Below are 262,477 nucleotides of genomic sequence, written 5' to 3'. Positions count from 1 at the left end.
CCCTGGAAGGAGATCTCTTGTCCCCAGCTCCTTCCTCTCTCTATCACTGCCTTCCAGTTGCTCCCAGGTGACTAGCTTTGCTCTGCTATATCCTTCCACCACGATGCTCTGCCTCACCACAGACACATACTAGGTCCAAAAGCAATGAATCAATTGACCATGGATGGAACCTGTGAAACAGTGTGAGTCAGAACAAATCTTTCCTTCATAAATGGATTTTTTCCAGGTGTTTTATCACAGCGATGAAAAGCTAACATACTGCTTTTCCAACAGTGTCCCTCAGAATTAAATGGATGGCTGACAGGGTGCTAAAAGAAGAGGATGAACACTAAATCCAAGGGGCAGCACAGAGATTTTGATTATTACAGCATCCCTATTTTGTTGTCTACTTGGTGAAAATTCCTACGGTAGACATGTTAATCTAGTGAAATTTATAAATCCAGAATAATAGAAAGAAGAGAATAAAGCAGAAGATAAAAACGACCTATAATGCAACTTTTGTAATTGCCATTGGCTGAAATATACCCCCAATCTTTTTCTAAGCATATAACAACATAATTAGTATCATGTATTCTGTTTTTTTCCTCCTCCTCCTCCTCCTTACCCCCTCCTGTTTCTCCTCCTCCTCCTCTTCTTTCTTCATTTTTACAAAACATGATAATGTAAGTAAGCATTTCCCCTGGCATTAAAATTTCTTTGAAAATCCTTTTAATGGTTGCATTTAAAATTCAGTACATTATAATTTATTCAGCCTTTCTCTTTTTAAAAGACCTTTAAGCTGATTTTTGTTTTTGCTATTAAAAACAAAACTAGAATAATTAGTCTATATTTAAATGTTATTCACATTTTTGATTATTCCTCTAGTGTATATTCTATAATCACCGTCAAAACATACGAACCTTGTGAAGACTCTTGATTCATATTTACAAATTGATTTCCAGAATTGCAAGGCACAGTCTTATACTTTCATCAGGGTGGGTTAAATCATTGTTTGGAGTTTTTCCAAATGTTTCCAATGACATTTTGTAGGCAGCTGTTTGTATGCAGTTAGCATCCTATTTATCTGTTTGCTTATTTATACTCCTGACAAATAATATTTAAAGCCTCTTTTTAAAATAGAAAAAAAAAACAGGGAAAGAATAAAATAAGAAATAAAGAAAAGGGGACAAAGAGAAGTTGATATTAGGAAAGATAACACAAAACTGGGAGTGAGGAGAACCAACATGGAGGCAGAAGAAACAGAAACAAGACTCCAGGCTTTGTGGCAGCTGCTAAGACAAAGAAGGGACTTGACCATTTTTATGGTTCATGAGATCAAAATTCTCCTGTCACATGAGAAAAGTTCAACTATCACACAGAGAACTGAAACTTGGAGCAATGCACAGCCTCTCAATGATCTCTTTATGGCAAACACATCAGTTAATTTCACAGAACTGTTTTGGGAACATTTCTTTACTTAGGCCAACATCAAAGGAATTCAGGAAACTCAAGATAGTGTAGGTATAGCACTGCTGGTCTGGCTTCCAGAAGAATGGATGCATAGATTCTTAGGTGTTTCCTGCTATGGTCTGAATATTTATGTTCCTTCAAAATTTGAAATGTAATCCCAGTGCAATCATTTGAAAGGTGGGATCTTTTAGGAGGTAATTAGGTCAGAGGGTAGAGTCCTCATGAATGAGATCAGTGCCCTTAGGAAAGAGCCCCAAAGGAGCTTGATTGCCCTTTCCACCATATGAGAACATAGTGAGATGATGCCACTTATGAACCAGAGAATGAGTCTTTACCAGAAGCAGAATCTGTTGATGTCTTGATTGCAGATGTCCCAGCCTCCAAAATGATAAGAAATAAATTTCTGTTGTTTATAACTCACCTGGTTTATATAATAAAGATATATACTTTGTTATATCTGCCCAAATGGATTGACAGAGTTCCCATTAAAACATCAAGTGGATGAGTTTGAGGTTCATTCTTCAGCTGGTAACAGAATACCATTGGTTTAGGTGCAGAATTAATGCATGTAATTTATACAAACCATAGAACTGGGAATGGGATTGATCCTCTCTTATAAAATTTGAGTAGCCTGATATTAGCTAAAGCGGGAGACCCCCATACCTAGCCAAGAAGTAGAGCCAAGGACAAACCCAAGGCAGATGTTAATAAGCCCTGGTGAAGATGAAATGCTTGACTAAAGGACATCAAGTGATCATTTGATCAGAACTTTGCATCTGAGCTGGGTTCTGTCATAGGTTGGGTGGGTCCAGTAGCAATCCATCCTACGATGGAACTTGGACTTGTGGGATCTAGTCTGAGCAGGATCAGAGGGCACAAGCATGCACAAATCACCTCTACTGTTCTGTACAAGGAATCCCTGAGGGCCACATAATGAAGAAGGAAAATCTCAAGCATGGCTCATGGTCCACCTGTCAAAATGAGGATACTCATATGGGTGAAAGCTGAAAATGCATGGTGGCCACACTATAATTCTACTCAGGGACAGCTTGACAAAGAGAACTTCAGGTAAACAACATGATGATCAACTTTGTAGGGAAAAGGAAATGGCCCAAGGTTAGACTATATGTGACTGAGAATATATGAGAATGGCTTGACTTGTGGTCACATCCCAGGAAAGAGAGAAGCTGGAGACTAGGGAGAAGAACTTCAGCATAGAGTCCTGTGGATGGACTTATAGGAGTGGGTTTTAAAGCATAAAAAACTTTGTACTGCACATTAATACTCAACGAAGACCACTTACTATAAGGGAGGCATTAAACCACCAGACAAAATGACTTACCTAGTTGATATCAACCAGCCTCTGTGATTGGCTTCCCCAATCCTGGGCACGTGAGTGATCCAGTCATGGTAGCAGGGATGAAGGTCATGGACTGATCCAACAGCATGGATTTCACTGTTCAAGTCTGATCTAGCTACTGAGGCCACTAAATATTTAAACTGCCAAAGTCAGGAACCTATACTGAGTCTTCCGTCACTTGGTCACTTGGTAGCAAGCTGATTACATTAGACACTTTCCTAGAGAGTAGAATCCAGCAAGTTATTTTGACAGGAGTAGATACATATTCCATGTATTGTCATTCCCTCCTGTGGGAACTCAGCCAGCACCACTATCCAGGGCCTTAGGGAATATTTGTTCTACTAGCACAGAATCCAGACATTATGTCAGAACAAGAGACCCACTTTCCAGCACAGTGGGCTCATGGCCAGAGCATCTACAGGTCCTATCTCATTACCGAAAGCTGACAACCACTAAAGAGTTGGAGTGACCTGTGGAAGGCATAGCTATAACATCAACTTGGAGAGAGATTTTATAAGCATGGGGAATCATCTTTCAGGATCCAATATATAGTTTAAATCAAAGATGTTTCTAGGGCATTATGTCAACATAGGAAGAATACATAGTTCTTCAGACTAGTGAGGAAGCAAGGGTAATTCTACTTACTATTACTCTCAGTGATCCATTTGTGTTTCCTATCCCTGTAACTAAAGGCTCTGTCAGTTCAGAATTCCTGGTTCCCAAAGGAAGAACACACCCCCTAGGGGATATAGCAATAGTGCTATTGAACTATAACCAATGGTTGCTGCCTGGCCACTTTGGGAATATGTGTTCATGAAAAAAGTCACTATGGTTTGAATATGGTTTGTCTTCCCAAAACTCATGCTGTGATCTCCATTGGGAGGTATTAGGAGAATGGAAAGTTAATTCAACTATGTCTAGAAGTGTGGTCTCTGAAAGGTGATTAGCATTAGATGAGGTCATAGGGTGGTGGGTACCATGATTGAATCCTGGTGGTTTTAGAAGAAGAAACCAAGAGACCAGAAGAGACAAATATACACACATACTCCTGCCATTGCATCCACCATGAAGTAACACAACCAAGGAGGGGTGAGACTCTTGAAAGGGCATGTGCCATGTTGTTTGAACTTTCAGTATCTAAGTCTGTGAGATAGATAGATAGATAGATAGATAGATAGATAGATAGATAAGTGGACTAATACAGAAGGCGAATCTGCATCTGACCTTGATCACTTGGAGGAGGTACGTTGCTGTTGCACACTGGAGTCAGTATGTATATGTGTGGAACTCTATTTGGATCCTCTATTAGGACTCCTTTTAGTAATCTCTTAACTATGATTGATGGTAATTGGACAAAGGAAGAAGCTCCATCCTGAGAAGCACATGGTAACCAGGGATGGGAATTTGAGTCCTTCTACCAATTAAGCCTTCAGGATGGGCAGAACTATAAACTGGTAAGAAGGATTTGGAACAGATAGTGGAGGAGCAAGATGATGAGCATCTGTTGAGTCCTGAGACCAGTGGCAGCAGCAAGTACTTCTTAGGGCCCCCAGGAAGAGGGGCCCCTTAGAATCCTGGAGGAGCTGCTCCTAGCACTTGTACGAAGTAGTCCTAAATGTGTAAGGGGATGAATTTGGCTGTATTGTCTTTTGAAGGAGCTATCACTCAACCACATACATACTGTTGGCAGGTAATTGTCAGCTATTAGCCTCTTCTAGGATTACACAGACTCCTAAGAGTCATCTCACCCAAGGTCATGCTATCTTCTGAAGGCCCATATCTAACGACTGATTGACATGGAAGTATAAAGACCCAGCCTTCTTGCCCCTCCATACTCAATCTATTCTGAAGGGCTGTTCTAATCCCAGATATCTACTGGGCTTTCATCTTCTGCAACGTCTTCCAATGCCCAATCCTGCCTCCTCATCCTCTCTACAATATGAAGTGCAAAAATAAGCTTGAATAAATGAACTGCCTGCTAAACTATACATCAGAGTCTTTTGCCAGGGAACCTATCCTACAGCAACTTATTTCCAGTAACTAAACAAATATCTCAAGTATAGGCCTGGCTATGTACTAGATCCACATGTTTTGAGTTTTCTTTCATAGAAATGACTATTAGAACCCTGTGTGCATATGTGATTACATGACCTGTGTAACTCTATATCATGCCCAACCAGACAAATGAGAAGTTATGCTCCATTTGTATATGTGTGTCAAAATGCATCCTACTATCATGCTAACTAATTAGAACATATAAAAAATATTTAAAAAAGAAAAAGAAATGACTGTTAGAATTTGAATGCTTAAATAAATAATTTTTATACTTCAGAGCCTACCTCAAGACTCTAATGAGATATTCAAAATAATTTTTGGACATTTTAACTTCCTTAATAACAGAAATATATGCCCTTTGAGAGGGCCAAGGTGTCACAGAACCAGGAAAGCTAATTGTTCTGTACTGTGAACCATAAGACTTGGGCACAGTGCTGTCACTGGGCTCCTGCGCTTTTGAAAGCGAGCATAACTCAGAAGCTATAGAGAACACCAAATCTTCGGAGTGTGGTGTTAATTTTATGTGTCAATTTGGCTGGGTCACGGTAGACAGTTATTTGGCCAAATATTATTCTACATGTTTCTGTAAAGGTCTATCTTAGATGAGATTAACATTTAATTAAGTAGACTTTGAATAAAGCTGTTTATCCTCCATAATGTGGATGGGCCTCATTCAATCACATGAAGGCCTTAATAGAAAAAAAAAAAAAATTGACATCTCCAGAAGAAAAGGGTCTTCTGCTGGCAGACAGCCTTTCAACTTGAACTGAGACTCTGACTTCCCTGGGTCTCCAGCCCGCTGCTTACCCTGCAGATTTTGGAATTGCCTCCTTCCACAATTGTGTGAGCCAATTCCTTAAAATAAGCCTCTCTCTATACACAAATTATTGTTTATGCTTCTCTGGAGCACTCAAATAAGCCCACACCATGAAACTTCTCAGAGTCAGCTGTTTATGTTCAACTCAAGGAAGAGAAGAGCAGAGCTATTCTAAGTCACAAATGCCTGGCCTTCCCAACCCTGGATGAGATGCGCCTCTAAAACCATGTTTGCCCTGAGCTGGAGCTGGCTGTGTTTCAGAGAGAACCGAGGAAAACTAGAACAACAGCAGCTGCAGCAGCAAAAACAATAACCAACCTCCCCTCCCTGCCCCCCGCCTCTGTCACCACAAAAACCAGAAGCCAAGCCAACGCACTGAAAAAACAAACATGAGTTTTGAAGCATATTGGTGCATCATTACTCTTAATTGAACATCAATTGTACTAGGACCTCCCAGTTTATCTTATTTGACACAGAAATGAGAAGAGAGAATAAAGCAAAAAGAATTATGAAATATTACAAAGCATATTTTAAAAGCATGATGTATAGATGGCTAACATCTATCCAAATTAATCTGTCTTGAGTTCGGATTCCCAGAATTTGCCATGGTTTCTGGCACACGAAATTGCTGAGTTGTTAAGAGCATATATTTGGAACTTACTTCCTGATCTTTGGAAAGCTTTTAGATTGGGCTATGTGAAGGTAATAAATTTTCAGGTCAAAATCATATAAAATTGCAATTTGTCCAGGTTGGAATTGGGCAAATATCAGTAATTTTGTGATTTTTCACTAATATACAATCTCTTTAAATTTTGGTTTCCTTCTGCACAAAATGGAGTTACTCTTACAATATTCTGCATTGGATTGTTATGATTAATTTAATGCATATAAAGTACATAGCACTGTACCTGACATGGTGCTTTTTATTATTACTATCATTATTGTGCCAAAAATGTTATTCAATGAATCAGTGCATCCATAAATGGGCAATAATGTTAAATTAACGCCATGTTTACTCTGCTGAAAATAATTATTAAAATTAAGAGTTTGATATTAAAGAATGGCACAGTATTGATATCTTGCATCTACTTCGTAAGGTCTTTTAATTGGTAATCTTGGTGTATTTACAATACTGCTGTTTATCCAGCTATTTTTTCCTCTGATAACCAAATCTATTTCTCAAGAGATTTCATCCTTTGACAATCTATTCTTCTGTATCATACCTTTGGAAAAGAATGCCCTTTGGTTAAACATTTTCTATGGCTCCTTGATTAACTGGCAACAGCTACATAAAGCCTCTGCTTGCTTGTTGAAGTGGTCACCCTTCTGTTAGGTGGGCATCAGAATGTTGCATCAGACAGGATACCCAGATCCAGGAAATGCTGGTTCTGGCTTGATTTCAAATGAAAAACCCCACTGCTCTTTCTCCTTTTCCCCATAGAAGAAGAAGTGGGTCTCTTTCACTCTTTGCCTTTTGATATGTCTAGTGATTTTGCTTTTATTATTATTTTACTAGTTTTGATTTAACAAAATGTTAGATTTTTTCTTCACTTTAGTGATGGGATGGTGGTGCTCCCTTTTGGAGATCAAGGGCCTTCGGCACTGCTCAAACAAATGCATTGCAATTTAAAACACACAGCAATGAGCTGTGAGCTATACATGGCAGGATTCCTGGTGTAGAAATGCCAGCTCCAGGAGTCTTCAGTCCCTGGGCCAGACGTCTAGATTTTGCCTGAAGTGTTTGATTTTCATTTGGATGTTTAGCATTATTGTGCAACTCTCTCAGCTTCCTTGGCTTCCAACATTTGTTTAAAGAGAGTCTGGGTTAATAGTTGAAAAGTACCCTATCACTAACTTGGCCCTTGAGAATAAAAGCATCTATTATGAATGGGCCCAGTAGAGGCGCTTCCCTAGGCAAAGCTTCCTTCAGCAGAATGCTGAAGTACCCACAAGTACCCACAAAAGAGCATTATCATTTAATGTACTGGAAGCACTGACTGCTGTGCAGTTGAAATCTCAGCCCTCAGATTTTCCCAAGTTGGGGCAACATTTGTGGCACACAGAAACCCACAGACGCTGTTCTACAGCCTTTGCAAAGTTGACACTTGTTTCATCGAATCTTTAACCGAACAAAAGCCATTTAAAGACAAGTCAAAAATGCTGAGTTCAGTCCTTAGGGAAAAGGAAACAGAAGACTCTCGTGTTATAGAAATTCTCTCACAGTTTTCCATGGAAGCAAGGGTGGAATTTAAATTTAATTTTATTTGTGACCAAAACAGGTTCCCTGCACCTATGGTTGAAGTGCAGAATATATTTTGGGCTTTATCTGGCAATTGAATCATGATGTATTGAAATGTATCTTTAAAAATAGTATAAATCTCAAGCCTGGCAGGATCCTCATTTTTTTTTTTTTTTCAGTGAGGATTCTTTATGGCCTTTTCACAGCTTAGAGGTAAGAGGGCAGGTTAGGGTTATAGGAACCTCATTGGATCTGAACATCAAACTGTGAGACACATGGGTCAGAAACTGTGTGCCTCATTGTCTTTGCAACCCTAAAGCCAAGCCCAGCAGCTAGCACAGAGTAGGTACTCAGGGAGTATTTCTGAATGAATGAACAACAGAATGAACGAATGCCTGCAGATTTGGAGGGGGATCCACAAGCCTCTCAGATTTGGAATCAAAGCTGGTGTTCTCTACTCCAGTGAGATCTGGAGTCTCGATTTGTGTGGTTCTTCTTTTCTTCCAGATTCTAAGGCAGGTAGCCAGATTCTAGCTTGCAAGTGAGGCCACTGGGCAGACAACAATGGGGAACATTATTCTATTTTCACATGAGGCCCACTGCCTGAGAGAACAGTTACGACAGCTTGAAGGAGGGCAGAGCCTTCTTCCCTGTTCCCTGCAAAAGACTCCCTATCACTAGTCTCCACTGCCCCAGCTGGAAGGTGCCTGAGGGTCCTGAAGTTTATTGCTAAGGGGCCACAACTCCACCTTTGTGGGTGTATATGTGTGCCTTAAATTAACGGATATTGGGCAGGGGGGAGTCTGGGAATTTTCAAGTTGAACTGCAGAAATTTTGCTCCTATGGAACGCTCTCTCCCTACTCACTTCTTCCCGAAGGGTACACGCCAAATTAACCTCAGACCACAGCCCTTCATGGGGCATGACTGGCTTTCATGTCTTCTACGTGGGCGTAGGATTCTCAGGTCCCCCAGAAAGTGGGCTGAGGCTGAAGAATGAATCATAACCAAATAGTGGGAGGGTGTAGAGGAGAGATCTAGTCAATTTCACTGCGGGGAGCAATGTCAGCAGAAGCTAGCTCACAGAGAAACCAGGATCCGACGTAGCTCCAGACAAAAGAGTTCTTGTAACATCTGCCTTCAGTCTGGGGCCAGCATTATGTTATGACCACAGTGTGCCAGTCAGGATGGGACTAACGCCTTGAGAGGTCCATGGGCATGTCCTGCCTGTAAATGAGCTCAGCAGGTGGACTAGAGGACAGACCACTGGGGTTCAATCCTGGGACTAGTCAGGCTCTCTGAGAGGGCAGAGATCTGTGGAGCTCTGAGCAGAGATGTGGAAACCTGCAGGTTGGTGCAGCGCCCCACAGTGGCATGGCAAGAAGTTAGGGGCTAGTCAAGGCAGACTTGCTGACCAGGGAGAGCTTCCAAAGGGCTCCTTGAAGGCTCTCCGACATCCCAGGGTCCTGGCAAGGTAAAAACAGGGCATCAGACAGCAGTATTCACCAGCATCTGGAAGCAGAAATGCAGTCATCACCAAAGACTGACAAGAGCAAAGAAAACTTGCAGGTTCCGAGACACTGAGATCTTGGGTAGGCTCCTGGATGGAAATTCAGTTACAATGGTTCAAGGCCTGTGTCAAGAACTACACCGAAGTAGAATAACAGCTAGTTTAGTTGGATGTAAACTAAGTGTTGGCAATGTAGTTGGTTCTTCATCATTATCATTTCATTCAATAGTCTAGATCCCCAGAACTTGTTCATCTCATAATTAAAAGTTTATACCTTTTGACCAACATCTCTCCATATCCCATACCCACCCTTCCCAATCCCCTAGCAACCAGCAGTCTACTCTTTGTTTGTATATATTTGACTTTTTTGTTTTGTTTTGTTGGTACTGGGGATTGAACCCAGGGGTGCTTAACCACTGAGCCACATCCCCAGCCCCCTTTTAAAAATATATATATTTATTTTTTAGTTTTTTTAGGTGGACACAATATCTTTATTTTATTTTTATGTGGTGCTGAGGATCGAACCCAGTGCCTCGAGCATGCCAGGCGAGCGTGCTACCACGTGAGCCACAAACCCAGCCCATCCCAGCCCTTTTTATTTTTTATTTTGAGACAAGTAACTTGCTTAATTGCTCAGGGTCTTGCTAAGTTGTGATCCTCCTGCCTCAGCCTCCAGAGCTGCTGGAATTACAGGCATGTGCCACATGCCCAGCTGTATTTGACTTTTAAAAGATTCTACTTCTAAGTGAAATCACCCAGTATTTGTCGTTCTGTGTCTGGCTTATTTCACTTGGCACAATCTTTTCCAGGTTCATCCAATGTTGTTGCAAATGGATGGCTGAATAATATTCCATTCTGTGTATAGTATTTATTTATAAATATATATATATATATATATATATATATATATATATATATATATATATATATATATTTATATGTATATGTGATATATAAATATACTTACCTATCTATATATCTCACATATTCTTTATTTGTTCATCCATTAGTGGGTATTTAGATTCAAGAAACGGAAACTTGAAGAGCTTCAACAACTTACCCAAGTCACAGGGTCACATAGCCAGATGGGCAAACTGGGACTTGAACTCACACTTGTAATTCTACAGACTGTGGGCTTAACTGCTATACTGCATGGTAGAAGCTTGGTCAAGCAAGCAGGAGCAGGGTGGAGGGAAAATGACAGTGACTGCCAATTGGTGGTAGGCCCAGTCCCCCAGCAGGTACTTTCACATACCTTACGTCATTTAACCTGCACGCTACCCTTGTCCTCATTTTTGCTTCAGATGAGAGAACTGAAGCATATGGAGACAAAGTGGCCTGCTGAAAATTCACGCAGGAATGAGGCAATAACCAGATGAATGGGGCTGGTGCACATGTCAGAGCAAAACCAGCAGCAAGACTGCCTGAGGCTGATGTGCCAAGGGGAGGAAGAAACCTAAGAATTAAGGAGGTGATACTTGCTGTCCATTCAGGCCTCCTTAGTTCAAAAGCCGAGTTAATAAAGGTCCTCTAAGATAGGATGTAGGGATTGTTTTCACCTGAAAAAACCCAACAATGCATTTATTCTTCATAATGAATGAATCATAGATTTAGTCTCTATATTGAGTTCATATTTTATTAAAACAACTACCGTGTCTCTGTGCGGAGGCAGCTAAATCAGCTAAATGGAGCAAGTGAAACCAAGTTTAACTTTAGCATATGTGTCATTTCTTTTGAGTTGTTTAAACTTGGGTACAATTACTCATCATGAGCCAAGAGAATTAGGCAGGTTATTTCATGTCCTTTAAAAAATATTACAAAACTCCACAATTTAAAAATATTTTATGTATATAGAGATGTGTAAATGGCCAAAATTTGACTTAGGTACTACTATTCATCAAGGAATAATCAATAACCAATAAATATTTGTAGAGTGCCAATTCTTTTTTTTTTTTTTTTTTTTTTCGGGGGGAGGGTACTGGGGATTGAACTCAGGGGCACTCTGCCATTAAGCCAAATCTCCACATCTATTTTGTATTTTATTTAGAGACAGGGTCTCACTGAGTTGCTTGGCACCTTGTTTTTGCTAAGGCTGGCTTTGAACTTGAAATCCTCATGTCTCAGCCTCCCAAGCTGCTGGGATTACAGATGTGTGCCACTATACCTGGCTTGGAGTGCCAGTCCTCGGTCTCTTGTTACATTATCCCTGAGAATTTAAGATCATCTAGTGAGACTGTTTAGATGAGTGTTTCTTTAAGTATCTGGGAAGAAAGACCAATACAATAAATTCCGATCCATCATGGCCCTGTATTTGGTAATATACAATATAACTAGGTTATGAGAAAAACGATCACATAGTTGGATGTCATGCCAATATGGAATTGCTAAAAAACATCTATAAACACTGAATTTTCATTCTTTTCTTATTGCAGCTATGGTTGTGGACTGGCACAGTTGAGCAGACCATAGTTCCAGCAGCCCTTATTTAAACAAGGCAGGGTCACTAGAACCCATCTTAACAACTGAAAAACTACCTTTTGTTACTTTTTGTTTCTACTTAAACTTTTGGCTTATCTTATCAGTAGACCTTTCCAGTCCCTGATAAATGATTTAAAGAACTGAATTCGCGGTAAACCATACTTGTTGCAATTTAGAAGTCAGGGAGACAGTCTTCCTTCAAAGACTGACCTAAAAAAGGCCCTGGAAGAGTGAAAAGAGAAGATATAAAATGTAAGCCATAGCTGGGGGGAGGGGATGTGGCCAAGGTTGTACTTGAAAGAAAGGATCACAAAGGGTCAAAATCCACTTTTAGAGAAAAACCGTGATTCTTATAAGATAGCCACAAATATAATATTTGGCTTGTAGAATTCACTTAGGTACAGACAGGATATCCATTTTTGAAGAATTGTCCTTCTTGGCACTGTTCTTGATGACTTGGCAGAAAGCTAATTCACAAGAACATATTTTTTTTAAAACTTGGAATGAAGTTAATGGAACATTTTGGCAAGAGCAAAAAACAGGGCATGAGACTCAAAAGATCAGATTTTACTTTTCCCTAGATACTTACCCCAGAGCAAAAGCCAGAAAAGAAAAAGAAAAAATAATAATAATGAGAGATTAACTTAATTATCTTTTTAAAGGCACCATCTAGAAAAAAGTTCTAAATACAAAAGACAATAGTCTCAATATTCTTGAAATGTCTAGAAGCAAAATCTTTTCCCCCCAAATCAGGAAAAGTATCCCATCTTCCACTTCTAATGCTTTATAACTCAAGATACTTAAACATAGGACTTACAAATATTAGGGGACATTTATTAATTCACAATGATGGTTAGGAAGCTGAATCAAGATTTTGAGGGTTTTGGTTGTCTACTGTTACACCAAAACCAGTGACTTAAAAAACATCATTTGTTTTATCTGAATTCAGCAATCTGAGCTGAGATCAGCTGGGCAGTTCTTCTGCTGGTCTTTTCTGAGGTCTCTCTTAGGTACTGCCCTCTAAGGCATTCAATGGAACTGTGACATTCGGGACGTCTTTACTTCACATATTTTATGCATCTCACATGGTTGGACTTTCTTATACCTTAGAATCTGCATTCAAAAGAGAAACAGCTTACTAAGCTCTGCTTGCTGAGCAGATGATCATACTTGCTGATGTCCCACTTGCTGAAGCAAGTCACATGACCCAGCCCAGACTCAGTGTAAGAAGCAATAACACAAGGGCATGAATTCTGAGAGGTGCAATTCATTGGGGTGCAACAATGTAACAGTGTATCATGCTAATGGAAAAAAATATAAAGGTTATAAAATGTAAATTCTATTTTTTATGAATAAGGCAGAATTAGGCTAACTAGAAAATCAGCTGATGTTCTAGAGTTTTACAGAATAGTATTTGGAGATGCTTTTAGTGGTTTGTGGACATATATAAACTCACCAGATTAGATGGGCCAAGCATAATAATAAATTTACAAGTATTTATTGAGTGCCTAGTAAGTCATTATCACTAGGCAAAGTGGTGTGCAAGATACATTTTACTTGGATTCAGAGTGCTTGCAATGGGGTTGGAGAATATCAATAGTAAAAATGATGTTGAAAATAATTTAAGATAAAACTAACTGCTACATTTTATCAATACAGGATGTAAATTAGTAAAGAATTTCAAACTTTTAATCATGGCTTATTCAGATTCAGCCTTCAACACATGGAGAGGTGGTCTCAGAACCCATTGAGAATCTAAATCTGAGCATGTGGAATTAACCACAGCTACCATCTGGCTCTACTGGCCCTTCTCTTGGAGATGAAAGACAGTGGCCCCATGAATGCAGAGATCAAGAGAAATCAACAGCTTCAAGAAAGTAATTAGACTTTCTCAAACCCGAGACCTTGTCCTTTGAGAAGGCAGGGCTCTTGAAAGTCAATTTTTCAGCTGGTTTCTTTGTCTGTCATAACTGATGGTCTGGCCACAGGGCATCGTTCAACTACATGGGGAGAGGCTGAGAGCTGCACATTTGTGAGGAATGGTTGGAAATGTAATGGCACGTGGAGCCACAGATCCTCCTGGATACAGGGTACTGCAGTCCAGGGAAGGAAGAAGACTGTTTCCACTCCAGGCTCTGCTTCTGCTTTTATTCCATGAATATTTATTAGGTACCTACTTGTGTGCCAGACATTGTGCTAGATTACAGGGATACAAAATGAGTTAAACCTGGTGTCTGCTCATAGGTTAGTGAGTGGCAGATATCAGCACTGCAATAGAGTCATGAATATAGGCTGTGCCAGCTCAGTGATAGGAATGGCCACTTAGGGTGAGTGGAGTATCCACAATGGGGCCAGAGAAAAGCCTGGAGAAGAGGGTACAAGGCGGGAAAGTGTAAGGTCAGAAAAGAAAGCCAAGGTCAACTGAGCCTACCAAGGATTTCAAACTTTATCTCCTATGTGATAAGAAACACATAATGGTATCAAGCCAAGTAGAGACATGAGCATGTTGTTTGTTCTTTCTACTGGACAGCATGGATAGCACTTTCAATAAGGACGAAAATGTTCTATCATTTTTTTTTCTATTGAGTATGAGAAGCCATAACCACAGGAGTACTTGAAATGTGATCAGAGAAACTCAACTTTAAACCTAAGTGTAGATATCCAAATTGCCTATTGGCTGACATATTGGGTAAGCTGGCTCTAGAAAAATCTCTCAATGGTAGCAGTGGGGAGTGTGAATTGGATGAAGGCAAGAAGGAGAGAGAAGACCTTATAATAGTTCAGGTGTGAAATAATGTGGTCTTGAACTAATTTGCCATGAGGATGAAGTTGTGCCTGACTTGAGAATTATTTAAGAAATAAAATGGGGGCAGGCATTGTAGCTCAGCAGTGGAGTGCTCACCTCATACCTGCGAGATCCTGGGTTTGCTCCAATGCCGCAGTCTGGCTGGGCACAAAATCACAAGCCACTCACAGCCTTGTAGATTCAAACAGCAATTCTTTATTCCCGAACTCACACCGACACTCTACAATCACATTCTGGGGAAAATCACGTTCTGGGGAAAATCCCAAATACTCTCTGAATCCTGGGAGAACTCAACGGGAACTACTGGAGAGGGCACGCCTGAGGCAGCAGGATACACCCTATTCCCAGCAGGGTACACCTTAAACCTGGAACCGCCCTAAACCCAAGGAGAGCCCTAAACCCTGATCCGCCCTAAACCCGGATCCGCCCTGGTCCTTGAGCAAGGTCACCTTACATGCAATGTCACTGCAAAATGTCCAAGGCAGGTCCATTTTACCACGAGTCCTTCCTGTAAGCAACATGGGGTACGCTGGCAAGGAAATTGTCATACCTACTTGGCTAATGGCTCTCAGCATCTCCCCCCTTCTGATTAATTAAACAACAAGCAATGTGGCTTAAGGCCTGTGCCTGGTAGGTTGTCCAGTTCAACATATGGTTCTTACCCGTCATTGGAAAACTGACCTTTAGGCGTCAGCCTCCTGTCTTAGGTTGATACCACTGCAACTGGATTATACCCGTCACTGACTACCGCTCCAGCATATATCCATACTTGTCTATGCACCAGTGAGGGGGTGAGATTCTTTGCCTCACCTCTGTTGGCCCCCAAATTTAGACCATCACTGGCAGAAGGGAGGAGGATACGGAAATGCCACGACACCAAGCCAATTGACGGCTCCTTTGGAAAAATTGCATCACTGGTGACACCATCAACAAAGATATGCCAGCACTACCACAATTCGCTGCACCAAAAGATAGTTACATAGTCCAGGCAAGTTCTCCAAGCAGTTCAAAGCGGAGGAATCTATCAACATGTCCATTTCCTCCCAAAGTCCATTTCCTCCCAAAGTAAGTTGACTCCTTGATTGAGCATTACTTGTTGAGTTATATTCATTGATGCATCAGTTTATACAGTTTACTGTGATAGCTATCATAGAAGCTGTAGTTTGGTTTTATCTTTGTCTTCACCAGCATTGGGATGAAGATAGGAATTCTGGCAATGATGCTAAAGAGACATTATCCTGAAAAGAATTATTAAATATAATGAAAAGAAAAGGTAAAAGTAAACAAACAGATCTGTTAACCTCCTTTATAAACAATCCTTAACAGCTGTTTACCTAATTTAAATTAGTAAACAAACAGATCTGTTAACCACCTTTAAAAACAATCCTTAACAGCTGTTTACCTAATTTAAATTAAGCCATATAAATCACGTGAATAAAAAAAATATAATTCGGATCCATTTTTTCATGAGCACTCTTCATATATGATATATGGACATACGCACACACAGACATACAACACAAAACACAAATGTGTACACAAATGTACAACACATAAGACAATAGTAAAGGCCTTGTAGCTTTACCTAGGTGAAATCTCCATTGCAATGTTTAAAAACTCCATAGTCAAAAAATAAAACTCATCAGAAAAACATTAACCTAGGTCTGTATGAGCTCAAAAAATAAAATAGAACTTTATGATGTGAGAAAAGGCAACAATAAAATAGATATTGAAAAAAGCATCCTGGTTAAGCACTGTCGCAGATGTAAGAATAGCCAAGCTGGAGCTCTGGATATCAGCTGTTATGGATTTGAGTCAAATCATCTTCTTTTTGATCTGTAGAAATTGTTTTAGTTAATCTCTCTGGAATCCAAATCGGTTGCTGTTCTCCCTGTGGAAAAACACAAACAGAACCCCGACTCCAGACAATCACTGGGTCAGGACCTTTCCATTGTCCTGTTAGAATATCTTTCCAAAGTACTTTAGGCTTATGTACATTTTTTGGATACATATGCCTTTCCACAGCACTAAGTCCTGATGAATCCAAATTTTAAAAGTTTAGAGTAAAAAGGGTTATTTTAAGTTTATCTTTGGGGGATATATACCCCTTTCCAATTCCCTCTTTTTGCTTTAATAAGTACGTTTTAATCTTCTATTTTATCCAATATTTGACTTTAAACTTCTCTCTTCTACCTTTTTCTGTCTTGAATGTCTGTATCTAATAGTTGTCTTAGCTTTTTGCATTTTCTATCTGAAATACCTTTACTTGACATTTAACCATTTTTTATCTTATTTCTATCTTCTAGTTTTTTTTCCAAGGTTTGTACATTGACCCTTAGTTGCTTTTTTTCTCTTAGTTTTCTTTTGTTTCCTATTTTCTGGGTTTAAAATCTTTGTCTTCCTACATCTTTTTTATCTTCCTACATCTTTTCTATCTTTTTTTCATCTTCTTTATCTTTTTTCTTTTTAACTTTCTATACTTCTGTCTTTAAAGTTTTTCACTTCAAATTTTTAATCTTCTTTATCTAAATATCTTTTATCCTATTATCTTCCCATTTTCATAAGTAATTCTTTTAAGATTAACTAGGCTTCGAACAACACAATCTTTCCTCCGTCATGAAGGCATCTGGACCACCTTCAATTTAACCTTTTATAGCCTTTTAATTATCATCTATACTGTACTTTTAAATGTACTTTTTCACCACCTACAGCTTCACTCTTTTAAACGAGGCTAGATTCTGTTTAAATCGCTTTAATGTTAGTTTACATGGCTGCCCTTCAACCAAAGGCCTTTTTTACTCCATTAAGAAGCTTTGTCTCAATCTGCCATGTACAAATACCTTTTTCTTCTTTCTTCCTTTCTCAAGCTTTTAAAGTAAGTCTAGTTTCCTCAAAATCTTTTAAAATGGCATTTTACAACTTTTTACTTTACCACACAGAGATTATCTCATCTAGAAACATTTCTTTTTCTTTTAACCTTCCACATTAAAATATATTTCCACATCTTGAATCTTTTAATATCTCTTTTCTAGCCATTAACCCTTTTTATAAATTTACATTCTGAAACAACTCTTATAAAATTTCTGATTTTAACAAATTACTCCACTTTAATAAGATGAAATACTTTCATGTTTTTTATGGTCCTATAATACTGTAATTGAAACCCAACTGTAACTTCTTATACTCTTTGTATATAAATTACACCTGATAGAATCTTAACACTTAGTAACCTTGTTTCAGCAAAGACACAGACCAAAGCAATATTAAACTTTTTTCCATTTACCAATTTATGAAAACACACTCCTCAGCATCACATAAAAATAAATAAATAAAGGTATTGCGTTCAACTACAACTAAAAAATAAATATTTAAAAAAAGAAATAAAATGGACAGAATTTGGTGTCTTTTTTTGACATGAGAAAGAAGGTCTGATCATAAGAAGAAGATGGGTAATCAAGAGTAGGGCCAAATAAGTATACTTAGGAGGAAGAGTTCCAATCTGGAGGCTTGAAAGCTAATCAGTACCGCTTGGATCAACATGCTGGGCAGTAAGCAGTTATGGAAACCACTTTTTAAAAAAATTTCTTATTTTTTTTTAGTTATACATGACAGTAGAATGTATTTTAACATATTACATGTAAATGGAATATAACTTCCTATTCTTGTGGTTGTACATAATGTGCAGTTACACTGGTTGTATGTTCCTATATGAACAAAGGAAAGTAATGTCTGATTCATTCTATTGTCTTTCCTATTCCCATCCCCCTTCCTTCCCTTCATTCCCCTTTGTTGGATCCAGTGAACTTCTATTCTTTACTCCCCACTCCTTATTGTGTGTTAGCATCCAAATATCAGAGAGAACATTTGGCCTTTGATTTTTTGGGAATGGCTTATTTCTCTTAGCATGATATTCTCCAGCTCCATCCATTTACATGCAAATGGCATACTTTCATTCTTCTTTAAGGCTGAGTAGTAGTCCATTGTGTATTTGTACCATATTTTCTTTATCCATTCATCTGCTGAAGGGCACCAAGTTTGACTCCGTAGCTTAGCTACTGTGAATTGAGTTGCTATAAACACTGATGTGGCTATATAACTATAGTATGCTGATTTTAAGTCCTTTGGGTAAATGCCAAGGAGTGGGATGACTGGGTTAAGTGATGGTTCCATTCCAAATGTTCTGAGGAATCTCCATACTGCTTTCTAGAGTGGTTGCACCAATTTGCAGTCCCACCAGCAATGTATGAGTGTACCTTTTCCCCCACATCCTCATCAACATTTATTGTTACTTGCATTCTTTATAATTGCCATTCTGACTGGAGTGAGATAAAAATCTCAGTTTAGCTTTAATTTGCATTTCTCCAATTTCTAGAGATGTTGAACATTTTTCATATATTTGTTGTCTTCTTCTGTGAAGTGTCTGCTCAGTTCCTTTGCCCATTTATTGATTGGATTCTTTGTTGTTGTTGTTATTGTTTTGTAGTGTGTGTGTTAAGTTTTTTAATTTTTTAGAGATTAGTGCTCTGAGGTGTAGGTGGCAAAGATTTTCCCCAATCCTGCAGACTCTCTCTTCACGTTCTTGATTGTTTCCTTTGCAGTGAAGAAGCTTTTCAGTTTGATACCATCCAATTTATTAATTCTTGATTTTACTTCTTGTGCTTTAGGAGTCTTGTTGAGGAATCTGGTTCCTAAGCCAACATGGTGGAGAGTTGGGCCTACATTTTCTCTAGTAGGTACAGGGTCTCTGGTCTAATGTCAAGGCAACATCTTGATTTGGCATCTTCTGCTGCTCTTCTATTAATATGCAAGATGGATTGTAAGGGAGACAGAAGGGTCATAAATAGAGCAGCGAAGAAGCTATGGCAATAATTGTGACCTGGATGAAAGTTAATTCAGACTAATGATAATCAATGTCATTGAAACATAAGGCATTATGGAAAGAGTCAGAGAAACCCATGTTTCTATTCTGATAAGTAAAAGGGAAAAGTTAATTGATGACTATTAAGCACTTATGAGTTAGGTGCTATGTTAAATACTTTCACAAAAACTTACCTCTGGGATACCTGAAAAATTGGTGGTATTGCTGATAGAAATGGATTGGCCCAGAACAGGACATAGTCAAGAGAATTCCATTGCATATAATTTTAACATGAGTTATATTCTAAGTGAAGATCTATTTTTCTGTGCATTTTTGTTGAGGAGGTGAGAAAGAGAATTAGAGATGTGTAGACTATGGGTTTTAAATAACAATACTACATCTAATTAGTTTATCTGACTGAAACTATTTTAGGAGATTTCTTTTATAAAGGATAGTTTCAAGGCAATAGACAAATGTTAATTTATTTGTTCCAGATGAATAGCAGTAGCTAAAAGGAATTTATCCTTCAAGGTCAATAGGAAAATACTTCAAAGAATGTTAAGCTTAAAAGAGTACAAATAGCAAGCAAAATCTCAACCAAACAAGTATTTAATGTTATCAGTTTAGCTAAACTCAGGGAAACACAGTGCAATATTCCAACATAATTTAAAAATAAAAATGTTAAGGCTACTTAGGTTTTGAGATGAAGGAACTGAAGGTTTTCAAAAAATTATGACCCCTGCAACAATGTGATTTTAGGGCTTTGATTCGCTTTTTTATTGATTACTGAAATACTTCATTATGAGGGTCTTCTTTCTATTTCCATATGTGCAAAAATAGTATAACAAAAGTCATTCAATTAGATGTATTAGCTAGGTACACTAACTACTTTAACAGATGATTTCCCAAATATGGGTAGATTAATTCAATGTAAGTCTATTTCTCATTACCTAACAGTCCAATACAGGCACAGGTCGGGTGAGGGGCAGACATCCATGTGGTGACTCAGAGATTCAGACTCTTTCATCTTGTGGGTCTGCCATCTCCTAGGGCCTCAAAATTCTTTGCTTCCGGGTAGGAAGAGATGAAGTATGAAGTAACACAAGAGGTTTTTAATGAATTGCTTCTGATCACTTTCCATTGGCTCAAAAAAAAAAAAAAAAAAAATAGGGCCCCAGTTAGATGCAAGTAGAGCTGAGGAATTCAGTCTCAGGGGAGGCAGCCACTTCTCAGGAATAACTCCACACTATGGAACTGCACACTGCTCCAGTCCTTGGCAGACATACCACTGACTCTGACCCACTCCCATCTCCCCTCATCTCTTAGGGCCATGTGTCATGGTGTACTATTTTCCAGTTATTTTGCATACCTACTGCAATCATGTCCTGGCTAGCTAACCATCCACTCCCAGAATTCCCTTTGGAATTGACTTTTAGAGAAAACACACTGGGTGAGATAAAGGAAAAAGTGGTAAGTTCCACAAAGATAGGTTTTTTACAAATCTAGACTAAAAAAGCACAGAGATGAGCAAGCTACACTGCTTTCTTAAGAAGTGTTGATACAAGCACCCTCATTTGTTCTGTGAACTTCTCAACATTAAGAGATTTTTTAGAGCATTAGGTGATGGGAGACATCCTTGATGATTATATGTGGCTTACAAAGTTATCTCTTAGCCCTATGCTCTAGGACCCAAATGAAATTAATTCAACCTAAATTTTGACAAATATTGACCAACGTGCTACTCTGTGTAAGGTACTTTTTGGTGACTTTACATGATACGGAGAATAAACCCCTTTGTCAGCCCCTGTCCTCAGAATCTATAGCATTTGTTCTTATATGGCTTGTGTCAGTTTTTTGTTACTGTGACAAAGTACCTGAGATAATCAACTTTAAAAAAAGGAAAGGTTTCAGAAGTTTTATTCCATGGTCTCTTGGTCCTGTTGCTTTGGGTGTATGACAGTGAAATAAATCATGGTGGGGAAACATGGCAGGGGAAGGCCTGTTCACCTCATGGCAGACTGGAAACAAAGAGAGACACCAAGGGGTTGGGACCTTTACATCCCCTTCAAGGGCCCACCTCCAAGGACCGAACTTCCTTCTGCTACACCTCACCTCCTAGAAGTTCCATGTCCTCCCAGTAACACCCTGGACAGGGAACTAAGCTTTTCACACATGGGCGTTTGGAGGATGCTCCAGTCCAATCTAGAAAGACCCTTTGTTGGGCCTGATTGGCAGATTCTTTCTAAAATGCATGCCTCTGACGTGATGTGTTTCAGAACTAGAAACAAAGTATAGTGTGATGAACACTGGACGGTGATATATTCTTACTCTGCTCATCCTGCTACCTAATGGAATTCAAATCCTTAAACTTAAGGCCACCAAGAAAACAGAAAAAGTGAAAATGATACAATACCACCTCTCACAGGCTGCTTTCTAAGTTTTACTTAAAATCTCCACCAGAGTAATTCCTGACTTTATATCAAGAAAATAAAGACTCCATTCCCTAAATCCCCACTAAGCCAGAGCAAGACAGTTTTATTACTTACCAACTTATTTTTACTCATCCATAAAATGAGAATAATGGCTTCCACCCACTTACCTAGCTCTGGGCTGGTAGGAAAGAAAAGGTGCTATTACATAGGTGTAGGCTTTCTTTTATCCTAGAATACTGCGTGTAGTAACACACACCTAGGGCAGGAAGAAAGAATACCCCTTAATAACAATTGTATAAAATTACCTACTCTGCCCAACTGCAGGTTTCACACAAAGGCCAAACCCGAGTGTGTGAAGCAAGAGCTCGAAAGAAGTTCATGCAATTGGAATGTGAATTGTTCATAGGGTCTTTGGCAGAACCACCTACCAGGGAGTGTTCTAACAGGAGGTCCCATTGACAAGGTTCCAACCAGAGCTGAAATCTGCGTGCAGTGAGCCAAAACACTGGCTACAATCAGGCCGAGAATTCCACTCTGGTTTGGTTAACATTGAGGATTCTGAGCTCAGAAGGTGAATCAGACCAAGGCCACGTGTCGATTGAGTCTCTCACTCCTTCACAAGAAGCCCTTAGACCTGAGGCTAGGAGAGGGGAGGAAGAGGGAGGAGGCATATATAATCATAGGCAGGTACATGGTGGATTCTGGAGACCATTTCATGGTAATAAGGACTTAAGTAAGTCCCTTAACCTGGTCTTCCTTATCTGACAACAAAACTGAATGATTTTAGATTCGTGTTTCCTGATGCCCAGGATTCTAGAGGAAATTCTGTTTCCAAGATGATTAATAGAAAAGCTGCCTTAGAGTATGGCAAATGGCCTAATATTGGGGTACACTTTCTTCAGTCTGAGCTGGAATAATTTTAGCTCAGCATGGTTGTGCTAATTATTTCATGCCAATCAAAAGCCTACATTTGGGCCAGGTGCGGTGGCACACACCTGTAATCCCATTGGCTCTGGAGGCTGAGGCAGGAGGATCGTGAGTTCAAAGCCAGCCTCAGCAAAAGTGAGGTGCTAAGCAACTCACTGAGACCTTGTTTCTAAATAAAATACAAAACAGGGTCGGGGATGTGGCTCAGTGGTCGAGTTCCCCTGAGTTCAATCCCTGGTAACCCTCCCATCTCTGCCCCAAACCCTACATTTTCAATTATGTAGATCTTTAATAACATGGAAAAATATTTGTTAAAAAATACTGTTGAGGCTGGGGATGTAGCTCAATGGAAGAGCATGTGCCTTGCATGTATGAGGCCCTGAGTTCAATTCCTAGTGCAAAAAAAAAAAAAAAAAAAAAAAAAAAGAAAAAAAGAAAAGAAAAGAAAAAAGAAAAAGAAATACAATTTGTGAAATTCTTTCAAAGCAGAAGGTCATATACAATGGAGGGGTTCTAAAAGATGCTTTCCTTACCTATTGGGGTTGCCATGAATCCAACCAATGAGACAGCAGAATTTACTCATTGTCTAGTTCCCTCTGGAGGCCACAGGTGTGTGGTATTATAAGTAGAAATGCCTTTCGTTTTCCTGTCTTGTGTGTGTTCTTTTCATTGCTATTTGTGATCCACACTTGCTCTTGGCCTAGAATGAGGTCATGGCTTTCTCTGTGAAGTGATGATGAATGAGGAAAACTTGAAACCTGCTTATTAAGTGAAACCAAGGGCAATGGCAAGTAGCTGCAGTTTAACAATAGAATTTACAGAAGATTAGTAATAATAAACAGGACCCAGGGTTTCTGATCCCAGTTCATATTCCTAGAGGACGTGGGAAGTATTGGGGAAGGGGTGCAAGAAAGAGAAACCTATGCTTTGACTTTGAGGAGCATCAGCTATGAGCATACTGTTAGGCAAATCTACTGTATTAAAGGGACATTATTGAGTCCAATTATGCCCTTGCAAGACACTGAGTTTGTCACCCTTGCATGTCTAGGTTCTTGACTCTAGGGAAATTCTTTTCAACAATAGCATGGCCAGTTGCATTTCTATCTTGAGATCTGAAGGACATAGCTAAGCATGAATCACTTCTCAAGTACTGGGAGGCCAGCCAACCCCAAACTCACTGGTGCTGGTGTGGGTTTGTTTACACCCAACTATGCATGTCTGTCCCATCCACCCCTCCTAGACCAAGTAAACTAATAGCTCCTCTGTGCTCAGAATCATCTGTGGTCTTCACATCACAGATGGGCCTCACTCAGCCATCACTTTCCTTCTGTTCTCTCAGAATCCTTCTTGGAACACAAATTAGGAATCAGGAATCCTGGGTCCATCAGGGAGTGGGTGGGGGTGTGCACCTGTGGTCCCAGCTACTTGGAAGACTCGGTTAGGAGGATCCTTTGAGCCCAGGAGTTTGAGGACCACTTGGGTCACATAGGAAGACTCCATTTCTAAGGGGGGAAAAGAAAGAATGAAAGTCCTGGGTCCACCATTTTTCTTAACACACGGGTAAGTTACTTAATTCCTGTAAGCATTGTCTTTCTATGTTAGTACCTAACAGCCCCATCTTAAGAACACAAGTGTGCCTTACATTTATTGCTTTGATGTTTAACAGTACCTGCTCATACATACCTTCATTTAAATTTCAAAATAACCTTTCTGTGCCCAACCCTGAACCCCCAATCCAAATCTCATTTTCATTATTCATATTTATATTTCTGGTTCCCAGGACTGTGGAAGATAGGCGCTGCCTGGATGTTTGTTTTACATACATAATCTTCTGAGAGATAATTTCACTAACAAATATTCACTTTAGATATGTAGCTTTTATTTGATTATCTTTGAAGCTAGTCTCAGTGGGCAAACACACATCTACTTGGACAACACAAAGTTATTTTTAAACAGTAAGGACAAAATGAGGTTAATGACATTACATATCCTCTGACTAGAGGATGTTTAAAAAAAAACATAAAAAGAAAGAGTGTCATGGTACAATACGATCAATTTCTATGCCATGCTGTTAGATATTGCCTTGTAGAGTAAAAGGTGATGCTGTGAGGACAAAGTCTTGATTTAAATCCATAGATGGTCAGCTCTGCTGCTGTGGTTTCTGATACTATCAGAACATCTCTGCACAACGACCTTGCTGTGGGAAAGAGTCACTGGCCCAAATAAAGAACAGCGTCTTTAATTTAGCCTTTGCTTTCACATTTGCCTGTTAATAAAATAATTTTGGAATCTTAGCCATTTGTTGAATGTTTTTCTTCAAATAATCCTGTCTAAAAGGATTTTTCTTGCTTAAAAAATTTTTTGTAGTTATAGATGGACAGAATGCCTTTATTTTATTTGTTTATCTTTATGTGGTTCTAAGGATAGAACCCAGCACCTCACACATGCTAGGCAAGCGCTCTGCCACTGAACCACAACCCCAGCCCTCATTCTTACTTTTTGTTAATCATCTTTCATCTACAACAGGGTAGGACCTTTAAAGGCAGTGCTGGGCATTCATTCAGTTGATTTACTAGAATTTTAAAAGTTCTTGTTGGGACAAAAATAATATAGTTTAATTATTAGAAAAGTTTTCAAATATAGGCAAGTAAAAAAAAAAAAAAAAAAGGAGCAAAAATCCACCCAATCCCCTTTCCCCATGCAGCTATCCTCTCTTGAACAACCTATTGAGTAGCTTTCAAATACCTTTGGTTCTGCTTTTAGACACACACACACACACATATGCAACACACATTCATATACACCAATATATATTTTGGTTCTGCAAAAATTTTTGTAATAGCTTTATTAACCTATAACTTAAAGCCGGGCATAAAGATGCACTCCTGTAATCCCAGCCTCTTAGGAGCTAAGGCAGGAGGATTGTGAGTTCAAAGCCAGCCTCAGCAACTTGGTGAGAGTCTATCTCTAAATAAAATATTAAATTGGGTCTGGGGATGCAGCTCAGTGGTTAAGCGCCCTGGGTTCAATCCCTGGTACCAACAAACAAACAAACATATAATTTATATACCATAAATTAATAAAGTACATGATTTGTGGTTTTTAGTAAATTCACAGAGTTATACAACCATCACCACTAATTTCAGAACATTTCCATCACTCCAACAAGAAACCCAAGATTCATTAGCAGTCATTCCCTGTATAATATGTGGCCATTTGTGTCTAGCTTTTCCCAACTAATAAAATTTCAAGACTCATCTATATTGTAGCATGTATCAGATCTCTATTCCTTTTTTATGGGTGACATATATCCCATTGTATGGATATACCACATTTTGTTTATTCATTCATCACTTGGTGAACATTGGTTATTTTTACTATTTGGCTGTTATGAGTAATTTGCTATGAACATCTATGAGCAAGTTTTCGTGTAGATATATGTTCTTAGTTCTCTGGAATATGCACTTAGGATTGGAATATCTGGGTTACATGGTAATGTTATATCTGATTTTCTTAGGAACTGCCAATATGTTTTCCCAAGTGTATGCACCATTTTATATTCCTGCCAACAATGTATGAGAGTTCCAATTTTTCCGTGTTCTCACCAAATACTTGCTTTTATTTTTTTAAATAGCCATACTAGTTGGTAGAAATGGTATTTCCTTGTGGTTTTGATTTGCATTTCCCTGAAGACTAACAATGGAAAGAAATACTTATTGACCTTTTTAAATATCTTTTTTGAAGAAATGCCTGTTTAGATATTTTACCCATCATTTTTTAATGGGTGAGTTACAAGAGTTTTTTATTCTAGATATGAGTCTTAATACGTGATTTGTGCATACTTTGTCCTGTTCTTTAGGTTATCTTTCACTTTTGTGAGGTTGTCCTTCGAAACACAGACTTTTAAAAATTGACGGAGGTTTATTTTTTTTTCTTTTCTTTCTTGTATTTTTGATATATCTAAGCAATCACTGCCAACCCAGAGTCATATTTTCCTCAAAGAGTTTTACAGGTTTAGCCCTTACATTTAGGGATTTGATTCATTTGAGTTATCTGAATTAACTTTTGCATATGGTGTGAGGTAAAGGCAACTTCTTTTGCATGTGAATATCCAGTTGTGCCAGCACCACTTATTAAAAAGATTCTGTTCTCATTGAATGATCTTTGTACCCTGTTGAAAACCAAGTGATCATAAAGATAAGGGTTTATTTCTAGAATCTCAATTCTACTTCTTTGATCTATATGTTTATCCTTGAGCCAGTACCACACTGTCTTGATTATTGTCACTTTGTATTAAGTTTTGAAATCAGGAAGTATAAGTCCTTTGACATTTTTTTCAAGATTGTTTTGACCATTCCAAGTCCCTTGCATTTCCACATGAATTTCAGGATCTGCTTATTGATTCCTGGAAAAAGGAAAGCAAAGTTGAGATTTTGATAGAGATTATGCTGAATTTGTAGATTGCTTTGGGGGATATTGCCATTTTAACAATATTGCTTTCCAATCCATGAGCACTTATGGATGGTTCCCCAATTTACATTAGTTATAATTTTTCAACTTATCAATAGTATATAGCAAAATTCAGCAGAAATTGTACTTCAAATCTTGAATTAAATTTTTTTCCTGGGCCTGAAATATGCAGTACCATATTCTCTTTGAATTCTGGTCAGGGCAGGAGTTGTAAATCACGACTTCCAATCAACCACATGATCACAAGGGTAAATTACCTATATCTATAGTTTGCTATGTTGCTAAAATATGGAAGTAGGAATGTTAGGTGTATTAAATGAATGCATTTTTGACTTAAGATATTTTCAACTTACGATGAGTTTATTGGGATGTATGTAACTCCATTGTAAGTGAAGGGACATCTGTATTTTGGTCTTTTAAAGTATCTTTCAAAGATGTTTGTAGTTTTTATTTTACAAATATTGCCATTTTTGGTTAAATTTATTTTTAACAATTTTATTCTATTTTTGTATATGTAATTGTTTTCTTTATTTTTTGGAGTGTTCATTGTTAGTGTCTAGAAATACATTTGATTTTTGTACATATATTATTGTATATCTATTCTGTTAAAATATTTTGAACACTTTTCTATGTCAAAAAATATACTTCTATGGGGGTTAGGTGTATATCTCAGTGGTAAGAGCATTTGCCTAGCATATGTGAGGCTCTGGTTTTGATCCCCAATACTGTGCAAAAAAAGATTTTATATATATATATGATTATATATGTACACATGTGCAAAAAAGATTATATATGTATGTGTGTTTATATTGATATATATACTTTTATAATATTATTTTATGGTTTTGTAATATTTCACCATGCAGATGTACCATCATTTACCAATTCCTTATTATTAAACATTTACCTAAATTCCTTATTATTAAGCATTTACCTAAATTCCTTATTATTAAACATTTACCTTTAAACTTAAAAAAAGTATAAACAACTCTGACAAATACTTGCCAATGAATCTTTGAAAATAGCCCCAATTATTTCCTGAATATAAATCTCTACAAGTGGAAATGTTAGGGCAAAATATATGCCTATTGGAGTCATTTGCTAAGCACAGCAAAAAATTATACTTCTGAAAGCTGATAGATTTTATTTTTACAGTGTGTGACATTTGAGTCCATGGATTCTCTTCAACCATCAGTTTTTAAAAATCTTTACCAGTTTGATAAATAAAATATGAGTTTAATTGGTGCTTTGCTTGCATTTCAATTTCCAGAAAGGTCAAACTTTTTAAAACAAATATGTTTATTAGTTTTTTTAAAGTTTCTTTTTCTGTGAATTGCATTTAGGTCTCTTTAGACCTAAATGGTCAGCTTCTCTGTACTTGTTTTGTGTATGTACTAAAGCCTTTAATCCTATGTCATTTATGGTATGCATTTTCTCCCTCTTTTGTTTTTTCATTTTTATTTAGTTAGCTTTTTGATGTACAAACATTTATTTCAGTTTTTATGGAGGTAACTTATTGGTCTTTATGGCTTTTCCTTTCCTTGTTACGCTCACAATTCTCCCCATATTTTTTGGAGAACACATGGAAGATTAAATGGACATATTTTGTCCTATAACATATCACAGGATTTAATAAATATACCAGTCATGTCTTTGTCCTTTATCTTGGTTCCTGTGAGCAGCAGTAACAAAATTTCCTACACACCATAGTCCATAAACAACAGAAATTTACTTCCCATAGTTCTGGAGGCTGATCAGTTTAAGATCAAGGTGCCAGCAGATATCCTGTCTGGTGACAGTTCCACTTTCTAGTTCATAGCAGTATCTTCCCTGTGTCCTCAGATGCTGGAAGCTGCCAACCAGCATCAACTCCAATCTCTTTTGTAAGGTTCACCCTTTCACCAGAATCACCTTCATGGCCTAATCACCTCCCAAAGTCCTCACCTCCTAAAACTATCATTTTAGGGATGAGGATTTGGGGGATACAGGAACACTCAGACCATAAAAGCTTGCAAGGGTACTTAAAAAAAAATAGATGGACACATGTCTTTATTTTACTTTATGTGGTGCTGAGGATGAACCCAGTGCCTCACACAAGGTAGGTGAGGGCTCCACCTCTGAGCTACAACCCCAACCGCTCCCCCCACTACAAGTGTACTGTTTTATCCCTGGTTCTGTAGCCCTGAAGAGCAGCCCTTTCAGAGCTTCCCTCTTTTTTCCTTCTCTGTTTTCAAAGCTCCAGACTTATTTCCTCTGGACAAGTCCCCTGATCGTCCGTCCTGGCCCACAGCAATGACACCCCCTCTAATTGCTTAGACGGCCTATGTGGACTGAGTTTCAGCAAGGTGGGCTGCATACCGGACCAATCCTCAGCTCTGGGCCAGTACCCTGTGTCCTAAGGCCAGCGTGACAGCTCCAGTAACTCACACTCAACATCTCAAAAATCGAGCTGATGGGGCATCTAAAGGATTTCCTTTAAGGTACCTTTCTGGCTCACTAACCACAACTCGCATTATTGGCTATCTTTTAAATGTGTACATTGCACCACTCCTAATTCGGTGAGTTTCTTTAATCCCCGCTAGTATGCGGCTGTAGTGCCAGGGATTGGACGTGCACACTGTTGAAGAATGGACAGATCAATACTTGTCTGGGGACAACGTCTTTGATGAAAGTTCTGCAGGTGGTGGCGACTTCCTGCAAATCTCTTAGTTCAGGAGCCAGATTCACTGGCTTTGGCCCGAGATCCGGAGTATCTGGAGAGCGATCTGATTTCTGCCCCGCGGTGGGAAGGTCGAGTGGTTCAGGGGCCCCGGCTCGGGCTGCCAGGGTACTAGCCCGGGAACGCCTCTCCTGTTCCCCGCCCGAGAAGTTTGCCGCGCGCCGGGCGTCCTCAAAGACTACGCCTGCTGGCCCCAGGCTGGGCGCTGTCAGTTCCTGATCAGGCGGGTGCCGGCCCGGGCTGGTGCAGTTTCCAGAGCCGAAAAGCCACCCCCACGCCCGAGCTCCGCGCGTGGAACTAGGGGCGCGGCTCCGGCGCCGCCCACACCCGGGGCTGCTCTGGCTCCTCGCGCTGCAGGCTCCACGAGATACGCGCGGAGAGTGGCGGCCGCCCGCACGGCTGTGCCACCGAGTCCCTCGGCGGGTGGCCCAGGCAGGAAGACCCCGCGCCCCGGGATGGCGGCGGCTGCGCGGGCTCCAGACTGGACATCGCTGCCAGTCCTGCGGCCGCCACGGTCGCTGCTTGTGCTGGTGCTGGTGCTGCGGGTGCCGTCAGCCTGGAGTGCGACCGCTGGGGACCCCGCCGAGGAGCTCAGCCTGCACCCGCCCTACTTCAACCTGGCCGAGGCGGCAAAGATTTGGGCCACTGCTACCTGCGGGGAACGGGGACCCGGCGGAGGGCAGCCTCGGCCAGAGCTCTACTGCAAGTTGGTTGGGGGCCCCAACGCCCCGGGCAGAGGCCACACCATCCAGGTAGGGTCCCGCAGGGAGCGGGGGTGGGGTGTGGGGCGCCCACTCCCTCCCCGTGGGGCAAGGCACCAGACCAAGGGATGGGTACTTTCCCCACGCGTGTTAGGTGACCCCATGCGACAGGGAAGTGTGCCCCAGCCCCGCACGTGCCAGGGACCCCGGAAGGTGGCTTGGTGCCGCAGGAGCGAGCCTGTGGGAGCATGGCCCTGGCAGCATGCCGCCCGAGGCGGGGATGGGCGAAGCGCGCGGATGAGTGAAGGCTGTGGTCAGGTTCCAGCTTGTAGAGGAGAAAGTCCGAAGCTGCGCTGTCGGGATGCAGCGACTGTCCATCACCCAGGTGGCACCCGGCCAGACGGTGAGAGCTCCAGGCTTCAAGGGCGCGCCTCTTGCCAGGCTCTTCATCTTCCTGAATTTATTACCAGGCGTTGGTGGAAGTTACCTTCTGTTATGTAGTTCAAGAGAGAACTTTCAGGTTAAATCCATAGTATCACTCTGATGTCACTGAAAAGATTCATTCCTGCTCCACCACCACCCCCCAAGTGCCACCATTCAGTCATTGGGACAAAGGAGATCTTCAGAGATCACACTTCCGCCGGGAACACCTGGTTGAAAAGATAGTGCAGCTGGTGCTTAGTGAGCATCTTGTGGTGTGCCCGGCTCTGACGCAGGAGCCTCCCAACCTGCTGGGAGGCCGCTCAGGAGAGGAGGCTAAGAAAGGTGCTCGCTTCCTGGGCAGGGCAGCAGCATTTGAATTCAGTCCTGTCTCCAAATCCTCTGTGCTACGCAGAAATCGCCTACCTGTCCTTGGTAGGACTGCTGAGGACTGGGAGTTGCCATAAGAGGGAGTCATTTTGGAACTTGGGCTGGGAAGTAGCAGGATTATCATTGCGTGTCTAGTGTGTTAGAGATTCTTTTGATGGTGCATATTCATAAATGACAAGTAGTCGAACATGCAGTGTTCTATATATATTGATTTATTTATAAATTAGATGCATGTATTTGCTATTAATATGCTGTGCACATTATAAAATACGTAGTAAGAGAAATTAAAAATGATTGATGAAAATCCCTTTTACCATTTTAATATAGTGTCTATATTATAAAATATGCAAAAGAGAAACTGAAGGTAAAATAATAATAATGAAAATACCTTAGATTTTTCTCTAACAGTCCTTCAATAATTTTGCCTTCTCTAATTATTTTGGGATTTTTTGATAACTATAGATATACAAATGAAATTAAGTATATAATTATTTTTGACAAGTTTAGCACTTATGATTCAACAATTCAGTTGATTTTATATTAATACTTGATTTTAGTGGTTGCATAACTGAAAAAAATACACTTAAAATATATAGATTTAAATGAAGAAATGCATTGAACTACTGTATTCCAGAGCCAGCTACCTATTTTATGGAGTCCTGTGTAAAACAGATACGTGGAGCCCTTGTTTAAAAACTATTTAAAAATTCAAGATGGTGACAGCAGAACATTAAACCAACAAGAGACCCTATAAGTGCAGACCCTTTGTGACTGCATGGATCTCCCGCTGTTCCAGATCCCTAAATCATTGTACTTTTCCCTATCCTTCAATTATTCTAAAGTTTTTTTAAAAGTTGAAACTTGGCTAGTAATTTTTTTCTTTCCAGGTTGTATTTGGTACTTTCTACTAGTGAAAGTGCTGCGTTTTAATGTTTTAAACAATAAATTCAAAACTCACTGCAAGTTTTTTTTGGAAAATATTAAAATATATTAAGGAAGTTTGTTTTCTTGTTTTCAAAAATATGAGTATTTTTAGAGTTATGCAGTTCTATCATTTCAGTAACAAAAATGAAAACATTTCTAAACATCTGTTTTTCAAAATGCCTTTTCCAAGGCATACATTTCCTTAAGTGGTGTCTACTTTTGTGCATTTTGTTAAAACAACATTTTTACTTCGAAGAAACAGAGTGAGGGCCTTCAGTATTCTTTAAATATCTATCAGGCAGTAAACTTCTGGCAGCCACTTGTTATTCCAGCAAAAGTCAGCAAATTCTGAAGTTTTGTGGGAAAAAAAAACAAAAAAACCACACACACACATAACTCTGCCTTAAGGTTAAAAGATCTTTTAAGTATTCTGCCATGAGATAACTGGTAAGCCCACAGTTACTCCCCATTTCAAGATAGGTTTGTAACTTTTCTGCTGTCTGGGGGAACAGAATTCATATGTCCACTTAACCATGCACATGTAAGCTGTGATATGTCATGGTCAGATGATAGCCTGGTGGCCTGCCTTTTCCTTCAGATATTCAGGACCGTTGATAACTTAAGACCAGCTGACTTGGGAATCAGGTGGTGGCCTCTAAATCATTCTGTATGTTTCATATTAGAAAAAACTAGTTAAAAAAGTTGTCTTTTTCCATTTCCAAGTAAAATAAGGATGAGAACCAGCTTTAGTATTTACTTCTTACAACTGTGTGCTAGATTGCCGGGAACAGGCAACTTTGGAAAAAATTGTGGGCTGGGGTTGTGGCTCAGTGGTAGAGTGCTCACCTAGCATGTGTGAAGCACTGGTTTCCATGCTAGGCACCACATAAAAATAAATAAAAGGTCTACAATATATATATTGATGCCTTCCTTCTCTTCACCTCTCTCTCTCTCTCTCTCTCTCTCTTTATATATATATATATATATATATATATATATATATATATATATATTTATATAAATTGTCCTAATTATGGGTAGAGTAGAGGTGAAGAGAAGAAAGGCATCATAGAGATCTTCATCTATCTCCACTTCCCCAGATTTGTCCAGGGAGGGCCACCCTCATTCTTCCCATTGATTGTTCATAGGTTAGCATTACTGTTCTGGAGGCTAATGAAAATCACATTTGCTGTTCTAATTGGGTTTCTAGAGTAGGTCATTAAATATGGGCTCACGCTCCTAGATATAGTAGGAGGTAGCTTTCTGATGTCACCCAGCAGACAATGTCTCTAGGGCAGGATGTAGCCTGAAGAAAGAAAATGCTGTTTGGCATTATACCTTATTCTCCTCTGCAAATAAGGGTTGAACAAAGGCCCTGCTGAATTGTACTTTCTGCTTTCACAAGTTGAGGCCTTGGTTAAGCTGACACAAGAGAAGCATGTTGGGGACAAGATAGGAAAGTTGAGTTCCAGAGGTGGGATTACTAGACACTCACTCTAGCCCAGAGTAGGCAAAAGCTAGTACAGATTTGCCTTTTGGAAAATTGAGAGGAGGAGGGAGACAGGTGGAGAAAAGGGATTATGATTAATGGTTGTTTCTAAGTGATGCTTGACCTCAATCTCCTTATGTGCAGCTCAAGATGGGAAACAGAAGAGTTAGCCAAAATAGTTCTATTTCTATGAACTTTCTAAAAATAAATTTTGGGGGATAGCCAGGTCAAAAGGATTTTGCACAAAATGTAAAAAAAAAAAAAAAAGAAAGAAAAAGAAAAAAGAAGGTCATGTCTTAGAACAAAATCTGGTTTTGTGGTAGTGATCTCTTTCTCTCTCATTCTCTCTGGTAAGACATATAACACCAATGCTGATACTTGAATGGTAGCTTGTATCAATAGGTAGGATGTTTTAAAAGTCTGCATTTTGTTTGTTGTGTGCAAAACATTCACTGTAGTTTCTCTGGAGGCAAGATTTATTTAAAAAGGTTTTATGTATTTGTTTCTGCTCAGACATTAAGGTTTTTGCGTCAGAGAGCTCTGTGATTTAGGGATTCTGTGTTCTTCATAACTGCACGCCCAGTGTTTATAATGGGCCTGAAACAGTGCAGGTGTTCAGAAAATGTTGAATGAAGGGATGATGGAAATGAATGCAAGTCAAAGAAGTTCATGGAAAAAGTAAACGTGAAAAATATACAAATGAATGCTATTCTGTTGAAAAGCAATTACAAATGAAGCATGGTACATTTTGTGCTTTAGTTTTGAATGGTAACTTATCTATGGCATCTAATACGTGAGACATCTGACAGAGGTGATGATAAAATGGAAGGCCTCGTCAACAATGTCACTTAGAGTTAGGTAGTTGTGCATAAACACTGTATTTGTAAGGGATGAAACTCACACATTTACCAAGCACATGATCTTTATTTTGTACATTGACACTTTGACCCATCCTTTATACATTTGCTTATGACACTGTGATTTGCATATGGGGCTGTGTATTTGGCCTGGATGATATTGACAGAGATATGCACACACCTGAGTTATGGCAGTGAGCGAGTGTGCTTGCTGTCAGCCACAGAGCAATTTTGGTTGTGTTTGTGTAACTTGGACTAATGGCCATAAACAGGAAAGCCAACTTCACTAAGGCTCTGTTTATAGGGCTATTGTGAAAGAAAATCATTTGTTAACTCCAACAAGGGCTTTTTCCTTTCACTGTGTGAAAATGTTGAGCAAGGGCTGGGAAATCTAAGGCTTGTACTATGTCCACTGACATATTTGTAACAATTATTAATCTTAATTACTTAAAGATTTCAAATGAATCACTACAGTCAGAAATTTAAGGGCAAAGGATTCTTTTTAAAAATGATTTTCCTAATATATGTTCCACATTTGTGGAAATTAGCCCAAGTTTAGCATTGAAAGCTTATATACAAAACATATGAAGAAGACAAGCTTTTTTATCCATATTTTTAAATGTGCTGTAATTGTACATAATGGTGGGATTTGTTGTTACATATTAGTACGTGACACTATAATATAATGGGGCCAATTGCACTCCCCTGCACTTCCCTTCTCTCTTCCCTCCTCCCACTACTTGGTCCCTTTCCTCTATTCTATTGATCTCCCTTTGCTTTTCAAGTGTTTACCCCCCCCCACCCCCCACCCCCACACCTGTCTTTTCCTTTTTCCTCTCTAGTGTCCACATGTAAGAGAAAACAAACAACCCTTGACATTCTGAGTTTGGCTTATTTCACTTAACATAATGGTCTCATGTTCCATCTATTTTTTTTGCACCCACAATTAAGGTGCCTTGCCCATAATTTCTTCATAGCTGAATAAAATTCCATTGTGTCTGTATACCACATTTTCCTTATCTATTCATCCCTTGATGAATACCTAGGTTGGTGCCATAATTTGGCTATTGTGAATTGTGCTGCTTCAAATACACATCTATCACTATAGTATTTTGACTGTAATTCCTTAGGGTAAATACCAGGAGGGGTATAGTGGGTCATATGGTGGTTCTACTCCTAGTCTTTTGAGGAAGCTTCATACTGATTTCTATAATGGTTATACTAATTTATAATCCCACAAACAGTATAAAATTATTCATTTTCTCCCATATCCTCTTCAGCATTTATTATCATTTTTATTCTTGATGGCTGCCATTCTGACTGGAGTGAGATAAAATTTCAGTGTAGTTTTGATTTGTATTTACCTAATTGTTAGGGATGTTGAACATCTTTTTCATATATTTGCTGACCCTTTATATTTCTTGGAGGAAACAAACTCAAGTATTTTTTCTTGGAGAGCACAGTTCACTCACCAGCTAAGAGATAGGATTCCACACAGCAGACTGGCTGCAGTTTAAATTTGTAACGCCACAAATCACAGATTACTGGAGTATATAGATTTTTAGAGTTGCTAATGAACAATTGGAAACTACAAATGTTCAATGCTTGAATTGAAAGAAATTTTTATATGACTACAATATGCCAAGTAAAAATAAATACACAAATAACCAAGAGTAGAGGAAAGGGATGGGGGAGGGAGGACAAGGGGAAAGGGAAAGTACTGGGGATTGCAATGGAGCAAACTGTTATATGCATTTGTGAATACGCTACAATGAACCCCACTATCATGTGTAGCTGCAATGCACTAAAAATAAAAATTTTTTAAAAATTAGAAAAAAGGCAAATGCATTAAAGCAGTGAGTTTTTTTTAAAAGATTTTGCTCTGAATTATTGTTGTCTTTGAGAATATCTTTTTCTCTTCTTTCAACCTTTTTGTGTCTTAGTATCTAAAACAAGTCTCATAGACTCGTTAATATTTGGATCATTTAAAAAAATCTTCTGCCAATTTCTGCTCTTAAATTGGTGATTTAAAAAGTCATCATTAATAAAGGATTTCTATCATTTTGCTATTTTTTCTGTAAGTTTTATTTATTATATTTGTTTACTCAATTTTTCTATTATTGTCTTCTTTTGTGTTTTGACTTTTCTATGGTACTGTTTTAATTCTACCTTCATTTTCTTTTTTGAATATTTTTTAGGTATTTCTTAGTGATTATTCTGAAGATTAAAACTGGCACCCTAAATTAATAATAATTCAGTTTGAATTGATACCAACTTAACTTCAATAGCATCCAAAATTTTGTTCCTATACAGTCCTGTGCCTATTCTTTATGGTGTTATTGCACATTATGCCTTTCTATGTTCTTTTTTGTTGACAGAAGTTTATCATTATCATCTTGTATATTTATCTTTTAAGTTATATAGGGGAAAAAAAGTTATATAGGGGAAAAAGAGAAAACAGATAACACAATAATACTGGCTTTTATATTTACTTATGCACTTACCTGTACTCCCGCTCTTTATTTCTAGTATGGCTTTGAGATACTGTCTAGTGTCTTCATTTTGGCTAAAAAGCCTCCATTTAGCATTTTTTGTAAGCCAAGTCTACTGCTACTAGCAATGAATTTCTCAAGTTTTTGTTTACTTGGGAATGTCTTGGTTTCTACTTCATATCTGAAGAATAGTTTTTACTGGGAAAAGAGGTGTTTTTTTTTTTTTTTTTTTTTTTGTACCAGGGATTGAGCCCATGGGCATTTAACCACTGAGCCACATTCCTAGACCTTTTAATATTTTATTTAGAGACAGTACCTTGCTAAGTTACTTCAGGGGGTGGGGGTAAGTTCTTGATTTATAGTTTTATTTTTTCCATCAGTGCTTTAAATATGTCGTGTTACTGCTTTCTGATCTCCATGGTCTCTGATGAGAAAAAGGTCATTAATCTAATTGAGGATTCCCATTATGTGATGAATTGTTTCTCTTTTGCCAATTTCAGTATTTACTCCTTTTGGCAATTTGATTATAATGTATACTGGTATAGATCTCTTTGAGTTTATCCTATTTGGTTTTTGTAGAGTTTCCTGGATAGATTTATATCATCATTTTGAGAGGTTTTCAGATGTTTTTTAAAATATTTTTTCCTTCTCTTTTTCTTTGTCCTTTCCTCTTTGGTCTGCTTGATGACATTCCACAAATTTCTTAGGCTCTCTTTACATTTTTTCATTCCTTTTGGTTGTATAATCTTAATTCCCCATGTATAAAACAGAATTAATATTAGTATCTATCTCATACATTTATTTAATGCTTATAAATGTTAATTCTTCTTGGGTAAGATTTCTAAAATTGTAAACTACAAAGATGAGTTGTTACAATAGTCAAATAAAATTTTTGAGTAAAATTCTCTGAATACATTACAGTACATACTGAATATATTTGGCAGGCCAAATAAGTTACAAAGACTTCAGGAGCCTTCCAAATTATAGCATTGTAAATTACTTTGGTTCATATTAGTAACTGGTTTAGATATTATTTGCTTATGTAGGGATATATTTTTATTAACTAAAGTAACATTTTAGGGAGAGGTTTTAATTTTTAATGTTAATTTAGGTGGCAGTAGTGTATTCTCCCAAGTCATAAATTTGTTTCTAGTTGTGACTGAGGCATTTATGAAACCTCAGTTCACTTGTGCTCAACATTCTGCATCCATTTGTCCGGAGAGGAAAGGATTTATTAAATGGTACCTGTGTGGTTAAAATCAATGGAGCTTGGGCTGGGGATGCTCACCTGGCATGCATGGGTGCTGGGTTAGATCCTCAGCACCACATAAAAATAAAATAAAGATGTAGTGCCCACCGAAAGCTAAAAAATAAATATTAAAAAATTCTCTCTCTCTCTCTTAAAAAAAAAAAATCAATGGAGCTGGCTATAGTTGTGTTGTGTACACGGCCTCCTGACTTAGGAGGAGGGTGGGGGTTGAAATCCAGCCAGGGGGAATGGGGGAGGCCTGCATCTGCTCAGAGGCAGAGAGCCTTTTTTTGCTTTGCAAGAAAGAGCCACCAGGACACTGATTAGATCCCTCATGCTAATAGTGTGGAAACCGCCCTGGGGAAAGTCAGTTCACTGAATTTCATGTGTCCCATTTTCTCAATGTCACAAACGTTGTATTCCCTCAGTGGTTTCCTCATCCTACAAGGTCATAAACAACGTGTTGAATTAATAGATAAATACTGACTAGAGAGAAATATGGATTTTAAGAGATTATTGGTGCACCATAACTGTGAGAGGTAGGGAGGAAATCCATTTCTCCATTACTTTCAAGCTGTGGCTCATACCACACCTACTGTAAAGGAAGGTACCAAAGGAGGGATGTGTAGAATGGTGAGTAGGGGAAGCAGCCTGATAATCAGGGTCTTGCTCCCCAGCTTAAGACAAGAACTTCACATAACACATGCTTGGCATTGTCCTAAGCCACTTTATGCACATTGAATTCTTAATCGTCAAAGCAATTTATGAATTTACGAACGAGCTACTTTAGTGTGCTCATTTTATGGATGAAGAAATTGAAGCACAGAAAAGTTGATTGATGTGCTTAAGACCACACAGCTAGTGTGTGGTGAAACTGGGATTCAAACCAGCTTCTCTGACTGCAGAGATTTTGTCTTACCCACTAGACCACGTGCCAGAGCTGAGTGAACTACTCTATCTTCAAGTTCAAGCTAAACTTTCAGTCACCTTGCTAATTCCAGTCATCACCTTAAAACTGTTCATTTTCACATCTGTTTACATCTTAGATCATCAGCTCCCTGAGTGTGGGGCCAACTTCTTCCTGCTCTTGTCCGTTTCCCTGTGGCAGCCTGTCTTCATGGAGACTTCAGGAAGAAATGTTCAGAGGGCAACACCAGGATAGAATTTTTCTCCCATAGCAACAAACAACCTGATGGAAGTGTTTGACAACCCCACCCCCACCCCCCCTCAAAAAAGTACCTGACTTTCAACAGGCTGTCCTTTGGAAAACAGGAGTGGCCCTCATGTGTTGAATTTCAAAGCAGAGTTGTCTAATGCAGTAGCTAAGTCCAGTGCCTAGGAGAACACCAGAAGCTAACATAAACAACAAAGAGCCTTCCCCAAACAGGTTTCAGAAGGAGAATGGCTCTCCCTGGCATCTTGATTCCAGACTTCTAGTCTCTAGAACTGTGAGACAATAACTTTCTGTGTTTCTAGTTTGTGCTACTTTGTATGGCAGTGCTGGAAAATTAATATAGTAACTTTTTAGCTTCAAATCACTTAGCCAGCAGTATTATTGACTGGAGTGTGAGTGTTATCCATGTATGGGAGAACAGAGGATGGAGGACAACAGGTGAGGCTCAGTGGGTGGTTCTGGGGTCTCTGTTTTTTGTTTTTTTTTTTGAGATTTTGCAATCTGTTAACTCAAAATGTGGTGTATAAACAGAAGGAGGAGAATGCTTGGCTGAACAAATACTTAGGGATCACCCACATTAGGAGTCAGCACATCAGACTGACACAGAGTAAGGACTCTGTTTAGGTGTGATCCGAGGAGTGTGGCCTGAATACCTTCTGGTTCCACTGGATGTGTGATGTTCTACAAGGTTGATTTAGGTGATGTTAGGCTAGGGTCATCCTTTAAAAGCTCCTGGAGGCCAACAGCATTGGATGTACTGCATTCCCTCTGCCCTCATGTAGCATCTTAATGTTAGCAAAATTAACCAAAAAACCGTCACAGTCAGCTCTTCTGTTCATTGCAGCACTATTAACAATGGCCAAGATATGGAAATAATATAAGTATCCATTGACAAATGAAGGTAAAGAAACTGACACACACACACACACACACACACACACACACACACACTGCAATATTATTCTGTCTTTAAAAAAAAAGAAGGAAATCCTAACATTTGTCACAACATGACTGAGCCTGGAGGATGTCATGCTAAATAAAATAAGCCAGACGCAGAAAGACAAATATTGCATGATTTCAATATTTGTAGAATATATACGTAGAATCTAAAAATGTCAAAACCACAGAAAAAGAATAAGCTGGGAGTGGTGACATGTGCCTGTGGTCCCAGCTACTTGGGAGACTGAGGTAGGATAATCAAGAGCTTGAGGCCAGCTAGACCTGTCTCAAAAAGAAAAGAGTGGATATCAGTTCAGTGTCAGGGGATGAAAAGGTGGGGCAAATGGGGATGTCCATCAAGGGTACAAAGTTGTAGTTCTATCAGATGAATAAGTTCAGAGATCTAATGTACAACATGAGGCTTACAGTTAATAACATTGTATACTGTGTCCTAGAAAATGTGCAAAGAGAGATTTCAGTTGTCTTTGCCACACCTGAGCACATGCATTACACGTGTAATGCTGTGAAGAGCTGTTAATTTGCTTGACTAGTAATCATTTTACTATGAGGTCAAAACCATGTTTTATACCTCAAATATATACAATAAAAGGAAAAAAAATAGAAAAAGAGGAGAAAGAAAGGAAGTGCCAAGCCAATATTGTATGTGGAAGGGGATAGGCTGTCCGGCCTTGTGCCTGGCTAACTGCAGGCAGGGTGGCTGGAGTGGGGGATACTGTATATCTGGGAGCAGTGAACCCACATTTTGCATATAGACGGTTGGATGAGTCCATTATTTCTAGTGAGGGCCCTGGGGGCTGCATCAGGGGAAGGGAAGGATAGGATTGTGAATTGAAAGGTCCAATTCCTTACATCCTGGAATAGGCTTTGCAGACACTAAATGTGACTGAGCATTTATGTGTGCATCAAAATGGTGGTGAATATTCTAAAAGTAGTTTAGATCCCACAAAGTAGTTTGCATCGTGATTTGTTGAGAAGGCAGAAATTTCATTAAATTTCTATTCTTTCTCCTTCTCCTCTGGGTCCATAAAAAGGGCCAGAAAAAGCCTCTTTGAGGGTTTACATCTTAGATCATCAGCTCCCTGAGTGTGGGGCCAACTTCTTCCTGCTCTTGTCTGTTTCCCTGTGGCAGGGAAACAGACAAGAGCATTATCTTCTCTAACTCCATCCATTTACCTGCAAATGCCATGATTTTATTCTCTTTTATTGCTGAGTAATATTCCAGTGCCTTGTCAGTAATGCAACTCCCTCTGTCATCTGACCTTTGCCTGGTGATGATACTCCATGGTGGGGTGAGGGGTACGGAAATGGAACATGGGGGAGCTACACTCCTCTCCTCTTTCCCTTCTTTTCTGCAATATCACAGTGAGTGAATAGTCTTGATTGGTACTTCTAATTTAGCTCAAATGCTCTAATTGACCGCATTAGTAACCTGGAAGCTGGGTGAGGCTGGTAAAAAGTCTTTTAAGGTGATCCTTAGATTCTTACTGATGATAAAGAACTGTGCTATTTGGAGATTTGAGTGTATTTTCAGTTATTTGTGTATAATGGTCATTGCTTCTGTGTTTAAGTATTGATTGACATCTATCGTGTACCAGACATAGGGCTGGGGACAGTGGACTGAAAAAACAATTCAAAACAAGGCAGAAAAAAAAAACCCCTGCCCTCTTTGAGCTAGCATTGCATGGGAGAGTGCAACCAATGAGTGACAAATAAAATGATTTTAAGGTTGTTACTGTGCTTGGGAGAGATTAAATAGGATTCTGTGATGAAAGTTAATAGGAGGTGTTGCAGGTGCAGAAGCCTGGGGGTGAGAGGAAGTCAGCCTGTGAAGAGGTTGAGAAAGTGAGTTCTAGGCTGAGGCACCAGCATGACTGAGGACCTAGGATGGGAAGGTACTTGGTGTGTTCTAGGAACTCAAAAAACCATGCAGTCCTGATTGTTAACTATGTTGAATGTTGTCCCTTAGTGAGACTTTGGTGGCCTTTCCAGGTTTTGTAAAGATTGCATCTTTTTTTTGTGCGTGTGTGTGCATTGTATTCTTTTTATTATTATTATTTTTATTTATATATGACAGCAGAATGCATTACAATTCTTATTACACAAATAGAGCACAATTTTTCATATCTCTGATTGTATACAAAGTATGTTCACACCAATTCATGTCTTTATACATGTACTTTGGATAATAATGATCATCACATTCCACCATCGTTTCTAACCCCATACCCCTCTCTTGCCCTCCCACCCCTGCCCTATCTGAGTTTATCTATTCCTCCTATGCTCCCCCCCACTATGAATCAGCCTCCTTATATCAGAGAAAACATTCAGCATTTGTGTTTTTGGGATTGGCTAACTTTACTTTGCATTATCTTTTCTAACTCCATCCATTTACCTGCAAATGCCATGATTTTATTCTCTTTTATTGCTGAGTAATATTCCAGTGCCTTGAAAGAATTGAGGTGACTGATAAAACTGAAAAAGGATGAATGGAAGAGTTGAGGGAAGTGGAGCAACGGGAAAAGAAAGGAGGAAATAGTGTAAGGATTTCATAGGGAGATTAAAATCATAACTCAGGGAACTCGGGAAAAATCTGATTTGAGGAATGAATTGAGTTGGGGACAGATTCTCTTTGGGAACAGTATCTGGCTTTTAGTAAGTCAGTAGTTGATGGCGGAATGAATAAACTATCAGTGTAGGCATATTTTTATTAATCAGCTAGGCTTTGGGATAAACTAACTTTCTTTCTTTTTCTTTCTTTCTGACACAACACAATGCTTTTATTTTTATGTGGTCTCTGAGGATTGAACCTGGGTCCCGCCCGTGCTAGGTGAGCGCTCTACCGCTGAGCCACAATCCCAGCCCCTGAGATAAACTTTTAAAAGAGAAAGTACTAGGGTTTGGGGCATTAAGTGGGAAAGCCTAGAAACCTTTTTTTTTTTTTTTTTTTTTTTTGGAGATTTTAAAAAATCAGAGCATTATAGTTCTATATAGCAGCTGGGTTCGGTGTGACAAAATCATATATGATGGAATCTGATTTCAATCCTGCTCCCTCTCCTGCCCCCTGACCCTTGCTTTCTTTCCCCCCATTCTTTTTCCCTATTCTATTAATCTTCCTTTTGCTCATTTACTTATTTTTGATTGGTGTTTTCTAAATATACATAAAGGTGAAATTCCCTGTGGTATATTTACATATGCATATAACGTGATTTTGTTAAATTCATTCTGTTTCCTCCCCTTTCCTGTCCTTTCTCCCTCCCTCTAGAACTCCTTCTTCTCCACAGATCTTCCCTATATATTCATGATATCCAACTTCCCCACACAGCCTTCTTTCCCTTATTTGACTCTAGTTTCCACATATTAGAGAAAACATTCGACCCTCGATTTTCTGAGTTTGACTTATTTTACTTAGCATAATGTTCTCCATATCTATAAATATTCTGGCAAAATAACATCATTTAATTTTTCTTTATGGTGGAGTAAAACTTCATTGTGTATATATACCATTTTCCCAATCCATTCAACTATTGCTGGGCATCTGAGCTGATTCCATAATTTGGCTACTGTGAATTGTGCTACTATAAACAATGAAGTGGCTGACTTTAGTTATTTTGGATAAATATCAGAAAGTGATATAGGTGGATCATCTGATGGGTCTATTCCTGGTTTTTGGAGGAATCTCCATTCTGCTTTCCAGAGTGGTTATACTAATTTGGAGTCCCACCAGCAGTGTATGAGTGTGCCTTAGGAACCTCTTTTTGAATGGAAGGGAACCTTAATGAAGAAACAGTGTGATCAGGAGAGTGACAGTCATTTTTTTCTTTCCTCTCTGATTTGGCCTTGTTAAGCAAAGGGGGTACCTGAGAGGTCTTGGAAGCTAGTGAGATTCTCCAGGGAACAGTTGGAGTTGACCATGGGAGAGCAGTGTTGCGCATGAGTGGTACTTCCTGGCCAGATCTGGCCTGTGGTCAGAAGTGAGGTGCTGAGGCTGGAGTCTGGGGAGACCCCAAGGAATAAACAAGCAGATTTTCAATAGGGTAGAGAAAGTGAGTCTACATTAGATTAGACGGTGCTTTCTAATTGCTGATTAAGTGACATAGGTATCAGCCTGCGTAGTCTATCCCAAGGCTAGAAATTATCACCAAATCACTAACTTGTAACTAAATAGTTTATGCTACTTTTATTTATTAATTAAAGAAAGAAGTATTAAGTTTTTTCTGATACGATTCTGTGATTATCTCAGTGAACAGGCTGGCAAGCTCCTTGATCTTAGGGCAGTTATAATCCAATAAAGATGGGTTATGGTTTAGATATGAGATGTACCCCAAAAGTTCAGGTGTGAGACAATGCAAGAAAGTTTAAGGTGAAATGATTGAGTTATGAGAACAACCTAATGAGTACATTAATCCACTTAAATGGATTATCTAGGTGGTAAAGGTAGGCACATAGGGTGTGGCTGGAGGAGGCTTGTCGCTGGATATGTGCCTTTGGGGGATATACTCTGTCCCTGGTAAGCATAGCTCTCTCTGCTTCCTGCTGACCATGTCCTGAGATGCTTTTCTTTTCTGCCATGATGTTCTGCTCACCTGGGACTCAGAGCAATGGAACTGACTGTCTATAGACCGAGACCTCTGAAACAGTGAGCACCAAATAAACTTTTCCTCCTCTAACATTGTTCTTGTCAGGTCTTTTAGTCACAGCAACAACAACAACAAAAGCTGTCTAAAACAAGACCATAATTGTAAAAACATAAATTCTTCAGCTAATAGAGGGCAGCACTTCATCTGAAAGTTTTAGGGAAGATCTCTCTGAAAAGAGAGGAATGTTTGGGTTCAGTGTTTTCCTGGGATAGGGAACAGAAGGTGCAAAGGCTCTGGGGCAGGCAGGAGTGACCTTGGAGAGATAGAGAAACAGCATGAGAGTCAGTGGGCGGGGGAGTGGAGTGTGAGGTGTAGGGATAGAAAGTGGGATATAGTTTCAAGTACCTTTGTTTCAATCCTGATGAAGCAACCTGGTAGAAGGGAAGGACTGAGATGCATCGGGAGAGAGATGGGGGGTGAGGAGGGGAGAGGAGAGGAGAGGAGAAAAAAGGCTTATGATTGCAGATGCCTAGTCCTTTAGCAGGTAGGAGGGATGGGATTGAGTGTGTGTGTGTGTGTGTGTGTGTGTGTGTGTAAGTATGGGGACTTAATAGTGCAGATGACTTCTCCATTGCAATAGCAGGGAGGGCAGGTATATGGTATAGACGCAGAAAAGATTGTGGATTAGGAATAACAGACAGTTAAGCAAATTCATAAGGTGAGAGGAAGGGACAATGAGCTTTGATAATGTATGAAATAATTTCTAGAAGAGTGAGAATGAATATAGTGGAATAGTGTATCAATATAAAGAAAACGGGCTGGGGTTGTGGCTCAGCAGTAGAGCACATACCTAGCACGTGCAAGGCTCTGAGCTCGATCCTCAGCACCACATAAAAATAAATTTAAAAAAAGGTCTAAAAAATATATAGAAAACACAGCTCTCCACTGTCTATGGATGGAGAAGCTTAAATGCATCTTCCTTTAGTAAATTCATGTCCAACTCATGTGTAGCTAGTGCCCAGTGTTCTCTGGTCACCTCCAATCTTCAGGGTGCCTGCAGATTCAGATACTGCACTTGTACCACTAGACAGCTGTCTTAGTCAGCTTTTTCATCACAGTGACCAAAAGACCTGACAAGAACAACATGGGGAGGGGGAGTTTATTTGAGGCTCACAATTTCCAAGGTTCAAGTCCATAGGTGGCCAACTCCATAGCTCTGGGCCCAAGATGAAGCAGATCATCATGGCAGCAGCCTAACACATGACAACCAGGGAGCAGAGAGAGAGAGAGAGAGAGAGAGAGAGAGAGAGAGAGAGAGAGCCTGCTCATCAGGCACAATATATGCCCAAAGGCTACCCCCAATGACCTACTTTCTCCAGCCACACCCTACTTGCCTACAGTTACCACCTAGTTAATCCATAACAGTGAATGAATCCACTGATCATGTTACTCCTCTTATAATCAAATCATTTCACCTCTGAAAATTCTTGCATTGTTTCATACATGAGCTTTTGGGGGATACCTCATGTCTAAACGATAACAACAGCTATTCCCCCTTCTTCTCCTTCTCTCTTCTGCCTATTCCCAGCACTTCCTCTTGAAGTCATCCCTCTCTGCATTCCTCTCTTGGTTCCACCATTTGGTCAAATTGCTCCACCTCTTTGGGCCTGTCTCCTTAACTCTAAGAGTCTCATGATTGTCCCTACATGGTGGACTTTCCAGGGCGATGAAGAGTGAGTACCTGTGAAGTTCAAGGTGCCGTGTGTGATGTGTGGGTGTTTCCCTTTTGTCATCACTGTCACCCAGGAAGCCACTCTGTGACTGCTGCCCTGTTCTCCACTAGGTGCACCCTGTGGATGCCAGTCATCATCGCCCCTGTGGTTCTCAGACTGTAGTGCACAGAGGAATCACTTGGGGTGGTTTTAAAAATTCTGATTCCTGGATCCCACCGGAGACTGATTCGGTAAGGTCAGGGCAGGGCCCAGGAGTCGGCCTTTTCAACCACACTGAATTGGTTTTAGGGCAGTGTTGTCTTGTCCCTGGTGTGGAGCTTCATGGATGGCATCTCATTTAATCCTCACATGGACAGCACAAGATCAGCAGGATTAGCCCATTTTAATAAAGAGAAACCAGAGCCTCAAAGGAGGCTAAATACTTCCACTAACAAGCCACAGCTATAATTGGTAAAGCCAGGATTTGAACCCCTGTCTATTCTCCTCCAACATATCTTTGAAACAGGTTAGAAAGACCTCCCACCTCTGCTTAGAATTTTCCCTGGATGAACATAAGTTTTGAACTACACACATCACAAATTTTTCAAACTTTTCCTTATCCTCTTTAAAAAATATTTTTCATACCTGGAACCAACTCTGAATTCTTTGTTTTCTCTCTCTCAAATCCCTAACTCCAGGAACTTGGCACTGGTAGATATGGATGCTCCACCCCGCTGGTGTCATAAAGCCTGTGTGGAAGGTACAGCGCTGGATGCTTTCTGTGTTGTGTGAAGTTAGCACTCACCTCACTGTACTCAGGCATTCTGGAAATTTACAAGATGTTTGTCTTAATCACTGTAACCAAGCCTGTGTGCTTTGGTACTTCTCAGAAGGGAGGATGCTCTGAATAGGGTCTTTGCAAAGGATCAATCTCCGTTTGACACTGGCGCACCACAGAATGTTCTCCAGTTCAGGGCTCCAGCTGGCTTAGGTTTGGGCATGTGAGACTCTGTAGCTTCCAGAACATTAGTGCGTGATGGCTAGCAGTGAGGACCATGGCAGCATGAATGTGGTGGTTCATGATGGGACTGTGGGTGGATGAGTGTGGTTCATTACTCATCTTGCCAGGATTTCTGTGGCTGCTATGGGGACATCTAAACGATTGTCATCAAGGCTCTATTTTTGGTTTTGATGGTAAGTTCTTTCCTCAACTGGGTCTCTTTTTACACATCTGGGAGTGGGTCAGGTATTTGGAATATCACATGACGGTTATTTCAGGGCAGCCTCACACTCCATCCATATCTAAGGCAGGTCTCCTTGATGGAGCTTACAGACTAATGTGTCCAGGATGGAGTGTCTTGAGCTATAGGTAATGTCACCAGATTCAAAGGCTGGTCCTGGTTCTAGCATGTCCTAGCTGTGTGGCTTGAAACACTTCACCTGTTTGAGACTTGTTTTGTTCATCGTTAAGTTTTGTGTGCTTTGATATAAACCAGACAGGGTTGTGAAAATTAAGTTAAATATGGTGCACCTCTCCTGCATGCCCATAACCTCATGTTTATGTAAATCCAAACACCTTTTTTGGAATGTGGGGGCTCAAATCATCTCTCAGCTAATCCAACTATTAGTGTTTGTTTTTACTCCAGTATCCAATACAATGCACTCCAGATTGTGGGTAATTTGGATAAGTTGGATAAATGAATCAATGTTAAAGCAATAAAACAGAAGTTACGTTAAAGGACTGTCATAATCTCTGCCTTACTTTCTTAGACCAATACAGTGTTTGCACTGTGGATTCAGTTGCAAAGTATTGCATGAGAGAGAGGGCTTTTAGTTAAGGAGAATAATTAAAAATGTTATGAACTAGAAGAGACTATATTTTTCCATCCTTCTAAAAAAGTGGAGGTCACTCCCTGAGGGACAAACATGACTTAACCCTGGGACTACCACTTTTGGAGCTCAACTCTGTTTAGTTGTTTATTTGAACAGTCTTATCCCCTTTCTACCCTCTCCTATTACATTTTATTTTTTATTTATTTTTATTTATTACATAGATGACAATAGTGGAGTGCATTATATTCATAATTATTCATTTACAGCACAATTTTTCGTAACTCTGTATCCCATTACATTTTCTACTTCCTATATAACTGGACTAACAATATCCTCAGCATGATTCAGTGTCCTTGTCCTGTTTATCTTTTGGTGTTGAATAGTTTCTGGAGCAGATTTGTTGCATGGTTGGATGAATAATTGTTCTTTCTCTGTTCCCTTCTCTTCTTCAACTTCTGTCAGTTTTGTCCTGCTTTTATTTATTTATGGCTATTTAAAAAACCATTGCGTCTCAGGTGCAGAATTGGATTAAGAATGTCATAGCTCTCAGGTTATGACATGCTCCTACTGTTGGTTTTTGCATGGCCTGCTCATATATATGGATGTGTCTTTTAAATAGTACAATAAGCATCCATGAACCACTACCAAAACCAAAACCAAAACCAGAGCCTTGATGTTAACCTATGCCTAAGAATATAAAATTCCCCCCATTCTCTCCTTCTTATAATCGTGAATCTTTAATCATTCCTTTGCTTTCTTTTAATAGTTAAAAAAATCATATTTGTAATTATTTCTTTTAATGTAAGTACTTTTCATTTTGGTTGTTTTTATCTTCATAAAAAGTATATCATGTTCTTTTTCACTTAAGTTATTGTTAAGATTCATATATATTATTTCATATTGTTGCATATTTTTATTTATTTATTATTGTTCATATATTCACTCATTGTGGGAATATGCCACTGTCTATTCAGATACTCTCCTGTAGCTGAACAGTTAGTTAGTCCTAGAATTTTGCTTCTGTGAACAGTGCTGTTATGAATATTCTTGAAGATGATGCTGATAAACATGTGCAAGAATTTGTTTGGGGGTTATGAAATTGTGGGTTGAATTTCTGCATTCAGGAAGTTGTGAATTTTTGATGTTAAGAGTAATACCAAAAAATTTCCCCAAGTTTTTATACCAGTTACTTTCCTACTAGGAACTTTCTAATATGCATATCACCAAACTTTAAATGTGGGCCTGATGAATGGGTATAAAATAGTATTGCACTGAAGTCCTAATGATGGTCATGGTAAACATATCTCCAAATATTTATTGCCTCTTCTGTGAAATATCTATTCTTCTTTTGGATCATTTTCTGATTGAACTGTTTATGGTTCTCTTATTAATTTTAAAAAGTTTGGTGTATACTTCTGATGAGAATTCTTTGTTGATTTCATGTTCCCTGTTCAAATTTTGGTTCTTTGGAGTATTAAAAACCACCCCAAAACTTAGAGGCTAAAACAATAAAGGTTTTCCTCTCCACAAGTCTGTGAGTTGACTGGGCTCAGCTGGATGGTTCTTCTGCTGCATGTAGTATCAGGTGGGGTAACTCATTCGTTATGTTCAGCCAGTGGCTGGGGTGGACTGAAAGGTCCAAGATGTGTCAGGTGTCTCTTTGCTCTTCCACTCGTCCTCTCTAGTGGGGTATGATTGGTTTTTGTTGCAGCTTAGTGACTCAGGGGTAGTTGGTTGTCTCACCCAGAGGCTAGCTCCTGAGAGGAAAGAAGCAGAACCTGCCAGCCCTCATGAGTCCTATGCATGGATGTCCCAGAATAACACTTCTGCTAAAAGAAAGTAAATAACAAAAGTCAATCTGGACTCAAGAGGAGAGAGTACCCTCCAGGGAAAATAGCCTTTTATCTTTTTGTAGTTGAAGTAGCCACCATATACAGAAAGAAAAGGAATTGCTAAGACATTGATTGGAACCACCATGAGGGATTATTGACCATGTGCCTAGTGTGAATCTCTTCTGCTTGTAACTTTTCACTTCTCTAAAGTACCTTCAATGAACCAAAATTCTTATTTTTAATATAGTCAATTTTATCTATGTATTCTTTTGTATCTGAATAAAACATCCCTTGCTCCAAGTTCTCAAGGATATTCGGAATTTCCACTAAGAGAATTTAATGTTTTATTTTTGACATTTGAGTTTTTAGTGCATCTGAAATTGCTTTATGTTTGTGATTTGGGTAGAAATCCAATTTTATTAGATCTGGAGAGAATATCTATGGGATAGAGAATAGCCTTCCTTCTCCCAACAATTCTTATTTTTGCTCATTTTTTAATATGCTAAGATTTCTTAAGTGCAATGGACTGTTTTCTGGTGCTCTGTTCTATCCAAAAGGTCTATTTTCTTATTTTTCTTTCCTTAATTACAATAGCTTCATAATAAGCCCTGATACCTTGAAGGGAAAATATCTTACTCTCTCTCTGGACTCTCTTTTTAGCAATATCTGAACTTTTCTGGGTCCTTCACATTTATATATACATTTTATAATTATCTTACTGTGTTTCAAGAAAAATCTTATTGAGGGTTTCATCAGAATAATATTGACTCTATAGATCAACTTGGGAAACATTTTTATTATGTTTCTCTCAAAGAAAATCTTTCCATTTATGTAGATTTTGAAAATTCCCTTAATAGAATTTATTTTGTGTTTGATAAATTTCTTCTGAGGTAATTGATATTCTCTGAGACTATTGGAAATGGTGTTTTTTCCTTTAATTTTCTGGTTCTTTGCTACTACTATGCAGGACATTCTAGAGCAGGCTGTGAGTTTAAGTTTGCTTCTCTGTCTTTATCCTACGTGGGAGCAGAGTAGTTCAGTATGGCTAAGCATGGTCCTTTGACACAGTTAAAGTATATTCAACCTAGAAGAGAGGCCTTAGTTCAGCTTGTTTTTTTCCTTATTGGTGCATTGTGATTAATACATAACAGTATGATTTGTTGTTAGGTTCAGTTTTTTTTAGATGGTAATTGGTAATAAAATTCTTGCAAAAACAAACAAACAACAACAAAAGAAAAAAAGCCAGAATCAATATAATCTGTCTTCAAAAAACAAGAAAGAAAGAAAGAAAGAGTAATTTTGTTAGGAGTTAGAGTTTATAATACCAAACAGACATTGCCCAAAGAAAAATAGGTTCCAATTTACCTACTGAATGAATTGCTGACCTCTCAACTCTGTTCTTCACAGCCATCCGCCTCTCCCCATTGAACTGTCAAGCCTGGGACCAGCTGACCTCTGTGCCTTTGCTCAGGCTGTTTCCTCCACATGGAACACTTTCCCTCTTTGATGCTCACTGTCACTTTCCAAAATCATTCCTATCCTCCCAGACAGCTTAAGCACTATCTCTTCCACCTGGGATATCTGTAGCCCTTGACCCCAACACTCTGTACTCTGCAGAGACACTTGCCACCCCCACTTCCCTAATGGTTATTTATATACTTAATACCTCCACTGGGACCATGCACAGTGATCCTCTTTGTAACTCAGTGCCTCATACAGAATTGCAAAGAGTAGGATTTAAAGAGTGAAATGAATTTGTTGAAGTGGAAACATCTTTGCATTCCAGATACAGCAGGCTCTTCTTAAATTATTGTGGGGGGCAAGAAAAACTTAACTGTAAAGGATGCAAGATAAATATAATTTATATCCTAGATGATGGCCAGGTGACATGGTTTAAGATTAAATAAAAGAGGAAGATTTCACCAAGAACATATTATGATAAATTCTAACAGCTGAATCAATAAGCTGTATGGAATAATCTTTTTTTAGTTATTTTTTTGCTAAATTGGTAAGAAAAATTGCTTAAAAGTTTAAAAAAGGGTGTTTTGTTTTTCAGGGTCAGTTTTGTGACTATTGTAATTCTGAAGATTCCAGAAGAGCACATCCAGCCACCAATGCAATTGATGGATCCGAACGTTGGTGGCAAAGCCCTCCTCTGTCCTCAGGCACACAGTACAACAAAGTCAACCTCACCCTGGATCTGGGTCAGGTGAGTTTCGCTTTCGATTGGAACAGAAATATTAGTTTGATCACTGTTTCTGTGGTGATTTCTGACATAACAATAATTATCATAAAAAATGAATTCAGTTTTAATTCACTAATCATTATTAAACCTTTGACTTTAACATTTGCTTAAAAATAAAGCCAATATTTGTCCTTTTTGTGACTGGCTTATTCCACTTTTCCTAATCTTTCAAGTTTCATCAATGTAGAAGCCTGTGTCAGAATTTCCCCTGTTTCTAAGGCCAAATAACATTCTATTCTATGTATAGATCACATTTTGTTTATCCATTCATCCATTGATGGACACTTGGATTGCTTCCAATTTTTGACTATTGTGAGTAATGCTGCTATGAACATGGGTGTGGCAGAGATATTTTTATAACGTTTTCTTTCCTGGAAATCCTGGCGACGTGAACACTGACTACCATATTTTAGGACTTTGGCCAGCTGGTCCATAAGGGAACCAGGCTTCAGGCCTGTCTTCCTCTAATAAGCTAAGAAGGTCTTCAGGATGGCTGCCCCTGGTGCATTCAACCAGGATAATCAATCCCTTCTGCTTTGATTGTGGATTCTACTCTTGTGATTAGAGGCATTTTTGTGGCCAAGATGAAGGGATTTTGTGGATTCATTTAAAACCCAAGTCAGTTGATCAAAAAGGGGATTTTCTAGGGTGGATCTTTCTGATTAGGGGAATTCTAAGAAGGGACTGGGCCCTTCCTGCAGGAAGAGACTTGACCCATGGTCTAAAAGTCTTCTGCTAGCCTTGAAGAGCCAAGATGTCATGTTGTGAACTTACCACGGAGACACTATGTGGTAAGGACCTTATGGTGGCCCCTAGCCAACCACCAGTAAGGAAGCAGGGACCTCAGGCCTCTAACCACAAGGAACTGAATTCTGCCAATATCATGGGGAAACTTAGAAGCAAGTCATTCCAGGCACCTTATTGCAGCCTTGACCTTGAGCAAAACCTTGAGTGGAGAATCCAGTCATGCATGAATCTTAACCTGACAAACAGTGAGATAATACATATGTGTTGTTTAAGCCATTAAGTTTGTGGTAATTCCATTGTGTAGCAGTGCACTAAGAAGTTTTCTTGCACCTTCTTATTTCCTCTTTCAGACCAGGGAGCACCTCCCATTCGTTTCATCCTATCCTTTCAACAATTATTAAAGTTCTTTGATGTCCCAGGCAATGTTATAGGCATTTGATTTTATCAGGAAACAAGAGATGGAAATTCCTTCCCTCATGGCACTTATATTCCAGTGGGGGGAGCAGTCAATAAAAATACACATAATAAGTCCATATAGTATATTTGACACTGTTAAGAGGTGTGGAAAAATTAAAAAGTAGAATAGGAGAAGGGGTCACGAGTCCTAGGAACAACTGTTAGTTTGTGGCTTATTGTGAAGGTGAGGTTTAAGCATAGACTTGAAGCAGGTGAAGAAGTTAATTATGTAAATGTCTGCCACCCAGAGAAGGGAACTTTGGGAACTTGTCTGGAAAATACAAGGAACAGCTTGGAGGAAAGAGTGGCTTCGGCGGAGTAAGGGAGTAAGGTGGTGGGAGAAGAGGGCTGGATAGTGTAGGACCCCATGGGAGATGGTGAGGACTTTGGCTTGGAAGTGAAGAGAGAGCCATAACAGGGTTTCAAGCCCAAGAATGACATGATCTGATTTGTTTCTAAAAGGATTTCTCCGTATGTTCTGTTGAGGATTGTGGCGGGGCAAGTGTGGGAGCCAGTTAGGAGAGGATGCAGGAAGCCATGGAAAGATGGCGTGAGTGGCAGCGGAACTGGGTGATTAGATCTCAGATACAGTTCAAAGATAAAACTGCTATGATTACATATTGTCTTTTATTTATTTTCTGAAATTTTATACATTTTTTTCATTTGCTTCAAGACTGTTGATAATTACTCACAGGATTGAAAGCCTGCTTGTAGGAGGATTAAGAGAGAATGTAAGAAGAATTAAAGCTTCTAACACCCAAATCTGTTTTGAGAGTCTTGCTGCAATGGGGGGGGGGGGAAGAAATGGGAGAAGACTCATTTTAAAGTTAGGTCAAGAAAAGATTTACTGAGCAAGATTTATTTAGTTTTCTGAGGAAAAAGAATGATATTGTATGTATTATGTGAACTTGTCAGGTGCTTTCAACACTCAGTAAAATTATCCTGATGGTTAGCCTATTCTTTTTGCTAGCTACTGTCATGCATATACTTCATATAACAAATATTGTTTGAAAGAAATAAAAAAGGAAAGGCACCCCACAGTCTGGAAGTTGAATGATACTAAACTTTCTTAGAACAAGTGCGCTATTTTCATTTTGATTGTGATGAAGGATCTAGCTGTTTTAGTCTATAGGTTGTGCTAAATTAGGCCTCTTCTGAGAATATTTTCATCATCAACTTATATCTGATGTAATTCAGAGAAATGATTCCTGGGTCAAAAGACTATAACCTGAATTTCAACTACAGCTGATAGCTAACTTCTAGCATTAATTCAGTAGATTTTGCCTATAATGATCTCGATTTACCCACTATCTCACTTTCTAACTGAGGATGTCTGTAGTTAACAGGGAATTTTAATTCACCAAAGTGATTCATGCTGAACATACCCATGCCTGCAGGACTTACATTTTTTTTCTTCCTTAAAGCTCTTTTTAAAAAACCTACTTTACCCAGCTATCAGGGAAGCTGAAGCAGGAGGGTCACAAGTTTGAGGCCAGCCTGGGTAACTTAACAAGACCCTGTATCAAAAAAGAAAGATAAAGATGGAGGGTAAAGACTGGGGGTGCAGCTCACTGAGCCCCTGGGTTCAATGCCCAGTATCACACACACTCAAAAAATATCCTATGTTAGAAAGCACCCTTTGATGTACTGAAAAACAGCTAATTAAGACAATTAGATTAAGAAAACATCAACATAGGAATAATTTACTAATTTTCTGGTTGCTGACAGACCTTAGCCATGGCATGAATATTCATGCTCTGTATCCACCCCCCAACCCATGTCCTGAGGCTGCTCTGAAGGTGGTGGTGTCCTGGAGTCACCCTGCCTCAGTCTGCGCCCGATGCACTCCTTACTCACTATGTGGTCTTCCACAATTGCTCTCGGCCTCAGTTTCCACATTTATGAAATGAGATGATTGTGTGTACCTCATAGAATTATTATGAGTTTAAAGTAAGTTAACTGCTTCATTTTGAAACAAATTTGAGGCAGTGGTACATTTTTTTTTTTTTTTTTTTTGGTACTGGCAATTGAAGTCAGGGGCACTCAACCACTGAGCCACATCTCCAGGCCTTTTTTAAAATATTTTATTTAGAGACAGGGTCTCCCTGAGTTGTTTAGGGACTCGCCATTGCTGAGGCTGGCTTAAACTAGTGGTCCTCCTGCCTCAGCCTCCTGAGCTGTTACAATTACAGGCATGTGCCACCATGCCCAGCTGGTAATTTTTATTTAATAAAATAAAGTGAACTTCAACGAACACTTATTTTCAAAAAGAACAGACTAAACTTTTGTGCCTCCAGAAAATACTATATATAATACAATGGAAAATTCTCTAAAAAAGTTTAGGAACAGGAAAAGCAATGCCAATTAAGTCAGACTGAAGGACATCTTTTCCTTCTTTATGTTGAAGCAACATGTTTTTCAATAAACATGTTTTGTCTTGTAAGATTCATATTTTATGCCCCAATTGGTAAGGTCTGTTTTCTTCCTTGTGCTGGAATTTACCATGAGAATGTTATTGTGAGGCTACATTTCATGATTTCAGAAGAACATTAAGACCTAGACCTAGAGAAGTGTGTATTTTGATGCATGATTGGGAAGTAAAATATAGATCATTAACTTCTGATGACTAAGTCACTTTTCTTCACCTATTGAGAATTAAATTGGACTTTGACATGCGTAGTCCATTTGTCAGCTTATGTTGTTGCTAAGGGTCAGTTTTATTTGTTTTCTTTTGAACTTGGTAGTTTTCATTGTTAGATTTCTAAAACATCACCTTCAGGACTCAATCCTAAAGGGCAGTTTTGCCTTCACAAGGTGGCATGTGTAGAATAGTTCTGTGACTCAGTAAAGCCATTGTGTTTTCTGAGATTGTTCACCTTCATTTGATGGCACATTGTTCATTAGTTTCAGGATGTACAATAAGAACACAATGTCTTGCCGGGCACGGTGATGCTCACCTGTCATCCCAGTGGCTCAGGAGGCTGAGTCAGGAGGATTGTGAGTTCAAAGCCAGCCTCAGCAACTTAGCAAGACTCTGTCTCTAGATAAAATATAGAAAAGGGCTGAGGATGTGACTCAGTGGTAAAGCGACCCTGGGATCAATCCCTGGTACAAAAAGGAAAAAGAGAGAGAGAGAGAGAGAGAGAGAGAGAGAGAGAGAGAGAGAGAACAAAGTCTTAAAGGAAGCTTTCATATTATTTGGCCAAATAGAATGAGCTCATTCTTTACATGTAGAGTGAAATGTGGATGTCTAGTTGTTAAAAGCAGAGTCTGGAATACAGGGACATTTGTTTCTTCCTGGATTCCTGGTGGCACATGCCCCAGTGAGATAGAAGGTGGAGTGACAGAATTAGATTCACATCCTGGACTTCCTTCAGAATCCAAGTGATACTCTGTGGACCCCCTATATGCACTTTCCTGCTCCCTCTCCCAGGTGAGGTCTGAGGTCTACCTCCTGGTAGAGGTAGGTGTGGGGGGCTCCTCATGGTGCTCTGAAGTCAAGAGGGCTGGGAGGTTGAGAAGAGCTATCTCTCGGGTAGGAATGAAGAGGGGAACCAGCACAGGAGCAAGACAAGAGCCATGGCAGAGCAGGCCCGTCTTGTTGTCCAGTGAACGAGAAGATCACCTGGGGGATTCCAAGGCTTTCATGCAACTTGCAATGTCCTTAAGAATAGGACTTGTAAGCTGTTAGTAGTAAAAACATACAAAGACAAAAACAACACCCTGTCCAAAAACCTAGAAAGGACTGGTGTTTGCTTCAGAGGTTGGTGGTGTGAAGGGAGAGGACCTGTCCTGCACGGCTGCTGGGGAAGGAGGCCTGTCTGCTGGGGCAGGTGGTGACTGCAGGAAGTAGCAGCTGAGACCTTTTTGTTGTAGAGCAGAGGCCACAGCCCCTGATCTTCCTGGTGGCCGATTGGTTCTCCTCAGTACTCACCCATCTTGAACACCTGTGCTTCTCCCTTTCCACTTCCTCCTCATGGCTCTTTCTGGGGCCTAGGAGCTTTTTAAAGGTATTTATAGAACACCCCGGAAAAGATCTTCATTTTTATGCCCCAGAAGCAAATTTCATCCCACCAGGAATGGGAATTGGTGGAAAATACCCCCATTTTCCTTTCTGAAGGGCATTCTACATAATTTGTAATTCAGAGTGTCACTAGTGAAATGAAGCTTTGGTAGTCCTGGTAGTGATTGTCTGATTAAGACATCACTCATTGGCCTTTCCATGTCTTTTATGTCTCTCACTCCCAGTTTGTGCCTCTTGATGTCAACTCCTAAATAAACTCCCTGCACACAAGTCTTTGTCCTGTGGCTTTAGAGAGGACCCAAAGTAAGACCGAAGAAAGGGGCTTGTGTGGACAAGCCAACGTTATGACAAAGTTATTTAGAATGCAATGGATAGAAAATTCAAAAAGTATTTATAAATCTCTAAGATTAACAGTGATAAAAGAGGGCTGGCATTGTGGCTCAGTGGTGGAGCACTTACCTCGTATGCATAAAGCCCTGAGTTTGATCCTCAGCACCACATTAAAAAAGAAAAATAAACAAATAAAGACAATGTGTTCATCTACAACTAAAAAAATTTAAAAAAGAGTGATGAAAGAAATAGCATTATAACTTTAAAAAAAATCGGCCACAGGAAAAAATTCTATTATTCTACCTTTCATTTTTTTTTTTTTCATGAATTTACCTTGAGCCACCCAGGGGCCAGATGTAAACCACAGGATCCAACCATCTGAGAGTGAATTTAATATATGTAGATACCATCTAAGATTTTCTTTTCTTTTTGGTCTTTTTTCAACATTTATGAGACTCTGGTGGATGAATCAAAAACATTCTTTGTCGACCTCATCAGTTGTTCTGGCTCAGAAATGGAGGGAGGTCTGGGCTAGTTTCTGATTCTTCTTGGACTTGAGGACTTTGAAGATTAAATTGGTCCCAGAGATGTTTGGTAGATGAGGTCACTAAGGAATCTGACTCAGATGAGACCCTGGGTAGATAGGGTCCAATCCAGAAGGTGGATGACTTTTGAATTGTCATGACCCAATCTTTCTGGATTCCTCTGGAATTGCCTAGACTACAAGCTTCAGGAGGCCAGGGACCATGTCTTCTGTTCTCACTACTTCTTTGGCTCCCAACATCTTGCACAGTGCTTAGCATATGGTAGATGCTCAATAACTATTTACTGAGCTAATGTACAATGAACCAAGGGTAACTGAATTATCTGCAGTTCTCCCAGGGTACAGTGGCAATGAAAGCCTATTGCCATGAGACCAAATCTCTTGATGGAACTGGGCTAAGGATACTTGTGTCTTTTGCAGTACCTTCTAAGTATTTTGTAGCTATAACAAGATTAGAGGATATTGAGGACAAATTTTTTACTAATAAGTATGCTATTAATGAGCATAATCATGAGACTCAACCCATGGAAGCAAAAAAAATGTTAATTGGTAGAAAATCGGGTGCCAGTAAAATCTCTGGGGCCACTGTGTGACAGATGGGGTGGTGTCGTTTTATCGTTTATGATCCTGTAGTAATCCAAACATGTTAACTTGAAGCATCCTTGAGTAATTTATGCATTAGGAAGAATCTGCTAATATGGCATTTTCTCTTTATACTTAAAGCTGAGTAGATCCAGAGGAACAAACTGGAACTTCTGAGATGTTGAATTTATCTCTCTCAATTGCTACCCCAAACAGCATTGATAATAGATATGAGTAAGTAGATTCCAAGACCATTAAACACTATTATAGAAAATAATGTCTGACCTAAAAAGTGAACAATATGTTCTCTGTTCCTACTGGCTCCTTTTCAGTATTTTCTTTTTTGAACTGATGTGTTTTACCACCACCTACTTATTTCCCCAAGCCATGAAACAGAGTCACCGTTTATACCATGTATTATCTAAGATTGAAACAGATAAACTGGGAGTCTTGGTGTCTGTGATGGTTAATTTTCGGTCATCTTGGCTGAGGGCCATGGTGCCCAGATATTTAATAAAACATTCCTGATGTTTGTGTGAGCTTCCCCTCCCAAAGAATAACATTTAAATTGGTAGATTTTTTTTTTTGGAATAAAACAGATTGCCTTGACTAATATGGGTGGACCTCATCTAAAGAGTTAAAGGTCTGAATAAAAAAACACTGACCTTTCCCTAAGAAGGAAAGAATTCTGCAAGAGATGATCTTCAGACTTGAAGTATAACATTGCCTCAACCGGGTTCTCCAACCTGCTGACCCCTGCAAGCTTTGGTCTTGGCAGCTTCCATAATTGCATGGGCCAACCCCTTAAACAATCTTTCTGTCATATATATACACACACATTCTATTAGTCATGTTTTTGTTTCTCTGGAGAACTTTGACTATCACAGTGGCTAAGCACAACATGATTTTATTTCATATTCTTTTTTTTCCCCTACTGGAAACAAAATATTTATTATTCATATCCCTTAGGATAGGTCTTTTTAAATTAATTTTTAATTTATATATTACAGTGGAATGCATTACAATTCTTATTACACATATAGAGCACAATTTTTCATATCTCTGGTTGTATATAAAGTATTTCACACTAATTCATGTCTTTATACATGTACTTTGGATAATAATGTCCATCACATTCGACCATCATTTCTAACCCCATGCCCCTCCCTTCCCCTCCCACCCCTCTGCCCCATCTAGAGTTTGTCTATTCCTCCTACGCTCCCCCTCCCTACCCTACTATGAATCAGCCTCCTTATATAAGAGAAAATATTTGGCATTTTTTTTGGATTGGCTAACTTCACTTAGCATTATCTTCTCTAACTCCATCCATTTACCTGCAAATGCCAAGATTTTATTCTCTTTTATTGCTGAGTAATATTCCATTGTTATATATGCCACATTTCCCTTATCCATTCACCTATTGAAGGGCATCTAGGTTGGTTCCACTATTTAACTATTGTGAATTGTGCTGCTCTAAACATTGATGTTGGCTGTGTCCCTGTAGTATGCTGTTTTTAAGTCCTTTAAGGTATAGACCGAGGAGAGGAATAGCTGGGTCAAATGGTGGTTCCATTTCCAATTTTCCAAGAAATCTCCTTACTGCTTTCCATATTGGCTGCACCAATTTGCAGTCCCACCAGCCCTAATCTCCATCATGTGGGATCAGGCCCCAACTTCCTTAATAAGACTCCTTTGGGGCAAGAATTAAAATCAAGAATCAATAAATGGGATGGACTCAAACTAAAAAATTTTCTTCTCAGCAAAAGAAACAGTCTGTGAGGTGAATAGAGAACCTACATCTTGGGAGCAAATCTTTACTCCCCATACATCAGATAGAGCACTGATCTCTAGAGTATATAAAGAACTCAAAAAGCTAAGCACCAAAACAACAACAACAACAAAACCCACAAACAAACAAACAAACAAAAAACCCCAAATAACCCAATCAACAAATGGGTCAAGGACCTGAACAGACACTTCTCAGAAGATGATATACAATCAGTCAACAAATATATGAAAAAATATTCATCTCTAGCAATTAGAGAAATGTAAATCAAAACTACCCTAAGATTTTATCTCACTCCAGTCAGAATGGCAGCTATTATTTCGTATTCTCGAGACAGTCCAAACATAGCTGATCCTGCCCTGGAAACTTCCTTTTAAATAATGGCTCAAAGACATCTGCTCTTTCCATATTGTGGCTCTACTGTCTTCAACATATGGTTTCCAAGGTTGTCCTGGGGTCATCTCCCAGCAGGTATGAGCAAAGAACATGGAGGATTATGGGCAAGTCTGGAATTGGCATATTCGTATTCTAGGAGTTTGTATTCTGTTGGCTAAAGGGTCCAGAGGCGGCTGGGAAAGGTAGTGTAGCTGTTGCCCAGAAGAGGAGTCTCTTCTGTGTGTGCTGCCGTGCTCCTGCCAGTTCTGAGAGCTGACTCTGCATCTCTGCTAGGCCCTGTGTTCAGTGACATCAGTTTGGTTACATGAAGGGCCATACTGGGAGCACTCATATCACAGAAATCGGCCAATATTACAAACCCAGGCTGCGTCTTTCTGAGAGTCAATTACCAGCACATCTCTCACTTTTTTCCATATCCTTCTATTTCCTTCTCCCCACTTATCATTTTTATTGTCATTATTTTTGTGGTGCTTGGAAGGGAGGCTACGGCCCTTCACATGCTAGGCAAGCATACTACCACTGAGCTGCCCCCTCAACCCTTACTTATTGAGTTGATCATTCTATATTACTCCCTAATTCTCAGAATCTGGCTCCTTTCCATTGATGCTTCGCTGCTCTAATTTGGAATAAAGCCCAAGTTTCTTAGCATGGCATGAGCTTCTCCAGAATCTAGCTGCTTTGAACCTCTTCTTGAGGTAGAGACCTGACTGCAAGAATCTGGTGCTGCTGGGTTGTTTTTTTTTTTTTTGGCCTCTGGGTGTTATTCTGTTCACAGCCCACCCCCCGCCCACCAGCTGCCTGCTGCCCTCCAAGCTGTTTCCCTTTCCTCCGAGGCACCTGCTATGCTGGTTCCTTAAGGCCAGGGGCTGTGTGTACAATCTTCTTTTTAAATCCAGGGGGATGAAAAGTTCCAGAACTGTAGTATTTCCTCAAACACATTGAACTGAATAGAAAGATGAATCCCAACTGTTCTTTCCATATTATCCATTTGATGTTATGTCTTGCTGGGATCACAAACAACTCTGCTTTATTTTAAAGATCCCTAACATTTACATTTGTTGGTGTTCATAGAACTAACACCACAAATATAACAGCCATAACAGAAGACGAGTTAAATATGTTTCCTTCCAAAACACTCAGCCGGCTGCCGGCGGACAGCATGCATCCAAGCAACGGGAGGAAGGATAAAAGCTGGATTAGGAAGGAGCAACACTAGGAAGTGAAACATTTTCCTTCTGGAATTTTCTCCCACTCTCTAGACAGAGAAGTCCGTATGATGAAGGGATCAGTGGAGGTCACCATGACCCACTTGGTGACTCTTGCCAGGTAACTCTGGGTTACACTCAATTAGGGCTCTAGGCCATTGTAAAGTTGACAGAGGGATGTTTTTCGTTATGAAAAGTGACAGTCAGGGTTTGGCATCCCATGGAAAAGTGCAGCCTGTGGTCCAGAGGGAGGCATCAGCAGCTGCAGCTCAGGGTCTGCTGAATCAGTCTACATCTGATAGGTCTCTCACATAGCAAGACGGCCAACATGCAAACGGGATTATGGCCCATGCTGATGAGAGAAAAATAAACAAAAACAAAGTTCTTGGTGCCATTTAGAAAAGGCTAATCCTATTTCCATGAGTTGAGAAGACTGGAGGGAGATGGCATGCTGGGGAGGGTCAGGAATTACACTGGGTGGGGAGTTGAAAAGGAAAGGTTACCATCTTCTCAGGAAGGGCCTGGGCTGCTGCACCAACCTTTAGGCTTATAGGGATGGTCAGAGTGGGAAGGGGTCTGAGGCACAGAGCAGAAGTGGTCATGGTCAGGGTACCCAGGGGTCCAGTGGTGGGCTTGGTAGTTGGGGAAGACCCATGGCCTACAGCTAGAGGCTCCTGTGGGCATATGTGAATGTTCTTTGAGCACCATAAAGAGTAGACAAAAAAGGAATATTATAAGCATTCCTCCAAAGAATGGTCACTGACCCCCCTCCTCCGCCTTCCTAGGCTTCTGCTGAGTTTAAGCTCCTTTATATCTTTAAAGTGAGTGAAGTATGTATAAATACATTCACACCACAGTTCTGGGGACTCGGTACTGATGTTACATCTTCCCAAATACTTGCATTCTAAAAGACTGCTATCTATCTTTGACATGGAACTACTATTTCGGGAAATGTCTCCTAAAGAACTATGAAGTACTCAAGTGTTTTGATGATGAAAACTCTTCATAATGGCTCAAAATGGGAAACAATTTCATATCCAATGAAAGGGGATTGGTTCAGACCATGGATTAATAGGTGGCCTTTCAAATGATGCTATTGATGCTATAGAGTGTCTTCATTGACACAACATATGTCAGTGCAAGATTGTGAAGAAAAACACTGGAACTACATGTAAGGATAAGCATATATAGTATGTTATGTTGTAGTGAAAAAAAAAATACAGTGCATGTAAAAATAGTACTTCTCTCTGGATGGCAGAATTATCAGTAATTTTTACTTTCTTCTATAAATTTCATTTAGATGGTTGGCTTTGGATTATTACCTAGTGTAAAACCAGCTCCACGACTCTTTAGCTGGGTGACATTGGACCCTCTAGCTAATCTCTCAGGGTTAGTTTCTTCATCTGAAATATGGGGATGAATCTAGTTACAGCCTTGTAGGGTCATTTAGAGAAATTAACAAAATAACACAGAAAAGCTCTTAGAATAGCACCTCACACACTGTGAGAACTCCCTCTGCATTACCTATTGCATCTGTATTTTCTGCAATGAGCAGGCATTATTGTTCAGTTAGGAAAACCATAGAACTATGTCCCTTCTGAGAAAAGGGGAGAGTTCAAGTGGACACAGGAACAATGATTCCTGGATTGAGATACAAGCCTCCTTGGAGCTTTCCTGCTATTCTCCATCTGCCCCAATATGCGCTTCTGACTATCAGGTCTCAGGATGGAGTTGGTGTGCATGAGATCTTAAGTGCCAACAGAATCAAAAATATAACCAGTAAATGGAAATTGAGTTTTTTAAAAGTGCATATTTTATTCCTTAGCAAATCTTGAAAGCTATTTTATATTTCTTCCCTTGTGAAACTTTCGTGATTTCAAGCATATTTTGGCTTTAAATCATGGCAGTTTTCCTATTACTATTAATGGCAAGCATATATAAAGAAAAACTGAATTCTGTGAATTCTTCGCGATGGTTCTAACGAAAGCTTGAGTTAAATATGATGTCTCTGGGGAGTTGCTGGGCCCTGGTTGTCTCCTCTGCCTGCTGTCTTCCAGGGCACCAGCCCCATCCCGCACAGAGCTGTTGTTCCCTCATATAATATCCCTGGTGATCCAGAGCCTCCCTAGCCACTAACTATCTACCTTCACTCTTTTATTTCTGATGCCTCTTCTTCTGTGATACTCTCCTCTTTTGTGTTTTCACTTTCTATTTTTCCCATTACACCACCTTTTCTAAGTATAACCCACCATTTCTCTCTTGGGGTCACTGCCAGCTTTGGCGAGGGGTGCTATGCTGTGTCCAGGTAGAGCAGTGGTGCTGAGCTATAAGGGTGCAAGACAGAGCTCCTGTGGGCACAGGCTCCCTGCCTGGACACTACAGCTGCACCCACCATTCATGCACAGAGACCTAGCAGCACAGGCAGTGTGGCATCGCACCTCCCCACAGCAGAGGGGCCAGGTTTCCGTCCCCTCCCCAGGCAACCTCAGCCACTCTAACTCACAGGGTTCTGTTGGGCAGTGCAGCCTGCAGATAAGGTGCTTTCTGTTTCTGTGTCTAACTCAAGAGCAAGCTCCTGAGCTGTTTGCATTCCTCTCTACTCTCAAACCGGTAATGCAAACGTTCCATGGTTGAGGAATTCCAGATTCAGCACGCCAGGCGTGACATACACTGTTCCGTGTGTTTTAAGCACTCTGAGCGATGAGATTGTGTGTTTACTTCATTGTTCCTTAACATTGCAGAACAACTGGAATGGAACACTCAGTTCTTTCCCCTGCCTCTCACAATCCCCCTAGCTCTGCAGGCTCCCACCATCCCTGTTGCCACCTGCTATGGCCACATGTGTTGGGATCCCTCAGAGTTATGGATAGAGAGGGCAATTGGGGCCAAGAAACCCAAACCCGGAAATGCTCTGTTCTGGCTTTTCCTTTAGGGTCAGTCTAAATCACCAGACCCAGGGGCAAAGGCAGCTGGGATTCTGACTGGTGTCTCTAGCAAAGGGTCTGAGGTGGGCTGAGCTGCTGGGACAGTCAGGATGAGAGCAAGAAGGCAGTGCCCAAGCCAGCCAAGCTGAGATGCACTGGGAACAGAGCTCAGTCTTCTTGAGGTAGAGGAAGCCATCCAAGGAGATTGCTGAGGGCAGCTATTTTGTAAATTCCTGTGTTTCAGGGGAGGGTGTGTGCCCAAACTGCTGGAACTGGCTGTTTCTCAGCTGAGGCTCTGGGCAGGGCTGGGCCTGGAGGTGCCTGGTACAGTTGTCCCTCAGGATCAGCAGGAGATTGGTGTGGATACCTGAATCCATGGAGGCTTAAGTCCCTCATATGAAATGGCATGATATTTGCATGTAACCTAAGCACATCTTTCCCTATACTTTAAATCCTCCCTAGATGATTTTTGGTACCTAATACAATGGAAGTGCTATGTAAATAGTTGCTATACTGCATTGTTTAGGGAATAATAACAAGAACATCTGTACATGTTCAGTACACTTATTTTTTCAAGTATTTCTGATCCATGGTTGATTGAAACTGCAGATGCAAAACTCATGAGTATGGAGGGCCAAATTTAGAACAGGTAAGTTCTTCCTGGGCCTCCTGGCTTGCACTTGTTAGTAAGTTGCTATGGTGATGACACAAACCCTATAATTAAACTTGTTTTATTACTCTTCAAGCAAGCAACCCAGTCAGCCCTGAACCTTGTATTTTTCCCCCTTACTTGACCCATTTCTTCTAGTCTGTGTGTTGCTGCTTCTCAATCCCCCAAGGTTATACAAACCATCACCCAACCCAAGGTGACCTTCATATCTCCATCTCTGAACCCATACTCATCTTTAGCCTGGGTGGCTCTGACCTTCTGTGTTCAAAGTGGACTTTCAGTCAGCTGCATTGTCATCCACTGGGAGCTTGTTAGAAATATAGAATTTTGGGTCCCAACCTGGACCTACTGGATCAGAATCTGCAATCTTAAGTCCCCAGATAGTCCATATACACATTGAAATTTAAAAAGTTCTGTTGTAGGCCAATGCTTTTCAAACCATCTGTCACAAAAGAACACTTTAAAATTGTAATTAATACAGACTGATACCTTTGTAAAATACAATAAAAATGAATCTTAGAAAAATGAAAAAAATAAAGCTTTAAGTATAGGCCTTATAAAAATTAGATTTGACAGGCATAAACTCACACTTTTAAATTATCATAAAGTTTTCTAAATGTTTATTCTCACTTTCTGAACTTTTGTCATTGTGGATGAATAACCAACGGTTCCTGGATTGGCACTGGTCTGTGGACCACACTTTGAGTAGCTGCTCCAGATGCTACATTGTAACTTTTCTTCAAAGCCATTGATGCCCATGTGTCCCATCCTGAAAAGTCAATCTGTCCTTTCTGACACTTCAAGTCTGTCCTCTGGCTCAGATTTGGTTGAGCAGTTCAAGATATGTTTGTTAATTATTTAAAACTTTTAAATAACCCCAAGACCCCTTGTGACCTAGATAGTCTCCCCTCTTTCAGTCACTCTTCGCCCATATCCACTCAGTGCCCAAGGCAGCTGACCTTCTTTGAAGCACCAGTAGTCCCCTACTGTCTCTGGCAGGGTTAGGCCCCAGGGAGATTAGTGCTGAGGATGGAGAGCTAGATTGGGGCATCTGTTCCCCTAGCTCCCTCTGGTGGACGTGGATGCAGCCACCTTCTACTGAAGGTCCTGGCTCCAGCTCTATCCTGGTTCTAGCATCTACATCTTCCTGCCTTTCCTGCCTGGGGTAGAAAGGTCCTCAGTTCTGATTCTGAGGTACTCTGCCATCACGAGAAGGCTTCTCCTTCCCCTGCCCACTCCTTTGCAAACAATTGCTTTATTAACATTCCTCAGCCCTTCATTCTAGTAGGTTCTCTGTCTCTCACCGGGACGCTGTGTGACATCCAGAACTCCCATGTGCAAAAGATATTTTTCTACTGGTTGAAATTTGCCAAACACTCCCCACTGGTCATCTCAAAAAAATGAAAGGAAATTATTGAGGCAATGAATATACAGTTTTTAAAAAGTGCATCCAACGTGGGAGAGTGTAAACGTGTGCATGGTGTGCATATTTCATCTCTACCTGAAATTTTTCTTTTACTGCTTTTTGTTTTGGATTTTTGATAATTTTGTATTGCTGTTTTCTTTATATCCTCATACATTTCCCTAAATCCCTCCCCACCCTTTTTTTTCCCTTAGATAAAATGGGATGTAGAAAAATACAAGCAGCGTATGGATAAAATCATAAATACAATTGCTGGTTTCATTTTAGTCATATATTGTGTTTTGGCTTAGAATAAGCTGTCAAGACATACTTATGATTATCCTAAGCCTGAAAAATTTGTGTATTCAAATAGAAATATTTACTTAATAGTATTAAATATTTGTAAGTCATTTCAAGAAGAATGGTACAATTCTATGGAAAATACTATCAAGCCCTATCTGCTGGCTGTGACTACTAGTTTTTCATTGTGCTTCTTTAGGTGATTGTCACAGAGCCATTCAACATTGAAAAGAATGACTGAGCAGAAAAGGCTGTTCCAAGAGTATACCCGGGTTTAATTTTTCTTTTACAATCTATAATGGACAAAGATTCTTTTACAATCTATAATGGACCTGCTTTAGCTCAGACATTTCCTTCTTAAACTGATTTAATTTTTTCCCCCAGAGCAAATACATCCTTTAATTATAAGACCTCATTAGCTGTTGTACTATTTCATTTTACTAGACATTTGCTTTAGCTCCTTAACATTTCCAGTGACACTGGATAATTATTTGTGGTCATAGCTGAGTGGGTTTGTGTCTAAATATATAAAAATTCATCCCAAGCATTTGTACTATGACTTATATTATCTTGAGGCATTCTTTTAAAAGACCCCTTCCCACCCACATTGTGCCTCTTTCTAGGTATTAATCTTCCTTTTGTTAAGAATTGTTTGCCTACTATGTATGAGGCCCTGGGTTTGATTCCCCAGCAAAACAATTTAAAAAAAGTTGGAGGACAAATGGACTTAGTAAAGCATGTCCTACACTAACATTTCTTTTTAAAAATATATTTTTATTTTTATTTGACACATAGTAACTATATATTTAATGGGGTACAGTGGGACATTTCAATACATGTAAACGTTCTTGCTCAAGGTATTATCTTCTACCAGATAGATTTGGGAGAAATAGATTGTGTGTTGGCTTCCTAAAGATACTTTCTTTCTCCACCAACTGGTTTGTAGTTGTGGAATGGGGAACACATATACTCCACTCACTGGAGAAATAGGACTAGCTTTTAATACTGTGGATTGAACCTAAGGGTGTTTCACCACTGAGATACATCCCAGCTCTTTTTATTTTAAAAATTTTTATTAGTTTTTATTTTGAGACAGGATCTCTCTAATTTGCTTAGAGCCTTGTTAAGTTGCTGAAACTGGCTTGAACTTGCAATTCACTTGCCTTAGCTTACTGAGTTGCTGGGATTATAGGCATGTGCCACCATGCCCAGCAGGGTTTGGCAGCTGTTAGCATGGCATAATTTCAAGATGTAGAGTAGGCTTCCTAGAAATACCTTTAGCTAAGGATAAAGTAATTAAAAGGTTAATTCTTCAGAAGAGCAAATATACTTTCTTATAATTAAATGGAGACCAAGATTCCATAGGAGAAAGAACAGTACTGGAAATGTGGCCTCTAATGGAAAAAAAGGATGTGTATTATGGGCTGGACAAGTGGTTTTTTTAGTATGCATCTCAATCATCTGTTAGAACAATAGGAGGTTGCAGTGTGCCCACATATTCTGCATTTCTAAGATGTTCCCCTGAAATGCTGAGGTTGCTGGTCCATGGACCACGCTGAGTGGCCAGGAGCTAGAAGAAAGGCTCATCAGGAGATGTAGGCTGAGGCTGGGCAGTGGAGAAGAAGCAAGAACCTCGTGCAAGATGTGGTCCAGAAAGAGAAGTGAACAGAGCCTCCCAACTGGCCTTGAGAGTGGTGATGAACATCGTATCTGAGAGACACACTGTTCCTAAAGACTGGCAAAATCTCAATTCAAATAACATTGTATTCCTCCTATTGGATCAATAAGTTAATTGGCTGGAAAATCAGTCTGGGTAGCAACTCTCAGCACTGGCAGAACCACCCAGGAGCAAAGTCTCCTTGAATTAAGGACCTGCTGGGTGAGCAGGTTTTCAGCACTGAACTCCTCCGCATTGGCCTAGCCTGACCTTGTAGTGTCTGAGATAGCAGGAGAGCTAACTGCAAACAAGCACAGACTTCGGAGTCAGATGTGAGTTTGAGTCCTTGCTTTGTTACCTACACACTGTGGGACTATAGACCTGTTATGCATGCATCTTCTCCAAACTTGAGTGTCTACATGGATAGATAGAGAGTATAATAGCACTGATACAACTAGAATTGCTGGGAAGGCTAGAAAACATGCAAGCATTAGTACCTGAATCTTAACAGTTCTCAACAAATGCTAGTTTTCCTCTTCCTCTTTCATCTCCTTCTCACTTTCATTTAAATAATTCAGACTTTTTTTTTCAGGTGCCACCATGTCTCCTTCCACTTGCCACTGCAGCCACTTGTGCAGGTATCCTAGCTCTTGACCTCGTATTTCCTTAAACTCAGAAATCCAAGCAAATAGAACTCCAGGTTTTGAGATTAGCCTGCAGCCCAGGGAGCAAAGCAGAGGACCCCTGGCTTTCTAGCTTAGTGAGCAGCATTTGACTTCTGGAATTTCACAATCTTTTTGAGGAGTTGTAAGCATGAATAAAAATTTGGGTACACCCTGGTGAATGTAACCCCCGTGGAGGTGTTAACTGTGTTTGGGATATCTTGGGAAGATTCACAAGAGACTTTTCATTTGTCTTTCAAGTTAAATAGGATTTCGTTGGATGAATACTAGGCTCTGTTCATAGATTAGTCATCTCAGGTTTATCTGAGATTATGAGGTTTATCTGGGATGCAGGATTTTTTTTGGTGTAACCCTTGGACAGACCCAGGCAAACCAGAGTGGTGGGTCATTCCTGTTATTCTGGCATGATCTAGATTCCTTGGTCATGAGTACCAATCATTGGTGCCTCCTGAAGACCTGAGTTCTGGAAGTTGATTTCCAGAACGAGAGCTTGGCAATCTGTATTTTAACATCTTAGTACTCTACGGGTGCTCTACTCTACATTTATGTTTGAGAGCAGAGCAGCATCATTTTCTCCAAGCTTCAATGCCTGTCAGGGATTGACCACATCTCTCAGCCACGGTCATCTTTAAAGCCAGCATGGGGAGTGTGGAAGGAAAAAGGAAAACCTCAACACCTCTGAAACCCGAGCTTCTGCCAATGATTTCCAATTTGGCAGGGACTGTGGGGCTAAACTGCTCTGCAGTGGGTCCTCTAAGCACAGTGTGTCTGTGCCTCCAGCTCAGCAGGATGTTCAGTTATGCTTCCAGGCTCAGGGTGTTCTGATCATCACCAAATCTTTGATACGATGGGGCCTGCTTTGGTACTCAGTACATCACAGTCCCTTCCTTCGGCCTCAGTGATGCTCCAGGCAGTAATGGCTCCACCCATTTGTGTCCTTAAGTGAGGAGACATAGAGAAATTACCAGTCTTGACATACATGTGAGATACGTACACATTGGTGAGATACACAATCACTGTTTTAAGCCATTGAGATCTTGGCATTGGTAGCCTGCCATGGTAGACACAGCTGGTTCTAACCAAGTGTGACTCTCTAACTCCCCTCAAGGGCTTAGTTGCAGGACTGAAGGCAGACACACAGAACTCCTCTTATTGATTCTCTGTAATAAAGGATACAAAAGTAAATATTTCCTTTTGGAATTTACTGAACAGAAAATGAGATAGTAGATCCAGCCAAACTACAGAGATGAGGTAGCCCCATGTGGCCATCCTTAGACTTTGTACCCCTGCACCAGAAGTTTCAAGAAGTGACCAGTTCTTCGCTTGGCTTATGAAAAGATCTTACCATTCCAAGCCAGGGAGGGAGTACAAGGTCAGGGAGAGGAGGCAGGACCCTGGAATCCGGGCCACCAGCAAGGGCAGAATCAAATTGAACAAATGGGTATTTTAAACCTCAGGAAGTTTTTCCAACTTTGAGGTTGATTTAGTCCCTGGGTAACAGCACCTGGTTTGCAATTTGAGTGGTTTGAAGCCATGCTCTCTCTTTACAAGTCAAGTAGCAAATATACCTACTTTACTTAGCCAGTAGGAATGAGTTAAAAAAAAAACAAAACTCAATTACTGGAGGTTAAAATCACAAGAAGGAACTGATTCCTCCCAGGGTGGAGTTTCTTGTGTGCATTTGCATTCATAAGACTTGCTCTAATCATGCCATCTTCTCTCTTCCCTGCACAAGAGGGAGTTCCTGTGGCTGCCTGGAACCCTGAAGATGCTAATGGAGATTCTGAATGGTTCCCTGGGATTTTTGCCAAGTTACTTGTCCAGAACATGTGACAATTTATATTTTGTAATAACTAAAGACTTTCCACTTGGTTTTGTATAATTTTATCTCCTTAGGAAGTGGTTGTTAGAGAATATTTGAGATTTGGGTGCCTATTCAAAGAGATGAGCAGCTAACCTTACTTCTTAGCACCTAGCATTCCCCACTGAGCTCCTTCTTGCTTTATGTTTGCATTTCTCCTTCATCTGAGACTCCTGCTCTGGTTCCCTTCCCCATTATGAACACTTGCTCTAATGTCCTTGCTGTTTCTCCTTAAACACACTTGTTCCTGGGAGAACTCACCTCCATGGAGGAGCACGCCCTGGGTGTCTGGCTCTGTGCCAAGTGTTCTACAGGAATCCACTCTTGCTCCTCACATGGACCCTATGTGGTGCACGTTCACTGATATTTCCTTCCATGTGGAGGGGTGATACCTTGGTGGCGTCTCCTATTCTTTTGGATGGTGAGCATGGAATCCAGAACTGAGTGTCACAGCTCTGTCCTGAAGAGCAAACCCAGGCAAAGTTCTCTTCTGTGCTTCACCCTGTTACAGATACACTGGATATCTAAGGGGTGTCCACCATCTGTAGCCATAACCTGTGTCTTCTGATATTAACCTCACTAGAAATAAAGGGGACATCTTGCTCTTATCTACCCTGTTCCTTTGTCTCATTTCTTAATTGGTTAATAACCAGATAGAGAAGAGGGATGCATTTCGTTGGACCCTTTCAAGAACTGCAATATTAAGTACTATTATCACTTCTTTATATAGACAGGGGTACTAAGGCCCAAAAGAGATAAAGCAGCTCTCACAGCTAATCTCTTAACAGATCACACACTTTGAAACTGAAGCCAGACATTCTGGCTCCAGATTCTACACTCAGCCATTACAATCATAGCTGATAAAATATGAAGTGTTGTTTTATGCATTTTTTTTCATTTATATAAATCTGCTGTCAGGGGATTTAGTTAGATATGTGTGTATTCTGCACTTTATGTTATAGAAGCTCCATCCATATTTCTGTATACTCCACTATTTCCTTGATTCTGACCCCTTCAGTGTCGGTATTTATGTGGTCCTTAGTGAAATGCTCTTTTACATTGGAAGTATTAGAAATAATTTCACATTTCAGTATTATCCTAGTTAATACAATATTGCCTTGGAGGAAATCATATACGGGTATAAATGGTGTGTACCAAAAGTTACATCAGATATTTACAACTTACATTGCATTTTTCCAAGAAAAAGATGTTAGGAATAAAAATTCTTTCCTTATCTTATCCTATCTTATTATCTCCTAAGAGATACATCAAAAGCATGTGTAGTTCCTAGTGTAGCTATAATAGCTCCAATATTCCACATTTGCAGGATAGGATGGTATAAACCAATGCTGACTTTTAAGGGGGAATCCTCTTCTGTCTGGGACTGGGGAAAGATGGGTCCAAGGGCAGGCCCTTGTGTGGGGGTGGGGGGCGATAGAAATTTGTGATTCAACCCCCACTAATACCAGACTGTCCTCTTCAGAATCCCTAACCATTCAGCAACAACAACTTCCTGAAGACCAAACCTCATCCCCAGAGAGGAATGGGGCTGGATTGCTTTTAGTGGGATGGTTCTTGCTGTATGGAGAATGTTTCTCCCCTCAGTCCCCTTCTCCATCAGGGGGCAGGGTGGGACTCTGCTGCTCCCATGCCCACTGTGTGCCTGGAGGTGATCCTCCCTGGGCTGCTGGCTCCAGTTTCCCTGTTTAACCTGTACTTTCTATGGCAGGTCTGTCTGGCCACCCTTCCCGCTTCTCTGGCTCCTGTTCTTCATGTTTCTTTTAGGGCAGGCCTCATTCCCTCGTGCCTAACTGAAATCCCAGAGCTGGATTTCAGGCAACTGAGGCTCAGGGGAGTTCAACTGAACTCAGCTAAGGTCACCTGCCTCCTAATGATGCTGAGCTGGGCCCAGACACAGAGCTCCTGATGTCTATCAGGTGTGGAGTCTATGCAGGCTTCACTCCTCTGCCTGGACACCTTCCTGCAGCCCGATCCAGCTATGAACCTTCACACCCTGAGCCTCCTCTTTTCTGGCAGGATCACCCTGTCCCACATGTTTGTTCAATCATGAAGCATGTCTGTGGGGGGTCTTTGCAGGATCCAGAACAATTGGGTGGGAACATTTGGAGCGGGGAGAGTTCTAATGTTCAGAGTTCAGTTGTGAAGTGCCATCCTTAGGGGTTTGGCCACTTACCAGCATTGCCCTCATCCAAAGTGTGGGCCCTGGCCTGGCCTACAGCTACGTGTAGCCAAGGCACCCCTACTGAGTTTATGAGTGGGCAGGATGAGCCAGCACACATCCTGGAGTCACAGGACCATGTGCACTCAAGACATGAGTACTTATTTCTCTTGCAAGGAGAGTTTGATAGGAGAAGCACGGTGCTTCATGAAGCATGGGACTCAGAGAGCTAACAAGAGGAATAGAGAGGCCGAGACTTGAAGGTGAAACGGGAGTTAGCAGGCTCCAGGGGGCTGGGATCAGGCTTCACTTAGGGTCATTTTGACTTGAGGGGGAATTGAGACACCACCAAGAGAGCTGTCCAGTAGATGGCCAGAAATATGGCCCTGAAGGTTATGTGAGAAGTTTGGGCTAGAGAGGAACTGGTAAGATTCAAATAGTGTGGAGGATGAGGGAACTGAACTCTGAATGAATTGGAGGAGACGAGGGGTGAGTCGGGGAAGAGAAGGGGATTATGCCAGCACACAGCAATCCAAGGGTGTGTGACTGCAATGGGAGGGGAGGGTGGAGCTAGAAGAGGGCGCAGATGGAAGGCCAGGATGCCTCTTTGGGAAGGCAGAGACATTTAAAAACTGGTGAGATGGATCCAACAGAAGGCAGGAGTGTGCGGAGGGTGACTGAAGGTCCCTCCCTCCACTGGTCCAGAGGGAAGAAGAGGATGTGCAGATACCAATGTAGTCATGGATTTGGGAAAGTAGTTTTGATTTTACCAGTGAAAAAGGAAAAGTAGCCTTTGAAAGTGGAAGGAGTGAGACGGTGGGTGGGGATTTGGGGAGCACAGAGAACCAGCCTCAGAAGCAAAGGAGGCTGCAGAGTCACATTAGAAGGCCCAGAGCCCATCCACAAGGACACTTAGTGTTGCTTGCTGAAACTTGTCCTGACCACATAGATAGCCCTTGGCCTGGACACTGGGTTCAGCATGCTCCTGTGGGATCAACCACTGTTCCCAGAAGCTGACAGCATTGCCATCTCTGCTGATTCTAGTAAGAACCCTCCAGTGTCTCTGCCTTTTTGTGCAACTTGCTGTAGATGCAAAGTCTTGGAGGAAAACATCCAAGTCATTGAGCCTGGGTCATGTGCCCAGGTTGCCTTTCCTGCCAAGGAAGCAGGAGAAGCTGGTACCTGCAGCTTCTAAAGTAGGAATTGCATTCTGTTCCCAGCAAGAATCATATGGTGGTAAGGACTTTAAAAGTCACACAAAGGACAGGCAAACACCTGCATCAGGACCCCCTCTCCAGGCATCCTCTGGACACTGCTAAAAGTCCCTTTCGTTGGACTCATGCACCCAGAGAGTAGCTCCCTACTTCTGGAACTGGAATGAAATCTTTCTCAGGGTGCAGGCAGATGCTGCTGCAGATGTATGATCTCTTACCCTCATTCGGGCTTGTCATAGTGACAATCAACGAAGTGTTTTCTTCACTTTTTGAAACACCTCCTGAGAACTCACACATGAGGAGATTTAGTGTTCAGAAAGCAAAGGCAGCTTTTGGTTAGAGGGCACAGTCTAAGAAAAAGATTTAATCTGTAGCTCTGCTGATTTGAAATGATACTTCATTTAACAACTCACCCTCCAAGTGAATATGCTGACTAATAGAATTGAATGTGCTGAACTAATAAAACCAAAGATGCTGAGCCAACTTAAATGCCCGTCATTGTGCCCTTTGGATATCACATCTGTATTCAAAAAGAGCTGAAGCCTTGATCTTTCACTTCAGATTCTTTAGTATTTCCTTCATATGTTTAGTTGCTCTGGTGTCAGGTACATAGATATTTGCAGTTGTTTTGTCCTTTTTGATTAATTGACCACTTCATCATTATATAATGGTTACCAGAGTCTGGGAAATGGGGAGATATTGATCAGAGTGTAGTGTTTCAGTCAAGAGGAATAAGTATTTGAGGTGATGGCTGTTAATTAACTTAGTAATTCCATGTGTATACATATATAATGGCTTGACTTTGTATCTCATAAATTTATATAATTATAATTTATCAATATCCAATAAAGTAAATAATTTACAAGTCCTGGAGCAACTTGTCATTTGTAAGGACATGGGAAATACGGCTGAAAGGATCATTTTAGCTAGAGATGCTTAATCTTAAGAAAGATGTAACAGAGGGATACAGGAACAAATATGGCAAGTCAAATAGGGAAGAACCCTTAACAAATACAAACCAGAAATGCTAATATTCTTTAGATAGAAGCATAATGGCAAAGAGGAGGGGTCTGGAACATTATAGGGAGTGTGCACTTTTTAAGAATAACAATCAATATCATTTGGGATCTGATTTGGAACATATCGTCATCACTGAGAAATATTTCATTGAAGCCACTTATAAAAAAATCAATATATTTTTAGAAGTTGTTAGGCTCCAAAATATAAATATAAATTCAAGGAGAATTTAAATATAGATTCAAGGAGAATTTAGACAATTTTGTCTAGCTATTAAAGTGGAGCTAAATATTTTTGCTTTGAAAGAAAATGACCAAAAAAAAAAAAAAAGAAAAGAAAAAAAAAGAAAGAAAATGACCATATAATTTCCCTTCTTTCATATATTTGTAAGAACATTCTTAAACTATTCATCAGTTCAAAGAGGAAATCAAATGTCATACCTAATTATTTTTTTAAATCAGCAAAAAAGCATAAATGAGAAAAAGTAAGGTTTTCTTAACAGGTTACAGATGCAAAAGTTCCCTGACAGTTTCGAGTAGCAATAGAAATTAGGATAAAATACAAAAGTTAATTCTAAAATAAAGTTATGAGTTTTGGGGCTCTAGGGGAATTCAACTGCTTTCTAATCATCACCAAGTCTACTTGTAAATTATTGGTTGTGGATAAAATGTTCTTGAGTAACAGTTTGGTTTCAAGTTCAACACCTTCAGTCTATTTAGGGAATATGATTATGCTTTATGTCATTAACCAACTCCCCAATTAAAAATTTATCAGTATAAAATGTAGATGTCTAGATGTAGATATTTCACCCTTTTCCTGTCTTCCCTCACTTTTTTCCCCTTAAAATCTTTCATTAATATTATTTTCCAAGTTACTGTGATGGCCCAAATCTTTAGACTAAGCTATGGTTTAGAACTTACCTCTCAGGCTTTTGCAATTTTTTTATTTAAAAAATAAATTATTACAATTGACACATAAAATTGTACACTTTTATGGGGTATTATGGGACTTTTTTGGGGGGGGGAAGACTGGATATTAAACCCAGGGGTACCTAACCACTGAGCCACATCCCCAGCCCTGTTTATATTTTATTTAGAGACAGGTCTTGCTGAGTTGCTTAGGGCCTTGCTAAGATGCTGAGGCTGGCTTTGAACTTCCAATCCTCCTGCCTCAGCCTTCGACCTGCTGGAATTAAAGGCATGAGAGTTGCAGGTGTGTGCCACTGTGACCAACTCCATGTGACGTTTTGATACATTAATACATTGTGTAATGTTCAAATTAGGATAAATATATGTATCTTGTCCTTTTTTCATTTTTTTTTTGGTGGTGAAAACATTCAAAATCCTTTCCTCTAGCTCTTTGAAATATGCAGTACGTAATTGTTATCGATAGTGTGCAAGAGCATTTCTCTCATCTAACTATAACTTAGTTCATCTTGGGTTATTTTAATCAGGACGTAAGAGACTTTTCTCTCACTTGGTCCCAGTTTCCACCCTAATCTGCTGACTTGAATCTTGATTGCTTAGAAAGAGCCTGAGTCAGTTATTTAAATTCTGGGTGGTGGGATGAAGGGTAGAAATCCCCCCACAGTGGGAAGAGGACTGCGAAGAGAAGGTTGTTGACACAAGTCCCAGGAAGCCTGGGATGGTCAGAACTCGTCAGCCATACAGTGGCCTTCTGCTCAGAAGGAGATGTTAGGGTGAGAGGAGACCTCAGGACCTCTAGAGCCTGAAAGAGCTTCTAGAATGATCCAGGTTTCCTTTTCCCAGGGAGCAAGTGCTTCTGCAAGCCAGTAAGGGTTGCTGAGGGTCCTTCTTAGACCTAAACCATGAATATCTCTTTGATGGTGCCAGGGACTAGGCTTTTCAGCCCAGCACGATGACAGACTCAGATGGAGGTGCTTCTGCGGAGCCATTGGCAGAGGTTCCTTTGGACCAGGATTAAAGCATCCTGTTAAGGCCAGCTGAGTTGTATTTTCACCACTGGCTTTGGTTGTATTATGAGGATTGAACCTTGGTTTGTAAAAATCATTCAAACCAGGTTACTAAAATGGAATTTAGTTTAACTCTATCTGCGTCTTTCCTTCTTTAAAAAGGAAGAAAAAATTCTGTTTTTTTTTTTACAAGTTTTTCAAATGGTCACCATCTATGAAATAAATTTAATTGATTTCTTAATTTTTTTGTAATGTGTTATTTGTATTTTGTGCTTGGAAAGTGGGAATGTTTATAATTTAGTTAATAAAAGTAAATGTTTCAAAATGTCTCCCCACCGTCACAGTGTATTTATTTCTCAGCCTGTGACACAGCAAGCAGGATGTGACACAGTGAAAGGGAAGCATGGCCCAGGTTGTGATCTGGCCAGGGATGCTTCTTCACCCAATTCACATCAGGAGAAAGTGATCAAATTGAGACTGTGGAACATTCTGTGATTCTTGAATAAGGATACAGTAGGGGTTAGGAGAATCAGGAAAACTTGAATAGCGACAGTGTGTTAAATAAGATTTTTGTACCATAGGGTTACCAGCAGCCAAGCCAGGGAAACTGCCTGGGTCCCGGGGGACTGGACTCAGCTGCCCACCTGCATAAGAAACAAGCAAACTATGTAAAAAGGAAAAATGAATTTGATGCAGTTTCGTCCAGTTGGAGAGAAGCAGCTAGATTGTTTCTTTGCCCGTTCTATAGAAGTGGTTATAATTTACAGAAACAAAAGGCAGGAGATACACATGTGTGGTTTTAGCTAGCTGTGCTACCCAGAAAATGTGTCAGTTCCAGGTTCCTTCTTACCTGGAAGGGCCAGCGGGTAGTTTCTCAGTTTCCACTTATACCATAAGGAAGTTTGGGATGCAGAAGAGCAGTTAACAGGAAGTTGCCTTTAATTTTAAAGGGGCTCTGTTTCAATAGTAGTATTTCTTAGGCGTGAAATTGTTTGTGTGGGAGAAATGTCCATATATTTGGGAGATACTTAAGGGTGAAGTGTTGTGATGTTTGTAACTTACGTTCAAAAAAAAATGTGTGTGTGTGTGCATGTGTTTGCTCACATGTGTAGGGAACAAACATGGCAAAATGCTCTTTGCCCTTTCCTACAGATTTATAAACTACTTAAAATAAAAAAAGGTGGCCTAAGTAGAAAATGCTACTTTATTGATCAATATGCTTATTACATTAGGAAGCTATTGACAGATTGATTTCACTTTCATTATAAACTAAGATTTTTTTTTTCGGGGGCGGGCATGTATGTAATGTGTACTGAGATAAGAAGCTTATTTTGGATATAACTTTAAATTCATTCACGTAGGCTTTTGTGGTTTCACTTAACCCATTGTTGATTTCATTTCAATTCAACATGCATTCAGCACCTACCCTGAGAATACAGAAATGATTAAGGCCAAAAGATGTCGCAGTTTAGTAGATGAAAACAAATTCGTGTCACAGGGATGACAGGTGCTCTGGAAGAAGGAGAATATAAAATTTACATGAAATAGATTTTCCTTTTTTGTTTTTCAGATGGGGTCTCACTGTGTTGCCCCAATTGATCTTGAACACTTGGGCTCAGGTGATCCTCCTGCTTCAGCCTCCTGAGTAGCTGGAACTACAGGCATGTACCACTATGCCTGGCCTAGTATTGTTTCTTATTCATTTAAGTATATTTTTTTTGTGATTATCTTATGTTATTATTTATGAGCAACTAAATCAAATCTGCAAGTGGTTAAGTGATGTGCTTGCCCTTACACAGCCAGTAGGTGGCAGGGCAGCGATTACCTCCTCCCAGGAGTTGATTCTACAACAACCTAGCTCAGGCACCAGGGCAGAAAGTTTTGGGGGTTCATCTCCATCTCTGTGTTTGGCAACTGGTATCTGCCTCTTGAAGTCAGTTGCAGCTACACAGCCTTAATTTTTTTCATCCATTCATTTATACCATTTATGCAATCCCAGAAGACCCTGGAAAGAATAAATGATGAGCGGTCACAAGCTGTAATTTCAGAGGATTTAGAACATAGACCAGGTAGAGAAATAAAGATCAGATGGTACTGTCTTTTCTTACCTACTCCTCCTGAAAGTTTTTTGAAGTCAAAGTCACAGACTATCTTTATGATTATGAATCTGCTTATTAAAACATCATTTAAAAATGACTTTGAATTTCTACCTAAATAACCATCCACAAAATTCAAGCTGTCTTTAGGTTGTTAGAAAAGCACACGGAAAGAGGTGTGCATCTCAGATATATGCCCCCTTATCTTTGACCCCCAAACATTATTGCTTTGAAAACGTACAACTTTGCCTTTCTCTCTACAGCAACTCCACAGCCTGGTGCTTTCTAGTTTCATGAAGAGCCCTCCTTTATATTGGTGAATCTCAAGCATCATTCATGTGCGCTTTGAAGTAGTCTCAGTGGCTAAAGAGTAAAAACTATAAGTACCTGATAGTAAGAAAGGCTCTTAACAGAAGGAGCTGTTTAGAAGTCATATAAGCAGGAAGAATAGATGGTTTCCTGTCTGTTGGTTTAACATGCCTGAATCAGGGAGCGAGCACTCTTCAGAGATCATTCACTGTGCCTCAAGGGCAACATTTTTTTAAAAAATGTTTTTATTAGTGCATTATAGTTACACGTAATAGTGGGGTTCATTTTGACACAATCAAACTGCATTGTATATAATTTTCTCCATTTTGGTCCCCAGTACTTCCTTTTCTCCTTCCTCCCTCCCTCCCTCTGCTGCCCCTCCTCTCTCTACTGTCTGCCTTTTATTTATTTATTTTTAAGTGGGTGCTTTATAGGTACACATAAAGGTAAAGTTCACTGTGATATGTTCACATATGTACATGGGATAGTTTGGTCAATTTCATTCCACAGTTCCTCCCTTTTCCTGTCCCTCCTCCCTCCCCACCAATCTCCTTCTCTGCTCCATTGATTTTTCTTTTATTTTCATGGTGTCCCCCTTTTTTCCTTATTTTGCTCTAGCTTCCACTTACGAGATAAAACATTTGACCCTTGATTTTGCGTCTGTTTATTTCACTTAGCATGATGTTCTTCATTTCCATCCATTTACCAGAAATATGCCATAATTTAATTCTTTTTTTTTTTGTACCAGGGATTGAACTCAGAGGCACTCTACCTCTGAGCCACATCCCCAACCCTAATTTTTGTATTTTTTTAGAGACAGGGTCTCACTGAGTTACTTAGTGCCTCACTTTTGCTAAGGCTGGCTTTGAACTTGCGATCCTCCTGTCTCAGCCTTCTGAGCCACTGGGATTACAGGTGTGTGCCACTGCGCCCAGATAATTTAATTCTTTATAGTTGAGTAAAACTCCATTATATGTATATAAAACATTTTCTTTATCCATTCATCTGTTGATGGACACCTGACTGGTTCAGTAACTTGGCTCTGAAGAATTGTGCTGCTATAAACATTGATGTGGCTGCATCCCTATAGTATGTTCTTTTGGATACCAAGGAGTGAGATAACTGGGTCCTATGGTGGTTTCATTCCTAGTCTTTAGGGGAATCACCATACTGCTTTCCATACTGGTTGTACAAATTTGCAGGCCCACATACAATGTATGAGTGTACTTTTCCTTCCACATCCTGCCCAGCATTTATTATTCGTACTTTTGATGACTGCCATTCTAACTGGAGTGAGATGAAATCTCAATGTAGTTTTGATTTGTATTTTACTGATTGTTAGGGATGTTGAATATTTTTTCATATATTTCTTCTTTTGAGAAATGTCTGTTTAATTCTTTGGCCCATTGATTGATTGGGATTTTTGATTTTGGGGTGTTAATATTTTTGAGTTCTTTATGTATGCTGGTTATTTATCCCCTGTAGGAGGAGTAGCTGGTAATGATTTTCTCACATTCTGTATGCTCACATTCTGTAGGCTCTCTCCACATGCTCTATTGTTCAGAAGCTTTTAAATTTGATGATACCTTACTTATTAATTATTGCTTTTATTTCTTGAGCTTCAGGGGTCCTATTAAAGAAGTTGGTGCCTGTGCCAATATGTTGGAGTACTGACTCGACGTTTCTTCTAGCAGTTGCTAAGTTAGTCTAATTCCTAATCTTTGATCCACTTTAAGTAGAGTTTTGTGCAGGGTGAGATGTAAGGATCTAGTTTCATTCTTCTACTTATGGATATCCAATTTTCCCAGCACCATTTTTTAAAAAGGCTACCTTTTCTCTAAGGTATGTTTTGGGCATTTTGTTGAAAGGTGACTGTATCTATGTGGATTTGTCTCTCACATCAACATTTTGATTATGAAGTCTCAGAGGGGATTTGCTGTTCAGCCAGAGCACTGGGCAAGAACCCACTGCAAGTTACACTGCAATGGTGGTGGTAAATAAAAACGTACTGAGTGATGATAGTTTTTACAAGGAGAAATTAATAAGGTGAAAAGCAATCAGGAAAAGAGGATACCAGTGGAGATGGGGCAGGGGAGAAGGGGCTACCACCCCACTCAACACCTGTGGCCTCAGATCTCTCCAACACCTGGACCCAGGGGTTATAACACTCCTAGGAGATGCTCTAGATTATACTATTGGCTCTTGGCCCTAGACTTCTTGCCATTGCTTGTCAGCAGACTTCTCTGATATGTAGACTTGAGGTATAGCCTTGGTAGACTTGAAGATGCTGTATTGGTTGGCTGAAGTTCAAGGACATAATGGTTAAAGTACATCAAAGATGGTGCTTCATGTGTATATTTGATGGATAAAGATTATGATTTTGGTTTTGAACATGATAAACTTGAGAAGTTGTACCCAGGTAGAAATGTCCAATAGGCAGTTAGAAAAAAAAAGATCTGCATCTTGGGACTGGGGTTGTGGCTGGATGTGTTGCCTTAGGAATCAGCATCCTATAGAAATGGTTGAAGCTGTGGACAGATGAGAAGACTTTAATAATAATGATATCTCTTTTGCTTTGTCAGCTCTTCCACGTGGCCTATATTTTAATCAAATTTGCAAATTCTCCTCGTCCTGATCTTTGGGTCTTGGAAAGGTCTGTAGACTTTGGAAACACCTACTCACCATGGCAGTATTTTGCTCGTAAGTAATGAGAGGCTTTAATTATTTGCAACCAATCAGGACTATAGATTTATTTAGAAAATTAGTCTTGCAGTGTAGTTGGGTAGAGAATGGTCAATTTTAACCACTTAACTTATCCTCAGAATATCCCCATTTCTCAAGCATGTGTGTATGAATTCCAAGGATCCCACACACAGAGCTGAGTTTGTAACTCCTTTTATGATAACAGTTCTTGTCAATACTTCGGGGGGTACTTATTACTGAGCCAAAGCAGCTCTTTCCTCTTTATACAGAACTAGCAACTAAGTTCCATCTTTATGGATCTTGTATAGGGTATTATTTACCCTCTCTTCAAGAATGTCAGTGTCTCTGGACCCTATGACAAATTGAGGTGGGCAGGAATTTTCCCTTCAAGAGCATTGGGTTTTCCATGCAGCCTCCTTAGAGGATAAACTTGCCTTATGAAGCATGAAGATGAGGAGTTAACACCACATCTCCAAACATTGCTCCTAAGAGTTTGGTGGCCTGAAATGGATTTGTAGTTTTCTTCATGAATTAAAAACTTCATTCTAAGCTTTCACCTAAAAGTCTAAGACTTCTCTAATTCTTTCTCTTTTCATGTATGTTCTTAAGGAAAAAAAAAAAACTTCTTAAGCAATTTACCAAAAAATGATAATATTTAATTTTATGATATTAAAATATTTCCTTCTTAGATTCTAAAAGAGACTGTTTGGAACAATTTGGGCAGGAGGCAAATAAAGCTATCACCCGGGATGATGACGTTCTCTGTATTACTGAATTTTCCCGCATTGTACCTTTGGAAAATGGTGAGGTAAGTAGATGTAGGAAGCTCTGAGAGGTGGGACTTAGAAATGAACATGAGGATGTCAAATATTTCATAATCATGAAAATTTGTACTTTCAAGTAGATCTAATATAGACTAAGATGGAAACCAGTACTTCAGACTTGGTGATAAAGGAATCACATGAAGGACTCCCAGAATGAGTTGGGTTGGAAATTCTGTTTGGGGTCTTGAATTCTCCTGAAGGGTTTGAGAATCAAGGCCTGCAGGTCTTGAGCTTTTCTTTCTGGTAATATAGTTAGAAAATGGGTCACTGGAAACTGGAGTAATGACCCCTTCCACCTCTTCACACATTATCCCCAATATGAGTGAGGAGATGAAGGGTAGGGGGCAGTGCTAAGCCCTGACCCCTTTTGGCAGGGTGGACATCATCGATTGGGGAGGAAAAAAAATGCTTTAGAGTTTCATTTGGTCCTTTTGTGAAATCAGCCTGGCTGTTGTTAGGGGAGGTAGGCAAACTGGTGGGGAAAATCAGAGACGTCCATGATTATGATGAGGCCACAATGAAAATGAACTGAGTTTCAAACTAACTTCCACTAAGAGTGTCATTCTTCCCCTCTGTAAGCAGAGAGCTCTTACTTGAGCAGCTGTATCCAGTGTCTTCCACTTGGTGAAAAGTTTGTTTTGAATGGTTGAGACACAGACTACACCAGCTCAAGATTTAAAACAAAAACTAGGCTTTATACAGATTTTTTTTTTTTTGGTCAGTTTTTCTAACCTCATTTAGACATCTAGATTACTTCAACCTTTATCTCTTTGCTACATATTGACAAAGTTATTACCTTATAATTGTAGACTTAACATTATATCTTTAATATTTCATAGTGTTACAGTCCCACAGCTATGCTGATAGAACAAAGGGTTTGAAAATGCAGTGATAACATCTCTGGAGAGCCCAAGTGTCAAGGACATAGTGCCAGAAGTTGGAAGGAGGAAGGGGGAGGGAAGATGCAATTAGCAAAGATGCTCTTAGACATAAACAAGATCCAAGACCACCTACACAACGTCTCATGGGGCCAAACAACCAAATGCTTTGGAGTGTGTTGTTTTCAGTCACGTGCTGTTAAACATTGATGAAAGGACTTTTCTCTCCTTCATCTGTGTGGTTATTTTAGGTGGTGGTGTCCTTGATAAATGGTCGTCCAGGTGCAAAAAATTTTACTTTCTCCCACACCCTCCGGGAGTTCACTAAGGCAACAAACATCCGCTTGCGCTTTCTTCGAACCAACACCCTGCTTGGACATCTCATCTCCAAAGCACAGCGGGATCCAACTGTCACTCGAAGGGTAGGTAGTGTCTCGTAGGTGGCTACTTGGCTGCTTTTGTTTTGTTACTTTTAGTTTGTTTATGAAATAATTGCCTTAAACACTTTTAAGTAACCTTTACAGCCAGTAATCATGTGGGCATGGGAGACGTTCTTGCCTGAAATCCTAGATATCATTAGGAGTTTGGCTGTTTGAAGAAAAATAGTTATATTCAAAGAAGATGAAAGGTCAAAGATTATAGTCAGTCTGGTGTTTGTCTGGGTGGGCTAACTACTATTATAATCAATACTCCCAAATCCCGGAGGTGTGCCAAAGCACTGGTTTGTTTTTTGCTCATATCATAGTCCAATATGGTGCATTGGCCCTACACAGTTGTTCAGAGCACCAGCTCTTCCTATCTAGAGGTAGCGCTATCCTGTAGGACCTCAGGGTCCTCCCCTGGATCCCTTGCCTCAGGGCAGCCAATAAGGGAAGAAAGGGCATAGAGAAGAGTCACCTAGCTCAGCTCCTAACCAGAGTCCTTTCCACTGGCAAGATCTGGTCATATAGCTCCATCTAGGTGTGAGGAGGCTGAGTAATATAATCCAAGTGGAGTAGAGAAGAACATAGATATCTGTGAGTATTGGTACTCTGCCATGTTGGATGTTCACCCTGAACATCTCTTGTCCTCAGGTGTCAGAATGGTACAGGAGCCAGCAGAATCACTCTTCTCCCACTCTCTGGTCTCCCACAGGTGCCTCCTAGAGGCCAAACCCAACAGGAAGCCAGAGAGCAAGAGATCCAATGATTGCAGCCCATAATATTCAGCTCCAGGGCAAAAGTCACCTGGAAAGGTGAATGTGAGATGCCCCACACATCTTCTAAAGTTTGACTTTTTATGTTGGTAGAATCAATGACTGGAAAAGGAAGAGAAGAAAAAAAAAGTTTTGCTCCCATTTTGAGAATTTTCCAGAAAGGCCAGACATATTGGGTATAGGTGGCCTGGCCTACCTTTTGCATTTTCTGCTCTCTTTGCTCTCTGAACCCACTGTGCAGATGGGGACTATGCAGATGAGGACTGTATTCATCCAAGGATGAATATTTACAAAGGAGAGCTGGGATTTCTGATAAACTGCAGCTGGCTCCAGCTCACCAGTTTTTCCCCTCCATAAATTGTCTTTTACAAGGTTGCAAGATTGGCACTCTTATCTGTGTATATATTACTTTTCAATTCGGCAAACACAGGGTTTTCCCATTAAGTAATTTTTTATGGAGCATGCCAAGTATAGAATCTTGATACACCTCTCACCCAATGTAAGATGCTTCTGTAATGGAGAAACACCATGCCAACTGTCCTATCACATGGTCCTGTGTGGTGCAGACTGAGTGCTTCCTCTCTTGCTCTTGCTGCCCTTAACACATGTGGAGAGAGAAACTTCTGTGGTGGTCAGCATAGCCTCTGAGGTTAGCTTGTCATGGAAAGCCCTGGTAACCCTGACTTTATCCAATGTTAACCAGGGGGCTGTTAATGCCTTCACATGTAAGTCAGAGGTTACGAGTAAACTTTGACACCTGAACAGTTTTTAATTAGGGAACCAGAAGAGAACCCCTATATCAAATTACTAGGTATCCTTAAGACTACTACACTTAACAACAATAAAGATACAAAGATCCTCTTGTCCTTGTGAATTCAAAGACTTCCTCACTGACAGGCAATTTTCTCACTGGATGCAAGGTTCAATGAGAAAGATTGTTCCAAGTGCCACACATTCCTCCCCAGTCCTGTGCTGTCTCCTGCCAAGTCTGGGAGGAAGGGAGCTGGCAGTAGGGACCAACTATTGTTGCTGGTGGTGAGGCCTCCAACATCCTGGAGAGGTACCTTGGCAATGAGGTGGCATATTTGCTTGGCCTAGTTTAGGGACCGATGCTCAGCTGAAGCTGGCTCTGCCTGGTCTTTGTGGAGCTTAAATCCCTCACTTTGACCAATTTGACCCTGAACTACCAAGACTCCAGCAACTGCCAACAACTGCTGGCCCTGCAGCCTCAGGGCTGTGTCTGATCCATTTTTGTAAATACTCTCTTCCCTCCTGAAGCCTGGAATGGTAGTTTGCACATAATAGGTGCAACAGTTTTGGATATAAAATTTGTTTTGGGGAGAGAAATATGTTCATTATACAAAATCCAGATTTATCAACAAACAAATAAACTTGGAACCACTTAATCTTTTAGTCTATAGGGTATGATTCTTTTCAGACAATTTTCTCCCATGCATTTAAAGCACTTGATTTGTTTTTAAATGGACACATTCAGAAGTTTTAAAGTTAAGAATGAGAAATGCACTCATTTGGTAAGACAAGTTATATACCAATGTGGCTTCTTTTTTGTGTGCCGAGGTAGGCTGGGAGAAGTGTGCAAGAGTAGTGGTAGAGCACTTACCTGGCATGTGTGAGGCACTGGGTTTGATTCTCAGCACCGCATATAAATAAATAAAATAAAGCTCCATCAGCAACTAAAAAATGTTTAAGAAAAAGAGAAGTTGAGCCAACACAGATATGGGATAAGTTTGGTAAGAAAACTTCATGTTTCTGTATAGTGAAACTGACCCATTCTATTTTCTGTACAGTATTATTACAGCATAAAAGATATCAGCATCGGTGGGCGGTGTGTTTGCCATGGCCACGCTGAAGTGTGCAATGCAAATAATCCTGAAAAACGGTAAGTACACGGAGCAGACTGTTTTTGCCATGAATGAGTCTAATTGTTCCAGTGGATGTTTGCATCCTATTAAATATTTCTAGACTCCTGCCTGCAACAAGAATGTTTCAGGTTCAATAGCCCTCTACTTCCTTCCACAGACCACCACTGGGCCCATAGCAGATGTCACTAATCCATCTCAGTGCTCTCTGGATAATATGGGATGCAGCCACTAAATCCCCAAACCCAAGAAGATGCCCCAAGCAGCCATTAGTTTTCTGCCCCCTACCCCACTACAATTTGATTTTTTTTACATTCATTTGGTTTTTGGTTTCTGCCATGTTGGACATTTTCTACCTCAAGACAGAATAGGCACAGAAAGCAAGAGCACACACTGGGCCCAGCTTACTATGAACATACTCTCCATTCAGAAAATCTTGTACGACTGCCATTAAGCAGGTGATGATTTAGTCCAATGGATTTCAGACCCACTCAAATTCTGCCTATGCCAAGGAGCTTAATGATGAAAATTTGGTTCTAAATCATCTCCTTTCTAAATATGTTTAAATAATCCTCCTTTCTAGTTCAAATTATATTAGAAAACATTTAGTTGAAATAAATATCTTCTTTTGAGGGGAGTGAGGGAAGGTACCAAAAGAACTCATACCAAAAGTAATTCATGAGGGCTGATACCAAGAGTAACCTGGAGCAATAATGAATTTTGAGTATTTATTTGAAAGACATTGTTCAAATATCTTAAATACTTAAATTTTATGGCCACTGTTTGACCATAGTGGTCACAGAAATCCAGTCATAATTGGAGTTCTCTATATTGAAGGTTCTAGATACAGCCTGAGGAGCTCTATTGTTATTTTCATGGAATTTATCTTAGAACTTACTCGTCTTCCTCTTCAGAAACAATTACCACTTTCATTTCCTATCTCTTCCAAACTACTTTTTTTTCTCTGAAGACAATTTTTGTTGTTGTTGCTCTTTTATGCTACTTATTTAATTTGAGTGTGTAGTTGGATTCTAGTCAGCAATCTGTTTTTAATATGCAATCGTTTCTCCAGCTTTACAAGGGAAAGTTCACTGTGAACCATCCTGAACCGAGGTGATCCTGAATGCAAACCACAGGATTTAAGCTTCCTTTCATGATCTACCTGGTGCACTTGGGCAAGCCATTAATAAATGATAAAGTTGAAAAGAGAAGTAAGACTTCATTGTCACCTTGGGGTTACACATTTCAAATTCTTTCTTTTTAAAATTATGCATTGCAAAATATACCATTCTAAATCATCTTTAGGTGTGCCATTCAGTAGTGTTGAGTACATTCACAGTGTTGTACAACCAATCTCTACAACTCTTTTCGTCTTGCAAAACTGAAACTTGGTGTCCATTTTCAAAACTACCCATCTACCCTTTGGCCAGCTCTACTTTTGGTCTTATGGATTTGACTATGCCAGGTACCTCAAAGAAGTGGTATCATCTAGCATTTGTCTTTTTGTAACTGGTTTAGTTCACTTCACATGTTTTCAAGTTCATCCATCTTGAGCATGTGTCAAAATTTCCTTCCCTTTTAAGGCCGAAATAATATCTATTTATATGTATAGACCACATTTTGTTTATCCATTCACCCATAAATGGACACCTAGATTGCATCTATCTTTTGGCTATTGGGACTAAGTCTGTGCCAATATACATGTGCCCTATTTTTGCTTTTAAAAAACTGAGGGGGCTGGGGATGTGGCTCAAGCGGTAGCGCGCTCGCCTGGCATGCGTGCGGCCCGGGTTCGATCCTCAACACCACATACAAAGATGTTGTGTCTGCCGAAAACTAAAAAATAAAATATTAAAATTTCTCTCTCTCCTCTCCTCTCTCTCTCTCTCTCTTTAAAAAAAAACTGAGGTATATTTTGCATACAATAGGATGCATTATTTTTTTGTCAGCTTTTTTGCTGCTGTGACCAAATGACTTGACATGAACAATTTTAGAGGAGGTAAAGTTTATTGGGCATTCAGATTTTCAGAGGTCTTGGTCCATAGATGACTGACTCCATTATTCTGGGCCTGAGATGAGGCAAGACATCATTGTGGAAAGGTGTGGAAGAGGGAAGAAGCTCAGGCCGTGACAATCAGGAAGCAGAGAGAGACTCTGCTCACCAGGGACAATATATATACTTCCAAAGGCATACCCCAGGGACCTAGCCACACTCTACTCGTCTACAGTCACCACCCAGTTAATCCTCATCAATGGATTAACTCACTGGTTAGTTTAAGACCGTCATAACCCAACCATTTCCCCTCTGACTGTCCTTGTAGCACAAAAGCTCATGGATGAGCTTTGGGGGTTACTTCTTATCTAAACCATAACATGCATAGATCTGAAATGTTAAATGGTCAGCAATTGTACCTATTTGTGTTTCCACCTGTAAAGGCTGGCCATTAAGCTGATTGCTGGGTATAGTAATAATTTTCTGTGTGTACAATTCCCTGTGAGAGATGGATTTTACTTTTAGCCAGATCCAGGCTTATGTATCTTTAGGCCTCGCTTGGTGTTCGGGCAGAGTTGCCCACTACCAGCTTGTGTGGTGTGCTGGGTGGAGCCCTTCTTCCTGACCGGCTGCAGACCCTAATGTTGCCTTCAGGGATCAAGGGGTGCCGTCTGAAAGGGCCCATCCACTCAACAACCAATAATTAATTAGCAAGGACCTGTTTGTTAATGACTAATCTATCTGCACCATGTAACCTCCTGGATAGGAGGGCTCCAGGACACTAGGAGCCAGAGCAGATAAGTTTTGAGTTGGGGAGAGAAAGGTTCATTTAGTATCTCTAGGACAAAATGGTGCCCTGGGACAAAATGGTGCCATGTGAGAAAGAACCAGAGCCACCAGGGAGGGGCTGAGCTTCCTGCTTAGAAGAGCTGCCAAACCACGTTGACCCTGCCAGACCTGGAGACTTCTGACCCAGTGGTTAATGGCTCAAGTACCTCCTGTGCCTTGGGGAAAGCTCAGTTCACCATCTGTCCACTCTGCCTTTTCTTTCTTTGCCTCCTGATTCACTTCTGCCCAAAGGTTGATCTTGAACCAATGCTGATGGAAACTACACCCATGAATAGGAATACATCTTATGGTGTGTATAAGTAGACTCAATGACTTAGTGGAGGGAGCCAAGGCTGCATAATGGGTAAAGTTAGTTGCTAACCAGGCAGAAGGTGGCTTTAGCCAAGGATGTAGACTATGCTGACGTTATGCATGGACAGGAAGAAGGATTACACATTCAATTCTGAGCATCCTAGCAGTCAACTAAACAAGGGAAATCTGCTCACGTTCCTATTTCACTGTGATCACAATATAAAAAGCAATCCTTCACTTAAGAGAAGCATGATTGTAGATATTAGAACTAGATAATTTTCCTCTGGGGGTTGAGTAGAGAGATCATCATGAAACAGACTCTCTAGTCAATATCTTTTTTTAAAAGAATTTTTTATTTGTTTTGATTAGTTATACATGATAGTAGAATGTACTTTGATACATCATATATATAAAATGGAGTATAATTTCTCATGATGTAGAATACCCTGGTTATATAGTTATGTATGTACATAGGGTAATAATGTCTAATTCATTTTACTATTCTTCCTATCCCCATACCGTCTCCTCTTTCTTTGCTTTTTATATTTGCTGTGCTCAATTTCAATTTCCCTATGAGTTTAGCTGGACCATATGTTCTTCAAGCAACTTTACTAAATATTTTTCAACCCAGCATATGCCAAGTGTTTCATTGGCAATGAGGTGAAATTTCCTCTCTGACAAGATCCCATTTGGACTCCAGCTGTTATATGCCACCAGTTAAACCTACATCTGTGGCTTTCAGGATGTTGGGCAGAAAGAGGGATGACACTTCTGCTCTTAAGAGTATGGCTGAAGACACACCATCCCACCTGCCCAAGTCCTGTTGGGGAGTCCCCACAGGCCTAATCAAGAGCCTTCTTAGAAAACTGTTTTGAATCTTCTTTCAAGTACAGATGAACGGGAGCTCAAAGCTTGGAGTTCTGATGCAAACCCAGGCTATGACCTTGGTTTGGTTTGAAATTTAAGACAGATGTTAGATCTTTCAGATTTTTCTAGCTTCATCTCTTCTGAGTGATCTCAGCTCGTGGTCTTGAGGTGAATAGGGGACAGTCTGTGAGAGCAAAGGCCTTCGAGGCCTTTTTCGTAGGTGCTTCCTGGTCAGTAAATCTCTGTGCATGATCACAGGTTGAGAGTAAGAGACTCGAGTGGACTTCTCACAGGACTCCTTGGGATATTGGTGAAGATGTGATAATGCATCCCAGGAATCTGAACACTTGCTTGCTCATTTGTCCATTTATTGTGCCATGATGTGATAGAGAAGAAAGAGTTGAGGCTTGCAGAGTCAATTTTGGTTTGGAATCTGATTCTCCACGTATCGCCGCTTGACCTTTGGCAAGCATCTTAATACCTCTGAATCTTAGTTTTATTATCTATAAAATGTAGATAACAAGCAGGTTATGGGGGGACTTGAAATAATGTATACAGAATGCTTTGTTCTCCTAATTACTCAGAGAATGGCCCATGGATGACCCTACGGCTCTGTTCATGTTTTGCACACAGGAACAACTGACCTTAATCAAAACTTTGCAATAACTGAGATATGCTTTGCCCCCATGCCCAGGTTCCGGTGTGAATGCCAGCACCACACCTGTGGGGAGACCTGCAGTCACTGCTGTGTGGGCTACAATCAGAGGCGCTGGCAGCCGGCACTGTGGGAGCAGAACAATGAGTGTGAAGGTGGGTGTTGGGGTGGGACTGGGGAGCGATGGTCTTCCTGTCCTACCAGAAAACTGATGCTGTGTTCTTTTTTCCCCCTGAGTTCCTGAAGAGGCTGGGATCGTGTCCATTTTAGGGACTCAGGTCTGTTACTGCTTAATAGTCATCTCTTATCCTTGGGATAAATTCCAAGATCCCCTGAAACCAGGGATAGCATTGAACCCTATATGTACCATGTTTTTTTTTCATATATATATGCCTCTGATAAAGTTTAATTTATAAATTAGGTCCAGTAAGATACCAATAATAATAACTAGTAATAAAATAAAAGTTATAACTTACTGAATTAAAATCACTAGCATCACTACTATTGTGCTTTGGGGCTATTATTAAGTAAAATAAGTTACTGGAACACAAGCACTGTGATGCCAAGACAGTTGATCTGATAACCAAGACAGCTTCTATGTGACTAGTGGGCTGGTAGCATATACAGTGTGGATACTCTGTACAAGGGAATAATTCATGTCCCAGGCAGGATGGAGCCAGACAGCATGGTATTACTATTACTTAAGTATTCTATTACTTAGAATGGCATGCCATTTAAAACTTATGAATTGTTTATTTCTGGAATTTTCCATTTAATGCTTTCAAACCAAGTTTGACTGCAAGTAATCCAGACTGTGGAAAATGCAACTATAGATAATAGGTCACTCTATAATGAAAAACTCACCGACTTAAGGGAAAACTATCCTACTCTGAATTAAGGTAGAAATACAAGGAGACAAATTACAATAATAATAATCATTAATATGAATTATTATACTTTCATAAATGCCAAGACTGATCTGGCACCACTGAGAAAATGAAAATAAGAAAGTGTTCAGCCTATATAAACAGGGGAACTTGTTTAATTTCTAATTCCATCTTCTTCCCTAATATGTGTGTCTGGGAACTTGATAAAAACATTCAAATAATTAGAAAATTTGATCTGAGTGGAATGTAATGAAGATATATTCTAAATCTTGGCAATGATGAAAATCCTAAATGGAACTCTAACTACATTTTCTAATTATAGAAGTTTTATATATACTTCTTGTAGATTTTTTGAAATTATTTAAAAGAAGAAGGAGGAGGAGGAGAAAAATCACCAGAGCCAGGGGCAGTGGTGCACATCTGTAATCCCAGTGGCTCAGAGACTGAGGTGGGAGGATCACAAGTTCAAAGCCAGCCTTAGCAATTTAGTGATCTAATTACTTCCCAGGAATCCCAACTTTGACATATAAGACTTTGGGAGACATTCCAGACCCAAACCATAGCAAGATCCAAGTTAGCAAGACCCTGTCTCAAAATAAAAAAAAAATAAAAAAGGTCTGAGATATGGCTCAGTGGTTAAGTGCCCTGTGTTAAATCCCTGGTTAAAAAAAAAAAAAAATCAGTAAGAGTACTAATCTCTTTGTATGAAGCTTAATCGGCATTTTGGTGCATCTTAATTTGTTTCAAGTACATATCTTAATTTTTAAAGGAGAAACCTCTCATTTAATACCAAAAGGAAGCAGCTATAAATTTCATAATAGTCTATTACTGGTCTGTGTGTAAAAATCCCCCAAATTCTCCACTATTTCCCTAGTGTTCCAGAATAGACTTTATTATACTTCAATGAGCACTGATACTATGTGGGAATTTCTTAGACGTTGTATAGTAATGATGGAATACTGACCTAGCGTGCTGTTTTTCAGCCTGCAATTGTCACGGCCATGCCATCGACTGTTACTATGACCCAGATGTTGAGCAGCAGCAAGCAAGCTTGAATACCCAAGGCATCTATGCAGGTGGCGGGGTCTGCATCGACTGCCAGGTAAGGCACTCTCTAAATCAAAGTGGGTGTGTCATAGTTGCGAACCAGCATTTGGTAAGTTCTGATCCCCAAAAGATGTCAAGAAAGTGATATGGAGTCAGAAGTATTTCCTAAGATTTTTTTCTCCACTTTTGGCCACAAAAGACCTTACTAGATGGATATAACTTAGAGGTTGCACAGAAAATGCATGTTTACCCAAAGGTGTGTTTACCCAATATTGATTGGGTTTTGTATTTCAATTTAGTATGGACCATGGATCTAAAGAAAAGCAAAATCTAAAAAACTTCCAAGAAAAATAGAAGGAAAAAAACAGAAGAGAATATCTTTGTGATTCAGAGGATGAACAGAGTTTTCTTAGGTCACAGAAAGCAGTAACCATGAAAAATGAACAACTTGGATTTCATTAAAATTAAAACTTTTGCTCACAAAAGACGCTATTAAGAAAATGAATAGGCAAGCCGCAGAGAGGGAGAAAATATTCACAAAACATAATCTGACAAATGGTTTATATATAAAGAACTCCTACACCTTAGTTATTAAAAAACAAATAAACTCCAAAATATGTGAAAGATTTAAACAACCTTTTCACTCAAGTAGGCATATGCATAGCCAATTAGAGTGCTGAAAATCATTAGTCATCAGAGAGATGCAAATCAAAATTACAATAGCATACTACTGCATATGCACCTTGATGGCAATTTTTTGGGGGGAGGGGCTTACCGGGGATTAAACTCAGGGGCACTCAACCACTGAGCCACATCCCCAGCCTGTTTTGTATTTTATTAGAGACAAGGTCTTACTGGAGTTGCTGAGCGCCTCGCTGTTATTGAGGCTGGCTTTGAACTCTTGATCCTCCTGCCTTGGCCTCCAGAGCTGCTGGGATTACAGGTGTGCACTACTATGCCAGGCTAGGATGGCAGTTCTTAACAAGGCTAATAACACTAATTTTTGGTGCAATGTGCCTATCATGCAGTGTTGATATGAATGAAAAAATGGTACAACTCTTTTGGGGAAGATTCTACCGATTGTTTTACAAGACTGAACACACATCTCTCCCCTGACAAATTCTGCTCCTAAGCATTTATCTATAAGAAATAAAAATGTTTGTTTACACATAGTTGATAACTGCTTCATGCAACTACCCCCCTCCTGCCCCCACTGGAAATAGCCTACCTGTTCATCAACAGTAGAATGGATGTTCATTCTAGCATATTCGTGTAATGGGACACTAAGGATTCATAGAGAAGAACAAACTTCTGATGCATGCAGCCACATGTAAGAATCTTAGAAACACTGAGTGAAGGTCAACTTACTAAAAAAAGTACATATAGTGTGAGTATCCTTCAAATGAAAATTTTAAACAAAAATTAACCAAGAGTGGAAAAGTGAGATTTGTATTTGAGGAGAGGGTGATGGAGTTTGACCGAGAAGGGACATGGGGAACTTTATGGGATGATTGTTCTATGCCTAAATAAGGAACAGAGTTTCACATTTGTGTGCCTTCTAATTTGATGAATGAACATGAAGATCTTTGTGCTTATTGTGTATGTTTCACACCAAAAGCCAGAAAGTATAAGCAAGGTACTTAGGGGAAAGTGACTGGTATTTGTAACTTACTCTGAAATGCATAAAATACGATGGATTAGTGGATGAAGAGAGGAGTAGATAGATGGAGAATTAAGTGATAAGGCAAGTACAGTACAATAGTAATGGCATACTTCCCGTGGAAAGTATTTAAGTGTTCCCTGTAAAACTGGACATTTTTCCATAATAAAATGTTGAGGGAAAAGAGCAATGAAAGAAGATGGGAAGCACATTTTAAAATTGATTTCTTTCTCTTTAGTGAAACCTTGATGTATTTAACAGAGATTGAAGAATACTAATGTTGTTTGAAATGATGCTGGAAGATATTTTATCTTCATTAACTGAAACAAAGCTTAACCTCTTTGGTAGTCACCACTTTTTATCTAAGTCTTAAACTTACTCCCCAGTTGTTCCTTGATGTATTTGTTCTCACTATTTTTTTCTTTTTTGTTTTATACCTTTATTTCATTTATTTATTCTTATGTGGTGCTGAGGATCGAACCCAGGGCCTTGCATGTGCTAGGTGAGCATGCTACGACTGAGCTACAATCCTCGCCTTTGGTCTCACTATTTACAAACTGTTTGTCTCCTTCACAAACAAACTCTACATGAAACCGAGAGATGGGCTCCAGAGAGCACACGGAGCACAGCTGGCTATGTTCCCTCCTGCAAGGAGCCCTACGACATGTCAGAAAAGATTCTAAAAAAAATACACCCTCCTTCTAGAATCCATAATAGCATGAACATCAGAAAAGAGTGTCATCAACAGATCAGGAATTTCATGAGATTCCAAAAAGTTAGAAAGCAAAAACACATACTTGCAGGGATACATAGCTGGGAATGCTAGAATGACTTAGAGAGATCTGAGAGATGATAGAAAAAAATTGATTGTGGAGCAATAGTCAAACCTATCAAACATTACTGAAGTTCATAAAAGATGACCTTGATGGAGAGGCATGATGTGTTTCCAGACACTGAATACTATATATATATATATACCATTTCTGTGAAACCAATCTATACACTCAGCGTAATCACAGTAAGAATTCCAACAGAACTTTTATGAAGGTTGATAGACTGATTCTAAAGTTTATTGATCAAAGAATATATTAGAATAGTTTAGAAAAGATAAACAATTATGGGGAAATTAGTCTTCTGAGATGTTCAAAATATCATGAATCTGTATTAAGTATGACTCATTGCAGGAATAACTATTCCAATAAAACCTAATAGAAAATCTGGAAACAAATTCATGTAGATATTTATCTAAGATGAAATGGCAATTTTAATGGAAAGGAAAGATAAACGTTATAAAAATGATCGTGGGACAGTTGGTTCTCATTTGGGGGCAAATTTAACTTTGTATTATGCACATACAGAGAGACTTGGGAGCCTTGACTGGGTATGGAGAAGGAGAGGGGTGCAGCTGGGCCAGCTGACTTGGTGAACTTCAAGGTGACCAAGTTTGGTCATGTTTACAGTGGCACAATTCACAGGAGCCAAGTTACGGAACTAGCCAAGGGGTCTGTAAACAGATGAATGAATAAAAAAAATTGTGTGTGTGTGTGTGTGTGTGTGTGTGTGTGTGTGAGAGAGAGACACACACAAACACACAGACACACACAATGGAGTTTTATTCATTCATGAAGCATAATGAAACTATGTGAAACAACTTCATCACTTGTGAAGTGGATGAACTGGAGAGTGTGATGTTAGGTGAAATAAGTTAGACTCAGAAAGTCAAGAGTGAGATGAGATGGGTGGGCCAAAGGAGGAGGTAGCTGAGGATGGGCTTCCTGCCTCCAGAGATTCCATCTTCATCTATTCCACTCTTCATCTTGGAGAGTTGAGGTTTTTCTCACCTTACGTTGTCATGCAAATTACATTTCAAGCATCCACTCTTTCCAGCAAGGCCCCCCCAGAACCTCCAATTTGGAAATTATGAAGTTACCCCTGTCCTTGGTTCTTGAGCTTACCTTGGTCTAACTAGGACCGTGATGTTCATGTATACAATGGTGTATCTGATCCTTGGGCCTTGAAGGTCCTAGACAACCACCCAAGATTTTAAGCAAACTCTAGGCATTATTCCATCTGCAAACTCTAGGCATTATTTCTTTCTCTCTTAATCTTTTATTATTATTCTTTGTGTCTTAAAAATGTAACTTCTCCATGGCAGATGCTCCGTAGTAGAGGGGAAATCTTGGACAGCCTACCTCAGACAACACTTTCTCATTTTCTACTCCAATTGGAAAAAATTTGGCAGCCAAGCTTAACCGATGTTCTCTACGATAAGTCACAACAGGAAGCAACAGAGTGGAGGGTTAATTGGCATTTGATGGGAAGAGAGGGTAGGCTGCAGCTGCTTCTTATTTGCCCACGATGTTTGTGCTTTTAAATGTTAAGCCAGAGAAGTGGCCAGCATGGGTTTTTGACCTCAGCATTAAAGTGAATTCAGATTTTAGCCCACAGGATAAGGAGTAGTAATAAATAAAAGTCTGTAGTTAATAAAATCCTCTGAAACAGGGAAGAGAATAGAGAATGAGTCTTCGTTCTTCCCACTGTGTTTCTATGCAGACTTTTGTGTGCGTCAAAGTTTGTTATATTTGTTCCTGTTAATTTTCTATTGCCATTCCTTTCATTAATGAAAGAACACTGTATTCTTAATCATTTCCAAATTAGAAGCAAAATTGAGCTAGATCCATGGTGTATAGTTCTTGGAAACTGATGATGCCTGTTGGGTAATTTGATTTTGTGGCAATTATAAGGATGAACCACAAGCTAGAAAAAGCCGCCTGGTATTATACTTCAAAATAAGATCTGTGCATGAGATCCATGTCTACATTTTCCATTCACCTCATAAAAAGGCCTGGAAAATGGTTTCATGACTAAAGCACAGATAAAATTAGAATCACTAGAAACAGAGGTCTGTATGTATATGCTATTTTTTCCAAAAATGGGAAAAGGTATAAATGAAGCATGACCTTTTATTCCTTCAGTTAAACCTAAAGGTGGTTTATTATCCATTCATCAGTTCATCTGAATGAAGCCATGGGGCTAGTCCTTGAGGTTTTTTCTCACTCAAATGTTGAGTGCTTCATTAAAGCAAATGATTTTTTTAGAGGGGAAAGGTTTGGTTGTCTGGTTCACAGAACTTTCCTCATTTCCTTTTCCACTGGGTAAAAAAAAAAAAAAAAAACTATTATTATTATTACTTTTAGAGCCAAGATTAAATCAAAGTGCTTTGGCAAATCTCAGAGACCCAAGATCAAGATCAATGCTTATGTTTTTAGTGACTTTGAAATTTCAATTGAATATGACAGAATTATTTCTCTTGGTAAATAGCACAAAATCAAGAGTACTGGGCTTTTCTAGTATCTTTCCTTCTAAGTTTCTTTGTTTTCTTTCTAGCACAACACAGCTGGGGTGAACTGTGAAAAGTGTGCCAAGGGTTATTACCGCCCTTATGGGGTTCCAGTTGATGCCCCCCATGGCTGCATCCGTAAGTTTTATTTCAACTCTGTGGATCTTGGCCTGTGTCGACTGCTGCAAGGAAGTGGTCAGACTTGGTTCTGATGGGTTGACAATCTTCCTTCCCTCTCTCTTCATTTTATTGCTTCTACTCCTTTCCGGCAGTTACATAATCACTTCAAGCCCTGGAACTGATAATATATTTTGAAGGATTAAGTAAAATGGTATTAAAAGTACTTAGAAAAATATTTAACATCTAGCCTGTCACCCTAGGCCTGCAATAAATTTTCTTTTCTTTTTTTGTACCAAGGATTGAACCCAGAATTGCTTAACCACTGAGCAAAATCCCCAGCCCCTTATGTCTTTTATTTTGAGACAGGATCTTGCTAAGTTGCTTAGGGCCTAGCTAAGTTGCTGAGACTGGTCTTGAACTTGCGATTCTCCTGACTCAGCCTCCCAAGCTGCTGGGATTACAGGGATGCACCACTGCACCCAGCAGTCCCTCCATTTTTGACATATTTCTATGATCTCCAGGAATTTCAACTTTCATCAGAAATTAGCATCAAAACAACATAGCAGTGATGTCATAAGAATTTAATAAATAGTCATAGTATTTAAAATTTCTGTGACTCATGGGGCACTTGCCCTAAACAAGGCACTGCTTAAATACTGTGCTGAGGTCTTATTTAATTATTATAACAAACTTAGTACATTGTGTTATTATTCTCATTTTTAGATATGAGGAAACCAAGCGATCTGGGTAGTTGAATATTTTGGCCTGGGTGACATAGCCACCAACTGATAGATCCAGCATGTGATTCATTTCTGTCTGGCACAACTATGCCACGACACTTTTATTATACAGAAGAACAATGCTAGTTTTTTCCTTGTGGAATTATTGGTTTTAGGTCAGATTTAGGCCTATTTGACACTGTTCTTTTACATTGTCTAGTTGTCACAGTGGAGAACAATTCCAGTCCTGAAGTTGGTCTCTGTGCCTGCCCACATTCCCATATAAATTCAGTATATCATGAACATTTGAGGACATTAAAGTCCAAAGAAAAGTCTTTGTTTCTTTCTAGGGCCTTCTTATGTGGGGACAAGTGCATGGAGTACTGCGTACATGGCATACGTTAGGGGCGTCTGAGTGGCAGGCCACTCCTCTCATACTAGACTCAAGAGCAGAAGACCACTTACCCCATAGGCACAGCCCTGGGCATGAGGCCATGTGTTGCAGTCTCTGTGCTTGCTCCATGGCCCACTCCTCATTTGGTTGCTGCAAGGACAGTTAGCAGAAATTGCATTGGTGGCTGCCTGTAATCTGCTTAGCTACTGCCTGAGTATATATACATGGTAACCGTGCAATAAAATCAGACCTGCTTCCTGCTTGGACTCCGGAGGTCTTAATTAGCAACTCTGCAGCCACACTCTCCTCTACGCTGTTCCATGGACCTCCTCGCTGGATGAGAGCCCACACATTCTTAGTTGTTAAACAAAAGTATTTATGCTTCCCTTCCTTTTTCCCTGTGTCCTGCAAAGCATGTCCATCTCTTGTCTTATGACCACAAAGAACAGGCATCACAAAGGAAAACAGGACATTATGAATGTAATTGCATTAGGAACCTCACTCAAAACCCCTATCCTAGATTTTTTCAAAGTCATCATTGAAGTGGTATTAGAAGCTTACTATAAAGGACTTATAGGACACATCTGTGTCCTATAAACAAATCAGGAAAAGGACATCAGGACATGGACTCAGATGAGCTATGACAGTATTTTTTTCCGGGTCCAGTGTAACAACCTGCTGGATAAAGGGAAGCCCCAAGCAGTGGATTGTATCAAACTTCTTATTCTCCCTTTGAAATGCAAGCCTACTGATCATCTCTGTTAGAAAACTCTGCCTTCAGCATGCCATATCACTCCATCTAACACTAGAGATTATTATGGGCATCATCTTGTGGCCACACACTATCTATCCATGTCTAGGCACGTACACTTGTGTGCACATCACAACTGGGTACTGAAGGCCACTTTGTGGATATTCATGGTTGGCTTACTGTGCCCAACAGACCTGACAGAACCCACAGAACAGCCAACCCAGCCAGTCCCCCTGATTGTGGTCTGTGCAGGCTTTGCCCCTTGCTCAGTGATCTGGGCAATGTTCGGTGGAATAACTGACTTCTCGAGAGCTTCTCAGTGTGGGTGCTCATGACAGCTGTTCTCAGATGGCCCATGAGGTTCAGTCAATGAGAACCACCAATGAGGTCTGAAGTGGGAAATAGACTGTGCCCTTTCAAGGGTAACTCTAGACCACATGTGAAACATTGCTGGGAGCTATTGAAACATACTTGCTATCTGCAGTGCAGTGAAGGACTGATCCTCTGGAATTTGTTATTTCTCTTAGCTTGCAGCTGTAACCCTGAGCATGCAGATGACTGTGAGCAGGGCTCAGGCCACTGTCATTGCAAACCAAATTTCCATGGAGACTACTGTGAGAAGTGTGCAGCTGGTTACTATAACTTCCCATTTTGCTTGAGTGAGTACCTGGAGAGGCCAGCCTTTCTGGCCCATTGCTGGCCTTTGTGCAGTAACACCTGTGGGTAGGTGGGATGGGGCGGGGAGAGGGACAGAATTGGAGCCAGATAGATTGTATTTACGTGAAAGTGTTCCCCAAGGTTTGGAACTTAAGCTTTATAATTCTAGTCCTATTTAACTCTAAGATATTACAATATACCAACAGACACAGCCATTTCAGTAGGTCAAATATTGGGAACTTCAACTTAGTAATAATCCTTGTGTATGACTTTTCTTGTTAAATCTAGAGATATGTCTTGAGCTTCCAGATGTTTGTTTGCATATAGTATGTGTCATATTTTGGGAGCCAGGGAGTTGTAGTTCCTCTTTACTGCTATAGAACAGGCCATTTATCAGGGCACCTACCTCCACGGTGCAGCATCTTTATGAGAAAAGACATCAGAAATTCTGTAGACCATGAAGAAGGGGAGTATGAAATGGGCTATGCAAACTGTGACAGAGTATCCGTTCTGTTTGTTTGCAACAGTATAAAATCTGCACTTTTCAGTTTGAACAAAGAAACACTATCTCAAGAAGAGCCCCCACCCCCACACCATTGGTTGTAACTCCATCCCCCACTCATGACTCCTGTGGATCTGACACAGGAAAAGTTTACTGAAGCATGGGCAGGACATACATGAAGGAAGTGACTCTAGGTTTCAGTTAACACCTGCTGTCCCAGGACAGTTATTAAAATAGCGCCTACTTTTATTGTGGAGGTTATCCTAGTTTGGATGATAAAATATATTTAAAGGAAGCAAAGTCTTAAGTCTAAATACAATGGTCCCACATCAGGAGCTTATCAATTTACAATCTGATTATTGAATAGAAGCAGGGCAGAAATTTTCCTGGTCTTTAATGGAAAGAAAAAAGGGAGAAGGAGAAATCTGATTCACTTTTATAGTCTAAACAAAATTCCAGGGGAGAAATTTGAAAGAAAACATTAAATAAAAAGCTAGTCTCAATCTTACATTAAAATAACCACTAAAGAAAAGAAAAGAAAAGCCACACTTGTCCCTGTTTAGTCTGAGACTGAGCTATTATGAGCACAAAACATCTATCTCTGTTCTTTAATCTACAAATGAGAATGTCTGATCAGGGAAGTTTCAGTCACCAGGCACATATAAACTAGAGCAGTATCGCCTTTCTTCAAATTCATTTCTATGTGTTACTTTCACTAAGTGAGACAAGGCTTCTTCCTACTTAGCACAACTTAATGTTTTACTTTACTATCCCCTTAATCATTCTTTATGTATTTTTATAGGAATCCCTGCTTCTCCTGTTTCTACTCCAAGTCTAGAAGATCCAGAAGCTGGAAATATAGAAGGCAAGTAACCTCTCCTTTGATTTAACACCAATAAAAATGGTGTTCTCCATTATCTTTTCCATCTTCCTCTGCACTCCACCAAGCCCAAGTTCAGGACAGGGACCTTGTCCTAATCGACCTGCTCCCTACCTACCACTCTTTACTGCATCCTGTCTTTGGCTGTGGTACTGCCTGATTAAGGAAACTGAACAGGGCTTGGATTAGATATTACTAGCTTGCTCAAAACGCTGCTATGGCAGCCAGTTGTCTATACTTGTTTGGGTTCTCCAAAAGCAGACCCTGACAAAGGAATTGAGTGAAAGTCATTTATTTTGGGAGATGATCCCAGGAAATACTAGGAAGGGAGTAGGTCGGGGAGTAGAGGGAGCCATTGTAAAGGTGCATTAGGCAGCAAGGGTAATGGTGGCTGCTGGAGTGGCATCCCTCTAAACAACTCCAGGAGACAAAATGCTGACTGCTCAGGTCAATCCCTGTGAAGCAGTCTGCAGCCAGTAGGGGCCTGCCTTGGGCACTTAGAGAAGGCCTGCAGAAAGGCTGGGGAGCCTCTATAGCTAGGAAAAAGCCCCTAGTCTGAGAGTAGCAGGAATGTACAGTATAGAGATGAGGACCCAGAAATTGTGGCTCTATATCTACCTGATTACTTGTTCTGCAAGTATTTTGAGATGCCCAACATTGTGCAAAGCATCAGTTCGGCTGCTGGGGATTTAACAGTAAAAAGGAAAAAAATTTCCAGTTTTCCTGGAGTGAACACACACACACACACACACACACACACACACACAGGATTGGACTCAAGGGTGCTGTTTTATCTTGTTTTTAGTACTGGAAATTGAACCCAGTGGCACTTCACCACTGAGCCACATCCCCAGCCCTTTTTTGTATTTTATTAGAAACAGGATCTTGCTGAGTTGCTTAGGACCATGCTAAGTTGCTGAGGCTGACTTTGAACTCATGATCTTCCTGCCTCAGCCTCCCAAGCCACTGGGATTACAGGCATGTGCCATTGTGTCTGGCAAGGATGCTGTGTTTTTTTTTTTTTATTTTTATTTTTTATTTTGAAACAGGGTCTCACTGAGTTGCTGATGGCCTCACTAAGTTGCTGAGGCTGGCCTTAAACTTGCGATCCTCCTACCTCAACTTTCTGAGTCACTGGGATTACAGGCATGCACCACATGCACCATGCCTAGTATGTGTGTGTGTGTGTGTGTGTGTGTGTGTATAAAACAAAACAAATATATATGTGTGTATGTGTGTATATATATATGTATATACTAGTGTGTGTGTAGTGTGTGTGTGTGTATGTAAATATATACACACACTACAAAACAAAATATCTAATATATCTGACTGTCATATTCAGAGTTGTGTCCTACACAAGGTGCTGCTTTTAACGGGGAGCCATTTGCACCATAGATATAAACTAATTCATAATGAGCAGATCGCAGGCCTCTAGGCTTGGTTCTGCAGCTGTAGCTATTTCCTGCACTAATCCTTCATGGCACCCAGGGGCCCACCTTATTCAGGACATGCTTGCACCAATGTAGGGGCACACTACACACAACCCACCTCTGTGCCCCATCTGAGTCATACTCAGCTCACCCCCTGAGTTTGCCTCTCCACCCAGGGCACCTGTAGAGGCCTGCTGTTGCTCATCTCATCAGGGACAAGGTGGTGTGAGGTGTGTGGGTGCATGAGGACTCTTCCTCCTGCCATGTCCAGGGTGTAGTGGCAGAGAAGGGGCCTCTGGAGAGGTCTCCTTGGCAGAGGAGTTTGAGCTCTGAAACCACATAGTAACTCAGGGTCTGGGTGCAGGTGATGAGCACTGTGGGCAAAATAAGGCAGAGGGAGAGGTTAGGGAGTGTGAGGTTTGCAAGTTGAAATGGACAGGTATAGAAAGGAGCAACCACAAAGTCCCTGGGGTAGGAGTATCCAGTGAATAACCACAAATTAGATGTGTGACAGTGGAGTGAGGGAGGTAAACCCTGTGGACCAGGTTCCAGGCCCTTGTCAGCACTGTAGAGACTTCACTGTTTCCTCAGAAGGAGTTGGGAGCCATGGAGAGTTTTACACAAAGTGAATTTAACATATGGGTCTTGATGACTACTGTGTTGAAAACAAATCCTAGGTGGAGAAGAGAAGCAGGGAGACCCAATGGAGGCCACTGCTATTATCCATGAAGAGGAGATGATGGTGGCTCAGCCCAGGTGGTGTCAGTGGAGCAGAGGAGAAATGGAGAGATGGAGGATGTGAGCCCCAGGGAGAACCCAGAGGTTTTGTTGGAGATTGTTGACCTGGGATTGGAGCATGAAGGAAAGAGAGGACTCTGATTGTTAAGGAATCAATAAATGGGCAAGAGAACTAAATAGACATTTCTCAAAAGAAGAAATGCAAAATGGCCAACAGATAATGAAAAAAAAAAAAGTTTGACATCCCTAGCAATCAGGGAAATGGAAATCAAAATCGCACTGAGATTTAACCTCCCCCCAGTGAGATTGGCCATCATCAAGAATATAAATAATAAAAATAATATAAATAATGGTGAGGATGTAGGGAAAAGGAATATTTATACATCATTGATGGGACTGCAAATTAGTACAACCACTATGGAAAGCAGTGTGGAGATTCCTCGAAAGACTAAGAATGGAATCACCATTTGGACCCAGCGATCCCACTGCTTGGTATTTACCCCAAAGAACTAAAATCAGCATACTATAGTGATACATGCATTTCAGTGTTTACAGCAGCGCAATTCACATTAGCCAAGTTAGGGAACCAGACTAGGCACCCGTTAACAGATGAATCAATGAAGAAAATGTGGTATATATACACAGTGAAGTTCTACTTAGACATAGGAACAAAATTATGTCATTTCTCAGTAAATGGATGAAACTGGAGAATATCATGTTAAGTGAAATAAGCCAGACTCAGGATGTTAAAGTTCAATTGTTTTCTCTCATATTAAAAAGGAAGCACACGCTTCCTTCCCATTAAAAGATGGGTAAGGATGTCATGAAAATAGAAGGAGGAACAGCAGAGAAGAGGAAGGGGATTGATGGAGAGGGAGGAGAGGAAAGTAAGGGGAGATACTTGGAAATGAAATGAAGCATGTATGGATATATCACAACAAATCCCACTTTTGTGTATAATTATAACGCACCAATTAAAAACACAAATCGAAGGGAAATCAGTAAAATTAGGAAAGGGACCAGGTAGAAGGAGGCAAAGAGAAAAGGGGGAAACACTGGGAAATGGAATAGAACAAATTATGTAATGTGCATGTTTGAACATGTCACAATGAACCCCACTATTACATATAATTATAGTGTCCTAATAAAAACATAATTAAAAAGTAAAAGGAAGAAGTTTCCCTTTATTGAGATGCAAAAAAACTGAAAAAAAGAGAAGGCGGATTGCATGGACTAAGGGAGGGATGGACAGGTGTGATTGGGTGTCTGTAGAAACTCTCCTAAGTTGTTCCTCTCTCAGAAATAAGGTCAAGGGCAAGGAGTAAGGATGAGACTGAGGACTTGGGGTGGAGGAGGGAGAAGGTGTGAGAGTCATCCTGGAGTGAGGGGACCTAAATGGGCTTGGGAAAGTCATAGGGTTGTTGGGTGGCACTCAAGTGAGGATTCACAGGAGCTCTGTTATAATGTGAGTCTGGGCCAAACGTAGTGGTAGATGTTCATAATTTCAGTAACCCGGGAGGCTGAGGAAGGAGGATTACAAGTTTGAGGTCAGCCTCAGCCACTTAAAGAAACTCTCAGCAACTTAGATCCTTAACAATTTGGCAAGACCTCATCTCTAAATTTTAAAATAAAATAAGATAAAAAGGGGCTGGGAATGTAGCTCAGTGGTAGAGCACCTGTGGGTTCAATTCCCAGTAGGAAAAAAAATTGAGTCCCCTTTACTTTCCTCCTCTTATTCCTTAGTTCTTACCCTGCCCATAACCGACTCCTCTGACCATACTGTTGGGCTATGTGTTATTGACAGGGTGCTGTCTTACGCTGTCCATATGCCATCATGAGACACCTGCTGAGCACTTCCAGACAGCAGCTATGCTTGACTTGGTTTGTAATTCCTGACAGTACAGACAGACTGGGGTATCCTGCCCACGGTGGGAATCAGCACACGCTTCCTTCAGTGTTTGTAAATTGACTAGAATGGAACTTAATGTTTGAGCCTTGATTACAACACACACCCCTGGTTTTCTTCCACAAGAATATTGTAGGTGTCCTTTTTATAGTCTATTTACAGTACTCCCACTGTTAGTCAGTTTCTTTCTTTTCCCAAGTAGATTGGCGGTGACTTCAGGAAAAGAAATTTCAGTGAACTTGAAGTGAAATTCGGATGTTTATTTAAAAATAATAGGGGAGCCTTGGAATACAGCCTGGAGGAAGAGAAGCTTCATTTAGTGCAATCAGGTCCGTATGGGAATTTAAACACTCAGATACCCACTTCAATGTCATCTTCTATTAATACATTAAGAAAACACACATTTGTGGACCTAACTCTGGCAATGAATATCAGAGGCTCAAATTTGTAAACTGCCAGGAGATGCATAGCACTGGGTAATACTGGGCACCCCTCCACTCCTGAGAATTTTAATTCTTTAAGGCCCATTGAAGATTTTATGTCCTGGAACATCCTGCTTTTAAGCAGGATCTGTTTTAGAATGCTTTGCTTTTCAAAATATAAATTCCTGTCTGTCACCTGAGATCTTAATCTAAATTTCCAGGAGTGAAGCCCAGGCTTGTATTTTGAGCACAGTTTCCAGATGATTCGGATGCCTGCTTCTTTTTAATAACTGCTGCTCTAGTTAGCAGAAATTCCCATTTTAGTGGTCAGCAAGCTTTAGCATGAAAGGTCAGATAGTAAAGATTTTTGGCTTTGTGGGCCTTATAGATTCTGTCTCTAGGTCCCCAGCTGCTCAACCACAGGCAACATACAAATGAATGAGCTTGGCTATGTTCCAATAAAACTTTATTTACTAAAACAAGTACAGATTTGGCCCTTGAGCCAAAATATACAGATCCCAGGATTACATCAGAATCTGGGGGTGTGGAATTCCACACCCAGGCAGTGGTATTTTATCAGGAAATTCTAATGGGCAATCAAGATTGAAACTACTGTTCTAGTAAGTTGGTCCTCCACATCTATGGATTCTGTATCTGCAGATCAACCAACTGCAGATTAAAAATATTTTTTAAAGTGTCTGTACCGAACAATGTACAGATTGTTTTCTTATCATTATTCCCTAAGTAGTACAGTACAGCAAATACTTATTCAGCATTTACATTGCATTAGATATTTAAAATAATCTAGAGAGGATTTGAAATACATGGAAGGATGTGCATAGGTTATTTTAAATACTACAAATACTTGTCATTGTGTATAAGGGACTAGCACATCTTCAGATTCTGTTTTCCTCAGGTGGTGTGTTATGGTTTGGATGTAAGGCATTCTCCAAAAGCTCACGTGGGAGACAATGCAAGGTTTGGAGGAGAAATGATTGGGTTATAGCCTTAGTCTAATCAGTGAATTAATCCCTGATGGGATTAAGTGAGTGTAACTGGAGGCAGGTGGGGTGTGGCTGGAGGAAGTGGTTCATGGTGGGAACATGACTATCGGGTATATATTTTGTATCTGGAGAGTGGAGTTTTTCTCTCTCTGCTTCCTGATCACTATATGTTAACAGTTTTTCCCTCTGCCACACTCTTCCGCCATGATGTTCAGCCTCACCTAGGGGAACAGAGCCCCTGGGGAACAGAGCTGGCTGTATATGGAATGAGACCTCTTAAACCGTGAATTCCTAAATAAACCTCTCCTCCTTTATAGTTAGTCTGGTCAGATCCTTTAGTCACAGCAGCTTCCTAAAACATGGTAGAAGAAGGGGCACCCTGGATCTAATCCCAGCCATGAGTAGCTGAAACAAATGAGGAGGTCAGTTTTGCAGATGGGAATGTGTTCAGATTTCTCACTACATTTCATGACTTTGTGTATTATTAGAATTTTCCAGAACAAATGATCAGTTATTTCCATCTCAGAGTTATTCTTAGGAAGTCAACCTATAGTAAACACATCTTCAAGGGTTCCTTTTGGAATTAACAAAAAGAACGGGTGCCCAAAGCATACTCTCTAGAGGGACCCTAACCTATGGGTTTGTGTACACTCTTCTCTTCCAAGTCCAAAGAGCGGTGGTAGGCACAGCCAGTGGTGGTGATAGAATGACCGGGTGCTCCTTTGTCAAGGAAACTGAGGCAAATGGGGGTGGTCATATGAACAGTGTGTTTGGCCTAAAGACACGGCTGCCCAGTTTGATTATTGAATGAGGTTTCTTTGTAAAGATCTTAAAAAGGTTTGGATTCCCCCAATCACTTTGTAAGGATGGGCTGTTGCCATCTCCAAAGTTCTGAGGTCAGAACTTTGGGGTTAAGGGATGTGCTAAACAAGGGAAACCCCAAAGAGCTTGGGGCGATGGTCTCTGGGGCCTGTTCTCCTGACTATGCCTTCCCCAGGCTGGGCATCTCTCTGCCCAACAGAGAGGGATGTCACTCTTGGCTTGGAGACCTGCCAGATAAGGCTTAAGAGATGGATAAACTAATCCTGAGAGCTCAGTTTGGAAGCTTTTCTACTAAAATGGAATTTTACTGAGGAGAATTGCAGAATTAACTATTTAGTGTAGTCTTCATTTATTACACTTTGATAAAGGCCTGCTCTGGACTAGGCCTGACCAGGCGGCTCCCTGCTATGCAGTCCCTGCTCCTCGGTAGCTCCCAGTCTGGGGGAGACATGGACAGGTAGACAGAAGAGCAGAAGCTAAGAGCAGTACTGGGAAGAACAGGAAGCTGTGGGCATGCAGGGGAGGTAGCTGGGCAGCCAGACAGTGGAAGGAAGGGGGGGAGAGAGAGGGGCAGGCTTCCCCAGAGCAGGAGAAGAATTCTGAGTTGTGTCTTGGAGCACAAAGAGCCATTAGCCAGGCAGAGAGGCAGAGGGGCAGTGAAGAGAAGGCGTAGGGATAGGAGAGGGGATGGCAGGCTGAATTGTGGAAAGCAGGGACAAGTTCAAGGGGAGGACATCTATGGGATTAGGAAATGACCTGGGTGAGCTGCCAGGCTCAGATATGCAGGCTTGTGAGGCACAGCTGTGCTGTGTCTAAGGGATGCCATCACTTCTGGAGACGTTGCAGATTTGCCTATTTATAATGATGGTTTCATTGTGGTGACAGGAAGACATCTTTTCTAATGTGCATGAAGAGGCTACATGGGCTGCCTGGAAGATTTGGAAGGAGCTACTGTGTCACACATGTGAAGAACTTTGGATTGGGTCTCAGAGGGTCTTAAAACTGGGAAGTGATTTGGAAAGTTTCATGGGTTTGAAAGGTCACTCTTGACACACCATGAAGAATGAATTAAAAAGCTGAGATAGGATGCCGTCGTCCTCCTTAGGAGGATCTCAAAATAACCCAGGCAAACAAGGTTGAGGTCCTGAACTCTGGCAGGAGAGGAAAATTCAAGGGACTCTCCTGAGATGGGGGTCCCTGAGACTTAGGGATGAGATATGTGAAGTTCTTTGTGATTCGATTATAAATCAAGATTCTTGGAACCTCAGCGCCAAGGTCAAGTCCAGATTTCTCACAGAATCCCTAAGCTTGGTTTAACACCGGACTGATTCATGGTCAAATGTCCCCTTTCCTTGTGGCATTCTCACCTGACAGGGGTAGGTGTTGTGACCTTGTATGGTTGCTGTGAGGGACAGACAGGGACAGCTCATGCCAGCCTGGGTCCAAGGCTTCTCTTGTTATGAATGTGTCCTGGTCATTTCTGTAAGACAGTGACCCTCTCTTCCTCTTTGTTTTGTTATTAACCTTTTATCTGAAAGGTTAAAAGTTTAGGGCAAAGGAAAAGAGGAGGGATTTAGCTAACTTTTTACCTTATCTATTATTTTAACCTTTATAGAAAAATCATTCAAAAACACATTACACTCCCTCCCTTGATAAATAGGCTGAACACCGTCAAATATTTGAGCCTCTCCTGATCCTACTCAGGAGAGCATGTTACACACTTAAATGCTAATGTCATTGATAGAAATCTGACTGTTGTCAACATGAGATTGGCTTAAATACATATAACAATCTAGGACGTACCCTGAAAGTTGCTTTTAAAATTATCCATTTGTGACAGGCACAGTGGCACACGCCAGGGACTCTGGAGGCTGAGTTGGAAGGATTGCAAATTAGAGGTCAGTTGGGTAATTTAGCAAGACCCTGTCTCAGAATAAAAAATAAAAAGGACTGGGCATGGCGGTACATGCCTGTAATCTCAGCAGCTCAAGAGGCTGGGGAGGAGGATTGCCAAGTTCAAGGCCAGTCTCGGCAATTTAGTGAGGCTCTAAACAACTTGACAAGACTCAATCTCAACAAAGAAAAAGGGCTGGGGATGCTGCTCAGTGGTAGAGCGTTCCTGGGTTAAATTCCAGGTACTGAAAGGAAAAAAAAAAATTGGTTTTGTATTCTTAGTATAATAGAAGGCAGGCTTTGGAATTAGCCAGACTTGGATTCAAGTCCTAATTCTGCCCTCCTGGTTGTGTGACCTTGAGCAAGTTAATTACTCTTCATGAGCCTCTTTTTACTGAACTCTAAATGCATACCTATCTCACAGGACTCTTGGCTTGACTTTATAATGAACATATTTATAGTAAAGTCAAGCAAGAGGTCTTTTTCTTTTCTTTCTTTCTTTGGTACTGGAGATTTAAGTTGCTGAGGCTGGCCTTATAATCCTCCTGTCCCAGCCTCTCCAAGTCTCTGGGGTTACATGTGTCACAGCCATGCCTGGGAACAGGCCTCTGTTTTCGAGAAATATTTATTTATTGAGACGTACTATGCAATGGGACTAGGGTCCGTGGCACCAGGCTGGGTCTCTCCCATGGTAGTGTCAGGATGCCCAGAAGGTGAGAGTAGAAACTTCAAGGTATGTGATGTCCTACGATTAGAAGTCACAGGATAGAACTTTTGCCTCATTCTTTCGGCCAAAGAAAGCCACAAGTCAATCAGTGATTTCCAAAGCCAAAATGTTATAAAAGGTGAACATAAGATAAAGAATAAGGAGAAAAAACGGGGGAGTCTGTTTATATATACAGACAGCTCAGGGAGACCTTCTGAGGAGTTGACATATGAACTGACACTTGAGAGGTGACAAAGAGCCACTGTGTCAAGAAGCAGGGAAGGGGTAAGCCAGGCAGAGGGAATAGCCTGAGCAAAGGTCCTGAGGCAGAAAAGTGCTTGAATGGGACATTGAAGAAGTGTGGCTGCTACAAAGGCTTTGTGTCTGGAGCACTAAGTGAGACAGTGGGAAGCCTCTGAAGCCACATCTGGCATGGAATAGGAATTGGAAGGTGGAAGGTGTATATATATATATATATATATATTTCATCCCAGATTGCCATTATATGAGAATCTATTAAATTGCTATCTCTGACTTTTCCTGAATACTTATTTCCCTTTAAGACGTTGTCATCTGGATTAAGAATGTTTATAAGCCATAGATTATCCATAACCTGTGTTTCCACAACAGAAGTCTGGAGGAAGGAAGAAATTAGCCAAGGAAGGGAGGTAGGTGGCCCCCTCTGAACGTCTCTTGTCCTTTGCAGGGTGTGACTGTAACTTGGAAGGTGTTCTCCCTGAAATATGCGATGACCTGGGAAGGTGTCTGTGCCGTCCCGGGGTCGAGGGCCCCCGGTGTGACACCTGCCGCTCTGGTTCCTACTCGTTCCCTATTTGCCAAGGTAAGTGGGCAGGACCCAGCGTATTCCTCAGTCCTCCAAACGCAATTCCCTCCTGAGAAAAGTCGGAGCTTCTTTCTGGCAGAGTTGCGTGACCTGCACTTTAATAACTGAGCCCCTGGCTGACCTAGGAGTGCTCCCTGGGCCTGTCCTGCTGGGACTTCGTCACCTCCCCTGTCTTGTCTTTCCAACGCTACTCTTGCTCCCCGCTCTGTGGCTAAGTGCTGTGGATTCAGGTTCTGGTTCTGGGGAGGAAGTGGTGTCTGAACAGGGTCTGGGGACCTGTCAGGTAGGTGGGAGAAGGAAATGGGGCATTCCAGGGAGAAGGCCTAGAATATGCAGACCGCAGACATGGCAGACCATAAACCCCTTCCCCACGTGTTTTGTACCCTTGTGGATCCTCCCTAGTAAGAGTCACTGGAGGCAGGGTGGCCTGGTCCTTAGAGCATAACAGGAGTGCAGCAAATGTGCGGATGAACCCAGGAAGGGATGAATTTGCCCCATTTCTCTCCTGCCTCCTCCTCTCCATCCGCCACTTGCTTCCCCTGATGGCCAGTGTTGTAGGGAAGGAAAGAGAAAGAAGAGAAGAGCATCAGTCAGGGCTCAGGGCAGGAGAATGACATTGTGGCATTTGCCAGTAAATGGATGGAACTTGAGGCCATCATGCTACGTGAAATAAGCCAATTCCAAAAAACCAAAGGCCGAATGTCCTCTCTGATATACTCCAGGTATTATGAACCGAAAGGGACTTCCTGTAGGTAAGAGATCACTAAACGGAGTCACTGAGACTGGAGTAGCCGGCTGTAGGCTGGACTCCTCGGGAGATCTCAGGGGAATGGCCAGGACGGCTGAGGTACCATACAAAGGTCAGGAAGTGACCAGAATCCTGGGCAAAGGCCTCCACCCCAGAGGGGAGGTGGATACCAACAGGGCCAGCCCTGCTGCTCACCCTGAATAGAAAATCAAACAGAGAAAGCGGCCGTGAAGCGGGAAGGGGCCTTTATTCTCAGGGTAGCACCGGGAAGGCAGATCTCAGGGCTGACTTTGGGGTGTCAGCAATAGTTTTGTGGGTAATAGGGAAGAGACAGGCAAGAGCGGAGGGGTGTGTGCAGAGCTGGCCGTCTCTCTCTCTCTCAAATATTTTTTGTAATTGTAGATGGATACAAAACCTTTATTTTATTTATTTATTTTTACGTGGTGCTGAGGAACAAACCCAGTGTCTCACAGTGCTAGGCAAGCGCTCTACCACTGAGCACAACCCCAGCTCCCTCCCCTCCCCCGCTCTTTTTATTTGTTCTTTTTAGATATACACGACAGTAGAGGGTATTTTGACACATTCTACATACATGGAATATAACTTTCCATTCTTGTGGTTGTACATGATGTGGAGTTACGCTGTATTCATATATGAACATAGGAAAGTGATGTCCGATTCAGCCTACTGTCTTTCCCAATTCCATCCTCCCTCCCTTCCCTTCATTCCCCTTTGTTTAATCCAATGAATTTCTATTCTTCCTTCCCTGCCCCTTTATTGTGTGTTAGCATCCACGTATCAGAGAGAACATTCGGCCTTTGATTTTGGGGGATTGTCTTATTTTACTTAGCATGAGAATCCCCAGTTCCATACATTTACTGGCAAATGCCATAATGTCATTCATCTTTAAGGTTGAGTAATATTCCATTGTATATATATATATATATATATATATATATATATATATATATACACACACACACACACACACACACACACACACATATATATATATATACCACATTTTCTTGAAGTGCACGTAGATTGGTAATATTCCATTGTGTATATATACCACAGAGTATATACCACATTTTCTTGAAGCACACCTAGGTTGGTTCCATAGTTTAGCTATTATGAGTTGAGCTGTTATGAACATCAATATGTGGCTGCATCACTGTAGTATGCTGATTTTAAGTCCTTTGGGTATAAACCATGGAGTGGGATTACTGGGTCAAATGGTGGTTGCATTCCAAGTTTTCTGAGGAATCTCCATACTGCTTTCCAAAGTGGTTACACCAATTTGCAGTCCTATCAGCAATTTTTTGGTACCCAGGAAATCAGAGGCAGGGTACAGCTACAGAAATGCTCACAAGCAGCAGGAAGGCAGCCTCCTTCTTACTTCCCATTTTTTAATTTATTAATTTTTTTTGTTTTGCAGTGTGGCAAGCATGTACACTAGGCAAACACTCTTCCACTGAGCTACACCCAGTCCTTATGCAAATACTTCTAATTTTCAAACTCAATTAGCATCCAGAGCCCAACTCCAGGAAAAATCTGTGGTGTGCTGCTTTTAGCTTTCCAGCCTCTGAACACAGGAGAAGGGTAGAATGGGTAACAGGCTCTCTCATTGGCTAGATCAGCCACACTGTGGATGAATGGGGGACAGAGCAGGAAAAGCCCTCCCCTAAGCAGCAGGACCAAGTTATGATGAGCAAGGGTCACACTAGCTATCAACTTGGGCAAGCTATCTGACACCTCTGTTCCTCAGTTCCTAATACTAGTGCCCACCTCATAACATTGTTGTGTGGGTCACATATGTACTGACATGCAAAGCTCTCAGAATCTAGGAAGTCCTCATGCATATGTTGTTACTCTTTTACCAGCTGCTGCTCCCATCTCCCCACTACATCCTTTTCACAGTACTGATCCCAGATCCCAGTTCATCTCTCTCTTGCTTCTGTCTGAATGCCATACTCTAGACCCTTCCTTCCTCTCCTGGTCCCCTGGGATGCCCATTCCATGGGCCTCTCTCCTTTGCCCTCATTTCTCTGGAGCCACAGGAGATCTCAGCCGTCCCTACCCAGATGTTGGGTCACCTGGAAGGTGGGGAGACGGTAAGGGAAGGAAGAGGGTATCTTTTCTCTCTCTGTCTTGACACTGCACAGAACTGCAGTGTTGGAAACTAGAATTCCCAGGGCATCTCCTGTGGAAACATCAGCCTGGGTCATGCTCACGTTAGAATTGTTTGAATTATGCTACAGGGGGACGCTGTACCAAACTGGCTCTGTGGTCTGGGTTAGTAATTGTCCTTGTACGTATTATTTCTGTGAAAAGATATCCCAAATAATGAAGTCAGGGACGGCTTGCATTGCAAGCACTGAGAGTCCCATGAACAAAATGAAGACTAGCAAGAAGGAAGTGGGGAAGCCTTCCCTTTCAGATGTCTGCTGCAGGCCAACCTTAAAGGGACTTATGTTTGGGGCAGGCAAGATCATGAGTAGTGAAGACCAGCTTTATTTGATGAAAGCAGAGGGGAGGGGGAGGGATGGAGGAGGCAGCTCATTTCTTTCTCCTCTATCAAATGTTAACAATGAATCTATCACAGGTAAGATGCTTTTTATTTTTTCTTCCCAATTATATCTTAAATGTAAACTCTTTGGGGGAAAGGAGTGGACAAGAGTATCTCATGTTAATTTTGTACATAATCTGCTGCATTCATATTATTCTTATTTAGCAAAAGCAAAATATTCTGTGAATATTTCCTCAGGAGTTTTCATGTTTCCTCCTCTGTACCAGCCTCTGTTCCAGACTCATCCGGTAGAAAGAATTACAAATATTCCAACTAAGTCATTCATACGGCACGGGCAAGGCAGTTAGACTGTTTTGTCATGTGTATGGATACAAAGGGAAAGAATAATACAACATTTTAAGAATGCTTTTTTCCCAAGTTTCTTCACTACCAAAACTAATTAATTATAAGGCAGGTAGAAAATACTAGGGTAGATTCAAGATAAAGCAGAAGCAAGGTGGGATTTCCAGAATGAAACTCAGTGGGTACTTTCTTCAGCAAAACAAAAAGTTAACTGGTAAAGGTGTTTTTAAAAAATCATTTTAAGTCTCCATAAGTTGTCCTAAGAGCATATGGCAAATGAAGAAAAATATTGAAAATCAGAATATTAGAACAGCAAGAACCTGTGCCATTTGAGCCATGGCCCACTCCATTACTCACCTGCCCCACTCCAACTCCATTCTGGAGAAGCTCCAGGGCATATGTGGCCAAGAAGATGGGGACTGTCTTTCTCCAGTACTTCATTTGGGGCTGTGGTTTCATTCTGGGAGGCCCAGGCTGCTGATGTTTCTTATCCCTGTGCAGAAGTTGTATTCCAGGTAGGCTCAGCAGAGAGAGCCAGGTCTCTTTCTTCCCTACCAACCTCCATCCCCTTGGAGGCTCTGGAGGCTGAGGATACTGAGGTGCCAATCGCTCCCATCCCAGCTGGCTCAGAGAGTGAAGGTTCCATGCTGGGAAGTCAAGCTGAGAAACCAGTCACACCACCAGGAGCTGCCACCTCCTCCAGTGCCCACTTGTAGAAGAGAGATGTCATTCCTCCCACCTCCAACTCCGAGGGACAGTGATTCCACCCAGAAACAAAGATAGGTCGGAAGGACAAAGAGCTCTGCAGATTTGACTGAGGGAATTGATTATTTTAAACATGGCTGAGAACTTCATACCCAAGGGTGTTATAGGGAGTAATGAAGAACTTGGTGTATAGCAATTAAGAGGAGGTAGCTCTGATGCAAGAGAAACAGCAGAGAAGCCAGAAGGGTAATAAATATAACCAGAGAGAGCTACAGCCAAGAAGAACCTTCCTGATTTCAGATGATTTTGGAGGCTGGGAAGGCTCTATGCACATGCTAAGCTACCACACAATCAGAGAAAGACAGGGGCAGATTCAAAAACGTTCCCAAACTACACACAAACCCATCAACCCAGGTTAGAGTTCCCTGGCATCAGGGGCTGAAGCCCATCCTCTGACCAAACACTGAGCCAAAGATCTACTTTGTCACAGTGGCAACTCCTAAGGAGTTAGGCTTAAAAATAATTCAGCCATCCCTGGCCACCTATAAGACTATATGCATGCTCCAAACAATGCCATCCCAGCAGTGATCAAGAGGGGAATATGGAGCAGGAAGCAACCTCTCTGAATGCCAAGCCATAACACACAGTCAAATCGTGTGTTAAACTGACCAAGGGAGTTTAAGCACAACCTTCAATCAATAAATGGCTTCAATCAGTAGACAGGCCAGAAAATAAAAACAAGAGCGAAACAATCTGACTAGGAACATTAATGGCTGAACTTTGCAGGAGAAATAGGACATGGCAGAATTAGATCATCCATGTCACTAAACAAACAGTCAAGCAGCAAGTGATAATAGCAATAATCCTGGTGGAGATAGTAAATCAGCAGCTGGAGTTTTTAGATTTTTAATTTTTTTAGAAAATGTATGTTCAAAGAAACGGGGAAGTATGGCCCATAGATAGAGGAAGAAAGCAGGCAATAGAAACTGCTCTTGGATTAGGTCAGATGATGGACTTAATGGACAGACGTCAAAGCAGCTAGTACAAATCTGTGTAAAGAACTAAAGGGAATGATTCTTAATGAATTAAAGGAAGGCATGAGGACAATGTATCAACAAAGAGAAAATATCAATAAAGAGTAAAAGTTATTTAAAAGGACCAAATGGAAATTCTGGAGTTGAAAAGTATAATAACTGAAATGAAAAATTCACTAAAGGGACTCAACAGTATATTTGAGCTGGTGGAAGAAAGAACTGACAACCTTAATGATAGATTGGAAGCTGGGCATGGTGCCACATGCCTATAATCCCAGTGGTGCGGTAGGCTGAGGCAGGAGGATCACAAGTCCAAAGTCAGCCTCAGCAATTTAGCAAGGCTCTAAGTAACCCAGAAAGACCCTGTATCTAAATAAAATTTAAAAAAGCTTGGGCTGTGGCTCAGTGGTTAAAGTGCCCCTGGGTCCAATCGCCAGTACCAAAAATAAAAGAAAGAAAGATAGGTTGATAGAGGTTAGATGATCTGAAAAACAGAAAAAAAAATGTGAAGATAATTAATAGAATTACAGGACACCACTAAGTGCACTAACATACCTACAATGGGAGTACCATGAGGAATGGAAAGAGAGAGAAGATAGAAAAATAGCCAAAGAAATAATGGCTGGAAATTCCTCAGATTTAATGAAAAACAATCTCTATACCTCAGAAGCTCAATGAATTACAAACAGGATAAATACAAAGGGATCCACACCCAGACAAAAATAAGAACCAAGCAGTAAGATACCTAACTCCTATTGCCTCTGTAAAGTGAAAAGGCATCCCCACAAAGATGAGTCACATGGCCTTGAAATTAGTGCTCTGATTGGCCAAGTCTTCTTACATCCATGGAGGTAGGAATGGGGGCAAGTGGGAGAACATATTCCCTAGGCCAAAATCAGGATGCCACAGCTCAGGTAGGCTGGCAAAACTGTGTCCAGTTCTCAGCTCTCTACAAAGACTTAGTCCTTACAGATCCAATGAGAGATTAGGAAACCCTCTGAGATTTAACTGTAGCATTTTGCTTTTTAAGAAGCTGACACTTTACATGGAAAGCTTTTCAGTGATTTGTTAAAAACAGGAATTTATCTTTTGGTAGAGTTCATTTGGACCTCTGCTTTTGTTATGGTTTGGATGTGAGGTACCCCCAAAAGACTCACACGTGAGACAATACAAGAGGGTTCAGAGGGGAAATGATTGGGTTATGAGGGCCTTAAACTAATCATCAAATGAATCCCTGATGGGATTAACTGAGTGGTAACTGGAGGCAGGTGGGATGTGGCTAGAGGAGGTGGGCACTGGGGACATGGCTTTGGGGGAACATATTTGTATCTGGTGAGTGCAGTCTCTCTCTCTGCCTTCTGATCATCATGCGAGCTGCTTTCCTCCTCCATGTTCTTCCACTATGATAATTAGCCTCATCTTGAACCCCAAGGAATGGAGCCAGCTATCTATGGACTGAGACCTCTGAAACTGTGAGCCCCTGAATAAACTTTCCCCTCTCTACAATGGTGCTGGTTGGGTCTTTTAGTCATAGCAGTGAAAAAGCTGACTGAAACAACTTCCAAAGGTCTCCCAGGGCCTTCCGACCTCACCAGAAGGTTCAACGTGGTAAGGCTCGCCCACTTGAGAAGAAGGCTGGGGGACCACCAGGAAGCACGGTCTGTCCCTGTCATGAATGTTTGTGGTCAGCCTCTGCTGGATCCTGTTTGTGGTTCCAGAAATTATGGCTCTAGTGGAGGAAAAGAGGGACAAGTAAGTCATGTGCTCAACTACCTTCTCCACCATTTTGTTTTACAGTTCCTCACTTCCATTTAGAAGGAGTAGATGAGGGAGGAGGAAAGCATTGTTTTGGTTTTGTCATTCAAGATAGAGCAGGGGAAGCAGTTGGCCTGGGGTCCTGCCTTTGTGGAGGATGAACACATACTAATGCATGCCCTGCTTCAGAGAAGACTGCCAATGCTGAAGAGCCATTTTTTGAGCCCAACAGGAAATGATGTACCATTGCCTTAATCCTAGATTGGTGTCCAGGTGTACCCTACAGTTGGTAGCTTCAGATTTGAACCTTTCTGGTAAGAATTTGGGGTACCAAATTCTGTCTGAGCTAGTCTTCCTTCTCTTGTGCTTGTTTTTCTTTCTTTTTTTTTTTTTTTCTGCTAGCTTTTGCGATTTTTTTTTTTCAAAAGAGGGAGTGGATAGCTCAATCAGTGAATTTCAGAATAAAGTCAATGTGGTCCAAAATGCTACATCAGATAGCTCAGTATATTCTAGTCCAAAATTGTTCTTATGGGTTTCAGCTTTATTGCTTTAAATTTTTTCAAAACCTTCTTTAAAGGGAATTTTAAAACGCTTCTAAGCTGTTCTTGCCAACTACAGACCTGGATTTATGGTTTGCCTTAAATTAATTGACTCCAGACTTTTCTAAGTACAATGGCATATTCTTCCCTTAGAAAACTCTTATATGTTGCCAGTGAGAAGTCTAGCCTCCTTCCCCCTGGTTGGCATAGTCTCACAAGTCAGGCAAACCAGCCAAGGGACAAGGACAAAGGTACCTAGCCGATGGCAAAGGGTGCTGGGGGAGGTTTCTAGCCTGAGATGCTCCTGGGACAGCCTCCCACCATCTCCAGAGGGAAAATACCATATGGTTGGTTGGGGGAGTAGTCTGAAGCCAAATTTTGTACAATTTTGCCTTGAACCGGCCCTTCCCTTTGAAATTCTGTTTTTATCTAAGAGAATACTGAGATGGTTGGTTGGAAAGGCTTAGGATTTGCTCTAGATTTAATTTCTCCAGTTCTCAGATCCAAAGAAGAGGGATTGTAATATTTATTGTGGGACTAATTGCTGGTTTTGTGACTTTGACTAATAAGGTGCTAACCTGCTTTCCTACCAGAAGGAAAAACTCCAAAAATCTTAGGCAATACAATCATCCCTTGAACAATAAGGAGCTCTGTGCAACTTTTAATTTACATGTTTTCTAGGTAGTGTTGTCTCACTCTTTGAGTTTATTACTCAAGGTGAACAGGATGACATTACTCATATAATACCCGTTTCACAGCAACATGGCGAGACTCAATGCAATAACACATATCAAGAATAGATTCAGGTCAGGGCCTGTAGAAGGATCTTAGTGGTTGCTCGTGCTCTCCTTGAGCAAACGTCTCCTGGCATGCAGTATGGACCAGGACTGGGCTTGGTGCTGGGAGACATTGGGGAGCATAGCAGACAAGAGTTCTGTCCCTTTGAACTTTTGTTGTTATATATAGGTAGAATATCCCTAATCCAAAAATCCAAAATTCAAAATACTCCAAACTAGAAATTTTCATGAGTGCCAGCATGATGCAACAAGTGGAAAACGCCACACCTGGCCTCATGTGACATGTCAGTCAAAACACAGGTGTACTAAAATTATTGTATAAAGTTACCGTGAGGCTTTGCATGTCAGGTGTATGTGAAACAGAAATGAATTTTATGTTTAGACTTGGGTCCCGTTTCTAATATATCGCATTATGTATGTGCAAATATTTCAACATCTGAAATCCAAAATACTTCTGGACTCAAGTATTTCAGATAAGAGAAGTTCACCCTGTATTATTATTATTATTATTATTATTATTATTATTATTTACACTCCTTGGGAGAGAAAATGTCTGAGGGCACAAACAATGAGGAGTCGATGGGGAAGAAGTAAACTCTCCCAGGAACTCCAAAAGACCTGGACCAAGACAAAGAACAGAATTAAAATATTTTAAAAAGTCTTATAGTATTTCCAAGACTGAGGAAAGCACTGCCAATATTGGGGTTTGGGTTTGAGGTTTGGAAGCCTTCACTGACGGCTGGACTGAAATGGGAAGCCAGATGCCAAGTTGAGTAATCCACCATTTTAAAATAAGGTATGTGCTTTTAAGGTCAAGTCTTTGTTTTCACTTCCAGAGTATAACTGCCTCTCCTGAGGCTCCCTGGAAAATCCCTGTGGCCCTAAGGTCCAGCATCTGTGCTGTCCCATCATGCTACAGAGCTATAGCTACTGCAAACGAGGCAGGTACCCTTCCTGTCTTCCATGTACATTCACTTTCCTTAGGGTAGAGATAGCAGAAGGAAGTATCCAGGGTTCTCCAGAGAAACAAAATCAATAGGGTATGAGTGTGTGTGTGTGTGTGTGTGTGTGTGTGTGTGTGTGTGTAGAGAGAGAGAGAGAGAGAGAGAGAGATTTTACAGAATTGGCTCGTGCCAGGGTAGGGGCTGGCAGGTCTGAAATCTGCAGCTTGCAGGCTGGAGACCTGTAGCCAGAACACAGTCTGGAAACAGAATTCCTCCTCCTCCTTCTTAGAGGGATATCAGCTTCTTTTCTCTTAAGGATTTCAGCTGATTGGATGGGGCCCTCCCACATGATGAAGGGGTAATCTGCTTACTCAGTTTCCTGGTTTAAATGTCCATCTCATTTGAAATGGACCTTCACAACAGCACCTCAACAGCTGCTTGACCAACCAATTGGGCACCATAACCTAGCCAAGAGGACATGTAAAATTAACCTACACAATTCACCACCACCCCCAACCATCTTGGCACCCATACACATCTCCTTAAACCATATTTAATCTCTGAGGAAAGATTATAACAAGGGGCTGAGGTTGTGGCTTAGTGGTAGTGCGCTTGCCTCACATGTGTTTGATCCTCAGCACCACATAAATAAATAAAATAAAGGTACTGTGTCCATCTACAATTAAAAATTAAAATAAAAGAGTGTAACGAGGTCATAATTCTGCCTAACATGATAGAACTATCCAGCAACCCCTTCCCCAGAAGAGGATGTGAAGTTCTTGGGTGAGGTTCACACTTCTTCTTGATATCCTGTAACTTAAATACTATAGCACAAAGTCTACGCATCTCACATTATATGGCAAGAGGATGAGAGAGGGGAAAAAACCAAGATACTCATTTCATGTACATGTGGATACATATAACACAACAAAGAAGAAATACTCGTTACATTTATGTCCCCATGTTTGTGATAAGTCCCCTGGTCATAGCTGGTGTCTTCTTTCAGTATATGTTACCTATTTTCTTTGCCCTCAGCTAGCACCTCTGGTGGCCATTATGGAGTGACCCAAATCTTCACTGCTAAAGGGTCTAGGCCATCAGCAGTCTCGCCTCAATGGGAAGACTTTGGACTTTTTCGCTGATCTCAATCACAGGGCATGGTGATACTACGTACCAGGAAGGATCTCTTCCTTGTGTTACAGACATGTTCTTCCTTACCTCCATTGTGGAAGAGCAGTTCCATTTTCCCTTGGTTATCAGAGGAACATAATTACTCCCATCTTTGTTGATTCAGAGACATGAGGAACCCAGAGTGGCCAGGGGGCAGTTTTAACTTTTACTTCAATGAAATCATTGTCACCACCTCTCTCTAGTGGAAACATTCCTCCCTCTGGAAGCAAGACCTCTAGACCAGCAGGGCATAAAAAATAGCAAGGATGAGAGACAAAACTTTTGCTAGTGGGATACTAGGGGTAATGGTGACTGGTGCCACTCCTGTTTCCACCCTTTGATTCCTGACCCCTAGATTCTGGATGTGGAAAAGATAGCACCATATATTGGGTGCTGATTCAGAACATAAACCGCTTCCAGAGAACCTTACAGGGCTTCCACCTGGTCATTTCCATCATAATAACCCCTACTCCGCAGGTCAGCGAACCAATGGAAAGATTTTGCTAGTGAGTACGTTTATGCTAGTTGTAAATTCCCAAATGGGGGAACAAAAACCACAGGACAGGTGCAGGGATCCTGAACCCACTGTGAGGAAGACCTAAGCTAAAACTCTGTTGACCACTCAACCTCTATAAGTCCCTAAGTAGAAGGCTACAGTTATATTTGGGGGTCTCATAGAATTAGTGACAGTTCATAGCCAGTGTCCAGTAATCCCCGAAAGTTGTGCATATTTCCTTTTCCTCAGTGCACTCTCACCCTGGCCAAAGGTCATAGTCCCATCGAGGAAGACAGGGAGATAGATTAACAAATTAAGTTTTTGATAATGTAGAGAAGTCCTTCCGCAAAGGGCCTCAGCCTCTCCTTTGTTCAAGGTGTCTGAATCTGGAAACTGGGTCAAATCTAGGAATTGATTGAGGGGGCATGACTCTCTGTTTTTATGTTTCAAGTTAGACTTCTACTTGACCTAGAACTCTTCCACTTACACAGTTAAGACTCTAAATGACTTCCTATCAATTTCACGTCTAGGAACACCATGATTAACTAGCCAGCACCCTCCAACACTGTGGGTCAGGAGATACTGATTTGCTGTTTTTGACTGTGTTGTCCATTAGTTATGCCCATCTTGCTTTTGGTGGTTAGGTGCTACCATTTGGCCCTGCTACTCCAGGGTCCCCATTGTATTTAAGTTTTCCAATTCAATAGTAACAGCTCCTACACCCTTAGTACCTATTTCACACATATTCCTCATATGTCTGGTTTTGGGTGGGCAGGGGGTGTACCAGGGATTGAACTCAGGGGCACTCAACCACTGAGCCACACCCCTAGCCCTAGTTTGTATTTTTATATAGAGACAGGATCTCAGTGAGTTGCTTAGCGCCTTGCTGTTGCTAAAGCTGGCTTTGAGCTTGTGATCCTCCTGCCTCAGCCTCCAGAGCCTCTGGGATTATTAGCGTGTGCCACCATGCCCGGCCATATGTCTGTTTAAACTTGAAAAATCACAAATCGTTTTGGAGTGTAGCACTCCTCATTATGGGTCACACTTTGTACCTCCCGTGCAGCACTTGCTGGGATTGAATCTTGTTATCAGTCTAGAAGGAAAGAGAGGTGGCAGGGCAGGTCAAGAGGAAAGCCCTCAGTGTCTTGCAAGTCAACTATCTCAAGAAAACTATACCTTTTTTTTTTTTTTAACAATGCAGCAATGATTTATTATTGGGACTTTTATTAACATCATAAATCAAAACAATAAGCCCAGAGAAATAACAACGATGGATAGTGAAAAGGCACTTGATAAAATTCAACACCAATTTCATAGTTTGCCATATTCCTTAATAATTTTTTTTATTGGTTGCTCAAAACATTACAATGATCTTGACATATCATATATCATACATTTGATTCAAATGGGGTATGAATTCTTATTTTTCCCACGTGTACAGATTACTTTTTATAGGGAAAGCAGATGCACTCAGATGCTAATGGAGTGACTGCTTCTACTGGCAAACAACACTCATAGAATTTGGAGGTTTGGGGTCCTCTCTTCATCATGATCTTCCCATATGTCTCCAAACCAATTTTTCAGAATCCCATTCCTTCTCAATTGTGCCATTTTGAATGGCACATTTCTGCAACATTGGCAATTTGATTGGCCTTGTGATTCAGCCACTCACAAGGTGAAAACTCTGGGTCTGGTTTTCAGCAGTCTCAGCCCTGAGGCTAGAAGAGATAAGTAAGGGCTTCTTCTGGGAAAGAAACAGAAAATTTCAAGTTATTTATACTCTGCCCTATCCAGACACTCCAATTCTAGAACTCCTTCCCTTTTCTTTCTGAACTTTGTGCAGTAAAATTAGGAACAACTAGCCAACTTCATTATACTCATTAGTTTGACAAAAATGTTCCAAGTAAGCAAATACATAGTCACTCAGAAACTTGCCTCCTATAAACTTGCCTTTCTATAAGCTTTGATTACGAGTATGCAATAATGATATTTGTATGTATCTCTATTGCCACATCGAGTCACAGATTTCTAGTCCTCTTGCCACTGCCAAAAATAAAGCCATCAGGGCCTCTGAATCTGATCATATTGGAAAACTGATTTTTAGAAACCCCCAAACCAACTCAGAGAACTCATTCTTAAGATTCTGTTCCTCTAGAAACATTCTTCTTAATGCCAAAAATCTGTTTTCTAAAGAGACAGAACCAATTGGGGTATGTGTGTGGGATGGAGAGTTGATCAATTTCAAGACTTGGCTCACACAACTGTGGGGCTTCGTAAGTTCAAAATCTGCAGGGGAGGCGCGCAGGGAAGAGTTCATTTTGCAACTCAAGTCTGAAGGCTGTATGTAGGCAGAATTCCTTTTTGAGGTTCATCCGTCTTTTTTTTCTTAAGGCCTTCAATTGATTGTATAAGGCCCACCTGCATTATGGAATATAGTTTGCTTTACTCAATTAATTAACATTTAAATGTTAATTAATTCATTTAAAAAATATCTTCGTGGCACCTCAAGACTAGTGTTTGATCAAACATCTAGGTACCAACCACAGCCTACCTAGTCAAAGTGACTCATAGAATTTAACCAGCACAGAGTTCAAGAGCATTTGCTCAGAAACTTGCCACTAGGTAGGGGCTTAATCTCTGCAGACAGGCTTGGTGGGGCCACAGTGTCATAAGAGGACATTTACAGGGATGGCAGCAGGAAATAACAGTCCTTGTCCTGCTGTCTTTCAACATCTGCTAGAGTAGCATTCGGCATGTTTCTCACATTTAGTTTCTCGTGGGGTCGGGCACTTCATACTATGTCAGTAATTCTCCAGCTCTTTGAGATCAGGGAGTATGTATTTTTGTATTTACCTCCACCATAGCACCTAGCCATGATGTCATCAAATGTGGTAGGTTGCCAATCAATACCTGCTGGTTGGATGGATATAAAATAGGGTGGGATGGTGGTAAATTCCCTGAATCTGCCACTAATTATGTCACTCTGAACAAATCATACAGCCTGTTGAGTTCTCAAGTAATTTGTCGAGGATAAAACTAGCTCCGTTCCCCTCCATTAGTGAGATTTTATTTTATGATTCCAATGAAAACAAGGGCAAACTCTGTTTTTCATTATTATTATTATTACTAAAATCACTTTCAGGGTAAATCACCACATAGAGGCTGAACTAAGTCCTGTCAAACAATGAAAACAGCATGGTCTTGTCCCCACAAAGGGCGCAGTGCTCCAAGGCTTAGTCATGTGGCACTTTTCACATCCCAAGAGTACCTATAAATAAAACATCAGAAGTGAGACTTTACTGTATAGTTCTTTTCTTTCCCAAAGTCTCAATTAGTATGGAATTCTTGAGAACTGGCAAAAAGGTGGTTATTGTTTTTAAACTGCATGTTCTGAACATAAATTTGGATGTCAGAAATACTTATTTATTGAATTCCATTAATTCAATGTGGAATAGTGTAAGGAACATCTCCCCACGCACTGGGGGAGTTTGTTATTTAGAGCAACATCAGTAAGAGCAAATACTGGGTACTTCTTCTTTGCCAAACATCATGCTCAGGGCTTCTTGTACCTCATTTCTGATGATTCTTTAATGACTTCATCAGGTAGATTCTAGACCAGTTTACAGGAGAGGAAACTGAGACTTTAAAAGACTAAATAACTTGCTAATGACTGTACAGCTATTAAGTGGTGCTTAAGTCAGCTTTTTTGCTGCTGTGACTAAAAGATCTGACCAGAATAATTTTAAAGGAGGAAAAGTTTATTTGAGGGCTCATGGTTTCAGAGGTCTCAGTCCATACAAGGTTGGCTCCATTCCTTGAGGCTTGAAGTGAGGCAGGACATCATGGCGGAAGAGTGTAGCAGAAGGAAGCAGCTTACATGGTGATCAGAAAGCAGAGAGAGAAAGAGAGACTCCACCCTCCAGATACAAAATATATACCCCATAGCCATGCCTCCAGTGAACCACTTCCTCTAGCCACACCCCACCTGCCTCTAGCCACCATCCAGTTAATCCCATCAGGGATTAATTCATTGATTAGGTTAAAGCTATAACCCAATCATCCTAATCATTTCTCCTCCACATCTTCTTGCATTGTCACACATGTGAGTTTTTTTGGGGACACCACATCTAAACCATAACAAGTGGCACAGCTGGTATTTGGATCCAGATGTCTCTCCCCCCAGAGGTAGAAGCCCTTTGCTACAGACTACTTTGGTGACTCTGAGAGTGCCACTTAACTTCTGATCTTCACCATGTTGTGGTGACATGCAATGTGATGATCTTTCCAGTGCCTTCCATTCTTAAGATGTGGCTGAAGAAGTTAGCTGGGCTGTATCCACTGTGCACACCAATCCAGGAGCAGGGTGCTCACAGTTTTAATGGGAGTGACACTCAACAACTCCAGCCCTGCAGGGTTCAGTGGGAAAGGAGCAAAGAGGGGAGTGGCCAGAATCTGTTCTCTCTACCTATAAGTGTGTATTCACCCCCTTTGCCAAAGATAATGATAACAGGTTGAAGCCGGGCAAAGGATACTGGGATGCCTTTTCCATCCATTCCCACTCCTGATGTGTAACATTTTCCCTCGATTATTTAACTCCACTAGATCTTGAGAAAATAGATATGAAGAGAGGAGGACAAAGGAAAACAGGAGTTCAGTTATAGGCTCATCTGGGTTGAAGTGGTTTGCACTCAATTCCCAGTAGAATGTGGAGTTAGAATGCATCCTTCAATGAGTCACATCTCCCATCAGCTGTCCCTGTCATTCTTCTATTATGAACACCATTGCTGTGTGTGAGAAGCATCCCCCAGACCCTTGCTAGCCACCAGCCAATCTGGCTAAATACAAAGTTATAACTATAGAATCTAGTGTTTCCTGAGTGGTCACTGTGAGAGTAGGTATCCCAGCTCTTTCTGGTATTCATTAATACTTACAACAATCTTATCAAGTAGATGCTAGGGTCTGTCCTATTTATGGGAAGGGAAACTGAGGCTTATATCAGGTGAGCATCTAGTTCCAGGTTCTAGGTCTAATAAGAGATGGAGCTGGAACTTGCATTTGGGTCTTTGTGGCCCCACCCCAGGGGTCTGATCCAGGATGCTGTGAAATCCTCTGAATAAAAAAGTTCAGAGGAGAAGGTCAGAGGAGAGACAGCCCCTTCCACAGCCAGGCCCTGACTCTGACTGATTTCTTTTCCTCCAGCCTGCCAGTGCTCAGCCCTTGGATCCTACCCAACGCCTTGCCACCCGGTGACTGGACAGTGTGAATGCTTGCCAGGGATAACAGGACAGCGGTGTGACAGATGTCTCTCAGGAGCCTATGACTTCCCCTACTGCCAAGGTAGAGAAGCCAGCAGAATGCTGGAGAGTCGGTTCCTCTCTGTGTGTGAAGCCACCCTCCCAGGGAAGCTGCAACCATCCGTGGTCACCCCGACACATTTGACCCAATCTGCCCCAGTTCAAGTCCATTGAAAACACATATCTCACATATTCACATAAGCATCATTATTCGCAAAGGATTGTTTGTTTCTAACTAAAAAAAAATTTAAATTCTCATGTAATATATATCTGGGTTTTTTGATTACATGTCAGTCCTCTCTGTCTAACAGTGTGGAAAAGCAACTTCTTTGAGCTTAACCTAGTGATCTTGGCCCCTGTGCCCAGGCAGAGTAAGGCCTGCTCTCCTTACTGGCTCTCAGCACTGATGGGAGGCACTGGGGTCTTTCCACCAGGCCCCTTGCTGAGGGCTGGGTGAGGCCTGGGCTGTGCTTCTGCCCTTGCTCCTTTCCTGCCTCTGATCCCCTGAGGGACTGTCATCACACTTCAGCACTGGCACGAGGGGAGGGACCTGGGGTGCACTGAAGCCCATGCAGTCAGGAAAGAGTGAGCCAAGGAGCAGATGGAAACCTGAGAATAAAGTGAGTTGGGTGTGATATGTAGCAGAAGGGGCAGAAATGAGTTGCCTGTGATCCTTCCCAAGCTCCCTGGTGCAGGGAGCCTCCAGTGTGGGCCAGGAGCTCCTGGTGATTTCAAAGGTCTCTTGCTCTGTTAAAAGAGGGACTTGTGCTGGGTACACTGGCACATGCCAATAATCCCAATGATTCAGGAGGCTGAGGCAGGAGGATGGCAAGTTCAAGGCCAGCCTCAGCAAAAGTGAAGCCCTCAGCAGCTTTGTGAGACCCTGTTTCAAAATTTAAAACAAAACAAATAAGAATGGGCTAGGAATGTAGCTCAGTGGTAAAGCACCCTTGGGTTAAATGCTTAAATCCTTAGTACTGGAAAAACAGAGAAAGAGAGAGAGAGAGAGAGAGAGAGAGAGAGAGGCACTTGTGAGGCTGACCCAGGATACCCCGATTTTCCAACCAGAGAACGTGGTTTCTTCGGATCCCTTTGTGCTCTTCATAACCACTTGGTGCTCTGAGCCTACTGGTACAGGCTGTATCATAGACTTCGTTGCCTAGAACCTTCCTCACCAGAATCCTCAAGACCGGGTTTTCCTGAGGGTGGAAATTTCAGGTACCAGCCAGAGGGGCTGCTCTCATCTGGGAAGGCCTGAGGGTCCCCGGAAGGTAAGGGAATCCCAGAGTAGGATGTGCCTGCGTGGACATCAGGAGTGGGAGAAATTCCAGCAGAGAAGCCGAGCAGCCCCAGCCATCCCAGCACTAGGCAGCAGCCCTGGTCCTAGCGAGGCACTGGTGAACAGCAAGAGCAGAAAGTCATGCTGTTAGAGAAACAGAGAAGAGCAGAACAGAGAGAGGGGGGAAGAGAGAAGGAGGGAGAGATCAAGGAGAAGTTGAGGCAGAGGCAAAGAGGAAATGAAAACAGAAAGCTGAGGGACAATTTGTAAGAAAACATGCTACCATCATGGATTTGTTGAAATGATTTAAAAACCAGGCTCGGAATAGGCTGAACCCAACCTGTGTACAGCTCTAACTCTAATTAATAGGAGTTCTGAGATATGCCAAGCGCTTGATTGACTGAAGAAAGATTATATCAGGCCCCTAATGCTCTGATGATGGGGGCAGGAACACTAACTGATTTTATGAAGAACTTTAGGGGAGGGGACGTGGGGGTAGGAAGGATCGTAGTATGAATCGGACATTATTACCCTACATGTACATGTGACTACACGACCCGTGTAATTCCTCATCATGTACAACCAGAAGAGTGAGAAGTTTTACTTCATTTATGTATGATGTGCCAAAATACATTCTACTGTCATAAATAACTAATTAGGAACAAATTTTTAAAAGAACTTTAATGCAGGTGAGAATTATCAATTATCAAGGGGGCTTGATAATTGAAGACTTAACACTTGGTTAACTAAAAGGCAAATTTATAAATAAATCCTGTAACAAGTGACCATCTCTTGGTATAATATTGCCCTCTCCTGGACGATTGTAAACGTGCTTAACATTTTATTCCCCCCAATTTGTTTCATCAAGTAGCAATGAAATTTTCTTAGTGGGCAAGGAATAGAGTGGTTCCGTGACAAAGGGGGCACTTTGGGATTAAGGATTGTGAAGGATTATTCATGAAGACTCCCTTTCCCTTGCACTTATCAAAACATACATACATACAGGCGTGCCATTTTAAAAAAGAAGCAGAACTTTTAAAACGTGAAGCATGGAAACCATTAACTGTCAGACATTTAAACATCTCTAAATCATATACAGGTTCCAGTGGTGCTTGTGACCCAGCTGGTACCGTCGACTCCAGCTTGGTAAGTAGAGGATGTGTGTAAAGTTGGCAGCTCTTATTATCCTGATACTTACTCAAGACTGACCGTGTGGGAGCTTCCTGAAATTAAAAGTAAATTGAAATAAGGCACATGTTGCTTAAAGAGGTCAGTGTTCTTTTTCAAAATGCCTATGATTTTGTGTTTTTTTTCCTCCAATAACAAATATGATTTAATTAAATTTTTTATTCTGGAGTCTTCGGGCTTAACCTTTACTGTAAGATACTCCGATGGTGTTGCCACTATGGAGTCCTGCCAAGGCTCCTTCAATAGCCAAGGACAAATTAAATACAATGGGCTGTGCACAAAGTAACCCCCATTTTTTTTTTTAATTATTCTAAGCACATAGTGTGGTGTTCTGAAATTTTCTAGGGACTTTAGAAATGACCTCTCTTCTTGGTCTCATGGCCTAGATGTGACTTCAGGCATTAGAAGGACAGAGGGACAGATGTTTTGCCGTCCTTACTATGAGGCTTGACAGTATTAAAGCCAGGTAGTGAATCTTAATATATATATAGTGTTATATATAGTTATAATAGTTATATATAGTTATACTTGGACACAATATCTTTATTTATTTATGTGGTGCTGAGGATTGAACTCAGTACCTCACACGTGTGAGGCAAGTGCTCTGCCATGGAGTCACAACCCCAGCCCCAGGCAGTGAATCTTACATATTATAAAAACATTTTTAGTAAAATACCATTCTTTACTGATTCCCACCATCATGCATATTTAGATAGGTTTCCATGTAAATTTGTATTCCACACAGTAACAGCATCAGCAGACACTAGGAATATTATAAGAAAGACATTTATTTTTTTTTCTCTCTGTACTTTCCTGATTTCTTTTTAATAGCAAACGTGGATTATATGTGTAACAAATAAATGAACTTTACATAAAGCAATTAGCCTGTTGAAATTAACCCAGTGCTGTTGTTCCCCCTGGATACACTTAATTTACTTTTCATGGCCATATTGTATTTCTGTGACAAGCCTTTACCCAGAACACTGTTTTAAAAACAGGTCTTAATTCCAAGATGTCAAACGTTAGTTTGATTTGCATTTTAAGGGGTATTGCCAATGCAAGCTTCATGTGGAAAGTCCTACTTGTAGTATCTGCAAACCATTATATTGGAATCTGGCCAGAGAAAATCCCAGTGGATGTTCAGGTAAAGTATTTATATACCATCACTTCCTATTTTGTAACTTCCTCTTAATTTTCTCTATTTCAGTAACTAAGCTCACAAAAAGCCATTTATTGAAGCAATTTGATTTGTCCAAAATCCTGTGAAATTTTGTGTGTGTGTTATTAGATGCCTTGTTCTGATTTATAGATTTATTATTCACCTTTGCATCCCTACTGTGCAGTGTTTGATGTCTTTTCCTGACACTTTTGGCAGAACTTCTGTCATTTTCAAAAATCTCAGCGAGGGATTTTCATCCTGTTTCCATATATATTTTATTGTCTGTAACAGCAATTTCTTGATAAATATTTTTTTACCTCTTTGTTTCTATGATTCACTCTTTCTGGCTTAATTTTGTTATAATTTTATACATGTATTGAAACCAGGATAACAAGTTGAATATAGCGGGTTAAAGTTACTAAATTAGGTGAATCTCTCTTTTTATCTTTTATAGTGTTGGGGACCTAACCTAGGGCCTCACATCTGTTAGGCAAGTGCATTACCACGAGCTGCATCCTCAGCCCTGAATCTATCTTTCTTTCTTTCTTTCTTTCTGTGCTGGGGAGTGAACCTGGGGGTACTTCATCGCTGAGCTACATCCCCAGCCCTTTAAAAAATTTTTTATTCTGAGACAGGGTCACAGAGTCTTACTAAGTTGCTTAGGGCTTCACTAAATTGCTGAGGCTGGCTTCGAACTTGCAATCCTGCCTCAGCATCCCAAGCCACTGGGGTTACAGGCATGTGCCACCACACCCGGCTGTATATCTTTTTTTGAGATGGGGGTCTCCCTATGTTACCCTAGCTGGCTTTGAATTTATGATCCTCCTGCTCCAGCCTCCACAGTAACTGGGATTACAGGTATGCATCACTGCACCTGCTGAAGTGAGTGTCTTTAAATTGAGTACATTTTCATGCAAGTACATCAACAATGACCTTGACATTCAAATCCCATGAGGTTGCAGTTTTGTCTTGGAGTAGCCATAAACTAACCATCCTTCTAGATGGATCATATTTGTTGGTCTGTTCTGCTAGCCTCAGAAAGCCATCCAATTTTAGGCCTCAGCAGTGCAAACAGTATCTCTGCTGACGGGTGCAGGAAAGTCTACCTGCAGGTGTTGTATTGCAGAAGTGAAATGTGCCCAGAGCCAGGGACCTGTCTTTTGGGTGACCCTTGGTTTCAGGACACTTTCTTATCTCCACAGAGTGCCAGTGCCACGAGGCAGGAACAGTGAGTGGAGTTGGAGAGTGTGGCCAGGTAATGTGGGCAGGTAATGTGGGCCGGTTTTCATAGACCAATGGGACGTGAGCAATTGATTGAGGAGTTCCTGGGGAGCATGTTAGTACTTCTCCAGGTGTGTGGTTCATGGTCATCTTTTTCAGGCCCTGGCTATCTTGCCATTTTTCAGTCTTGAGATGAATTCTGTAACAGAATCAAATTTTGTCATCTGGCTCATTGTTCTACAGGGAGACGGTGACTGTCACTGCAAGGTCCGTGTGAGCGGCGATGCCTGTGATACTTGTGAAGATGGATATTTCGCTTTGGAAAAGAGAAATTACTTTGGGTGTCAAGGTAGTACCTACATCCAGGGTGTCCTGAGCAGAGCAAAGCGTCGAAGGACACAGATTGTCAGAATAACCTTTCTCCTGTGTTTGCTGTCTTCAAGCTGATTTTTCTGGGATGTGCTTAAATACTCTGTCTGGGGCATTGGGCCAAATATTTGGTTGATACTAGTCATAAATTGCAAATGGGGCTGTTTCCACTTCTCTTCTATCGTACACTGTTAAAAGAAATATACCTGGAATGGGAAGATATCTGTTAATGTTATAAATAACATCAAGACTTAGTGACTTTAAAACTGTACTTTGTATTATGGGAAAAGCCAGACACTTTTGGAGATAGGGTCGTATTAAATAACGAAATCACAGCAACAGTTGGCCCCTTGAAAGTTACCCTTGAATGTCTCACGTGGCCCCTTCTTAGTTTATACCTTATTTACAACAGTACTGTTTCCAAATCTAGTTCAGCTCTTGGTCTATTGCTAGCTTCACATTGGGCATCTGTGTTCCAACTGGCCTGGGGTCATGCATCTCCAACTTAGAATCGGACTTTTGGAGGGACAGGCCATTGCCACTAGGAAGACTCCTGCCTATTTCAAACCCTTGCCAGATACAAGGTGTGATTGGAAGAGAGGCGGTGTGTAACCCTGAGATTTTTAGTGTTCCTTTCTTGTAGAGGGAGGGAAGTGTTCAGTATGGGGATGGTATGGTGGGTAACCACAGCTGTTTCCTGACTTCCAGGGTGTCAGTGTGACATTGGCGGAGCACTCACGTCTGTGTGCAGTGGGCACTCTGGAGCATGCCAATGCCGAGAGCATGTGGTGGGGAAGGCGTGCCAGAGGTGAGTCTTCCAGAGGTTTCCTCCTATGTTCATGTGATGGGAAGCTAAGACCTCCCATCTGTACTGCCACTCTAGCGAAGAGCAAAGGAGTCCTAGGAATCAACAGCAAATGAAGAAGCTGTACAATATAACTCAAAATCTGGACATTTGTCTGAAATAGGAGATAACGATGCCCATAAAACCTGTTCCATTTTATAAGCCAGGGAGCACCTGCATGTCAGAGTTTCCAGATTTGAAGTGGACAGGTGCAGAAGGACGGAGGGGGGGCATGAGGAAGCTAGAAGCATGGGGTATGTTCACCTGGATAAACCCCCATGGACAAGTCATGGCATGGAGGAGCCAAGCAGAGAGCCAGCTCCAGTTCTTGAAAGAGAGAGGGAATAAGGGGCAGATGGCACATGCCCGGGTTCCTGAACCACTGGCATTTAGTTTCTGCTGCTCCCTCAGAGTCATTAGGGAGTGAGCGGCGAGATCAGGTGTGTCACAACCAGAGGGTAAGAAAAATTCCAGAGTGGGGAAGAGGGCTTCATCTCATGCAGAAGTAAATTAAAATGAACTAAGAGCAGCAAAGCAACATGGAGATTGAGACTCAGAGGGGGCCATACAAATAGCAGCTTATTGTCACCCCATCTGCTGTTTATAGATGATACACACACAAACACACACACACACACTATATATATATATATATATATATATATATATATATATATATATATATATATATATAACATGATCCATTTGTAATCATTTCTCAATGGAGGGAAGGAAAATTTAAGTGTAAATATTCTGACCTTTAATCATGTGCTGGAAACTTTGGGACTTGCACAGAAAACCAGACACCTTCTTCACTAATTGCACCACGGGCAGATTAATTTTAAAAATCTTGTATGTAGTTACAGTGATTTGTATCTAGTATTTGTATCTCATTGTTTTCAACACTTGGATTCTAAAGGTCAGGGAGTCACCACGCTTTGCTTTTTCAGTCTTCCTAGTTGGCTCTCTCCCCTGGACCTTGTAGAAGGTCCAGGAGAAGGAATACATCTGTAAATTTGTTTTCCTGAAGCCAGCAGGGCATGAGAAGGACCAGAAGCGATTTGTGATGTTTTATAATGTAAATGTGTTCTGTTTTGCTCCTTTTCACCCTTATGTTTACAAAATGAATTTTTCCCTACTTTAGCAAATGTTTTTTTCTTCTTCCATCTATGTAGGTGATTGGCTAATTTTCAGGATAATATAAAGCAACCAAATAAAAATTGAATTACCCACCCACAGGGAAAAAATATCAACCTTTTGCATTTTAGCATATATTTTTCACATTTTGCATTTGTAAATACACACATATGCACATATGTATATGTACACACCTCGAAATTTAGAATACGTCCTTTGATATAGTGGTAAATGACAATTGAAATGAAGGGTGGTCAACCCCACGTATATGGCATATGAACTTTTCTCCTTCCTGGCAAATCTTGTGACCTTTTGTATTATGTTCTCCCAAATGTTAGTTTGTGATTTTTTTCTGAGCATTTTTAAGCTTGTGTGTAAGTTTGAAAAGTATTTACATTAACTTTGTTTCTAAATAATTTTTATAATAAATTTAATAAATTTTGATTGTAGAATGTTAATGTTTATGATAGTAAAAAGGCAAAGAAAAATTTTCATTCTACCACCCAGAGATAATCCCTTTTAGTACTTTTAGTATATTTTTTCTAGATTTTGTTTATGAATGAAATTTAGTGCTATATTTTTTCATGTTATATATGTATATCAATCTGTTAATTTCACATAATATCACAAATATTACTTCTAGCATTAAATGGTTCTCAAAATTTAATGGTTATATATTTCATAAAATCCTTATTTCATAATTTTTTGTAATTCACATTTCTAAGTTTTCACTGTTTTAAACATTTTAATATTAATCCTTTGACAGTGTGTATATATAAAGTCATTCTTTAGAATAGATATCTTGAAATAAGATTATTGGGTCAATGGATATGAAAACTTTTAAGGATCTCTGTAAATTCACCTCAGAAATATAAGCATTCCTTTTTTTTTTTCCCTTTCTTTTTCTCTTTTTTTTTTTTTTTTTTTTGAACAGGAGATTGAGCCTGGGGTTACTCTTTCACTGAGCTGCATCTGCAGCCTTTGTTATTTTTTATTTTGAGACAGGGTCTTGCTAAAATTGCTTAGGGCTTTGCTAAATTGCTGAGATTGTCCTTGAACTTGTGATCCTCCTGCCTCAGCCTTCCTAGTTGCTGAGATTACAGGCATGCACCACCATGCCCAGCAAGTGCTTCTAATTCTACTTAAAATAGAGGATCAGAGCTTTTTATTTTTTTCCTTTGACTAATTGACTAATTATAATTGTTTTTTATGGCTTTAAAACCACTAGCTGCTATTAGCTTGTGACTGGATTGGCAAAATTTATCATTTGAAAGAACTTCAAGTAGTTTGGCTATGAAGTGCCACACAGCATTGGTATTTTTTTAAAAATATTTTTTAGTTGTTGGTAGACCTTTATTTATTTATATGTGGTACTGAGAATCGAACCCAGTGCCTCACACATGCAAGGCAAGTGTACTACCGCTGAGCCCCAGGCCAGTCTTGGGATATTTTTGATCCTCCTCTGTGTCTGTCACAACAGGACTCTTTAAAGGAAACCCTTAATTAATCAGCACCACCCATATGATGATGTCATGAGATTCTCATTACTTGTAATATAGTTTCAGAAAAAACAATCAGAAAATTCATTCTAATGATCAAAAGTGTACATAGAGAAACTTCTTTGACTTGTAAACTAGCATATGAAACACTTTATATCCTGTTCACCACTGTATCTACGTATGGTGCACAGCAACAAGGCCTGGCACATAGATATTTATGTGAATATTTTCATTAATAAAACAGTATTTTAGATAAAAGAGTGAGGGTCCACTCTCATTTGCCTTTATTTAATGCACTTCGTCAACTTGATGGAGTTCATTTAGCAGTAATTATTGGAGTGAAGGATATTCAGATGGTCAATGAACCTAACTTGCTGTATCTACATTTTATTCTTTTAAAAGGGCTGAAAATAACTACTATTTTCCAAATTTGCATCATATGAAGTATGAGATTGAAGATGGCACTGCACCTAATGGAAGAGACCTCCGGTTTGGATTTGATCCCCTGGCATTTCCTGGGTTTAGCTGGAGAGGATATGCCCAGATGACCTCAGTACAGGTAGCAGCCAAGTAGGGCCACAGCTTCACGGCAGGGTGGCAACACTCTCCAGGGGCCATTGAAAGTGAACTGTCCCCAGAGTGGATTCCAGGATTCTTTTTCTCCAGAGGCTGGGTTGGAGTCTTAATTAAGATTAGGCTTGGGGTTTGGGGTAAGGTGAGGTTTTAGCTCATAAATAAACATGTGGATTCCATAGGTCATTGCTACTTTCATTTGGTCACCAATCAGAAAATGAAGAAATGAAAGAAAAGTGGTGATCATCTCTGGACACTTTTCACTTTTCACTTTTCTTCACAAGAAGAAGGAAGTTTCTAAAATGACATTAGCTATATTATCACACAAGGGACGTTTTCTTTAGAGCCAATTGTGGAAAATAAAATAAGTTAGTTTAAATAATTCTAATACAGTTAGTGTCACTAATTTTTTATTGATTATTTTTAAACTATAAATTACCCTGGGAATAGAAACTAAAAATAAATGATGAGTTTTAGTTAGTGCTATTTAATTATTCTTTCCCTTACTTCTCCTTTGCTTCATTCTTCTCTATTTTATCCATCCTTCTTTACATTAGAGTAAGGGTGATTATATGTTGTTTACCTTTATACTCTTATGCAATATTTACAACAAAAAATCCTGTAGAGTCATTGAGTAGTTTTGACCTCAGAATTTCTCTTGGAGGTTGATCCCTTTGAGCTGTGTCTTGGTGGAGAAATTCACAATAAGAGGAAGTCTGATGACCATGGTAGCTCAACACTTATCCTGAGAAGATTCAGGCCTAGAATACTCCATAGAGAAACTGAGATAGGCTCATAGTTTTCCTGATTCTAATGCTGCTTTTTGCCTGGTCAAATTCCCCCCAGCCAATCTTCCTTTCCCAAATAACACCTAGAACCTTAGAACACCTCACTTTCTTCCCATTCTGCCCAAATACAGAAATTCAGTTTCCTTAATGCTCTGATCTTATTTCATTATCAAAAAAAATGTTGGATTCTATAAAGTCAGAGTAGCTTGTCAATGACTGACCAAGAGCCCAAGCAAGGTATAGAGCCTCTCACAGGTGAAAAAAAGTTTGGTTGACCCAAATAAATGAATTTCTAAGGATAGATTTCTGAGTCTTTTTGGTCAGAGGACATTGGTGGTGTCCTTGAGTGACCTCTTTGCCTATTTATCTCCCAACTTGGAACTAACACTGAAAGATGCACCCAGTCAAATTCTGAAGGTCAGCAGGTATTCCTGACTGTGGGTCACATGTAGCTCCATAGCTCCTGTATCCAGGGCCAGTGATCCTACCCTAAGTCAGTCTGTTGTCACCAATATCTCACTTAACATATTTTCCCTGCATTGCAACCAAAGATGCTGGGAAAGAGACCAAAAGAACCGGATTTGAGATTTTCCACACTTCATGAACTTTCCTTAGACCACAGTGGATCTGAACATGTTTGTGTTTCCAAATTAAAATAGCGTGGTTTCTGCAATGCTTAGAGTATTGTGTGAGCCCCAGGGCTTGGGACCCCACTGGCTCCTCCTTCAGGTGGAAAATCCAACATTTCTCCTTGGATAAGGGCTTGAGATAAAACTTCATAAGACATAATAGGCATAGTTTAGTGACATCCAGATTTTATCACTAATGTGTTTGGGGTCTTTAACCTTTCCCCAGCCACCACTGGCTTCTGTGACCATTTAGATTTTCTCCATGTGAAATGGGTCCTAGAGTAATCTCTTATGGGGGGGTGTGAAATAATACACTTTCCTTTCCTTCTCTTCTGCCCTTTTATTTTTCCCAGCCAGTGGTGGTTGTCTCCGTCACCATGGCTTTCTTAAATTAGTCCATCTGATCCTTCGCTCTGTCTGCCTGATCACAAAAAAGTCAAAAGAGGATCTCAGTGGATGAGGGAGCGTACTGTCACTGTGAGTGATTTTAATTCATTGTTAGGCTCGATTGTTTCCATATAATTCCTTGGTCCTTGTTGAGTGAGCGTGAACGTGTGTGTGTGTGTGTGTGTGTGTGTGTGTGTGTGTGTGTTGTATGTAAGTTCAATAGTGAAACTCAAATAGAATGAAGTCATTGGTTGGCTAGCATTTCTTTTAACCTGTTTTCTGTGCTTCATGGCTTTTTGGACTTTTTCAGAATGAAGTAAGGGTGATGATGGATGTGGGGAAGTCAAATCTGTCCTTGTTTCACATTATTCTGAGATACGTAAACCCTGGAACTGAAGCCGTTTCTGGCCATATAACCATTTATCCATCTTGGGTGAAGTCAGGTGGGTAAAATTCTAAGTCTCTTTTCAATAATAAAGAAAAATGATCAAAAAATTATTTTTTCCAATTTTCCCAAAGGTCATCCTTCTTAGAAAACACTACACCTAGTAAGTGGTTGGATTGGACAGTTCTCTGGATGCTCTTTGTTACCTTCTCATTCTCTAAAGTTCCTGATTATTTAACTTCTTCTGTTAAATTATCATTAACTGTGACTTTAAAAATGATATAGCAACCTTTGTACCTTGGCTGATCCAATGTGTCATCGTCATGATACCTTCACTAAGCAAAGTTGATTTTATAGCTCATTCATGGCACAGCAGGTATCACCTTTTTAGCGTTATTTAGGGGAGCTTGGCCTCTTGCTCTTAATTCTCTCATTGTTTCAAGCAAACCACCTAGTTCAAGGAGAAGTGGGTGAGGACAGGAATTTTTAAGATGAAGGCTGTAAAGCACAGATCCCAACAGAACTCCAGGAAGAATCTGCAAATTCTCCTTCAGAGGGACAGGAGAAGAGAGTACAGCCTTACCCACAGCTAGGGACAAGGCCTGGGAGTGTGTCCTATAAAGAACCAGGGCTTTTATTGTTCTTGGAAACAGATTCCAGGGAGCATTGGAAGTCTCATAAGGACACAAAATGGCACCCAATGAAATCTAATTTAGGATCAAGATGTGAGCATCCGGGTTCAGCATCCATAGCAGAATTGGAATGCGGGGGAAGAAATGATGTCATGCCACAGTCATGTCAGTCAAGTTTGTAGGGCTGGAGGTTGATTAACTAATACCCAGTAGGCAGAACTGGTGTACAGAGTAGTCCAGCATCCCTTCCCTCGGGTGATAAGAATTTTGTGGACTGAGGAGGCAACAAAGCTGAGAGGTTGAGTAAATTGCCTGAGTGCACAGCTGGATTTTGTAGACAAAGTCTTCAGATTCCAAACTCTTGCTAATAGAACCCTTTGGGTGACAACGCCATCAGTAGTCTGCCCTCTGTTAACTCATATAGTCAGAATACTTTTTGGTTTGTTGTCTCATCCTCTGGGGTGATTCTCCCCAAGTCTGAGTCAGGAGCTCAGCGATGTATTCCCAGGATAACATGTTCCTTTCCCAAAACAGCACTGTTCACCCTGTACTGTATTCTCTTGTTTTATCATCTGTATCCCTCAAATTCCCCATCCTCACCATTGGGGAGTAAAGACCATGTGACTGTGTTCACTGCCTTGTCCCCAGAACTCAGTTCCAGGCACATAGATGTCTGTAGAATGAGAGTGAATGCAAGGATTTGGAGCAAACATTTCTTCTCAAGAAAAAGTCTCATTTGGACTCACATGCAAGTCTTGTTTGTTTCTGAGCCATCTGCAGAAGGTCCTCTGTTAGTTTAATGCAGAGGAAAAATGTTGCATCCTGAAAATATAGAAGGCCCAAAATTTTCATAACAAAATGAATGTATGCTCATTAATAAAAATAAAAATCTCATATAAAAAAAAGAAAAATAACTTGTCAGTGTAATATAATAAGCATATATTATAAATAAGAAACATTCATCAACAGCTTACAGAAGCTAATATTCTTATTTTATAAATATACAAAATTACACTTCCAGCATAGGCAACCACTGCTAACTTCTTATCAATATCTTTCTGGTCTGTTTGTGTACATATGCGTATATACAAATAAAAAAAAAGTAAGAGCAGTAAATCTGATCAGTATTCACGATCAGTAAACCATCTTAAACCTTTTCAGATATAAACCGAGTACTTGAAACTGAACTCTCTAAAGTCTTAACACTAGCTGCTAGAAAGATGTCTGCTACAGTTCTTCGTATTTCTGGTAGGTGCTGCTCAAAGCAAAGAGATCACCTTCCTGCCGAGCAAGGAGCCGGCTTTTGTCACCATCCCTGGAAAAGGCATTGCAGACCCGTTCTCATTGACACCGGGGACATGGATTGCTTGTATCAAGGCAGAAGGAGTCCTCCTGGTAAGACAGAGTTCTGAATGAATGAGGGATGTTCCCTCACTTGAGATGGTCTCATCCAACAGTATGACCCAACAGTGACCATAAAACATCAAAATTACAGATTTCCCCCACCCTTTTTTTTTTTTTTTTTGGTAGTACTGGGGATTGAACCCAGGGCCTCCATGCATGTGAGGCAAGCACTCTATCAACTGAGCTATACCCCCTGCCACAGATTTCCCTTTTATCATACAGGAACCTAAGGTACCTTTTCCCTAAAATGACATAATGATGTAAGATCATTTTCTTCTAGCCAGCTTCTCTTGGGCAAACAAAACACAAAAACCAAATAACCTAAACTGTAACTCACAGTGACTCAAAGTTATCAGAACAAATGCAAAGCTTTCATATGCATATGTCCCTGCCTTCCAAATGCTCGTTGGGTATTTCCCATCATAAATCAAAGGGTACCTAAAAAAAAAATAAGCCTTTCTGGGGACTGTGCAGAATGAAGTCAGAAAAACAGAGAACAAGAAAACCCTAATATCAGTGAGATTTTCGGTGTTGGAAAGAGAAGAGGCCACAGGATCCATAACACTGTTCCTGCTCCCTCCTACCTTAAACCTAGGCAAGAATTTCACCAAACTGGTTGCTTTTGACAAAGAACTGTTCATCAAAGGAAAGGCTGTGTCCACCAACACCAATAAAGTAACCAGAGAAGCAGAGAGATAAAACTTGTTCTCTGGGCCACCCTTCTTTGATATCTGTTTTGAAGTCTGCTTCTACTTATAGCAGGGTCTTCTCAAGACAAAATCATTGGCAAAATCTTGGTTTTATGCTCTTTCTGGCACAACCCCATTGATGGCCTCAACTGGAAGCCTGCCTCTCTTGCTGATTCCAGACAATAGGGACAGTATTTAATCCTTATAGAGCCTTTCCAAATCTGGAACCTTATAAAGATAACATGTAGGTTTATCCTGTCCATTTGTTCCTGGTTTTTTGCACTTTCTTGGCAGAAAACTGTGCTGCTTAAAAAAAAAAAAAAAAAAAAAAAAAAAAAAAAAAAAAAAAAGTTTAAGATGGCTGCATAGATGTCAGAAATGAGGATGAGGAAGATTCCAATGATGCCAATAGTGGGCACAAACTTGGACTAATGGAAAGGAGGATTCATTATAAGTTACTAGGAGGCATGGAATATGTTTAAAGGTGTATAGTCGGTGCCACTGTATAGTAGAGCAAATAGTTTTCCCCATGATGATTCCATTTCTCCTAAAAATATTGGGCACCTATTATCAACCTTTATTGTTCTAGGATCTATGGGATATCAAGGAATGAGGTGATACAGTTCCAACCTCAGTAATATTACAAGTAGAATGACAACCATTTTGACAGTAAAACTCAGTTTCAGTCAGTTCTTTGTCACTGTGATCAAAAGACATGACAAGAGCAATATAGAGGAGGAAAAGTTATTTTGGCTCACAGTTACTGGGTTCAGTCTATTATCAGCCAACTCCATAGCTCGGGGCCTGAGGTGATGCAGAACATGAGGGCAGAGGGTGTGGTAGAAGAAAACAGTTCAGAACCTGGCCACCAGGAAGTAGAGAGAGAGCTCTGCTCACTAGGGACAAAATAGGAACTGCAAAGTCATACCCCCAGTGCCACACCCCACATCCTCTAGGCACACCCCACCTGCCCACTTAATCCATATCAGTGGATTAATTCACTGATTAGATCACATCTCTTATCACCTCATCATTTCACCCCTGGAAATTCTTGCACTGTCCCACCCATGAGTTTTTGGGGGACACTTCATATTTAAACCATAACAGGTAGTAAGACCACTGAGTTACCCAAGCCACAATCTCCTACTTTCCCCCTCCTAGCCATTTCTCCCTGAGGAGAGAAATACCAGGCAGACCGTGTATGATTCTCTTTGCTGTTGAGCAGATGTCCCTTTCTCCTTCCCTTGCACATCTAAGGTGAGGCCACATATATGAGATTGAAGCCTGGAGATTTATTCCTGAAGAGCTGGTTAGCAGAATTTATTCTGAGTGGGCTTCATTTGGCACACTTACTAGAACATGCTCTTCTTCCCATTTGGTAGGACAAGCTGTAGGTCAGTCCATTCTCTTGAGTCACTAAGAACTGTGAAACTTTTTTTCTGAACCTTTTTTTCTGCAAGGAGCAGAAAGCCATCTGACATGATCTGCGTTGGGTGTTCTCTGCTGAAGGCAGCCAGCCTCTCAAGGGAGCATCTTATCAATTGACAGCTTATAATCGTTGCTAATTTTTGGATTTATAAATAACTTAGAAGAGACAATAAAATTTCTTCTCTCAGTTTGAAAAATACCAATGTTCACACTGAAACACCCCTGTGTAAAGAAACCTCCAGAGTTATTTATGGGTCTTGGTGAGTCAGGGTAAGGAACAGGAAGTTGGTATAGAGAGGTTAACCAGGAACTTCATCTGGTTGTTAATTTAGCTAGTATGTTTAGTTATTTTATCATCAGGGTCGGGCTCCCAGAAAAATGAGTAACTGTCTTTTTGGGCCTTTGCTAGGATTACCTGGTGCTGCTCCCCAGAGACTACTATGAAGCTTCGGCGTTGCAGCTGCCTGTCACAGAACCATGTGCCCACACAGGATCTCCCCAGGAAAAGTTAGTATGGGGCAGAAGGTGCAACTGTAGCATGACTGGATCTTCTAAATTAGGAGCCGTTAACCCAAGGGTTCATGATAGTCCTCAAGATCACAGGTGCAGCTGAATGTTCTGGATAATGAGTTACTTGTGCTGTTTCTTCTCGGTCTTATTTGTGTCCTTCAAGTAAGAATCACAAAGCACTTTTTGCACACTGAAGCTTTTTTTTTTTTCTTTTTAATGAGTGGCTACCACTCTGTAGCAGGTAGAAGTGTTGCTGCATTCCTAAATTTTAACCTCAAGGTCATGCATTGGGTAAGGGTAAGAGCTTAAAAATAGAATCCAAATGGACTTTTGTTTCTTCCCTTCCTGGTGCAGATGAAAAGTCCTCAGTTCTGGTAGTAGACACTTACTAAGAGTCTGTTAAAGGGATGATACATGAATGAGTGAGGTGGACTGAATGACTAAGAGTCCTCAGGGATGTACACTGATATTTGGTTTCATGTTCTCGGTGGTAACTAACGTGTTTTGCTGTTGTTGAAGTTGCTTGCTTTACCAGCATTTGCCAGTGACCAGGTTCCCCTGCACCCTGGCTTGCGAGGCCAGGCACTTCCTGCTTGATGGCCAGTCGAGACCCTTGGCAGTGAGACAGCCCACCGCAGCACATCCAGTCCTGGTGGACCTCAGCGGGAGAGAGGTGGGGGAAGCCTCTTATTTATTGTCAATGCTAATACTGTATCCCTATCTGTGTCTGTGGAAAATGCTTCACCACAGTTACTTCTTAAGTTCTAGAGAAACTGGAAGAATTTCTCAGGGATGTTAATCAGCATCTGCTGAGTTCTCTGATTTTGGTTGGGTCTGGATAAGACCTTACACTGAGCTTTGTTAAGATTGCTCTTTGAGCACTTTCTAGATAAGGCAGGGGACATAGGTAACTAAAGAAATCCTTTCTTTTTGGTTCCCTAGAGGAGGCATCTTATTCTGCCTGACTCAGGGCCATATCTCTGATGTCAAAGAAAGACGAGACTCAACCTAAAAGCTCTCCATTATCTTCATAGCTTACCCTAAAAGGACACAACACCCACTCACCATCCAACCCCGTAGGCTAAGCAATTTGGAACAGCTGAATTCCTGGATCTCAGAATCCAGAACTGCTGCACCCCAAGACAGCTACTCATAGCTCGGGGGACATGTTACTACAGGTCTTGGCGTTACTTTTCTTCCAAGAGTTCTTTGAGCCTCATAGCCAAATATAAGAATATATTGATTTAATGCGCGAGTTAAAAGTACAGTACATCAGCAATAATATGAAAATACAACACCTCAAATTGAAGACACTCAAAACAGCCTCCTCTGCTACATTTTTATTATTTTCTAGAACATTCTCTGTTTTGTACCTGTGAAGAAAATGTTTGTTTGGTGGATTCAATATATAGAATGAAAATATCTGTGGCCTTAGTTCTCCCTGAGCATTTAATTGGGTATATTTTTTAAATCAACAATAATACTAACATTTTGATAGTAACAGCTAAAGGTATTAAATATATTTCTTAAATATAGTTTTTGTTTTATTTTTTTAGAATTTTTATTTTACAAAATAATATTTATGCATGTTGTATCAAGTAAACAATATAAGTAAGTATAAAGAAAAACTAAATGACCTTTCCTCTTCTCTATTCTAAAATTTATTTTACTGCATCCCTTCTTTCTGTACTGTGTGTCTATACACACACACACACACACACACACACACACACAGCTGTTCATTGACATACACATTCATGAAAATGCATAGACACAGAAATACAGGTTCACATAGGTGTATGTGCTTGCGTGTCTATTTGTGTATATGTTCCCCAGACAACAGGGTGGTGTATATGAGAAGGGCTAGCCTCCAGCAAGGGATGCTGAAGACTCATCAGAAGATGTTCTTATATGTGATAGAACCCAGAGCCACAGCACTGACCTGTTCAGTAGAATCACTTTGGATTGATGCATAAAACGAAGTCCAGGGCTGTCCAGTAGTTTTATTGAAAATTTCTGTTAACGGTTTTATCTGAATGCCTCCAGACCTGCAATACCTTCTAATTCCATGTGACTATATACACTCAAATTAATAAGCTTAAATATAATTAAAAATGGCTTTTTATTTTACATCATAGTTGTCTAGTTATTGAATGATTTCATTAAAGTCTGTGTGAGGGCAGAGACTATGTCTGCCTTGTTCCCCATGGTATGCCCACCATCTGTCCAGTAAACCTGGCCTAGAATATACATTTAATACTTGTTGACTGTATCATTTGAATCCCCATTTTAACATCAGAGTTGTTAGGTGTCTGCACAAACAATAGATTTGATAAACCCACCTTCTATGTCTTTATCCTAAAACATTGTAACTAGGAGAGAGCAGTTTTTGCCATGATACCATTTTGATACTGGTTCCATTCAAATTTCCCTTTTTAAAAATAAGTAACTGATAACAACAGTAAGCATAAAGATTTTGTTTGTCATTGTAATGTCTTTTATCTGAATTCCTCAAAACTTGCTTTTGCCATCAAATGTATTTTAAACTCTTCCAACAGATCTTTCAAAAATCAATCCATAGAACTAGAATGGGAAGTATATTAGAAATTTATAGTAGAGTACTATGATAGAACTTGCAGCCAATGATAACCTCTGGGAGAAAACCTGAAGAGTCATTGACCCATGTGTGTTTAATGGTGGAGAGAAGACAGAAAAGCGTTGAGCTGGAGATGCCCAGAGGAGAGAAGCCAGTAATGACCTCTCCAGCTGTACCTTTGGTTGTGTAATAGAGCCACGAGTGGTGTGGATAATCCACGTAGTTCCCTGAGGGAAACTTTCTGTTATTTAAGTGGTGGAAAAATCACCACAGAAAATAGCATTTATGTGGTTCAGAACTTTTCAGAAAGAGCAGTCAATGTGAATTTCCCGAAGGCAAGGAGAAGGAGGACCATTTCAATTAAGTGCGGTGTAACTCAACTGGGCTTGAGCGAATGAACTAAGGTGGGTTACGCTGCTAAGGAATATAATTCTAATACTGGCTTGGGCATGAAATATGACCACATACTTCACACAAGCAATTCTATTTCTAGCAATCTTATAAAATACCATCATGGAATTTATATGTATATTTATTAATTTTTTATATATTTATATAATACTTATATAAATATATACTTATTAATTTATATATAAATTAATAAATATATATATTCCATATATAAATTAACAAATATATATATAAATTCCATATATACACACACATATACATATATATTTCCCATATGTGTGTGTATATGTGTGTGTATGTGTATATATCCATGTATATGAAAATTAAAGACAACTTAAATGTTCATCCGTAGGAGATCAAATATTTTTATAGTTATACACTTGAGTGGTAGGTAACTGTTAGAAAAATGAAATATATTTCTATATGCTGAAAAAGACATATGAAGTATTGTTGAGTAACAAGTCATAGTGAAACAAGTCATAGCAAAAAGCAATAATCACAGCTATAATCATCAATGTTTATGTGCTGCTTAGGACATGCAACATAGTTCTAAGAGCTCTGCATATATTAATTCATTTAATCCTCAAAACCATCTTAAGAGGTAGGTACTGTTATTATCCTCATTTTGCACAGGAGGGTACTGACACGTAAGATGTCAAGTAAAAAACCCTAGATCACACATCTGGGAGCAATCTGATTTCAGACTTCTTGCTCCTATCCAATAGTTGAGATCAGGGGAGCACAACTTTTCTGTAAAGAGCCAGATAGTATTTATTCCTCGACTTTGCAGGCTACATGGTTTGTGTTATTATAGTTCAAGAACATCCTTGATTGCCTACCATGACCACAGTGGTGGTTGTTGTTGTTGTTGTTTAAAGTGTGTGTGCACATCCAGGCATAGAAAATGGTTTGAAAAATATGAGAACTAAGCTATCAGTTGTCATTGTCATGATGTACCAATCTATCAACAGGGGTGGGAGAGATGTGTCACTTTTATGTTATTTTCATTGAGATAATTTAAATTCCTTGTAAAATAACAGTTAGCTAAAAAGCTTCAAGGCATATATCCATTCCTCATACCCTTCACTGGTGATCTGTTTTACTTCAATTTTGGGAGTGCCTTTGACTGTGAGAAATGGGAGCTAAACCAGTACAGGGTGGAAGAAGTAGACACCCCTATGCAAGATTTGGAGGATAAAAATACGCAATGCTGCTTTAGATTTGAAATTCATGTAAACAACTATTCATTGCTTATCTGGACTTCAAATGTAATGGGGCATCAAGTATATTTTTTCCCATATCCATCCTTAGAACCAGATCTTACTATGCTGACATGTAGAAGTGTTTCCTTGGTGTTTTCTCTATTTTCATCATCAGTATGTAAATATGTTCATGTGTGTGTTCCACATCTGGATGATGCTCTGTTTGGCCTCTCTGGCAGGTGGAACTGCACCTGCAGCTGCGTGTCCCACAGGTCGGCCAGTACGTGGTCATGGTTGAATATGTCACAGAAGCAGACCAGCTGTTTACAGTTGATGTGAACATGAAGAGCCCTGGGGGGCCTGTTTTGGCAGGCCAGGTGGCCATATATAGCTGCAAGTACAGGTAATTAGTCCCCGCCCCCACCCAGGAATTCCCCCTTGTTCCCAGGGAATAAATATGGTGTGTGCCTGAGGAACTTTGATTTGCATTTGCGTTGGAACCTTGTTTTCTTTCTGAAGCAAATCTTGAAAACAAGCCAGGGACTAGTTAGATGATCCAGCTTCATCTGTAGCATGCCCACTGAGAGTCCTCTCTGAAGGCAGTGAATTGAAAATATTTCATTTTCTTAAAAAGCTACATGCTCTCCTTAGCAACTTGGTTCAGAATCACATCAAGCTGCACGACCTCTTTTCGTGATTCCATGTCGCTCTTAGTGTGGTACAATGAACTCAGTGTTCTCACCTCAAAGACAGCCAAGTAGCACGAGGAAAGAGACTCATTCTCTATACTATTAGAAAGTACACACCTGCGTTCACAATACACCTTCAGAACTGGGGGTAATTAATGTTTCATGATTAACAGATGAAAAAAAAATTAACAAAGGACATTTAAAATTTGCCTTGGTGAAGGTCTTCTTGTCCAAAACATTAATTGACACGAGCTTATTAAAAATGGTTTTCGTTGCATAATATTCCAAGAACATGCTTTGATGAAAGAATCAGCACAAGAGGCTTTCCACATGAGATTAATTGTATTATAAATGGTATTGGAAGTCAGCTGGAGTTTCTTGAAACAGCAGGCAGAGAACTGCAGAAAACCCACCCACTTCTTGCTCAAGGCCCTGAACATTTGGTTACCCTTACCTTAACGTTGCTTTTTTGCCAAGCCCAAGATGACCTGAGTAGTTGGACATTTCCCTGATGTGGAAATAGAAGAACTTATGCAAAGAGTAACTTCTGGAAATTTAGAAGGGAAACTTTTACACAATTCAGTGAAATGGCTATTCTCAGCAACATTAAAAATGCAACTGCAAAAATAAACCAAAAAATGTAATTGTATTATTATTATTATTATTATTATTATTATTATTATTATTATTATATTTTTTTGTAGTTGTTGGGGAAGGAAGAGGGCCTCTTTCATGCATGCTAGGTGTTCCACCACTGGGCTGCACCTCTAATTCTATAGTTGGATTTTTAACAGGACCATGAGATGGGCCTTAAAAAGCCCCAGAATGTTTTGTCATTATTTGGAAATATGAGTTGCATTTTTAGGTGACATCAGTACCACCAGAGTATGCACCCCTAGAGGGGAACATCCTCCCAGCATTCCATGAGCCTTGTCTGAATGGGTTATTGAGGAATAACTGTCTAAATCATTAAATAATAATTTAATAAAGGATAAAGCTAAAGCTAAATTTCAATGAATCACTTCATATATTTCCCAGGATTAGTCTTGAATCCAAAAGAAATATTTTAATTTACACATACACACACACACACACACATACACACACACACACAATTATTAAGTTCCTAATATATGCACAAACTCTGCTTGTTTTTTTTTGATATGTTTTATTTCATTTTAATCCTCACCTAAAAAATCATTGCCTAAATTATTTAAAATGTTAATCAGAAGTAGTCATTCTGTCTTAATAGGTTACTAGTTTTATATTTTATTTACGAGAAGTTGCAGCAGAATATGAAATCTGAAACATTACTCAAAAAAAAAAAGACTTCCTGTCTGGGTTTAACCATTGGAATTATGTGGCCTTTTAAATATTTCTAAACTCTGCAGCTCACCTGATGAGATAGAGGGAAGGGGCATCAGGGATAGAAATGAGGAAGAAAGAAAGAGAAGAAACAGATTGAGTCTCAAAGGCAAAGTCTGGTTTCTCCAATGTTGAGTAAGGTCCACCATGCTTACTGACTGCGAGTGGCATGGTCATGAATGGGTAATTTGAACTTCAAATGCTCCCAAGAATATTGGTAAAATTCCAAGAAATCTGTGTGTTAGAGATCTGCTATCACTGCCTGGGAGTTCTTTTTCCCTATGATTAAACCAAACATTCATCAAGCCATGTGGGAAAAGTAAGCAGGGCCCTTAGCCCTGAGAGGTACAGCAATAACTATAGGGGAAAGATTCTTTTTCCATAGAGATTTTGGGCTGTATCTTATTCCATTTGTGCTACTATAACAGAATATCACAGACTGGATAATTTATGAAAAAGTTTATTTCTCACAGTCTGGGAAGTCCAAGATCATGGTGCCTGAATCCAATGAGAACCTTTGTGCTATGTCATCCTATGGTGGAAGGTAGAAGAGCAAGAGTACACATGTGCATGCAAGAGTCCACTTTATAATGAAACCACTCCTCTGATAACACCATTCATATACTCATGAGGGCAGAGCACCCATGTTGGGTCCTCTCTCTTAAAGGTCACAATGGCAATTAAATTTCAACATGAATTTTAGAGGGGACATTCAACTTTCAAATGCAGATTGCATTACTCTGCAACTTGTTATGCAGGAAAATTTTACTACTGTTCATCCAGTTATAAAGGGTGGAAAACTGAAGAGCAATTTCTATGGGGATGTGCGCAGTGAGGGAGACTCCAGGGGCTGCAAATTAGAGAGGGAGGCTAGGCTAAGAAAACTGTTTCCTTTTGCAGTGTCCTCTGCAGGAGCATTGTGATCGATAGCATGAGCCGTATTGCTGTGTATGAGCTATTGGCAAATGCAGACCTTCAGCTCAAGGTGCACATGGCCCGATTCCTTCTGGTATGCTTCTGTTTTGCCCATTGAACTTTTAGAAGCATTTTGTTGCTATTGATATGTTTTTTTTAAAGCTTATTAAAATTTTGGCTACAGTTTCATTACATCTATAAAATTAACCTGTGAAGAATTGCCAGCTTAATATTTATTCTTCCCATCTAGAGCCTGACTTGCTTCTTTATTTATTTGAGCCATTTTTTTATATCGCCCAATAAAGTTTAGTCATCAAATTCGAACACATCTCACAAAATCCCATTTCATTAATTTTTATTCTTTGTTATCAGGAATGAAATATTCTTTGTCATTATATTTCCTACTTTATTTTTATTGCCAGAGTGCAGAAATGCCATTGGTTATTGTATATTTATTTTCCCATTTTACTATCCTATTGCCTCTTATTTATAGTTTTTGGCAAAGTCTATCAGAAAGTTAAAGTTTTTATCAGCTAGTTTTTTTTTTTTTTAAAAAAACAACAACTTCTATTTCAGAAAAAACATTATTTAGTTAATTGAATATATAAGCTTAAGAGTTAAAATATGAAATGAAGCCAAGGAAATAACCTTCCTGTCCAATCTTGTAATGGTACACCTTCAATATTGAGAAACCTTGGGGTCTGTGTAAGAAGGGATGGCCAGATTTACAATAGATGTCTCAGGGAATTTAAGATATTTTAAGCATGAAGCAACTTCCTGTTACTGCTGATATGAAGCATGTATCAAACCCTGTGAAATGCCAGGCTAGACTGTACAAATGCACTTTAAATATCTATGTCAGTATTAAAAACTTTGAACTTAAGAGTAGTTGAAATTTGATTTTTAAAAATTATTATTATAAAATTACAACCCTCTTTTTTTAAAAAAAAAAATCATAACAATCCAAGCAAATCAAACCTCTTTATCTTTAGAACTGACCATGAGGCTGACTCTTCATCTTTTAATCACAGGTTTTGCCCTTTTTGATTTTTCTTTGTTTTCTGTGCTAGGGATGTAAATGTCTCACTAAGCAAGCACTCTACCACTGAGCCATGTCCCCAGTCCTGTGTACCTCTTTTGAAACAGCCTGCTGTCATTCAGGTTCAAGGCTGACTAGAATAGCAGGTGCATGAGGACAGAGGCAGTCTATCTTGGTCTTGTAGGACACCCTGTCTTAATGATGTTCAGTAAAAACTTTTGTTGTTACTGAATAGGTTTGCAATCCAGCTGATAATACAATTTTGTTTTTTAAAATATACTGGTACATTAATGATTGAGTTTCTTGTATCACTCAAAAACTACCTCTGCAGATAGATCCTTTAACAAAATCCAAGTATATCTGAGATTCAGTCCATTTTTTATCAAGAAGGGTTATTTCTACCAGGAACAGCTCTCTGAATAGCAATACAGCTCTCTGGTCATGCACCACATTGCCCACTTCCTGTTAGTGAGTCTCAAGAGCCAGCACAATCTTGTCCAATCTTGTAATGGTGCATCTAGAGAGGAGAGAAAAAAAAAGAAACAAGACAAAACTTCCAAAACAGGCATCAAAGGTCACTGAAAGAGTTTTTCTTTTTTGTAACTTTTATATGATTTTTTTCAGTTTTATTTATTTTTCCAACAGCAATTTAGTCAGTAGGGTATAACACTAAAAAAGGATGTGTTACCAATGGTGTCGCCATTTTGAATTTTCCCTTGTATGACTGCATAGTATTTACTACTTTAATGACTAAAATTTTCCTGAATGAATGTTATGATTCGGCCATACCACTGTTTTTCTGGTAACCGTGGCTACCTTTTCACATTGTATTTGCTCGACAGCATCAGATTTGTCTCATACCCATTGAAGAATTCTCAGCAGAATTCGTGAGGCCTCAAGTCCACTGTATTGCCAGCTACGGGCCATTGGTTAATCAAAGGTAATGTGTTTTCTTCCTTTGTTTCTTACTGATACAATACCTAAAGGATATTGTGATGCTTGTAAGGTTGAAACTCTATACACATTGAATATCCCTTATCCAAAATGCTTGGAACCAGAAGTGTTTCAAATTCCAGCTTTTTTAAAAAAATTGAAATATTTTCATATATATAAGTTACATCAGGGGGATGGGACCCAAGTCTAAACACAAAATTCATTTATATATCATGCATAGAATATACACATAGCCGGAGGGTAATGTCTTATAACATTCTTATTTTACCTGAGTTTGGACTGTGACCTGTCTCATGATGACAGGTGTGGAATTTTCCACTTGTGGCATCAGGTCAGTGTTCAAAAAGTGTTGGATTTGCAACCTTTGAAATTCTGGATTAGGGATGCTCAACCTGTCATTCAGAAGCTATCGTAAGCTCAGGTGTGGAAGTCTGGTGATGGATGTTAAAAAGAGAAAAGCCAGCAAAATTATTTTTCTCAGCTGTCATTTTTTTTCCCCAGAATTCCATAATGCCAGGAGGCTGACACAGCAGTCCCAGGGGAAATAGTTAAGCCTGGCCCTGGAGGGCAGGTCCCTGGGTTCTATTCTGAGCCCTCATTTTGCTTCAATCCTTTAATCTCTGTGTCTGAGGCTCTGTATTCACAAAACCACAAAAATAATGAGCTATCTCACAGCTATGTTATCAGAACTAGCTCATGCTTATTGGGGTTTTCATAGGCTTGCTTTGCTGTAGACTCAAAAATAATTAATTTATAGACACAGTCATTTGCCTTGTGTATGTGGTTAGGACTGCAAAAATGGCCAACCCAGTGCAGATCTGGCTGTGCCTAAAAGAAATATGTATTTGCTTCTCTTTTTGTTAGGTGGACATTTATAAAAAGAGATGAATAATATTGTATTGGTTGCATTTTAATTCTGAAGGAAAAGGATGTTTCAGTAAGTTTCTATTTCACTTATCTTACTTCAAAATAGAGATCTGCTTTCTGTTTACACTAGTTGTATTAAGCAGGCAGCTAGAATATACTTGGCCAATAGACTTCACTGAGTATCACTATATAAAGATTTCCAGTGGGCTGGGCTATAGGTCAGTGGTAGAGCACCTGTCTAGTATGTATGAAGCCCTGGAATCCCCAGCACTGCAAAAATAAAAATAAAAAGTAAAAATAAATAGTAAAAATAAAAAAGTAAAAATAAAAAGTAAATAGAAATAGTCCTGTACTCAAAGTCTTGTCTCTTTGCTCCATGGACAGCTCTGCAGGTTTTTGATAATTGTGAAGTAAGATTTTTATTCTATTTATTTTTTTTTGTGGTGCTGAGGATTGAACCCAGTGCCTCACACATGCTAGGCAAGCGCTCTACCACTGAGCCAAAACCCCCAAACTGTGAAATAATATTTTTGAATATTGTATTTTTCAGTGCCACCTGTGTCTCCCTGACCAATGAGACTCCTCCCACAGCCTTAATTTTGGATGTCCCCAGTGGGAGACCATTTTCTCTCCTGCCCCAGGAGAATTCTCTTTCTGCAAATGTCATACCTGGAATTACCTTACAGGGCCCACAGGTAAGACTGACATCTAGTGTGCTGTGTCTAGACCAGTGTTTCTTAAAGTGTGGATCCTAATCAGCAGATCCATGAAACCTGGGAAATGGTTGGAAAAGCATATTCACCGGCCCCACCCCAGACTTCCTGAATCAGAAGCCCTGGGGGCCGGGCTCAGCAATCTGTATTTTAACATACTCTCCAGGCGCATTTTTTTTTTAACATAAACTTTAAAAGTTCTGGAGTATAGAATACACTTAACATTCTGATATTAGTATGTTCTTATCATCCAAAGGATGGTCGTGTCTGTTCAAATAGCAGCAGGTTTTGGAAATTAACAGGACCTCAGAGATAAAATTGAATAAGATTCCAGATGGGAAAGGTAGCCAAATAATAGCTAAGAGAAATGGGTTAAAATCAAATTGACCTAGTTCTAGTCCTGGTTTGTTCATTAAATTAGTGAATCATTAAATTAGCGACTTCCTACGAGTTAGTTACTCTCTCTTAGCTATAGTTCTTGTCTTGAAAAAATGAGGATAATCTTTTATTGCTATTGTGTTGTTGCTGCAGTTTTTTTGAGAGTTAAAAGATTTATTATGCATCGAGTGCAGCATTCTGGAGAGAGCAGGGCTCACACTCATATGATTAAGCAAAAGGAGGAGTGTGGTTCTGGATTTTGTTGTGGTTGATGGGAGTGGGGAACACAGTCCAGGTCCCAAGAGCTGGAATTTGTGTGGTTTGGACTTTTCACCCATGCCAAGGGAGGGGCCCCTGGGTTTTCTTATCAACTTGTCCAGGTGTGCGGTAAAAGGAGTTGAAAGCTGTCAGTAGTCAAACATCAAAGATGGAGTCAGACTCCTTATTACCCAGGTATTCTGAGTAGGTGCTGTTTTGAACATACTCCTGCAGCCTTTTAGCAAAAGTATTATAGGTACTAGCTGAGAATGCAACTTCTGGGTTATGTTTTTGACATTGGCAAATACTGACAAACAGTTTTTCAATGTAATTTACCAAATTACACCCCCTCCAACAAAATGTATGGTTATATCACAGTTGTTTGTCCGTTCTGTAGGTGAGAGATGCTTGGTTTGTGTCCAGTTTTGATATTTGCAAATAAAGCTGCTACAAACATTCATGTGAAGGTTTCTTTGGGAATATACCTTGTCATTTCACTTGGGTAAATACCTAGGTCATTTTTGGTTTTTAAACTGTTCTAGTCCGTTTTCTGTGGCTACCATGAAGTACCTGAGTTTGGGTAATTTATAAAGAGAAGAGGTTGCTTTAGCTCTTGGTTCTGGAGGCTGGGAAGTTCAAGGTCAGGTGGCCACATCTGGCAAGGGCCTTGTCCTACAGCATCACATGGCAGAAGATACCACATGGTGGGTACATGTGTGACAGTGACAAGTGAGCACCTGTAGAAGAGAGGAGGGGACAAAGGGGGCAGGTACTTTATGTGAACCCATTCTTGTAGTAACTCAGCCCATCCTGGGAGGGCAAGAGCTCACTTCTGGGAGAGGGCATTTATGTGTTTATGGGGACTCTGTCCCTATAATCTAAGTACCTCCTCTTAGGCTCTACCCCCCAACACAGTCACACGGAGGAATTAAATCTCCGCCTGAGTTTTGGTGGGGACAAACCATACTCACATGATAACAACTTCTAAATATTCTAATCGTTTTGTAGCTCTTCAGCTTAAGGGTTTCTCATTGGGAATTTTTATTACCCTCTTTTTTTTTTTTTCTCCCTTTTAGAGCCAAGTGACCCTGAGAGGACTCGTACCACACCTGGGCCGGTATGTTTTTGTCATCCATTTTCATCAAGCAGCGCACCCAACGTTTCCCGTCCAGGTGTTTGTGGATGGAGGGCGGCCGTGGTCAGGTGAGCACGGTGAGCAGGTCTATGAGCAGGTGTGCCTGGCATTGTCCCTGCGGTCACATGACGGGAACTCTTCTCTCCTTGCCCAGGTTCCTTCCGTGCCTCCTTTTGTCCCCATGTGCTTGGCTGCCGGGATCAAGTGATCAGTGGAGGCCAGGTTGAGTTTGACATCTCAGAGCCTGAGGTGGCTGTGACTGTGAAGGTTCCGGAAGGAAAGTCCTTAACATTGGTGCGTTCTGCTTGTCCCTTGACTTTCTCGTCCTGTGGCTTCTCTGGCCGACTGGTTCACGGCAACGGTTGTTCCAAGGAGTTGAAGTCATGTCTATAGAATCATGTTTATATTTTACAGCTTTGACCCAAAAGAGAAAAAGCATGTGACAATTAAAATCAAGGAAAATGGGGATGAGCAAAAGCAAAGTGCTCATATTCACCACCACTGCCCACTCCTCATCTGACCAGTCTCTCGCCCAAGCATTTTACACTTCTTGCTTCTTTTGACCTCTGTTGCTGCTTTCTCCCCATTTTATGTCTCTTTCCCTCATAATCCCCTGATAGTTCTCTGTCCTTCTCATTTCTATATGTTGGCGTTCCCTCGGGTTCAACACTAAGCCTCCTTCTATCTTTACTCTTTGGATGACATCATTAGTGCCTGTTAATTCTAGTCTTAGCTGTAATACCCACATCTCTCAGTGCACCCACAGTCTATCCTGAACTCCACGCCCAATGTGTGATCATCTGCCAGAGATCTCAGGAGCCTGTCGCACTTGGCCTGCTACCTGCACAGCTCCAGCTTCTCCTACCCTGTCCATTACCTCTAATGATGGTCCCCATGGTCCCCCCAATGCTCAGATGTGATGACTCCCCCTTCTGCATCTGCTCTGAGCCATAACTTGGCACTCTGCCATGTCTCTTGGTCCTATCCCTTCTATTCTAGTCCCAGGTTGACAATCTGTTCTCTCACTCAGACTGGCCAGAACTTCCTGCCATGGTCTCCCTGTCTGGGCTCCCCTCCCTCCAGTCCCTCCTCCCCTCTCCTGGCTGAAGTGGATCTGATCATGCTGAGACTCAGCCACCTTTTCAGGAGTTCTCACCTCCGATACCCTACAGTGCACATGCTGCACTCTGGTGACCAGGGCCCTCCTGACCTCCTCCTAACTCATCTTTCCTCCATCTCTCCCGCTATTCCCCTCTTCTATACTTCCCCCTCCATTCCCCCCACCTCATTCTCTGAACAACTTCTCCATTCACAAGCTCCCAGACATGTCCTTTACTCTCACGCCACTAGGCTCTCTCACACTGTCCCCTTTTCTAGAATTTTCTACTTACTTCTGTGCCTGGAAAAATCCCGTTGACCCATTAGCCTGGCTCGGATGTAGTTCGTTTTCTGTGCCACCCATCCAGAGAAGCAGGAAGTGCTTCATTTCCCAGGCTCTGCTCTGTGTGGCGCTCTCTGCTCAGGCCTCCTGACCTCTCTCTGAGGATGCTATTGTCCCAGGGCACAGAGAAGACTAACTAAATTCATTTTGTTCTATTTATTTTTTTAAACTTGTTGATTTAGATGTGTTGGTCCTGTGTAGACTTAGATTGCTTATTTTGAGAATCCATTATTAAAAATCACAGAGAAATTTAAAAATTGACCTTAAAAAAAAAAGGTGAGAGGGAGTAGATTGAGTGTGCATTTAAAAATCTCATTCTTTTGTTCCTGTGGGGAATACCAAGAAAATGTGTGTTTGGCTATTGCTGTATCCATTTCATATCCCTGTGCCTAGAAGATTGCTTGGCACATACTATTTGCAAGTATGTATTGAGTTGGTAAATACAAGAACAGTAGGCAGTCTGAAAGCTATAAGCTGGTGAGTTGTTGATTAAAGATGTTTGCAGTTTCTCACAGCATTTGTTAAAGAATAGTCTGAGTCATACTTTTAAAGACTGGGGCTATGATTTTTCACTCTGTAGTACTAAGTAAACTTCTGGGGCAAGTCCAGAAGGTTCTACATTGATTGATAGGCTCCACTTTGGTTCTGCCACTTCAGTTTGCTTACCTTTAAAATTTGGAAAACAATTATCCCTGGAGATCCAGGGGAATCCCAGGCATGGATCACATGAAGCCCTGGCCATGTTAACTGATCGGACTACCCCCAAGTTCCCCTGATCCAACTGGCACTCGGCTGGTGCTCCCCTGAGTAGAGATACCAAGTCTGCCTGGTGCTCAATGTTTCCTATGTAGCAATGTGAATTGAGCCATTAACCCTGATTTGGATTTGATCTTTTGATTCTTTTTTCATAAATCCTGCATCATTAGGACTTGGGTTTAACAGTCAGGGATATAATCTTAGTGAAGAGCTATAGTTGTGTCACCTTGTTGCAAATCCAAACACGCGTTGATGGGTTTCTTTTAGGTCCGCGTTCTAGTGGTGCCTGCAGAGAATTACGACTATCAAATACTTAACAAAAAATCGGTGGACAAGTCCTTCGAGTTTATCACCAATTGTGGAGGAAACAGTTTTTATATTGAGTAAGTGTCACCATGGCCAGGCTTAGAAATGCATGGGGTATGCCCACAACCCAGAACCAAATGAGATCCAAGAAGAAGCTGGTCCTGGATCTTTCTCCACCACCCAAGTGAGTCTCAGGACCTAGTAGGGTGATGCTTTTCCTCTGCACCCACAGTCCTGGGACAGACCTCTCCATGTATCATCTGGGCAGCGTGGCCAGATGGAACTCAGCAGAGGTCCACCCTCCCAGCTGGGATCTGGGGCTGCTTAGGAGTAGCTCTTCCTCTTTTGCAGCTTCCTGTCTACCACTGCAGAGTCCTAAAAGATAACCTCACATTGCCCTCCACTAAGCAGACATCAGCCATGATCCCCTGCTATCTGCCCAAATGGGGAGCATACAGAGATGCAGCCTCCCTTCCCAGTCCTCTTATATCCCTGAATACTGAGAACAAGGACAGATGAGTATGAGCTCTTCCATAGGCACCAGTGCCCACCTGTAGCTTTCCTGAAGGACCCATGAGCTCCAGAGGCCCTGGAGAGGCATGTCTCCTAGACAGCAATATTAAAAGCGAAGGCTAGGGGCTGGGGCTGGGGCCTAGTGGTAGAGTGCTTGTCTAGAGCATGCAAGGCCCTGGAATCGATCCTTAGCACCACATTAAAATAAATAAAACAAAGGTATTGTGTCCAACTACAACTTAAATAAATAAATAAATATTTAAAAAAAAAAAAAAAAAGCAAAGGCTTTGGCCAAGCACAGTGGTGCATGCCTGTAATCCTAATGGCTCAGGAAGCTGAGGCAGGATGATTGCAAGTTCAAAGCCAGCCTCAGCAAATTAGCAAGGCCCTAAGCAACTCAGTGAGCCCCTTTCTCTAAATAAAATACAAAATAGGACTGGGGATGTGGTTCGGTGGTCAGGTGCCCCTGAGTTCAATTCCTGGTATCCCCTGAAAAAAGCCAAACAGCTGTGGTCTTGAATGACTGCTTGGCTGCTCCACATCTTTCGGCCTTAGGAATGTTCCTTAACTTTTAGGAGATTCAGTCATCTTATCTGTGAAATGGGGTTGAGGCCTAATTGGTTGAGTGGTTGTGAGGTTCAATGAGATATAACTAAAGCTTCTAGAAGCAACATTCAATACATGGTGATTGTCTTCCTCCTTATTATCTATTGGTTTTATTATTGTATTTTTAAAAATACCAGCTTTATTGAGATATAACTCACAGGCCACAGTGTTCATCCTATAGGTGTATTTTCACCCTGTGACTCCAGCTACCCAGAGTTCCCTCTGACCATTCCGGTGGCATCCTCTCTTGGACTGGATGGTTGGGGAAAAGGGTAGTTGTTAGCAGTTGAGATTTCTCAGTCTCAGAGCCCAGAGCACCCCACCCCCACCCCCAAGGATACTGTTGGGAGGAGCAGATGGAAAAGGAAAGTCTGGGATATTTCCCGGCACATGTCCCAGGATGTCAGCAATAAGTTGTTTCTGTTTTCTCAGTCCCCAGACAGCCTCCAGATTCTGTAAGAATTCTGCCAGGTCCTTGGTGGCCTTTTACCATAATGGCGCTCTGCCTTGTGAATGTGACCCTGCTGGGGCCATCAGCCACCACTGCAACCCTGAGGGCGGGCAGTGCCCGTGCAAGCCCAACATCATCGGGCGGCAGTGTACCCGCTGTGCAACAGGCCACTATGGATTCCCACACTGCAAGCGTAAGTGAGCGATTCCAGACCTCCAAGGCCTTCTCTGGTTGCCAGGGGATGCTCATCCAGGGAAAGGCTTCTCAAATCCCACGGTGCCAGAGACTCACCTCGAGGGTTTATGAAATGCAAACCTGGGCCTGAGACTCTGCACTTGCAGTAGGCACCCATCTGATTCCCATTCCCCTGGGCCACAGTGAGGAGCAAGTTCTAGAAGACAAATATTTGTGATCCCCATGCCATGTGACCCATGCACTTGGCAAGCAGCTGACTACAGACTTATATGTCAGAATCTTGGGCAGCTAAATCCCTTCCTTGTAGAAGCCCCTTCAGTTTTTGTGGCCTAACTGAAACTCACTTGAGATAGGAAAACCAGGGTCATACCCATGACTAGGTGCTACTTGCTGCATGAGAAACCCTTGAGCTTTTGTCTAAGAGCCATCTGTGATCTGAGGCATAGGTCACCCATGTCATGTGGTGGCAGTGATGAAAGCGGGTCTGCAGACACACCCTACAGAGACCAGCCTTTCCCTAAATAAGCAAGAATGACATAGCTGCATCCACTGGCCCTGACCTTGGCCTCTGGGCCTGCAGGGCACTGGGAGGCCATGGAGCTGCATCAGGGAGCCTGGGAGCAGCCCCTACTTGCTTACTTCTAGAACTTTCTGATGAAAAAGCAGTTCCATATTAGAACAGCACATGACAGCAGTTTGGTGGGCTCCTTGGAGGATCTAGCTTGGAACCAATTAGTCCAGCTGTGCCTCATTCAGGTTCCACACACTGTATCTGCCAGGAGTATTTGGTATGTTGGTTTTGGCCCCAAGAAATGGGCCTTTCAGATCCACTAAGGTCAACGATTTCTTAATGAATGGAAGGCAAAACAATTCTGAGTCCCTTAGAAGCTTCTGGAAATCCTGGCAGATGGTGCAGTCCAGCTGGAGGTCAGGCAGTGCCTAATCCTAATATCACATCTCTCTATCCCCTGGTCAGAGTGCAACTGTGGCAGGCGGCTTTGTGAAGAGGTGACAGGGCAGTGCCTCTGCCCTCCCCGCACTGTCAGACCCCAGTGTGAGGCCTGCGAGCTGCATTCCTTCAGCTTCCACCCCCTAGCCGGCTGCGAAGGCTGCAACTGCTCTAGGAGGGGCATCATTGGGGCTGCTGCCCCAGATTGCGATAAGGACAGTGGACAATGCAGGTGAGTTATATACTACTGTATCAGTGCTGTCACAGAAGGTAAGCCACCATCTGTCCACATACTGGTCATTATTATTTCCCATTTCCCCACCTGTCCAGGGAGTGCTCTATGTTGACCTTAGGATGGAGCATCCCAGCCAGATAGGGTTGCAGCGGGCAGATTGATAGGTCTCTGCAGGCTTGGGGTAACCAGGCAGAGCTTGGGTACTGGATCACCCAGAAGCAGCCTTGCCCATTTACTCTAGCATGCTGTCACTGCAGGGTTGTGCTCTGTGGGGACCATGGTATAAAAGGTGGGGAAGCACTATGTATATGTGATGGAGTTATAAGTGTCTTGTGTTGTGATTCTATGTGATGAGCACCTCTCTATTTTACGTTCCAACCCTCATTCTAGCATTATCTGGCAGCATTATCATGAACAATGCAAGACACAAAGTCTGAACTCCTTGGACGACTGTCTGCGTTTAGAAGCTGAGGCCTCTTCAGCAGGGCTTGGTTGGAAGTGGGAAGGAGAAAATCTGGGAGGTGGCTACCTTTGGGGACACCCATACAACCCCATACACAATAGCTAAGAAATGATGGCAAACTTCTGTTCATGCAGAAGCTAAGAGGCTTAATGCTCATTGGGCCAGGCTCTGCATTAGAAGGTAGAGATGGGTGTCACTTAATCCCAGGTGACAAACCTTATCTCAACAATGCTGGACAGGGGCTACATGATGAAGAAAAGGATCCAGTCTGCTAGAAGAGGCTGGTAAGATTTAGGTCAGGGGTTGTATGGAAAGAAAATAATGCCAGAGCTTCCAGGGTCCATGCCAGCATGGCTAAGTAGGAGAAGACATAAGATTCACCATCCATCCGGTAACCCCAAACGTGGATTTGGGTGTGAGAACCAGGAGGGTTTGTAACTATTGGTGCTCAATGACAGCTTGTGGGTGGCTGTATTAGTTTCCTGTGGCTGCTGTAACAACAGAACACAGACTGGATGGCTTAAAATGGCAGCAATTTATTGGCAGCAATTAATGGCAGCAATTTACAGACTTCTTTACTCTTCAACAGTGTTGAAGAGTAGAGAAGTCTGTAATCAAGAATGTTAGCAGAGTTGGTTCCTTCTGAGCTTCTGAGGGAGGATCTGTTCCAGGCCTTTTGTCTTAGCTTCTGGTATTTCAAGCAATCAGAGTTCCTTTTCTTGTTGCTATATCACTTCAGTCTCCCCTGTCATCACATGCTATTCTCTCTGTGCCTCTGTCTCAAATAGAGCTCAACTCTCTGTACATGTCTGTCACTTGCTTTCCTATAAGAACTTCAGTTGCATTGGCTTAGGACCCACCTTCCTTCAGAATAAGCACATCTTGATTGCATCTTCAAAGACCTTATTTCCAAATAAAATCACTATCTCAGGTACCAGGAGTAGATCTTGGATGCATCTTTGGAGGGGACACAATTCAGCTTTCTATTGCAGCGATGTTCACTTTTCCTAAAGAAAGAACCTTCATCCCTCCTTTAACTGTTGCCTGCAGGCTGCCAACTTCTTTAGGCTGCTCGGGCCTTGTAAGGAAGCTGCGAGGAAACCTGAGTCATGGATCATTCCATGATCCAGGTGTGAGTCCTCCTTGCGTCAACCCAGTCACTCCATAACCACGGGATGGCCCTGGGGAGGATACCTTTGCTTAATCACAGGAAGCAAAGGAACCAAGAAAGGGATGGAGCAGCAGTTTTCAGGAAGAAGAAAAACAGGAGAATTAGTGGGGAGAGGGTTTCCAAAGGGAACAGTTGCTGCAAACAGAAACCTCACCCAGTTCTCAATGCTGCTGCCCTGGGATTGGGAGTGAGGAGGACGAGGCTTTAAATTTTTTTTAAAAAATCAGTTAAGGCAGCAGGAGATGATGAGTGGATTTGCTGTACTACTATAGAAAAAATATTTGAAGAACTTTTAATAAACCATCCCCAGCCAATGATAGTTTAATGGACTAGAAGATTGCTACCTCATGTTGTTCTGCCCACACTCAGGAACATCAACAGAAATGGGACCTTATTAACCTGTGTCACACTCAAACCAACTGTGAAATTGTTTACTTTGACATTGCCAAAGAGACTGAAGTCACATAATGGGATTATATATCTACCATGATCAAAGTGGATTTATCCTAAAGGGTCCTGGGCAGATGATTAAAAAAACAAACAAACAAATGTAAAAAATTCAGTGTATTGCATAGTGCAGATTACACAAATTTCCCATGATAGTTCCAGTGTTAATGCTGAAAAAGCTTTTGATTGCCTATAAGATTTTTTCTTTATAAAATACTGGAGGAAAACTTACCCACCCTTCTGAAAATTTCCTGATGTAAATGAAGAATATGTTTAGAGAGACCTAAAGCTCATGTAAAAGAATGATCAGAAATATCTGGCATTTGCAACAAAAAGAAAAACACATCATTTCCCAATTATTCCCAATGCTCTTGCAGTAGTATAGATTTTCACAAATTACAAAGCTCAAAAATTGAATTTTTAAATTGTATTTATCAGCTTGAAGATTTTAAAGCTTATCATATTCACTAAAAGAAAATTAAACTGTTAGAGATATTAATCTACTTTAAAATGAATTACAAAAATAATTCTAGCAATCCACATCCCACAGTCTTTATTAAAAGTGATATTGTAATTTTTAGAGATAACTGGGAATAAATTCAGCTGGAACCATAAAACTGAGTTCTCAACCTGCCTTTGTCACAAATGTCCTAGGAGGACTTTAGGCAAGTCACTTTGCCTTCCTGGGCCTCAGTCCTAACATGAAGTTTGATAAAATCATTTAAATTCTGATCCTGTTTCTTCTTCAAAGTCTAATTGAATCAAGGCAATATAGTAATAATTGTATTGTGTAAATACCAAAATGACTTATTTTGGCCCACCTTGTTAGAACAAGATCATAAGGATGCCTTAATCTGGGCTGGGGTTGTGGCTAAGTGGTAGAGCGCTTGCCTAGCATGTGTGAGGCACTGGGTTCGATCCCCAATACCACATAAAAATAAACAAACAAATAAATAAAAGTATTGTGTCCGTGAACAACTAAAAAAATACATTTAAAAAAAGATGTTTAGATTGATCAAAATTCCATTTTTATAGTAACACAAATGCATATACATACATATATATTTAATCAATTATAACAGCAAAGAAAAAGTAATTTTGCACCTCCTTTTAATAGTGGAAGATGTATGCCATCAAATCTTTGGACATACGAAAGGGCTAGGATATCCTCAGAAGATTTTACCAACTCGTGACAGATACAAGAAGCTGGGAATTGATGCTGGAGCAAATCTTCCTGATGATGACCCCTTTCAAGTTACTTTAAGATGGATTAAAGGGCTGGGGATATAGCTCAGCTGGTAGAGAGGTTGCCTCACACACTCAAGGTGCTAGGTTCAATCCCCAGCACCATGGGGAAAAAAGGAAGAAAAGATGGACTCAAGGCGACAGCACTTCTAGGCTTCCGCTTAAGCCACGTGTCCCACGTGCCTTTTCGTACACCCTAGCCAGTCCTCACAGACTTATCAAACATTGGTATGAGATGAGTAGAATCCTAGGAAGGGCCACACACCAGGAATTCTTGAGACAGATGTGCTTCTGGCCAGGCCTGACGGTGTGGAGAGGCGGGTCCTCAGGTGAACCTCGTAGAGTAAAAGGAAGGATCGGCACTGGGCCCTAGTGGGGCTCAACGATGGGGCTCAAAGTTCTCACTACACTCCTGCTGTCGTCCTTCATCTTCTGCAACAGCAGCATCTCCTCTTTTCTCTTGAATCATCCATTGATGACTGTTTTACCGACTCTGGCTCCTCCCTCTGCCCTCAGATCAAGGCGCTGGGTGGGGTGCAGTTGCAGAAGGCTGCGTCCGGCTTCTGGGTGATCTCCGTCAAACCACATCTCTGCTCTCTGCTTTAGTTCTTCTTCTGTGAGATAGGGATACTAGAGTTACCCACCCTAAAGGTATTTAGAGCATTAAGTGTCCTATGCCACCCTTCTATTTGTAGAACAGTGCCCGACCCCTGCTGAATACCCAGTATTAGCTGTGGTTATCATTGGCCAAGGTCACGGTTATCTGCCTTTCTTCCCCTGAGCTTTATTCCCCTGAGATCCCATTCATCCCCCTGTCTTCAGTCACCCCCACTCCTTCATGAGTCCCTAGTCCCCACTCCAGTTTTATCCCATCTTCATGGCAAATCAGTCCAGCCTGGATTCACTTACTGGCTTTATTAGGTAGCCTTGGACCAGTCTCCTAAACTCCTTGGGTTCCTCTCTTTTCACATGTATAATGAAAGTTTAGTTGGAGGAACTTGAACTCTTAGATTCTTTAACTCTGACCCTATATCTGACACCTATGTCATTGTCATGGCTTTAAAGCCATTTTACCTTTCGGATTAAAAAAAAAGGAAATTCTACTTAATGGCAATAGCTTCTTCCTAGTCCCCAAAGCCTGAAATCCGAGTATTGTCTTAGAATAACCCACTTTCCCCACAGCTAGTCAAATGTCAACATCTGGCAAGGAATACATTATCCCCCTTCTTTCCACAGCTGCCCCTGTTCCTGCTACTCTTTTCTGGCTCCTCTTAAATATAAGAGGAATATGCTAAATGCACAATTTTACTAGGATTTTAATCCTAGTTAATTCTGGCCCCTTAATTTCGTCACTAATCCATGGTACCTTTAGTCTATAAAACTTGAGACAATGTCTATATTTATAAATTATCTTCTTTATGTGTGATTTTTTTTTGCTTTCAGTGTCTATTTTTAATTTTTTTAATTGACATATAATAATTGTACATACTTTTGGGCACAATTTGATCTTTCAATTCATGCATATATTGCATAATGATCACATAGGGTAATTAGCCTGAGCATCCTCTGAAAATTTCATTGTTTCTTTATCATTTATCATCCATCTGTATTGTTTCATATGAAGAATTGTATCCTTTTTAATGTCTGAATAGTATTCTATTGTGTATTTGCACCACATTTTCTTTATCCATTCACCCTCTGACGGATCCTTGGGTTGATTCCATATCTAGGCTGTTGTGAATAGTGCTGTCATGAACATTGGGGTGCAGAAAAATTTGACATACTAACTTTCATTTCTTTTGGTTACATACCCAGCACTGGGATTGCTGGATCACATAGTTCCATTTTTAATTTTTTGGCAAACCTCCATACTGTTTTCCATAATAGCTATCGTAATTGTGTATGTTTGGTTTTATTCTTGCATTAAATTCTATTTTGTCTGACATGAACATGTTTTATTACCCAAAGTGTATCTCATACTCCATTTTGGGCCCTGTGCTTCATGTGGAAGGCATACCTGTCTATGGTGTGCTGGGGGAACCTGCACTAATAAAAAATGGCAGTGTGGTATGGTCAGTGCCATATCGTGTGCAAGATGCTGTGGAGTCTCAGGGCTCTGCGTGGCATCCTTCGATGACATCACTGTTGGCTCAACTGGCCATTGTCTAATAGCCTAAAGGTCAACTTTCCATGGTAATCTGGGCCTCACCTAAGCTAACTTTAGCCTCCCTTCTTCCCGTTTCTCACTTCCTCCAAATACTTTCTGCATATATTCAGTTCTCCAGTTATAAAATGCCTCTGTCTTCCTCTTCTGCTACCCTCAAATTATACTTGTCCTTCAAGGATTTTGTGTTAAAATAACAAACTCAAACAAGGTGGGAAGCCTTCTACAGGTCTGTGAAGTATGATAACCTCATCATTATGCCTTCAGTAAGTTTAATGCTTAGTCATCCAGTCTCACAGAGTTACTGAACTCTCCACGGCTCTAGGTTCTCCGTCCCTGGTGAAAATGTGCCAAAGTCAGGGATAACTTATTCAACTCTGTCCCCTCCTTCTCATGTCCCCTGACACAGAGATGTGTATGCAGAAAACTTCTATAATCCTTGAATGAATTAATGAATAAGGTGGACTTTGGGCTGTAGATTTAAACTGGAGTTTGGTGTTAGATAATATAAAGGAACCTGCAGTACTTAATAACTGAAGGATGGAGTTCACCCCAACACATCTGGGCCTGGTTTTCTATGAAATGCTGCAAATACCCACACGTGCGCAGATATTGTTACATAATGTTTGGCCAGGAGCCCATCACCTTGGAGATGACTCTGTTGATCTGCATCCCCAGAGCTGCCGTTCTGCACCTTCAGGCAGCAGCAACTAATGGAATCTTCTGGCTTTTGCAGTTCAGGCAACTCCTTGGGTAGCAAAGAGTCTCCCTGGAGAAATGTGTGAGGTCAGACTGACATTAGGACATTTAAAAAGGTGTTCAGCCAGACTTTGAAGAGGAAGTTTCCTTTTTCTTCCCTGTTGTCATGGCACCACCAGAAATTCCTTGGGTTGCTTATTTTTGTATAGGATTCCTAAGTCAGTGATCTAAACGTTGCATTATTCAGGAACGTAGATATTATAGTCCTCCTGTCCCTGGCCTCTCAGCACCAACTGGGCTATCCAGGACCAGTTCCAAAGCCACTGCTCGAATCACTGCTCCTCATTTTGCATTTCCTCCCCCTGTCTTATAATCTCAGCTGCCACTTAGATACTGAGTGAGGCTCAGAGCTGGGTCCTATATGACTGACTGTCACAAACCCTCACATCCCACTCTCAAGTTTATCACATCAGCTCATCATTTATTTCATGCTGAAATAAATAGGCAGACTGAGAATGATTTTGTGTCACTTCTGCCTCGCCTGCACAGACAGCTTCCACAGCCACTATATCATACTCCTGTTCCTTTCTTTTCCAGAAGAGTAAACACATAAAAAACCGGATTTCCCTCTGTATGTCCTTATCTTCAAGGTCCAGGTCACTCACTTAGGGACACTCAATCACATCTAGTATATGACCAAAGGCAGTTAGTGTTTGAGTTGTTTAATTGGTACCAGGATTTAGTTAGTGTACCCTTGGGCTAGAAGCTCAGCATGTTTGCTAAAGAAATGTACCAAACCTTGAGACAAGATGTCCAGTTCATGACATTTCATGACAATACTATTCCTTGGTGCATGGTGTCTTTTTCTTCACTGCCAGACCAAAAGAAGTAGGGTTCACTTATCCTCTGTCAGGTGACCTCCAAAGTACCTCTTCTATTCTATGGTTCCTTGTTCTGTTGCTGCTTACTTGGGAGGGTCATTTGTCTTCTTTTTCTATCTTTAGGCTGCCAGAGTTCTTGTGTTCAACATGCAGTGTCTCTCTAGAAACAGGACATATCTGTAATTTTTCTGTTGAACCATCTGATTGCATTTAGTCTGAGATTCATAAGAGAATAGGTCTGATCAACCTGGGACCCAGGAACCCTCTGGTAGTGAATGCAAAGTGTGTGTGTGTGTGTGTGTGTGTGTGTGTGTGTGTGTTATGAGGACTTCTCTGACAAGATGGCCAGTAGCTTATCCAGCTTCCCAGAAGGACCCCTAATCCCCTCCCACAATCCACTGACCTGCATGGTCCCTTGGAGAAGAACATTTACACACTTTACTATATGGCCCTCGGTGTGGTTCCCACTTTATACCTAGATTGCTCTGGGTGTAGTTTTGAGGTGACTGTCTTCCTTACAAGACAGTTTCTGCAGTATCAGGTAGGAAAGGGGGTTAGAGGAATGATGGAGCTGGAAGAACTGACCTGACATTTGACCTGTCAACAGGTCTTGCAGGTAAAGCTGATTTAGTCTTTGCAGGTGCACCAGGTGGATAAAGGGTGCATATTTGGTCTTCATTGCCAATGTCATCACAGGAATAATCATAGGGATACTGTGTGTATGCAGGGTACTGTTTTAAGGGCTTTACATATGTTATCTTGTGTAATGCTCACAACAGTCCCATGAAGTAGGCATTAATATCTCCATTTTTATAGATGAGAAAACATGAATTGTGTAAAGATGAATCTATTCGAAGTCCCACATCCAGGAAGCAGTAGAGTTGGAATTCAAACCTAGGTTGCCTGGTTCCAAGTTTATATTCTTAATTGAGTACAAAATGCTTTATCTAGTTATAAGCAGATATTGCCAGAGGCAGTGGAGCTTAGCTGCGGAACACAGGGAGCTTCTGAGCTAAGGGAGACTCATACCACAGCACTGCTTCCTCTCTCTGCCCCACATGGTGGGCTCCTCGGGATCTATTTATGATCTTCTCCCCTGCTTCCCCTTTTCTTTACCCTGTGAATTATTTGCATGTGCTGCCAATGGATGATGGATGACTTGGAGCTCCCTGGAGAACTTTCTGATGAACTCTGGCGCTTACAGTCCCCTGCCTTCTGATCTTCCCCCAATGCCTGTCCTGACCATCCTCCTCCCTGCTCAGCTTATGCCCTTGATCTTTCTCCCTCACCCAACCAGGGCCCCAGGATCCATTCCAATACCAAGCTGGAAACTTGGGAATTCTCTTTGCCTTTTCCTTTTTCTTCTTCTCTCATTCATAACATTACAAGTCCCAACAATCTCACCCCAAAATAGCTTAGGATTCCATCACTCATCTATCCTCAATGCCTCTGCCTGAGGTCAGCCCCCTTGCTTCTCTTCTGACCCAACAGTCTTCTGCTGGAATCCGTCTCTCCAATTCCATCCTTCAGGAAAGTCCAACCACACCCTTTCCTCCTTAGTACCTCTTCATATTTTGCATGAATCTCTTCTTCACAGTAATTGTTCAATAACTTGCAAAGACAATATATATATATATATATATATATATATATATATATATATATATATCAATCTCATATGTCGGATCTGGATTAGAACCAGTCTGCCTTCGGGGCAGAAGCCTCAGTACTGTGCTATACCCCTCCTTGGCATGACTGAGCTCCCACCCACCTCTGCAGACTCACGGTCCAGCATTCCCTGCTCCAGCTTCTGGCCCAGCAGCAACACACTTGTGCTCCCTGCATACACTGTGTGTTCTCCCCCAGGCTCTCTCCCCTGTTCCCACTGGTCTGGAGCACCTGCCTCACCCCGCTACCCTGCAACACTGACCATTAAGGCTCAGCCCAGGAGTCATCTTCCCCAGGGAGACCTGTTATGCTCCTGGGTTGGAGCCTCTGCGGCTCCTCTGAACTTTGGATTCTCTGTGTGTGTATTGTTCTCATGTCCACTCACAGGCTGTCTGTGGGGACCCTCCAGGCTTGGGGCTCGTGTCTGTCCTTGCACCTCCAGCACCAAGCCTGACCCAGGGGGCACCACCCTGTGATCATCTTCACCTGCCTTCTATAAGGGCCTTTTGCCTGCTCCTCTCTGCTCTGCTCTGCTCTGCTCTGCTTTTCTTTTTTTAAACAAGAGGCACGGATCCTTGCTTTATTCACATAGTAATATCCTTCCAACATCAGGGATTGTGTGTGTCTAGGTACAAAGAAGGGAAAACAGGGTCATAAACAATAGTTGGGTTCGTCATGGCAGCTTACCCAGCAGGTGGTCCCCTCAGGACCTACTTGGTTGAGGGAAGGCTCCCTCTACCACTACCCAGCCAAGGTGCTTTGCCAACACTTGGTCTTTGCTTTAAAATTAAGGGTCACAGGGATTAAAAACAACATGGTCAAGACACTCAGGTCACTCAGTATGAACAGTCTGACAACAAGACAGCCAGCACTGTGTATGCCTTTTCCTTAGCAGGTTGGGACAAGGCAGATCACAGCAGAGACCCACGAGACAGCCTTCTCCCTGTGTCACTGGAGAAACCCTTCCAGTTAAGTCCTCAGGAGGCAGAACTGGAGGTACCAGAAACACCATACAAGCAGCAGCTCCTCTTGGTTTCTCCTGGTCACATTCAAATGTTCCTATAGTACAGGAAATAGAAAAGCTTTTGTGGTCAGCCTTTTTCAGACCCAGAACACTAAGCGGGGGATGGAGGGTAGGAGCTTCCTCTGGCATCCCCATTTGGACTCAGAGGAGTTCTCTCTACCGAGCATGCCACACTCCTTCCTTGCCAACACAGATGCCCAGCTAATATTAATGTGCCAGTTACAAGAGACAATGATGGGCCAAGAAGGAAGAAAATTCTAAGGGAGGGTGCCTAGCACTTGGTGTTTCCCTTATATGGTAAAGCTGGAGGAGAACCTGGCAGTGAGATAGCAGCCACAATCCTCATGTAAGGGAAAGAACTGGAATTTTACAGTCATTCCCTGGACATTGGAAATAAGCTGCTACTTGTCCCAGATCTCATGCTCCAACCACCCTCTCATGGGACACCAGCTAAACATTAGCCATGGATCTCGAGAGAAGCTGAGAAGGAAAATGGTTCCCCAGCTGAAGCATCTGCCAGAATCCCGTTTCTCAGGACAAAGATGCAGAGAGAGAGCACTTCAGAGCCCAGCCACCAACTATTTTGTTGTTTTGTTTTTGTTGAATTCAACAAGCACTTTTTTATATATATATAAAGAAAACTTGAAGGACACACCAAATTGAAAGAATCACTGTTATGATAACTTTATCTTGCCTCTTACAGAAGTCTACGAACGATTTTTCAAAAAGCACCTCCTCACCCCATCATGTTTTTCTGACAGTTGTTAAAGTAGAACATGAGTATGTCAACAGCTTGAGCATCGGCATCCTGGAAGGATTTCAGATCAACCAACCACTCACCAAAGAAATTGGCAGCTTTTCAATGTTGTTTTTAGTACAATGGTATATCCACTCTGACGGAAAACCTGTCCAGCCAAATTTCCACAATGCGCTTTGCAAAATCAATGGTGCCTTTTGTCTGCTCCTCTCTGCTCTGCTTTACAGATAAGCACTCCGTAGGCAGTGATTTTGTATTTTACTAACTTCATACAGCAGATGGACACTTTAGGATGGTGCGTAGAAAGATGGTGAGGAATTTCATTTTCGTTCACTTTGGGTACAGGTGCAAGCCCAGGATCACCGGGCGGCAGTGTGACCGGTGTACTTCTGGGTTCTACCATTTTCCTGAGTGTGTTCCCTGCAATTGCAACAGAGATGGGACTGAGCCAGGAGTGTGTGACCCGGGGACTGGGGCTTGCCTCTGCAAGGTAAGACATTCGGCACGATGCCAGGGATATCCAGAGCCAGGAAAAGTTCTTCATGTTGACTCAGCATATAAAAATGGGAGAAAATGATACTGACCCATAATAGAGTTCCTTAATTTGTGTAGCTTTTTGTGGTCTCACTTCATGGAAATAGAAAGGAGACCTCCCTCATCCTTTGGAGAGGCCACAGACACCTTTGAGCATCTGATGATGGGTACACGCTCTCCAGAAAAATCATTGCAAATTTCTGTCTGCAATGTCAAGAGGTTCATAGGTTCCCAAAGCCTGTCCCTGTCTCCTGCCTCCTAAGACATCTTCTCTGCATCCATGAATGTTCCCAATGGGCAATTGTGTCCACGTGGTGGTGAGGGGGATGAATTGGTGTCACCATGCTGTGGGTCCTTGTAGTGCCATTTCTCTACCTTCAGGATATGAAGGGACATCTTATGAATTCTCTCTTCCATTTGCACATATTATAGAAGTTTAACCAAAGTGCTGTGACAGCTTGGTGATGACATATCTCTGAGTATTTTGTTAACATCCATATTCTAACATCTCGTGTTGGTATTTAATTTGTGCAAGCAGCTGATTTCAATCAGGGAACCTTTAGAAGGAATGATGTTCCTCTTGTTTCCTGTCAACAGGCAAATGTGGAAGGTACGGAATGTAACACGTGTCGAGAAGGATCCTTCTATCTGGATCCAGCCAATCCCAAGGGTTGCACCAGCTGCTTCTGTTTTGGAGTGACCAGTAGTTGTCACAGTACACATAAGCAAAGAGCTAAGGTATGCAAAGAATTAGAGTCTTTGGGTTTTTATTTAGTACTTCTGAATGAAAAAAGAAATAAATTGGTGTGAGGTGTTGTGGAACTTTTTGCTTATTGATTGGTGAGAATGCTCACTGTTGTACTTGCTATTTCTTGGCCTGCACTGATCATGCTCCTAGGATGGTTTCCCAAAGTATCAGGTGTCTGATCAAATGTCACATGCTCACCATTCCCAGTTACTCTCTATGTTCTTACCCTTGTTTTCTCCATGGCTTTTATCAATCATTGATATATCATGCATTTCATTTGAATATTTTGTTATCTGTTTTCCTCCACCATTAGAATGTGAATTCCTTGGTACACCCTCAAAGGCCACAGCAGGATCTAGAATGTAATAGATGCTTTGTAAATACTTACAACATGGATGGAGTTTGTTGTATTAATTAGCTTTCTAACACTATAACAAAATACCTGAGACATTCAACTTAAGAAGGGAAAAGTTTTATTTTGTTTCATACCTTCGGAAGTCTCAGTTCATAGTTGGTTCATTCTATTGGTGAAGCAGTTCAACATGATGGGAATGAATAGTGGAGCAAAGCTGCTCACCTCAGGGTAGTGGGCATCAAAAGAATGGAAGAGGAAGGGGCCAGGGTCTCAATATGTCCTTCAAGGACACCCCCAATGACCTAACTTCCTTCCACTGAACCCCACATCTTATAGGTTTTGCCACTCACTGGCACTCTGCTGGGGATCAAACCTTTAATACATACTCAAATTATGTTTTTATGTATATGCCACTATGAAACCCACCATTCTGTATAATCAATATGCACAATAAAAAATGATGCAAACCATAGCCATTATTTTTCCCCTTAAAGAAAATCCTATTTCTATACTCACAACAATTCTAACATCAAATGTGTGGAATTTTTCCCACATCAAGCAATTCTCCAATTTTCTTTCCAAATACCAACTGGATGTCTTACAATCTAAATTTCATTCTAACACTATCTAACTGGGTAGTGTCAGACTCCACAGGTTAAAGGCTTAGTCCCTCAAGTCTATCCCTGCTTCAAATGCCAATTGCAAATTCTAGGCCTCTGGTATTTTTGACTGACATGGTTACAAATCAGGGGTTCCCACAGTTCCCTCCTCAATTTTGATAACTTGCTATATAATGCCTAACAGAACTTAGGGAAGCACTTTACTTATTGTTACTAGTTTATTATAAAGGATATGATAAGGTATACAGATGAACCGCCAGATGAAGAGGTGTATAAGGAGTTGTCTAGAAGAGTCCCAAGCACAGGAGTTTCTGTTACCATGGAATTGAGGTGTGATACCCTCTCAGCACCCAAGAACTCTCTAAAAATGTCATTTAGGGGTTTTATGAAGATTCTATTATGTTGGCTTAATTGATTAAATCATTAGCCATTGTTAATCAACTCAGTCCCTCCCAAGAGGTCAGTTGGGTAGGGCTGACAGTTTCAATCTCTGATCATACTCTGGTGCTTCTGGCCACCAGCCGCCATCTTGAAGCGATTTAGTGGTCCCATCATCAGTTATCTCATTAGCGTGACTCTCTTGTCACTCATGAGAGCTGGTGATCTTAGAAGCTCCAGTGTTAGGAAATGAGGACTAATACCAAATATCAGACAAAAAGATGATACAATCACTCCCTACCACTTGAAAAATTATGACTTTTAGGAGCACCGTGCCAGGAACCAAGAACAAAGACCAAATAGATATATTTCATGACAGTACAACATCAAATCCTTCCTTTATCTTTTCTTCTTATTTTCCTTTCTCTTTTCTTCTTCTTCTTGTTTTACTTTCCTTCTCACCTATTTTATCACATCTTTTCTTTGGCCACTGTCTAAATTAACTTCATAAAACAACTTCTATTGTTTTCCATTTTTCCATGAACCAATAGCCTCATGCTTGCTTGCTTTGTGTGAGTAATGTCTTATATCCAACAAAGATTTAAAGGAAGATTATTTTATATATTTTACTGCTTGCCTCCTACAAAGGAGTGCAGACTTATAATTGGAAAAAAAAATTAGTTTGTAAATCTGCCCTGGTCTTCTCTTCTTACCCCTCAGGGAAGCAGAAGGCATTTTTCCTAATCTATGCCTTGTCAATTCTTTCTATTTGCTTCTCTCAAAATGGAACCAGCTTCTTTTGTGACCAGGAAAATATTTCATTTTGATGACCCGTTGGCAAAGAAATAATGACAGCAACACATTTTTCTCCATAGAACTTGCCTACTAAATGTTCCCATAGTTCTAATTATTATTCATATACTTATTATTTATGATTTAAACATTCATTGACCAAATACTAAGTGTCAAGAACTTAGGATGTGTGCTGGGATACAAGGATAAGTCCTGCATATGCATGGTCACTGCCCTCCGAGAACTCCTAGTCACAGTGGGTCTGATGGGAGCAGTGGAGGGTGAGGGCTCCATCGTCAGAGTCCTGGGAGGGCAAGCTCATGGTCAGACGCTTGGGTGCAGGTATAGCTCAGTGTATGCTTTGCATGCTTGAGGCCTGGGTCTCAAAAAATAAAAAATAAAAAAAGAGGGGACACATAAAGGAAGCCTCTGGAGCTAGGTGGCTATCCTGTGGCTCCTTCTGTGACACATAATGCAGGCATCCCCCAAGAGGTCACAGCCTCACATTTCCATGCCCTGCTTTTGTGTTCCAGTTTGTGGATATGATGGGATGGCACCTGGAGACAGCAGATCGAGTGGATGTCCCTGTTTCATTCAACCCAGGTAGCAACAGTGTCGTGGCAGATCTCCAGGAGCTGCCCTCAACAGTGCACAGTGCATCTTGGATCGCGCCTCCATCTTACCTGGGGGACAAGGTAACAATGGCCCGATGATCTTCTGAGCCCTCTGTGGGCCTCCTCTATCACTGCATGACCATCATCTACTGGGGGTCTGGAAGGAAGCATCAGGAAGAAGTTCAGGTTAGGAAATAACCTGAAAAATATATAAATTTTAGAAATAAGGTTAAACAATCATGAAAAAGACCCTATGTAAGGCAAAGTGCCTCTTGTGACCTGCATGCACAAGCTCCCAAGCAAAGGAGATCATAATGCACATTTTTTTTTCTCTATTTTTTACTTACCGTCAAAGGATTTTTCCTCCAGGGAAAGATATAACTATTTGAATAATATCTGTTGCACATAGGACAGGTACATCTTTAAATACCAGTGCTGAAGATTCTTTGTTTTAGAGCAGAAGAAAGGCTCCTTGTCAGAAAAACAGAAAAACAAAAGCTGAGAAGTGACTCAGAAGCTTATTAAAAGAAATGCAGAATCCGTGGCAGCTCAACTTCATAAGCAGAATCACGTGCATTTAGTTACATGATCCTTGGGGAGCTTATAAATGAGCTGTTATGCCTTTGCTGCATAAATTATTATTCCACAGCCTGGCCAACTCTGCTTATTTTATGAGGACAGAAATGCAGGCCCCATGTGGATACATCACCTGGTGATATTGCTTCAAGCTTTGCAAGGGTAGAAACTTTGAGAAGGGGTGGATTTCACAGGACCCAGCCCAGGTGAGGTGATCATCTCACATTAAGAATAACTTAATATTAGGATCTCGTTGGTCTAGGGTTTCTAATTCTGTCTTCCAGTTAAAGGACTAAGGATTTCATGTCTTGAGTGTGAAATGTTGCTTCTCTTGTGTGACCCACTTCTCCTTCATTCAGTATTGCTCTTCACTTCTCTGTGGTTAGCCTATGTGTTGGTTATCCCTTACTGTGTAACACACTCTACCAACACTTGGCAGCTTAAAAGCAACAATTATACTGCATGGTTTCTGTGGATTAAGGACCTAGGAAGTGATGGCCCAGGGTCTTTTCTGAGGTTGTGGTCCGGGTGTTAGCCAGGGCTGCAGTCATCTGGGACTGAAGGATTCATTTCCAAGTTTATTCACATGGTTGTTAGCACGGCTTCTGTTCCTTGCTGGCTGTTGGCCGGAGGCCTCAGTTCCCCATGACATGAGACCCTCTATAGGTTACTTGAGAGTCTTCATTACATGGCAGCTGGCTTTCCCTAGAGCAGTTGATGAGACAGACAGACAAAGAAAACATATGATAGAACTCAAGACTGAAGCCTCAATTCTTTATAACCTAATCTTAGAAAGGACATAGTCCCACTTCTGCCTTATTCTGATCATTAACTCCTTAGAATTGAGTCACTAAGTCCAGGCCACACTCAAGGGGAAGGGAATTAAGTTTCGCTTCCTAGAGAGAGGAGTCTCAAAGAATTTGTGCACATAATTTTAAAACCACCTTAGCCCATCAGAAAGGCAATACTTAATCTCATTAGGTGATTCAAGATGTCATTGGAATACCTCCCAACTCTCAGAACACAACTTCGTGAGGCTTTGTCAAACCATAGATCTTAGGGAAAACTCCTGTGGATTGAGATCTCCAAAAACCCCTATTTTCTCCCCTGCTTTCTGTTGTTTGCATTTTCCTGAGTATTTTGTTCTGTTAAGCTGAAGTGACATTGCCTCTGATTCCCATCCTTCCTTCTTGATTGGTGTTTACTTCAAGGTCAGAAGCATCAGCACAAAGTGAAGTGACTGTCAGAGAACTACAACCATTCACTGTTACATTGCCACCACAAACATACTGCTTACCCAGCACCAAGAGACAGTTCATGTCCCTAACACAGTTGTTGATCATGTCGTCTGTACCCAGTATACTTCATAATAACTTGGGAAATATTCACCATCTGTTTTCAGGGGACTTTTTTAAAATTTATTTTTAGAGGTTCACATTGTGACTGATAGATATTATCCAAGTCTCTTGGTTAAATAAGAAACCAGTGGCCTAGATTTCCTAGAATTGCTGTAGATTAAATAAATATTTTGATTTTGTAGTCATCTAGGAAAAAAAAAAAGATTTGTGTCGACTATTATTTTTCTTTAAAAAGAGTCTCTTCTCACTTATAAAACTCAATCATGTTCACGCTACACAGTTTAAATTATATCAAAAATGGTGTTCAGTAGAAGGTTAAAATATCATCCCCAGGGCTGGGGTTGTGGCTCAGCGGTACAACACTCGCCTAGCATGTGTGAGGTGCTGATTCTATCCTCAGCACCACGTGAAAATGAATAACTATTGTATCCAACTACAATTGAAATACACACATACACACACACACACATATATATACTTATGTATATATATATATATATATATGTATATGTATAAAATATCATCCCTAATCCCACTCTCTAGATGCCATTCTTGGTTGTATATTTTTCCTGATGTCAAGGGCCTTATATGTGGGTTAATATTGGCATCATCTCTTTTAACACTATGCTGTTACTTCATTCTAGGTTTCTTCATATGGTGGCTTCCTCACTTATCAAGTCAAGTCATTTGGCTTACCTGGTGACATGGTTCTTCTGGAAAAAAAGCCAGATGTGCAGCTCACTGTAGGTATCAGAACACAATTCAAGTAGCAGAAACAGTGGTTGCAGTTTGTGCTGAGGACATCTTGATGTGTGGCCTATGAAAAGTTTGGATACAGTTGTTTCCAATGTGTCCCAAACTGAAAAGGATCCTGTATCCTCTGACCAAATGGTCCCCCATACCCCCAAAGCATTTAACTGTGTTTCAACCTTGTTTCTCACAAGTAACTGTTTCATATTGTATGTTTTTGTGCTTCTGTCTTTTGATTTCGTTTCATTAACAGTTTTTAAGCTCTTGTCACATGCACTGCTGGGCTCTGTAAAGGATAAGTAACCCTGTCCTCTAAAAAGGGGGAAATTGGATAAATAGGCAAATGATTTAATGCACGGAGCAGTAAGTGTTTAAGAATAAACAAGGCTGTATTGGAGCTGGAGGCCGAGTCCAGGTGGAAGTTGTCTAGGCTGAGAGGCCTGCAGAGGGCTTCATGGAACAGATTCCTTTTGAGCCAAGTCCTTAAGAATGGATACAAGAGGAGAAATGCCTCTCTGGGAGAAAGAACTCAGGGAAACCCAGGTGTATGGGGCAGACCAGGGCGGGAGGCGGTGCTCAAGGGAGACCAGTCCAACTTGGCTGTCTTGTCAGTGTGTGTGAATTATTGAAAACAAACCAGGAAGGGTAGGGAGGGTGATTACTGATATACTATGAAGTTAACTTGATACAGATAGTGGGGGGCTACTTTGGCTTTTGTGGAAGTAGCATCCACACTCTATGTGCCTGGTACACAATTGAGACTGGCAATCTGGAAAATTCCTTGAGGCAGGGTGATGTCATATCCTACTTTGCATCCTCTACATTGTAGGATGGTACTTCAAATGCAGATATCGGGGTTCCATAGCCTGAAGGTGGCCTCATTTCTGGTTTATATGCTCCTGATTAAATTCAATGCAACAGCATCTTTCTGAAAGGTTTTCTCATGTCAGTCACTATCAACAGTTTTGCACAGTTCAGCTGAGGGCTTCCCATGCTGAGTAGATATTTACATTCGGGCATGGTCAACCTATGTTTTATTTTTAGTCATAAGCAAATATATTGAAATGTTTCAAAAACCCCAAGGAACCCTTGCAGGTCATCTTGAAAATAAAGTAGGAAAGATTTTCAAGTTATAGCCTAAGGAGAAATAGCTACCCAATAAAAATATTATTGCAGGCATGCTGTATTTCAGTTTCGTGGTTTAGTAGGGCATCTCAGCTCAGGCTAGCAGTGTACTTATTTTTAGTGCCGGAGTTGATTATGCAAACGGTTGGAACTCACTGAGAGGTAATGACCAAAATTTCTCCTTAATTTTACCTTTAAACTTGGAAAATGGTTTAGGCTCATGAAACATTTACTCCCCTGCTTTGTTCTAAACCACTATAATTAAGAGCCTTTCGGGCATGTTTCTTAGATTAAGGTTTTAAATGATTTGTGATTCTAGATAATTCTCTTCTTTCTGAAACCCCAGTCCTCATGAATGGAACGCCTTCAGATTTGGAGGTCCCATAGAATATCTGGCTATTCTGTGTGTGCTTGAGGTAGGGTTGCTGATGGGAGGTGCCCATCATCCCGTTCTGCTCTATTAAAAGCCCCCTACGAGCCAGTGTAATGGCTCAGGGGTGAAAGCTGAGAGTGAGCAAGGCTGGATCCCACAGGACAAAGGCTACAAGCTAATTCCTCCCTCCACACACCAGCTGTGTGGTTCCAGGCCTAGGCAAGCTTCACAGCTGGGCTCTGCCAACCTTTGCTTTCTCCCTCCTACTCCAGTCACCCACCCACCAAAGCACTTTCCTGCTACCACAATCTGGCACTATAAGCAGTGATAAAAATAGCACCACATGCATTTACTGCAAAGCAGGATATTTTTTAAAAAATCGTTTCCATCTTTTTAAGTCATTTTTCAGCTAAGCCAATTTTCTTAATTTTCTATGTGTGAAAATCACTGTATTAGCTGTTATTCTGTTTCCATGTTGTTAATCCTTTTACCTGAACTACATTTTAGAGTTGAGATTTTCAAATAATGTAGATCCATAGATATTTGTAAATCTTGAAACATCCTAACCAAGGACTGGTGCTTTCATGTATTTCTTTCAACAGGGTCAGCACATGTCCATCATCCATGAGGAGTCAAGTGACCCCCGGCCAGATCGACTGTATCATGGGAGAGTGCAGATGGTTGAGGTAAAGGAAAAGCACTTATTCAATGGCTCCCTTTTGGTGAGGCGGAGGGTATCAGGGATTGAACTCAGGGGTACACAACCACTGAGCCACATCCCAGGCCTATTTTGTAGTTTATTTAGAGACAGGGTCTCACTGAGTTGCTTAGCACCTCACTTTTTGCTGGGGCTGGCTTTGAACTCGAAATCCTCCTGCCTCAGGCTTTTGAGCCTCCGGAATTACAGGTGTGCACCACTGAGCTTGGTGCCTATTTAATGGTTCTTAATGATCCTTTTTGGTTTGTGTACTATTTATTTCAGCCAATCACAATTTTTTATTTAAGAATTTTAACATATAAGTTATGTTTGTGTAGATACAATTTATATATATTCAAAATACAAATCACATAAAATATAATTTATAGATTTTTTAATTTATTTATTATATATGTTTATATATATCTATGTTCATAAATTTTTGTTTATGTAGATATAAGTTTATATACTCAAGACACAAAATTATATAAAATATAATTCATATACTTTAAAATATAATTTATTTGATGTTCACATGGCTTTGTGTGTATCACCTTTATGGCCCTTTAACACACTCTCTCTCTCATTTCACAGTTAATTAATCTTGTTTTATAAACCCTGTTAGCTTGTAAAGGCCACAACATAGCTCCCTCATCTGTAAGTCTCATTCTTAAGTCTCCCTTAGTGCTTGGGACTTGGTCAGTGTCCAACAAATTCTTGGTGTGGATGGGTTGAAAATGTCTTACATCAAGAGAAGTAAAAATAATGGTCAAATAAAGCCTCACCAGATCATTAAATATTTTATTACACCTACTTGATCATAACTATTCCTTAAAAAATATTGTTCCATATATATTATGAAGTATATGTTCAATACCTCAAGATGACATTTTTTTGAGTTCCTTGAACTCAGGCATATTTCAACATTTCTGTACAGGTACATTTGTAGAACATTGTCTTTATTTGACATGACTAGAGCTTTTCCCCTAGAAATGTTATTGAAAACATTCAGAGGCAGTTTTATTCTTACTTTATTACTACCTGAAGTGGTTGGGGCAATCAGTAAGGTAATCACAAAGCTTAAAATAAAAATGCCTAGGAATAAAATGTCCATAGGGGCTTTGAAAAGCTCCAGCATAAACTGGGGATGTGGGAGGCTACACTTGCTCAGGGCTGTGTACACATTCAGGTATGTGAACACCCAGAGGAAAAACCTAAGAAGGCCCTACAGTTCTCACTTCTGGCTGACCTTGAGGAACTATGAAAGCAGGAAGTGAAGGCTAAAAAGGACCTTCTAGCTCTGGTCATTTTTTTCTCTCCTGTCTGATTTAAAAGACAACTGCATATAGCAATAATTATCATCAGTCTGGTTGAGAGTCAAAGGGGTTCTCCAATATGTGCGCAGAACCACTTTGCAAAGATTAGGAGACTTTTTGACTCCAGCCATTTAAGGAAATCTCTGCAGATTATTAGCTGATCATCAGGCTAACTGATTATTTAAATTATTATTTAGATAATTAAATGATTATTTAAATTATTATTTAGCTGAACATCAGGCTAAAGCAGAGACTTTAGTGGTCATTTACAAGAAATACAGACTTTACAGGATTAGTTCATAAAACAAACAAATAATAATAATAAATCCTAGGGAGTGGAGCAAATATGATTTCCAGAGCTGCCACGTTATATTATTTTAAATGTCCAGCTTTCAGCAAAAAATTGGGGATATGTGAAGAAACAAGAAAATATAGTCCATAAAAAGGGAAGTTAATGGAAAAGCAATAAATACACTTTTACTGAGGAAGACAAAGACATTCGACTCATGGAGAAAGACTTTAAATCAGCATTTAAACATGCTCAAAGAACTAAAAGATACCATGTCTAAAGAAGTAAAAGAAAATCTGAAAACAATAGCTCCCAAAATAGAGAATATAAAGGAAGAAATAGAAATTATAGGAAAGAATTTCTGGAGTTGAAGAATTCAGTAATCAAAATGAAGAATTCACTAGAAAGGGTTGCTGTGGACTGAATCATGTCCTTGTGCCTTCTGTTGCGGCCCTAACCTCCAGTGTGGCTGTGTCTGGAGTAAGGCAGTAATTAAGGTTAAATGAGAAAAAAAAGGTGGCGCTCTGGTAGGATTAGTGTCCTCATAAGAAGAGACCAGCAAGCTCACTCTTTCCCCCATGTGACCCAGTGAGAAGATAATCACCTGCAAGTCAAGAAGAGAGCCTCACCAGGTGCCAAAGCAACTCAGCCAACACCTTGATCCACAGCTTCCAGCCTCCCGAACTGTGAGGAAATCAATTCCTTGTGTTTAAGTCACCCGTATATGGTACTTCGTATATCAGCCCAGGTTGACGAAGACAAAGGCTCAGAAACAAATGTAATCGTGCAGAAGGAAAAACTCAGCAAAATTAAAGAGGGTCAAGTAAGATTATTCAATCTGAGAAAAAGAATGAGGAAAAATAAACAGACTTTAAACAACGATGGATACCGTCCAGTGTATGAACACGTGCAAAATGGGGATACGAGAAAGAGAGGGGAGAGCAAAAGGGAAAGAAAAAATATTTGAAGGAGTAATTGTTGAAAACTTCCCCCAGTTTGTTCAAATCATTAATACATACATCCAAAAAGCTCAATAAATCTCTGCATAGGACTAATGCCAGAGATCCACACAGAGACATACCACGGTGAAGATGCTGAAAGACAGAGACAGAAAACCTTGAAAGTAGTGATTTATCACATCCAAGTGGTCCTCAATAAGATAAATAGCTAACTCATCTGAAGGCAGTGCGAACATGTTCAAAGTGCTTAAAGAGATACATCATCAATAAAGAATTATGTATCCAGCAAAATGTCCTTCAAAAAAGAAGGAAAAATGAAGACATTCAAGTGTGTGTGTTCATATATATGTGTATATATATATACATTTATATGTGTGTGTGTGTGTGTGTTCATATATATATACATATATTCATTCATATATGTGTGTGTATATATGTACTGCTAACCAACTTTGCTAATAAGAGATGCCAAAGGAATTCCTTTGGACTGAAATGAATGGATACTAAATAGAAACTCAAAAATCCACATGAAAAACTAGATCATTGTTAAAAGTCAACCACAGAGGTAAATATAAAGGACCTTCTAGCTCTTGTTTGTCAGTTTTTTCTCTCCTGTCTGATTTAAAAGACAACTGCAATAGCAATAATTATAATCTGTGTTGATGGGCATATAGTGTATAAATATATACACTATATAAAAATATATAAAAAATATAAACACTATATAAAAATATATACATTATATAAAATATATATACACTATATATAATATATAAAATGTATATAAATGTGTATAAATATATATATATTTATACACATATACTATACTTACTTTATATAGTATATATTTTATATATAAAAAATATACTATATAAAAATAAATGCACTATATAAAAATATATAAAATATTAAAATAAAAATGAGTATGTGCAAGATTTTACTGTCACCATTATCTCATTTAATGACTGCCTTTCCTATATCTTTCTCAGTCACTTTTCATTTGCCCAGACAAATGTGCATTTTAAAAGAAAGTATAGCACAGGGACATTGCATAGTGTATAAATATGTCATTTTTATATTTTTATGACAATAATAACCAAAAGGAACAGGGAGGAAATGAAGGTAATAGAAGGAAAATTTGAGTGGACTATTGACATTAAGTTGGTATTTATATAAATTCTCCAGCATGGGTAGATCTATAGAGACAGGGTAGAAATTAGTGTTTGGGAGAGGGTGAGAATGGGTAGTGACTAAAAATGGATATTAAGATTCTTTGGGGGATGATAAAATAACCTAAAATTACATTATGGTGATGGTTGTACAATTCCGTGAATTTACTAAAAATTATACACCTAAAATAAGAGAATATTATTGTATATAGATTATACCCAAGCTATTAAAACCATCCATTAAAATTATTTAAGTATTATATTTATGTTAATAATAATAGCTACCATTGATTGAATGTCTACTATATGCCAGGCACTGTGCAAAACATTTTATACACATTATATTTAATTTAATGTTCATGACAGCTTTGAGATATTAGGTATTACTATGCCCATTAAAGAGATGTAGAAACTGAGTTCAAAGGAGACAACAGAATATAAAGATCAAAAGTGAAAGCTTTTGCATGAAAAGATGCTCAGCATCATTAATCATTAGAGAAATTCAAATCAAAACCATAGTGAGACGCCACCTCACCCTCATTAGTATGGTTATTATTAAAACAATAACAACAGTAAAAATAAATAAATAGCAAGTGTTGGCAAGGATGTGGAGAAATTGAGACCCTTTTGCACTGTATGAAGGAATGTAAAGTTGTGCATTTGCTGTGGAAAACAACGTGGAGATTCCTAAAAATGTTTATATAGAACTATCACATGGTTCAGCATGTTGCTTCTGGGTGTATATCTAAAAGAATCGCTGACAGGATCTTGCAGAGATATTTAGGGACCTACATTCCTTGAAGCATTATCCACAAGCAATGGAAATGACCAAGATGCCTGTCAATGGATGAAGAGATAAATTAAATGCAGTATACACTTTAAACAGGAGGACACCCCATCGTGTGCTACACGTGGGTGAACCTTGAGGACAGTGCACTAAGTGAGATAAACCAGTCACAAAATGACAACTACTATGAGATTCCACTGATGGAGTTATCAAAAGTATTCCAACTCTTGGAATGGTGGTTGCCAGGGGCTGGAGGAGGGGCAGAGAGGGCTCGTTTAGTGAGTCTAGAGTTTCCATTTTGCGAGAAGAGCAAGTGCTAGTGGTCCATCATGCGGCGTTGTGCTTATAGCTCACATTACTGCACCATGCACTTAGAAATGATAAGCTAATAAATTTCATGTGATGTGTTTTTACAACAATAAAAAATAAAATGAGTATGTGCAAGATTGTACTGTCACCATTATGTCATTTAATGACTGCCTTTCCTATATCTTTCTCAGTCACTTTTTATTTGCCCAGACAAATGTGCATTTTAAAAGAAAGCATAGCATGGGGACATTGCATATCATTTTAGTGCTCTCGGTTCCCCACCCTTCTTTCCCCACATCTTGTGTTTCTCTCCCTTCCTGGGAGTAACCCAAGACATCTGCTTCTGAATGTAAATGTCCCAGGAGGGACTTCCCCATCTTAGTTGATTGGATTTTCCATCTGCCTCCTGGATATCTTCTTTTGCATTTGTTCTGGGGTCTGCCTCTGAACTCCCTGGCAGTGAGCCTGCCTAAGGAAGCCCCTGCCTCTCCATTTTCCCTTACAGGGAAACTTCAGACACGCCAGTAGCAGAGCCCCAGTGTCCAGGGAAGAGCTGATGACGGTCCTGTCTAGACTCCAGGGGCTGCACATCCGGGGCCTCCACTTCACCGAGACACAGAGGCTCACCCTGGGTGAGGTGGGGCTGGAGGAGGCCTCCGACACAGGAAGTGGACGCAGAGCACACGAAGTGGAGATGTGTACCTGTCCCCCTGACTATATGGGTGACTCATGTCAGGTAGGAAAATTTCCCACCCACAGCATTCCCCTGGGGCAGCAGCTGTGGCTGGCTAATTTTTGGCTCCTGTCCTACACCATGGGATGGTTTGAGACACTTTGTCCAATCTCCAAGCTTCTGCTGGGCTAGAGCTTATGTCTTACCTAGACTACCTCCAGGAAATAAATATGAAAAAGATATGCATGGGACACCACAGGCGTCCAGTGGATGAAGAGATCAGAAGCAGGAAGGAGCCCACTGGTCAGCATCCCCATACTTGAATCTCTGCTCCCCATGAGCTGACCCAGGGTGCTTTCGCCTTTTTCTAACCCACTTCCTCCCTCCCACCACCTCCTGGTCTGCAGAAAGAGTAAAATTCCAGAGAAATTTCCCAGATTGTTTGAGAAGAAGTCTTGCTCCAATTTTCTAGTTCTCCCCAGGTCTTCATTCTCTAAGGTCCTGTCAACCCGAATTGCCCCTCCAGTAACTAAAATGTACCCCCCCAAAATGGGATTATTTAAGACCTCACACTATAAATATGCTCTTTCCCCAAAGGGAAAGCTCCAGGTTAGTACAATGAGCAGGAAACATTGAACTTCACCATTCTCTGTAGTCTATATTCCGAATGTGAGTGGCAAAATTCTTCACTTTCTTTCCTGGGCCTTTGAGAGCAGAAAACCCAAAGGTGATCTGCACATAAGAGTTCTGCTTTTTAAACTTGGAAATATCTTCCTGCTGTGGTTTTCTGTCCTGTCTTGTGACTTTTAGCCCATAGGTCGCCTCCATTCATCACCCTGTCCTCCATCTCTTTTCTAGCCCCATTAAAATAGATAGCCCTAGGAAAAGAGGGGAACCTGGATTACCACCCTCCTGCTCAGGGTGTGTTCTTTGCGGTGACTCAGCCTGTGATTTATGGCTGTTCTAATCGTCTAGTGCCGTCTGCGGGGCGAGGTGGGTAGAAGGTGATGCCTGCCCCACCTCACAGGAATTACAGAGCGGTGCGCTTCCCTGCGGGACTGTTATGTGCGCTCTGGCACAGGCTGACTCATGTGTGAAGTTTAAAGGTGGGGCCCCTGCCGCAGACAGCCTTCCTTACCTGAGTCAGGCAGGCCTGGGCACTGAGCAGGAAGTGCAGGTATAAGAGGAAGAGGTAGAGATTTGTGCGCAGTGCCGCCAGCAGGACTCCCGGGACCAGGATGCCCCCCGCAGTGAGGCGGCCAGCCTGGAGCACCGGATGGCTGTGGATCTTTGGGGCAGCCCTCGGGCAGTGTCTGGGATACAATTCACAGCAACAAAGGGTAGCATTTCTTCAGCCTCCAGGTCAAAGTCATCTGCAAACAAGTTATGTGAAGTTTAGACCCAGCCAGGTAATGTCCTTTTTAAGTTTTGATTTGGGATGGGGAGGGGTTCCCAGCTTTATGACATTTTAAGTTAGGGTGATTAAGAAATAAATGGGTGGGTTGGGGGAGGGGCTGGTGGCCTCCCCTGCATTGACAGGCAGTGTTTATTACAGTACCTGACAGATTGCTCTCCTGAGCTATTAACCACAAACTCCATAAACATCAGCCCACCTGGAAATGCCTGAGATAGTTAAGGGCTTGAATGCTTGTGGCTGTTAATAGACTATGAAACTTGGTGCCCTGGAGAAACTCAAGCCTCGGGACAAAAAGAATCCATTACCTATAGCTTTCCAAATTCTACCTTCAGGAAAATTTACCCACAAAGTAAAATGCGACAAAAAGTGAAATCCATGTCTAAGAAGACTAATCAAAGTTTCCATAATATCTAACAGGCATGCTTCGATTTGCCAGGCGTGAGGCATACATAAACTCTGCTCTTTATTTAAACTTCCTGGATATTATGTACACCTACAGAAATAGATCCTATGGCTGCTAAAACAGCATAAAAGTTTACAACATAAAAATTTACTGGAAAACCTATCTTGAAAAATCATCACTTTGTAAAGGTTAACTAGTTACCAAACCCCTAAATTTTTATTTAGAGCTAAGTGCCCAATGCAATCTGAATGCTTGAATTAAATTTTATGTAGAATCTGAGTTTGCTTGTTTTCTAGAGGGAGGACATGATGACATTTCAGTAATGCTCCAAGAGTCATATGACATATAACTCTTGCAGACTGTTTTTCTGCTTCTAATCAAAAGCAAATTAAGATGAGTGATTTAATTTTAATCAAGAGAGATTAGCCTTTCTCAAAGCATGTTTAATTAAGGCTTTTACTCAAGTACATTGATACAAACTAACCAGATCTATTTGTTGATTTAAATAATTTGTTCTTTACCAAATACAATTATTTTTTAGGTAGGCAATGTGATGTATCCTGATAACCATAGGTGCTTGTTGTAGATAGGATCACGCCATGGATGGATGAATTTTGTGCAGATGTATTTATCCGTTGTGCTCTCAGCAAAAGAACATTCCTTTCATACTTTGATTCTCCTTTAGACAAGTCTGTTCATATAGCATACAAAGAAATCTAACTTTTTCCAATGTGTTCTTTTGCCTAAACATAGTTCCTAATAGTTTAAAGGAACATCATATTGGAAATTCTGACCTGTTGTTGTGTATGATCGATCAGTAGTCATTGGTAATGTGGGAAGGTACTCTAGGCAGCAACAGTGGGGTTCCACCCTGGGGAGTGTCCATGGGGTGGCTTCTTCTTCTCTTCCATTTATCCAGGCAGAGACTTTCATGGTTACAGATGAAACATTCATTTCAAGATTTGTGTGGATCATGGCTTCAGAATTTGATGGACATAAGTGCTGTTTAAAGAAAATTAGATGAAAGACTCCCCTTTATTTTAAAATATTAATTTTTTTCACTGATGCTTTAAAGATAGGGCATATAGGAGACCAGCGTAACAAACTAGGGGCAATGTCTGACTTTGTGATTAGCTCTGCTAAAATTAAGAGAATGTCTGTAGCCCTCTTTAAAGACAGAAATTTAAGTGATTTCTGACTGAAGGAATGAAAAGGAAAATGAAGTCTTCTCAGAACTGTCATGTGCTCTGGATAGCAACTGTCCTCTTTCTTCATATTGATTAAACACTTTGTTTGAAAAACAGGGTTGTAGCCCTGGATACTATCAGGATAACAAAGGCTCACTTACCAGATGGTGTATTCCCTGCAATTGCAACCAGGATCATTGCTTTTTTTTTTTTTTTTTTTAATCTATTGGAGGCATTCTTAACTAGAATCAGTTCATGAAAAACTATAATTATTTTTATTTAGATGAAAAATAACAACTAGTATTATTACTCAGGAAGGAGACCATATACTGGAGATAGAAATAATCAAAGCAATATTGAACAAACCCAAGGAGACTCTCTCAGGCTGGGTCTTAGTGTGTTCACCATGGACCAAATATTGGTGAATAGTCCTGTATGAGAATTCAAGCACCTTGCCTCCCCTGGGGTTCCCTGTTGTCCACAGATGAATAAGAGGCAGTGAGGTGATTCCAGCAATTTGGCCATTATTGTGCAAACCCCATTGAAGACTCTACCCCACCTCAATCTTCCTCCTTCTCTGTTGCTCCTTCCACCAACCCAAACCCATGATTTGAGAGGGCTCAGCTACTCTTAGCTTTCGTCCCCAGAAGAACCCAGAAGAACCACAGTCCTGATTCCTTTTACCCATCCATGCCTCCACCCATCCTCAAAACAAACAGGAAGTGGCTTGGGAGGCTGAGGCAGGAGGATCACAAGTTCAAAGCCAGCGTCAGCAAAAGCAAGGCACTAAGCAAATCAGTGAGACCCTGTCTCTAAATAAGATACAAAATAGGGCTGGGGATGTGGCTCAGCGTTTGAGTGCTCCTGAGTTCAATCCCAATACCCCAAAAAACCAAACAGGAAGCAGGAGAAGAGGGATCCCACTTCCACCCCTTTCCTCTCTCTGAGTTCCCTGCCATGCATCTCACACACCCACTGTGGCATGGAAAAAGAACATGACCTGACAAAAAAACACAGGTGGACCAGGCCAGTGGTTGAAATTAGAAATGCACACACTGACTAAAGGAAAGAAAAGGGAAATGAAGTCTTCTCAGTTAGAATTGTCATGTGCTTTGGATATTAATTGTTCTCTTTCTTTGTATTGATCAAACACTTTTTTTTTGAAAAATAGGGTTGTAGCCCCGGATACTATCGGGATAACAAAGGCTCCCTTACCGGACGGTGTGTTCCCTGCAATTGCAACGGACATTCAAATCGATGCCAGGATGGCTCCGGCATATGTATTGTGAGTAAATTGATAGCCTGATGCTATCTGTAGGCAATCTGTTTCTCCTCTTTCCCTCCTACGGTGCCCTGAGACATCAGCGTCATCTCTTACTACACCCTAAGTAGAGGTTGCTATGACCATAACTCCAGCGCCGTCAGGCTGAGTTATGTATATTTCATTTCACTTTTTCCTTCATCTTAACATGCAGTATCAGAAGAGAATAGCTGTCTGAATGGTTCCATCACACCTTGGTTTCTACATCTCTGCCTCATTAAATTATATTAGAAGGTGGACCTGGGGACTTAACTCTTGCCAGCATATAATGTCAGAGCTGTTGCCTTGAGCCCCAGTTCTGTTGGGGAGGGAGGAGGTTACAAGAGGAGGACTGGCTACTGTCAGGTGGGCGGTAACTCAAGAACACACTCAGGGGAGAAGGAAATGCTGAGGAACGCTTATGGCTCATGCTCAATCAGTCAAAGAAACCCTCCACCAATGCCAAGACAAAGTGGGCTTATGGGAACGGTGGGTAAGTGCAGTGTGTGGGAAAGGACAGTACCATCTCACTTCCCTTTCCCCTCAGCCTCCTCAGGGTCTGAATTGACTTCTTTTCTCAATGCTCCAGATTCTATTGATTATCCACTGAAAATGAACTTCTTTCAGGATGTTTTATAAAATCCTCCTACATAAAATTAGTTTCTTAGGATTTTTTTTTTTTTCTTTTTCATCCTAAAGCTGAATCTTCTAAATTCTGCTTCCTTCCTCCCTTTGATCAGAGTTCTTCTGCCTAGTAGCCAGGACCTTTCCCATCAAGGGAAGGAGAGAACATCCTCACTCCAGGAATACAGAGGGCCCCAGTTGTGCTGTATATTTGAGGGCTCCCCTCTGCTGCCATGGACTTCCTTTAATTCAACTACTGTGTGTTTCCACTGCTCAGAGTTCCTAGACTGTATTGAACCAGCTCAGCGTCCCAGGGAGCTGCTTCCTCTGCAAGATGGGACAGGCCAGAACAGGAAAGGGTTGTGAAGGGCTGCCTGATAGAATATTGTGTTGGATTGTAACCTTATAAGTTCAAAAAGAAGAAAAGACACTGAGAAAGGTTGTTTTCCAGCTCCTAAGCCTTCCTTTATAACAGTTTATGTTGGATACTATAGGTTGTGTGTAACACAAGTGAATGCCTTAATTAAAAATAAATATTTATCTTATCACTGAACCATTGCAAGATGTCAAGTCCACATTATAAAAGCTGACAAAGAACAAAGAATTTTCTCTACAATCAATTTGCCCCGTGAAAGGCGAACCTATAAGAATCATAATTCATATTTTAATCAAATAAGATTTTTGTTTCCCATTTCCTATCTTTTTCACCCTGTTTTCACTTGTGTCCAATAACCACATGGCCCCTAAAGACTATTCATTCAAGAAATCCTTACTGAGTATTTGCTAATGTGATAGATACTGAGCCAAGTGCCAGAGTTAAAAATCATCAGAGACAATCCCTGCTCCCAAGAGGCTTGCTGTGTAGTGCGCATGTAAACTATATGCTATGCACATAAATGCATATATGAACACACACACATGCACACATGGAGCTCTTGTCTGCATTCAACAAACTGCTCAATGGCAAATACCAAGTACTGATTCTTCTCCAAAATATGCCTTTACATGGAAAGCCAAGAATGCATCTTGCATCCTCAAGGCACAGTGATGCAGAGACCAAGGACCTTTCAATATTAAAAGGTCTTTCAGGCCGATTCTGCTGCAAATTGACCTTGGTCTCTCAAGGTTCAAAGTAAATCTCTAACATCAGGGATAATTCACACATAAGTTTGCAGGACTGATCAAGACAGCTTCCAGGGAATCCAACGTCAACTCTTAGCATGGGGATTTGAAACATTCTTATGGGAATTCATTAAGCATCATGGCTCTGACCCCCTTCCAGGAACCTATTTTCCTCACCCCTGGGGAGGATCAGCAGTCAGAGTGTTTTGAGCAGGATATAGATGCCCTCAAGTGCAATTCTTGTTTCTCCAGTGTTTTCTTTCTGTCATGGAGCTAAGTAGGCATAGGACTAAACTATATCTATCCAGGCATGTTCTTTAACATTGTGATTTGCATTAAAAAGAAAGAAAAACTAGAGTTGAAATGTAAATAATTAGCTCAAAATGAGGATGTTTCATGAGTAGGTCAGGACAGCTGAGCCAAAAAAAAAAAAAAAAAAAAAAAAAAAAAAAAGGCGAGAAGGCAATCACTCCTGTCCTCATTTGACACTGGGTCAGTGCTTCTCTGTGGAGTAGGGTGGATTTGCTTCCAATGCCTGAAGGGAAAGAAGAAATCCACACTGCAGTGAGATTTGGGGAAGGAAGGAAGGATTCCAGATAGGGTGAGCTTTCTGGTAATGATCACATGGGAACATGTGAATAGCATCCTATTTTCTATACTAATCTCCTGTGTTTATAGCACAGTTCTACATCTAGAACAACAACAACAACAACAAAAACTACTTAACATCTTATTCTTTTGTTCATTTCAAAAGACATAATAATTGTACACACTTATGGGGGGCAATGTGATATTTTGATACATGCATTCAACATGGAAAGCCCAAATCAGGTAATTAGCATATCAAACACCTCAAACATTTATCATTTTCTTGTGTTAGGAATATTCAAAATCCTCTCTTCTAGCTGTTTTGAAATATACCATAAAGGATCGTTGACTGGGTCATCCTTCAGGCTTGTAGAAAACGCTATAGAACTTGTTCCTCCTATCTAACAGTTTTGTATAATTCTCATTTACTCAAAGGTTCACAAAGGGTGGATTTGCTAATCTGGACAAAATGATGACATTCAGGATCACAGAGCAGTCTTTCTTTCCCATGGCAAACAAGTTCAGTCCTCTCATGATATGTGTGTATTTTGGTTTTCCCAGCCGAACTTCAGATATTATTTAAAAACTCACACCTATTACAGTTTCTTGCTCAAGTGCTACCTCTGCAAGTAGACTTAGAGAGGTGAAATATACATAAGCAAAAATTTTAAATTATACTCATCCAGATCATTTAATTAATACAAAAAAGTCTGAATTGCCTAATTTCCAGGGCAAGGGGAATTTTCCTATATGTTTTTGTGGATTTAGATCTTTATTACTAGGGCAAAGCCAACAAAGGTTACACTGGATTAAAAATTCCACACAGTCCATTAGGGTTTATGTCAATAGTTCACTTGCAAAATTCTATCCCAACACTATACGGAAGGTCAACTTATTACACACTAACCTTGACACGAGGTTAATTGAATTTGCATTATGTAAGTAAAAAGCTTAGAAATAATTTCTTGCTTCTTTGGGACTTGAGTGCTTCCTCCAAATCCTATGCAACATTTTTTTTTTATTATTTTTACAAATTCCAGGTGTTAAAAACATTTAAATTTTATTGCTCTTCAATGTATCAATGTGAAGTGAATTTGAAATAAAATGATGTTGATCTTCACAGAAGCAAATTTTTTTAAATTTTCTTTCTTCCTTTTGTGGTGCTTGGGATTGGACCTAGGGCCTCGTGCATACTAGGCAAACACCCTACACTAGGCTGCATACCTAGCTTCACAGGAGCAATCTAAAGGGCAAAGGGAAGAAAATCTACATTTCCCCAAGGTCAAATACTTTTTTTTTTTTTTAAATTCTCCCAACAGCTTTGGAAATTGGCATTATTCTAACTATACATTTTAAGCGAATTAAAATTGTATTTAGTGACACATCAGGGAATTGATTTTTTAAAAAGAACAGTAAAGTGTAGAGAAATGAAGGAAATTACCCGAGCAGGATTTGAATCTAGCTGGTCTCTCTCCACTACATCATGCCTCCAAATAACTTATAGAAGTCACATGTACCTTTGTGTGTGTGTGGCACCAACAGTGATTAGATAGGAACAACACACGGTTAGCAGAACTGATATCACTGTAGAGTCAGAGGACTTAAGTTATAATTGTGTAAGATTATAATGACCTCAAAACTAATAAATGTAATAGGATGCTCTTCATTGTCCTGTTCATCTGTCCCAAGAACTGTCAGCATAATACGGCTGGAGACCACTGTGAACGCTGCAAGGAGGGTCACTATGGAAATGCTGTCCATGGATCCTGTAGGGTCTGCCCATGTCCTCATACCAACAGGTACTGTAGAAGCTTGGAATTAACCTTAGTGATAGGAAGTGGTCTAGTGGTTGCCTGGAATTGGGGGTGAGGAGGAGAGATGGGAGGAAAGGAAAGAGACTGCTGTGGTTTCTTTTGGGGGTGATGAAATATCCTTAGCTTAACTGTGGTGATGGTTCTACAATTCTATAACTGTCCCAGGCCACTAAATTGTGCAACTCACATGGGCGAATTGTATGGTATGTAAATGTTCACTCTGCTTTGTTCTCTATGCATTTGATAGCCCTTTGGCCTGACCTTTTCTCAATAAAGCTGATATATTTAAAAAATGAACACATTCAACAAGGAAGTGAAATAAAAACCAAGGGAGGGAATCACTAAGGAAGCCTTGAGTTTTTGAGCAGGTACTGGAATGATGGGGTGAAGTAAGCAAAGTATCTTAGTCATGAGGTCCCCAGGGGAAGCCCCTAGGAGCAGAGATGCAGTGCAAGAAGAATGTGTCCAATCAGGCCCTTTGGCCCATCACACTATATGCCAATCACTGAACTGACAAGTTTTGCAAAAGAAATAGTTTATTCATGAGGCGGCCAAGTGCAGAGACAGAAGAGCAAGTCTTAAATTCATCTTCCTAAGAGTAGAATTTAGGAATATTTATAGGATAAAGAAGAAGGGTGATTTACAGCAGGGGGAAAGGTGATTGAGGTGAGGGAAAGCAAAGTAATCAGTGGTCTGTATGTGCATAATCAGTCTCCATAGTTCTTCAGAGGACAACATGCTCAGAAAATGGCAGCGTTAGCATGATCTGAGGGGAGAGTATTTTGGTCCCTTGACGTCAGAGAAGTCATTCAAAGAGGACACTTGCACGGGTCCCAGTGAAGAGTTGGCGGTTTCAACAAAAGCAGCCTTCCAGTCCCTGGCAAGTAACCTAGGCAACCATTATCATCAAGATCCACCCATAGCAGAGCTAGTGGGAGACTAATAATATATTGCTCAGCTGCGTGACCTCCAGATGAGTGATTTTAAAAGTGAGTTGAAAGGAATTAACTAAAAGTAAGTGGAGCTGGAGGGTTTAATTAGGTTTTCTCTCAGTTCCGAGAGGGCTGGAGATGAGGCTGGAGGGTCAGCTGGGGCTCAGGTCCTGTTGAACCTGGCAGGCTCCAGCCAACATCTAGGTTTTATCATTAGTGTGACAGAAGACTTGGGACAGTTCTGACCTCCTGGGTGAGGATCTGAGTGTCATTCAGGCTTCAGGAAGCCAACAATCTCTGTAGGTAGAGACACCATTTTCTTTTTATGGTTATCCATGTTCTGCTTGGGTTTGGCACCTGGTCATCTTCTTGCTCCTCCTGTGTTCACCCTGGGGTCCAAGCAAAGAAGAACATAACAGACAAGGAAGCAAAGCACAAGTCAGTTTGAAAATCAAGAAACTGGTAAAGTAACCCAGAGTCCACAGGCTCAGAAATAAGAAGGGGCCATAAAGTGGATTGATATCAGACAAATTGGCCAAGACTTCACATCTCTAGAAGTCACGTGGCCAAGTGTGCATTTCTGGAGATCTGCCTTTGCAATGTTCACTCCGCTTTGCTATCTATGTATTTGATACCTTTTCAGCCTGCCCAGTCCTGCAGGTTTATTTGTACAGGGATCTGTCGCTCCGCTTGCCCAGACTTGCTTGAACAGAAGCTGGCAGGAGTATAAAGTGGCAAGCTTGCACCAGCTGTTTGGGGAAACCTTTTCATTTTTGGTTGCAAAGCATGTTTTTTCCCATAAAGGTCAGCTTCTTGCTCTGTCGGAGTTGGAGTAACATGTAGTTCCTTGGGTTTATCAGTAAAGCTGTGTTTTCATAGAATTCTCCTTCTGGCAACAGCAATACTGTTAAAAACTCCGAACTGTCCCTGTAGAGGAGTCTGAGTCCATCTAATAAGACAACAGAGGCTTCCCAACTATGAATTCTCTTATCAGCAAGTGATAAGCAGAACAATTTCCCCTCAGATTTATATCAATGTAATGTTCAATGAACAGCATAGATATTTTACAATTTTTAATTTAAATTTTTTTTTTTAATTTTTTGGTACTGAGGATTGAACCCAGGGGCTACATAACCACTGAGCCACATCCCCAATCCTTTCTATATTTTTTTAAATTTTGAAATAGGAACTTCCTTAATTGCTTAGGGCCCGCTAAATTGCTTAGGGCCCACCAAATTGCTGAGGCTGGCTTTGAACTTGTGATCTTCCTGCCTCAGCCTCACGAACCACTGGGATCACAGGTATACGGACACTGCACCCAGCTGACAATCACAATTTTACATGATCTCTTTTGGGACAGGGGGCTTCTTTTCAAACATATATCAGTTTAGAGCTAAAATAAGAAGAATCCAAATTTTATGGCTCAATTTGAAAATTGCCAATAACTAAACCCACAAAAATACCAAGTAGGATGAGCTGCTCTGGGCTCCTCTCTGGGCAGCCCCCACCTCCCACCGAGCCTGATCTCCCCCCTGCCACCTTCGCCTTAGTCATGTGCTGAATATAAAATAAACTAGAATAAGCAAGGAGACATTTTTCAAGAAAGAATAGAACTCTTCTTCTTTTTTTTTATCCCCTTGCCTAGACTTGTTGTATTGCTTCCTTGTTATTCCTGGAAAAAATGTTGTTGTAATCATCTCTTCCAGAGTGAGTTACTCTGCTTTGTCCCAAGAGAAGGAATGCACCTCTCCAATCAGAAAAAAAAAAAAAAAAAATAGGGTGCCTTTCAGGTCTTATCCCCTGCAGTTTGTACGGTGTTAGCTGACATAATTCATCCTGAGCGCCATCAGTCTAGAGGGGCAAAGCTTTCTTCAAGGGATTTTTTGTTCATGCAGTGGGTTTCAGTGTTCACTTGATACAAGTCTGCCCTTTGTGGTAAAAGAGAATTAAGCATGAAGCCCAAGGGATCATGTTTTCACTGTGGCCTGTCTCTTTCTTCCTCTTAAGTTTTGCCACTGGCTGTGTCGTGAGCGGGGCCAACGTGAGGTGCGCCTGCAAACCCGGCTACGCAGGAGCACAGTGCGAGAGGTGGGTGTCCCTCTCCTTGCCCCCCCTTTCCCAGCCACCTGCAGATGGGGACCTGGCAGCTGGCCAGTGTGTGTGCTGCTGGCACAGAACAGGGATGTGGGCTGGGCTTGGGGCAACAGTGTGGCTGTTCCTTTTCCAAGGACTGGAAACAAGTTCTCTTGGGGAAAACACGAGACTGTTCCTGTAATCAGTCATTGATGCGCCTCCCTTCTTGCTTTGTACATGGTTCAGAAAGCTGAGAATGAGGCACAACAGGTTCACATACCCACAAGTAGCCCTGTGGGGCCCCAGGGCATGGCCTGTGTACCCCAATTCCCACACTCATCCCTCATGCCCCTCCCCCACCTCTAATACTCCCCAACACATGCACCCCTACATACAGCTACCTCTCCCACAAATATCTCTACATACCCTCTCTCTCCTAACCCCCAGGGTCCTCCTACTTCTGACCCTACATATTCTACCCCACTCTTCATCCCTACTTGCTCCTCCCCCATACATCTTATATTTCCCTCCAAACCTTACATACTCCTAACCCCATAAACATATTCCTGCATATTCCTACCCCCTCACATGTGCACATCTCTACACACCCCCATCTTCATATCCTTACTTACCTGTACACAGATATAACTTTATATATTCATGCATACACACATATCTCCACAACCCTAGATATCCCTAGACACACACACACACACACACACACACACACATACACACACACACACCCTATTCCCACACTATATTTTGAACACTCTGATAACAGTCTGTCACTTGTTCAGATTTGAATCTCTGGTACCTAGCATGGTACTGGTCACATAATAGGTGTTCAAATAATGCCTATGAAACAAGAGAATAAAGGCGAGGAACGGAAAAGTGTAAACTGCATTCTGAAGGGCAGTAGAGCTACACTTTTGGTTATTAATTAACTGATGTTCATGATTAGCTTCTATACATCAGGCACTGCATGGATCAACATGTAAGATAAAAATTTCCCAGGGTTCAAATAACCTTAAATATCCTAATATCCTGTCTCTCAATAAGCCAAGGGCCCTGTTGCATCAAATATAGGTAGGGTTTGGTTACTCTTCAGAACTATTTTCAGTGTGAGATGTTCATGCTAGGACAGGCACAAGGAACTAGACCAGCTGGGGGAGTGGCAGGTGCCCATCCTGCCTGCGGTGCTCTCTCCAGAAATGTGTTCATTGCCTGAAATAGGCACCGACCTTCCCACCACTTTTCCTTCTCTTCTGCTCACACTGTCCAATCCTCCTACTCTCTTTTACCAAGTTCTTTCAGTTGAATTCAAGAAACCTAATGCGTATGTGGAAAATTTCCATAGGCACATGGATTTATTTCTGTACTCTGGTTCTCGTGCCCTATCATTGCTATATTATTCCTGAAAGTATAAAAAGCCTTTGAATATTTGGTTGAGTAAGGTTCCCCTGTAACTTTCATCTAAATTTTTTTCCTTGGTCATTCTGGCTTATTAGTTTTCTAGCTAATGTTGGGAAGAGTTGGACCAAATTAAAAAATAAAATGCAAGAAAATTAATTCAACCAGATTTCAGAGTAGGGCATGGCCACTGTAGACTGGAAATGTTTTGTGAACAGGGTGGGACTTGGGTAAACCTAAGGGATGATTGGAACCATTGGAGCACAAAATAGAGGTAGGAAGTTGGAGAAGTGCAAGAAAGCCCAAGACGAAGATCTCTGCTTCATGTGGAAGGTGGGCCTGCCTGATCATGGAGTCACTGAGTAACAGCTCAGGACACCATTCTGTAATAAAAAAGTGTCTTCCATATTCTATTTTCCATTTCAGCCAAAGGAACCTTTCTCACATTGGCCTTCAATTCATTCATTCTTTCAATGTCAACATGCATGGAGTTCCTAGAATCTGCTTAGCACCATGTTAAACCCTAGAGACACATTAGCAAACAGAGCGTGGACCCCCCAGGGCTCTAAGGCCACAGGTGGATAGACATGAAAATAAGCACAAGGTCACTGGGCTAAGTTGGGTTGCAATTGAAGGGGCATCCAACCAACCTTGATGGCTGAGGAAGGAAGGGGGCAGCTATAAGGATACCGGAAGGACGGATGGGGTGGGGTCTGGGCAGGTATTCTGGGCCCCATGATTTAAAAGCTATAAGCTCACACCTAGGAGAGGCTTTCTAATTTAATCCTCCTTATGGTTCTCCACAAACAGTGAAACAGAAAACAGCAACTTTCTTGATGAGGCATCTATTTATTTGGCAGGCAGCTGATGTGAAGAGAAATTTTTAATTAACAGTTCTCTCGGCTTATGTTTGTTACATTGAATGTCTCAAGAAAGCAAGCTGTTGTTTCTTTAAAAATTTAAGAACTTTTTCACAGGTAAATGCCAGGTTGATGTCAACATTTTTCGATTGTTAAACATTGATTGGGTTTCCGGGCATCGTGACTGGCACTAGTCATTAAGTATGAAATGACAAACAAGAGGACAATAGAGGGAGAATATACCACTGACAGGAGCCTCCGTGGGTGGAGGAGGAGCAGTCTGCCCGGGGCCACTGTGGAAAAGGTTTTCTAGCTCACACTGTGCTCATCTGCCTCTCTTCCCTTGGCCACATAGAGCCTTGGATAACAAATATGTCCTCTGCACTTTATTATTTTTAAAGTATTTTAGAACATAGGTGTCCCGCATAACATGGTTTGTTAGGCAAAATATGTAAAAAAAAAAAAAGCCCTATTATTAGTATTTTACCATCCTGCTTAGAAGACTCAGATAAGTCACCTCAGCCTGTACCAAAGTCATCAGTGAAATCAGGAACCTTTACTTTAATCCATTATGTTTAGCCATAAAAAAGAGAACCAGCTATATTTCTCACAATCAGTCACTAATGCTCTGTAGAAATAAGGAAGAAGTGGAATCAAACTTCCTGAATATATATGCGATTTTAATATAAGGTGCTTTGTGCTTTTGTGTCTATTACATGGAAAGTTTAGATATAAGTAGGACAAAGTATTTTAGAACATAGATTCCCGCATAACATGGTTTGTTAGGCAAAATACATTAAAAAAAATAAAGCCCTAAATAAATAAATTAGTATTTTACCATCCTGCTTAGTAGACTCAGACAAGCCACCTCAGCCTAGCTGTCTTCTTGATAATAGGGAATATGTGAGTTTTCTGATTCCTGTCTACTTTCTGACATCTAATAATCCCAGATGGTACCAATTATAAAATGAATATTATATCATGTCTTACAATCCTTGCTACCTTTTATTGTGTCTGTTATGTGCATTAACTAGCTTCTTTACTACATTTTTTCTTATATCCATTTACCGAAGTAGGTATTATAAGTCTAATCATTTGTTCAATTAATATTTATTTGACTTCTAATATCTGCCAGGCACTATCCCAAGTACTAGGAATTTATGAATGGGCAAAACAGCCTAAAACAAACAAACAAATCAACAAAACATACCCCATGTCTTCATGGAGTTTATGTTTTCCTGGGATAATTGATGAAGAAACTGAAGCTCAAAGAATTATGCCAACAACATAAGATCACAGTAGTAAGTGGTGGGGGCAGAGTCCAGCCAGATCTTCCTCACCCAAAACCCATGTGCTTTGCATTAAATTGTAGGTGTATTCATTGGTAAAGGACATTGAAATTGCCTAACAATTTTTAATGCAAAGCTTAAATTTTGTGGAAAGTGTTACCATATTTCTTTGATTCTAATGATTCCATTGATGATAAGACACTATATATCAATTTGGGTATGACAGGGTGGGAATGGAATTTTGCTAAATGGAAATATTTTAATTGACATCTCAGTGCCAGAAACATTAACATGTATTTGTTTTACTTTTTTAAAACTAGACTCCAAGAATGAAGGACTTATGATCTTTAAACTTGTACTTATCACTAAATTATCTAGAATAATAATGGTTCAAGATCAGAAGCAGCAGCAATAATTGCTCTCAGTTGCTTGAGCTCTTTATATACCCTACTGCAGCAATTGGTGCAAGTATGAATTATGCAGCCTTGAAATAATACATTAGAAAATAAGAAGGAAGTCTTCCTTTGCAGAAGTTTGAAATTTATGAGTGTTACTTTAAAATTGTTGCGAGGAAGAAATTAGTTTTAAGTTAAGCAATATTTAATTGTGTGTTATATTTAGGGATATAACTCTTCCATAAAATTCAGTCATCCCTGATTTCCATATCAATCAAACCATTTGCTTCAGTGTACATTCTGCTTATCTACCATTAGGCTATCTGGATATTTGGGGATTTGGTGGTTCTGGGAGCAAGAAAAGAGGGAAGGAGCAATCACTCAACAGCCTCATTCAAGGGATAAATATCCCTATACTGAGAAACATTTATTTATTCTTGCAAATCTATGTCACCATCCCTTCTGTAGGGCTACAGTATCCCGCACAGAGAGTTAGATATAAGAAAATTAGGTGGGATAAATGATGAGTTGTTGGAGTGTTTCTCATTCTTTCTCTGTTTTCTGTAGATGTGCACCAGGATATTTTGGGAATCCCCAGAAGTTTGGAGGTAGCTGCCGACCATGCAATTGTAACAGCAATGGCCAGTTACATTCTTGTGACCCCCTAACTGGAGGTAAGATTAGTGCACATCTCTGCTAATCTGCATTTATAAAATTGGTATAAAATAAAAATATAAGGACCCAAGCACAAATTTTTAGGACGTATAATACACAATTCCAGCTAACAAATTGTCCCCTTGTTTCGATAACCTGGCAATTATACCTGGGAATGCTTAGGTATCTTTTATAGGTTTGTTGAATAACTTACTTCTACTAGGGGTTTTAAGAGTAAATTATCTTTAAAACCCAAGCAATTATAGATAAAAATCACTTTGGACTCTTTGGCAATTTGCTGAGCTTTCTCTTTGACACTGTAGGGTTGTCTTAAACATTAGGCTTCTTTGTGTGGATCCGAAGGCATCAGAATACTCTTTCTCTTATAGCTACACATATTCTGGGATGTGTATAGGCAACTGGAGTGGATTCTACACACCAAGGAAAAGAGTTAATGGGAGTTAGTATGAATTCATTAGGAGCAACACAGAACAAAAAGGAAGAGTTATTCACTTCCTTTTTAAAAAAATATTAATATGATTTATTAGGAAAATACCATTGGTGTAGTGTAATACCACTTATACAAATTCTCTCATCTTTTAGTTGTTGGTAATTTGAAGAACTAAGCCCTGAATGTGTGGGTTAGATCTAATCAAGTAACCATAACCAAAGAAATGCAGAGGAAATGGATTAATGCCAGTCTAGAATAGGGTATTTATTGCTATGGTCTCAGTACTTCATTTTTTACTCCATCTTGCTGAACATTTTTTACTTGTATGGAAATATAGCAGGCATGTCTACCCAGTTACCAAATGATATGAAGTGATAAGGATAGCAAATGCCTCTGTGATATTTTTAGAATACAAAAGGGCCATGTTTTGGAAAATTTCTAGCTTTAATTTTTGCTGTAGTGAAATTAGATTATTTTTCAGAGGGAAGTAAGAGAGCATTTCATATATGAATTCATGGCATGGGGAAAAGAGTAGAAGTGAAAGGTGAAGAAGGTCCAAGGATGATCACAGGGCTTTCCTCAAATGTAGTTAAGGACCTCAAACAAAGCTCAGCTCATATGTGCAGTCATTGGCAGTGTGACCCAATAACATTGTGTGCTTATCTCTGTCAAACTGTTTTGTCATTTGCTAATCCCAGGGGATCATTAGGCCACAGGACAGCAGGGATTTTGTCCTGATGGCTCTATATTTCCTGTACCACAGCACACAGCAAATGTTCAAAGATGCTCAGTGAATGTACAATAAGCTTGAATGGATTTTAGAAGAAGTGTGAACATGTAGGGAGCTATCCAGTGAAGAAAGCCTTAACACTAACAATTAGGAATTTAAATCCAATTAGAAAGGCATGGTCCTCTACAGAGGTGGCCCTCTGTAGACAAGAAACGGAATGTATAATCAAGGAGGCGACCAAAGAAGTTCTTGCACAGCCCTGATGGGAGATGAAATTGCTCCATGAGCAATGGCGTGGGTGAGGGTGGGAAAAGGAAGGGCCAGTGATGTTGTGTGGTTGGATGGCTAAAATCTTCTCAAACTAACTTTTCTGAAAACCAAGTTAAAAAGTAGGTGGAAGAGTAAGTTTAATGGTAATGATTTCTTTTTCTCTTTTCCTGATTTCAGACTGCATCAACCAAGAACCCAAAGATAGTGGCCCTGCAGAAGAATGTGATGGTGAGAAAAGAAAGCCCTTCCCTTCCCAGGTTGTGGGGTTTAAGATATGAGCCCCATGCTGGGACACGGGGTTTTAAGGTGGAGAAAGCAAAAGTGGGAGGAGATGGAGAAGGACAATAGAAGGTCAAATCCAGCTTTTGTCAACCACTCACTGATGACCTTCAGGAAGCCACCTTACTTCTCCTAGCCTTGGTTTCATTACTTGTAGAATGGACACGACTAGACCTACTTCATATAGCTATTGGGGAAATGCTTATAAATCCCTTATCACATATTTATGGCATGGGGAAAAGCGTAGAAGTAGATAACCTTAAGAAATAAATAACCTCAATAGTCTCATATCTATTTTTAAAAATTAAATGAAAACTATACGTTATCACATATAAATGAAACTCCATAAATGAAAACTATATGTTATTATTTTTTCCACATTCCAAAGAATCAACATGTTGCATAGACTCACCATTTTTATTTAAAATGCTCAGGTGTATAGGGCTCATCTGATTTTGAGATCTACATCCCTCCCTGAGAAGGCCAGGATTGTGACTTCTGCCTGTGGTGACCGTGATGACCTATGTGCATATGGGTCCAACCCTGACATTCTCTTTGCCTTCCCTTGGCTCCAGCCCCAGCACTTTTACCTTTGATTATGGTCCCTGCAGATTGTGACAGCTGTGTTATGACGCTCCTGAATGACCTGGCCACCATGGGTGAGGAGCTCCGCCTGGCCAAGTCTCAGCTACAAGGCCTGGGTGCCAGTGCCAGCACCCTGGAGCAGATTCGGCGCGTGGAGACCCAAGCCAAGGACCTGAGGGTAAATCCCCTGGGGGACCTAGAGTACATACTCTGTGAATTTAGCTGGGTCTCTAATAGCCACAGGAATTGGAACTTAAAATTTGCAGATGCTCAAATCTTTGATGTAAAGTGGTCTAATATTTGCTTATAACCTACACACAACTCCCTGTGTATTTTAAATCATCTCTAGATTACTTATAATACCTAATACCCTGCAAAAGCCATGTAAATTGCTGCTATACTATATTGTGTAGGGAAAAATGGCAGGAAAAATGTCTGTACTTGTTCAGCACACACAGTTTTTTAAAAACATATTTTTGATACTTGATTGAATCTGCAGGTGAGAACCTGCAGATATGGAGAGCTGACTACAGAGGAGGCCTGGAGGAATATCCTCAGGCAGGAAACGGGGAGGGATTGACTCCAGTTTAAGAATCAAGGGGCTCCTGTCTTCCTCTGATTCAGTGAAGATAAGATTTTCACCTGTGGAAAGTGCTTGTGAACAGACAAGCCTAACACTTCTAAGTGTACGCTCTTTACTTAACTGAATTTTCATGGTGATTTTTTTTCTCACAGAACCTTTTAACTCAAGTGTGTTTCATTCAAAGACTTAGACACAGGGCTGTAAAATAAGCATAATTCTGCTTTAAATGTTTTATAGAGTTTTCCAGAAAAGCCATGTGAGTCTAAGGTTTGCTTTGTTGGAAGTTTAAAAAAAAAACATTATTTTAATTTTTAAAACTAGATACGAGACTATTGAGTTTATCTATTTCTTCTTAAATGATATTTGGTAATCTAAGTCTTTCAAATAATGTGCCTTTTTATCTAAATGAAGAAACGTAGTTACATAAAATTGTTCATAATATTCTTTTACTATCCTTTTAATGGTGCAAAATCTCTAGCACTGCCCTTTCATTTTTCCTGATATTTTATAATTTGTGTCTTATCTCTTTCTCCAAATTATTTTGAGAGGTTTATCAGCTTTATTGATTTTTCTATTTTAATGGTTTTCTCCACTGTTTTTCTGTTTTAAATTTCATTATTTTCTGTTATTATCCATATTGTTTCCCTTCTCCTGCTGGCTTTGGCATACTTTGCTATTCGTTTTCTAGTTTCCTAGTTGAAAGCTTACTTTACTGATTCAAAACATTTTTTAAAAAATTTTTTTGGTAGTTGTAGATGGAAATCATGCCTTTATTTTATTTGTTTATTTTTACGCGGTGCTGAGGATCAAATCCGGTGCCTCATGCATGCTAGGCAAGCACTCTACCACTGAGTTATATCATAATCTTTTTTACTGAAAACACAAATATTTGAGGATATAAACTCTTGCCCTCAGTATTGCTTTTTGCTGTGTTTCACAGATTTTGAAATGTTGTGTTTTCATTCTTGTTCAATTCAAAAGATTTTCTAATTTCCCTCGTGACATAGCTGTAACCCAGGAGTGTGTTGTTTAACTTGCAAATTGGAAAATTCTCTAGAGAACTTTCTATTATTAATTTCTAATTTAACTCTGTTGTGGTCAGAGAGCAAATATGATTACATATGATTCCAATTATTTTAAATATGCTGAGGTTTGATGCTTAGCTCTGAATATGATGTTCCTGGGTGAATGTTCTTTGTGCACTTGGAAAGAAGGGGGCTGGCAGAGTATCCTTAGAAATAACGGGGCCTAAAGTGCCCCACAGGGTCAGAGTCAGGTTCTCTGAGGGAACCTGTAGCCTACTCTGTCCATGAATGAGACTGAAAAAACACCACCATAAAAAAGCCCAGAGCTTGTTGTTGGGCAATGACTATAATAATGAAGGAAAGCTATAGGAATTTGGTCAGACCAGACAAATCCACAAAGTTGGGTTTATGGTGAAATGACATCCTCAGTGTCACCATAGTGCTCAAGTCCTGAATTCCAACATAAGACCTGGTCCTGGACGGGGGGATCCAACATGGGGATGTGATAACTATAAGATCACTAGACAGGGCGTGGGGAATGCAGAGAGAGAGGCAACTCCCAATGAACCTGTGACCATTTCAAACAACCCTATTAACAACAGAAAAATGCACAACTGAAGCAATAGTCAAGAGTTGAATGAAGTATATACCAATGAAAATAATACGATAACCAGAAAATTACTTTGAGGAATAGTATCCAATGCAAGGAACAAGAAATTAGGAAATTTGAGGGGGTGGGTAACCACCAGAAATTAAACAAGGAGAGGTAGAGATAAATACATCCCATTGAAATTCATGGAAATGAAAAAATAATACTCATTGAAGTAAAATAATGCAGTAGATGAAATAAACCCAAGACTAGACACACTGAAATAGGCTTTGGGGAAAGTTTAATAAATGCTTTTAGAGTAAGGGCTGATTGTAGTGGCTATAGCAGAGTATATATAGCAAGAAGTAATTCTAGAAAAATGGCTCTTTTCATCCCTTCAGGGTAATTTTAGTCCATGGTTTATAGGCTTAATATAGTGGAGAAAGAAAAAAATAGCCTTTATGTTATGAGAAAAACAGAGGAAGCTACACGAATTGCTTTGATTTCCTTGATACAGCCCTGCGCTGCTTCAACTTTCTGTATACCAACTATGTGCCGGGTTCTATGCTAGGTGCTTTGCTCAAGTCTTACAATATCCCTATTGGGGAAATAGTACTAGTTTCATTTAACAGACACAGAGAAGCTAAATAACCTGCCTAAAACCACATATCTAGAACACAGAGGTTCTAGAAGAAACCAGATGGAGACCAAATTCTAATGACCACTCTTAACCCACTGACCTCTTATCCGGGTATTCTACCAACATTTATGCAGTCATGTCAATTTTCCCACTATAAAATTAAAATAGAACTATCTTCTTGCCACATCACATAAGCTCTGTGACAATTCAGTAAGAGTATGAACTAACATTTTTGAATGCTCATATTTACATTACATATTAGAATATATTAACTCACTTTTCACCATAACCCACCCTGAAGTTTCATATCACGTTTCACATTTTGCCGATGAAAGAGATTAAGCTTGATGGGGCTCATCTACTAAGCGGGTAGACTGAGAGTTTGGATGGATTATGCTTAAGAATGTGTTCTTTTACCCAACACTGGCTCCAAATACAAATGGAGGCAATAAGATCCTTGTTTTCTTGTCAATTTTTTCAAGATATTACTTCCCCCTCCCAAACTGAAAATAACCACTACTCTTTTCTGTGCAGAAATGTTACCTTTAAAAGTAATGAGGCAATTTTGTACTATGTCAAGGATGAGAGACCCGCTTTTGTAGCCTGAAGCAATCACGGTCAGCTATGCAGCCATAGACAAGTCACCCAACTTCCTTAAGCTTCAATTTTCTCATTTATCATTTTAAGATATTCAACTGAATGAGATCTGGAATTCCCCTACAGCTCTGTTATATTGGAGTCTTTGAATCTAATGAGTCTTTCAATAAAGTAGCCATATGCATTACCTTTAGTACTATAAGGTTAAGCATAGATTTTTTTAACAATGCATATAAATCTGAAAATCAATACATCAGATAAGCAGTATTACTCTGATTTCTATAAGGTCAGGTCATTCATTCAACCAAAGTGTCTGTTGTCTCCATGTTTTTAAATTTGCTTCTGCTTGGATCTTAAATGTCCCCCAAAGGAAGGCTTGTTACCTGGCATAGTGTTCTTGGGAGGCAATAGAAACTTTAAGAGATGGTCTAGTGAGAGGTCTTCTTGACCCTAGGGGCTTGCCCTGGAAGGGGACAGTGGGACCCTCAGCTCCATTCTCTTCCTCTCTCACTTCCTGGGTAGCCAGGAGGTGAGAAGTTTTGTGTCACCCAGTGCTTCCACTGTGATGCGCTGAGTCACCACAGGCCTAAAGCAAAGGGGCTGGAAACCTCTAAAATTGTGAGACGAGATAAACACTTTACTCTTTGTAAGTTGATTATCTCAGGTATTTGTTAGACTGATGGGGAGCTAACTGGGAAAGCTACTTTATTTCAGAGCCATGTCACAATTGACATCAGAAGACGGATTTTTTTTTTTTCATGGAATCTGTTTCAAAAAACCACGTTATTTTTCTTTAGAACTGCCGTTGTTCTTATTCAATGAGTGTCTTCATTACCACGTTCACCAGGTTGATAGGATGTAGCCTCAATTTCTACTCCAAAGTGAGATTAGTTTGGTGTGTTGCTTTCAGAATCAGTTACTCAACTATCGTTCTACTGTTTCAAATCATGGATCAAAAATGGATGCCCTGGAAAAAGAGCTGAGTAACTTGAATCCTGAATTCGAAACTTTGCAAGAAAAGGTAATATATGCAGTAGATCAATTACCCTAGTCCTTTTTTCCCCTTCCTAGATATCTTCATTTTTTTTCTTTCCCTATCAATTTAATTTGTGGCTAATCAATTTATTTTTCATATAGGCTCGAATGAATTCCAGGAAAGCACAAACATTATATAACAATGTTGATCGGACGATCCAAAGTGCAGAAGACCTGAACACAAAGATTAATAATGTCATCCGGAATGTGCACAGTAAGAAAAATCACTTGACTCAATTAACTGTGTTTTTTGTTGTTGTTGTTGTTGTTATATAATCTTTGTTATACACTGAAAGAATTTCCTTTGGCGAGTTCAACATTATGAAAAAGTCCTATGGTGGCATGAAAAAAAAAACTAATATGAAACCTCTATGAAAGCTTCTGCCTTTTTAAAAAAGAAGTAGTCTACTGGAGCCCAGAATTCCCAGTTTAATAAACTCCTCGATATTTTCCAGTTCTCCTCAAGCAGATCTCTGGGACAGGTGGAGATGGAAACCACTTGCCTTTGGGCGACTTCTCCAGAGAGTTGGCAGAAGCCCATCGAATGATGAGGGAACTGCGAGACCGAAACTTTGCAAAGCACCTGAGAGAGGCAGAAGCTGAAAAAAGAGCGGCCCAGCTCTGTAAGGACCTGCCCAAATTCTTGCATCCTGTCCATTCTAACTGGCTTGAAATACAAAGTGCAAAATACAGATTAGATAGAGCTACTGGTTATAGGTGGAAGGTCTCATTTCAGTGAGTGTGACTGTAAGAGTATCACATGATGGAAATAGGGGCACACACCCCCCAACCTGGGAGAGTGTTTTAGTCAGCTTTTATGACACTGTGACCAAAAGTCCTGACAAGAACAACTTTAGAGGATGAAAGGAGCTCACTACTTCAGAGATCTCAGTTCATAGAGGGCCAGATCCGTTGCTCTGTGCCTAAGTGAGGCAAGACATCATGGCAGATGATAAAGGAAGGCAGGTCAGGACATGTCACCAAGAAGCAAAGGGAGACCCTCTTCATGATGGACAAAATATATACCCCAAAGGCATACCCACAAAGACCCACATCCTCCAGTCACATCCTACCTGCCTTCAATCACCACTTAGTTAATCCCTAATGGAGGATTAATGCACTAATTAGGGTAAGGCTCTCATAACTGAGTCCTTTCACATCTAAGTTTTCTTGCATTGTTCATAATGAGCTTTTGGGGAACATCTCATATCTAAACCATAACAGAGGCCAAAAGACTTTTCTTCAAGTGACTATGAATCTATACATCTTACCATGGTATAGAAAAAAAAGTGCTTCTAGAAGTTAGATATTCAGACCTCCTTTTTCCTTTTAACTGCATATTCATTCTTTTAATGTTTCTGTATCTCTTTCCAATTTTTTCATTGTATCATTTTTGATATTGAGTTGTTGAGTCACAAATTCATATTAGCTGTTATATCAAAAGCAATAGAAAAGGACAGCCTTGAAATTAACTGAATATTATCTAACAGTTTTGCCTAGAGAAAATGCCTCAAAACTAAGCTGTTAACTTGGCACATATATTTTTTTTCAAGTAAGGATATTTATTCTTTAGTAAAGTGAGGCATCTGTGGTTAATATGCAGACAGTAGCAGTTTTCTTGTAGCAGGGATATTGTTCAAATGCAATCTTAGTCTTGGCTTTTAACTGTTAAGGTGGCAGTTTTAACAGTGGAAGAAGTGTGCACTTTATACTCTGCCACTTTGGTTCAAGTCCTAAGTCTGATTGGTTTTGTAACCGTGGGTTGACCCCCTAACTTCTAGAGGCTCCATTTCCTTATCAATAACATGAGAACAATAATTATTATTTTCATGTGTTATCATAGAAGCTAAAAGATGCAATGCATGCAATGTATGCAGGAGGCCTCATAAATATCAGTTTCCTTTCCCCTTCCCTCCAAAGTTTAAGGAGACTCACAAAATGAACAGGAGTTCAGTTCTCCTTCTGCAGTCTTTATAACCTAGCTTCAGTATGCTCTTCTCTCAAGTGGGAAACATAAAGTGATGTATTACAGTGTTGGACCAGAAAAGGCAGCAAGCCCTGAAGGTGGAGAACAATGGACTTGTAAAGAATATTCGGAATTCTTTAAGTGATTATGAAGCCAAACTCCATGACCTACGTGCTGTGCTACAGGAGGCAGCTGCCCAGACGAAGCAGGCCACTGATCTCAACCAAGACAATGAGCGAGCTTTGGGAACCTTCAAGGTGAGCTCACAGTTGGAAAGTGCAGGCTTTCATCATGGTCGAGACAAGGGAGCAGGATCTTTGTATTCAACAAGTGGCATGGCCAGGGCCCTGGCTGCTTATATCACCTCAGACCCTGCCTGGTCAAGTGGGAACTAGGCATTGAATTTTAGATAGGGAAGAGGGGTGGGAGGGTAAAGGAGGGGACAGGAGATTCGCAAGGGCGGTGGAATGTGATGGACATCATTATCCAAAGTACATATATAAAGACTCGAATTGGGTTGTCAATATACTTTATATATAAACAGAGATATGAAAGCAGAGATATGTGGTATGTATGTGTAATAAGAATTGTAATGCAAAATTTAAAAAAACAAAGTACATGTATAAAGGCATGAATTGGCTTGAACATACTCTATATGCAAAGATATGAAAAATTGTACTCTATATGTGTAATAAGAATTGAAATGTATTCTACTGTCGCGTATCAAAAACAATAAAATCAATAAAACTAAAAATAAATAAACAAATGAATAAATACAAAACTAGTCAATTCCACTCCTCAGCTACCAGAAAAGATTCTGGACTTCAGTCGCAGGCTAAGCCTTTCAAACTGCCTTAACCCTTCCCCTGGCTGAAAGAGTGTTGGAGGAATAATGATGCCAAGAAGATGATAAATTAATCATGTTAGAGTTAATGAAGTATACTTTGTTTCCAATGACATGATTTGTCAGATAGGTAAGCATCATAATCTCCAGCAAAGGCATTTAAGTTATTCCAAGCTTCATAGGATACAAGTTAAGACCAGGCTGCAAACAGAAGCTACAGTGACAGAATTTAGAGCTCAAGAATTCATACCTTGCATTTTTAATAGTGAGCCTTATACAACAAACAACAACCCAAATGTAGGATCGGAGTCAAATTACATCAGACTGACCCCCAAATTGATGTCTTGTGCATGGCCACATGCTCAGCTCCCACTGCCTCCCCTCCTCTGTGTGAATCTCTGACTGTGCCTGGCAGGGAGCAGACTCCAGCTGCATGGCTGTTTGACCTTGGGCCACCTTCTGGCCTGGCCTGCTCAAGTCCTGTGTCATCTCTCATTCAAGCACCTGTTGCATTTTCGCTGGGACTGGCAGACAGTGTGCTGGTTAATCCTTGATTTATTGAGTTAAAATCTCTCATTCTGTTCCCCAAATTTAGAACTTAGTAATATTTTCACCTCACTGGTCAAGTTGACCCAGGGTAGAAACCTTTGACAGTGTTAGCACTTGTTTCCTTAGCAGATAGTGGGAGGAAACTATGGCAACAAGATGACACAGAGGAGAGAACCCATGTCCCATCACTTTGCAGTTGCATAGACCAACCTCAGGTTCAAGAAAACATCCCGACTCTGAATTGCTTACATGCTGTTGTCCAATAAATCCATCTGTGCTTTCTGATGATGTGTCTTGGAGCTCAAGCAGATGTTCTTTTTATCCTCTCCAGAATCAAGTGAAAGAAATTGATTTGCTGAAGAGTGATTTCACAAAGTTCCTGTCTACTGCAGACTCTTCCTTGCTTCAGACCAACACTGTACTACAGCAGATGGACAAAAAACAGAAGGTAGAGGAGACTGCTAATTCTCTAGAAAAATCTAGAAACATTTAAGTTATATTATTGGGGGACTATGAGAAGGGCTGATCTATTTTTTTTTTTCTTGAACGTGTGTCTTTTAGGTGGAAGCAAATATCCCAAAAAGTTATCAGTGTTTCTCCTTTGGGCCAGGGGTACAAATGATGTGTCTTATCAAAGTCCATCTGTTTTATCTAATTGGTCTGCAAGAAGCAAGTCAATTTTATGATAAAAACAATAACAACAACACTTTGAAATGCTGTTTCTTAAATATCAAGCATATCTTTATTAATAGAATGCATTTAAGACTTGATAAAAGATTGACAAAATTTCTTAGCAGCCTAATGGGCATTTTGAAAGTGTCATTTATAACAGCTATTTCCATGTCATAAAGTCCTTTGGTTTCATAGAACTTTACCTTGATGATGACACTGTACTTTTATAAACTTACTAAAGAGGGTGCCCACCAGAAATAAAATGTTCAAGATGATGGTAAGACATGGAGGGATATTGTCAATACTCCTATCTGAAGAAACCAAGGATTAATTGGTATGCTAAATGGGCTTAGAAAATATAATTTCATATGGGAAACATCATTTGTGACAGAGTTTGAGAAAATGGTATATATGGCCTTTGCTTGAATTTATACTGTGTTTATTTACTTGGAAAAATAGGAATATGAAAAATTAGTTTCTACTTTAAATGCAAGAAGACAGGAACTAAGTGACAAAGTGAGAGAACTCTCCAGATCAGCGAGCAAGACATCCCTGGTAGTGGAGGCAGAAAAGCATGCACAGTCTTTACAAGAACTGGCCAAGCAGCTGGAAGAGTAAGTGGATGGAGAGATCCAAACCCTAGGGGCTGGTTAAGTGCCAAGTGAGGACCTTCATGATCTAGCGAGGAGCCCAGAATATGACAGAGAGTGGGGTCCTGGCTGAGGCCCCATCCAGGACCCACAGCCCAGGTCAAAACCAGACCTACAATGAGGAGTGGATTCCCAGCCATGACCTGGGGGTGGAGCTGCAGAGGCCACCACATCTGGTGTCCACTTGCCTAAAGAAATGGGAAGACAGGAGGGGATGGCAGCTCTAACATCAAACCTGTTAGAGAACCTAACCTGCTCTACCTTTTTGCAGGATCAAAAGAAATGCCAGTGGGGATGAGCTGGTACGCCGTGCTGTGGACGCTGCCACCGCCTACGAGAACATCCTCAATGCCATCAATGCAGCAGAGGACGCTGCCAACAAGGCCACCAGTGCATCTGAGTCAGTCCTCCAGGTGGGCATCTGTGCCAGTAGCTTGTGTAGCTTTGATCTGGAGGCAATACGTTTTCTTATTCTCATTCTCTGTGTGTGGAGTGATATTGAAAAGCATTATTGCAAATCAGAACTTTTTTACAGAATACACTTAAACTCACTCTATTCATGGGCCATTTCTCTATTTATTTGACAATTTGATGTCTGTAGTGCAGTTTAAACTATTTGTAAATCCAGATAGAAATTACAACCACTATTGACTGTGAATGTAAACAAACAGTATATTCTGCTTGCCAGGTATACTTTTATCCTGTGATTAAATATTAACATTTGCCAAAAAGAGACTTTTGTAAACAATTTGAACACTGTTTTCTACCAGTGACTTGGTTTTACATCTGGGTATGTCTGTGGAGTTTTGTGAGATCTAACCTGTATCATATAATATTCAGAAAAAAACAAAGGACAAAAATATTAATATTTTTGTTTCATGGCAAGTTAAAGATTTAGGTTTCAAAATGTGAAAGCCTGAACTAAATTCTCCCTTTGATTATTAGAAGGGGTACAAGTGACAGCAGGCAATTGTCTCACCATCTGCCAGTACATCACTGAAGATGAGTCCACCTCCCTGAGCCCTGGATGTCTACCTAGAATCCAAACCTTCTCTTTTTTAGGGAACAGTGTACTTCTAGACCCCTTCTCCCCTTCAGACTTTACCTTTTAAAGATTAAAGATCTTGAAGACTATGGTGAAACTCTTCCTTCATATTTCCCAAGGTGTAGCATATGGTTAAGACTGATAAATGCTTTGCTTGCAGACAGTGATAAAGGAAAATCTTCCAGGAAAAGCTAAGACCCTGAGTTCTGACAGTGATAAACTGCTACACAAAGCCAAGTTAACACAGAAGGAGCTACAGCAAGGTATTGGGGGCCTGGGGGTGGCAGGGATAGTCAGGGGTTTAAGATGACTTTTGGGACCAGGAGAGGCAGCTCTGGAAACAAATGTTCTTTCGGAATTTCAGTGTCAATACAGAAGATACTGAATTTGTGATTTATTTTTTAATATCATGTATCAACCCCAAAACTCTAAATATCCCCCATCCATCATCTATGAAATTGACTACAGTCTCATAATCATAAAAAAGTCTTGTGGTCATAGACTTCTTTTAGCCTGTCCCTGAGTGGACACTCTTAATTTAATCAATTTTGTGACCATGGCATTGGGAACCCACATATCCAGATCATTCATTCCAAGTCATTGATGCAATTGTTTTCAAATTTATTTCTTTTCTTTTCTTTCTTTCTTTTCTTTCTTTCTTTCTTTCTTTCTTTCTTTCTTTCTTTCTTTCTTTCTTCTTTCTTTCTTTCTTTCTCTTTTGTGGTACTGAAAGTTGAATACAGAAGTGCTCTACTGCTGAGCTATAATTGCAGCCCTTTAAATTCTTTTTTTTTACTTTCTTAAATTTTGCTTTATTTTGAGTCAGAGTCTCATACCTGGCCACTGCTTCATAATTTTTGAACTCTTAAAATCTTAGCAATCAAAAGGTCAGAAGTACCCAAACTCTGAAACATGAGAAGTTTTTAAGCATAAATTTTATCTTTGGAAATTTTTTCACTTAATTTAATTTAATTTTGTTTAAAAAGAATTAAACTGTTTTAAACTCACCAAACTCCTATGTTCTAACAATGCTGTCTTTTGAATTTCTCTGGTCTCTTGTGGGCATTTAAGGCTAAGTAGAAATCTGAGCCCACAGTCCTCACTTAGCTTCTTTGTTCTTTAAGATGGATTAGACAATGCCTTTGTAAATTTATTTATTAAGTTTTTTTTAAAAAAATTAAATACATGAAAAATAAAATACAGAAAAAATATGTACTAATAAACACACATTTGCCTAGCCATTTTTAAGAATTAAAATTTCATGGCATGCCATCTGCTCTCTTTATGAAATTTGAGCTTCGAGGTAGGATTGGTGAGGTTTGCTTTTGCAGTGATGGAGATCAAACCCAGGACCTCTCAGATACTAAGCACGCACTTCATCACTGGGCTACATTCCCAGTCCAAGATCAATGTTTTAAATAGGTTTGAATGCTAAAAACTACACTGCTTTAAAAAAAAAAAAAAAGCAGTCCCAGAATTATAATGTAAGTCACATATCATCAGTATGATTTTAAAGCATGTGTTGGACCCAAAGACAGCAATATTTGAAATTGGTCAGGTTGGAAATGAACAGGAACAAACAATGTCTACTTTGTGTTCTTTAGATGACGCACGCTCTCTCTCAAAAAAAAAGCCCTTCTTGTCCTCCAACTGAAGAGCATTCTTTCTGCATTATTCATTTGTTCATTCATACATTCACTCATTCAACAAATATGTGCTAATATGAATCTCCAGCTAGCGCCAGACACTGTGCCCCGTGCTGGTACTTAGCATCAAATAAGACAGACACTCCCTTCACGAAGCAGAGTCTTCTGGTCCCAGTGGAGTAGTTCAGCCCTCTCCTGAGTTATTCAGCTTCTCTCTGTCTTTATGCATTTCTAAGGAGTCTGTCACCACAAGGCTCTGATGCACTTGTGGCGTCTGTAACCAGAGGGCCCCAGAGCTGCCAGTCTAGGCCATGTGCAGCGGGCATCTTTGGAATGAACCCCAAGGCACAAGTCTGCCCAATATCTCCCTGATGCCAGCTATCTCAGAGGTCACAAATAGCAGTAAAGGATCAGAGCTCATAGAGTGATTGCCTCTTGCTGTTTATTTTCTCCTAGAAATCAATCCAGCTCTCAACAACCTACAGCAAACCCTGAATGTTGTGACGGTTCAGAAAAAACTGATAGATACCAACCTCACTACTGTCCGTGACGACCTTCGTGGGATTCAGAGAGGTCATCATCTCCCTGGACTACTATACTCGGTTTCTTTTGTTGAATGTTTTAAATTCTTACACCTCCCTTTCTGTGTGTGCATTAGGTGACATCGATGGCATGATTAGTGGTGCAAAGGGCCTGGTCAGAAAGGCTGATGACATCACAAGTGAGGTTCTGGATGGGCTTAACCCCATTCAGACAGACTTGGAAAGAATTAAGGATACTTATGGGAGCACGCAGAGTGCAGACTTCAACCAGGCTCTGAGTGATGCACATAACTCAGGTACCAGGCTTTCTTGGGTCAGGTGTATTAGCCATTTTCTGCATTGTTATGGGTCTTGGTACATCTCAGTTCTTCCCTGGTAAAGTCTGATCATAAATGAAAATATTTGAAAATAGTTTAATATCATACATTCAAATAGTATAGATATTCTATTAGAAAGACCAGGCACGCTGTTTTTCCTTTTTTAATCCATTGACAGTGCTATTAATTTTCTTTTTTTTAAATAGAGTGATTAGTTCCTGAATCATGAGATATTTAATTATGATTGAGATTAAGGATTAGAAAAAAAATTTTTTTTCTTGTAGTGAGCAAGGAAAAGGATATGATACTTATATTGAAGAATAAAATTTATGATGCATTTGGAAAGGGATCATCTGACTATGATCCATCCTGTTCAACATTTGGAGCCTAAGCTTACCACTTACCAAATGTTGTCTGTTGAGAACATCTGTATTTAACCTTTTCTCAATGCACAATTTAAAATTTCTGTTTTCTTACCTCACCAACAGTAAAGAAATTAACTAAGAAACTTCCAGATCTTTTGAGCAAGATTGAAAGTATCAACCAACAACTGTTACCCTTGGGAAACATCTCTGACAATATGGACCGAATTCGAGAACTAATTCAGCAGGCCAGAGATGCGGCAAATAAGGTGCGGAGTCCTCACTTTGTCATAGCGAAGGCTAATTCTTTGATATGTTAGTTATCACATTCATCAAGAAAGGAAAGGCGTTAATTTATTCGAGAATTGATTGTCTTTCTCGCCCTAATTATTTGGTAGATTGAAATATAAAGGTTGATTTCCTTCTCTTACCTTCAGAAGTGCATATGACCTTCATCCTCTACATTTTCTGGTCTATCAGGGAATTGAAGCACTTTCTTCCCACTGAGTTGATGCAGGCAGGAAGGATATTCTTCCAGACCTAACTTATTAAACTATTATTGCAAGTTCAGGTGAGGTTCAATTATCAGAATGTGGCAATATAATACTGCACAGAACCTACTCTCTTGTAACTTGAAAAGTGGAGAATCTATCTTTGTTGAGGATGGAAGACAGGATTATAGCAGTTTTCTATCACTGGAAGACTGATTGATCAGCCTTTCTTATTTTCACCTGACATTATTTGCCTGACATTCCTCTTATGATTTATATTATCCCCAAACAATGTACAGTAATCCTCCCTTATCATGGAAGATACATTTCAAGAGCACTGCCCACCCCCTGGCCAAGGATGCCTGAGACTGTTTTTTCCTACTTCTTGATACCTATGATAAAGTTTTATTTATAGACTAGACACAGTAAGAGATTAATAGCAATAACTAATTATAAAATCGAGCCATTATAACAATATAATAAAAGGTATGAAAATTTTTTTCTCTCAAAATAACATTATTCTGTACTCACCTTTTTTCTTATGTTGATATGAGATAATACAATGCTTACATAATGAGATGTAATAGTATAGGCATCATGATATAGGGTTCTATGTAAGGGTTACTTAGATAGCATAACAGTCCATCCAGTAACCAAGACAACTACTAAGTAGGTATCAGGCAGGTAGAATATAGAGTGTGGATACTCTGGAAAAAAAAATAATTCACATTCTGGGCAGAATGAAGTGTGATAACATAAGATTTTACCACTTTACTCAGAGTGGTGTCCTCTGTGAAACTTATGAATTAGTTATTTCTGGAATTTTCCATTTAATAATTTTGGACCACAAAAAAAGATTTTGACTATGAGTAATTGAAACCTTGGAAAGCAAGGTCTTGTGTGAGAGGGAATTATTGTAAATAAAGTCTTTGTATTTCAAAACAAGTCCTTGAATTTTGCAATACAATCCTAGCCAGCTTTTTGTGAGATATTTGGGAAAGAAGGTCTATGCAGAATACCACCGTCCTGGAGGCACCGTGGTTGATTTCTAGACTTAATATTATTTTTTTTTTAATTTTCAGCCTCAGCAACTGCTCTTTCTTTCAGGAAAGTGAAATAATCCTAACAGAGAACCTTTAGCAAAAGAGAGAGTTTTGAAGAAACTACCCTTTTTAATTCCTGTGCATGCCTTGCAAAAACCAAAAGAAAAAGAAGGTGTCTGTAGCTTTTGTCCTTTTGAGTTGATTCACTAGTTTATTTAACAAGACTTGCAGTGTATTATAGCACAGTGGTTAAAAACTGGTGAATGAAGCCAGATTGTCTTGGCTTAATTCTTGTTCAGTCACTTATGAACTTTGAGGCCTTGAGCAAGTCACTTCACCTCTTCTGTGCCTCAGTTTCTTCATCTGTGGAGTAGGGTCAATAACAGTACCAACCTCAAGAGACTGTTAGAGTCAAATGAGCTAATGTAGAATAGTTCCTGGCAGAGAGTAAGTAGCCTTAGTGGAAAATAATATTTAAAAAAGTAAGGCAGTGCTTTTGAGTACCTGATGTTCACTGGTACTCCCTTGGGTATGAGGACACAGAAATAACTAAGCCATTGTTCTGAACTCAGGCTTCCCACCAACCACTGTAAATGGTTTCTTAGACTTTGCTAAGAATAGAGTTGTGTTTATGTCTTAGCAAGTCCCAATTCTACCTCAAATGGCTCAGAGTGGTACTAATGGATAGCACTAACAGACATGTATTAGGATGTTCATTGCAGCAGTTTTTCATAATAATTATTTTTTTGAGAAAAGCTGAAAGTTTGCAATAGTAAATGTGAACAAGCTGGAGCAATGCATTATTATCACAGATAAATCTACAAACCTAGTGCCCAGAAAAGAAAGCAAGTTGTAAAGGATGTGTACAGGCAGATACTATTTGTGTAAAATATTATATTTAACACATGAAAAATAAGACTAGGTAGAATGAATAGATAAATGTATATGTAAAAAATATTTAAAATGCATAAAAATTTGTATGTAACTAAATTCAGAGTAGTGGTTACCTCTGAGAAGGGAGAGATTGGAACAGGGACAGTTATATCCCTTATGTTTTATTTCTTAAGGTGGTGATAAAAATACAGGCATATTCTCTGTACCCCACCCTATCCCCACCTCTTTTTTAACACATAAAATATATTCCCAACTTACAAAAGTATTGGTCCATGTCCGATTGGAGGGGGAAAAATGGCCCTTCTCCACAAAGATTCTAAAAGGCATTATTTTAGAGCCTTAATGCACTGACAATAATCATACATTAACTTCTGTATAAAATTCATCCAGAGTTGGAATACTACTATTATGACTACTTATTAATATTAATATCAGGGAGAGCGTGAATGCCCTATTATCTGGCTCCTCAGACAGCTTCCTGAGTTTGTAACTTGGGTCCAGGAGATGTCCATACTCCCTGTTTTTTTTCAGAGCTGTTCAGGAAGGGCTGATGGGTGATAGATAGGGCCAACAACAAAGACAGTGAGAACACCACTGCCTTTGCAGCAGAACATTTGACACCTGATCATTCCTCACAGGTCGCAGTCCCCATGAGATTCAATGGTAAATCTGGCGTTGAAGTCCGACTTCCAAATGACCTGGAAGATTTGAAAGGATACACATCTCTCTCTTTGTTTCTTCAAAGACCTGACTCAAGAGAAAATGGGGGGACTGAGAATATGTTTGTGATGTACCTCGGAAATAAAGATGTAAGTATTGCTTGTATGTTTCTTTTGTTTTTATAGCAGAATGTTTTGGGAGGTGTGTATTTTTGAGACTACATCCCTGCCATTAGCGTATCATAGGAAATCCCCCTAAGACATCAAAAAATCCCACCACGGCTACCCCTCACTACACCTCCCTGCCGTGGGGACAGCCACTTGAGATGTCCATCCATCATGGATTATTAGCTGCTGATGGATCAAGTGGCCTTACTTGGTTGACTCAGGATGTGGACACATGTGTGTGTACCTGTGAGCACATGCACATGTGAGTGGGGAGGATCGGCATCCTCTCTCCACACTGCCAGGGCATCAAGACTTCATGGAAATCAACTTTAGCTCCTTCTCACAGAAGCATGACCCTGTTATATTCCTCAGAAGGCCCAGCCACAGACCCTTCCTCAAGTCTGCAGGGTGGGAATCATCCATGGATGAGAATGGAAGTAAAACAAAGCCTTTCTTGCCTAATAAGAAATGCAGGTGCCCCACCTTTTTATCATACAAATTCATTAACCTTACCACTGTAGGAATTTTGAATGGTTGGTGTTAGATTCTTAAAATCAACAGTGCTATTAATTACACTCTCATGCTTCAAAATGTTGGCACTTTATTTGCAGTCACCTTATGACATGACTTTTTGCTTTGTATTATGACCAAATGCACATTACTTTATGCCTTCAACAAATTTACACCATATGCAGTCAGACCTTCATCTCCAAGGGTTCCACGTCTATGGATTCAACCAACCATGGAACAAAAATGTCCAGAGAAGAATAAATTGCATTTGCTGGGCATAATGGTGCACGCCTGTAATCCCAGTGGCTTGGGAGGCTGAGACAGGAAGATTTCGAGTTTAAAGCTAGCCTCAGCAAAAGCAAGGTGCTAAGCAACTCAGTGAAACCCTGTCTCTGAAGAAAATACAAAATAGGTCTGGGAATGTGGTTCAGTGGCTGAATGTTCCCTGAGTTCAATCCCTGGTACCCCAAAACAGATAGATAGATAGATAGATAGACAGACAGACAGATAGATAGATGGAAAGCATCTGGACTAACATGTATAGATTTTTTTCTTGTTGTTCCCTCTATGATACAATTTAAGAACTATTTATATAATGTTTACATTAAATAAGGTATTATAAGTAATGTAGAGACAATTTAATGTCTTTGGGAAGATGTGCGTAAGTTATATGCAAGTACTATGCCATTTGATATATGAGACTTGAGAATTCGCAGATTTGGGTATCTTTGGGGGTCCTAGAACCAATCCTCCCTGAAAACAGAGGGAGATTGCACTTATTATGTACCACACCTTGTGTTTATAATAATCAAAAATTTATTTCTTGAATGTACTAAATGCCAATGTACATTTTAAATGGTTCCAAGCTTTATAACATTTTATATTATATATACTTCACCACAATTTTTAAAGATTTACTTTTCCCTCAGCATGCTCACATTCTAAGAAGGAGGAAAGATATGTACATAGCTGACATGGCAAAATAGAGGTATCCTAGAAGAAACAGCCACAAAGGTTAAGAGGGTATGTCATGCACTAACAGAACAAAAATGGCCTCTCTCTCTGTTACCAGATTGAAATCTAATGATTGGCTGAGTCCATATCTGGTCTCTCTGTATGATAGGTGTTATGAAATATTTTAAGATTGAGAAAGTGGAGGAATTATGGTAATAAAGGCACTATAACATGAGCAAAGGTGGCCCAGACATTATTAATTAATTCGTCTATAAGAGGATGTACCTCATTTATTCTGTCTGCCCAAGGCTCAATGCGTAAAACCCATTAATTTATGAAATAAAACTCTGGAGATCTTCTTGGGATGGAAACTTGGGAAAAACATAAGTGTTTGAAGAGTTCTGAGGTGGCCTTTATGTCCCAGGCCTCCAAGGACTACATCGGCATGGCAGTTGTCGATGGCCAGCTCACGTGTGTGTACAACCTGGGAGAACGAGAGGCAGAGCTCCAGGTGGATCAGACCTTGACCGAGAGTGAGTCCCAGGAGGCTGTAATGGACCGGGTGAAATTTCAGAGGTACAAATTGGATTTGATATTGCTCTTTGTGAACCTGACCTACACTCTTCATTTATCTGTGTTGACAAACGCTTTATTTTTTATATGTTGGCTTTCAATTCTTTAATTTTTCTTATAACTTTATTATGTAATTTTAAACAGAATTTATCAGTTTGCAAGGCTTAATTACACCAAAGAGGCCACCTCCAATAAACCCAAAGCGTCCCAATTCCATGACATGGATAGTGGAAATACCAACACACTCCTTAATTTGGATCCTGAAAATGTTGTGTTTTATGTTGGAGGTTATCCACCTGGTTTTAAAGTAAGTATAAATGTTATTTCCCTGAATGAAAACATAAATTTAAAATAACATAATGATTCATCTCTATTTTAATTAATTATCATATAATGGATTTGGCCATGTTCTTAAACACGTCTAGTGATAATGACTAACACTAATTGAGCACTTCCTCTGTATACTCTTCAAACCTTAAGTTTATTAATTTAAGTAAACATCATTTTCATTAGCATTTTACAGATGAGGAAACTGAAGCAAAGAGATTTAGTAACTTTTCCATGATTATATAACTATTCAAAAGCAAAGCCAGGTCCTCAAGCTCCAGGGCCCTCATTCCTAACCCTTACGTAATGTTGACTGTTCAAAGTGATAGACTTAGACTATTTTTTTTTTTTTGTCAGCCTTATTACTTTCCTTTGTTCAATCAGTGGAAGATTTTGTTTTGTTTGTTTCGTTTTCAGCTTCCCAGTAGACTGAGATTCCCTCCATACAAAGGTTGTATTGAATTAGATGACCTCAATGAAAATGTTCTGAGTTTGTACAACTTCAAAAAAACTTTCAATCTCAACACAACTGAGGTGGAGCCTTGTAGAAGGTAAATGAAATCTAGAAGTCAGTGTCTGTGTGACTGGGTGGGTAACCTGCAGGACATTTACCTGTAAGAAAGGGTGGTTAGGGAGGCTGTTGATGTTGTTTGCTGCTTTGGGTCAGTAGTTCTTAAATTATGCATGCAACACTGCTAGTCCATCCTGAAAATCTCATAATGTCAGTCTTCTCCAAATTGTATAAAACATTAGATTGATAGAGTTTTCTCAATTTTTTAAAAAGAACAAAATCTTTCTTAAATTTTTGATGTCTCATACCACAAGATGATACCTGTTTTAGACATAAAATTACATATTTACTTTAAATTTTAAAAAACAGTGATATGCAAAGTGGGTGACTTTGTAGGCACAGTGCTGGATGAACCTTTTTTGAGAATTGTTGCTTTGAGCTTCTAATCATCCTTACAATTAAAAGGACTTAGAATAGCCAAGGGTGGTGGCACATGCCTGTAAGCCCAGCAGCTGGGGAGGCTGAAGCCCGAGGATCGAAAGTTCAAAGCCAGCCTCAGCAATTAGTGAGGTGTTAAGTAACTCACTGAGGCCCTGCCTCTAAATAAAATACAAAAAAAGGGCTAGGGATGTGACTCAGTTGTTGAGTGCCCCCGAGTTCAATCCTTGGTAGCGCCCCCCGCCCTGCCAAAAAAAGTCTTGGAAGAGTCCAAAGAACTAGGTCAAGCATTTATTGCTCCGAATAAGGTTATATTTCAAATGAGTACTTTTCAACATTTCAAGAGCTTCAGCTTATAGGCCACTTCCTTGTGAGCAGGCATTTCCAAAAAGGATTCTTGAATATTACCTTTTTTTGATAGAGGGGATAAGAGCATGTCCAGGAGAAAATTTTGGCTCTTTTAACATTTTAAATGTATTCCCTCTTCTTTAATAAAATCATGACATCTAGATTGCATGTTCTTTGTCCCACTTTTCAGATGGCAGCATCTCCTATCAGTAGCACGTTCCCATTCAATTGTCTTTGTCAGTTTTATTATTATTATTATTATTTTGCTTAATACAATTTAGTCTTTTTATTATTCTTTATTTCTGTTCCACATTAGTATTTTCATTTCTGTTTATTTATTTTTAGTTTTATTGATTTTATTTTTTTAAATAACGACAGCAGAATGCATGACCATTCTTATGAACACCCTTGCTGCAGTGTTCTAACTTTTAATGATTGCTGTTGATAGGAGAAAGGAAGAGTCAGACAAAAACTATTTTGAAGGTACAGGCTATGCTCGAGTTCCAACTCAACCAAACGCTCCCATCCCAACCTTTGGACAGACCATTCAGACCACCGTGGATAGAGGTTTGCTGTTCTTCGCAGAAAACCAGGTAATATATAAACATCCAGAACTACCAAAATATCCATTCTGTGTAGCAATTTGCAGATGACTGGGTTATTTATAAACAACCAAGTAGATCTGAAAAACAATGTGCAAAAGTGGCCTGCCTCCTCTCTCTTGGCCAATTGCTTCTTTCTATTGGTTGGGGGCAGGGTGGAATGGTGAGTGTTGATGAGGAAGAATAATCAGAAATTTGAGACCATGATGCAAAATGGGGAAGAAATCTCCTCCATTTTCTTTGTCAGTTTTATTATTATTATTATTTTGCTTAATACAATTTAGTCTTTTTATTATTCTTTTTTTTCTCTTCAACATCAGTCTTTTTATTTTTTATTTATTTGTTTTCAGTTTTATTGATTTTATTTTTTTAAATACATGACAGTGAAATGCCTTACCATTCTTATTACACATATAAAGTACATTTTTTCATATCTTTGCATATAGAGTACGTTCAAAAAATTTTTTTTAATTTATATTTTACAGTGCTGGGGATTGAACCCAGAGCCTTCCACATGTTAGGCGAACACTTAACTACTGGCTATAACCCCAGACCTTTTTTATTTTTTGAGACAGGATCTTCCTAAATTGCTGAGGCTGGCCTTGAACTTGGGATCCTCCTGCCTTAGTTTCCTAAGTAGCTGAGACTACAGGCATGTACCACCGAGCCTGGCTTGGGTGTTGGTTTTGTTCTTTGAAAAGTACTGCTTGCCTAATAATCTACTTATCGTGCCATAGAACAAGTGCAGAGCTCCTGGGGTCTCTGAGATCCAGATGACTGATGTGACCTCCTGCTATTCCATCTTGCTCTGACTCTTGCCAGGCTGCCTGGGGTGTCTCTTTACCAGCCTCATTCTTGACTTCTCAAGACATGGATCATTCAAGCAGCTGAGATTCCTGAGGACCATTCCTTCTTTTTCATTGGTTCTTTTTAGTTACACATGAAAAAAGAATTCATTTTGGTATAATTATACAAGCATGAAATACTTAAGTTCATTATGTCAGAGAAATCCAAAGGCACACTCAACAAATGATCATCAGTGCCACCTGCTGGTCCAAGGAGAGTAGGTGGGTTTGCCCTGGCTCCCATGTAGCCACCCTGGGTCTTTCAGTGAATTGCCCCTGGGAATAGGAGCTCCTGTAGCTGCTCTCCCAGGTAGTATTTTGGAAGAAATGTGGATCAAACCCTGGGCTCTCTAGTCTGAGAATATGGAGTGGATATGGAGTTTGAGATTTTACCATCCCCTTCTACCTGCAGGGTAGAGACACAGACCTGGCCCAGCTCTCCTCTCTGGGGTTGGTCTGAACCCTTCAGGAGATTCTGAGGCTGAGCTAGTTCTGATAGGTCAGGAAGGTCCCAACCAGCCTGAAGGATGCTACGAGGTGAGAAGTTGCCCAGTGCCTTCAGTGTTTTCTGAAACAAGGTCTTCTTTCTTGAGGTTGAATATTTCTTTCTCAAAATGCTTGGGACCAGAAGTGTTTCAGATTTGGGATTTTTTTTTCAGACTACAGAATATTTGCATATACAGAATGAAATATCTTGAGGATGGGACCCAAGTTTAAACAAGAAATTCGTGTATGTTATACGCATAGCCTGAAGATAACTTTATACAATACTTTTAAAAATTTTGTGCATGAAACAAAATTTGTATACATTAAACTATCAGCTTAGTGGCATCACATTGGTGCTCAAAATTTTTTTTTTTTTAGGTTTTGAAGAATTTCATGTTTGGATGCTCAAACTGTACTACATTTTGAACTTCTTAAAGACTAAGAACTAGAAATAGTATATATGTTAGAAGAAAACTTACATAATGTCATTGTGTAAGAAATGATGCAGAGCTGCTATTAAGCAGGATGGTTCCTTCCTCTCTGGGTGCTGCTGTTACTCTTTTTAGTGGATTGATAAACTCTAACCTGACTCTCAACAATAATGACTTAGGATCTAGAAAAGGACCAATTTTCTTTTCAGATGAAGACTCTTGCCTTGGGCTTCAAAGGAACAGCTTTTTATTGTTAGGGGACTGGGTAAGAGCAAAGCCTGAAGCTCTGAGTCAGAAATTCCTCTGCTTATCTGACCACAGAGGAAATAGCTGCCTTCAGTGCATGCCTTGCTCCAAGACAGCGAGGCAATAATGTCAAGACAGACAGGGTTCCTGTCCTCTAGAGGGGATGTCCGGTGTCATACAAAGCATGCTATTAATAGGTCCTTAGTCTGTCCCAATTGCACGGAGCTGTATAGAGGGAAAATGAGGCTGATGGCAATAAAGACTTTCTTGAGCAGAGGATGCTTTGACAGAGACCCAGAACGACAAGTAGAAACTGGTATTTGGGGGAAAGGGCAATGCAGGATCTGGCAGAGGGAGGGACACAAAGAAGACCTAGGGGTGAGAAGGCCAGGAGCGCCCAGGAATGGAAGGGTGACCTGTGTGGTTGTGACTTGGAGAGCAAGAGGGAGTGCTAAGGAATGAAGGGAAGAGATGCTCAGCCCTGCAGTATCTGCTGGGGCATCAGGGATGTGTCTGAAAACAAAGGAAAGTAAGGTTCTTGCACTGGCATTTTTAGAAGGCTGCTCTTGCTGCCAAGTGGAAGTGATTTGAAGGGACACAGGGAAACTAGCAGGCTAATGCTATGCAGTTGAGCTAAAGAAATTGTGGCTGGGACCAGGGGGATGATGTGAGAGACTTAATGGAAGAATTCAGAAGATTTGATTGGATGGGAGAGAAAGACCAGGAATGACTCTGAAAGGTATGGCTTGCTTACCAAGATGATGATGATGATGATGATGGTTGAGAGAGAGCAGGGGAGGTGTGCACAGGATGAAGAAAAGAAAGGCAGGTTCGGCTCAACAGCATATGGGAGGCATGCAGATCATAAATTCTTCTGAGGATATTTTGAATTTGAGGTATCATTAGTCATACATGCACTAACAAGGGGATCAGACATACAGACCTGGCCCCAAAGGGACATGTCTAGGCTGGAGAGAAGTATCTGGGCTTCATGAGCACAGCTGAGCTGGAACCATAGGAGCAATCATGAGCATCAAGGCAAAGGGAGTGGTGTGAGGGAAAGAAGGAGTCCCATGTGGGAGCCTCGCAGGACCCAGACACTGAAACAGGGAATAGAGGGGAGGAGGCAGCAAAGTGGCCAAGACGTAGGAGTAAATCAGAAAACAGGTGGTGGAAAATATCTGGGGATTTTTCTCTCTCTGAAAGGTAGTGCTCATGTTTTCATATTACTATAATGTTCTCTATCCTTTCAGTTTCCATGTTCATTATGGAAGGGCTATGGATGGTCATGAAACAAAATCATGATAATCACTACCATATTTTGTGTCCATCCTGAGTGCCAGGCATGATGCTCTCATACGACCTACAGAAGTGAACCGTCACACCCAACGGTGATGGCTCTTATAGCACTGCTACCCCTCTTAACTCAGGCGACAGCTGGAGCTGAGAGCAGTTTTTGATCAAGAATAACTTGATTCCCAGGACCTTGGTCCTTCTTCACCCAGGTCACCTGGTAATCTGTATCATTTCCATTCTCTAGGATCGCTTCATATCCCTAAATATAGAAGACGGCAACCTCATGGTGAGATACAAGCTGAATTCAGAGCCACCCAAAGAAAAAGGAATCAGGGATACCATCAACAATGGAAAAGATCATCTGGTATGACCTTCGAGTCTGTTTACATGAATTTTTAAATGTCTATAGACCTTTAAAATTGATTCAATGCCAACAACAACAAAAAAAAACCCTTTTATTACCAGACTGACTTATTTTATTAACTGAGGACACATTCTTTATAAAATTTGAACATTTAGGCACAGAATAGATAATATATATCACATATATAAACCATGATTAATTTCACATAAAAATATTTCTATTAAAATATTTTCATATCAGATTTTTTTAACCTCAAACTGCTACTGCAATCGTTGTACCATGTGTATAAATGAATCTGAAGAATGGCTCTGGGCCATTCATGTGAATAGGATTCTTTTCTTTCCCATTGCTTTCTGATTTACCTCATTTATTTCAGATTCTGATCAAAATTGGAAGAGTCCAAAAAGTTATGCGGATAAATGTGGATAATCAAAACATTAAAATTGAGGGGGAAATATTTGATTTCAGCACATATTATCTTGGAGGAATTCCAATTGCAATCAGGGAAAGGTAAGATCATATGTTTTGATTTGTTTTGCTTAAAAAAAAAAGGATCACCTTTTATAGTGGTAATGAATGCCATCAAAAAACCCTGGTCTATCTTGTTTAATTCTGGCCACAGTTAACTTTTCAGTACTAACAGTATAGTTCACAGATTGCAGATACTGAATAATGAAAATGGCTGTTCAAATAGGGGAAACTTTGTGTTGTCCCCATTGTCATCCCTGGGAGTCGAGAAACCACAAAAAACACGCTGCCTACAAGTAGAATGAGGCTGTGGTCCTGGCTAGTAAAGGTAGCAAGGAGAGGGTAGGTATCCCCTGGCCTGATGAGAAGTATCAAGCCCTGAAAGCTGAAGTTGCCGCCTTTAGAAAGTCTCTTGAAGAATCTAGACACAGTGTCTTTTGACCATCTATATTTCCAGCCTCCTGCATGCTACAAGCATGGAATAGGTACACGACTCATCCTTGGATGAATGAACCCATGGATGAATTAAATGCATTCCATACAGGCTGTAAAACTTAATCTGAAATCCACCAGTTTGAGGATGCACTCAGAAATCATTTTTATATTCTTTTAATTTGTTTGTAATGTACCAAAGGCTTTTAGATCTCTGACATTAACATGTTAGATGAAAATATCCTAGAAGGTTTTGTAAAGCCTCATGATCAAGATAAAATACTCCCAGAATGTTTGATTTCGATCATTTATATATGTGATTCTTCTTTTTTTGTACCAGGGATTGAACCCTGGGGCGCTTAACCACTGAGCCACATCCCCAGCACTTTTTATTTTAAATTTTGAGACAACCTCATAATTTAGTGAGAAATTTAGCTTAAGGCCTTGCTAAATTGCTCTGCCTGGCTTTGAACTTGTGATCTTCCTGTCTCAGCCTCCTGAGCTGCTGGAATTACAGGCATGCACTACTATGCCCAGCCTTACATGTGATTCTTCAGGTTGGAAAGCTCAACCTTAGTAGTTTGGGAGTGAATGTCTTTAAACTAGGTGGCCCTTGCAGATCATGGTCTATAACACCTGAATTTTGCAAATGAAGAAATTGAATCAAAGAGATTATATTAATATTGAATAGTAATATTAAATAGTAATGTGGTCATGAACAGCTAGTTATGAATTGCCAGTGACCTTGATATTATTCAACTAAGTGTAATAAGAAACTACTTTAGGTAGTCAGCACTTCAGAGTACATTTGAGAGTTATTGTTTATTTGTTCACTACACAAGTGTTTTTGAGGCCTAGTGTGCATCAGGGATGTGACAGGTATTGGAGAGATCTCAAGAAGAGAGGAAGTGAGATGGTCATGATAGTCAAGTATGGCACATGCTATGAGAGTGCACATGGGCCTCAAGGCCACACCACAGGGGATCTTGCCAGTCATGGTAGGAGCCATTGGAGAGACTTCAGCAGCAAAAGGGCATGATCTCTTTGGGGTTTTCAGTATCTCACTCTAGTGCAAGGCAGAGATCAGATTAGGGAAGGGAAAGAGCAGAAGCAGAAGTTGGAAGAGTAGAGTATTAGCAGAGGTGAGAGATGAGGGTGGCCTGATCCAGGGGAAGGGGTAATAGCAGTGCAGGTGAGGAAGAGGGAGCAGGTCCCAGAAGTAGCCCTTAATAGTTGCCCAGGCAGAGTTAGGAAAGGAGGAAAGTGGTCAAGACTGATACCTGGTTTTTGGCTGAACATGTGGGTGGATAAAGGCACCAGAGGAAGAGCAGGTGACATATTCAGTCTGAAACAGCCTGAGCTCAGAAGCCAGAGACACAGCCAGGTGGAAAGGCACAGAAGCAGGTGGCAAGAATGGCCTGGAACTCCAGAGAGAAAACAGGCTGGAGCCAGGGTGACTGATGTTCAGGGACAGGTGGTCATTTAGATTATGGAGACAGGTGTGCTGCCCAGAGCCAGAGACAGGAGCAATTCTCCAGGGAAGACAATAAGAAAACCATTGGTAGGAGGTTTGCATTTGTGTGTTACTAGCAGAAGGTCCCTGGTCAGAGACATTGGCACCAGCCAATCCAGGCCCACTAGGGTGGAGGGCAGGACTACAAGAGCAGTTCCAGTTTAGGATTTGCCACCAAAGAGTGGTATGGCCTTGGGTTAAGTCAACACTCAATCTTTCTTTGCCTTTTTATCTCTCTCCACTAAGAAAATATATACACAGATATTAAATGCCTATACATGTAGACAGAAATATAGGATTCTCCTAGTAATTGGTCTTAGAATGTTGCAAACAAACAAAAGGCTACTTCCTTTTTCTGGCTAGTATATTCCAGTTTCCAATCAAAATTTTTTAAAAAATGGGAAATGCAGGAAATAGAGGCAAGTCTAAACATTTCTCTGGACTTTTACACTTTTGAAAGTAAAATACTGGGCTGGAGACACAGCTCAGTTGATAGAGTGCTTGTTTCACATGCACCAGGCCCTGGGTTTAATCCCCAGAAACAACACACACTCACACACACACACACACACATACACACACACACACACACACACACACACACACACGAAAGAAAGTAAGAAAAAAAAAAGAAAATACTAAGCAATATTCAGCTGTTTCTGGGTTGCCTCATCCCTAAGTGAGGCCATTGGTGGTCTAGTTAATCCTGAAACTGCCCTCTGACAGGGGTTTCTGGAGGTGGGTGGACACAGAGGAATTCTACCCATAACCCACAGCCAAGCTGTGTAGAGGCAACCAGGCAGCTCTTCCCAAGGAGGGAGGTGTCTGATGCCTGGCATACATGGAAGGCCCCTGTGGACATCTGAGTATCCAAACCTGTCATGGGGCAAAACACACTAGCAGTAGGGCAGGTTTGCTCCAGGGATTTTGTGGGTGTTTTGCGTCTCCCTCTCTTCCTGTGATTTATCTTCTGGAAATGGGAACCCATATCTTGGAATATTTAAGATTCTAATCAGAAATCACAGCCTGTAACTCCCATCTGCTTCCCAGGAGAAGAGCAGAACATTCCTGATAATACCAGTAGTTCTGACACCAAAAAGGAACTTTTTCCTGTGAACTTATATCACTGCATTACAGAGTGTGATTATAAAATGTGAAAATAACTTGAAAAGTGAAAAACTGATCAGGTATCAGTTGAAGATTTACTAAGTACCCCACTCTGAGTTTAGGATTATATTTTTTTCTTGTTGCTCTCTGAAATCTGCCTACAGCAGTCATGGACCTAGATAAGCTTTGTGGACAGATTGGCCCAGAGTATGCATACACATGTGCCCCAGTGTGGGAATCCTTAACACACCAACATGTACCCTGCATTCACGTTCCTCTAGCAAGTATGTTCAGACCCTGCACTGTGGAGAAACACAGAAGTTTAGGCCTTCAGATAGCCCAGGGGAGAATTTCATAACACATCAAAATATGTATAAAGAGACCAGCTCCAAGAATTAAAAGTTTAGGCCTTCAGATAGCTCAGGAGAGAATTTCATAACACATAAAAATATGTATAAAGAGACCAGCTCCAAGAATTTCCTCCTCTTCTGGGCCAAAAAGTCATCTTTACAAAATAATTAAGCTCATGCTGCCATACCAGTGAGAATTTGTTTCTGCTTTTTCCTTTTAATAAAATTTAATTTAATGTGTGTTCCATGCAGCTCCACTGTTCATAATGAATTGGATTAAAATGAATGCAGACACCTTTCCATTTAGAAAAGTGAGCAGCCCTAGGGACTTATAATGAAATCTTCGGCTTTTCTTAGTACACCATTTGTTTTAGAAATTTAAACATTTGTCTGGGCTTTAGTCAGTTCACATGTGTTAATGCTTCATGTAAATTCAGCTCCAAACACATCCAGAAGTCAAATCAGAGGGGAAATGCCTAGGCGTTACACAGGAAGGTGTTGTAGAAATGGCTGTCATAATAATAATGATGGTATGGTAATATAGGGATGGTCACTATCCCCTACCATCTCACGATGAATCCTCACTGTGCACCAACCATTGTTGGAATGTGTTACACATATTAACTTATATAAACTCAGGACAACTCTATGAAGCATTAACATGATCCTATTATACAGATATGGAAACAGAGGCAAAGAGAAGTCAAATTGCCTGCTCAAACAGCAGGGATAGCCCTCATCTCTAGAGAGCACTATTGTGCCTTTGGAACACCTGAGGGTCCATAGCCATGTACCACCACTGTCTGAAGCTTTTCCCCTACACTAGCTGGCTTAATTCTCAGAGTGACCCCTGGTCTACTGTCACACATGGTAAGGATAGCTAAGAGGTGGATACAGCCTGGAACCCAGATAACACCATTGGTTCAGCCTGGCAGTGGTTAAACCACATCACATTTTCCATAATTGAATCGAACCAAAAAGTAACCCCTTACTTCTTCCAAGTTCATAGTGGCTCACTTAAGAGTCCACAGGAAAAAAAAGAACAAAAGTTTTTCTAGAGCATTTGTGGGTTCTTCTATGTTATTTACAAATTTCTTAACACATTTATATAAGTTAACATAATAAGTATATATTAACTTATTAATATACTTTCCATCTACCATGCAATGCCATGACTCTGGGGAGTGGAGGGTGGGGATTTCTAGATATTGGGTGTATTTTGTCTCTGTCCATTTTGGGGACAGTGGACATTCTTCTGTCAACATTATTGTATTTTTAAAGTGAAGAATGAAGACTCACTCAATGAATGAAGGAGGTAGATTATTCCAGCATCATAAAATAAGCAACATTATAGGAATCCTGGGGGAGCATGATAGGAATCTCATGAGCACAGAGAGCCATAAAATGTATGGAACTTGTTTATGGATGAGAAATGTTGGAAAGCAAGTGTTTCAGCTTTGACTCTCAGGTGAGCCTGACATGATCCTATGCTGTATCCTCCATCAGGTTTAACATTTCTACACCTGCTTTCCGAGGCTGCATGAAAAATCTGAAGAAAACTAGTGGTGTTGTTCGGTTGAATGATACTGTGGGAGTCACCAAAAAGTGCTCCGAGGACTGGAAGGTAAGTGGAGGTTCAGAACCTTATAACAGAGTGTGGAGTGCATCCCAGCCGACCCATTCCTGAACTTTGGACTTTTTTCTGTCCTATACTTTCACCAATACCAGTGAACTGGTCCCTCTACTTGCAATGTACAGAGCCTCTTCTAACTTGCATATTAAATTTGTAGCAAAGTAAGAATATCAGCAATAGGTGCAAATCCTTACAGATGATTGGTAACTTATTAGGCAGAAGAGAAAACTCAGTTTCTTTCTGAGTTATATAAATCACCTCCATCAGTTCCAGTAAAGTGATCAAGGGCAAGGTATTGTATTTCAGCTATGAAATGTTGATAGCACCAATAATTTATTCCACATTTGTATTTCAGCTTGTGCGATCTGCCTCATTCTCCAGAGGAGGGCAAATGAGTTTTACCAATTTGGACTTCCCCTTGCCGGACCACTTCCAGGCCTCATTTGGATTTCAGACCTTTCAACCCAGTGGTGTATTGTTAAATCATCAGACCCGGGTAAGAAATAGTCCCTAATATTGAACAAGGTTTAAACCTGACTCAAGGTTTGGTGTCAAAAACAACAGAGTTTTGTTTTGTTTTGGTACCAGAAATTGAACTCAGGAGCACTTGACCACTGAGCCACATCCCCAGTCGGATTTTGTATTTTATTTAGAGTCAGGATCTCACCGAGTTGCTTAGCACCTCACTGTTGCTGAGGCTGACTTTGAACTCATGATCTCCTGTCTCAGCCTCTGGGATAACAGGCGTGTGCCACCATGCCCAGCTACAGAGATGTTTTGAAGGTAGAATTATAAGGCATTTTATCTCTCATCATGGCAAATGCTATTGTATAGTTCAATCGTGGGGTAGGTCCTAAAAGAAATCAGGCTTAGGACATACCCAATAATTTGCAGATCTGAATTTGTGGGTATCCATGAATTCACTTTCATTATCTTAAAACTTTTCTTTAGTAGTGCATTATAAAGCTATACAGAATAGTGGGGTTGGCTTTGACATATTCATAAATGCATGTAACATAGTTTTCTCCATTTCAATCCCCAGTACATCTTCTTTCCATCACCCCCTCATTTTCATTCTTTACAGGTATATTTTGTGATTTAAAATGAATTATAACTATTATAAATAACAATGTGGCTAAATTTTAAATCTAAGTTTTTTTAAAAATCTAGATTTGTCTCATTACTTTTTTATTATACAAAAGCTAGCTCTTTAGGGACCTTTCATTGCAGCAACTGGTTGAACCCTATTTATATTCAGAGATGGAAGAAAAGAGGGTCCTTTGCTCCCTCCCCATGTACAACAGAGCCTTAGAAATTTTCTTCAGCTAGGAGGTGCCTTCTGCAGCTCAAGAGGATTTTGCTGGGGTGGCCATGTGGGTGTAGGAGTCAGCGAGTCAACACTCACAGACTCCACAAAATTCACTTGCAGAATGAGTGGAATTTTTAAGTAGAATAATGTCATTCTTGATTTGTTTCTTTAGGATTGACCAGTATAATAATATATATCTAGCATCTGTTGAGAAGATGGGAGGTAGTGGACTGACTCTGAGGCTATCTAGTATTAGGAATACCACTCCTCTTGGTAACTTGCTCTCTCTCTCTCTCTCTCTCTCTCTCTCTCTCATATATATATATATATATATATATATATATATATATATATATATATATATATATAAATATAATTTTAAAACTAGTCCTAAAAAAGCATATGTCAGGCGCTGGGGTTGTGGCTCAGCAGTAGAGCACTCACCTAGCACATGCAAGGCCCTGGGTTCAATCCTCAGCACCACATAAAAATAAAGTAAACAAAATAAAGATATCAAAAAAAAAAGCATGTTCCAACATTTGACAGTGGGGGTGACTTCCATCAAAGCAGAGGGTCTTGGCCCAGCTCTTTTGACAACTAATACTTGCTTCCTCTGCCATGTGTAGGAGCACTTAGTACACAATACAGAAAATGGTCAAAAGCAGGTGGAAGAATAGAATTAGTGAATGATTACATTAATCCTGGATAATAGAGAAATCTTAGAAATATCTTAGGGACATTGCCTTCAATTCTGTAATGGGTTAACTAAGAAATACATAGAAAGTAGCATTCTTTGGACCAATTCAAAATGAGTACTGCCAACTGAAAAAAAAAAAAAAAAAAAAAGGCAGCACAGCAGGGTGCAGTAGAACATGCCTGTAATCCCAGCAGTTTGGGAGACTGGGGCAAGAGGATCACAAGTTCAAAGCCAGCCTCAGCAACTTTGCAAAGGCGTAAGCAACTTAATGAGACTCTGTCTCAAAACAAAATATGAAAAGAGCTGGGGGTGTGGCTCAGTGGTTAAGCACTCCGGGTTCAATCCCTGGTCCCCCTGCCCCAAGCGGGAAAAACAGACTGAAAGCTCACTGAAGAATCACATCTTGCTGAGTACCATGAAAATTTATACTTGGTAGAATGTAATATGAATAAAATTGGAATGACAACTGCTGAAATTGCACATTTTTCATTTAATAAGTGACCAAAAGACAGAAATCATCTTGCCAAAAATTTTCAACGGAAGAATTTGACATGGAAATTTTGCTTCCTAGAAATAATGATCAGATAGTAAAAAAATTCATAATAACCAAAGAAAAGAAAACATTGTTATAATGTTTATGGAGGAAAAATCATTGTTGGAAATTCCTGTGTCACTTATCATTGCTTACAGAAGTTTCAATGTTACTGTTAAAATGGCTCATTGTATTTCATACCTCCAAGGAATCAGAGTAGAATGGATCAAGCCTGAGAAAGAAATATTGTTGAACTTAATGATCAATAATTAACATATTTGCTATTTTAAAAATTGACAAATCAACTCTTTGCTATAAAAAACATTCAGAAAAGAATTGATGGAAATAATTTCAGCAAATAAAAGTAAAAATAGAAAAATGTAGAAATGATGTGACTATTTTGTATAACTGATTGAGAAATACAATTGGCGTAGTGAATGTAGAAAGTCCAAAACAAAATGATTTTGACAAATTTATCAGAGTTGAATTAATTTGCTTAAGATCTTTATATTCGTAAACATGGAGTCAAAATATTCAAAAAGTAATCTTTAGATTAAAATGACTGTGTCAAAACATCTGGGTCAAAACATCCTGTTTTGCACATGGCTTGAGTCATAAATTCAGTATTTATTCGTTCATATTCCTTGCATACAAATCAATTGCTTTCTTCTATAATGATTTCAGACAAGTAGCCTTCAGGTCACTCTGGAAGATGGTCACATTGAATTGAGCACCAGGGACAGCAACGGCCCAATTTTTAAATCTCCAGAGACATATATGGATGGCTTACTGCATTATGTATCTGTAATAAGTGACCGCGCAGGGTGAGTGGGATGATATTTCTGCTAAAAGTGCTGAGAGTTCTACTTTATTTAGTTTAATTAAATTTTCTGGTACCTTTTTGCAAAATATTTATTCTTAATACAAATGTGATTTGACTAATAAGTCTTGGCCCCTTTCCTTGTTCCATATTAATTTCCTCATTCACAAAATAGATCAATAGTTGGATAGATAAATTAACTGTGGTGCATTTAAAATGAAATACTATACAGCAATAAAAAGAAAGATCTAGAACTATATATAATGACATGAATGAACCTAATGTTGAGCAAAAGAAGTCACACATCAAAGAGTTCATCTCCTGTGATTTTATTTACATGAAGTTCAAAAAATAGGCCAAATTAATTTATCATGTCGAAATTCAGGACACTAATTATTCTTGGAGAAGGAGGAAAGCTGGAGAGAACAAAAAGGAACACAAAATCTATTTTGTTTCTATTTTGGGGTGCCGTTATATTGGTGTATTCATGCCTCAGAAATCTGTTGAGTTGAACATTAATGTTATGTGCACTTTCTCTATATGTACAATGTCTAATAAAAAATGTAATGTGAAAAATATATATATGAAAAAAATTTAATGTTCTTTAAAAAGTCTAACTAGTTCTTTTAGGTAATAGTGATTGAGTCTAGGTTAAAACAGCAACTTGACCAAGATGGCAGAGTGGGTTTTTTTCCCCCTAGTTGTTCTTATATTTGTTTTGCTTTCCTCCTCTTCTAGCCTTCGACTTCTCATTGATGACCAGCCTCTGAGAAGGAACCAAAGGCTACCAGGCTTCTCAGCTTCTCAGCAGTCTCTCCGCCTGGGTGGGAGTTATTTCGAGGGCTGTATCAATAATGTTTTTATCCAGAGGTGGGTGATCTTTTCTCCGTGTGTAACTTCTGAGGACAGCCTGCCTGTGTGAAGGGTATCTCATTGATCCAGTTAGCAAAGTCAGATCGATCAACATGCTGTACCAGCCTCTCACACCGCAGACTCCCAAAATACCCTCTTTGGCAAGAGACGTCCATTAACAAACCAACCCACAAAAAAGCTCCTGACTTCAGCCTCCCTTTAGAAGGGCAGCTTTGGCATATAACCTTGGAAAAGGTCTAACTAAAATTAGCTTTCAGGTTATGGTCCTGAAAAAATATTCACCCTGAAGTTTTATTTCATTTTAATCAAGATGGGGTAATTAGATATAATCACTTCACCATGGTTTTCAAGCCAAGGAATTGCATGGACCAGTGTGGTAATAGGAAATCAAACCACCACAGCGTTGAACATGACTTTTAGTAGAAAGAATAGAGCTTGGTGCTTCTATGCATGCTAGCATTTAACTGTTTCCTGAAATTTTTAATAATTGGATTTAGATAAAAGGCAAAATCCTCCCCAAGGCAGAGAGAAGTCCTCCTGGTGTTGGCCATGCATCTTGGACTAGAACTTGTAGGCTGCCTTGATGGTGCTACCTCTCCTCTCACCACCCATCAGGCACCAACCTCCTTGGCCAGGATCAGGCTCAGAGTTCTCAATCTCCATCTGTTTGACGTAACATCTTCCTTGAACAGGAAGTGGGAGTGATGGAGAAGACAGGAAGGGGGTTAGTCTTCCGGCTGTCATAAGTCTCAGGCAGCAAACATGGGATAAAGCAGATCTGCTGTGATACTTTCCTACTCGAACATAGTCAGATGCATCCTTCCATAAACTCAGAGGTTTTCTGGTGTTTGCCCTCATTTTGGATCAGCCGGTGCCCATCTTTTCCCTCTCTGCATATTTGATTTTCACATTTCTCTCTATGACACCCATTCCCAAGAAAGAACTAGTATTCTAGCCCTGTCACAAGTCCAAGTAATAAAGTTTTCTTGAGCCCTCTGCTGGCCTGTAGATAGGACATACAGGCAGGTGATGGAAGTTTACCTAGGCAGCGAGAATGCCATTTTTATGATGCACTCTCTGGACCAGTGGGTCTTCCTCCATGAGTGACAGTTTGACAGCAGCTTTCACTTCTGCCCTCCTTCCAGGTTATCAGAGAGTCCTGAAGTCCTGGATTTGACCAGTAAATCTACCAAGAGAGACGTGTCCCTGGGAGGCTGCAGTTTAAACAAACCACCTTTTCTAATGTTGCTCAAAGGTTCCACGAGGTTTAACAAGGCCAAGACTTTTAATATCAACCAGGTAAGTGTCAAAGCCTCACCTTGAGTTTGACTTCTCCCCAGAGCATGCTCCTCGGTCTGCCTGGTGGGAGAGTGTGGGCCAGGGGATGAGCAATCACTGGGTCCATGTTGGGCAGTGGCTCCATGAAGCAGCACTGGTAGCCATTGATGGCTGAATTGCACCAAATGACAAAGCGGGTTTTCTTTTTAGCCTTTATTTTGTATCTTGATAAAAATTTGGCATTGTTTGCAGTCAGAGAACAAATAGAAATATAACCAAAGGCAATGGGTTCGCCCTTGATAAGTGCAAAGCCTGGAGATAGAAGAAGGCAGAGAGGTTGATTACTTACACCTGAGGATTGTTATCAGCAGTGTTTTTATCCAGAGGTGGGTGATCTTTTCCCGGTGTGAAACTGATAAGGACAGCCAGCCTGTCACAAGTACAGAGAGCACTGGGGTTCATTCTTAAAGCAGTGCCTCTGCACCAACAAAGAAAACAAAGGGCTTGTACTGGAAAGACTCTAATCCCATGCAGAGGCAGGTGCACTTCTGAGCATGCTCAGTTGGAAGTCATGCATCTTCATATGTCACATGTTCAAAAATGACTGATAGGAACACTCATCCCCTGGGTGGAGGTTTTAACATTATATTGAGATTATAATGAACAATGTTTACTCTAAGTTACCTGGAAGAGGGCCTGTGAGGCCTTGGCTGGTTTAAACCAGTTCCTTGTGGTTTTCTCTGGAGGGCTTCAACAGAAACATAACAAACAAACAAAAAGCTTGAGAGGAATACTAATAGTCATCTAAAGGGGCAGCAGCTCCCCTGTCCAATATAGATGATTGCCCCTAAAACTAACTGCATAGCTGCTAACAGAACTTGAACTTGAGTTTCTTTTTCTTTTTTTCTGTAGCTTGATGTCATGCTCTTTTGACACTTGTGCTGAGTCTATAGCAGTCCAATGATTTTCTTTAGAACATAAGGTCCACACCACTTCTCTTGCCCTCAGATATTACCTCTGCCCTAGTGCAATTCCTGAGGTAAGGTATACACATGCACCCAGGCCTCACTGAAGCCAATAATATGCATTATCAACTGCATGTTAGAAACACCCAAGGAACTCTAAACCGGTGTTCAGGCTACATCTGACCCAATTAAGTCAGAGGCCCTTGGACTGGGGCAGCAAATCATAAGTTTATAAACTCCTCAGGTGATTCTAATGCGCAGTGCTGAGAAAGATTGAAAGGAACTGCCATTCTTGGTGTGGAGGAATGAAAATGTGGTCATGAATTGAACACAGGTTAGGATTTAAAGAATTCCTTGCCCTGCCAGAGGTCAGCAGTGTGACCTCCCCAGGCCTGAGGTCACAGTTAACCCCGAATACCTCTGATCTATCAGGCATTACAGTAGCAGTCCAAGTACACTTCCATACTAAAACCTTTTGTGGTAAGTACTTCTAATAGGCACATCTTACAGAAAAGGATGCTGTGTTTTAGACAGGCGAGCAATTGTTGGCCCATATTCCCCCAGGTAGAACGTGGAGATAGAATTCCAACCCAGGAGCCCATGCTGTCCTGAGAGCAATCTGCCCTTGTTCAACATGCTTTTCACTTGATGTCAACCACACGCTGCTCATCTACCAATATTTCCTTGCTCTACAATAATTCGGGGACATGAGAATAGATAATACATAAGAAGAAGTGTTTCCTGCTATTAAGAAGAAATGCATTTCTTAAATTCCAAAGGGTTGTCATTTTACTGCTGTGAGAAGAATAGTTTTAGAATTGCCTTCTTAGAAATTAAGTCATGTATTCATTTTTTTTTTATTGTAAGGCTGATAGCTACTGAGATACAAAATTAGCATAGTGATGGTAGGACTGGAAAGAAGGAGATGGATTCCAAAGCTATTTAGAAGATACAATATATTGAAATGAGACAATAATTGGATTTGAGAGACCAGGGAAAGGCAGGAGAATTCCTTGTCAGCCAGTCTGGATTGTTGGGTAGACAGAGATGCCATTGAGAGAGCCACAGAGACAGGATAACAAGTATGTGGAGGGAAGGAGGAATAGTTTGTGTTATATTGAATGACAGGTGTCTTCAGGTGGAGATAGATGGGGAGGGACCATCAGTGTCTCTGGGTGGAACTGGGGCTATTGCCATGGGAGATACCAGTGTATACATTATTTAATTTTCTCTCTGCTCCAGGCAAGCTCCAGGGTAGATAGAAGAAGATCATTCTGCTTCCAATAGCAGAGAAAATGCAACATAAATTAATAGTTAGGTCATAGACCTTGGAGTCAGACTTCCTGAGTTTGCATGAGGCCTTTCCACTGACTAGGTGTGTGCCCTTGAATTGTTTAACCTCTCTGTGGGTCTCTTTGCCCCAAAGTAAATGAAGACAAATAGTGGTAATATCTCATGAGGTTGGCATGACAATTAAATGAGAAAATAAATACAAAACCCTTAGAAAAGTGCCTTCCCTGTAGCATGCAATACACATTAGTTATTATCACTGTGTATGATAAGACATGAGAGGGATGTGACATGCTATAGAAGTGGTTCAACAGGAATTTTCCTGTCATGGGAATCAGGGGGATCTTTCTGGAGGATGACCCAGGAGCTAGAGATATGGGGAGTATGAGTTGTGTTTATATTCATGAATATATGTGCAGCATGAGCTGAAGCCCAAAGTTGGGAGGCAGGATGTGGGCGGCACTCACTTGTACCAGACACTTTGCAAGCATCCTCTGTGATGCTCTCAAGGCTTCATGTTGTCTCTTTCAGCTTGCACCACAGCCCTCTGAGGGCAAAATAAAACACCAACTTCATGGGCCAGGAAATTGAGTTCAGAAATGCTTAAAAAAAAATCTTGCCTCAGAATACTCAGACAGTAAATAGTAGAGTCAAATCTCCAACAATATGCTTTTCAGGCCTCTCCAGGCTGGAAAAGCTTGGTGAACAGTGGGAAATTTAGTGGAGAAAGGAAACTGGAGAGAGAGAACTGGAATCACACACTAGCATCTGATCAGGCAAGCTTAGTATGTCCCTTGAATGTTCTTCAACAGTCAATGCAAAGCCATTGAAAGAAGTGTTTTAAGCTACTTTAAAAAGTAAAGATTGTTAAACTGGCAGCAGGTTTTGGGATGATTTGATGTAGGAAAATTCTAAAGACAAGGGGTCAAATTGGCAAGCTACTGCAATAGTCCTGGCAAGAGAGTCAGGGCTGACTTTAAGGGCAGAGGCACTAGAAATGAAAAGGAAAAGTGGAGACAAAAATGTGTCACAGAGAGGCAGAGTAAGATGTGAAGACAGTGCATGAAAGAGGCAAAGGAGGCAGGTGTTCATGATGACCAAGATTTTGAGCCTGGGTTCCCTGAAGGACAAAGGGGATTTATCAAAACTGATCTTGATGATTCTGTGACTGCTGAAGAAACACAGGACAGACTTACACATGGGTCACCTCTGATGAAAATGAGGCCAGGATGTGGTCCCCCTGCCCTTCTGTGTCTTCTCTCAGTCCTTTCACCTGTCCTGCTGCAAAAGCCCAAGTGAATGGTGAAGAAGGGGTTGGCAGGCTTATGGTTCCATGGAGGCCTTGTGCTGCTGTCTCAGGGGACACCATGGTTCTTCTGATAGTCCATGATGGGGAGGGGCCCTGGATACCTGGGGTTCCCAGGTCCATCAGCTTTCTGCAAAGTGGCCGGAACTGTACAGGATGGGAATAATATTCATCCTCCCTAAAGACAAAACCAAAAAAAAAGTGGGGGGGAGTGTTTTTTAAAAAGGGGGGTGTTTGGGGCTGGGGATGTGGCTCAAGCAGAAGCGCACTCCTCTGGCATGCATGGGGCTCTGGGTTCGATCCTCAGCACCACATAAAAATAAAATAAAGATGTTGTGTCCACCGAAAACTAAAAAATAAATATTAAAAAATTCTCTCTCTCTTTAGAAAAAAGGGGGGGTGTTTAGATTCTCTAAAACTTTGTCTCCCCAAAGAATGAGCTCTTCCTCCTTCTTGGAAGCAAAAGACCCCCAAAACAAAGCCTCACTGGGACACCGATGGGTGGATCTGGCTGTGGCGAGGTTAAGGAGCTGAGAATACATGCTGACTCTCCATTCTGTCTCCTCCTGTCACTCAGAGGCTCACAGAAGTTTTCTCAGCGGGAACTTCCATCCCATGGGATTATTTGCTGCCTCTTCGACTTTTCCATTGAATCCATTTCTTAGAATAGAGTGAAAATTGAACAAGGCACTTGGCAAGATTAGATTCTTCCCTCTTTCCCCTGATAACTAGCTGCCCTAATTTTTTGCTCCTCTCCCATGCAGCTGTTGCAAGACACACCAGTGGCCTCCCCGAGGAACATGGAGGTGTGGAAAGATGTGAAGTCTTGCCCACTACCTCTCAAGGCCGAGACCAGTCAAGGAGCCCTCCAGTTTGGGGACAGTCCTTCTAGCCACTTGCTATTCAAGCTTCCTCAGGAGTTGCTGAAACCCAGGTATTTTTGAATTTTCCTGCTCCAGTGCCAACTCAGAACCCAACTGCAATTCTACCCCAGGGAAGTCTAGCTGTATGACACCGTGCACCTGTCACTAATGAAGGTGGCCATACCAGTTTTGTAAAGAGAGGTGCTAGCCTGCACAGGAGAGGCAGCGTGATTGCCTTCCATGTGCTCTTCCTCACAGCTGGATTGCAAACGTGACAGTGTGCTGCGCAGGGCCTGAAACAATCAGCTCAGCTCCGGTTTAGAATTGACAGTGTTCTAAAAATAAGGCTGATATTTTTTTTCCAAAGCTGCTATTTATTTCAATGACAAATCACCTTTCTTCTCTTGCATTCTGTAGTGAAAGGAAAATCATTCTTTTAGGTAGCCTCGGTGCCAGATAGATCATTTTTAGAGAATGTATCTAGACTTTCTATGCTAACAAGTTGCATCGTTTTGGAGGAGGAGGAGGAGAGATATGAATCATGTCGGTACAAAGTAGAAAAACAAGGTTTGTCACTTTCAGGTGATTTGAAGGAGACATAAAGAAAAGAGTGTCAGCCATTTCTTCAAGAGTATTCTACAGAGGGAGCATTGCCCAGGAGTCAAAAAGACCTGGACTTGAACTTGTGGCTTGCAATCCCTGCTTGGCCACACATTGGCCAGCTCCATTCCTCTGAGACAAGATGCCAAGATGGGGTTAGGTGGACAAGAGTTTTATTGTGGGAAAGCTTGTGAAAGATGACCAGGAGGGGACAGATGTAGGCAGGTGAGGGGACAACCTGTAGCTGGAGGGTCCTAAAGACATTAGCGAAGGAAGAGATACAGGGAGGAGGGTTGAGTCGAAGGACCTCATACAATAGTGCAGCTCTGAGAAGTCAGCCATGGGCCCCACCCCAAGCACAGACCACCCCTGAGACGGGCTCAGTGTCAGGCGTAAGAGGCCTGCTCTAGTATATGACCTCACTCAGTCCTTGGCTGAAAATAGCCTGCATGCTGCTGCAGATCCTAGGGTGTGACAGCTGGGGGCTACCAGGACACTGCAGGCAGCCCCACAGCAGCTGCCCCACAGCAGTTCTTATGAAGGGAGCACATCTTTGTGGCCACCATAAAGCGTAACTTTTCTAAGTGTGAGCTTTCTCTCCATGTCTGGCTCATATGTTTTAGCAAACTGCTGTGTATCTCTGGACCTCAGTTTTCTCATCAGTTAAATGGGGCTGATGCTGTTTTCCTTGCAGCAAGGAGCAGTAATGGCCTGGAACGAAGCAGGCCCTGGGAACCCCATTCAGTGAACCATGAACCCCATTCATGGGCGTGACTCACAGGCAGCTGGGTGTGAAGGCCCGACAGGCCTTACAATGCCGGTGTTCTAAAGGGGAGAGCCTATGCAGGTGGCTCCAGATCTTCAGTTGCTTCAGGAAAAGTCTAAGGATCCCTCATTTACCAAATCTGTGCAAGTGGAAGACTAAAATAGAGGGAGTGGGGCTTATCCCTCAGTTTACCTGTCCCTGACTTCTCAGTTGGGATGCCCCACTGCCCTGCCCTCTTGGTCAACATGACCTCAGTGACAACCATCTCTCTTAAAGAAACAGCAGCTGCACATACTGCCCGGAATGTCCCTTCCCAGCCCTCCATTGTGGCCCGTCCACCAGCTCTGCCCTCTGCAGCTCCCATCCCCTGCATCTTCTCCTTTAGCACATTTAGTGGGATGAGTTACCAGCTGCTTCTTCCGATTCAAGCCCAGTACCTTTGCATCCAATACTCAGTTACCCATCATAAGTGGAAACGGTAACATTTTAAAAGGCAAAGTGAAGAATCTTTAGCAAATAGAATTTTTAAGTTATTTTAGTCTCAGATATTATAGCAGTCGGATTATATTTTCAAGGAGTCACAAGATTTCTGCTGTTCTCATTCTGATTTTCATCCCGGCAGGCAGTGTTTTGATTCTCCTTTAAAACTGGTCCCATTATTATAAAATGTTGTTTAGATTCTTCTCCCTTCCTTCAGCCATGAGGATTCATAGCTACAATATCATAGATTGGGATTTGGATCTACTGCTGCCTTTTTGGAGTGTTAATTAGTCTTTTCTGAAAGAAAATCACTTTAAAAAACAGTGCTAGGAAACAAATGTCAAGTCTGATTACCAAGCCCACATATGCAAAGTACTTTACATTTTGGAGCAAGTTCCAGCATCCTCCTTAAAATTGGCAAATTGGCCAAGCCTCATTCCCCAACCCTCCGCACTGGCACACATCACCAGGAGAAACACTGAGTGGTGTTACCATCTGGGTGGTTTAATTTAACAAATATGGGTTGCTTTTTCATTTTGAAGAATGTTGCCCTCTAGGAAACTTGATAATCTGAAGAATAAATGTGCATCTCAGCCTCGCAGTATTAAAAAGCAAAGAGAATTAATAGTGTACTTTTTTCTTCCACTTTCAAGATCTGCCTCCAGATTTTCCATTTACTATTTAACCCAATTTAGTTTTTATTAAGTGCCTACGGTTTACTAGGCTCTGGGGAAACAGCTGTGAGCAGAACCAACCTCGTTTCTGCCCTTTGTACCTACATGTTAACCACAGTGAATGAGTGTTTTAGTTTGCTTTTCATCTCTGTGACCAAAATAACTGACAAGAACTATTTAGAGAAGGAAAAGTTTATTTTGGCTTATGAGGTTCAGTTGATGGATGGCTGACTCCATAGCTCTGGGCCCAGGATGAGGCAGAACAACATGGTGGAAGGGCTTGGCCAAGAAAGGCAGCTCAGGACATGATAGTGGGGAAGCAGAAAATGCTGTGCTCACCAGGGAGAAAATATAAACCCCAAAGTCACACCCTCAGTGACCTGCTTTCTCCAGTCACACCCTGTCTCTCTACATTTACCACCTGGTTAAGCCATATCACTGGATTAATCCACTGATGAGGTTACAGCTCTCATAATCTAAACATTTCACCTCTGAACATTCTTATACTATCTCACACATGAGTTTTTGGGGGTCATCCACATCTAAGCCATAACAACAGGTGATGATACCCATGTCGTCATCACATTTATCATGCTGTGCTTTTATGAACCCCTCTCAGTACACACATGTACCATAAACAACTCAAGGAATGGAACATCCATGGCTGCATTCCTAGAGCCCAGCATAATCCTTATACATGCTACATACTCATTAAATATTGTTGGATAGAGGGACAAGTTGTGAGTTTTCATAGAAAATAAAACTTGCTTAGCCAGATCGGCAATAATAAGGAACCCTCATGCAAATAAGCATTAACTTTCAACTCTGCTTTGACTCCATGGTATTTGCCTGATTCCATTTCCATCATAGGTGAACTATAAGGGTCAGAAAAGTGTGGGGTGGGTAGAGAAGGTGACTTTGTACCTCTGTGCCTTTTTGTTCAATATGTCTTACAGAAACAAATGCTTATCTAATGTTTGAATCACATCCTTGTCATCAAGCTGTCCCCTGCTTCTCCTACACTTCCCATGAATATACACAAAATAGGATGCATGTTCATTGGGTTTAAAGAGTTTAGGTTCCTTAGGCCAGTCACAGAAAGAGAAGTACTGTGTGATTGCATTTAAATGGGGGACCTAGAGCAATCAAATACACTGAGACGGGAAGTAGAATGGTGCTTGCCAAGGGCTAGGTAGAGAGGCAAACAGGGGATAGTTGTTGAAAGGGTAGTCATTTTCAGTTTTAGAAGATGAAAAGCATTCTGGAAATTGACTGTATATCATTATGAGTATTCTTAACACTACTGAACAATATGCTTAAAGTGGTTAAGATTGTACATTTTATATTATGTAAATTTTACCCTAATTTTCTTAATATATATATTCTTTGAAGTTCAGGCATGTTCTTTCTTGCCACATGCTAGGATTTATCCCATCAGCTAAATTTGCCACAGAAGTGCCTCATTATTCCCCCAAAGTGGCAAAGAACTTGTACCAAAAAAAAAAACTATTCATAGTTGGATTAGAATGTCTTCTGAAAGTTCCCAGAGAGACAGGTCAGTTAGTGTGTGTCTCACTTTTTTTGTTGTTTTTATTGTTGCCGCCCTGGGAATCAAGCCCAGGGTCTCATGCATGGTGCCTCACTTATGCATGTGACAAATGGGAGTTTCAGTGTTTGCTTCCCACCCGCTTTCCCAGATAAGAGAAGCTGAGAAATATTAAAAACCTCTGTTTTTCTTCATTGCCTGTTGCTCTTTTCCCATAGATCTCAATTTTCTGTGGACATGCAGACAACATCTGCCAAAGGGCTGGTGTTTTACACGGGCACCAGGAACTCCTTCATGGCTCTTTACCTGTCAAAAGGACGCCTGGTCTTTGCATTGGGAGCAGAAGGGAAAAAACTGAGGCTCAAGAGCAAAGAGAAATACAATGATGGGAAGTGGCACACGGTAAGCTGGGGCTGCACTACTGCAGGTTGAGCATGCCTCAAAATCCAGAATGTGTCAGAATCCTAGATTTTTAAAACACCAACTTGGCAAATGGAAAACTCCACATTGATCTCTTGTGATGGATCACAGTCAAAACACAGCCACATTAAAAGTAACTGTACCAAATTTCAGGGTATAGGTATAAGGTACATATGGAACATAAACGAATTTTGTGTTTAGGTTGGGTCCCATTCCCAAGATATCTCATTATGTTATGTGCCTATTCCAAAATCTGAAAAAAAAAAAATCTGAAATCTGTAACAAGCATTTTAGATAAGGGACATTCCACTGAACCTCTAGTTGTTGTGCAATTCACCATGCAAGTAGCCAAAAACACAAATTCCAACATTCTTCTCAGGCACTAAGGCATGGGCATAGGGAGAGCTAGTGTGGTTGAAGGCCCTGAGCATCTGCCTCTTTGGACTGGAGACTGCTGCACGTGCCTTGTGTGTGTGACACCCTATGTGCCAGGGTGCACTTGACCCACTGTTCTTCAGGCCCCGCCACACCATCCTGGGCTGCATCACTCCCCTGGCCTGCTTCCACCCCTGCTTCCTTGGCCATTGCTGTCCTCCAGGGCCAACTTCCAGGCTGCTAGACCTCTTTCTGGTCCTGGAACTGCCTTCCCCATAGCACAATTATGCAGATCTACATCTCCCACCTTCCTTCCAAAGAAGAATTTTTTAAAAAGAGAAGATCCACACCCTAGAATCCCAGCTTTGGCCCAAAGGCATCCCAGATGTCAAAAAGATACAGTAGAAATGCAGAAGGGAACTTTTTATTTTTTTTCCTAATAAGGAAACTGGTACTCAGAAAACTCAAGTGACCTAACTTGAGTCAAGTGAATGACTTTCACATGGTGATTCCACAAATGTTTCATGAGCTGCTCTCTTGGAGCATGTAAACAAAAATATCCTCAACTTCATGTCAGAAACTGGTGTCTTAAGAAAATACCAGAGCAAGGTTGGGAAATGACAAGGCAGGGTGGTGAGGGGCTATCTTCTACCTCAGGTCAGGTAGACAGGAAAGGCCTCCAGCAGGGAATGGTCTTCATATGAAATTATGGGAAACAGCAGAGGGAACAGCAAATAGGAAGGCCTTGAGTTGGAAGTTAGCTCAGTGAACAAATCACAAAGCAGTAAGGTTGGAGAAGGAGGCAAGGCCCGATCATTTAAGTCTTGAAAACCAAGTTAAGGACTTTGGATTTTATTCCAAGGGTCTCTGAAGTTTTTGAAGAGACTTAAGCTAGTGAAGAAGCAGAATTACAAGAATAAATTTATGTTTTGTTTTTGTTAAAAAAAAAAAACAACAAAAAACCTCTGTTTAGTTGAAGAAACTACAGGAGGGTAAGAGTAGAAGTGGGGGCCAGATGGATGTGATTGCCTTTGCCTAGAGAGGCTGAGGTGGAGGTGGAAAGAGGTGGGGGTCTCATGTGTTCTGAAGGCAGAGCCAGAGCGCTGGTTGGGGATTGCATGAGGGGAGTATCTGGGCCAGCAGTTGGGGTCAACAGCAGATCATTTCCTGAGATGGAGAAGCTAGAAAGGAGGTGGATGCGGCCAGAGAGGTAGCTGTTTAGGGCCAGAGAAGACTAGGAGCTCTATTGTAAGTGCCTTGGGGGCAGTGTCCAATCACACACTGTACCAGGTGTGTCTACAGAGGGTAGAGGGGTGTTAATGAAAGTCTCAGAGCCATGAGATGCAGAATCCATGACTTGTAGCCAAGAGTTGAAAACACTTGCCCCTCTTAGCAGAAGAGAAGGGGTTTCCACGTGCCCTGGAGCCCTGCCTAAGGGTGGTGGTGACTTCCACTCCTCAGCTCTATCAAACTGCTCCTTCTCTTGGTTGCAAAGATATTTGTTGGGTTTTATGCCTTTGGTTGTTCATCTTTTGTTTAAGTTTCCAAATCTCATTTTTTCGTATTATTTAGCTCACCTTTTTAGCTCAGTGTATTCAACATCTAATATATTCTCACAAAACCATGGTGATGATCATAAACAGGAAGAAAAGATCTGATTTTTAAAAGTTAGCTGAAAGTTAGAAAAACTTTTTTTTTAAATTTCCTATAACCAGTAATAAAATACAGCATCAATTGTCAGAGGTAAAGATTTGATTCATTTATTCTCTTTCCTCCAAAGGTGGCATTTGGGCAAGATGGTGGAAAGGGGTGCTTGGTTGTAGATGGGCTGAGGGCCCAGGAGGGGAGTTTGCCTGGAAATTCCACTGTTGGCACCAGAGAACAGATTTACCTGGGATCATCTCCATCAGGGAAGCCAAAGGTAACTGTAAATTTAAAATAATTCACTGTGTATCAGAACCATTATGATTACATGAGATATTTAAGAATTTCAAAATACTTTAAATGACTTTTTTTAATACCTAATGTTCACAATCAAAGGGAAGGTGCCCACTCCCCACACTGAAGCTTTGCTTTTTAAGGTGCAGGCTGAGACACAGACCCCCGAGAAATTGAATATGGAACTTTGGTGTGGCTTTATTATACACATGAGTCTCAGCTTCTAGCAAAACAGGTTTAAGGTTGTAGACCTAAAGAGATTTTGAATTAAGATAATGTATTCCAGGCTAATCTGCGCCACCTTCACTGTTCTCGCTGAACTTAGGCAAAGGATTTACTTCATGGTTTGCTCTCTCGTAATTTGTTATTGAATTTTAATGTGTTTTTAATGGGGTCTTTTTTTCTCTCTCAGAAATGGAAACCCGGTATCTTTTGCCATAAAGAGTAGGTAGCCATAAAAACAGATATGCAAAATAAAACAGAATTAGAAAAGTCTAACTGGGTATAATGGTCTATACCCTCTTCATTGGGAGAAAAAGGAGCTTGCCAAGCAATCAAGGGCTGTTTAAGATATATTAGCACAAAGCTGGAATGTGTCCCTTGTCCTCACCAGTGGACTAAAAGGAGCATTGCCAAAGGAAGAGGGCAGAGGTGTAGCTCATGGTAGAGAGTCTGCTTGCACACACAAAAAGGGAAATTCCAGAAAAATTTAACTGACTCAACATTTACTCGAATGCTGTTCAGTGTTTGAAATAACAGACTATCTCAAAAACCCCAGCTTGGGAATGCTGACTGAGGACAGTCAGGACTCCCTGTGTCTGCAGGGAAGAGAGGCTCTCCTCTGGGTTTCTCGGATTCTAAGGCTCTCTGAGGCCCCAGCCCAGGGCCAGCTGTGGGCATGCCTTCCCCATGCCTCTCTCCTCCCTCCTGGCCAGAGGGCAGATTGCACCTGTGATACCTGGGAAGGCCTGGTGCATGGTCTCTTCTCCCAGAGCTCCTTTTTCTCCTACAGAGGTAAGCCAAAACGGTCAATAACTCAGGCCTAGGAACTGTCTTCCACCTAAATGTAACTTCTACTCCTTTCCTCAAGAGCCTGTGGCACCTTGTGGTGTGTTTGCTTTTGATGAGACAGGGAGGGGCCAAGTTCAAATGTGAAACTGGAAAGGGACATAATATCTAATATCCTATTAGGTCTTCATCAGCTTGGACGCTAAAGCTCAGGCTGACCTAGCCAAAGCCAAGGTGTCTTCAGAGGGTACAGCCTGCCCACTTGCATTTTGGCCAGGGCTTAGGTCCAGGCCAGAACCCCAACAACCAAGAAAGCATTATCTTAATTTATTACATTCAGTAACTTTTACATGTATATCATAATAGAAAACATATGTATATTGCAATGCAATATATGTGTACAATATAATCTGTAATATGTAACATATTCAGTGCTAAAGAGGATCCTCAATACTAATGTTTACTGTTTTCTAACCTTTGTAGATATTTGTCTCTCAGAGAAATCACAGGAATGAGTAGTTATTCAAGGCCACATCCTGGGGAGTCTGCACTTGGTCTCAGACACAGGTGTTTCATTGTCATGTGACAACATAACAAATCTTAAGAAACTAACAACTTTATAAAAAAAAAAAAAAAGAAACTAAAAACTTCACGAGGAGGCCAATCAGCAGCTTATGGTTGACACTGGTACCACATGCATCTCTAATATCACCTCTCTTATGTCTAGAGTCCAGGGTTCTAAAAGCATTTATTGTAGAAGGGAGATAAGGGATTTTATTCAATGATTCTTAAACTTTTTTTAGAATTTTATAAATATTTTGAGAATTTTCCTAATCCTTATGGTCCTTCTTCCCAGAAAAATGAGAATATCTGGTACCAGAGGTTACAAATCCTAAAAAGCCCATCTGTGGGCCCAGGTGAGGAGCCCCAGTTCCAGGCCAGCTTCAGGCAGGCAAGGATCCCCACCAGGCCTCTGATGATGCACAGGGCGTCTTATTTTAACTCCAGCATTCGTGATTTGTCGGAAGGACACTGAGCCTAACGGTGTAGGGAGCGGTTTTGCACTTTATTATTTTTGGAACATTCTGGCCTCGTTTTTCAATCAGCTGCCCTGCATTAAGCTAGCACATTGGCTCAGAAAACCCAAAGAAGTGGTTTTATTCCTACAAAGAGTCGAGGAGCTCTGTGAACGGTGGGGTGGAAATTTCCCCCTGTTGTGGCTCAGTCTGGATGGACCAGGGTCAGGTGGATCCTCCTCCTCCTTCTTCTTCCAACACAAGTTGGAAGCCTTCTCTGCCTCTCCCTCCTACACACCCTGCTTGGTTTGGTGACACCTTCAGATTTGGACCACACACCACACATGTGGTGTGCAGGTTTTTCTTGATACTGTGGGCAGGAAGCCAAATGGCACAGGAAGGCCCACCTGACTTTTTCAGACTGAAGTGCCCTTCACGTTGGCCACCCCTGCATTTCTGAGAGTTGTAATAATGAATTCTTTCTTTTCTGCTTGGTTACAGAGCCTCCCCCAAAACAGCTTTGTGGGATGCCTGAGGAACTTTCAGTTGGATTTAACACCCTTGGACTCCCCTTCTGCGAGCTTTGGGGTATCTCCTTGCTTGGGAGGCTCTTTAGAGAAAGGCATTTATTTCTCCCAAGGAGGAGGTCACATCATCCTAGGTAAGAAGCAGTTTAGTGGAGTTCATGTCTCCATGTCTTGAGAACCATTTTTATTCTTTAATTATGATGTTTTAATTGTTATTTGTTTTTTTGTTTGTTTGTTTTGTTTTGTTTTAAAAGCTAATTCTGTGTTGTTGGGGCCAGAATTTAAGCTTGTTTTCAGCATCCGCCCCAGAAGTCTTACTGGAATCCTAATCCACATCGGAAGTCAGCCAGGACAGCACTTAAGTGTTTATATGGAGGCAGGAAAGGTAGGTGGCCATTTGATAATGTGGTAAGGGTAGATGGCAACCAGATCTCAATTCTGGAGATCATGGTAGCTGAAGTTACAGGAGAAGGTGGAGCTCATATTTAAAAGACCTGGCTTTGAGGCTGCCTTACTATTTTCCATTAGCAAGGAATTTGTCATCATGTTATCTCATCTTTATTTTCAAAACTGGGAAAACTCTAACAAGTTGGGCTGAATTCCAGATACACCACTTAGTTGTAGGGCCCTGGGGAAGTTGTGAAACTCTTCAGCTCACTTGCAGCATCTATAAAATGTGAACAATAATTCTTATTTCCTGGGTTGCCATGGACCCCATAAATGTTCATTTTCCCTTCTTCTCTTCATCCTCATCACATCTCTACTTTTATTCAGAAGTGTAGGCCCAGAATCAATAGGGTATGTCCTCCTACCGGCTGTCTCTACCATGGGACACCTGTGCCCATGGTCCTCTGCCCATGGAATCTGTTCTGTATCCAACTTCATTATCTACACAATGCCAATCCTCTGCTCTCCACAACCAGCGGCTCTCTGGGTCCCACTCTGACTATCCTTTGGTTTTTCATGGATTCCTTCCTCGGTTTATGCTTTTGCTATCTCTCCCCTCTCATCACTCCCAGTTGGATGTAATGCCCTTGGATTCCCCTTCTGCAAGCTTTGGGGTATCTCCTTGCTTGGGAGGCTCTTTAGAGAAAGGCATTTATTTCTCAACCACCCGGCATGTCTCCTTCCTTCTCAGAGAATTCTCTTGAAAATATTCTTCCAGGAAGTCTTTCATAGTCTTCAAGTCAAAGATTGCTGCTATGCCATTTTCTTTCATCTCTGTTCTTCCACAGCTTTGTGGGAAAAGTGCCAGAAGAGAATAAAATGGACCAAACTCCTAGATCAGTGTGTGTGTGGTGGTGGGGGGGGATTGTGTTTAGTGCTGCAGATTGAACCACTAAGCAAGTTTTTTACATGCTAAGCAAGTGCTTTACCGCTGAGCCACATCCCCAGCCCCTGGAACAATTTACCATTGAGTCTGAATAGATCTCCAGTTGCCCAGAGGAACAAGCAACTACCTATCTTTGGGTAGATGAGACAAGGCTGAATTTTCAGAGGAAGGGTTGGAGAAGGTGTCCAGCGGGAGTTTGTGGATAGGAAATAATCTCAAGAAAACAGTATCAAGACCCAATGACCTTCAGGCCATCGGTGACATTGTTGACCTCAAGAGCTGCCTGTGAATAGATGGCTGCGTTTAACTAAAGACAGACTAAATGTAAATTATTTACAATGACACTTACTCTGGTCCTCTCATTTCATTCACTTTAATTCAGCCCTTGAAAGATCTTGAAGGACCCCTGACTGGGAAGGTGGGATTCTGCACAAGACATTTTGAGTGCCTGATAACAAACATATATATTCCCAGTACAAAAGCAAACTGTTGGCTTGTTTTGTGTTTTATGTCTCTTGTTTTATGACGCTCTAGCTGTAATGTGTTCATGGGGTTGTTATTATTATCTGGCCCTTGCAGCAGTTTTGCCTTCCAATTTCCCATGATCTTCTCAACAGATTCACTGTCCCGTGTTAACCTTTGAGTAGGGTTGATGGGGATAGGGTTTGGATTGGGAGAGAACAAAGAGCTCATCACCACTGCCAGCAAGGTCAAGCTGGGTAGGATTTGCAGCTTGCTTGCCTGGGAGGGATGCAGCAGAGGGATTTTCAGGAGCCTTTGACCCCATCACTAGGTACAGGAATTGGGAACCACCATTCAACACACTTGTAGGGCTGTCTGCATGGGCCAGGCTTAGGGAAGGGAAGGGAAGAGAAAGAGGGCAGGGGAAAGTTGACTCGTCTCCCTTTTGGAAGGAAATAGCAACATGCATGTGTGTTCCAGGTCACTGCCTCTATAGACAGCGAAGCAGGTGGGACCGTGACATCAGTCACACCAAAGCAGTCTCTTTGTGATGGACAGTGGCACTCAGTGGCAGGTATGTCATCCAAAAGCCTATTGTTCATGTATTAAAACACTCTCTTTACTTCTGAATTGAATAGCCCAAAGATAGCTTCAGTCCATTCATCCATAGTACATGACCGAGGTCCACCCACCAGGTTAACATGTCCAATCTCTACCCCATCTGTGTTCAAATAGTTCAAGGCTGCTGCCTCCAGCTCTCCATAACAGTCTTAATTTTTTTTTCAAGGTAATCTAACATTGTGATTCATATTGGGACTCTGTAGTCAGTTCAGTCTCAGGCCTATCCTTTACCCTAGGTGACCTTGAGGAAGATAAGCTACTTAAGTGCTCTTTATATTCAGTTTCCTCACTGTAAAATTGAGATAAAAATGGTGCATGCCTCCTGGGTTGTGAACATGAAATGGGAAAATGTGTGTAAAGTACTTGGCCTACTTGTCTAATGCAGAGTGTGCTGCTTTTACTATTATATTATTAAAGCTCCTTGTAGTATTATTTTTTTAACAATCATTTAATGTTAATGCAAACTACTTAGACAAACCAAAGGTAAAGAGCAGCCCGATCCTCTCAAATAGAATCTGTTATTTTATTAATAACCTGTGGATATTCGTTTAGAGATATGTAAACCTGAATTGGCTAGAATGCCTTTTGTGAAAGGTGATCTTTTCCTGACTACTCGGAAAGCTAACTACATTGCAATTCGCTCAGATTGTCATCATGGGAGGAATTTGGTATCAAGAGTCAAAACTGTGTAGCTATCTTTGATGTCAGTTTTCAGAAATCAGTGCCTTTGTTAAAAAGTAGCTGAGATCAGTAGAAAGCAATGAAGTAAACTTGACTTCTGGAGACAGGAGACCAGGGTTTGAATCCCAGATCTCTAAACCAGGCCTTCTACTCAGGTCATAGAGAGTCACAGTCTCATATCTGGGAATGATAATGTCTTCCATGTAGATTCATTTTAAGAATTAACATTGCCTGGTATTAAGAAGTTAGTTGAATTTATTCCAAACCTGACAGAATGCCTACACACAGTGGCCCCAGGGGTTCTATGGGGATGAGTTTAAAATCAGGCCCATGGTGACACAATCATGTAGGTGTTAAGTAGTGGGAAGGGCTCTCATGTGACAGATCCAACCATTTTTTTTTCCTTTCCAGTCACCATCAAACAACACATCTTGCACCTAGAACTGGACACAGACAACAGCTACACAGCCGGACAGCTTACCTTACTGCCTGACAGCTCCCAAGAGACACTCCACATTGGAGGTGTCCCAGGTAACTCTGGTTCTGATTTCTTCTACACCCGCGTTACCCCATGTCAGCTCTCAACATTTTCTTTTTAACCCAATATATACCACGTCCAGCAGATGGGTAATTAACAGGGTAGCCTTTGGCTGGATGGTGGAGATGGTAAGGCCCTGCACTCTAGCATGTACTAACAATAGGGGCACATTTCAGGCAGTCCAGGCCACGTTACTGCTGCGTCCCCTTGACCCAAGCCTATAATTTATAAGCCTCTCTTAAGAGGTTACATTAACCCAGAAACCTGATATAAGTAAAGAACTAGGAAAGGGGCTGAAAAATGTGTCTCTCTTCCCTGAGCATTTAGTTTTACTGCTAAATTATGAGGCTTTCTGGGGACAGAATGGGAGGATCAGGTGGGCAGGGAGGGAATCGAGTTCAAGGCTGGAATTTTGCCTGGAAAGAGCCTTTTCATTCTTTATAGTTTTATGGCCTTCCACATAGTCTGGTTGTTAATTTTATAGGCCTTTCATGACCCATAAAAAGCAGCAGAGTTCAGAGTTATTATCTATTGATTGGGGCTGTGGAATCTCCTCTGAAGAACTTGAGTAGCCTCGCTGCCAATGTATCGCAGCAGTTGCAGAGTCAGATGTCAGTTAAAGGGGGGGAATGTCTGGGTGGGATGAGACCAGGGGTCCCTTCAGCTCTTTCTAATAAGATTCTCTTGCAAAACTCAGGGTGCATTCGTCTGACACTCTGAACTATTCACTGACTGCCTCTTGCTTTTCTCTTTCAGCCAATTTGCAGACACTGAAACTCCCAGTGTGGAAATCATTTTTTGGCTGTCTGAAGAATATACAAGTCAACCACATCCCTATTCCTGTTTCTGAAGCCACAGAAGTCCAGGGGTCTGTCAGTCTGAATGGCTGCCCTGACCACTAACCTCAGACTATCACCCAGCAAGGAAACTCACCTTCAAAAGCACTGCGGGAGGACCTGATTCGCCTCCCTACCCATTCAAGGTCATTCAAGGTGACTCAAGACACCATTAGGACAAGTTTGACAGCAGATCTAATTTTGAATTCCAACCACATAGACCCATCATTTGGGCATTTAATGCTAATTATGTATTTTATATTTTAAAAAAGTCTTGAAGAAGATAAATTGTTATTCAAGCATATACATGATGTTTTGGCAATATTATTTTCTACTACAAATTAAATGTCTTCCAAAGAACACCCCCCGACACACACACACACACATGTTTAAAACATAAATCTCTTTAGAGCACTTTAAAAATATGAAACTTTTACATATGTTAAAGGGTTATAATTTATGAAGTTAAATAAATGCAGTGTACTCTTCATATTATGATGCTTTATTAATGTAGAATCAGGGGCTTGATGGTCATTGTTAACTGTGTTAATTCTTTAACACATATACAATGTGCTACCTACAACATGGTTTTCTACAGTTATCAAGTACATTCTGGGAGATTCTGTGTGCTCAGTGTGTGAACTACAGTGAGGTATAAGAAGTAATTCCTACCCTTCAGGAATAAGTAATTCAAATGGGAAATAAAATCTTCATAAAATAGTAAGTCACAAATAGAATGACTGAGCTCACTAATTAGTGAAGCCCATGAGACCCTCAATCCTTACCTTCCCTGGTTCACTACCAACCAAGTTAGATTATGGTTATCAATTCCTTGATGGCACAAACCATCTAGTAGGAGAGCTGAGATGGATATGTGTACTATAACTGCCACTTGGTATGTCAAGTTAATAGAAACACATAGGAAGGAGAAATCACTTCTAGTTTTCTTGAAAATTAGTAGATGATGTACTAGGACCAATATTTGTTAAGGAAAGCACCACTTCACCTAACAAAGAAGACTATGAAAACATTTCTGTGTCTTTAACAT

General features: G+C 40.6%; 1 protein-coding gene and 1 non-coding gene across 3 annotated transcripts; one reads left to right on the top strand and one right to left on the bottom strand.

Moving 5' to 3' along the window:
• Positions 1 to 30,573: 30,573 nt before the first annotated feature.
• Lama3 (laminin subunit alpha 3) lies at positions 30,574 to 261,937 on the top strand. Of its 2 annotated transcripts, XM_076836560.2 has the most exons (75): positions 30,574 to 30,870; positions 52,785 to 52,937; positions 83,871 to 83,988; positions 84,681 to 84,799; positions 85,945 to 86,115; positions 88,697 to 88,788; positions 93,463 to 93,578; positions 95,294 to 95,412; positions 100,405 to 100,495; positions 102,869 to 103,000; positions 104,303 to 104,365; positions 114,011 to 114,145; positions 130,408 to 130,545; positions 132,881 to 132,927; positions 134,014 to 134,113; positions 135,331 to 135,383; positions 135,593 to 135,698; positions 136,427 to 136,526; positions 139,601 to 139,757; positions 141,886 to 142,018; positions 143,845 to 143,987; positions 146,523 to 146,620; positions 147,143 to 147,296; positions 151,072 to 151,235; positions 153,787 to 153,895; positions 155,683 to 155,780; positions 157,212 to 157,356; positions 159,087 to 159,213; positions 159,300 to 159,439; positions 161,610 to 161,725; positions 163,200 to 163,411; positions 164,390 to 164,594; positions 175,462 to 175,606; positions 176,248 to 176,388; positions 179,077 to 179,238; positions 181,736 to 181,834; positions 183,942 to 184,025; positions 189,371 to 189,601; positions 193,717 to 193,830; positions 197,869 to 197,978; positions 200,933 to 201,013; positions 205,523 to 205,629; positions 207,238 to 207,288; positions 207,951 to 208,102; positions 212,269 to 212,379; positions 212,496 to 212,607; positions 212,849 to 213,016; positions 214,426 to 214,616; positions 216,084 to 216,200; positions 216,884 to 217,038; positions 217,346 to 217,487; positions 218,280 to 218,382; positions 220,222 to 220,338; positions 220,424 to 220,603; positions 221,113 to 221,255; positions 224,053 to 224,223; positions 226,130 to 226,281; positions 226,423 to 226,585; positions 227,023 to 227,156; positions 228,351 to 228,495; positions 232,053 to 232,172; positions 232,549 to 232,682; positions 237,549 to 237,666; positions 238,031 to 238,171; positions 240,898 to 241,037; positions 241,772 to 241,903; positions 243,052 to 243,205; positions 247,510 to 247,679; positions 251,893 to 252,076; positions 254,250 to 254,390; positions 256,933 to 257,092; positions 257,213 to 257,343; positions 259,234 to 259,327; positions 260,467 to 260,586; positions 261,350 to 261,937. In XM_076836560.2, the coding sequence occupies exons 1-75, from the start codon at positions 30,574 to 30,576 to the stop codon at positions 261,493 to 261,495; spliced, it is 10,017 nt and encodes a 3,338-aa protein (XP_076692675.2). In that variant the 3' UTR covers positions 261,496 to 261,937. The 2 variants fall into 2 exon arrangements, with proteins under 2 accessions (XP_076692675.2, XP_076692673.2); XM_076836558.2 differs by lacking the exons at positions 30,574 to 30,870; positions 52,785 to 52,937; positions 83,871 to 83,988; ... (21 more) ...; positions 153,787 to 153,895; positions 155,683 to 155,780 and adding an exon at positions 156,690 to 156,731.
• Trnav-cac (transfer RNA valine (anticodon CAC)) lies at positions 144,117 to 144,190 on the bottom strand. The gene has a single exon. It is a non-coding gene; the product is annotated as a tRNA-Val (tRNA).
• Positions 261,938 to 262,477: the final 540 nt, after the last annotated feature.

This window comes from Callospermophilus lateralis, chromosome 17 (assembly GCF_048772815.1).
Source record: "Callospermophilus lateralis isolate mCalLat2 chromosome 17, mCalLat2.hap1, whole genome shotgun sequence".
NCBI lineage: Eukaryota > Metazoa > Chordata > Mammalia > Rodentia > Sciuridae > Callospermophilus > Callospermophilus lateralis.
The sequence above is the reverse complement of the archived record's forward strand: the minus strand, read 5'-3'. Positions and strand labels throughout refer to the sequence as shown.

Coding starts and splice junctions, on each gene's coding strand:
- Lama3 (XM_076836560.2), top strand. CDS start 30,574: ATGGCGGCGGCTGCGCGGGCTCCAGACTGGACATCGCTGCCAGTCCTG. Junction 83,989..84,680: donor ACCATGGCAGTATTTTGCTC/GTAAGTAATGAG, acceptor TTTCCTTCTTAG/ATTCTAAAAGAGACTGTTTG. Junction 104,366..114,010: donor AGAAGCTGGAAATATAGAAG/GCAAGTAACCTC, acceptor TGTCCTTTGCAG/GGTGTGACTGTAACTTGGAA.